Source organism: Strix aluco, chromosome 1 (assembly GCF_031877795.1).
Source record: "Strix aluco isolate bStrAlu1 chromosome 1, bStrAlu1.hap1, whole genome shotgun sequence".
NCBI lineage: Eukaryota > Metazoa > Chordata > Aves > Strigiformes > Strigidae > Strix > Strix aluco.
The window spans coordinates 82,274,081-82,562,438 of NC_133931.1; the positions used below are offsets into that span (position 1 = coordinate 82,274,081).

At 40.5% G+C, this 288,358-nt stretch overlaps 2 protein-coding genes across 4 annotated transcripts; one reads left to right on the plus strand and one right to left on the minus strand.

The window, feature by feature from the left end:
• Positions 1-17,903: 17,903 nt before the first annotated feature.
• Positions 17,904-214,815, plus strand: FBXL7 (F-box and leucine rich repeat protein 7). Of its 3 annotated transcripts, XM_074826297.1 has the most exons (5): positions 17,904-18,116; positions 18,152-18,540; positions 65,228-65,317; positions 206,349-206,960; positions 211,749-214,815. In XM_074826297.1, the coding sequence occupies exons 2-5, from the start codon at positions 18,504-18,506 to the stop codon at positions 212,483-212,485; spliced, it is 1,476 nt and encodes a 491-aa protein (XP_074682398.1). In that variant the 5' UTR covers positions 17,904-18,116; positions 18,152-18,503; the 3' UTR covers positions 212,486-214,815. The 3 variants fall into 3 exon arrangements, with proteins under 3 accessions (XP_074682398.1, XP_074682419.1, XP_074682408.1); XM_074826307.1 differs by lacking the exons at positions 17,904-18,116; positions 18,152-18,540; positions 65,228-65,317 and adding exons at positions 185,842-185,968; positions 186,084-186,157; XM_074826318.1 differs by lacking the exons at positions 17,904-18,116; positions 18,152-18,540; positions 65,228-65,317 and adding an exon at positions 138,668-138,679.
• Positions 214,816-252,182: 37,367 nt separating this feature from the next.
• MARCHF11 (membrane associated ring-CH-type finger 11) lies at positions 252,183-284,310 on the minus strand. Its single transcript, XM_074848075.1, has 4 exons — positions 283,916-284,310; positions 282,586-282,741; positions 259,792-259,984; positions 252,183-252,718 (listed from the first exon to the last, which is right to left on the minus strand). Exons 1-4 carry the CDS (start codon positions 284,222-284,224, stop codon positions 252,396-252,398), a joined length of 981 nt encoding a protein of 326 aa, XP_074704176.1. The 5' UTR covers positions 284,225-284,310; the 3' UTR covers positions 252,183-252,395.
• Between the last annotated feature and the right edge of the window lie 4,048 nt (positions 284,311-288,358).

The window sequence follows — 288,358 nt, forward strand, 5'->3', positions numbered from 1 at the left end:
CTTCCCTTCCCTTCCCTTCCCTTCCCTTCCCTTCCCTTCCCTTCCCTTCCCTTCCCTTCCCTTCCCTTCCCTTCCCTTCCCTTCCCTTCCCTTCCCTTCCCTTCCCTTCCCTTCCCTTCCCTTCCCTTCCCTTCCCTTCCCTTCCCTTCCCTTCCCTTCCCTTCCCTTCCCTTCCCTTCCCTTCCCTTCCCTTCCCTTCCCTCCCCTCCCCTCCCCTCCCCTCCCCTCCCCTCCCCTCCCCTCCCCTCCCCTCCCCTCCCCTCCCCTCCCCTCCCCTCCCCTCCCCTCCCCTCCCCTCCCCTCCTGCTGCATAAAAGGCAAAGCCCACAGTCCGAGGGAGAAATGGAGAGGTGGTTGCATGTGAAGTAGCCCCCAGCACTGTGTGGGACGGTCAGGTTCTGGTAAAGTTTTCACCTGGATATTGTGCCTAGTTCTGGGTGTTGTGTTTAGAGATGCTTACAGTCTAAGGAGAGAAAATTTGAGACCACTCATGAGGATGAACAGGGCTCTTAACAACTTTTCTCTCAAGGAATGGCATAATGAAGTGGGTTTTTTTCATCTCAGAGACAGGAAGACTGAGGGGGAGGTATGATAACTGTGCTCACATATGTGAGCACTTCATATCCACAGTGGGTGGAGCAAAATCTGGTGAGGTGCAGTAAGGAAGATTCAAGTTTGATATTAGGAAAAAGTTTCTCACAGCAAGCATATGGAAGTACTGGAGAAGTTGTCTTCATCACCATAAGTCTTTGCAACGGGATTATATAAGCATGGGCCAGGAACAGTTTACGTAATCCCTGCCTTTCCCAGGTGACCTTCTGAGACTCTTACCAGCCTTGAGATTTCTGTTGGAAGACAACCTAAGTTTCTGCTTTCCTGTACCTGAATAATATAGCATGTTTTTTTCCCAAACCTTGCACTGACATAGCCAAAAAGCAATGGTATCTACTTAAGTGCCCAGTCCTACTGTAATTGTTAACTGTGCCAGGTTGTTCTTTTGTGAGAGCTTCTAAATTTTACAAGAATTTTATAAATGTCTTATCTAAAGATATACAATTACCAAAATTTTAGCAACATCATCAGAAAGGCTTGGAGCAGGGACAGCCATCCTGAATAAGAAGAAATGTGTCTCTAGGTGTCGATGTAGCTTTTCAGGGCATGCCAGTCCTGAGATAGCTTGTGAGGCCAGTCACTTTGCCTCCACCAATGCATGTGAAATAATGAAGAGCTTACAGAGACCTCTTGACTGTTAGGGCTGATTTTTTTTTATATTCTCTTGCACTTTTCTAACTGTTTGAATTCAGACTTCTTTTATTTTTCAAGGCAGAAGAGCACACATACTTCAAATTAATAATGATGCAATAATAAAGCTGAGTTGCACTTTTCCGACAAACATGCGGTGCGAGCGTGAAAGGTTAGGAGTCCTGGGGTATTTGGGGCACTGTTTTACTAAATGGCGGGGGCCTCACTGTAGGCTGATAACTCAGGGTGCCAGGTCAGTGGTGAGATATCTTCTTTAAGTGTTAGCCAGAATTTGTTGGCAGGCAGCAGGGAAGTGGATAGAGGACTCAAAGGTCAGATGTTGTTCCAAGTTTGTCACAAGTATGCATTAGGGAACAGCAATGTGGAGGTGGTCAGGGCTGAGACACTAGATTTAAGCAGGAGACTGGTGCCTGACACCACCATCATCGCAGACAAGAGCATGGATAAAAGAGCACAAAACTACAATGCTGTTTTTCTTCAGACTTCTGAAATAATGAAATAACTGTAGGGCTGCCCATAATATATCAATGTTAACCCAGCTCTATCCAGTACAGAAAACATGATCACATACTTCAATAGTTTTGAGGTGTGTCTGCTGAATGTCATGTAGATTCCTGATGATGCAGTTGCAAGCAGGACAGATTTTAACTGCCTACGAAGAAGGACATAAATTCTCTAAATGCTCTACAAAACCAGACCAGCCATCTCGCCCAGTACACTTTCTCTTCAGCAGAACAGAGAGCTATAGTTGCTATTTAGTGAGACCGTGCAAGCTTAGTCGTTTCCTCTGGTCCAGTCCCATTGCATTGCACCAGATACACCACTGTTGGGTTAGGGATGTTACGGGGTGCGTTCCCTCCTGTGTCCTTTGTTTATGGACCTGCTGTCCATAAATTTTGTGATACTTTCTGAATCCGCTGATGTTGTCTATCTCCATCTCCTGTGGCAGCAAGTTCCACTAAACTGACATGAGGAATGGGGTGATTTTTCATGAGGGGGATTCCTGAGCCTGCCTTTCTGATTTTCTTTCTAGAAAGTTTTTGTTCCTGAACCTTGGTCACTTCAAAATAATTGCTTGGAATTGTGTAGAGCTGGGGGTGGAGTTTTCCTTCTGCCCCTCCATTTGCACATATCTATAGACTTTCTGCTGGCTCCCAGTGGGACTGCATGGAGGTAGAAGCATCCTCATAGCCTTTTATCCATTTTCTTCCATGTGGTGGACCCTTAAGATAATGTCCATATTTCACCATGTAGTAACAAAACTAGTCAAAGTATTAAGTAAAACTGATGCACTCCCATCTTAATCTCTTTAGATGTCTGGGTTTTAGTATTTAAGTAACAAGTGTTACATGTGCCTATAGCTAATTTAGGTCAGGATCACATCCTTCTGCAGGAAGATGGGTGGTGTAGGAGTAGTTAAATAATAGGGAAGAAACTCTGAAGAGTACTGCTCCTGGTATAGCTATACCTTTTTGAAGGGAAAGTGTTTGATCCAGTATTCACAATATGGATTGAGGATTGTCCTCCATATGGGCATACCCTTGGTCTCTCTTCTGTGAGTGAAGTTGGTCTTATGGAGACCCTGCCTCTGCCATTGCCCTGAGTGTCCTCAGTCTGTGGCAGGAGAGGCTGATGGTGGAGCAGTCACCGGAGCTTCCCGTGGCTCTCCCAGATCCTCCTTTCAGAAGGATTTGAGCACACACAGGTTTCTGCTGATAAAAGGCCAGTATAGCTCAAGGTTTCCAGAGTTTTCCAGGTGGCTCTGAAATGTTCACAGGATGACTTTACATGCAAAATGTTAAGTCAGTCTTTCTTTCCCTGTAGTGCCTATTGACACAGAAATGCAGTTTGCAGTCCTTCAGCAATGCTGAATTTTGTGGCATGGGAGTGAATGAAAAGGAAAAAGCCTTTGACCTTGTTAATTGAGCAAATTGAATTTTCTGTGGCTGGCAATATTACGTTATCTTCACGTCATTTTTACAGTACCTTTCTGACTCTAACTATGCTGTATACTATGGCCAGGGGTGGATTTTCAAAGATCAGATCTGGAGCTTCTAAAAAATTGCTTTATTGAATTTGAGAGTGGTGATGGTACTCACTGGGTATTACTACAGCCATAAAAGAGGTTAAATCTAGATGGAAATAGAAAAAACCTCAACATTTGTATATTTTCTGTAATAGCCTCTATTTGACTAATCTGAACAGGTTCGTACCTGGGCTCAGAGAGGCAGGCTATTTTTTTGTTTTCCCCCAATCATTGACAGCTCTTTAGCAGTTTAGTTTTCAAGAAGTAGTTGACAAAAATAAAATAAAAATCAGAATGGTTAGAATGTTAATTTTTTAGAAAAAGTATCACTGATCTTTTGGTATGAATTTATCTTTTTTTCCTATATATCTCAGAAGCCTGGAGGGTAACAAGAGCTGAGATGGAACAACTTAATTTCTTCAGGTGCAGTATCATATATCTGGAGAAAACTTTTTAAAGTGTTTTTTAAAGTTTTGAAAGTTGGAGAGGTGTAAATATTGAGGAACACACATACCTTTAAACAGATACAGAAAAATTCTAAAAGGAGTGGTTTTGTGTTTGTCATATACATACAGATATACTTATGCATATACACAAACCCACATTTCATTTAACCTTTTTGTTAATAATTGCCAAAGGCCAAAAGAGTAAAATCTTGATTTGTTGCACCTCAGAAAGCGACCTCCTCCTTTCAGATGCCTTTGGCAGGAGAGAGCACAGTTAGTGAAACAGAGCACTGCTGGGTTGAAAATGCTGCCAATACAGATGACAGCAGCACTTTGTCTCAGTGGAAATGCTTTGTAGCTTGAGTCATGCCTTGCCCCTTCAGACATGCTCGGTACAGCTCTCCCTGTCCCCCACCTCCTTCTCACAGCCTTCCTAAAATGCCTTTCCCTCAACAGGGAGGGATCTTATGTTGAGGGTAAACATATAGCTCCACCTATTTCCCTTTTGTTTTACTTCATTTCAGGTTTTCGATATTGTTTAAGCATAAGATACAACATATTGCAGAAATGGCAATTCATCCAACACTTCTTTAAAAGTGCAGATATTCAGAAGCAAACTTAATGCTCTCTTTTGCCCATATTCCTACTGCACAAGTCCAGATAGAATGCAGTAGATTATAGTTGTTGGCATATTGAATTATTTTAATAAGATAATTTCAGAGGATTCCTTCTTCCCACTTCTCAAATTCTTCAAACTTATCAGGAGTGTCAGAGAAAAGAAGGAAGTGTGTGATAACAGTTGCACTGCTTATTTATGGGCTCACTGCTTTTTTTAATTTTTATTTTAATTTTTACTTGCTCTCTCTTAGCTTCTTGCTGAAATAGCAGAAACATCTGTCTCTCTTCCTTCATTGAGAAGAATCATTTATGAGTCCCAGATTTACCAACAGTATCAGTTACATCCAGCAAACCTCACTCTCGGTCTTATTAATTACTTTCCATCTGCTTTTCCCTCAGGCATCTTGGTTAGCAGAAAAATGCTGACAATCAACAGTAATGGCTTCTTAAGTTAGTTATTTATTAAGTCAAGCCTTTTGCAGATACAGTTTCAATAAATACATGGGGTGTGTTTTTTTAGAAAGAGTCATCTTTGAACTGGACCTAGTTGAAAAACAAAAATGCAACAATTCCAGAAGCTGGGAACAATATGGGAGGGGGGAGAGGTTTGCTTGCTTTCTTTTATTTTTTATTTTATTTTAAACTGACTGGTGGTCTTTCTTAGCCTCTGCTTTGAACTTTTAAGCTGAAAGAAGCACCATTTGGATTCCGTAGTTGTATGCTCAACTCATGGAAAAAGGAGAGCTCCAGAAGTTACTGTTAAAGCAGTTACTGTGGGCACAAGGAGATGGTCCTGCTAGAGTTTGGGGGTTTTGCTCTTTTCTTTTTTTTCTTTAAGTGAACATTTATATTCCTCTTTTCCCATGAATTTTCCCTCTTTTGGCTAGGTTGCTCCCTCAGTCTCCTACTGGGAAAGCAGCATTGAACTTGCAGTGCTGAAAAGATGATTAATGATGGGCAAAACTGTATACAACATGCAGTTTATTTGTGGGGGGAGGAGCGCACAGTGAAATGCTGCATTGGAGAATTCTAGGCAAATGGTGTGTGAAATTGTTGACAAATTGCCCTCATTAAGCTCACTAAATGAATGCTTTCATGAGAACATTGGCTTGATATCACCATGTATAATGTAACTTCTACTTGAAATTGCATGTGCTGCTATTCTTATCTTTTAAACCCTTGTAACAGCTTTAATATCCTGATAAAGTGAACCATTGTAGCTGTCTTCACTGTTTAGTACATGGCATTTGAAGGAAAATTGCTGAGGGTGACTTCCATGAGTGGTTCTGAATTATTCATTAATTTATTCATTATAATGAACCATTCTGAGCCTGGTCACCAGAGTTCATAAATGCCAAGAAATGGATTTAGAAATGCCTTAAGTTCCTCAGACTCTTTAGCTTGATCCCTGTCAATGAAAGGGGCATTAAAAGGACAACAGTCACAGAAGCCTCTGTTTTAGAAAATGCAACTTCGGATACTGTTTAGCCTTGTTGGTGGTAGAAAACTTTCAGAAAAAAAATGTCTTTAAAGTGATAGTGTTTGATGATCCAGCACATTCACTGTCATTCAAGTAAGGTTGGTGTGCACTACACACTTGCCCTACCAGGTTGAATTCTGGTCATCAGCCTAAATATGTCCTGCTGGGCAAATAAGGAAGTGTGAAGCCATCACAGAGAGAACCTGCACAGACTACTGAAACTTTCAAAGGTGAAGGTCAGGCCATGGCCTGGTGTCCAGGCTTGTACCATACACAGTGTGTGTTCATTACCAGGTTTTACTATAGTAAGACGGGACAGTATCCATGCAAAAAGCTACCAGTGTGAACTGTTTACCATTGATTAAGCTGTTGCTTTAGCTGCTGCAAAGGAGTAGGACATGACAGTCGACATATATGGAAAGATTACTCATACAATGAAAATCTGAAAAATCCCTCTCCTAAACCAAATGTTTAGCATACAGAAAATGACATGAGTATAGATATAAGGCTGTCTTTGTGTTGAAGGCTGCTGGTAATTTTCATCAGGAATCATAGTATAGGAAGAAAAATGTATATATTGTCAACCATTGATCCACTTGGGGTAAAACCAGATGTGGCTGGTCCTTCTTAGAGCTTTTACTGCAAGGAGAGACTGGCTGGAAAAATCTATCACACAAGAAGAAGAGGAAGAGCACACCACGTAAACAAAAGAACGGGAGACTTGTTTTCCGTCATCTTTCTTCTCTATCACACAGTATGACTTCTCAACTCGTACTCTTGCATGGCTCCGGTAACCCCCTTTCCTTTCATTACAGCTAGGTAAGGATGGGTACAGGAACATCTGGGAACTTTGGGAGAGATTTTCAGTATGGGAAAGATTGGAAATGATTAAATTACATGAATCTCCACTGTTGTAAGTGGCACTAGAAAACTGCATAAGCAGCTGCAGACAGGGAAGAGTTTGGGTGGGTGCTCTATAATTGGTCTCAGGCAAAACCTGGGGTGTACCTTAGGGTACCACTGTGGGCTGTTAAGCTCCCCTTGCTGACTTTAAATTAAAGTACCTTGAGAAGTGTACCTATGATCCCTTTCAACAGTAACACTGAGGGTGTGAATAGACCTGTGGTATGTGACTGGCACAAGCACTTGGTAACATAAACATCTGTCTACATTTTAGTCCAGATAAATTAAATAAAGCCATTTTGATCTGTCAAGCTGTTGTAAGGCAGGTTTTTTGGTTTATTTTCTTACTTGGGGATGACTATGAACACATCTTCCCCACAACCACAAACTATGCAGTCCAGTTTCCCACATTTAGGAAAATCTCAGATGAGCTCCATCACCTTGGTAAACTGTTTCCTTGCACATGGTGTCTCCCCTGCTGTAAAAATCTAGATATTCTGTGACTGTGATGTGCTGTGGCTAAAGCTTAGGTGGGAGGTACCTCTGGGGATTGAACCTGACTTCTCCTATTTACTAGGCAAGAACTTGAACCGACTAAGTCATTCTAGCAAACAGCTGTGTAAACTATGTCCTCACTGATCACCCAGCTGTCCAGAATAGTCTGTAGTGACCTCTCTACTGGTCAGTAGTGTTGTTGACTATAGAGTACGTTGGCCCTGAAGTGGGTTTTTGAGTCCTTTAGAGAGGCAACGTATGGATTGTTATCAACTCTGAGGATCCTCGTACCTCTTAAATAGAGTACATATACTATGTATCCCATTTTATGTGGTACAGGATTTAAAGCTGGTCATATAAAGTAATTTTTCTAAGACTGGTAAATCCAAGCTTCCTCATTTTTAGCAATTATGTTAGAAAAAAAAGACTTAAAAGAACTGTTGATAAGTTCTCCATATCAAATCTGCTACTGATTGAAGCCTAGTGCAACATCTGAGAAATTTTAGAATTAGCAGGTTACAAAATCAAGGAGTTACAATAACAACTACACTAACTCACTGTGTTTAATCTGGGAGTTAAGACTTGTTGGGAAGGAGAGCAGGAAGGAAGAAATAGAAATTGTGAAGAACGTGGAGAAATTAATAATATCCTGCTTGGGCAGGGCTAGTGACTCTATTGAACATGCAGGAGAGATACTCCACAATCAATACAAGCAGCCTATCTTCATAAGCAGCCTCTCCTGGGAGGTGTTCCTTGAAAACACCAAGGATTATGATGCCAGCTGTCTGGGTGTTCATGAATATGGCTAGCAATCAGGGTAGTAGGAGTGGTATTTTTGTAGGCACCCCCAAACCTTTGTTGACAGAGACAGTTTGAGACTGGAAGGGATGTGAGGAAAAGCCACAACCTCCACAAGGAGATGCTCCCAAGCCCTGCAACAGACCTTGCAGCAGCTTCTTGCAGCTTCACGGAGCAACAGACTGAGCTGGCATGGCTGTTGGGGTCTGGAAGATCTCTGAGCCTTGACCAACCGATGGCTCAGTCCCAAGTGCTCCCTGTTGGAGCAGACCATATTTAGCTACTAATGCCTTAATGGTCCACTGGTTCTGGTGAGAATAGCTACTTTAAAGGCATCATATGCTTGCATTTTAGGACTTGCTCCTGTGATATATATCTTAAGTATCTTGCAGTATTATGACCTGAAGGAGAAAGCTGAAGTTCACTGTTTCTCCCAGAAACTGCTTTACATTAAGACTCTGGCTCATGCTCCTCCAACAAAGGGCTGTAGGAGTTTAATATCCCACTATCCTTCACCTATTTGTAATGTCCATCCATTGGCTCTGAACCTGGTGTGAAGCAGAAGGAAGTTTTTGCTCAGAAGCCCATCATTCCAGTGTGCTAACACAAACTTGCATTTATTGACGGTCTAAGTGAATACCTGGCACCTTGACCAGAGGTGGCTGAGGAGTAGCACTCAGGTTTTAAGCCATTTTGGCTACAAAGCAGTGACTTCTGACATAGGATGACACACAAATTGGGATGGTAAAATTTGGTACTGACAGAGCAAAATCTACCAGAAAAAATCTGTTAAAAGCTTTTAAACTCTTCATAGCAGTTTCTGTGGTGGTTGGAAGATGCTAGCTTTGAAAGCAGACATTCTTAAGCTATTAATTTTGATATTCCTTTAAGCCATATAATATTAGATTTTGACATATAAAGAGAAGGCAGTGGGGTGGAAAAAAACATCTAAAGAGAAAATATCCAGAGCCTTAGTAATAGATAATATTTCAATACGGGATCTAAAGTTTTATGTCAGCCACTCCTCTACTGATTGCTATCCCCATCTGCTTGATCTATTTGATCTTCTCTCCAAAGGAAAGGAATGAGTTAGGTACCTGATCCCAGCTCCTGTAATCTGCCAGTTGATACGAAGGCCTCCTCTTCATTTCTTTCCATCAGATCCTAAAGAAAGGATCTACCCTTTTCTGTTGCATTCTTTGCACTGTCATCAGGTGTCTCTCTGAGCCAAGTTTTGTGGTAATGAAATGGGCAGATTCCTTCTGGAGCCATCAGTGAGGGCCATGTTGTGTGGTGAAGAGCAGAGTCTCACAAAACAGAAGTATTAATGAAAATCAAATTGAAAAAGTAATGCTTCAGCTGTTGGCTCACTTTGTAATAAGATCCCTATAATATTTCTCTTAACTATGAAGGACATGTGCAAGTGATTTAATATGTATGAGCAAAAATATTTAGAATAAAAGATCTGAATGTTAGAAATGAAGCAGTGACACTATGTTTCCCAGAAGCAATTGACTGATTTAATTAAGCCAGAAATTAGCCTGTTAGATGATGGCTTATAAAATTTCTGCAAATATCAAGTGCATGCTAATTCTGTTTTCTTTACATGTGGACACTGTCCTTATGGCAAATTTCCAAATTAGTCATGGACATATGGGACAAGGCAAGTTGTCTGTGGGGAGATGAAAACTGAAGGAGGCAGGGGGCCTCTTCACTGAACCTGATGCACTGCGTGCTAGAATCACTCCTCTGGAACATTCACCATAGGCAGAGAAAACTTGCTCTGTTATTACATAAAAATCCTCTTAGCAGAGCACACAAACAAGACTGTCCTATTGTGCAAGGGGAAGTATACGTGGTCTTCATGGGCTGATGCTTGAATCGTTCCTTTGCATCGGGACAGCTGACATCAGTGTCCTCTGTGGGTTCATGCCTGGTGTTCACAGCTTTGTTTCAACAGGTAAATGCTGATGTTTACATAAACATGCGCTTTTCCTGCACTGTAGGACACTAGTCCAGTTTACAGTATTGAAAGAGCTTCTTGTGCATGCTTCTTCAAGTACCCATTTTTCTCAGAGTACCACACCGCTCTTTACAAAGCAAGTTCTGGTTCTTGGTTAAGAGTGCAGGACATGGTGATAGAGTGGCATTGGTGTTACTGACAACAGAGGCACCATTTGTTGGCTTTACCTTTGGGAGAAGGCATATAGCTTGCTCTCAGTGGGTGCAAGCTGCCTCAGAGAAAACCTAGTTCAGCTCCATCTGTGAGTCAGGTGACACAGTGACTGGGCAAGATATGATTCTGCCAGGTATGTGAGGAGATCTAGGGGCATCAAAGAGACTTTTTTCTCCCCCAGTGACCCTCGTACAGAGCTGTCTCTGAATTCTTCACTGAAAGCTGAGGGGAGTCAAGCCAGGATCTGAAGGAAGTCCAGGCTGGCTCTTCAGGGAGTGACACCACCAAGGAAAAATGAGGCAGTTTGGCTGCAAGCTGGACAACTCAGGTGGCAACAAAACCTTCTGATAGAAACTTGGTGAAACTGCCCTTCATGTGGCTAAATTGTGCTGTCTCTCCTTATGAAATAAAGAAAGAACTGTGAGAGAGCCTGTCAGGGCTGAACAATTCAAGAGCCACTGCCTGTGAATTTTCTTACAATGTTTTGCATTAACATAAATCCGAGGCAGAAGAATAGAACTGACGGCAGCAGCGACGAGAGACCAGAAGAAAGCAGTTGGTTCAGGGAACACTGATGAAGGCTGGATATAGAGGGAAGTTAGTGGAGATTAGCACTGAGGGGAAAAATTCTGTAGAAATGCAAGAGGTTACTGCTTATCGCTTTGGGAGGGAAGACAGTAGAGGAAGGAAGCAGGAAGAAAAGACCAGAAGTGCGGAAGGGAGCTTTGTTTAATGAGGTATCTGGGATAAATGGGGCCCAAGAAGCTGAGGCTACAGCTAGCCAGATGTGAAGAAAGGATGTGAAATAAGGCTTTGGTGTGTGTGTGGTGTGGCACTGTTTGTATGGGTAGTGGACCAGGGTCAAAGCAGAAGGAACAGTGCTTATAGACATGCAATGGTCAGAAGCTCAGTCTAATGCAGCGTCCTTTGTCCAGCACCCTGTGATCCTGCAGCACCTGCTGCTTCTTGGGAGACGATACACATTGCTGAAAAAACACTTTATCTTTCCCCAGAATTGATTCCCGCAGGCTGTTTCTAGACAGGGGTTTCCACAGTTTGTCCACATTCCTGCTCAGGGAGTGTCCACAGTGTGAGCATCCACTACGCACAACCCAGGCACAAATCTCACCCTGCTCTGTTTTTCACAGAAAGGAAACAGCTGGCCACACCAGCTGCACAGTGTGCTGCAGCCAGGGTACCGAGAAGGACAGCACAGACACAATCACGGTGCTTGGAAAGTCTTCTTTTGCCATCAGTGCTTCTCCTAGTCCAACTAACAGCAGTGTGCTTAGCAGGGCTCAGGCTTCCAAACCTGCAAATGATCGCTGTAGATGTCAGTGAGATGAGGCAATGTATCTTCTTAAGTTCATTCTTTGCTTAGTTCTTGGAGAAAGCACCAGACAACCCTGTGTTCTAAACCAAGCAAAAAACCCCTACATTAAAACTGCAAGGTCAGACATAAGCTATGAAATGCCAGAATTAATTTTGCCTCTACAGTCCTACTATGTCTCCATTGAGCTTATGCATTATAATGCCATAACTTACATAATCGCAAACTGCTTCTGGGAATGAAGTGGTTTTGCAGCGTTGGCTGTAGGCCCCAGCCTTGTCTGTTGTGGAAGGTGTATTGTGGACAAGGCAGGGGAATTCAGGATGGTGGTTTTGGAGTTGCACGCAGTCTTCATTCCTATGTTTTCTAACACTTGAGACTTAGGAGCTTGACTTTGCAAATGCACTGCTCTTTTCAACAGATTTTACATGTAATATAAAACATGTTTCAACACAGTCTGAACTTTATTTATTGCTTTTGTTTTTGGAAGATGGGAGAAATCAAGTCCAAGTGAAGATTTTCTCCTGTGAAACTGAAAAGAAATCAGGAAAAATGTCTTAAAGTCTCAGGTTGGTTAAAAACTTTTTGTTTAAGATTTGATGAGTTGAACATCTGAAAGAAGTTTAGAATAAAACTGGATCTTTATTTGATGGAACTGCCTGTACTTCATCTGTTCTGTGATTCCATCAGCACCTGTCATAAGACAAACTAAAGTCGAAAGTGTCCTAGAATTTGAGCACCACCTTGATTTAACGTATTTTAACCAGACCTATTGAAGTCATTGTGAGACCAGAGCCTTTGCTTGGCTGGAGCAGCCTGACCTCATGCAAGGGGATGCTGTGAGAATTCTCAGTCAGCAGAACAGACTCTAATAAAAGCTACCACTTAAAATACAATCATCTGAGCTGTCTTAGATCCTGCAGCTTTTTAGCCATCATTCATAATTATACTAAGGCTACTGATGATAAAATGGCACACATTCTCAGATCATATGGTGGTGAGGCCATAATTTTTATCTATAATTATGAAGATAATCTAGATTTTTTTTTCCTTTAGGAGGTAGGTAGTATTAATGGATCATTCTGTAGTTAATAAAACAATATGCTTTTGATAATTGCTCTAAGTTGCCAGCAACATATTAGTCAAATTTCTTTTGGATTCTTTTTCACTTTAGAATGCCCAAAAGCAGTCAACACAGATATTATCGTGGAGTGTTCACAAAATATATGCAGCCATATGAACACGGTGATGTAAAAGTAGAATTAATTAGAAAAATATTACTTGGCTTCTGCTGTCTTTAAAAGGATACTAATTTTTTTCATAATTTTGTTTAAATATAAAGTGTGAAAACAAATGCTTAAAATGTCTCAAGTATGAAAAATCAAAGCTTCCTATAGCAGATAGGAAACTAGTCTTAGTTTTGTTGCTGGAATTTGAAAGCCTGGGATACAAATGGCTTTTAAACTGAAGTTCGACATAAAGCTAGTTGGAAGTAGCTGGAAGTTTTCGATTTTTTGTTTATTTTTTTTCAAAGAGGAAAGCTTAGACTAAAACTAAGGAAAAAAACCCACCAAGAACAACTGTGGCAAAAATTCCAGAGCCAAAATATTTAGTCTTGGAATTGCTGTGATGATGCCTTATGGAAATAGTTCAGTTGCTTTCAAATTTATTTATTTATTTTCTTTATCCAGAACCCTTTGTTTGGCTACTTCTTCCAAAATCACTGTGGCTTTGTTCATGGAATAGAAAAAATGGTGCTTCATGAGACTTGTAATGCACCACAGAGGGAGGCCCATAATGGATAGAGATATAATGCAAACACTCCCAGGAACGATTGTAGCAACACATCCAAATAGAAACATTTTGGCCCATAGCTTGTTCTTCCTCAGTCCTAATAATTTCTAAGTTCCTCTCACTGGGACAGGATACAAGTCTAAGAAAAATGCATTGATGTCTCCCCATGAAGGAGGAAAACAGCAATATAGGAAGGCACATCCCCTTTAACAATGAATCTTTCCCAGTCTTGAAAAACCAGTAGGTGATAGTACTCCATCTCCTCCTCTCTTAGGTGGGCTCATACTACTTATATTAAGAGGCAACAAACCCGAAAATGATTCTTGTCCTTAGAGAAAGCACTTAATCTCCTTTGGATCGTTGAAGAGATGGCAGAACTGATGTGTTTTAACACTCTTTGCACCATTTTGAAGGCTAGGGTATCTTAAAGGGTTATTGTAAACACTTTCACTAAGAATTATATGATGTGATTCGGGCAGCTTAGCTCAGTCACAGCCAAGAGACTCCTACCAGTCCTTTGTATTTATATATAAATGTACTATGTTTGTAGTTCAAATTGAATAGTCTCAATGTATAAAGTACTAACCAACTGGAAGACAAGGAAAAAAAAAAAAAAGAAGAAAAAGACCACTACATAACTTTTCCAAGAATGAATGAAACATCTCTGAAACTGTTAAAAGAAAATATCTCCTTAGGTCCCATCCACAGTACATAATGGTACTAAGTCCCAAACCATATGGCTAGGCATAATAGGCCTCCCAGACTCCCACAGTGAATCCCACAATGAACCAAGCATTTGGTAAATACTGAAGGACTATAAGATGACTCAGTCCTAGTTGAAACTTGTAGGTCCTCTTTGAACTACCATTTCCCAACTTCTCTGTTCATGTTGACGCTTTTGGGCTTATGAAGCTCCAAGATTGACTGTCCTAACTGCCTTGCACAAAATGGTTACCCATTGTCAGTAGTTTCATTTGTGATGAATACATTTCTGCTGAGGATTTTATGTCTTTGTACAAAAATGAGTTTGGTACTTTACTGCTTCTCCATGTGCCCTCCATCTCATTCTCCTCTAGAAAGAGTGTAATGGGATGTGTAGCAGAAGTATTCAGTCCTTCATCTGAAAGCTGAATTCAGATCTCCTAAAGCAAGATGTTCTTTTCCCTCTAGGCTTTTTTTCTGTTGTTTTATTTTTTTCTTTTTTGCGTGGTTATTTTCCTTTCCTTTTGGTTCTGGTCACGTTGGAATATTTCTGGCGTTTATGTCATAAACTTGACAGACTGGTAACTTGTTTGTCTAATGTCATTATTCTTTACAGGTCTCCCTCGACAACTGAACTTCAAGGCTCACGAAGCACCAGTCTATGCTATTCTTGATGAGCAAAATTACTCCTTGGCAAAGGGATTCATTTTAGTTGTAGTGCATCAGATTTTGAGTTTGGAGGGAAACTGCTGTACTCCTTCTCATGGAAGCTCTGTTCTTTCCGAATCATGTAAAATTATTTATTTACAGCTATGCAATTGGGTCTCTGTGGGATTATGTTTCCAATCGGTCTAAGGAATTTCTCTCCTATATGCAAGAAAGGCTGCTGCAACAAATGAAGAACCTTCTAGGAGTTAGAAGTGGGATCACTGGCCTTGCTGGCGCTATGACCCACACAGGAAAACTTTCAGGTGGTTGAGCACCACGGGATGCACAGAACACGACGTGACATGAGGAGCTGAGAGGTTGGTAGGCAGTTGTTTGCAGTGGTTACTCCCTTCACTGTATTTCAGGCTAAGATTAAGCACAGCTGGGCTGCACATGCAGCATGGACACGTGTTGGTTTCAGCCTGCGTGCGCTCTCCCACAGCTGGGGACCGTCACTGCCCCACAGTATCTGATGGGGGGAGGATGGTACGGCTGGGTGTAGCAGCCACAGCTGCCCCCCACTGAGTCAGAGGTGAGGGCCTGAATGACAGAGGTAGGCTGCTGTACCCCAGAAAGCCCCAGCTTCTTTTTTTAACATCCTATTCTCCAAGGTGAGTACCTAGCAAGTGTTTGGGCAAGGGTTTTTCAAACCCTACAAGCAGATTTCTTCTCGCCCAACCCCTGAACAGGTAACCCTCAAAAAGAAAATAGAGGATGTTAAAAGCAGACACTTGTGTCAAAGCCTGCCTGCCTTGGTGGAGTACAAAGGTTGTTTAATATCAGTGGTTAGAAATTAACCTTTGATTACAGAAAACTGTATTTTTAGACTAATTCATTTTTTCTTTTGAAAAATCTAAGATGGTCATTTGATGCATCTGACCCCAGAAAAAAGTATTTTCTTAAGAGAATTGAAGGATGTGTGTTGTCATCTTGAACCAGGGCCAAAACGTTTTCACAAGGAGAAGCACTAATGACCAGTATCTGATGGGATTAGAGCCTAACTAATATTGCCTAATTACTTGTCAGTCATCTGTGCTGCTGGTACTCTTTTCAGCTTCAGGTAATTAGTCCACCTCTTAATGAAAATGCACATTTTTTCCTTATAAGTTAACCTTCTGTCCTGAAAATGTCAGGTTTTAGAAACTTCCCTTGTAGTGCTGTCAGTGTTGATGCTTTTGCCTCTGCAGTTTCATATGCTATTTGCATTTGTTGACAAAGATGTAATTTGCTTAGAATTATCTGTAGTTGTGGTGATTGTCTTGCATATGTTGTGATATATTTAGGAAGACAGGCTTTTTCATACATAAGATCATAGTGTGGTGCAGGGAAAACTGCGCAACTCATGGTTTAAATCAAATCAGGATTAAAGTGGTTTTGTCTTTTTAATAAGGACATGTAATGACCTGGCAATCAGTGAGCTGTATGCTGAGGATCAGTACCAGCAATACAACACATAAACCACAATAGTAGATACTTGCAAAATGTTAGTAAACAGCTATAAACTTCTAAAGACCCTTCTATAACTAATCCTAAAGAGTCTGAGGCTCACGCATGCATGCCTGTGGGCACGCCACCCCTGAGGCTGTGTAGGTTGCAAACAAATACCTCTCTTCTGAGAGTGTGGGTCCCCCTATTCTCACACACCTCCTGCAGGTACCTGTGTAACCCACATTTTAGGTGTAGTTACATGTACCTGTGCTGCTCCCTATGCTAATGTATGTGGCACAAATACCCACACACACCTGGGGTGCAGGTCCCTGCTTGTTGCAACCCCGAACTGCCACCAGGCAGAGAGCAAGTGCCTCCAGGCCAAGGCAGAAGTGAGATGTCAGCTGAGCGACTTTTGGCAGTGTCAAACCAGGTTGGACTGGTGTCTATCGCATCCTTCTTTTTTACTTCTTTTCAATCTGACTATTTTCCAAAAATCTCTTGTTAACCCCTGATTACCACTTAATCTGTGTAATAGTTTTCTTGAGCAAACTTCATTGCTGTTGTTATTGTTGTTTTACTGTTAGCCATTTGGGGGCAAGCATCCTCTCAGGACCGGCAGTTTCGGGTATTAACCTGTTCACACACAGCCCTTTACCCTTACATCCATTCGAGAGCATCTCCTGTTATCCAGCCCCTTTTGCCAGGCAGAGGCACTGCAGATGCCCCCACGATAGTGAAAACTGTGATTCCCAATTTTGTTGTTAGGGTGGGCTGCCCTCGGGGAGGGCCCTTACCCCATCAGTGCCGTCTCTTACGCCATTGAGCATACTCGACTGTTTCAGGTATGCAATGTTCTGTTAGATGACATCATTGGTCATGGTAGGTGAGACCCTACCAGAGTTTGTAATAACAGCCCTAAGGTTTGAGCTGAATGGGTACATATTGCTTCTGATTTCCTGCCAACCCCTGTGGTCTTGAGAGTTAAAGAGTCTGTCTTTTGGGGTGAAAGAAGAAGCAGCAGCAGCTGTTTTTTAAGAAAGCTGAATTAGATAGAAACATCTCATCGCAAAGCACCAGCCCTGTAGAATACTTGATGAACTAATTTGGGGATGTTTAAACAGTTGGTCTTTTTCTTCCATGTGGTGACAAAGGCCAGGAGTGATTCACTGAAGTGGAGGGTTTGTGGGAAGACTATTTGCAAAGGAGAAAACAGCTCAAACCCCAAAGAAGGGGGGAACAACCGGCCAACAGACCGCCTGCGTGGCTTCCTTGTACACACGGTGACTTTCTGGCAACTTCTGAAAACTGCGCAGGGTTGGAGGGTGCCACGAAGGTGCCCAACCATGGGAACGACACCCGGGCAAACACCTCCCAGTCCCGCCCTGGATGCTCCTTGAGAGCAGCGAGGACCTTCCCTCCGCAGCGCCCGCTGCCTTCACGGCGGCCTCCGGGGCTCGGCCGGGCAGCCCGGGGAGGGCCCGGCAACGGGGCACGGCCGGGGGCGAGCTGGGGAGGGCGGCGGGGCTGGGGCAGAGGCCGGCCAGGAGGAGGGCGGCCGGGCTGGGCGGCCCCGGGGCGCTGCGCTGGGGCACCGCCGCGGGGGGGGGGGACACCGGGGGAGGCGGGGGGCCATGGGGAGCCGCCGGGGCGTGCGCTGTGTCTTTAAAGGCCGGGGCCGGCTGTCGGATCTCCATCCCTCCCTCCCTCCCTTCATCCCTCCTCCCGGCCCGGCGGTGCTGGGCGCCGGGAGGAGGCGCCTGCCGCTAACAAAAAGTCGGTGGCGGCGGCTCTCCCCTTCCTCCTTCCCCGGGCAACAAGTGGCTGGCGGCGGCTTCCCAGGGGAGGCGGCGGCAGTAGTGGGGCTGCGAGGAGGAGGAGGAAGGCGGAGCAGCGCTGAAGGACCGGAGGAGTCCCTGCGCCGGCCGCGGAGCCTGCGCCCGGGGGCCGTCCCGCCCGTCCTGCTTGTGGATTATAACTGGAGCCGCCTCCCCTGCCCTGACACCCCGGCTGGAAACCGGGGCTGGGAAGGCGTCCCGATACATCCCATCCATTTCTTATTCTTTCCCTCTCTCTATTTTTTTTTTTTTTTTTGGAGGGGAAGGGAGGTTATCGGTCACCCGAGAAGAAGCGGAGGAAGTTGCGAGGCTGCTTTGGACATGTCGCCGTGAAAACTCTTCGGGGAGGGGGGTGTGGAGGGGTGTATCTCCTTCCCACCCCCTCACCGCACCCCAGCTCCTCTCCATCATCATCATCACCCGCGGTCGCTCAGCGCCCCGCGGTAGAGATGCTGCGCGGCGGCGGGGGGAGGCGGCGGCGAGCATGAAGCCGGCAGGATGGGCGCGAACAATGGCAAGCAGTACGGCAGCGAGGGTGAGTCGACGGGGGGAAGAGGGGTGCCGGGGTGACCCCCGCTGGGAACCAGGACACGGCCCTCAGGCTCCTGCTGCGCTGAGACCTTTAAAATACCCTTAATTATGTCGTTGTGGTGTGTTTTTTGTTTTTTCTTTTTTAATAGGTGGGTGGTAACTGCTGTCTCAAGTCATGATGTAGAGGCAGCGGCGTGGCTTCAAACGTTGGGGGCAGCTCAGGGGTTACAGCAGCATAACTTCGCTAAAAACTTTTAGAGCGCTCTTTGTAATCTTTTTCTACTTGTCTTCCTATCCCAAGCTCCTTATATTATGCAGTATGGTATATGACTGCTTCCTGTCTGAACAGAAAAAGAAAAAAAAAAGAAATTAACCCCAGGAAAGGAGGGGAGAGTTAATGTTCTCCAGCTGTTATCCATAGATTGTACTCCTGCAATTTCGCTTGAGTGAAACTTTAGTGGGTTTGGTTTTAGATATACAGGGCCTGATTCATTCTTGTGGAAACCTATTAGTCTCGCTGGAGTTGCATCAGGGATGAATTTCAGCTGCTTTGCTGCTGGTGTGGAGGACTACTGGAACAGTCAGCTGGTGTCAGGCAAACCAATGGCAAGTACAGAAAGTTTGTCTTCCTGCCAGCTAGTTTTAAGCTTTCTTTAACTTTTAGTTGTCTTGTATATGTGTTGCCCTCATAGTCTTTATGCAGCCACATAGGATACGTGCCTTCCCCTCATAGTACTGGGCGACCATATAAGATCACTATATTTCTCCCCCCCCCCCCCCTTTTTTTTTTGTTGTTGTTGAGGGTTTGTGGGTGGAGCAAAGGAGATGGTCCTGTGGGTCTGCTCGATTCTTTGGGAGTTCAGAAGGCAACTGCCAAAGAATACACCTCTCTCACATCCAAAATATGCATGAAGATTGTCAAAAGGAAAGGGGAAAAACACCACTTCTCAAACAGATCCTGCAGTTCCTTTCACTTATTGCCAATTGAGCTCTGCTTTTGGAAGACTTGAAAGTCAGAAGCTTTAAGCTAGAGGTATTCTCGCTGTTGTTGATACTGTCACTAAAATAACTTCGGCATAAATGGGGTGAACCTGGAAGTTGCAATCAAAGCCTCTTTAGTTTTCTCCTGAAAGGGGAAACCCTAGTTTGTCCCCAGAGTTGAAAGTGTCAGTGTTGATAGTTCTGGTCACTTGCAAAAAAGCATGTTGCTGAGGGGTGTTTAGCTCGATGATAAGAAGGCATGGCTGCACCCCTGAGCTTTCCTGTGAGTTCAGAGGAATGCTTTGGGGAAGGAACGTGATGGACACCAAGTCTTCCGCAGTCCTCGGTGGAGATTTACTGTTCCAGCACTACCTGATAGGAACTGTGAGGAAGAGGAGGATTGGTGCAACTAGGATATTCCTAACTAATTCACTTCTTCCTTCCATTCAGAGGGGAGGTTGGATGCTGGGAATGTGGACCATATGTGGTAAATTAATCTTTGCAGTACAGACCATTACCTGGATTGAGAAATAGGTAGAATACTGGTTTAAAAATAAAATAAAACAAAAATAAATTTAAAAAATCTCCAAATGTCATAGCCAAAACTTTGATCTTTCAATTTAGGTAACTCGTCCCACACATCATTAGTATGCTCGTGGATCTGGGTTTCCTGGCAGCTTCTATGCATCATCAATTACTGTGAAACTTAGAGAAGCTCTTGTTTGCTACTTTCTTTCTGGGTGATGCAGAGGAGAACAAATCTAAGTCTGATAAAGGGAGTTGTTTTTTTCATAAGCTACTGGGTCTTTTGGTGCCTTTGACAATTGAACTGCTAATTACCATAAAAAGTTGCTTTTTAATAGGATGTGACTAAGGTCCCGGGTGAAGGGGTAGCACTCAGAGGAAACATTCAATGGCTGTGTGCTTTAAGAGCAACCTGAATATCTGGCTTGAAGTTCATAGAGTGGCATAGGTGGTTAGGTATGTGGTACATAGTTTTTGGCATAGTTGGCTTTGTAGACTGGTGCTGCACTGTGTACAGTATGCCGTTTTAGGGGTGGAGAAAAGTACCTTTGTTTGCTGAACTTCTTGAATGCTGTTTTCTCATTTGCTGCTTGCTAGTATCTTAGGTGAGATTTCAGAAAGACAACACAAATTACTTTTAAAATGGCTGTTGTTTTTCACGCAGTCTTCCCATCTGCTGTGAAGCTGTGGAACCTCAGGAATTTGCCTGAATTGCTTCTCATCTCAAAGCTGAAGAGATACATTAGGGCAAGAATAACTCCTGCTCAAGATACCACTTCTAAAACACTACATAACCTTTATTAATAGGAAATTACATTTTGCATGGATTGTTACATTGTTACACTTAATAGTACTAGATAATTTTTTGACATTCACATATATACTGTGTATGTAATGATCTCAGGCAGGTGTCCTAACCATTTGTGACTAATAGCATAAACTACACTGTACTACCTTTTTTATTCATTTATTGCTTCTCCAAGGCTTTATTGAATAGAATTTTTTTGGAAGGTACAATTGTAATGTCAAGATGGACAGGAGAGCTAGATGTTTGAGGAGTCTAAATTAGTTTGTTTACAGAGCCTGGTGAATAATTCCTGACACCTTTAATGAGTATATCTATTTTCCATAAGTTTAGTTTTCTAAGATAGGCTAAAACTTGTTCAAAATGAAGCTTAAATGTGAATAAAATTGCTTCTCTGAAATATGCCATGAAGATGGGATGTGAACACAACAGTCGTTATAAAAAATAAAATAAAATTATAACATACCAAATTTTGTCTACAAGAATTTACCTCTTCTTAGAAGTAGATTATTGAATACAAGTTTATTTTCCTAGTTTTCATTTGGCCTTTTAAAATGTTTCTATAAGGGAGATGATTTCTGAAAGCTTGTTTACCTAGAAGAATATGGAGCTTGAGATTTCAGGCATATCATAGTGTGCAGTAGATCCTGACTGAAATGTTAAAGCTGAAGTTAATCTTTCTGAATGTGTTCCAGCAGTCATGTTTGAATAGCATGACTGAAGTAATAGATTACTGGGGCAAGAAATCCATTTGATCGTGGAGCCGTTCTTGTAAGGCTGGCACCTATGCAGTGGAAATGTATTGTCAGTTACCTCACCAAGAGTGCTTATTGTCCTTCACTTTCCTGCTTTAGGGATAAATCATTCACCTTTCTGTCATTGATTTCTTTTTTGAATAAGAGGAGTCATAGTCATGCCTACCTCATGTCTGATAGCAGAAGGAGCAGCCTGCTGGAGAAGGTATCAAAACCCTTCATTTTTTTTCTTTTTTGTTTAAGGACCTTTATTAAAAGGTATTGCTGAAGAGAATTGCAGCTGACAGAAGACATGAATCATTGTTACAGATGAGGAGGCTCAGCTGAAGTATATCACCCTTTAAGTATTGCTGAGTTGATTAGACACCTAGGCAGTTGCTGTTCCTACTCTGGACACTGTTTCTATAATAGTTCAGTGCAGAATAACCGTATGTGTGCTGGGCACAAGGCTAGGTGGGCACTGGCTATGGAGCCTGCTGTTGGAGGGGGGAGCAGCTAACATCTCCCTTTTTTCTCTGGGAAAAGGTGACTGAATGCTGTCCCTCTTACCCCCTGAGGCAACATTGCATCCACAAGGGGAGGACTTCAAAATCACAGGCTTCTGTTTTATAAGGAAATTGGTGCTGTGACATGAGCTGGAGGAGCAATCTGTGTTCTTACGTAGAAAAGGAAGCTGTGGCATTGAGGTGGAATGGCTGCTTTGCAAAATAATCATAACTTTTCAACACTTGTGTTCTTCCCAAGTGACTTTATTACATTGCGAGACTCCAGAACCAGTCAAATTTGAGAGCAACTAAATAATGGTACAACATTTTGACAACACCAGTGTTCAGACCTTATTAAGGGATGTCTTTTTAATGAGTCAGCTGTCCAGATGGGCACAGTTGTTGATAAAACTTCCATTGGATATCTCCTTGCACCACCTTCTTCCAGAAGCTGGTCTAGAGAGGGTTGGTGACAGTGTGCAGCAGCTCTGGCTGATCAGCTAAAATATATCATGAAAGACTTGATAGGACACAGGAGCCTGGTGCTGTGGAGAACAGAGGATGGCAAGGGAGAAACAGATGAAATGGCAGCTTAGGTAAGGAAATCAATATCCTTTCCAAATTGTAACCTTGCTGACAAAGTAATTTTTTTTTTTTCTTTCTGAATTTGAATATTTGATTTGGAAGACTTAAATGGAAACTATTTGGGAATAACTTTAACTCATCTCTGGTTTTGAAAAATGTTCCTTCTCCAGATTTTTCTGTGGCATCTTCTGTTCACAAACCACTTGGAGGAAGAATTCCTGTATAGATCCAAGTGTCCTGCTAGTGTCAGTGCCAGTGCAGAAACCTACCTATGACACGGCATACAGTTGCCACAAAGCACAGGCAACATGGTTCACAAAGATGGCTTTAACCATGATGATGGTGTATGGTAGCTGAAGCTTTCTAGGGATTGCCACTATGTAGCACTGTGGTGAAATAGGTCAGTCTGTGTTCATTCTGGAATAGGTTACTCTCTTAAATCCCTTCCTCAGGAGAAATGGTTCAGGCCTGCTTTACAGACCTAAGATTTCATACTTGTGTCCTCTTTCTTGAAGTTGCTGTTGGACACATTAGCTCCTTTTGAATGGCACCTTTGATTTCAAACTAGATCTCTGTTAATCTAGTGATGGCAAATGTTCTGATGCATCAGGCATTGTGTATGGAAATCTTTTGACTCCAAAAGTTCTGTTAGTTCAGGACCTACAGATTTTTGCATCTGTTAGGATTTGTTTCCCTGCAAAGCATTGGTGGATTAACCTCCCAAGCAGTGCTTATGTCAGGTGTGAAAAGCAGTATAATGCGGTGGTCTTGCACTACAGAAAAAGTATTAGAGATGGGTAAGCTATTTAGTTTAAAAAATCAAATCAGAATAGCTTGTCAATTGTTTATACTGGTGGTTAGAATCTGTGGAGCCTCATAGGCTATCTTAATGAGCATAAGGGAATGGGAAAGACAGTAAATTAGCTCTTATTGAATTATGTAATTACAAAATTGTGATACCCCCCCTTCCTTCCTCCAGGGTATCTTCTCTATGCACTACATCTTCAAAAGCCAGGGCAGTCTTTGATTCTGTGGGTTTTTTTTTTTGTTGGTTCCCCCCCCCGCCAAGATTTCCAGAATCAAGTGAAGAGTCTCATCAAGTTAGGGCTAAATGGCTTATAGGCTGTTCAGTTTATTCCCACTTTGTTTTGATGTCTGAGTTGCATTTACACATTACTATCTGACGTGTTAAATGTGAAGTTTAGCATATAGTTTTTACTGCTGTCTGTCTTCCAGTTCTGATCCTTTCCCAGGTGTTCTGTTGAGATAATATGTCTTGCTGTTCTTGGAGAAGTCTGTTTTTTTTTTTTTTTTTTTTTTTTCTTTCCCTACTTTAGCTAGATGTCATTCAGAGGGACCTTGAGAGGTGGGCCTGTGTAAACCTCATGAAGTTCAACAAGGCCAAGTGCAAGGTCCTGCAGTTGGGTCAAGGCAATCCCATGCACAAATACAGGCTGGGCGATGAGTGGATTGAGAGCAGCCCTGAGGAGAAGGACTTGGGGGTACTGGTGGATGGAAAACTGACTATGCGCCAGCAATGTGCACTCACAGCTCAGAAAGCCAACCATATCCTGGGCTGCATCGAGAGAAATGTAGTCACCAAGTTGAGGGAGGTGATTCTCCCCCTCTCCTCTGCTCTCATGAGATCCCACCTGGAGTACTGTGTCCAGCTCTGGGGCCCCCAATATACGGAGGACGTGGACCTGCTCGAGCAAGTCCAGAGGAGGACCACAAAGATGACTGGGGGCTGGAGCACCTTCCTTGTGAGGGCAGGCTGAGAGAGTTGGGGTTGTTCAGCCTGGAGAACGCAAGGCTCCGGGGAGACCTTATAGGGGCCTTCCAGTACTTAAAGCGGGCCTACAGGAAAGATGGGGAGGGACTCTTGATCAGGGAGTGTAAATGATAGGATGAGGGGTGACAGTTTTAAACTGAAAGAGGGTAAATTTAAACTAGATATAGGGAAGAAATTCTCTCCTGTGAGGGTGGTGAGATGCTGGAACAGGTTGCCTAGAGATGTGGCTGCCCCCTTCATGGAAGTGTTCAAGGCCAGGTTGGACGGGGCTTTGAGCAACCTGGTCTAGTGGAAGGTGTCCCTGCCTATGGCAGGGGATTGGAACTAGACGGTCTTTAAGGTCCCTTCCAACCCAAACCATTCTATGATTCTCTTACACACCTCCCCACTGTGTAATTGCTGCAATTGAAACTTAACACCCTCCATAGAACTACTCTAAGTGTTATGGTGCTGCTCAATGGCACTCTTTGTGCTTACTTATACAATCTTTTCTGCTTTGTGGTGCTCAGCCAGGGTTGGTTCTTACATTTTACCTGTAGATGGTTTTTAGTCTGCCGCGTTCAGGGAGTCAAGAGACTTGCCTCTTAACAGCAAGATTTGGACTGGAAAGGAAGCAACATTAAAAATGTCAATCCTTCAAGCAATGTCGATTTTGAAAGTAAATTTGTTCTCTGACAGTAGCCAACTGCTGCTAACCAAAAGTAACCTTCACAAATGCTGCTTATGACTTTTTTTTTTAATCTAAGTTTCAGCTGAGCAATGCAAAAGGGTTGTGTGTATGTTTACTCAGTTTGTCTCCAAAAAGTAAATTTACTCTAAGCTCAGTGCTTATGTTGCTGCTTGTTGTCCAGATCACATGACAGGGACAGGAGGAGGCTTGGATACAGCATTTAACTGTGCTGCTGTGCTGCTTTCAGTTTCATATGGTACAGTATTTTCTTTCTTTAAAAAAAAAAAAATAAATTAACTGCCTGTGTGTACTCAGGCACATATGTTTATATATACACACACACACAAAGTAACATGTTGGGGGGGGATTTAGGCTTCAAAAGTTGTTAATGTTATCTGTAGCTTTCTAGAAAGTAACTTAGTGGCTCACATCAACGTTATTTCATAAATGTTACTCATTTCCTAAAATGCTTCTGGGGGGAGGTAGGGTCTTTTTTATTTTATTATTGCTTTGTTAACAAATATGAGCTAACTAACTGTACTCTGGGGAATTATCTTTGTCTTGGATGGTTGCTTCAGCCCAGTGCAAAAGTAACTAGATGCTCTTTCTTTTGTATATTTTATAAAAAAAAAAAAAATCATTAATTGGATGCCAGTCAGAGGCCTGAATAAACTTTGGTGCTGGTGATACAACATGGAAAGCTTCTAGCTCACCCCTCTCAACTAAGGTAGTAGGAGTTTAGGACTTGCACATCCTAGTCCTTATTTTACTTGCTCCCTGTAGGCAGGGAAGGAAATGAGATTACTTTACTAACTTTCCTAAACTGAAATGGTATTTTTGTTTTCTTGGAAGAAGTACCTTGTACCAAGCTAGATTCATAAAATCCAAGTTGAAGTTGATAGTGTATAGTTACTTGTGGAAAAACATCAACATGTATTCAGGATTGTCTGCCTGTTTTAAGTCTAAATTGCTAGTCCAAAAATCTCCTCAGAGAACTTGGTTTTCTGGCATTTTCAGTCCTTTGGCTAATTCTAGATTCCTCACTTCTGCGAGTAATTTCGAACTAGGTATTGGTTTACTACTTTGTGGGTCTTGTTTGTGTTAGGAAAGTGATTAGCAGAAGACAGTGGATGGCATTTGAAAGCTGAAATGCACAAATGGTTTATTTCTGTTCTTTGTTTTGTAGACAACTAAGTCTGTATCCTTTAACACAGGATGAGTGCTTTGCTAAATTAGGGCAGCTATTTTATTAAGGAGTAAAAACCTTCAAAACTTGAAAAATGCGTTGTGGCCTGTCTGTAGAATCTGTTCCTTGCTCATAAGGAAAAGAAATATGCAGCATTTTCTAAGAATACAGATATGCAACTTGTGATTGGATAAGCATGCTGAGAGACTTTGTTACTCAAGTAGCATTTAGGTTGAGTACTAGTAGTGTTGTTGTAGTTGACCTCGGGGAAAAGCTATTACTTCCATCTGATCGTACCACTCACTTTTGTTTCAAGTCTACCTGTGTGCCTTTTGGCAGAGACATCATGTTAAGGACAGTTTTATGTGAGGGGTCCTTAGAGGAGTTGAAGCATAGAGGAGGTGCTATCATCTTGATGTTATGCTGTAGGTCGTTAAAGAAGTCCCTGTTATCCTAGACTGCACATCTTACATGCTTGCCACTGTGGTGTCTGTATCTGTAGATGTCCCTCCATACAGAAGAAGTCATCAGGGACCATGGCCATTCTTCTCAAGAAAGCAGTAAGGTCTGCACACTGACCAGAGTAAGGGTCTTTAACCCAAGAAGTTCTAAACCAGAAACAAACAGAGCTAAATTGTGCTGATCACAGAAACACTCTCATATATCTTCTATATGGAGGTGTGAAGAAGTGCTGTTGTAATTGTGCTACATAGACTGAACTGTAGGAGAACCTGGAATATGCCAGAGAGGTGATAAGATATCTCAACCCTGGATCTATTCAAGGTCAGGTTGGACAGGGCTCTGAGCAACCTGATCTAGTTGAAGATGTCCCTGCTCATTGCAAGGGAGTTGAACTAGATGACCTTTAACAGTCCCTTTCAACCCAAACTATTCTATGATAATATGCACAAACAGTTTCAAGTACTGCCTTAAAGGAAAGGCTTGAGTTGGCTGTGTTTGAACAGATATTTAAGGAAAAGGCTTCAACTTTGTACCAGTATCTAAGCTCAACAAAAATAATTTCTTGGCAAAGTAGGTCTCTTCACCCTATGCACTTTTGAGATCTCTGCCTTAAACAAGTAAATGGAGAAAAAATTGCTGGGTGCTTTTTTTTTCCCTGTATACATTTCGTCATCCCCACCAAGTTGAAACCCTTGTTGTAAGGCTACTTGTTCAAGCAAATGGATGTTTAACACGCATGCCTGTATCTGAACTGAGTAATTACTGTAGGGATCTGCATGGCATTGGGAATCTTTTTCCTTCCTGTGCTCAACAGCACTGTTTGCTGAAAATGCAACCTCAGGCTTCATTTATGTGCATGGGATTTAAACAGAGGAAGCTATAGTGGCATATCAGTTATTGCTCTAATTTTAATGCACCTTTGCTCAATGGGAAGGGTTTGTTTTCTAACACATCTGTTTTCAGAATTGAGATATGAAAATGCATAACAGATACAGCAACTTCCATTCAGACACAGGTGGGGTAGTGACTCTCTTGAGCTGAGGAGTCATGTAGTTAGACTTATGTTGCCATCATATCCTTGCTTTAGTAGTGTGCATGGTAGTACAGTACTTAACCTGGAGCTCTGTATTCCAGGCAGGCTGTGGTGGTAAACCCTTCCAAAGACCCTTCTTGGAGTAAAGAGAGAAACAGGAAGCTTTCTTTCATGCCCATGTTTTGAATCAGGAAATTCCTGTCTACAACACATAAATTTGTCATGTCAACATCTTAAAATCATGTGATGCTTCTTTCTCAGGGTTTTGTGTACAAATGTCTATAATAGCTGCAGGAATGCTATATTGAAGTCTTCTCAAACAGCATACTAACTTGGAGAAATGTGTTCTAATACTCTTTTCAGTGAATCTATTTTAAAAATTATCATCTTCAATTTCATTATTTGTTCCTGTAAAGACACTAATGAGATTTGCAGATGATATTATAAAAGGAGCAGTTATGAGGTCAGATGTCTTTTGTTGTTGTTTAAGAAAGAAAAGAAAAAGGAGAAGCCAGAAACATTGGCATAATGTCAATGATGGTTAACTAGGAAGAACCCCTTTTGATCAAGAGTCACACAGGCTTGTTTAACAGTGAAAGGAGAATTTGGATCAAGTATAGTTGTCACATTACAAGTGTAATCTTGTCAGTTCATGGGGAGTCCAGACTTTCATTGCTTGTATGACTTCACGCATTATAGAGAAGCAGGCCATCTATTTAAGGCTCTGATACTACTTTGTTGCCAGATTGCACACAGTCCTCTTTCTGTGTGACTGCATGGGATGGAGGAACTTGGAGGTTTTTTTCTTAAATTGTGTAATAATTACTTAAAGAATTAGTATTTCATTTAAATTCTATCCTTGAGGGATAGTAAAGCTATTGTGGGAACTGATGAACAGCAAGCACATGTATTTGAGAGTTTCTTACGTGCTCATGGCTCTTACTGTGAAATATGTTGTTTTGTCACTGACACAACGATGTTAGTACTTGATCTAGCGCACCGCTGGAGTGCAAGAGAAAAAACAACAGCTGGTCACCCACAGAAGTACTGAACAGATCATCTTTTCTGTAGTACCTAGCGAAACGTATTTCTGTTCTCCATATTCCATTTGCCTTTTCTCTGACAGTTTATAAGGAAGTTGCTTGTGGCATCAACATAACTTTTTTAAACTAAGATGATGGAAACAATAAGCTATTGCTGAAATATGTGGTGAAAATTGTTGATATTATACTACTACAACTCATGCTTTTAGAATTTTTGGAACCTTAGGATTTACTAAAAGAGGTATAAATAAAAACCTCAGAGAGAAGGATTTCAGTTCCAGTTAGCCATGCTAGCATTAAGTTGAAACTAACAATATGGTCTTGTATGTCAAGAAGATCTAGTAGCTGACCTTCCTCCTTGAGTTCATGTTTGATTGTATTCTTTCATAGCCAATAAGCTTGAAGGCCTTCATCTGTTTTTAGAAGGGTTTGAGAACATAGGTGCTCTTTCTTGCTGAGGAATTGCTCTCTTGTTCCGCAATACTAGACTGCGAGTGAAGATCAGTACAGGCAGTAAAATTACATTAGGATATTTTCCCATCAACTCCTGGCCATATCTCGATTTCTACTTTAGAGCCTGAAGTATACAGACTCACAGATTGGAAGTGACATCTCTGGAGATGTCTAATCCAACTCACTACTCAGAACAGATCAACTAGAGCAAGTTGCCCAGAGCCACGTACAGTCAGATTTTTGAACACCTCCAACCTTACAACATCTCTGGGCAGCCTCATCCAGTGTTCACTCACCTGTAGATTTAAAGAAAAAAAAAAGGATGCTTTGATGCTTTATTATTTTTGAATGAAAGTGCTTATATTTCAGTTTGTGACCATTCTCTCTTGTCTGTTCACTGGCTGTCACTGAAAAGCATCTGGTTCTGTCTTCTTTTACTCCCTTCTCTCCCTCCTCCAGGTATTTATACACATTGATAAGATTACCCCTTGAGTCCTCTCTTCTCCAGGGTAAACCATCCCAGCTCTCTAAGCCTCTCTTCATGTGTCAGATGCTCCAATCAATTTATCTTTATGGCCTTTTACTGGACTCTCTCCAGTATGTCCATGTCTCTCTTGTACTGAGGAGCCCAGACCTGGACCCAGCACTCCAGATGTAGCCTCACCAGTGCTGAGTAGTGGAGAAGAATCAACTCTCTCAATCTGCTACAGTGCTTTCTGACAGCGATGCAGGCTGGGATATAGTTGGCTGCCTTTGCTGTGAGGGCACATTGCTGGCTCATGTTCAACTTGATGTCCACCAGAACCCTCAGATCCTTTCCTGTCAAGCTGCGTTCCAGCTGGTTATACCTCCCCAGGTGCAGGACTCTACACTTCCTTCTGTTGAACTATCTTCCTGAGGCTCTCGTTGGCCCACTTGTCATCCTGTTGAAGTCCATCTGAATGGCAGCAACCCCTTGGTGCATCAGTCACTACTCACAGCTTTGTATCATCTGTGAACTCGTTGAGGGTGCACTCTGTCCCATCATTCAGGTCACCACTAGTGATGGGGCTCCAGGTGCACTTCATGTTGCTGATCACAACAATTTGTTCCCAGCAGGTTGGTTAGTCTTCACTTTGTCTCACTGTCCATTGATGAAGTGTGTACTTCATCAGTTGTCTATGAAGGTGCTATGGGAAACAGAGTTGGAAAGTCTTACTGAAGTCAGGATACACCACATCCTCTATATCCCCTCATCCACTGAGCCAGTCATTTTATTGTTGATGTCTGTCAGATTCGTCAGGCATGACTTCCATTTATAAATCTACACTAATGACTCCTGATCACCTTCTTGGCTTGGAAATATTTTCCAGGAAGCTCTGTCACTTTTCCTGGCTTGAGGTGAGGCTGCCCAGCCTGTGGGTCTCTAGATTCTCCTCCCTGCCCTGCTTGAAGACTGGAGGAAAGCAAAAATCACCCCTCAAGAACCTCTCCTGATTGCCATGACCTTTCTAAGATAATTGAGAGTGACCTTGCCATGGCATTACCAGATCACTCAGCCCTCAGAAGTGCATTCCATCAGGTCTCATGGAATTATGTCTGTCCAGTTTGTTTAAATGTCTCCCAAACTTGATCGTCCTGTACTTCTACTGGTTACTTGTGTTTACAAAAGGTACTACCAGGCTTTCAGAAGTAATACAGTTCAACTGTAGCAAGTTCTGGCAAGTGTTAAGGCTGTCTTACAGTAGTTGAGTATCTCTAAACAGTGCTCTGTAAACTTGTGTCTACAGCTGGTTTGGAGTTTTTCAGCTATAATTTATTTTTACCTTGTATTATTAAGGTTTAAAAAAAAGTCTTCATTTCCACTGTATAAAGAAACTCACTTTCTCAATGACTGTTCTTTCTTTTGGCAGACAACAGATAAAATAGAAGAACCCTCCTAAGAGTTGTGGTGGTAGAATCAGGCTCTGTTTTTTGTTGCTGTTTCTGGCAGAATAAATGGTCTGTGCTTTTATGAAAAGCTTCTTCAACAGAGTTTTGCTTGTTTCAGAAGGAACAGCTAGCCCAGGATCACATGTTTTTTTTTTCTCTCCTAGAAAATGAAGATTGTTGCTTTAATTAATGAAGAAGTTATATTTGTATTAATCATGGTAAGAAATAATTTCTGCAGTTTTCAAGTTGATGTAGCCATAACTGGTAAAAATGCTTGTCAGTAATCCATATTCTGCTGGTGTAAAGACTTGCTGCTTTCCACATATTCTAAAATTGGATCAAAAAGGATTTAAATCCCTCATTTAAATTATAGTGCAAGGGGTATGTTAATATTCAAGTTTAGAAGAAACAATCATTACCAGACAATATAGTTAATTTAAATGTTCTAAAGTGCTAGTAGATCCTTCTCAGTTTAGAATCTTCTATTTAAAACTAAACCCATGTACAACACGTCTTTTGGGTATTGCTACGCTTTATGCTACTTGGCAATGGAATTTACATTTTGGCTTTAGTACCGAAAAGCTACCTTTAGGTTAATTCACCTGTTAACATTACCTATTCCTTGCACATTTGTTCTGTGTGGGAGAGGGAGTGACTTTCTAGCAAGATGGAAGGTTAAATTCCCTGTGACATAATCAGGTCTATGAAAGATACTGGGATCAGAACTATATCCACAGTGACTTGAATTAAAATGTTCAAACATAAAAGATGTTAGGGGTGACTTTTTTAAAACAGGTTTTCTTTCCATTTGTATGTATAGACTATACAGCATAGTCCGGTATGAAGTTTTCTTTGGCACTCATTAGACGTGAGCAGAATATTTTGCCAATGTCTTCATTTCTCTTGGGAAATTATTGCTCTTTATTCCCCTGTGGGTGTACCTTTTGTTGCACTGTGTGGTTGTCTTTATGGAGAAACTTGAATGCTTGTGGGTATTTTTCTCTTGCCAGGAACTGCTGAAACAAAGGTGAATGTGAGACTTCCTCTCCCTCAAACAATTACTAATTTTTCCCACTTTGACTCTGGTTTCAAGAGGCTGCATACAAGAGAACTTTTCTTGTATCTGAGAAATTATCCAACTGTGAATGGGTTTACAGATTATCAAGAGGTATGGCAGCAATTGGGAGTAAGTGGAATGTTAGTTTCTCTTTGGTTGTCCACAGATTTATTGATTGAAGGATTGTATTTTGTTTTAGGGCTTCGGTGATGATGTCATTTGCTTCTCACTGTGAAAGTACATAGTATGTCAAACTGTATTTCTGACTCTGAGAGCTGAACTGGAATGACTGTCCAGCATCTTAAAAATTGTACATGTTTCTCTAGTTATGGGTCAGGTAACGAGGTGGAATTAAACCACCTTATTGCTTACCTTTTTTGAGCACAGGAAGAAGTCTTGGCAGCAGAAGTTGGACACAAGTGAATGTTGCAGACCTGTTCCTTTCTGGGTTTCCTGCTTTCATTTTGCCAGGCCTCATTTTCTATAGAAAATATATTCATGCCCCCTCTCTGTGTCCTTCACTGAGGTGTAGGGTTTCTTCATTAAGTCCCTACATGAGCGAAAACATTCCTAGAAAGTGAAGTTTGGCTTCCATAGGATTAGAATCCAAACCAGAACAAGTCTAGTCAGACACAGGAGCCTTTCATGCAGCAGATTCGGCTGTTAGTGGCAGTGTGGTTTGTCTGTTTGTGCCTTTTAAGCACCAATTAATCCTACCTGTGTTTTCCACAATGTTATTCCTAGCTGAGTTATCGATACTTGGCTGAAAGGAATGTGGTAGGTAGGACACAGAGCCTGGTCTTTTTGTGAATTAACTCATATTGATAACTGCCTTGTTTCTAATGCTAGCCATCCATGGTTTTGAGGAAATGTAAGACAAATTGTGAAGGATTCTGAAAATTTAGGAGGTATTTTTGAGCCAAGGCCAGGTCTCTAACTATGCACTTGAGAGAAAAAGAATCCTCACACAGTCTTGTTTTAACCCTGTGGATGCTGGCTTATAGCAAGTGGAGTGTGGACAAAATCCCTGCATGATCAGTAGAACTCATTCTTCTAATTTTTTTTTTCTTTGGTAGTTGAACAAATCCTGTATTTACCAAGGCCTGAAAGTGGTGGTACTTGGCTGTTGGGCAGCCAGTGAAGAGAGCCCTCAAGTCTGCTGGCTCATACCCAAAAGCAACCATTTTGCAAAAGATAAGTCCTTTATCTCACATGGTAAATTCTCCCAGTCAGGTAGCATTCTCCAGAAATAACAAAACAAAAACCAGAAAAATACAAAACGCTAGAAAATGAATAGGATAGATTAAGATCACCTATTGGTGTGTAGTCATCTAGCCCTGTAGTCCTAAATGGCTGATGATATGTGTTATGTACCCAGGTAAGGAAGAGTAGGGTGGGGAAGAGGGTGGTGTCTCTGGAGTTCCTCAGTCTTTCACAGAAATCCTTGACCACACTTAAACAACTGTGCTGTGTTTTATTTTCAGTTTTACGTGACAAATCTGCTTTTGATATTTGTATTTTATAACCTGTAGCAGTGTTGGAAGATGAGCAACGTGAAAGCTCAAGGGCAAATGCAAAGAATTCTTAGGGTTTTAATTGATTTCTAATCTGTTTTGATTTAGCGTACTCTCCAGAAACTGGATGATAATGGTGCAACGCTGCTCGGTGATACCTTTGCACTCTTTTTCCAACTGTCCCTTAAGGCCTCTGCAATTCCTTCCCTCTCTTGAGAGTTTTACCTTTCCCCAGGAGGAAAAAGTATACATAGTTTTTTTTTCTTCATAGTTCTTGCAGGTACTATACTGTATCTGGTTGGGATTTGATCTGTTTGAGGTTCTGTAGGGAACAATGAAAAACCTTTTTGTTATGAGCAAGTGCTACTGCTAACCCTTCCTCCTTCCTCATACATTTGCATGTGTGTTGCCAATATGGATTGTTGCTACTTAAATCAAGTTGGGTTGTAGGAGAATTAGGGACTGCTCTTTAGTTGGTAGCAGTGGATGTCAGCATTAAGACTAACAAAAACTGTTCTACCTCTTCTCCCCCACTTTACAGATGGTAGGTGCTCTAAGTTGATTTGACGATGAAGATTACCCTTTCCCAGCATTTATTGCATTGTAACAATATAAGCTATTCCAATGTGAGGATTTTTGTCTAAAAGCTTTTCTTTGCTGTAGACTTGACAATTGGAAGGTTCAGGAAAAAATTCAGTGTAATCTCAACTACAGATTCTAGTCTTTTGAGTCTTAGAGTTGAAAGCACAAATTGGTGGGGTTGTAGTGGAAAGGTATGTGTATGTTGAGGATTAAGAGAAAAAGCTTTCCTGGACTATACAAGATATGTTCAGCAGGTACCCAGCAGAAAATTCTCTTAAATTAATAAAAACATCCTTTGAATGAATGCCTTACAGATAGTAGGTCAGTCTGTTTTAGTGAAGTGAGGTGCTCCTGGTTTTAACTATGTGTGTGTTAGGATGACAGAAAATGGAAGATTACCAAATGTCATGAAGTGTTCTCTGCTATTCTCTTGTACAGCAATACCAAAATTGTGTCTGCTTCAGTTTTGAGAAAGGGACCCTATCTCATGGTATGGCTGAGCCTATTGCATCTGGAACAAGAGCTACTGCTTTTTCAAAAAGGTTTATTTTTTAAAATAATGACTTAATGTGTTTAAAAATCATCTTTCATGATGGAGCCATGAAAAGTAAACCCCCACCACCCCAAAAAAACCAACCCCAAAACCCCAAACAAAACCCAACAACAAAAGAATCCCAAACCTTAATATGCTAATTCTTGTGTTTAGGTTTTGAATTTGCCTGCCAGACAGCTGAAGTCCTGTTAGTGATGACAAGAATACAACATGAATAGTATGTATTGGGCTTCTGCAAAGCTGTATGATGAGAATAGAAATACCTGAACAGCAACATTCTTTAGGAAACTGGCCTTAAAACTTTAAGTTCTGTAAGGTCAATGTATATAATTCAGATGTTATGTATTCACACTGTGCAGTGTTGTTGATATTCTGGCCTTCTAGTTTAACAGTGTAGTGTATTTAAAAGCATTCACAACTTGCTTCAAGCCCCTATTTCTTCTTAGTGTATGTATGTGCTAAGCTAATGGAATTTCTAAAATTTGAAGCTCTGGAATTCCAGTAAGAATCCCCAAAGTAGTTTTCAATCTGGTTCCAGTAAAATGGCTTTGAAGAGTTAAAGCTGAGAATACAATTTTCAGTGTTCTGTGATCAGTATTGACTTTTGTGATCTAAAATGGCTGGCTTAGTTCTGAAATACTTCATTTGAGTAATGGAACTGTATTGTTTTTACTTTTTAAAAATTAAAATGTAATATCCTGATAGGGACAGTCAAATGTACTGAGTTGTGCATTAAGAAAAAATGCAAACAATTCAGCACAAGTGATACAGCAATTGAAATGTGTTAAGGAGACTGGAAGCTGGACTTGCTGTGTTTTCCTTGAAACTGTCTAGCCCACATCAGTTGCACAGGAAAGTCATTAAATCCTGGCTATCTTCTGAAATGCATCAACTGAGTCCTGATAATTCTAGTTTCCAACAGACCAGAAACCAACTAATTGCATTTTTCATAAACAGTTTACCATAATGTTTTCATAGCTTCAGCAGAGAAGGAAAGGAAAAGATATGCCTTCTGACTTTTTTAATGTGAGACTGAGAAAAAAAGAAATTCTGGCAAAATCTGTACTCTTCAACAGATGCATGCATTTTCAACTCTCATGGGTTTTATGTAGGTGTTCTTTTTTTCACCAGTGTTGTCTTTTTTTTTTTTTAAACAAGTTTATATCCACACACATCCTTCCCTGGTATTAAAAGCTTTAGGAGTATCGTCATTAAAAGCAGAATGTGATTTGTATTTGAGTTTATTCACTATATACGAACAGTACTAATGCTTTTTGTTAATATGTATTAATGTAGCGTATTGAATTGACCCAGTGAAACGTCACAGCCCTAATACTTCTTTTCTGTAGGGCTATACCCTTTGGAAGGTTGGGGAATTAAAAATCATTTATTGATGTAATGTGTTCTTAATTTGCTGCTCTTCTGGTGAAGATGACATGAGACATCAGATGCAGTAAACTGGGTATTCCCCTGGGACTCTTTGGTGTTCTGTGATGGGGAAACAGGGATGCTGCATCTGAGCAGTCCGAGTAACTCCAATAAAGTGGAGCTGTGTGATTAAAACTCTTGTGAACTTAAACAAATTTGTTGCTGTCTTCCATTTACTAAAGGACTGACTTATACCTTTCTCTTCCCAATGGGTAAAAAGAACTGGAGTAGCTTTATACTATCTTTCCTGTTTGGTCATAGTCCAAGACACCTCAAGGTTCCAGCTTATCAGGCAGTCAGTCCTTCAGTGCTTTCTAAATAAGTTGGGAACTGTATGATTGGTTTGATTTTTCTTGACCATTGACTCTTTACAGTAGACATAACAAAACTCCTCTGAAGAGATCGCATCAGTTGTGAGTGGTAAATGGAGAACTCTTCCTATATTATGTTTTGTAGTTGCTTTGCTACTTAACTGGATATTTATTCTGAATTGTAATGCCTTTATGATTTGGTAACACTGTGCAGATAAGTAACACCATTTAGGTAAGTGACACAGAGGCTTTCAAAATTATTTTTTTAAAAAGCTTGCCACTTCAATTACTTCCTGTGCCATCTTGCAGTGTGGACTGCTGCAAAGCTCTGCAACAATGTTGGAACAGTTAACATTAGGTAAGAAAGGTGTTGTCATTTTTCCAGGTAGGGCTCTGAATGCTTGAATGAAACTGAAAAGAGAACAGACAAGGAATCCATCCAGAAGCTGCCAAATGAATTTAAGTTTGTAATTTTGGGTCAAATACGGTATTGATCCTTCAAGAGCTGCCTCTCAGATTGTCTCTCTGTATCTGAAAGTAAACCAGTTTAAGATCAGTCTGGATTCACCTTATTGTATTCTGAGAGACAAACATCACTGATTATCTCTGGTTCTTGCATTCACCGTTAATCCAATTCCCTGCTGCTCTCTTGTAAAGTCTGACAACAATTCCTCATAGTCCAATGGCTGTCTTCAAAGTAAATAAAATCTTGGGTATGCTTCCATGTGGAGATGATTGGTTGGCTGCAATTGCTGCTTGACTCTTTGCAGCTCAGGTAGTGTTTTTTTCTGTACTGGTGTACTTCAGACTGTCCAGAAGTGTTTAACATCCTGAAGAATTTTCCCTTACACCTCCTAATCCCTTCTGAGTAAACTGTGAAGTGGCGAAGAAGCTATCCTTCCATTGCTTAATGGCACAATTACTTCCTCAGAGGAGTGTAAGTCTTTCTCTTCTACTGTGTAGTTTGAGGAGAATTGTGGGAGAGTGGGCACTGCAAGTGCTTGTGTTGTTTTGAAAATGCTTCTTGGGATCCAGACAAAAAGTAATGTCTGGAATATTTCTGTTTATTGTCTGAGAGAGGCACAGGAAATAAGAAAGGCCAACCAAATTATAGCAGTCAGCAAACTCCTCTGAAGCAAAGGAAAATTTAGGAGTGGCAGAACTGGGCCTTGCTGCCCACTGGGTCTCTGTTGCACATTTCTCATAAATCTAGTGACAGGACTGGATCAAGGCTCCTTCATTCCAGAAAAGCAGAGGGGGGAAATGTAGCCAGAGGTTCAGAGCCAGATTATCAAGTAGAAAAGGGAGAAATTTCTCCTCCTCTCTCCACAAATCTCCTATCTGTAGGTGAGTTCTCAAGTAGATACTAGAGCTGCAGGCAAGTTTGTAGGCAGGATTTTCTTCCACTTTCACTTAGTAGAATAAATGGTCTTGATTTCCTTTTGCTAGTTAGAGTTGCAGATGGTAGTGGGAGATGCTAAGGACAGATATTCTGTCTAAGGGTGAGGAAACTGATGTAAAATACCATATGATCCTGTATTGCCTCAACTAATTGGGAATCTCTAGGCTTGGCAAAAGTTCGGCTACATTGCTGTAAAGGTAAACGGCCTGCCAGGTTTGCAAGTCCCCTTACCTTAAAGCAAAGTTGTTCGCGTTTTCTGCCTTCTGTTTTCTGAGAAATTCTCCAATATTTAGGTTAAACAGATGCGTGAAAAAAAATATAAAATTTAAATCTGGGCCTTTAGCCATAGCAAACAGACTAGAATTGCTGCTTCTTTGAATGTTTAATGACAATAAAATAAATTGTTGCAAAGTAGTTTATGCCTCATTTGTAGCAAAGTACCACTTCTGTCTTTAAATGTTGTTTGCATATGTGTGATGTAAAATTGCTATTTAGACTTGAATGTCTTTGTTTTAGGTTGATACCAACCCCAAATGCTGATTGATTTCCTGGGATTTGTTAGAATGCTGTCTGCTAACCCAAACGGTGTACTTGACCTGTGGGAGTGTGCTGCTGTGGGACTACTTGCCTTCCTTTATCATGTGGGCATCTGAGTGTTTGTCCTTCAGAGCAGTACTTTTCTGTATGGGCTTCTATCAGGGAGAGACTCTGTGTTGCGCTGTTGTATTTCTGTCATGGGGTTTAATACTAATTCTTTGCTCTTATCCTAAGAAATGTTGTGTATCGACTGTGCAGATGATGCTCATCTCTCAAGGCTGAGAGCTTAGGACTTGCGTAGTGACTATGTCCAATGGCTAATGATATAAATTAAAATCTTAATGGCATTATCAACAGTGCAGAAGTAGGCATTGGAAGAAAAGGGCTGTATGGACAAGATTGCTCTCTCTAAAGGCATTCCTGGAAGTACCTTTGCACAGTGCCTGGAATACATGTACTGGCTGGAACAAGAGATCCTGGTAGCCTGGTGTCCTGTCTTCCACAGTAACCTTAGTGAATCCTGAAGAAATAATAGTTTAATAGAATCACAGGAAGAGTTATTTGACAGAACCTGGAAACTGCAGGCTTTTTTAGGGGTATGACTGGTATTCGAAGCAGGAATAGGAGGTATGCATTAGGTCTTCACTGCTCCTTACTTGAAATACTACAGCTACAGTAGTCAGTGGAAGTCAAAAGCTGCAGTCATATTTTGTGTATAAAAATGAAATCCTGCAAATCGTGATCTTGCATCACCACAGTTATCTGAAAATATTTGTTTCTGACACCTTGTGGTTAAGCCCCTGAACAGCAGCAATATGAGAAATTTCATTAGAGAGGGTGAGTCCTGTTTTTCTCCTTGCTGTATGATGCTGCTTTTCTAGCACTACTCCAAAAGCGCAGCCTTGTTGTGTGACAGTGTATTAACCTAGTTGTGTGAGCTACTCCTCTCAAGATGAGAAGATTAATTGAAGCTCCATGAATTTGCGTTGAACTATGAAGGACCCTTCTAGGGTTCTGGAAATTCAATTTTGTCACATGTACAGTACATCCCTTACTATTGGATTTATGGACCATGAGAAATAAAGCTGCCTTTTTCCAAGCTTTTTATTTTTCCTGTATAAGCATTTTTATTGTTCATCTGTTTTCAATAGCTCTCAACAAGGGATGGGTTTTATAAAACATTTTTACAGTAAAAGCTTTGAAGCGTATCGTTGCTTGAGTTCATCTTACCCTGAAATAGCTTTTTCTCAAATACTTTTCTCGTATCACATGGGACTGCTCTAGCTTCAAGCCCTGACTTGGACTTGATGGGTCCGATGGGGACAACTTTCACTGAGAGTGACTCTGTCTGCAAGTCTATGCCTCTGTTTGCATGCAGAAGGTATGCTTGTTCTTCTGGAAGTGTCTACTTCAGAACAGGTGAGACTACCTTTAAAACTGAGGGTGAACATATAGTGAAAGCTAATCTATGACTAGGTATAGCTGTAAGCCTTCTTAGTTTTAGTTTGACTTATACTGGGAAAAAGGCATTTTCAAATGTAGTCCATGATGATTTCTTCAGATCAGGTAAAGTACCATGGGAGAGTCCACTTATTGCTGGTGTAATTGTATAAACTGAGATCCTTGTCCATGTAGAAGCTTTGCATGGGAAGAAACATTGTTGCTAATGGACATCACTACTTCAGCAACAGTTTCTAAAGTGGATCTGGCCTGTGAATTTCAAGTAACTTGTGCAGAATTCCTTTATGGACTTGAAGCCATTCCAGGGATTTAAGAGGAATACGATTGCGGGGTCTATGTTTCCTCCTTGGTAAGGATAGAAGACAGGCAAATGGACACATTTACTATCTGTGATTATTGGCTGAATCCTGCAAAAAGCAGATTTTGTAGCTTGATAACAGCTCTGACTCAAAGCTGCATAACTTGCATGTCTCTGTTTGTAATTATCTAATCCTGCTTAGGCTTGCTTTTCCTGAATACTGCTTTTTGTATGGTGAGCATTTCCTTCAATACAGACTAATATAGGACTGAGGTTCTTTCCCATCACAAGGTGGGATGCTCGATATCTAAACAAATGTCCAGTGCTAATAGCTTAATTGTTTCTGACTTATTCTGTAGGTCATATTTCACTTTAGATCCTAATAAGGACTCTCTCCTGGACTATGCTCTTAAAAGATGAATGCTAAGTACTATAAATATTTTAGGTACTTTACTAAAAGCTGAATACTGTCAGCATCTGCTGCTCTTCTCCAAAGAGTATTCTTGTTACTTGGCCCCGTTTGTTCATGTTTTGTGTCTACTGGCAGTAACAGCTCCTGGTAGTGGCATGTCAGATAGCCGCAGGCATATCAACATGGCTCTGCTTCCCACATTCGGGAACCCGTGTTAACGCTCTGTATTAAACAGTGCAACCAGGACCTAGAAACACTGACTGTTCTGTATGCCACGGCCCTCTCCATCTTAAATTAGCAAACAGGTGTAAAGGGTGATTCAAACTGGGGGAAACCCACTGCAGGGAGACTTGTTCTGCATAAGTGTAAGCAGAGAGAGAGGAAACAGTCCTGAGGAGTTTCTTGATCTACATGTGCTGAATTTTAGGTATACTGTTGATTATGTAATTCTGGAAATACAGAAGCAATACAACTACTTTTTAGTTGAAGTGTTAGGTCTTTTTTAAAAGCTAAAGTACTTGCATGATTTACCAGTCATTGATTGATTCATACAAAAAGTAAAATAAGTTTTAATAAAACCCACTATGGCAATTGTCAAGATAAGTTCCAAACATGTAATAGTAAGATGTGGTTCTCGCTTCATACACAAATTCAAAATGTTAACGAACATATGGAAAATGACAGCCTAAGTATACATAAGAGTGTGCTTCCAGTGTGGCTAGGTCTTCAGAAATTTTTCCAAGCAGGCGTTCGGACTTCCTGCCATGAGAAAATCAAGGTAAATATTTTGCTTGTTTTGAACAGCAAATCATATAAATTCTTTTGTTTTCTGCTTAGTTATGTCTTCTGTTAGAAGGTCCATGCATTGAGGCTTGCTTTTGTCATGAGTTTTCTGTTTCTGTTCATATTCTTGTGCAAATCTTCTGCAGCAGACACAGGACCCAGAAGCTTAAGCAGTCTGTCTAGGCTCTTTAAGACCTCTACTATTTGAGCTAACAGCAGTCTGTGTTAAGCCCTGCTAATAAATTGTTGTTATTCCCAGGGATTTGCTTATTCAGTTGCATAATTGACCAACACATCAAATATTGTCTAGTAATCATAGTTGCCTCTCTTTTGTTTTTAATATGGTTTTGCCTGAAGATCAGGATGGTGATATGGGCAACTACATGGACCCCAGTATTTACAAATATGACAGAGAGCTCTACCTTATTAGTACATTTTTCTGAAGCAGGTCTGCTAGGCAGTCAGAATAGTTACAGGAAACACTGAGCATTCATTGTAACGTTTTCACTTCTATCCAGGTGTCCTTGGGTAGCTTGTAATGTGAATGGTGTTGCAGAGCTCCTGAAGGATATGTAGACTGTAAATTGTTTGTAATACCAATTGTCACAGTAATTGGCATATAGTAGTGTTGTTATGGTTTAGAAAAGTCTGGTTAAAAGTTGCTAACCTTTAATGAAACTACCGAAACACTTGACATGAAAGAAAAATAAGCATATAGATTCTTCATGTTAAAAATAACACTTGGCAATCACAGAATCATCTAGGTTGGAAAAGACCTTGAAGATCCTCTATTCCAACCATTAACGTAGCACTGCCAGTTCCCAACTACACCACATCCCTCAGCGCTATGTCAACCCGCCTCCTAAACACCTCCAGGCATGGGGACTCCATCACCTCCCTGGGCAGCCCATTCCAATGCCTAACAACCCGTTCTGTAAAGAAATACTTCCTAATATCTAGTCTAAACCTTCCCTGGCGCGACTTGAGGCCATTACCTCTTGTCCTATCGCTTGTTACTTGGTTAAAGAGACTCATCCCCAGCTCTCTGCAACCTCCTTTCAGGTAGTTGTAGAGGGCAATGAGGTCTCCCCTCAGCCTCCTCTTCTCCAGACTAAACAACCCCAGTTCCCTCAGCCGCTCCTCGTACAACATGTGCTCCAGATCCTTCACCAGCTTCGTTGCCCTTCTCTGGACACGCTCGAGTAATTCCATGTCCTTTTTGTAGTGAGGGGCCCAAAACTGAACACAGTAATCGAGGTGCGGCCTCACCAGTGCCGAGTACAGGGGTAAGATCACTTCCCTGTCCCTGCTGGCCACGCTATTTCTGATACAAGCCAGGATGCCATTGGCCTTCTTGGCCACCTGGGCACACTGCTGGCTAATGTTCATCCGGCTGTCAATCAACACCCCCAGGTCCCTCTCTGACTGGCAGCTCTCCAGCCACTCCTCCCCAAGCCTATATGTAGTTACATACTTTTTTGATGAAAGGAGATTGAGAGGAGATTTCTGAGAGGAGATCTGACACCTCTACCTTGCTGGCCTTCAGTGGCATAAGCTTTTGTATAAGCAGATGCATTTCTCTGTTTTAATTCAGCTGTGTTCTTGTCTCACCTGCCTGCCACAGTACTTCTCTCTACTCCAGATGTAGCAAGTTAGTAGTAGCCTTTGGTGGAAACACATTCCAGAAGCCTCATCTAAAATGTGGGTGTAGAGAAATACATGTTTGCTCAAGGTCATCAGGACTCCCCTTGCCTCTTGCTTAGGTAGAATGGAAATTACTGGCCTAGTCATAGCCATGACCCTGGAAGCACAGTTAGTACTGGTTTCAAACAGGTAGAGAAAAATAATTTACTATTATTAATCCTGACAGTAGAAATTGTGTTCACAATGTGTACCAGCTTTCAAGGTGTCTTTAACTGTGTTTTGAAATCACTGCAGTCATGTGAATTTTGACAGCCTTTAGGTAGTTGGATTTTTGTGGGGAATTTTAGCTTCCATTTTTTAAAAATGTCTGTCTTGTCAGAGTTAAAATGATTATGCATACAAAAACTTAAAACCTGGTATGTCATATAGGATTAAATTTGAAATTGAGTATTTGCTACTGTGACCTATAGAAATCCAATTTCAGCATGAGAACAACTTAATACCATGCTGCAGCTGTTGTATACATCAGAGAAACTTTTAAAAGGTTCCCAATTCCCATAAATTTTTGTTTGAACATGCAATGTGCTTGTAAAGACAGTCCAACCTCACATCTTCCCTGAAGTTACTCTGGAAATGGATCAATTTAATGGGTTCTCGTGGCCAAACATACAAAGATTTTCATATGTTTGGAGCACTACAGTGTTTGTATACCAAGATCAGGTATTCTTGAAAACTTGGGTTAGACTTAATCCAAGTAGCTTGACTTTCATAGCACTTCAATTATTTTAGCTGCAGGTATTATTGCTGTTATTTGTTTATTTGTGGGTTTTTCTTGTTTGTTTTTGTGGGTGCTTAGCTTTCAATTTTCACATGTGCAAACATGATTCTTAGTTAACTAACCTAGAAGTTCAAGTTCATTTTTATGGGGTTTGACCATAAATCAGCTCTGTGAGTCTTCACTTGACCTTGTGTTCTTGGTGCAAACTCTTACACTTCTTTTTTTTTTTTTTTTTTTTTTCAATTGGATAGAAATAAGTTTGGTAAAGGGAGAGGAGACCTTTGAATGGATCTGCCACATATTTGGTGTTTTATTCTTCCTCTTCTCTCCAAATGCCATCAGAGAAAGTTTAATGATTGACAATTCACAGATAAGAAGCTGTAACGTTTTTTGTAATGCCTGTGGTAAAGGTTGTCATTGTGTTGAACGTGGTGCTGTGGGGTTATATTTTTAAACTTTTTGTTTTGTCAAGCTGAATTTTAGTGTAAAATTATATCAAAACCAAACCTATATTCGTTTTAGTTCCCTGAAGAAAGGAAGCTCTGCCTTAGGTTGTTTGTTTAATATTTCAGAAAGGGAGTACATCTTCCGAAGGACCCTGTCTTTTCTACTGGCCAGTACCTACAGGGTCACTGCTGCTCTTTGCTGCCTCATCTCCTTTCCCCTTACCACCAGTAGCCCTTGCAAACCTGTCTCCTGGGATGAGGCATTTGCCTCTCAGCATGCAAGTGCTGCTGCCATTGTAGTCCAAATTGTCTCAAGTAGTGAGGCCAGCATGTACAGATCCTGCCTGTCACAGGCCTTTCAAGGGCTTAAGGAAACAAAATTCACACACAGTTTGTCTGTGTAACTCTTCAGCCCTCATTCAGAATCCCCTTCTGGCTTGGGGTGGTAATCTGTTGCAGAGGGCGAAAGATCCCTTTACTGTAGGGTAACAACTGCAAAGAAAACAAAACTGAACAGCAGCAGTTTTCTGGTAGCCTCTCAGGTTGGGGAGCAGATGATGGTGATTTGAGAGAAGGGAGAAATTAAGTACTCAGTGGGAAGTAATTGATTCAGGTACTTGACTTGATTTTCATCTCCTCGAATTCTGTGCATTTTTGAAAGTGAGAGATCAAGCATAAGAACTAAATGTGAACTCAGACAAGAGATGCAATCTTGGCAAAAGTGGGTTGTTTCTAGTTGAATTGTAAGATGATTACGTCTACTGCATTAGCTTTGCCTGTGTAGATTTAATTATATCCTCTGATCAGCTTCCTGTTGGGGAAGAAAATGGGGATTGGAATGAGACTTGTCCTTGCATGAACAAAAGCTTGGCTGTTGTGAAGAGTGTAATAAGTTGTTTTTAAGAGGGAGTTACCACAATGGAGATGTTACTGTGGTGTTCCCTCAGAAGCCTGTCTTGACTAATGTTTCATTTTTGACTTTGAACTAGATGCACTCCAGCAATTTGTGAATAATGATGGGAGACATCCCTACTGCAGAAGGACTATAACATACTACACTGACAGAACAGTGACATGGTAAAAGTAGAAATGGCATACATCAGTGGAGGAAAATGCTGAGTATTGCAGGGAGGAGACCATTACAGTAAATTTTTTAGTAGGCATCTCATTGGTTGAAGGCAGCTGAGGAGAGGGATCAAGAGTATATTGCTGGAGTCTAAACTGACAGTGTATTGAGCATGACATAGCATATAGCTGGAGGCAGGGGAAAGGCTACTGTACATCAGCGAAAATATTTTTGATAAAAGAACAATAGAACCTGTGTAAAAGATCATATTTAGAGGAACAGAATGGCAATACTGATTTAAACCGGAAAATCTGTAGGAAATTGCTATTAGAGTGCTTGGAGAAAGTGGGAACTCTACCGTCCATGTAGACTTCCTTTAAGATTGTTACATTCAGGACTGTGAAACTGGAAACGGGTCCTCTCTCCCAGCAGCAGAACAGATGTTCTGGGCGGATGTGCTTATTCTCTGTGTGCTTCTGGGGAGTCATCCTTGGTTCCTCTACAAATTTTCAAAGAGATATAAATCAGTCATGGGGGAAAAAAGGCTGAAACTAGAAGCTGTAATGTTTGATCGCACGAATGAAGTTTTAAAATTATCTTTCAGACCTGGCAGCAGGGGTAGGGATTCTATGTTAAAGCAAGAGGTCTTTAAACTGTTACAATGGTGCTGACCTTTCTCTGTAACATGGGGGAAAAACCACTTTCTAGGTAAAAGCACATAGAAAATCCTGACCATCATGCTTGCTATTTTATTATCTTCCCGTTGGGCCTCACATTTGTAAGTGTCTATGGAAATGAGGTGGCATGGCTACTCTGTGGACCTTTTCTCCCAGGAGAAGGCAATTTGGAAGGACCCAGACCATCTTTTCCCAATACTGGCTGTACGGCTTTCATTTGCCTGAAGTCAGTCAACTACTGTTTTCATTGTTCTTGGAAAACATAAGTGGTTTTTGTACTCCTAGGTGTAGACTACCCCCTTTAGCCTGATTTTAGGCACCCAGTAATCTGAAATGCTACATTCCTGGTGGAACAGGGCTGCTCGCAAAGTTGGTACTGGGCCATAGGGAAAGAGCTTCTATGAGGCACAGCATCAGGCCTTTGTGTCTCCTGGTCTGCCCTACTGTAGCCTTTGCTTCAAAAAATGGCTGTTTAATTAAATGCCAGGACTCTTGCCAGATTCCAGCATGATGTAATTAAAACATTCTCCACAGGCAAACTCTGACCGAGCAGTCAGTGTTGATCAGAAACCTGATGCACCACGGGGATTGTGCTCTCCGGAGGGCATTCTTCCAGTCTGAACAGAGACCAAAAAGGGTTGAACAGATGGGGAGCAGACAAGCTCATCTGCAGTACTGTAAAGTTTTCGGTGAACTGAATCTCTTCCTCCTGCTTGTGCAGAAGTAGTAAGTAGTCATTTGCAAGCACACAGTTCAGTCATCCGTCAGTTACTGATACTTTTGTGGATTTTGACAATGCTGTCATGAAAGTCAATCTAGTTCAGTGTACTGTATCAGTGCAGACTTGTTAGATGAAGAGTGTGACATGACCACCTACTTTATCCCCAGATTTTTACAACTTTTTTAAAGGAATAAATCATTGTGGAAGATAGTGTGTGTCATGACCCTGCATTCCTTTGCAGGGATCCTGTTATATGTCACTTGGCAGTTTGTTTTACCCACTGTGGTGGGTACTTGATCACTTGCAGAGAAGTTTTTATTCTCTGCTGTTCTTTTCAGTGAAAATTCGAAGATTAACTGCTTGCCCTTGCCAGCAACAGGAGAAAAAGCTTTCCCTGGACTCTTCCAGAATTGAAATGTTGGTTGGGTTGGTTGTTCCTGGTGCTTGACTGCAGCAATAGAATAAAATTTCAGTCCTCCAGAGCTTGTTGTCTTGTGTGTTGAATGAGTCAGATGGATATAGAAAGACAGATTTAAGCAAAGAAATAGTATTTAATACTAGTTAACTAGATAGATAATCACCTACCTACTAGTAGACTGCTTAAGTCATGCAGAACTTCAGCTGAGGGACTCAAAGGGCGAGGTAGCTTTAAAGGGATTTCATGAGCTTGAAGGGCACCTTGGGGGAAAGTGTCTGTGGATATCACTAGGGAATAGATGGAAGTGAAGGCTGTGAAGGAAGAGCTGTTTGGCTGGCTTGTTTTAGTTGACCGACAGGCAGGATAGATACAGTAAATGGTAAATAAGTTTGAATTAACCAGTCATACCTCCCTTGTGTGAGGTAGTGCCTGGAGATAGTTCTTATTGTGTTGATTTTTTTTTTTAAAGTGAACAATGCATGAAAAGAGAATTCTTGCGTAAGATGTTTTTTATAAGTGGTGCCTATTTTGGAACGGGAGATGGCCAAAATGCTTAAGAAAGGTTACTCTACACTGTTGTAAACCAGTGGAGTGGGGTAATGAAAGCTGAGGCTGAGATTTATGCCTCTGAAAATAGGGATTGTTTTACATTGTGAAAGGTCACCCTGGTGACAGATCGAGCTTTATGTAATGGATTCCTCAAAAAAGATTCCTTTTCAAACGGTATTTACCAATGGTTGTTGCATGTTTTTAAGGTAAGAGAAAATGATAAGGGCATGATACTAGTCCCTTCTGAGAGAGGTGTGCTTCTCTTCAGTCAGATATGATAACTGTGCCAAAAAGGCGTCTGCTGTCTGGCATTGTCAGCTAGAGCTCTGAGATGGATCAACCTCTCTGTCTGACCCAGTCCAGTGGATGCATGCTCAGTATCCATCTCTTCCTTTGTTTGCCAAAACCACTTTGGCAAAGGATCTTCAACAGTTATGTATATTTTTAAACGCTTTAGATATTAGAAATAAAATGCATTCAGTCATTTGTGAGTGTACTTATTAAAGATGTTTGTCATTAATACATGCCTCTGTCTACAGCTTCATATTTTATTACTACTGTAGCTCAAATTAGATTGTTTTTCAGTTCAGGAAAAAATGTGCTGTATTGCAAAGGAAAAAGTCAAGGAGCATTACATCTTAAGAACTAACCAGTGAGAAAGCTTGCTGTGAGGTGTTCACTGGCATCTGAAATGCAAATCATGAGTTTCAAACTAGTAATACTGATGCAGTTGTGCATTGTACAACTTCTATTTCTGAAGTGATCTGAAAAATAGAAATACTATTACATTTCTTCTTGATTGTGTGCGTGTGTGTGTGCATTTATATGTAGAAATAAAGTTCCTAGCTGAGTTTTGCAGTCAGCATGGATGTTCAAATAACATTTATTCTTTGGTTTAACTAAAAATTCCTAGTTGTGCCATGCTGATCAGTTGCAGTAGGAATCTTTCTAGAAAATAAGCAGTGGTGTTTTACTGTCTAAAACTCTTAGTTTATTTTCCTACAGCAACTTTTGGTAGATTTTGATTTTTATTTGAGAAGTGTAGTATGATCATTCCATTAATGCAAACATCTGTTCCACACTGTTGGAAGCATAGGAGGCTTTTTAGAAAATACTGTTTATATCACATCCCCCGTTACCCAACATTTTACATATATTCCTACTTGATTTCTGACTTAGGCATAGGATAAGTTTTTCTTGTGTGCTTCACTTCGTCCTTCCTTTCCCGACAGACTGTCACTGCTTATGTTTTGAGCAAGTAACATCCAATAAAGTTTGCTGCTTCTTTTGACAAAGGCTATGACAGTGGAAAAACAGGTATGATGATTTTAAGTATTCTTGCCTTCTCTCATGCCCTCTGGGAGTACGTTTAAGATGAACATGCAATTATTGGTGCAAGTGGAAAAATCAGCCTGTTTGATTTTAAATGCCTCAGGAGCTGGCCTGAGCTAACAGCAGATTTTTGCACTGAGGCATGTACTGTGATACTGTGCAAGAACGTGATCTGCTCCACTTGTGTTGCAAGTATAGCTTACCACCAGCACCAGGTGAGGCAATAGCTGAAGAGGGTAATTGTAACACGGACTGCTGCTGTGCTGGGACCTGGTCTGGCTACTCAGTGTTCTCCCTGGACAAAGTTAGTGTGGGCTTGATTGTTCCAGGCTGCTGTAGGACTGTGACGTTCTTCCTGCTGCTGTAGGGCTTGTACCTATGTTTAGAAAAATGTTAGCCTTAGATTTCCTTTAACAAAGGTAAGGAGTACCCAAGGAAATACTCGGAAAATGTTTAAGGCAGAAGTTGCTGCTTTGTTATTAGTTTCAGTATGTTGTATAGTTTTGGAGAAGTCAGCTTTAGTAAGTGAGTGTTTGTGCTTCAGTACTAATACATATCACATTGGCAATTATTCTCTGATACATGGAATTATTTTTGCATTTCAATTCAATTATATTTTGCACTACATACTAATGAACTGGTAGAAGAGTATCTTGGAAACCTTCTGAGGGCCCTTTCTGTCTTAGAGCAGTGGTTTAGCTCATAGACTTTTCCCCAGACGTAGTACTGAGTAACATAGTGGAGAATGAGATAAATCAGCAAAACTTCTAACTGGGTTGGACAAGCAGTACTGCTCCTTGTTGTCACAGTACAGATGGTTTCTGAAGACTAAGTTTTAAGAGGAGTAAGTCAGGTTCTTGGCATGGCATGCAGTATTTCTCAAACTGTAATTTTATAGTGGCATTTAGTTAAAACATATGTTAGGAAAAAAAAAAATCATATGAGCAGTTAGCAGCTCTCCTAAGTGTAGTTAGCAAAGGATAAGCTGTCCTTTTAAAAGGATATTGTGGAAATGAGCACTGGAGCAAGCTTCCTGCACCTGTGTCTCTTTTACATCAGCTATGTTTTGATCTGATATGCAGCTATGGGCATACTAAGACCAGAGAGATGCAGGTGTTTCCCTCTGGCTCATGTAAACTATATGTTTCCCTGGAAATTAAGCACAGCTTGCTATTGCCTACAACTACAAAAGTAGATGCTTACTAGCTAAGGAAGTGCTTAGGTATGAAAGGTGCCAAATAGCACTAGGTAAGATTTTTTTCAAAAAGGAGAGAGTGGGAGGAAATGCATGACTGTCATCAGTTCCCAGGATGTAACTTCTCTGCTTCATGCTTTACTTTTTACATGCAAAAGTCCAGACTTGCTCTGGTGGCTAGCAAAAATTTACTAACGTGACTGTAAATTTTATTAAACCTAGTTGCTAGAAATCATCAGACAGGTTGGAGCAAATGCAGGAAGATGCAAAATAAATCCCAAATGGCTAAATTGTCAGAGATCTCTACTCCACACTTGGAAGTCACTTTGAGAATGTTTCTTGTCAGACAGATTGTGGTCAAGGAGTTGGAGTAGTTCTCGCAGAAACAACAGTGATGACTGCTTTCAGCAAAATGAAGCTAACCAGAGAGACTGAAAGAACTGGAAAAAGTTGAGTTGTATTTTGTTGAACGACAAAAGTATTCATTTATGTGTGGCTACTCTGGCCTAACAGGTCTGCTGTAAAGGCTGCTGTTCTGAACTCTGCTTGGTTTCATTTGGTTCATCAGGTCCATCTTTCAAAGTCACTAGGAATAAGGTGCTAAATTTTAAGCAGAGACAATTGTTTCATCTCTCTTCTTTGCACTGTGCATAGGTAGTGTAGTAAGTTTCAGGACGATGCAAAAACCATTAAAGTGAATAATTGAGTGGAAGTTTATGCAAGGAGAGAACCAGAAGGAGCTCATAGATAGTGTGCTTGGACCTTAGCCTGTTGACCACAGAGCCTGGTCTGTGTTTTCCATTAGCCTCAGACCAGTTGACAGCTCCATTTGGATTTCTAGTTTCATTCATATGTTACCAACCCGAATCTTGACAGCGTTTTTTTTGAGATAATAAACTGTTTCTTCTGTAATCATTGCTGTTACATTGCCATAGGCAATTGTACCGCTTTATATGCCCTCTATGAACTCGTAATGACTGAGGCACTTAGCATTTTTGTTGGATCATTTTAGAGACCTTTTTTCATTTCTTTGGTGTGGCTTCTGTTAGTTTTTACCAGTACTACTTAATTAAAACATGTATGTTAAAGTGAGATCAAGAAGCAGAGATGATTTACTGAGGTTACGCTGAGTGTTTCAGGGTGCTCACATGACACTGTAGTAGGTATGGTGAAGATCTGGTGTCAAGTGACAGAATATTAATGCAGCATCGTGTCCTCCTCTGTCCCCCCTTCTGTGCAGGTGATGAGTTGGGTCAGAGGAAGAATAATAAAGAATAATAAATGAACATTGCAAGAATCAGTGTGGTGCAGGGCGGGATGGTGGGGAGCTGGAGACCAGCCTCGCTGCAGCATTGCTGAGGCAGGGTGATGGCCCTGGGGGGTTGACATGAGGTCTCGGCTGTGGGCAGGTAGGAGGAGGGGCATGGACAGACAGGGCTAACGGTGTCCTCCAGGCCATAACCATAGTGACTTTCCTCCAGTACGCTTGTTGGTTCCCAGAAACCATTCAGACAAGAACATCCTGAGCAAGAGATTGTTTGGACTGTCATCTGTAATGGTCACCAACATACCACTGTATGTAAATGTGGCTAACCCCTTTTGGCTTCCAGTGTCCTGGGCCAACTCATTCTACACCTTTGCCAAAGGCTCTTGAGATTTTACAGACCTAATCTAGTTCTCATTATCTTTTCTGGTTTTCTCTTAAATGAAAGAAGTCTAGACTGGTTAAAGTAGAACTGTGTGAGTTACTCTGGCTTACCAGAATAAGGTTAAGCAGTTGCTGTCCTTACTCTTCTAGCTGCTTATCTTGTCTCTGGCTATTGGTGGCTGTCCTGTAGTTTCTACTCTCTTTACTTCTGCTGCAGATGTACCCTAGTTTCAGTAATTTTTTTCCTCTAATGAGGTGCTAATACTGAATACTACAAGTATGATTTTACCATACCTAAGAACAGATTTCTGTACTGCAGGAAAGAAAGAGGTCTGAAGCATGTCTTTTCACAAAGATACTGGATAAAACACTTTTGAAAGCAGTGCCGTTCTGAAATTCTTTCAGAATTACTCAGTTCTGTCAGAGCGCCACAGATACACTTCAGAAGGGATTTTTTTTATCCTCAAACTATAACCAATTTTTATGTCAGTGGCACACATACTGCTAAATAGTGAGAGTGAAAAAATGTTCGAAATGAAGGCTAAGTAATCAACAGGGTAGATATGAGAGACCTTCATTTTTGACTTAATGTGCCCTTCTGCCACTGAATACCTATATGGGTTATAAAAAACAGTGCCCTTGTGAAGATTATAGAGCAGACTAAAAAGTGTCCTTTTTGTTGCTAGTCTGTTAGGATACCTTGAAGTATGCTATGCTTAAAATAGATGAGGAAATTCTAATGTTTTCTGGCTGATGCTTTTATATTTAACTCTTCTGAGAGTTTTCATGTTCTCTGAAAGAAAGGTTTATGTGGAAGACAGCTGAAATATAGATAATGCTGCAGAAGAAACAAAAATGCTGAGTTGGCACAGAAAGCCACGTTATTTCTATGGAGAATTACTATCCTGCTCATATTCTGGGGATAGATGAGCCTCTGTATTTTGGATAAGCATCTATTCCTGGTGTTCAGACAATGACTGCAGCAGCAAAATTGCAGTGTGCACAGTCTCTGTATGAAGTTAAGACCACAAGATGATTAAGTTATGCAGTTGAAACTACAGAGAGTTTTCAATAGGAATAATGAAATTATTTCTATTATAACACAATAATCTGTTAAAAATGTGTTTAAGAAAAAATCAGGCAGCTACTGGGTTTGGGGTTTTTATTTTTATTTTTTATTTTGCTTGCTAGCACTGCCAGACATCTGTGGTTAGTGCAGTGTTAGAGCTTCTTTAGATTTCTTCCTCCTCTTTCTCTGAATTCTGTGAGATTCAAAGTTGATTGTCAAATGTACAGTGTGAAACCTTAGTTTGATTCAGTTTTCTTTTGTAAGTGCAGCTTCTTTCATACTCTTAATTGTTTTTAATTCAGTTATGCGTGCTGATGAGTTTGGCTTCTGAACCTGCCAGTACATGGCTTGTAACTTTGTCAAACTTGATGGTCAACAGAAAAAATATAGACATATTTCTCAAGTGTGCAGATTATCTCCTTTTAATTGACTTTAAGATACCACTTTGTATCACTGTATGCCTCTTTCACAACTCTGTTTTATTTAGTTTTCGTAATCCCAGAATTTTTCCAAGTCTCCTTTTACTTGCATCCTTGAGTCAGCCACTTCCTTTCCCCCTCTCCCCCCTCCCTGTATCCATCAGTGAAGAAAAGCTGGAAGTGACTGTGCTTATCTAAAGGAGTAAAGTGATCCTTGTCTGTTTTTCCTTAGCTGTCAGATTCCTTTGTTCTTCTTTACATAAAAACGTCATCTTATGTGACAATACAGATCTGAAAACCTGAAAGAATTTCACATCGCTTTTCATGGTGCACATTGATACCAGAGTACTTTGTATGCTGTCTTGATAAAGGTATTTCTCACCAACTCTTTATTGTTAACTCTGACTTAACCAGCTGTCAATATTCAAACTGAAAATTTGGGGGCTCTTGGGAGGTTGGTTATTGTGGTGTTACTATGTCCTATGCCAGAAGAGCTGTTTCCCCTGTACTGCCACAGCAGCTGCCTCCAGCTGTGGATTCCTTCTGCTTCTGCTGTACCTGATTTAGCAGTCACGTAGTTATAGGAAGAACCTGTTTAGTTTGCTGATAGAGGAAGAATAAATCACCTTTTTTAATCAGTTCTGCAATCTATGCTATACCTTGTTATCCAATTTAGCATCAGACCAGGAAAGTAAAATAACTTTAGTAGAAATTTCTGTGTGAATATTTTCAGCGTGGTATCCAAACTTTGTTAAATTTCAGATAATAGTATCAAAAGTAGACTGTGGGAATACTGATACCATGCGAGAGGTTTTGGAGTTCTGTTAACTGACTTAAGCACATTGCAGAAGCTCCTATTTGGATGGAAAAGCTTCTATAAAAATCTAGACTTCAGTCAAGCTTGACATGTCATACCAATTGCCTTCATGCTCTGTGCTGCTGCTGTGTTTTTGGTAAATTGGAGAATTTGCCATCACTTGTCAACCTTTCCCAAGTGGTGTTCTGCAAACTAGTCATGCTAAGAACCAAGTCTGCAAGGGAGGCTAAGAGCAGGGACCAGTGAAAGCTTAGCCAGCCAGGGAAAGGTCTGGCAAAGTTAATGAAGAGTAGTCTGTAGTACATTTCAGTAGAAGGGATAAAAGTCAGCTCTTGAAAATGGGTTGAGAGCTGGGAAGTGGATTAGGACCAGGACTTGCTTTGGATCCTCCTCACAGATGAGCAAGTGGAGCTGTGCAGCCAGACTGACTGGGTAACTGTTTTTAGACTTCCTTTTAGATGGAGACATGAGGCATGACTGGAGACTAGACACTGTATTCAAGAAGAGGTTCTGCGTGCCCTGTAGTTACATCTCTAAATGCTGATTAAAACTCCATCTGTGAGATTGATGATGTTTTATAAGCTGTAAGCAGGGTAGCTGGGCCTTGATACTGGACATTCACAACTACTTTTGACTGTGACCATAGGGCATCTGTCTGTGCAGCAGTAATAGGCACTTTGTATGTTGGTACATATACTGGATACAGTTTTAATAAATGGATGAAAATTATCATTGAGAATATCATAACTTCTGTGCTATAAGTGAAATGAGCAGTAAAATTGATAGTGCAAGTTTAATATTAAACCTTTTGTGTTCAAATGATGTGTCTAGTTGTTTGTGAAAATCTAAATACAGATTTTAAGTGTTAATACTATTATTTACTATATACAAACGTTTATTTGGGGGTTTTGATTCTGGACTTTGAACAGTATATTACTATCTAATGAAATCAGATTTATACCAAATACCTGATGCGTTCCAGTGCAATGGTAGGTTCTGCAGCTACTTCAGAATCTATACTGGAGTTTATCCTCCCAGGCTACCTCTACCCACTCCCATGTCTCATGTGGTAATGTGCAAATGAAATCTCTACCAATTTATGTTTGGTATTGAACTGAATAGCCATTGCTGTTTCTGAATATAAAGGATTAGAATTGTGTTTAAATTACAGTGGAGTTGGGGAAAAACAAATTTGAAGCAGCCATTAGTGGAGAACTTGGCAATGAAGTGATATTCTCAGCGATAGTATAAAGCCACAAAAAGGGCTTTGTTTTGTTCTGACTCAATTGTGTTTGTTAATTTCTTGTGTTGGTTTAATAATTGTTTTTGGCTGTTTGATTAAAATAGTGGAGTTAAGGTTAGGTAGTGTATATACTAAGGAAGAGTTGTGTCTAACTAAACTTTAGAACAGTGTATCTTGAGTAAATACCCCTTTTAAAACATATTGGTGATTGGAAGACAATTTTTAATGAAAAGCACAATATTGAATGAATGTAACAGTTTCTAAGAAAATCCTATGATTGGTAGAAGCAGCAAAGTTTTATTTCTCAGTTCCTGTGGCAAAGTAGAAGGCTACGGAGTAGGAACTGCTTTTGGAGTACAGGCTAAGCCATGTCAGTGAAAGGTAGTATTTTAAGACTCAGTCATGAGACATGCTAGCCCTGATAAGTAATAAAAAGAGGATGTTACAGATTTCTCATTTTGTTTTCTCACTTTGAGTTCAAGTAAGAACTGTACTTGCTTTCTTTCCTTCTCAGGGAGCATTACTTTAATATTAATCTTCTAGACTAAATTGTTCATGAGCTTTTACCAGTGTTTTGATGTAGAGCTTAACACTAGGAGTGGGTGAAAAGTTTGGCTGCAAATTAACATTGCCTTCTGGCATGCCAGCTACTTAGTAGGCTTCAAAGAGAGGCCTTGTACAGGAGTAGTTTATGACACATTATTGCTGCTTTATAAACTCAGCAGTGGTATGTGCTGTTCATCATTCTGTATTGTGAAATGCTTTTATAAGCAGAGATGTGCTATCTTCAAAAATGATGGTGACTTTAGTAGTCCCACTTAGTTTTTGGTTAACAAGCTTCATCAGTGAGTGCTGAAATTCTCTGGAAAATCATCAGCTCTTACACAGGGGAGGCAAAGGTACAGGAGCGAAACACGTTACTTGAGAAAACTGAAGTATGTGCCCTGCCCCTTTTTAATCATTAGATTAGATAAGTCCACTTGAAGACTTCATTAAATAAGGTCTTTAGCCATTCTGAAATCATAATTATTTGGCACCAAGATGGTTAAGGGTGTCACAACTACAAACCCCAGTAGGCTTCCAGCACAACACAGTGAATAAAGTCTGTGTCTATACAAGCAATCTTACTTAAGCTTTACATTTTTCACAGAATCGTCTAGGTTGGAAAAGACCTTGAAGATCATCCAGTCCAATCCAGTCTTTTTTGAATAGGCTTGCCTTGCTTGCAATAACATCATTGTGCTAAGCAATTCTGAAAATTTCAATCCCACATATGCATTTTCATATATATTTTTCATGCATTTCACAGTATAGTGAATAAACCCTTATGTCTTAGTAGATGTAGAACTCCACAGTTGTATTTACATCAGAATTAAACCAATCCTTATTGCCCTCGGTATTACAGCTTCACCTTGCAAGTGGCTTGTTGAATCTTGTAACACTGATAAGAAAAGGCTTTGCCACTCCAAGGCGCCTGCCTGGGGCTGAGGGGCTCAGCTGTGCCCTGCGCTGAGGCTGTTGGAGCTGCCTGGAACCGGCTGTGTCCAGTGCGGGGCAGCCCCGGCCGCTCCCCACAGGGGCCCACCCGGCAGAGCCCCTTGGCCAACACCTGGGCACCTGCACCCAGTACAAATTCCTAAAAGGTACTAAAAATGAGTAAGGTGACTGACTCCCTACAAGAGATACTTTAGTATACTAGTTATGTTCTGTTAGCACTTGCAGGAGATTTTGTAGCATGCTGTGACTGAAGGACCTGGGACTGTTTAGTTTGAGGAGGAGAAGGCTGAGGAGAGACCTCATCACTCTCTACACCTACGTGAAAGAACATTGTAGAGAGGTTGGTGCTGGTCTCTTTTCACAGGTAATTAGTAATGGAACAAGAGGGAATGGCTTTAAACTGCAACAGGGGAGGTTCAGACTGGACGCTAGGAAAAAATTTTTCACAGAAGGAGTGGTCAGAGAGTGGAATAGGCTGCCCAGGGAGGTGGTGGAGTCACCATCCCTGGATGTGTTTAAGGGTCGTTTAGATGAGATGCTGGGGGATATGGTGTAGGGGAGAACTTTGTAGAGTAGGGCTGATGGTTGGACTCGATGATCCCAAGGGTCTTTTCCAACCTGAATGATTCTGTGATAACTGAAAAGGTGAGGAAGGCAGTGACTGGAAGAACAACAATAAAGGCCAGATTGGCCTATGCGGCCAGAGTTGAAATTTAGCTTAAAACTTATAGAAATGCTGCAGAACTAAGTATACTGTTTCATAGCTAAGTTATGCCAAATTAAGCGATCCTGGAGGCTGGAGTTATGATTTAAAAATAAAAAATAATGTAAAAATGTTTCTATAGATTGTACTCTTGAAAGTTTGAAGAACTAATGTCCCAAAGTGCCAGTGCTACCACATATCTGCAAGCTCTTCAATCTTCAGTATGCTTCCTGTGAAACATTCAGCTTATTTCCTTTCCTCAGGGTTGGAGTTTGTGCAGATTACTGTTTGTTTTAGCATATCCTGGCAAATGTTGGGTGGAATGAAATTTGGAGCCTCTGTGTGTGTTATGTTGGCACACATTTTAATTGGATTTGGGGAAAAAAATAATAACCACTTGAGAGCCCTACTCCTAAGATTTTAGGGCAGAAGGACAACATGGATTTGTAAATTAAAGTATAACCTATCCTGAAAGCAGTTTAATGAGTGACGATGCTTGTAGGTAGGTAACTTCAATGTTAAATCAGTGTTTACTCAGCAGTTAAGAGTTAATAAATGGAAACCAGTCTTATGACATGTAATTTCCATTGATAGAAATGTAAATTCCAAGGAGAACGATTGTCCAAAGTGTGTAGTCCAACTTTGCTTTTACTTTGGATAAATGAATTGATATATTGCATCTTTAAAGGATGCCATATATCCTCAAAGCGTAAGTATCGCACTGGGCTGCTGATTTTCATGGGGATACTTAGAAACATACTAGGAGTCTGCGGTCTCCGGAGGTGCAGATTGTAAAGAGATATGTTTGAGGTTTTGGAGACTTGAACCAGCATAATGTATGTCATGGAAACAGGAGACGGAAAAGACATTTTTCCTTTACTGTGGCATGATCTCTGATGCTTTGAGGTTTGGATTGGTTTTTTTTTTTCTGGATCTCTTCTTGATGTAGTTGGCATACATTTGATTTAAAAATTCTTGTCTGAAGATATAAAAGAGAAAGTAATGATCATCTGGTAGAAAAGCCATATGCATATGCCCTTTCATGCTGAGAAGTTGAATTTGACTAATGGCATTTGTATAAGAATTGATGGCCTAACTAAACAAATTTTTCAGACTTCTTTATATCAAAGTCATTGCAATATAATGCTTTTGAACAATTAAAAAGGTTAATAGCTCTCATTATTCTGGACTTTACTGCTTTTTGCTCTTTTTTTCTGAATTATTATATTTTGTTTTGTTTTGACATTTTCCCTAATGTTTCACTTCAGCATGGTGAACTGTGGATTTGGCCCTACTGTCCATTTAACTCCTAAGGTAACTGTCACTGCCTGCTGAAGGCAGGTGTTGTTGAATTAAAACTTGGTGTCAAGGGTAGTACTGCTGTATTTTCCAGGGTGGCATATAAGAAGTTAGTCTGTTTGTATGAGATCTTAGAAGAGCATGTAAAACACAGCACAGAAACGCCAATACCTCAGAATCCAAGAGTGAATGTGCTGCAAAAAACCCTAGTAAAACTATTTCAAAGCAGAGTGAAAGGGACTCACTGCCAGGACACACCTTCATCTACCACACAGGTCAATGAGCCCTGTGTATCTTATGATTTGCATCACATAATTCAAGCAGCCTCTGTTTATGCTGGCTGGATGTGCAATAATAATGAGGAAAATAACAAAATGCAACAGAAGAGCTGACAGTCATTCAGAAACACTGTAATGGACAGGCTTTGCATATGAGATTCTGAAAATGGTTTTTCAATCTTGGACAGTTAAAGGCTGTACTTCCCTGGGTGAGTTTAAATTGCATTGCTTCTGTCCTGACTGACTTGTAATGCCTTTCACACTTTTCAGCAGCGAGTGTGACTGGCAGAATCCAAAGTTTGCTTTTTACTGGTTCATGCTGTTTCCTTTCCAGTGTTTATCAAATGCTTCCATTTGGCTAAGATGCCTTGTGTATGTTTAGTCTTAATTCTGTCCTGCAAATTTTTGACAGCCTGAAATACATTGATAGAGGTGTTTGGAGCTCTAATGAGTATGCTTTTGAAAAAAAGATTATAACTAACTATACAAGCAACAGTGAAAAGCTATGGCTTTTTTTTCAGCAATATTGAAATATGGAGTTAAGACCACCCAGTTCCATGCTCAGTCTTCTAGTAGTGTTTCATTGGATAGTCTGTAGCATCTCTTTTATTAATATAGGTATTTATTCTGTTCTGATAGCAAAACTGAAGATGAAAACAGTTTTATAAAACAAACCTAATGTTTTAGTCACAGTTTTATCTGTGATAAAAAGAAAATGGAACACAGGAGTTTAATAGCCATAGTCTCAAAAAGAGACCATGGGGACTTAATAGGGCTATAGAGCTATTGAGTACCAAGACATCTATGACTAAAAAATTACTTGGGCTGCAGAGAGCTGGAGGCAGAGACAATATTCATGGGAAGTATCTGTTATATGCTTACCTTATTCTAATTTTCTTTCCAGCAGGATCAAAATAAAATTTGTAGGAAATAGCATACTAGGTTAAATGGCTGGGATCTTGTTCCTATGACTATTGTAAAACTTTGGCACTAGTTGATGGAAAAAAAAAAAAATCCATATTCTTGTAGCTTCAGAAGTAGGTCAGACACGATTTAAATTGCAACTGTGTAGCTGTGTGATTCTTTGCAGGTGTGGTGAAGTTCCTCCTACCTTCACTGCTAATGTGAATTATGTTGTAGGAAAATTGCTTTCTTCTACCATATATAACTACTACCATAGTGCATTTTGCTTTATTTTGGATTGCAACTTTTGGCTTCAAAAATAAAAAACAGTTGATCATATGAAGGAAACTCTAGACAATCGCAAGTCATGCTAGAGAAGTATTTGGCACGTCTTTAATTTGTTTCAGCAGAGGGTCAAATACAGTCTTATGTAGTCTTTGCAATATTGCCCTCTGTTTTGGTCCTTCTAGTGGTCACTGCATTAGAACTCCTGTCAGGTTATATTTACTTGCTATGACTTTCTCAATGAACTTTTTAAACTGAAGAGATGAACTGATCTCTGAAGACCAGTGTTATGCTACACCTTAAGTTTTCCTATGGCATTAGGGAAATCATCAGTCTTTGAATTTACATGTCATATTAGGCATATAGTGCCTTGAGAAAAGCACTGCAGAAGAACCCTGCCTCAGATAAGCTCAGGTGAGTGTGAGGGCTTGGGAATTCATGCTGCTTGCTGTATGTTTGGCAGCACCAGTTGCATATACTAAATCATAATTTGCCTCTTCACTTTGCCTTGTAACACGCTTCCTGAAAGTAGTATGTGGTCATCAAATATGGCATGGCAAAAGGCTTCTCTATTGAGTCAGGTGTTTTCTGACTTGAGGACTAGATGGTGTCTTCTCTAGCACAGAAATTCTGCTTAAAACATTTTTATTGAAAAGTTCCTGCTTGTTACCGACCCTTCTTGATGTGATTTTTCAGAGAATGAACCCTGGATGATAGGCCTACTTTCTTTCATGTTTTAGTTTTGGGTGTATGTTAGGGATCATAGAAGGTGGCTACTACTTTTGCTGTTATTCATTACAAGTGCAGCTGCCTGCAGATCTTTCTTAAGAAGCTTGAGAAAGATAAATTGTCAAAAGAAAAAAAGGCAACATCTCTGGGAACTATTTTTGCACTATTTATATATCTGTTGGATATATAAGTTTTAGGAAGTCGTGCAGTAAGATCTAGTACTTAGCTATTAATTGCTACTATTAAAGGTAAAAAATGAAGGTGTGGTAAAAACTGGTGTAATCAGTTGGAAAGTCATTTGTATAATGAATTTTTCATAGAAATGCTGAAATGGAGGGATGAGTAACACAGCTTACTAGTCCACAAAACACTGTCCTCACAGAGGTACTTGAATTATAAAATTACAGAACTGTTGAAGTGGGGACTTTTGGATCATCTGGTTCAACCTCTGTGCTTAAAGCAGGGTCAACTAAAACGGGTTGCTCAAGGCCATGTCCATTCGGGTTTTGAGTATCTTCAAGCATGGAGATTCCACACCTTATCTGTGCAACCTTTTCCAGTGTTTGACCATCATCACAGTAAAATAAACAAGTAAACAAATCTTAGGTTTAAATGTAATTTCTTATATTTTGATTTGTATCCATTGCCTCTTGTCCTATCACTGATCACCACTGAAAAGAGCCTGGCTCCCTCTTTTTCACACCCTTTTCAGGTATTTGTATACACTGAGATCCCCCCAAGCCTTCTCTCCTCCAGGCTGAACAGTCCCAGCTCTCTCAGCCTTTCCTCTTAGGAGAGTCCCTTCATCTTCATGGCCCTTCTCTGGAATCTCTTCAGTTTGTCCCTACCTATCCTGTAATGGGAGCCCAGCATTCCAGATGTCTTGCCAATGCTGAGCAGAGGTGGGGAAGGATCACCTCCCTGAACCTCCTGGCTGCATTACTCTTAATGCAGCCCATGGTGCTTTTGGCCTGCTTTGCTACAAGGGCCTGTCACTGGCTTATGTACAACTTGGTGTCTACCTGTATTGCCAGGTTTTTCTCTGTCAAGATGCTTTCCAACTGGTCAGTCCTCAGCATGCACTGGTGCATGAGGTTATTCCTCCCCAGATGCAGGACTTAGCATTTTCTTCTGTTGAACTAACTTCCCGAGGTTCTTGTCAGCCTATTTCTCTCAGCCTGATGAGGTCCCTCTGAATGGCAGCAACCTCTTGGTGTATCAGCTGTTCCTCCATATTTTGTATCATCTGGGAACTTGCTGAGGGTGCACTCTCTCCCATTATCAAACCCAAGTTGTTTAGAGAATACTTAGATGTATTTACATGTTAGCTCTTGCATGTGCACATAAGTCTGCAGCAGCCAAATCTAGCCTATTAGAAGTGAATGGCTTTCTTTTGCACTATAAGAATAGATACAGTGTCTGCTTGTCTATTTAAAACACATTGAAAACTTACTAGAAAGTGTCCCCTGCTTTCCTCCCACCTGAATGGAGAGTTTCAGAGTAGACAATGAGGAAGAAGGCTTGTTTTGGAGCTGTATACAGCAAGAGAAGACTCTGGTATAATAAAATATTAAAAATATAATTGCAGGAAGAACAAACAAAGCAGTAACCACTATGGATTCTTTTTTCTTCATTTCTAGTTTTAACTTCTCATAAGGAGTTAAAATGTTTTAAAGATCAAGTAGATTAAATGGTAAATATCTAGACTTAGATCTGCCATGTCACAGTTTCTACAGAAATGTTCAATTGTAAATAATATGCTGCTCTTGGATGTACTGACAATCAGCACCCTACAGTGGGTAAAATATTTCTGTTGTGCTCTTGGAGGCTTGTTTCTGTGGTGTACACAGAAATATTATTGATGTTAGTGGGGAAGGTATGTAGCCGCAGGAAGCATTCACTTTGTGAAAACAACCTATGCCACAGATGACCAGCTAGCTGGTGTTTGGTATCACTGACTTCCTTTTCCCCCAAAAAGAGGTGGGGTTTTTTGTGTTTTTTTTTTTTTTTTTTTTTTGAGGAAATCCTGTTTATTTGCTTTGAGGAAACAATTTTTTTCCAGTTGGTCTTGTTTTGTTTTGGTTGGTTTTTTTTCTCTCTATTAATCTGTTAAGGTGTGATGATACTCTTCGGAAGTTTTTCTGCCTCTGCAGTTGCAGTACTTGGTATGTGAGGAGTACCTGGTAGTGGCAATGCCATCTAAATACCTTTCTTGTCATTAATAATTATCATCTATTGCAAGTGTTTCAAGTTCTCTGGCCTCTTCCTGGGAAAGAGCATTTTACATTTATCCTTCTCTTTTCTCATCTGCTTTTCTCCTACCACAACCCTAGTTGCCTTAGCTGGAGAGCTATGTAGGGGTAGTCATTTCTAGAAAGACCACAGTCCATTACTCCAACTCATGTCACAGCTTGAGAGGAATTGAAGTGATATTCTAGAGGCACTGCTGCTTGGGTTTGCTTAACTTTTTAAAGGAATGTAAAAAGCAGCTAGTGAATCACTGAAAACATATTTTTTTTTTTTCCTCTTCACCCCACCCAACTACTAGCCTTAGCCATATAATTTTTGCTTTCTTCTGGCCTTTTTAATATCCTTTCACTCCACAATCATCTCTCAAATCTGAGCATGTTAACTTAAGCAACTTTATGTGGAGAATGATTCTCTAGGGCTGGCTGACGGATTAAGTGGCAGTACCTTGGTTGTGAAGCAACCTACGTTTGCACATTCTCCAGTCGTTTCCCATTAAAACTTAAATCCTCGTTCTGTTGTGGCACTTTTAAAAAGCAGACCTCCTCCTTACATCTAAATGTTATGAAAACCAGGCATACTGTAACCCAGAACCCCAAGGAATGCTTGATTGAAATAACAGATCAGAAAAGTCTCTTGCTAACATTCCTATGATTATAGGTTTACTCAAGTGACAGAAACATGGTGTCAGCTAGCTTTCTGCATACAGCCTAATTTTGGTCCAAAAACTAACATAGCTCCTAAATGCTTTACTGATGCAGTGTTTGTGGGGATAGATAACTTTTTAAAATGCAACAATATTCATTACCTTTCCTTTCTCTAGAACTTTCTCACGTATTGCTGATTGGGTGGTTGGTCTGGTTCCTGCTGAGGAGTAGAATATATGCCCTGTTAGCAGTTACTGAGATTGAGTCACTTCTGTTTCCCTTCGCTCACTCATTCTTAGATCCCCACAGGTAAACAAAAAGACAAATTTAGTTTAGATACCACAGAAGAGCAGAGGGATTTATCTCTATTATTTTTTTCTTTGTATTTGGATTTCTTCTGTTGGTAACTTGTACATGGTTTGACATCCTGCATATAGGTCTGAAGGCACTGATGTACGAAATGCAGGAAGAAGTTTTAAGGAAGAAAATATTAAGAGAAAAAACATCCATTGGTTCTGATTTACAGTTAAAAAAGAACAGCAACTGTAGAAGTTAGTTTTAATATGGTATGTTACATTAAGCAGTGAGCATGGTGTAGAGGAAACAGCAGATACCTCACTTTCATTTTCATGTGACCAAGTGATTTGAATGCGTGGTGTGAACACATAAAACAGAAATCTAAACTCACTTAACATATTTTGAATTTAACACATCATGCTGATGAGGGTCAGTGTCCATTTGTCCCGATCCATGTTAGAGGTTGTTAATCAAAAGCTTTTTATTTATAATGGAGCTTAGCAAATACATAATGAGAGCCCCTGTGCACAGGAAACCGTTTGCAGCCTTAATACACGTAAAGATGCACATGCTATAAGTTATAATGCAGTTATAATCCTACCCCAGTGTGTACAAAATGAACATCAGTTGCTTTAAACTTAGTTTAAAGCTTCCTGGAATTGTTCCAGGTTCTGATATGGAAGGTCTCTCTATTTTGCTGTTGATACTCATGTTTGTTCTCTCTCCCTCCCGTCCTCTCCACCTCTTTCTCCCTTTGCAGGCAAAGGCAGCTCAAGCATCTCATCCGACGTGAGTTCAAGTACAGATCACACACCCACCAAAGCCCAGAAGAATGCAGCTACCAGTGAAGGTAGGCAGCTGGTACTCATTATCCCGGTCAGGCCCCCCAACATAATCCTAGCAGTTGTCAGAAAAGGAACCCCTCCTCCTCGTTTTCTGTGTATAGTACCATTGGTGTATTAGAAATTAAAAAACAGTTGTTCTTACTGTATATAGTTTCAATTCCTACCTGATGTAGTTTCTGATTTAAGCTTGTGACAAAGGATTTAAGATACTTCTGCAGAACAAAAATGTAGAGGGTTTTGAGTAGTTTTGCATGTTACTTTTTCAGCAAAGGATTTTATACTTAAGATTTGGTGCGATCTGATTTTGAACATATTTTTGAAGAATATACTTAACGGAAGCTTTTTGGCATATGTTCTAGGTTAAATCTCAGCCTCTTATTTTCATACTATGAACAGCACGAAAATGTGAGCTGTTTGTGGCAAGCTTTCAAAAGTGTAGCTATGGACATGAAGAGCTGACAAGGATTTAATTAGATCGACACACCTCACCTACAGTTACTGGAGTATGTGATCATCCGGGACTAGATTTTTAATGTCTAGGGGAAGGAGATGTCTTATGTATCAGTATTAATACACTGTTGTACTAACTGGCCTGTGAACAGAGAAATGGTGATTCTTCCCTGCTGCTTTCTTATATGTGAGTAGGTGTGCTCTGTTAAATGAAAGCATATTGGCCTGAGTTTTTACAGGAGTGTCTTCGAAGGCCGAGAGGAAATTATTAAATCTATATGTAGTTTAATGATGTAAGCTGAAAGGATTTTTTTTTTTTAAATTATAAATTTGTGACTTAACTAGCATTTCTGCTCAACTCTGTCATAATAGGTTGGTTGTACTTGGTAATTATCAAATAATAATCTTGATTTCTTACACTTCTGTCATTACAAATTAAGTTACAAGCTCTGTTTGCTCTCAGTCTGGCTTTATTTCTTGGTTAAAAGAAATCATAGGCTTTGAATAGTTCTAGCTTGGCAAGTCTGACTGTAGAATCTGTACAGTAAAAGTAGTTCATGTAAGTAATAAATGACCATATGAATCACAGGAGTTTATTGTTAGGCATGCATAATCCCATATCAAGAATGAAGATCTGGCACCTGTGTATCATGAAAGATACTGGTTTAGAATCTCTGCTTTTTAGTCCAGATAATAAATTTAACGATAAATGAATAAATGGTTAATAAAGTTAAGTTGAATAGTAGACTTCATGTTTCTCTAACCCTTAGATTCAAAAGTTTTGAGGTACCTGAAGGAGGTGAATTACCAAGACACAAAATAAATTTAGGAAATGTATAAAAGTGTTTTAACTTCTCTTCATGACAGCCAGGAAGAAGAAAAAAAAAAAACCCAAAAAAACAAAAACAAAAAAACCAAACCAAAACAAAAAAAACCCCACAAAGGAATAGTGGAAACTCTGAAGTCAGTACTTAACAATTGCTTTAAATTTCTGCTTTACTTCAGTCAGTAAAGCATGCTTTTTTCCTTATCTTCAAATCAGATAATGCAAAATAATCCTTTACTAATCTCTAAAATTTATGGTCTTAATCTAGCCCATTGTAGAGCTAATGAATACCAATATTGACCCTGAAATCTTCACCACTGTTTTGCAGCTGATTAATTCACCAGTGAGGGAGGCTTAAATGCAGGCCAGCAAATGCTATAGTAAAGGTATGTTTTTATGAGTTCTTGTCCAGATTCAGAAAGAGTTCAGAGCAGTGGAGTTATGTATTCTGTACTTGGAGGCAATTTCAGACGTGAGCCTAGTTTTTCTAATAAGTGTGATTTGACACTTACTTTGACAACAGCAGAAGTATACTTGTCTCTTCAGCCTGTGCTCTTACTACTTTCCTATCAAGTTTTTCTGCCGAGGAGTTACTAATGTGGATCAGTTTAATATTAATTGTCTTAATGTGGATTGCTGTATAATCTGTCAGATATTTTGAGTGTCATAACCAGGGAGCATAAGAGTTCTATGAAGGCAAGTAAGAACAGAGACCTGCAAGTAGTGTTGGGGAAAACCAAGGACTGTTGAAACCAGTGCTGTTTCTGGAAGGCACATTTATCAACTGATGTGCGTCTGGATTTTTTACTGATGCTGCCTCTTTTCCCCATGTACAGTAGACTTATTCTGGAGGAGGATTCAGCTGAACATAAAGATTCATACCTTCTGCAAGATGAGTAGAGTTCTGTGCTTACAAGGCTGAATGCTTTTATACTGTTCAGTTATAGAGTAGTGTCTAGGGACCAGCTAAGAACAGGAACCTGATTGTGTTAGATGCTGTACAAGCAGTGGCAGTTCAATCATAGAATCATAGAACCATTTCAGTTGGAAAAGACCATTAAAACCATGGAGTCCAACTGTAGGCATAACACTCCCAAGACCACCACTAAGCCATGAGCGCCACAACTACATGTCTTTTAAATACCTCCAGGGATGGTGGCTCAACCACTTCTCTGGGCAGCCTGTTCCAACGCTTGACAAACCTTTCAATGAAAAAAATTTTCCTAATATCCAGTGTAAACCTTCCCTGGCAAGGGAATGTCAATGTCCCTGGCAAGGGAATGGCAAGTCACGTCTTTTCATTGGGGTGTTTATATAACTGTTAGTTAAATTTACCTTTATAGCACTCTATGCTCTAGTATTTGCTTGACATGATACAGTAGTACCTACCCACCCCAGAGATTGGTAATTGTATCTTGCTCTTCACCCTGAGACTGGTTTATTGCAGGGACAGAGCGCTCCAATTCTGCCCTTTGCTTTAGCCCTGTATTGTAAATTCACAGCGCTCTGTGCTGTCCTATGAATGAGCCACATGTTGTGTGTGGCGAGACGTATGTGTCCTAGGTATGGACTATGAAACATTGCAGGTGATGTGAAATGATCTTAATTGAACAAGTGGCAGATGGCTTCTTTGCATCCCTTGAATTTCTATTGGCAGCTGAATTCCTGAATGCCCAGCTCTGTGAAGAGTGTAGAATTTGTGTTTGAGGCTGAAGGCCTTTCACGGCTCCTGCTTTCCAGCTTTGCAAAACAGACCTAATTCTTTCCAGTTCTGCACAGCATGTCTTCTCTTCTGTTTCTTTAAGACAGTTGACACAACACTTGTTGAAGTTGAATCAATGAAATGCCTTGAAAAAACTAGGAAGGAAACTGTGGGACTGATTCATACAAGCTCTGTGTTACTCTACAGCAGAGAAGCAGTCATGTAACATACATCTTAAGCAGGTATGAATTCCCAAGGACTGCAAAAAGGTGTCCAGCAGGACTCTTGCTTGAAAGAGCAAATCATCTCAGGAAGTATCTGTCAGCAGGTGTTATTTTGCCATCAGTTTGAATAATCAAATGAACACACTCTTCATCTTGTCTACTGCAACCACATTAGTCAAGTTTCAGTGCTATGATATTTCTCTATAGGATGAGTACAAGAAATGGCTTATGTGATGTTTCAGTCCTAGATATGCTGTTAAGGCAGCATCAGTTAAATCTCTTGATGGGAATGGGAGATGTAGTCAGTTATGGCCAAAATATGGTACCCTCCCTCACCTCGTGGATTATGAGCATCCATAGAGTTGTGGAAGGAGATTGTATGTTTCAAAGAGGCAAAATGGTTGTCATGCTATTAAATGTGCCTGGGTGAACTGCACATCCTCTACCAGTGAAGAACAGACAGTATGTGTTAGTACCCTTAGCCAAACTAGCTTCACTCAGTGATGCCTTGGAGAGGGAACTACTAACCTGTTTCTGCTGTGTAGAGCAATGCAGGCAGCAGCTGGCAGACCATGCCACTTCCTAAATTCAGAAACTGGTGATGCACTTGAGAGGGATGCAAAGGTGAGGCTATACTGGTGCAGAAGCTGAAGTCCAGTTCTCATGGTGGCTTTCACTTTCTGTACTTCAGTGAATGGCATGTGGCAAAAAATAGATGTCTGGTCCTCCCTGTAAATCAGAGTATGCTGTAGGGTCCGTTTGTTTGGCTACAGCTTGACTCAGAAGGAAGTGTGGTAGAGTGTGGATGTGCATGCATGCTGATGCCTCCACACTGTCTCCTCTTCTGAGGATACAATTTATTTTAGTTTTGAATATACATTGCCTTTTAATTCTTTTCCAGTCTCAGACATTGTCTATAATTCTTTACCCCATCAATCAATTACAGTTAGAAACTTGAGAACACATGAGTTTTTGCTACCCCCCATTGCTCTTCTGGCAAATGAAAGACTAAATGGATTTTTGTGGGCCATTTAAATGCAATTTGCTAGACACAGTCTCAACTGGAATATTATTGTCTAAAACTTGATTTAGAAGATTAGACTGAATGTTTTTGTATGGGCTTACCTTGATCAGAGAGCTTTCTTCTAACACTTACCTGCGGAGCGTGGAATGTTATGTCCAGACTGGGTGCTTCATATTAACTTGACTGTTTTTCAAATAAAAAAACCAATACTGTTTGCATTTCGTGTATATGGCTGTTAAGTGGTAATCCAGGGGCAGCTTTAAACTGAGAGCTTGTGTATGAGCTACATGTATGAGTTCTAATTTATTTCTCAGTTTCTATAAAATCAAACTGAAGGATTAAGCCTGAAACAAAACACTGTTTTAGCAGAGGGGCTTAGTGCTGAACTACCTGTGACTATATCCTGTTAAAAGTTTATATTTTGAATTTTGCTGAAATACAGAGAAGTCAGCTGCTGTATTCTGCAGAAGTCAAAATTATATTTGTATTTAGTGATGCTGAGTTTTAGGGACCTTCAAAAAGTAAGTATTTGTTTTTCCTTCTGCAGTACTCTGAGAATTCTAGAGTCTGGCTTACTCAGATGATGTTCCATGTACCTTAAATATACTTTAAAAAGACTGTGTTTGGAAAACGGACGAATTAAGAGAACACAGCTTTTTACCCGTTAGTGCTGTGATGTATGTTTAGTGTGGAGATCAAATGCATTTGTTTTGGCAGTACCAGTTTGTATGCACCTCAACAGAAGAGGTATCCCTTCTGAAGTTTAGAAAAGACTAGAAAAGTACCCCGTTCTCATAGTTGTATCCTCCTTCCTGTTTTATTTGGGCTTTTTAGTGGTTCTGGTGGATTTGGTAGTGTTAGGTTAATGGTTGGAGTTGATGATCTTAAGGGACTTTTCCAACCTAAATGATTCTAATGTTCTGGAAGAAGTAGGCCCTATAGCCTGGCTGGAATAATTACATTCATTAGGAACCATTCCCCCCATTAAATCATGTATGTAAAAATGTAGCACTTTGCAAATATGTAATGCTTTAATTACTCATGTAAGAGTGTTCCTTTTATACCCTGTGCAAGATGATACCTGGCTGAGGTTGATCAGGCTGTGTTGCTGTGGTCCTCAGCATCCTTTTATGATGGGTCCCTGCCACTGAAGCTTCTTGAAGTGGACGGTATATTAGTGAGTGCTGGTCTATGCTATGGAATTTCTGCTGTCCATCATCTTCCCATGGCATGTGATAATTTCCAGAGAAAAGGATGGCTATGAACGAGGAACTAGCCTTCTCTCAGTAGGTTTTCAATCTGCTGAAGTCCTTGAAAAAAACACAAATTGAACAAAAAAACCCCTCCCAAACAACCAAAAAAAATCCCAAGCCACAAAACACCAAAAACAAACCAACAAACAAGGCAAAACCAATCCAAAAGCAAGCAAACAAACCCACCAAAACCCAGACAAAAATGAAGAAACAACACCTTCCCCAACCCCCCACAAAACCCAACACACCCCCAACCCCCTCAAAAAACCCAAACCCAAAAAAACCCCTGGAGCTAAGAGCTACAGCTGGTGGCAAGTTTTATGAATTTAGGAGCTCTCAGTAGGACTTCTACTATTCTGAATATAGAAATACAGGAATTCACTTGAGTTTTATTTAATTATAGAAATACCAGCTACTTAAATAGCTGAAACTGGATTTATATCCAGCTTTACATGAAAAAAGCATAGTTGGATAAGCTTTTCTAAGCGAAGTTAGCCTCAATTCATGTAATAATAGCAAAAGTCCTTCATGCATTTTCTGTACTCCTCTAATAATTTCTTAAGAAAATAACTTTCAAGTGACTTTCAAAACCACTGGAATTTGACTATTACTACTGCATCATTTTATTCTACAAATTGAAGTGAATTAATGTGTAATTAATAACCTGTTGAGGAAAGTAAGAATAGAGAGTGTTCAGCCATACCATTCTTTGACGCTGAAGATATTAAAGTAATTTTAGAACACTACAGTGAAAAATGGAACAAGCAGCTACTTTTGAAACATTTTTATGAACTGTGGAAAGACAGGTTGAGCTTTATCAGTATGTGAAATCTCTCAAAGCAGTCATTTTGCATTCTTTTTTTCTGTGTTTAAGAATGATAGATCCTTTATCCCTGGCTTTCATACTCAGAGGTATAGAAGATTAGTGATATCTTGGCTCTCTATATAGAAAAATCTCCAGAAAAATTTCCAGAAAAACTTGAGCTCTATATCAGAAAGCGTTTATCACTGCTGTACACAGGAAGATATTAAGTGACAGTTCTTGAACACAGAAGGATCTATTTGGGTTGTGTGCCTTTCATTTCACCTTACAAGTGGGGGAACAAAGTAGAGTTTACAGGACTTTTTCAAGGAGGATGTAATTCTGTTAATTTCTCTTGGCTTCATAATCACATTCTTTCAAAAGGCTGGGTTCAATAATTAATTTATTCAACGAATGTTCCTTGAATTTTGCACAATGATGGACACTACGAAAAGTTTGGAAAGATGGAACAAGTCCTTTGCTTTTGGGATTTAAAATGATTCCTGATGGAGAATCAGTTCAGACTGACATTCAGGTGAGTGCAATCCTGACTTTATTTCAGAGGGAGATAAAAATCTCAGAGAACCAGTTTACAAATAGGCAACCTTTCTGTGTATTATGGTTCACATAATAAGGTAGGTAGCTATGTTTAATATACTGGAGTTCCACTGAAACTTTTGAAGGGTTCATGTATCCTCTCAGGACATTGAGCTAATAAAGTGTTGTGGCAAAAGACTGTTGCTGAAGAGCGATGCTGTTTTCCACCCAGTTTTTCTTGACGATCCTTTTGGCAGCAGAGCTCTTGTGATCCCTTCCTACGTCAGATACCTGTTAAGAAATCTTTTCCCACTTCATTTCTTTAATATTTTTCCTTTCATTTTCTCTTTAACACTAGAAGTTTACTAACCCAGTGTCAGAAATAAAAACCTATATATATTCTTTCTGGATGAATGCAAGCACATGCATAATTCCTAATTCTTTTGATGGCAGTTTTCTTCCTCTTTATCTCTGTCCTTGTTTCTTTCCAGCATCTCTTACTGGGAATTTGGGCTCTTGGTTCTACTGTTGAAGTACTGTCTAAGCAGAGTTTCTGTGCACCAAATCATGTCTGAGTTTGATATGAATGGCTGAATTTGCCCCTGCTTACTTGGAACTGGGCTGAGATTCAATTGGCTTTGAGTGAACTGTGGCTGTTTTGAGTTGGTAGTGAAACTGGAGACCAGGTAAGTTTCCTAGGGTTTTGTGTTACTCTTCTAGCGGTGGACTTTTCTAGAAAAGTGAAATGTTGCATTACTGAATGTGCCAAAACAGAATCATTTGAAGCCAAAAAAATTGGGGAATAAGAGGGGTGTAGGAGGCATGACAGTTAATAAATCTAAAGCTATAAACACTTTGGCAGAATAAACAGAGCTCACTATTTAAATTCCTTTAACCAACATTTCTAAATGCATAAGCAAATCACCTCAAGCAGTATGTGGAGGTACAAAATAGTATAGAGGTTGTGCTTAGGCACCATTTTTGTATTTAACCACATCTTGTTATGCGTTTGCTATCTAATAGGCGGTGTTCCTGCAAAGCTGTTCTGCTAATTATAACAATATCATTGCGATCAGCATTTAAATCAGAGTTCAAATACAAGGCAAACATAGTTGGGACACTGGCAAAGTTAAAGCTGCAAATTGAAACCTTACGTTATTCTGGCTAATTTGTACTGAAATGCTATAGCCAAATGTTTAAAACTTGCCCAAACAATACTAGGAACAAATTGGAAAGGTACATAAAACTGCAGTCTTACTTGATCTGCTGCCTGAAATGTGAGACCTACCAGAGCAAATGCACTTACAGTACAGTTAAAGAGAAATGATCCCAATTTGAAAACCCGGCATTAGCTTTTCCAAAATAAGCTCTGATGCTTGGTAGGAGTGATTACAGTTTATTCAATTACCTGTAAATCTGATTTTAAGGAATCAAAGATCCCAAATGTACCAAACTACTTAAATACTGTTATCACAGGGAGGTTCTGACACTAAACTATTCTTTGTCTGTTATTGCCTATGCTAGCTATTTGAAATAGTTCCCTTCTCTCTGAAATGTGAAGAGTCATTTTGAAGTATCTGATGATTGCCCAACATTTGCTAGTCTAAAAAACATCTTTCTTGAATGCTAGACTGTTTCCTAAGACTGCTTGAAGAATATATACAACCTGATAATGCATATTTAAATATGTCGGGCTTATCCGTTTACTACAATTTATGAACTGACACTAGCAAGTTCCTCCAGATTAATTCTAGTACTTGATTGAAATAATGAAATAAAATTGGAATGGTGAGGTTTTGCCTTTAACTTGACGATCCCTGTTAAGATGCTGTAGTTTAAATTTATTGCACAAAATATCTTGCCTTATTTTCCTGTATCTTATCTTTTTATGTCAGTTTGTTAAATTGCTGTATAATTTTTAAGACTGATACTGCCCACAGTGCCAAAACTAGTAGCATGCTTGAGAAATATCAGCTTAAAGTTGCTGACTCATTCTGTTCTTTTCTTCTGGCTGTTGTACCATAGTGCCTGCTACTGTGTTTTTCTCAAGTTACTGAAGTTTGGCATCTCCTTGGTTTTGCCAGCATTCCTCAGATTTCCCTTGAGAAGTGTGTACTGAGATTGGCTGACAAAAATGGCAGTTCAGGAATAGATAATGGTAATTCTTGTGTTCTTGTTATTCTGACTACTGGCTCATCATTGGTTTAGGCAGTTGCAATAGACTAGTCTGGAAGTATAAGGAGAAATTGTGAGCATGAGTGTAATCTGGTGATTAGCTGTCTAAATATTCCTCTAGCCTTAATCAGCCACACTTGAACATATAACTTGTGGTGTGGTGTTGTGCCTGCTGCATGTTCACCAACTGCCAATTGTGATAGTGCCTTTCGTATTTAAAACTAGTTTTCATCTTGGACTGTGATAATGAATCAGAAGTTTGTATCTCTTGAGCATCAAATTATAATTGATGTTTTAATGGTTTAATTAATTATTTTCTTTTCCTGATACAGGAAAACAAGTGCCCATAGCAGCCTGTCAGCTATATGGAGCTAGGGGATTTCTACGCACCTACTCCGGCCTCTTGTGTGTACATACGCATGTTAGAAGGCAGGCAGGATTTCTTTAGAGATACATTGTAATGCTTGTTTGTAAGATTTGATAGTCAATTTAGATCAGCATGTTTGAGTTACCCTCCAACAAAATGAAGTACAGAGACTTTTCAGAGGCATGTAGCCTACCTGTGATATGTCTATGCTGCCTTACAGATGTGAATGCCTGAGTGGGAAGAAGCTTGATGGCTTTACTGAATGACTGTAACCTGTCATGGTTCTTACAATGACTTGGATATATCGTAAATCTCTGTGGTAAATTATTATCAGTCATGATAGTGAAATTTCAGTTTGTACCAGTGTTTAATCTAATCTATAATGCTTTTGTTTTTCCCTAACATTAAGTCCATTTCCATCTTGTATATCCAAGAGAGTGAAATTTTACAGTACTAGCAGGTATTCATTGTTTGTGGGAAGTCTTTTACTTGTTCATTATAGGTAAATAGTGCTAAGTAGGAATCTCTCAAAGATAAACATTAATTTTAAGAGATCTCAAGGATGTGGGTGGTAGGAATAAATTTGTCTTCCCAGCTGTGAAGTTTGTGATTTGCTTATTCTGAAGATATTTATATGTTCATGTAGACATATGTGAATGTAGATTTTTTTTATTTTTTTTTTTTTTTTCTTTAACAACCCCCCTGGCAAGATAAACATTTGTAAGCCTTTCCAGGTAGGTCTTTAGCTCCCATTTGAGCAATAAAATCTTTGTGTGGTACCTGAAACTGCAGAAACTGTGCACTGTGCAGAGCAGTTGTTTACCTTGTACGAGGAAGGACTTTTATAGTAGAACAGAAACAAATGTGGTCTAAATGATGAAATCGTAATTGGACTGTCTTCAGTGGTCTCTAGCTTGGGAGACTATGTCTACTTCGTCCTTCTTTATCCTTGGCTGATGTAAACCATTTGCTTGAACTCTGCTTTCTGAAATCATCATGCTCTTTGACCCTTCTGCTTTTCTTTCACTTTTGAAACAAAATTTTAGTAACTTTTTGTAATCTGAGGCAAAATTACAGTCCAATCTGATTTTAGCTGTGAGTGTATTTTCTCTTTGCTCTTCCAGTAGAGTTAACTTTCTCAAACTTCTTTTAATGCCCTCGTACCTCAGATTCAGTTGTACTACACATTTTCTGTCCAGCTTTGCATTTGTATTTGGAAGCCTTTTGCAATGTTAAGCATGTGAGACTGATCAAGAAGCTGATGTGCCTGGTTTTAATGGGAGATTATTCAGTATCTGGCTAAAACTCACAATATTCTGAATCTGCTTGGCTACTTCCAGTGAAAAGAACAGACATCAGTAGATGTCAATTGGTGCTGTTAATTTGTCAGACTACTTGACAAATGTATTTTGGGGGGAAAAAAATTCTTGAGGAACACTTGTTTTTCTTTCTGCTGATGTGGCATTGGATGAATGATGAATCTACTTGTATCCTTCATTTTTTAGTAAAGATCACTTCTGTCAGTGTCTAAGGAAGACAGACTCCTATAGCATTTAATGAAATCCAAATATTTTGCTGGACTATGCTAAGAATGTCACCCCCAATGAAACTGTATCCAAATCAAAATAACAGCACTACCATTCAGTCACTGGGTTCAGATTTTACCAATCACATTAAATAGCTCTTTGGGATGAAGGAGAATTAGTGTGTTAATGCTTTCATATACTTTTAATTTTGTAAATGACTTTTTTAGAATGTGCATTTGTATATAGCCAAAAAATGAAATTAACCCAAACCACACAGGAAATGCTCACCCCCACCTAATATATTCTGTGTTACTGTGATGGTTCCAGTCTTTTAAAAAATATTGCTTATAAGGAGAAGACTGGGAGGCTTCAAAAGCAAATGTGAGATTCTGTCATGAGAAACTATTTGTCATGATTATCAATAGATGTTCATTTTGAATTAGACAACAGAGAAATGCTGATGTGAACTGAAAAACAAGGCTCAGAACTGATGTCATTTGTCTCATGTCCTGACTTCTGTTACTGGTTATTCTAGTTTTGATTTGGACAGATGCCTAAGGGGAAAGCACAAGGATATCCTCTTGAATCTGGTGATAAATTAATTCCCAAATTATTAGAGTAACTTTATTATCCATCATTCATGCTTTGACTCAGAACTTTAAGTGGTTCTATGCTGCTTAAATATTGCACCTGCTAATTTCATAGAAATTGGAACATACAATGTTAGAGCAACTCCTTATATATCCCTAAGAGAGAAAGATCTTTTCTCATGTATCTTGGAAATAAGATGAGCATAGAAGGACAATATGCCATGAACTTGTTACTATTTAACATTTGTGGGTTCTAAATTAGAGCAACCATGTTTAAATATGTAATATTCTGTGCTATGTAGGAGGGAAGAATAATGAAACGGTAACTGAACAGTAACTGAAATATTGGCCTAAACGGGGGGTAGAAAGAATTGTAGTTGGGAGCTGCAGGCAGTAAAACTAGGTGAAAGAAACTGAAAAACAGATCATATTAGCTGCAAAGTCATAAAAAAATGTGAATGTAGTTAAAAGTATGAGTGACCAAACCTTTGTGTCCTACTGTCTGTTGCTCAATATATTATGCTTATAAATTTAGCAGGCTCAGATACTGCTGGAAGGATAGAGTGTTTTCTTTGGGCCCCTTCATAGAACTTGTGTCTTTTTGTGTGAATGGTTAGCCAATTCAGGCCAGAGAAACAAGCACTTTGTAGTGGATGGTTTAGTTAACAGCAAATGTAATAATCATGGTGAAACTCTGGAATTCGGTGACTGCCGGGAAAACTGATATATTGTGTTACTTTGGTAACTAGATAGGCTTCCTTGATCTGAAAGGTAACTCATAAACTGTATGTGAAACTTACTGATATTTATAGTGGGATTGTGACTGTTCTAAAAAATAGTTCACGTATCAGTCCCAAAATGTTCCTTAGTGTCCCTAATTAAATGATAATTTTACTCTCATCAAAATCCAAAAGTAAGTGTCACTTACTAATTTCAAGTCCTAACAGAGGGCATATTTCTTCAAAGCTTTGAAAGAATTCAGTCAATGTTTGAGGAGGTCATGGAATCTTGCAGATAGATTCCATCAAAATTTCCTTAAAGCTGAAGTATTTGACTACTTAAGCTGTTCTTGAAAGAACTCATTTGCACTGGAATAAGGGTCTTGCAGATTTAAAAATGCACCCATCTTCTTAAGTTGTTACTGGACTGAAATAAGTCATCAAAAATTTATTCCTTTGTTAAAGGGATATAGAAAAATAATATCCCTAGAGCTTGTAATAAACCATTACACAAAGCCTCTACAAAAAGAAAATACAGCTGAAATCTGAGTGAAAATCTGAGGTATGTTTGTCATTTCATTTTAACCTCAAGACCAAAGTCATCTTGGTACAAAATGGACTGTTGTCAGTGATACTGGTCTCCCATTTACGTCCTGATGCATTTCTCTATAGCAAGAAAAATGTGTGTGTATTAGGTGATAAGGTGCTATTTGTGTGTTGGGGTTTTTTTACTTACTTGTGTTTGCATTCACTTGCTTGTGACCAGGAAACTAAATTCAAGATTTGGATGAGCTTCAACAATTCCCATTTGTGCATGTATCGAAATTTTCAAGGAATTTATCATGAGAGGATGCTCAAATGAATACATGTTGCCAGTCCTCAGCTCTTTACAGACTGTGTTGCAGTAGTTTGCAGCTTGTATGTTGACTCATTAGAAAAGCTAGAAAGGTTTTGTTGCCTTGTTTGCTTCTTGAAAATTAAACAACTAACATTAATTCTGTTCTGACTTTGCGTATGTTTTAATACAAATGTGATTCAAATAACAACTGAAAGTATTTGTTTCTTTTTGGACAGTAATCTTCTTTTCAGTTCTGACCTAGTTTTGTGGACACTCTTGTTGCGGTCTGTGAATGATTTGCTCAGCTCAGAATTAGATTTTCTACCAGGCTTGGGAGTTTTTAGACTCCTGTGCTGTTTTATTGACATATGACCTTAAAGTCCTCATTTGTACATCATGTCTGTGTTAATTTGATTCAAATGAAGGACACTTCTGCCCCCAATTTGTTGGGGCATCCTACACAAAATTGTGAAAGTGACATGATGCCTTAGCTCACCAAGTCGGATGCATTTACTATGATTCATCTTAATGTGGATGTACAGATTAGCTGAAGCTTTTGAAGCTTCAGGTATCCTGGTCAGAGCCATTGCCATTTAACATCTGAAAGTAGTAGGAAAAATCAGAATTTTCTCTTTTTCCTTAAGGAAAGAATTGTAGGCTGACAGAACAGGGCCAGGGAAAACCAGGTGTTTGTTAATTGTGTTGCACCATCTTCTAAATGCTGTTGTCTTACACATCCACAATATGATAGTCTTCAGATACAAGTATTCAAATCATGAATCGATCAATGGCAAAGGTTTAAAAGGAAAAAAACAATATAGGTGTTCAAATACATGGTCTTATTCTCAGTGTTTTAACACTGCATGTTGTATCTTGGGCCTGGGTGAAATACTGTATAGGAAACGTAAACACTGAATTGTAAACTGCTCCCTCCTACCCCTTTTTTTTCAAGGGTGAACTTTTAACTGTGGAGTTGAATCTTATAACTCCTGTTCTTTTGTGTCTAATTTTTGAACTTGAATGGAACAATCATACTTAGCTCTTGTACTGAGCTTGTGACTGATGAGTCTGAATAGACTAGGATTTTATTTTTTTGCCATTTCTGCCACAGGTTATTTTGGTTCCGTATCATGGAAGTACCAAACTGAATTTTATTTGGGGAGGGAATGGACAACTCAAACTAAAGGCACTGAATGTAGACTGGAAAAAGGAAGCGTTGATGACAAAAGATAACAAAGGTAGTAAACATTAAGTTGAAAATGAAGCATCTGTGCTGTATAATACTAAAAACGTAGATGTAGTTTCAGGTTTCATATGTAGGGGTAACACACTGCTAAGCAGAGACAACAGACATTAAGGCAAGCAGAGGCCATTGCATTCCAGTGCTTGTGTACCTTTACAGAAAGCTTCTGGTGGAAGCAACAACACAATTTTAATAAACTAATACAGAGGTCTAATAAAAGGAACCTTGCCAATTCTAGGTGGATGGAAATCTGGAAATGCCAGAAGACTAGTGCATGATTGAAACAGTAATAACTTGTGATGTTTGTACTCACTGAAGAATCCTTTTATGCTGGGCGGTCCTCGAAACAAGGCCTGTGTTGGGATAATTAGATTGTTCTGGTCCAGGCAATAATGGTGGCCTTCATGCACTGGTTGGAGCCACTGAACTCAGCTGAGCAATGCATTTCAACTGATGAAAAATGGCATGAATGAGCTAAAAATAAGGTCCTTGTGTTACTTGGAATTCTGTGGAAGCTGCTTTCCATTGTGTATAGAACATTACTGGTTCAGTATTAGAATCATAGAATAGAATATTATATACATAGGATAGCATATTACACATGCTTTTAATGCCTTCATTGTCGTGGTTTCTGCCCAGAAGGCAACTGAGCACCACACAGTCATTCCTTTTCACCTTGCCCCTCAGGAATGGGAAGGAGGAAATAAAAAAAGGCTCAGGGATCGAGACAAGGACAGAGAGGGGTGGCTCGCCCATTATTGTCACGGGCAAAAGACAGATTCCTTAGGGGAAGAAAAAGAGCATCAATTTAATTCAAACGCTAACAACAAAAGCACTTAACAGAATAGGACAGTGAGAAGCATTACTACATCTTAAAAACACTCTCCCCCTGTCCCCCCACTCTGTTCTTCCTGGGCTCAATTTTGCTTCCAATTCCTCTACCTCCTCCCCCTGAGTGGTGCAGGGGGCAGGGAATGGGAGGATGCGGTCAGTCCTACTGCTCCTTCCACCTCAGGGGAAGGACTCCTTGCACTCTTCCCCTGCTGCAGTGTGGGGTCCCCCTCATGGGAGACAGTCCTCCATGAACTTTCTCTGACACGAGTCCTTCCCATGGGCCACAGCTCTTCCTGAACTGCTCTGCCGTGGGTCCCTCCCACATGTTGCAATTCTCCCAGCGACAAACTACAGCAGCAGGGGCTTCCCTCAGAGTCCTGGCCTTCTTCGGGTGCAGCCACCTGCTCTGGCATGGGGTCCTCCATGGGCTGCAGGTGGACATCTGCTCCACCATGGACCTCCATGGGCTGCAGGGGCACAGCCTGACCTCTCACCACGGGCTGCAGGGGGGTCTCTGCTCTCACGCACCTCCCCTTCCTCGTCCTTTCTTCAGCTGACCTCCATGTTCGTAGAGTGTCTCCCTCACAACTGCCACTCCTCTTCCCAGGTTCCCCTTCTTAAATATGTTATTACAGAGGTGTGACCACCATGGCTAATTGACTCGGCCTTGGTGCAGAGGCAAGACTGATTTGGAGCTGGGAAAGCTTTGAGAAGCTTTTCACAGGGGGCCACTGCTGTAGATCCCTCCCAAGCTACCAAAAACCTGCCACACACACAAACCCAGCACATTCATGAAGGACAATTTGATGGAATAAAAGTTGAGATTGAAATTTGTAATGTTTAACTGAAGTTTACATTGGAAATGGTACAGTTCAGAGTTTAATTTCTGCATCTCTCGTTGGAAAATCTTATAGAAAATACTTAATATTTTCTTTAATCTAGTATAATGCTCAAACGTGCAAGTCAGACCAGCAAAATCCTTTTATTTGTCTGCTTTCCTGTGGCGGCAATATTTCTTTGCGTGGCCCTGATTTTACCATTGCTCTGGCAAGCTTTGAAAGATACCAGTAGCCAATATACTTGAAACGTGTTGGATGATGGGTTTAAAGACCTGTGTGCCTACCTTCTCCTTCTGTCATGATCAAAGCTTGTTTTGCTGGGCACTGTATTCCCTTGGTCACATGGATGATATCGGGCTCTATCCCTCCTAAGTTCAGCTCCTGGAAATGTCTTGTCATTCCTTATTCCTACAACAGTCTTCCACTTTCTGAATGTGAGATGAAGCTGTCCTCACTGCCAGCTTGTTGTTTTCATGAATATGCTGGCCAGGCTGAAATGATATACATCATATTACAGGCTGCTTGCTGCCAAATTCTAGTCATATATATATTGCTCAAGCTGCGAACCTCCAAAGCAAACACAGAGAGGAAATCAAAATTAAATTAATCCTCTCCAAGGATGTATAAAGAATGGCTGCACTGAGGTTTACAAGTTGAGGGTGAGAGGGACCATTGCCTGTGTGGGAGTCAGAAGCCACTGGTATGCACAACCCCTTTCTACTGCATTGCTTGTCTGGGCTGGAGATGCTTAGGATGAAGACCTTAAGATTTTTTTAATGATAGCTCGACAAATCACTTTGCAAAACCATGGTAAACTATAGAAACATAGGGCATTCTTGGAAGTTTGCATTCACAAGATTAAAGGCAAATGAGTCACCAGTTTCTGGAGCCCTTAGAGCTGTGCATTTACTTCATGTGGTGGAGTCAAAGCACCTTAGCTGAGACTGAAAAAAGCTCTGGAGTCTTCACTTTTGGATATAGTACGAAGGCTAGATTGGAGACCTACTTTGTTACTCTTGGTTGAGAGGACTGGCTTAGTTCTGTTGTTCTGCTGCTTTCTGGCTTAATGCTGGTTTTGGGCTGGCCAGCAGGAGAAATTGGTGTCTCTTGAAGGCTTTGATGCCAGCTCTCTCAGATGGGGTGAGGGGCAGAGGTGTGAAGTAGTGGCTGATGACTTTCTTGAAACACCTAGTCCATTTTCATGTGGAAAACATGGGTGAAAGGAGTGAGTACTGCCTGCAGGTGATGAAAATTAAATGGAATTGCATGGCAGAACTCTGTGTAATTGCGAAGTAGACTTGAATGCTATTTCATCCAGAAAAATGTTTTTCCTTTTTTTTTTTTCTTTTTCTGGAGTTATAGGCTATGGATTTTGATAATCTCGCCTGAAATGAAATGATATCCCATATTGTATAGTTATTCAGAAAAAAATGCCTTAACAAGCAATGGCAGTCAAAGTAATTAATCTGCTTCCACAAGCAGAAAAATAGGCCTGATTGCTGAAGTGGCAATCAGGACTATTCTTCACTAAATGTTGTGCACAGCAAGAAGGAAGCAAAAACCTTGCCTGTTTTTTCTATAAGCTTAAAATGGCTTCAAGATCGTAAACCTAATACAGAATATCATCAGTGATCACCATGATCTACCTGCTGCTTGTTCTGAGGTTTACTGAATTATTAGGAGCAGTTCAACTGTTGTCTTGTATAATTTAAATGTCTGGTTAAATTATTTTGAGAAGTAAAGCTGTAACTGAGTAGCCTAATCTTGAGTTGTTCTGGGGGAAAACTTTGAAAAAGAACATGCCTGAAGTAGGTATGTTCAGAGGTTCAAAATGTGCCCTGCTTATCCTGCTAGTACAGATGAAGACATCTACTTGCAGTCTTGCAATATTATCTGTTACTGAGACTTTGCTACTCCCTGTTGTTCATGATGAAACTTGCAGAGAATAGTAAAGCTTTTCCAGAAGAGCTCCTGTGGTGGGAAGTTACTGGTGTGTTGTCCCGCTGCAAATTCTGTCCTATCTTGTATAAGCTTAATCTTTGTACAAGTCCTGTATGATTAATTCTACTGATAGGCAAACAATTTTCCATGGCTTCCCTGCTAAATGTGTTGATTTAGGTTACTGGTGAAACTCAGATGTCATAAATCAAGCACATAGTGTAGACCTAGAAGGAAGAGTGTAAGAATTCTTGTCTGTATTTCTTAATGACTGTACAAGAACTGACCGTTTGCCAAAACGGTTAACAGAGTTGAAGTAATGTACTGTGAATGTCAGCTTGTTTATCTGCAGGCCTCAAAATTTTTCCATGGAGTACAGAGTCCAGTCGTGAACTTGAGCTTGCTGACAGTAGGCTTTCTTCTTTTTTTTTATATCATGGATAGTAAAAGTTCTGAACCCCCGGGTAGAAACTTCTGATGTAATGAGATATCTACTGAAAAAGGAGCTGTTCTGGGGAGAATCAAGAAACTTGCAAGTCTTAGAACCCGTCCCTTGAAGCTGTCATTTATAATTTCGGTTTATTTCCTCGCCTACTAATGAAGCAGGGCAGCTATCAGCCATCGAAGGTAAACTTCAGCAAGATATAAAATGGTTGGGGTTTTTTTGTTTGTATAAATGGTGAATGTTAAGTTATAATCTTAATGACTCATTTAACTATACTTTGTTTTGTCTTATATGTAATAAACTTGTTTTTAATTGGATACTTAATACCTGTTTATTCAATCAGTTTGATACTCGATAACTCTGAATCAAGTTAAGGCTCTGACTTAAATTGTATTATGTAGCAAAAGCTTGGAGCATGAGTCTGACAAAGTATGTGCTCTACTTGATAGCTGTGTAGCAAAGCGAAAAATACAGTAGGAAGGGTAGTATGGGTCTTGCAGTAGTACTTAATGCCTAACAGATTTGGCAATGCTGCTTTGGGAATTGCATGATCATAAGAATACAGTTTCTTCCTTAAAGGTCTGTAAACTACACCATTAAAATTATTGCAAGATATCTTCACTAATGAAGAAAATTTTTAAGATGGGAAAGGTTATGTCAGTGGGCAGTGCTTTCTCACTGCTTTTGTATTCTTGCTCCTACCATGTTGTAGATACTACTCTCTGCCAAACTAGACTGGTTTGTAGAAGTCAAACGCAGACCCTAGTTTAAAAGGAATTGTGTAATTTGAGGTAGTTTATTTTTCGTAATCCATTAACATAATTAAAACTGATCACAGCTTAGTTGTGGTTTTGTCAAAGTTAAATTCTAAAATAGAATAGGATTTTGCTTTAATTTTTGAAGTTCAATGAATGACAGTGGTTAGCCAATTTCTTTTTTTCTTTTTTCCTCTAATCTGTTATAAAAGTTCTTCTGTAATTGGAAAGCTGCTCTTTATATAGATACCGAAGTGTGCATATTGGGCAATTGTTTCCTGGTAGTATCTAAAGCAACCATTGGTATTGTAAAAAAGAAGTTTCCTTTGATGGACAGTGTAAAATGAAGTGTTTTTTAATCACTGTAGCCTTTGCTTGAAACACAATTTTATATTCCTATTAGTGGATGTATGCTGGATATAGGGTATGTATTTATTTATAGTGTATATATATTTATAGCCATTTTATTAATATATAAATAAAAATGTACATGACTGGAAGATCTTCAGTCTTACAAGAAATGCTAGCAACTGTTTTAGACAGTGGTAGTAAATCTCTTAAACTATGGAAAATAAGCATATTTCCCTCTTCTATCTTAGCTGAAAATTATTCTGCAATATTATTTTTGTACAGTTTTTTTTCCACAAAAACAGGTTTTCATATTTAGCTAGCATTGTCTTATGTCAAGTAGCATGGCTTGAAAAGTAGTCTTTTGAGTCTTCAGATTTCAAATAAGTTTTTTTCCCCATCTACCTTCCACTTTTGTACTGCATACATAAAACTATAGTGAGAAAATTGTTAACAGTATTGAATTGCATTACTTTTCCCTCTTTTTCTCCCTGCCTTATTTTGGAGGCCAACTTAATGCTCCATCTAGGTAGACTTGATAACTGGAATTGTTCCAAGTCCTGTGTGTGAAAACAAGGCAAGGATAGACTAGAGAGTTGAAAATCTGCCAAAAGAAACTTGAGTGGAATAGCTTAGTTCGTCCGGTGCTGCACTTTCTAACACCATGGGGCTTTTTAAAGGTATTTCCGTTCTCAGATATGTGGTCCATCGGGTGTTGCAAGAGACAAGCACCTCTGTAATGAATGAAGTCCGTGTCCTGCACCACTTAGGTGGGATTTCAGTCATCTTGATAAGAAAGAAGGGACTGAGATAGGGTCAGCCATACTGTTTTGACACCATAGAAGCTTGTGGTATTTAAAGTAAAAACTGCTATTATGTATATAGGTGGCAATAAGTACTATAGAGTCTTCAGAAGGCAAGCTAATGTAAATGAAGTTCTTCCAGAGTTCTCTCATGTTGGCATTTCAAATGCCTTCCTTCAGCTTGCAATGCACTAAATTAGAATATACAATCTTCTCTCTAGATTGAATTTGAAGTACTTTCCATTTTAAGCTGCATGTTTACTTTTAAGATGCATCTTGGTAGTTGATTTGAGGGTTTCTGAGTGTATTTCATTAGAAGTGTAACGATTAGAGTAAGTTCAAGGGAAAACAAGAATGAACAGAAGTCCAGAAAACCTGACCTATAAGGGAGATCACTGAAAAATCTGTATTTCCTTAGTCTAGGATAAGGTTGGGAAGGGAAGAGGAAGTAAGTGTGTATTTGAATACAGAAAAATTTACTGGAAAGGAGAAAGGATTAAGATCTTGTTCACATTTGCTATGGATAAGAGAATTAGATTTTAATATTAGATCAAACTTTCCTATGTGCATTGAACTAGCAAGTTGTAGGTTCTGGTGTCTCTGCTGAGACATGAAGGAAAGAAAGTTTGGCTTAGGTATTTGTAGGACTTAGCTAACAGCTAACACTGCTGTGAAATAGAAGAACTAAAGATGAGAAGGGACTCCTGATGACCTTTTTCAGACTCTACTCCTTATCTGCTGTCACATCAGACTTGTTCACAAATGAACATTTTCCTTATGATAGTGCTAGCATTACCCTGTAAATTGGAAATGGATAGTCATTTATGAATTAAGAGTGTATTCACACTATGGACAGACTCCACCTGCCTATGTGAAAGATAACATCCTTCCAGCTTTACTACAAAATTCTGGATTTTCCCTCTAGAGAATATTAGCCTAAAGAAAACAGGGATTTGAATTGCCTCACAGGCTGGAAAAGCATCACTGGCAATGTAACTCCCAAGGTAGTTTTCTTGGAAATGGCTGAGAGGTTTTGTAAAGGGTCTCCAGGAAGCCTTTAATACTTTTGATCTACCTGTTCTGTTGTTGGATCAACTTTTATAGGCATTAAAACTATAGTAAAATCTTGCATAAGGGCATATGGGGAAAAAAAATTTGGCCTCTGTCTTCACAGAAACACATGAAATAAAACAGAATTTAGATGTTCCTCTGTGCATGTCAAGGAGTGAAGTATAAGAAAACGTGTTTTGGGAGTTCATTGAAAGTATGATGCATGGTAAATGAATAATTTTACTAGAGCAAAGACATGTAAATAAAAGGGATCACTATTTGCTATAGACCCTGTTACAGTCTCCACTTCAGGTAATAAAGTGTACTTAGTTGTTGCATCAAAGCCTGTAGGCTCTGACTAAAACAGAGTATGTCTCAGGACATTAACCTCACTATAAAATTTGATAGAGTTTGAATTTACTTCCAAAGTCTAGATGATGAATGTCATAATTTCTTTCTTTATTACGTTAAAGTCCTTCCTTAAAGCTTAGGATGAGAGGATAATCGATGTAGGAAGGGACAACAGGATGTTGCCTGTGATTTCCTGTACAATTCTGGCTTTTTTTTGGTGAAGATTGCTATCTTGTAGTAGCTTTTTTTCAAAGCACCTCAGTTTTCTTAGTGAACTGATAAAACTGTAGACTTAAGAGTATTTTCTATTTCTTCAGAATATTCTTCAGAAATTTCTTCAGAAATACTTAAGAGTATTTCTTCAGCTCAGACATAACATATATATGTGCCGGTTTACACGGATGCTATGTGCAAGTGACAGTAAGCATGATTACCAGGAAGAGCTGAAAAAAGTTTCTTTCCTGAAAGTGAAATCAGTCAGCACTGCAGAGTATGAATAGTAAATATGGAAGGTCCCTGAAGGTAGACAGAACAAGCTTACTTTGAGGAGAAAAATAGATAATAAAAACCATAGAGATGTCTTTCCATTTTTTTCAGTCTAGAGAAATGTTTAACAATTTTAGTAAGGTTACTGCTTGAAAAAATATAGCTATGTTGTCTAACTGAAACTGCTAGGCCTGCTAGAAACCAAGAAGAGGTTTGATATGAAAAAGTAAAGTAATAGATGAAATTAAACTTTATTTTCTCATGGAAAGCACCAAGTGTTTTTGAAATATTTCAGGTACAACATTATATGGTGCTGTACAAAACCCCCATTTTTAAATATGGGGTGATCTAATAACAAGATATAATTCATTTTAACAAATAATTTTGGACCTTTTAAGAGGAACAGTTAAGTTTCTTACAGTCTGAAGCAGCTCACTTTAATGTGTGTCTTGAAGCTGTTCAACCATTAAAATAACCTGTGCAACACCTATACAAAAGGATGACAGAAGTTATATTACGTCACTTCTTAGTGTGTGTCTGTGGTATGTGCTGTTGATCTTTGTCTGGTTTTAGCCTTTTTCATTGCAGCAGATTAACTATTTCTGTGAATGTTAATTGGGAAAAATATTTTGTAATCATACTATGAAGCTTACTGGAGTTTTATTGTTATTTCTCTAGCTGTGAAATACAGAGTCTGTGGTTTGAATTAGGGTAGTGTTTGTCAGAAGCATGTATCCTTGGGGTGCTTGATCCAAATTATGTTGTGTTACAAACCCTAGAACATTCCATTTGACTGTGTTTAATGAGACTTGTTAGAGTTTAGCCTTTAAAACCTTAGGTGTCGCCATGAACATGACCTAGGATGATTTTCAGAGGTACTAAAGCTGATAAAGAAACTGCTTTCTAGTTGCCCAGTGTCATCCCTCTACTGCTTGCACAGATGCTGGTTTGGACTGAGAAAGCAGAGAAAGAAAATAAGCAAGGGTAAACAACTTGTGAAGAAGAAAAACCAAAACAAAAACCCACTGTTCCCACATTCATACCCCAAATCTCCAAACCCTAGAAATTAGGGGCAGACACTGGATGAGGAAGTGTTTGTGTTTTACAACCATCTGTGAAAAGGAAGCTGATTGGGTATCTGAAGGGGGAAGAAAGATAATTAAATTCTGAATGGTAAGAGCCTTTGCCTGGTCAGGAAGAGTGGGACACGGTAGGAAAGCAATAAAGAAGATGGCTACTTAGTGTCTTCTGTTTTAAATGCTATGAAACCCATTGGTCACTTCTCATTCCAGTCTGCTGCCTTCTGCCCTGGTATGAGACATCTGCTATTTCTTAATTCTCTGTTTGCTTGAATAGCGAAGGTTTGTGTAGTGGATCAGAAGGTGATCAACAGTTGTTAAAACAAACAGGTTTCAATGCAAGTCATAATGTAAAGTTATATTTTAGGTTGGATTTTTTAAAATAAACTTAGAAGTGGTATATGACCTAAGTTCAAACAATAGTTACAGCTTTGAACTCAAGTATAATTAGGAAATTATGTAAAACTTTAACTTACCTTTGTCATGCTTATGAATTATAACAATGTACATTTCGGAGCTTTTCTGCCTTAATTGATATTAAGACAGGAGGGTGCTCATTCAAGGAGCTACTGTTTATATTTTGTGGTCACTCTAACTGTGGTACCAGTATTTCAGGTGTAGTCCTCACAGTGTATTTAACTATCTTTCTGATCTATCAAGAAAGATTTGGGGCGGGTTGCATGTAACCACTCTTCAGTTGCCTAATAGTTCTTGGGGGTGCAGTGATGACCTGTCTAACAACGAAGTCATTTTGACATTGTCAAGTGTCCTGCATTTTAACCTTAAGTTTTTACCTTGCACACAAGAATATGTGAAAACACATTCCATGTGTACAAAATGGTGGCCCACAGCTTTAGGGACTTTGTTAGGGCATATCTAGACTCCTGGTATTGGAATGCTGAGCAAACTCCTGTTGTGGATTTTGCTGTGAACAAACTAGCCCATTAATAATTTTATCACATAGTTCTCTTTGGGAAGTGTGCCTTGTGCGTGTCACGTGGACTTCTCTCTTGAATGAAGAGTGAAAAACTGATATTTTGTCTTGTAAATGACTACTAGTATAGTCCCACCCAGTAGAAAAGAACAAAAACTAATAGGGCTCTGTTTATTTTCCAGCACTGAAGTACTTGACTTTACAACCTTACTAGTATTTTTAAATTCAAAAAAGAAAGTGTATGATTCCAGTATTGCTCAGTCCATTTGCACAAACAAATGAATGGAAGAGCTAAACCCAAACTTCTGCTACCTGGATTCAGCTTCCAGCTTTGTTTCAAACTGATTCACATTGCCCAATTTCTTCAACTCTTCCCAGTTTTCATGTGGCTTAGATTTTTGAACTAACTCTTAATGTACTTTTTTAAAAAAAATATATATATTCTGAGTTTCTCAAACGTCACACTTAAAATTTTTTTGGCTACCTGAACCTCTGTGTCTACCATAAATCACATGAGTTTGCATGATCATCAGGTGCTAGTGTGTGTGAATGCATTCTTACACTGTTGTGAACAAACAGGAAACCTGGGGAACTACAGGCCTGTCAGTCTCACCTCTGTGCCCAGCAAGATCATGAAGTGGATCCTCCAGGAAACTATGCTAGGGGACATGGAAAATAAGGAGGTGATTGGTGACAGCCAACATGGCTTCACTAAGGGCAGATTGTACCTGACGAATTTGGTGATCTTCTACGATAGGGCTTCAGCATTGCTAGATAAGGGAAGAGCCACTGACATCATCTACCTGGACTTGTGCAAAGCCTTTGACACTCTCCTGCATGACATCCTTGTCTCTAAGTTGGAGAGACATGGATTTGACAGATGGACCACTTGGTTGATAAGGAATTGGCTGGATGGTTGCACTCCAAGAGTTGCAGTCAACAGCTTGATGTCCAAGTGGAGAGCAGTGATGAGTGGCGTTTCTCAGGGGTCAGTACTGGGACCAGTGCTGTTTGATATCTCTGTTGGAGACATGGACAGTTGGATTGAGTGCACCCTCAGCAAGTTTGCTGATGACACCAAGCTGTGTGGTGCGGTTGACATGCTGGAGGAAAGGGATGCCATCCAGACAGACCTTGACAGGCTTGAGAGGTGGGCCCATATGAACCTCAGGAAGTTCAACAAGGCCAAGTGCAAGGTCCTGCACATGGGTCAAGGCAATCACAAACACAAATACAGGCTGGGCAATGAGTGGATTGAGAGCAACCCTGCAGAGAAGAACTTTGGGGTACTGGTGGATGGAAAATTGACTGTGAGCCAGCAATGTGTGCTTGCAGCCCAGAAAGCCAACCGTATCTTGGGCTGCATCAAGAGAAGTGTGGCCATCAGGTCGAGGGAGGTGATTCTCCCCCTCTCCTCTGCTCTCATGAGACCCCACCTGGAGTACTGTGTCCAGCTCTGGGCCCCCAATATAAGAAGAACATGGACCTGCTTAAGTGAGTCTAGAGGAGGGCTGTGAAGATGATCAGAAGGCTGGAGCACCTCCCCTGTGAGGACAGGCTGAGGGAGTTTGAGGGGATTCAGCCTGGGGAAGAGAAGGCTCCGGGGAGACTCTATAGTGGCCTTCCAGTAGTTAAAGGGGGCCTACAGGAAAGATGGAGAGGGACTCTTTGTCAGGGAGTGTAGTGATAGGATGAGGGGTGACAGTTTTAAACTGAAAGAGGGTAGATTTAAATTAGATATTAGGAAGAAATTCTTTCCTGAGAGGGTGGTGAGACCCTGGAACAGGTTGCTCAGAGAAGCGGTGGATGCCCCTCCCTGGAAGTGTTCAAGGCCAGGTTGGACGGGGCTTTGAGCAACCTGATCTAGTGGAAGGTGTCCCTGCCCATGGCAGAGGGGTTGGAAGTAGGTGATCTTTAAGGTCCCTTCCAACCCAAACCATTCTATGATTCTGTGAAGCAAAGTGTATTTGTAAGCTTCACAGCCGTCTTCCTTCCAGTTACCTATGTTTTCCATAAACCTAGGCTCCCATTTGATGTGACCTCTCTAGGTAAGAGAAAGGGAATGGGTTTGTAGTTTGCCTTACTACTGAACTCAGGCCAAATAGTGACTAATGAACATAGCAGATGTTTCTACTTTTGAAGGCTTTTTTTGGAAAGAGCTTTATTAACCAATTTATCCTTCCTCCCAGGGGATGGCAGGACAGCAGTGTAGCTGAGATCTGACAATTCATTACATAAGAGAAGAAAATATTAATGTTGACCCTTGCTATGTTGACAGTAGGATTTGAATCTAACCTTCTGCTTTTTTTGCTCAGAAAAACATATCTAAGTAGAGTTTTCTTCAAATCTCTCTGCTACTGTGCTACGTTGTGATGTCAGCCACATTTTGAGTAATTTGGAATATAAAGAGCCAGATTTTGTGTGCAAATCCAGGATAGCTCCATTGGCTTAATAGTGTTACTCCAGATATTTATTCATCTTACCATGAGATCGTAATCTCACCTCTGTTTTTGATGAACAAAGAACCCATGTTTGATTTGGTTAGCTATTGGGATAGGAGGGCTGTGAAGCTGAAAGGTTATAATGAGTTCCTTCTCCTCCTTTTGTTGATGAGCTCTCAGAGGCATTCATCTGTAGTTAATTAAGCATGAGAGAGGATGGCTATGTTGAAGTTTCTTACCAGAAAGTGCAAGGAATTTTTTGCAGGCAACGTCTTTTCTACAGTTCTTTTTGTGCTTCAGTGGATGTTCTCCCTTCTCTTCCTGGCAGGAAGGTAAAGGTAACAGCTGTGATGACCTCTGTGCCAGCCAGTGAACAGGAGATGCGTGGAGCTGCTTTAGTCTTTTTTAGTAGTAGTGCAAGTTATGGAAGAAAATCATGAAAAAGAGAACACAAGCGTGGAGGTATCCTCATAGTCTTTGTCCTCTGCAGCTCTTCCCCAAGGGCTCCCTCTCTGGGTACTTGGTACCTTGTCCTGCTGGGCCTAGGGGAGCGAGTGGCAGCTTCCGCAGACAGAGCAGGGTTTTGCATGGCTCCTCTCTCTCCCTTTCTCTCATTATGTGTAACCATCCCCAGAATGCCCAGCACTCAGCTCTTACTCAAAACACTTCAGTTCCCTCATCATGCACCCAGGAGTTCAGGATGCAAAGATATTTTGAGCACGTCATGCAGGTGGTCTGTGTGTCAAGAACTTATGACCTTGAAAATTGGTTTCCTTTGATCAACCTCTGTTCCATTGTTCAGGAAATATGCTTAACTACAAAGGTTGAAGTCAAGAATGATGTAATCATCATGGAGCCATTAATCAGTATAGTCACTGTACTTTTCCAGGTGGAAAATAGTAACCACAGTTAGTTATACTCACATCTGCATATAATATGTACAATAAATTATGCACAAAATCAAACGTCTTCTAAGTGAGCAACATTATTTAGGGCATGCTTCCAGAAATCAGAAAAAACAAACCCACTTGATAAGCAGGTAGTTGCATCATTTCTGCTGATTGCTTGCAGATTTCTGCTGAGACAGAACAGACTGCAGCAATGTGGGTTCACAGACCAGTTTGTTGTCTTGAGCCACCCAGTTAATATGAGGATAGTCTCCTTGGAAAGCCTTTTTCTGTGCATGTGTACCTCATGAGCTCTCTAGCTTGTTCATTTCACCTATAATATTAAGGAGTTGTTAAGCTTAAAGGTCAGTAACTTTTCAGGTCTGATTTCTCAGTTTCAGTGAATCCCATGCTGAGATGAATGTAGGAATTAAATGTGAGTGAGCTATGCCTAAATTTCTTTTGAACATCAACTTTTATACAATAAACTGACACTTGTAAAGGGCCATTTTAGAACAAAAAGAGGCTGTTCTTGATGTTCAGATAAATCAGATTTAGTCCATACAATCTATCCATATCTCTGTGAAGCGGTGTAGGTTTCAAGTCAGTTGGAAAAAGCACTAGAGCATTTAAACTTCATTTCTAAGCAACAAGCATTGTTTTGTTTTTGTAACTGGATGTGTTTTCCTGTAGTAACATCCCCGTAATGATTTGTGTGTGTGCTGACTGCTCCCATTCACAATGTGGGCTAGAGTCCTTTCTAGATGAAAATTCAGGGGTTTCCAGTGTACATTGTTGTTCTTCCATGCAACGTAGAAGCTTCTTAGAGAGCTGTGTTGGTATGTGCCCTGCACAGGCTTGTGGAAAGGCAGAGACAGTCCTTTTAGTCTTCTGTTTCTGTGGCAGGATGCTCTGGCTCTGAGCTGGAGAGGGGAAGAACAGAAACAGACCTGGCAAAAATGGAATCTGGTGTTTCAGTCTGTGGTCATTGTAAATAGAGACTATTTCAGTTTAATACCCTGTGTGCCAGGAGGGTGCATGCAATTGGACAACGTATCTAAAAGTGGGATTATTTTTCCCCCTCATTTTAAAGCTTGCTTTGTTCCAGAATGTGGTATTTGCTTATAGGTGGTCTAACAGTAATACTTAACTGTGTTGCTTCTTTCTTCTTGCTCATACATTGGACTGAGTGTTTATATCACAGTGTTAAACTGTGATTCCGAGCACCTCCAGTCTGATCTGGGCCTTATTTTATGAGCTTGTATATGTATGGGCCACATAGTGATAACGTAGCGTAAAGAGCTTTTGAGCTGCTGCTGTTCTTGTGTGGCTTTGGTTTGTTTCATGTGATTTAAGGTGGGAAGGAGGCTCTTGACCTAAATACTGTATTAATATTTCACTTGTCGTCTTGTTAGATGTTTTCATGAGGTTGTAAGTGTACTGGAAGACAAGGAGAAGCTTAAAGATGAGTTTTGAAGTTGTTTAGCTGAACTTGGAATATCTTTCTTGGAGCAAGACAGAGAAGGAAAGAATAGTGGAAAAAAGGCAGCAACTTGAAGGGGGGGAAAAGCTGGATGGGTTTTACAACCATAAATGGTAAAAGTAACCTTGCTCTGCTGCCAGCAAGCAGAACGATGGAATAAGGTTTTGATTTACAGGAACAGCTCAGCAAGGGCCTTGTAGAGTGCTTCATGCCTGCTATAAAAATGTGATTAGCTATAAAATGGGAGAGATTTAACAAGAGAATTTAAGCATCGGCAACAGCGCTGTTTCACGCAGAATGTGGATGCCTGCTTTTAGAGTTCTGGGAACACAAGCTAGTTTGGAAAACGTGAAGTTTTCCAAGAGAGAATGTGGATTATTTTGACTTATTACCTGAACATGTTAAATTTTGCTTCTCTGCCCATTCATCCTGAAGTCTCTAAAATTAAGCAACATTTATCCTTGTAATTATTTCTTCAGATAATTTTGTCCCAGGAGCTAGGCTTACAATAAGCTTCCTAAGGACATACAGGTAGGTGTGAGATGCTTTCTCTTAATTCCAGTATTCTGTCTTGTTATATAGACTGTATGGTATCTCCCTATCTGTACATTACAGCTTTATTCAAGAGGTAAATTTGTCAGTTTTAAGCTCATGTGATCTGTTGACCAGTATAACCTTGCAGCTGTGGACAGCAAAAGCCTCTCCCCACTTCATTATTGCCCAGCGTCCAGCCCTGGAGTGATGGAAGCTCAATACTTAAGTTTTCTTAATGGAAGGCTCATGAGCAAATGACTTGCCACCAAGTGTGCCAAGTGATGTTTGGGGAGTGGAGGAGAGGGAACGGTAGTATTTTTGGATGCCCAGTGTCATTCCTTGTGAGGACTCCACTAGAGGGGAGAAAAGAGGAAATGGGAATTTCTTTCTGAAAAGTGAAGCATCAAGATGACTGTGAAGAATTAGCTGTCCGTGTTAAAATCTGAAGCCAAATGTTTCCTTTAAAGGACTTACTCTTAGTCAAAGACAGGAGAAGGGGGACACAGCTGTGTTCCACTGTATGACTTCAGCTGAAACTGAATGCTGAGATTATCTATCACTCTTCAACCAAGTTAAGCCTTCTTAATTTGTTTTAATTGCTTCTCCATAATATTACTGATATTTCAGATAGTTCAGAAACAACTGGTTTAAGAATAAACACATCCCTGAAAGTGTGCAAGGAGCAGGATTAAATTATTAATGCCAATCATTTTCTTTAAATTGGGAAGCAACTCAAAGATTGTGGGACACCAGTGTAATAGAATGTATAGTTGACTATAAACTTTTGGGTATCTTAAGATATTATTTTTGTTTCTTTTTAAACCTAATGGAAGCTTTCTTAACCTCTAATGAAAAACAAAAGAGGTTTTTATCTTGGTTGTTTGTATGGCTTGTCTGAAGACCGTTGATGTGAATATCATATATCTTGATAGGAACTTAAAAGATGATTTAGAGTTTCATTTTTGTGTTTAGAGGTATCAAAATTACACAGCTGAAAATTTGGATTTAATCTGCCATGCATAAATTTAAAACATCAATATCCTTTCTAAGTGTGTATAACTGAAAGCTTAATAAATACGCTAATTTATACTTAAACATACAGTTCGTGCAGCTATTGATATGGTTCTGCCAGTGTATTAGTTCTAAATTCTTCATTTCAAGGTTTTGAAACTGCACAGTGGTAAAACTGTGTTCCAAACTGTCTGGAGGACATTATTCTCAAGAGGTCAGAGATATAAGCCCAGTAACTAGAAGTATTTACTTTTAAAGCTTTGTAGCATGCACAAAAAGCAAATGCAGAGATCCTGAATGTTCTTGTAGAATCATAAAATCATTTAGGTTGGAAAAGACCTAAAAAAAGACCATCAAGCCCAACCGTAAACATAACACTGCCAAGTCTACTGCTAATCCTCGTCCCTAAGTGCCACATCTACATGTCTTAAATACCTCCAGGGATGGCAACTGAACCATTTCCCGGGGCAGCCTGTTCCAGTGTTGGCAACCTTTTTGGTGAAGAAATTTTTCCTAATATCTAGTCTAAACCTCCCCTGGTGCAGCTTTAGGCCGTTTCTCTTGTCCTATCACTTGTTACTTGGGAGAAGAGAGCGACACCCACCTCACTACAACCTCCTTTCAGGTAGTTGTAGAGAGTGGTAAGGTCTCCCCTCAGCCTCCTTTTCTCCAGACTAAAGAACCCCAGTTCCCTCAGCCACTCCACATAAGACTTGTGTTCTAGACCTTTCACCAGCTTTGTTGCCCTTCTTTGGAAGTGCTCCAGCACCTCGATGTCTGTCTTGTAGTGAGAGGCCCAGAAATGAACACAGTATTCGATGTGTGGCCTCACCAGTGCAAAGTACAGGGAGACGATCACTTCCCTAGTCCTGCTGGCCACAGTATTTCTGGTAGCGTGATATTACACCTTCTATTAATTTGACTTGAAGGATATTTGCTTAATAAAATAAAATGGTTTAAAACTTAGTTTTCAATATATCTTCACTATAGGATCAATAAACAGCACTTTTTCAAACTACTAAGTAATAAGTCTCCTTAGCTGAGAAGACTGAAAGGATCCATACAGTAGAAGTATTGATTTTCTGTAGTATTGTACTTAGCGTAGATCACTTTGGGAAAAAGGATTGCTAAAATCTCCCAAAGATAAAAAGATTTCTTTTTTTGTCTCCACTGCAGTGACTGTGTTATTCATTAGTATCATGATATACTAAGAAACTATTGTGCTGTAACAATTTTATGACTCTCTAAGTATGCTTACATCAGGGTCAGGGTTATAATACAGATGCAGAATGCAGAGTTGAATTTGGAATACCTTTTCTCTGGCAAAAATGTAAGTGTAGTTTTCCTCCCTGAGTTATGTACTCTTTAAATATTGAAGGTTTAAAAAGTTAAAATTAAGCCCAAAGATGCAAAACTGGTTGCTGAATAATTATTTCTTTAATATGAAGAAGCTATTTTACATAGATTCTGAATACAATTCTGTTTTTAACTAGGAAAAAAGTTGTGATTGAATACAGTGCATTCACCCTCAAAGTATGAAAATATTTAATCAGTTCAAATTTCAAGGTCAATGATGTTTCTTGATAGTTCAGAAGCAGAAGATGATTAAAAATTTGGATAGTTCTGCTGCCTCTGAAGATTTAACTTATTGATGACTGAGGTAAATGATTGGCTTTTCCAAATGATCAGCTAGTTACCCATTGATGAAAGTAATACTTGAAAGTGGAAAAGAATGCAAAACTACATCAGTACCTCCAAAATTGAAGACACATTCCAAGTAGAGCCAAGATCCCATGGCTGTATATGGTGAGAGATTAATCCTGTCAGCATCCATATATGCACTGTTGCTGTATGTTAAGTGAAATCTCAGTGATGTCCCATACCTTGTATGGGGCCTTCTACTTGCAAATCTTAAACAAGGATGCATCCACTTCAAACAACATGTTGGTTTAGTCACATATCTGGGGAGAGGAATGCACAGCTGTGTCTTTGGTTTTCTTCCCCCACTGATCAGTAAGTTGTGGTGGGAAAATTATACTTTTCATTTTGCCTTTAAAGGGAGAAGTACCCTGAAAAGGATAGTCATACTGTCACTGAGCGTAACAGTAAGTGACTCCTTGCTATTTTATGGGTGTCTTGTATGCAACCATGAGTTTGATCTGTGTTCTTGTTTTGATACCTCACTTCCCTAGCTAGAATGTGAAAACCTCTTCCCCAAGATTAAGAAGCATATCTAGTTACTTCGCAGTGATTTCTTCCTTTCCTCTGTCAAGTTAGAGACCTTAAGTGGCATGAGATCAGACTTCAGGTTAGGGAGGTAGCTGCTAAAAAACCTTGGCCTTATCCAAATTCAGAGGTTTACAGAGGTGCAAAACAGAAAATGCAATTCCTGAACTGTGATAAAATCTCCTTGCCTTGATTATTTTTTATTTTTTTTCCCAAGAAATGAAAAGCTGCTAAGCAATTCAAAGCTTGACACCTGTACTTCAGATTTACTAGTGCTCTGAGGTAGCTTTGTGCACTTTAGTCTCCAGGGCTGGCTGAGAAACATATGGTCATACTATGGTATGTTTTTTCTCTGGTATTCATGGTATAGGGTCTAAAGATGACTTGCCTCTGCAGAGTAAAAAGATTTTGTATCTTCTCAGTTTTATCTGTCTCTGTAAGTAAATGGTTTTCCCCTGATCTCCACTTACGTGAAATGGAAGTGCAGTCATTAATACCAGAGCTGAATCTTGCAGTGTGGACAACTAGTTAAGACTGTAAGCCATGACAGCACTTTCTTAACACTGGTGCAGAGTTTTCCTTCCATAACTGTATGGGTGAATCTCAGTCCTGCTCGATGCTGAATAAATGATTGAGTAATTATTATTGCTGCAACAACTTTAAGATGGATGGGGACTTGCAGAAAAGGAGGTTCTCCTGCATGTTCCAATTAGCTGACTGTTGTCTTATGTCTAAAGTCAATGTTAGCAGTAAGTTGAACTTGTCTTGCTCTTTGCAACTTTGCAGGTGTGTTGTCAAATGTTTTGGGGCTTCTTTTTCAGCTCTAAATTGATGTCTTAAACCTATTGTTGTGACTCATCCTTGTCAACATGTGTATCAGTACACAGGATCACTGCTTCAGAGAGTTCAGAATTATTCTACTGCAGTGAAGTTTTAGGTAATACTGACTTCCCCTTAGACTATTTTCATTACTTATGTAAACAAAAATAATTAGACATTTCTTGCATAGACAAAAATGTCTGTTCAGCATAGCAGTTCTGCTTAGGATTTAATTAATGATTTTGTTTCACTGATACAAGCACTAATACCTATATTTTTATGCTTATATCAAGCAACCTGCCTAATAGTAATGTGAAGTAATGTAAAAGACAAAAGTGATATCTGCAAGCTTTTGTTAGGCAGGCTTAAATGTAACACTTTTTTTCAGACAATGGAAAATGCCATTGCGACACCAAGAAAACACAGCATATATATCCAGTGTTAGGATTTAGCCTTGTGCTTTTTTAAAAATTATTTTCCCTCAATTTATTCATGTATTTAGCACTGTGGGTTGAGGTTTTTGCTCTGAACATAGCATACTGCTTCACAGTGCAACATATTAAAATATTTAAAATGCTTTGTGAGCAATACCACATGCTTGACATTTCATATAAATTAGTAAGCTGCACTAGGGGCATGGGTAGCACTAATTCATCACTTCTCATATTTCTCAGAGGTTAAAAGAGAGCATATCCTCCTGTGTTAAAAAGGGGAGAGAGCTTGATGCTCCCTTTCTTCTTACCTGACAAAGACCACTCCTTGCCAGTGGAACTGTGAATAATTGCAACATGTTATTTGAACGGACAAACCTATTGACTGAAACAGGACTTTTTTTATTCATGAGTGTAGTAAAACCTGACCAGAGATGTTTAGCTGTGTTGCTCCAATTTAATAATTTTTTCCAGTGTTGGCTGTGTACTATCTTCTATCTGAACTTTGGAGTTCCTGTGTATTCATATTTTGATGCCATTAGGATCTGAAGAAACCATCTGAGGATCGCTTTGTGTTTGAGAGAGAGTGGGGGGGATGGGAGTGTATGCACATATACATATGTATAGGGTTTTTTTAAAGAATTGGGCCCTTGCATATTTTCCATCTGAAGGACATCCTGTTGGTAAGTAGTAGTAGGTCAGTGCCTCATTTACAGCTAAAGAACTTGCACTTCTTGAGAACATGTTCTTTACTTTCCTACATGGTTTTAATGAGGAAGTGGAAAAAGCACTGGTACCAACATATTTGCAGGCTCGGGATGCTTGGCTCAGTGTAAAGTATGGAATTTCTGTCATAAGTTTAATCAAACCTGGTCAGTGATATGAGGGTCAACAGCTGTGTAAGGCACATCCTATTTTATGGCTGCATTTCAGGGTAGGGGATAGTCCATCAGCTGTCTTGTCTACTGAAAGGTGTTTCTTTGTGTGTATAAGTGCACCACTATAATTGTGCCACAAAATGTATTGCTAGGTACCCATTGGCAAACTTGTTTTCCTGTTTAGTATGAAGGGAAAGAAAAGGAGTGATGATCATCTTCAGGACCCGGGAATATGAATCTGAAGAGAATGGAGCTGCTTCTGCTGAGCTCCAAAACTCTACAGAGAATTTGTTGCAAGGCAGAGTGGAGGAGACTTGCTCATAATTCTTCCAAAGTCCAGCTTTTATCCTAACCCAGTTAGGATGTGTCCTCTGGCTAGTAACTTGCTTGTAAATGTGTTGGAATTAATTCCACTGGAACCTGCACAGAGTACTTAGGGTGGGGAAGATTGTTACTAACTGTGTAAAAACTACTGAGTGGTTTCACATGTTGAATTTCCTTCCCCTTGTCATTCACATCACCACCAAACATTCTCTCTGGCAAGCACACCCTTGCTTTCAGGTATTTAGGCTTGGCATTGAGAAGTAGAATGTAACATTATTTTCTCTGTCTTCGTGTCCTTGCCTGCATTTTTCCCTCCCTTAAATCTCATATGCTTACTGTACTTAGTTGTGCACTTTTGGATCCTTAAAACTGCAAACTTTATTTACTCGTCTCTGCATTCCATTTTATACCCATAGAAATTAATTTAATTTTCTGTGCATACCTACCTCCCCCTCCTTTTTTTTTCTTCCCCCCAATCTGCAACTTGTGCTGTTTCTCATTATCCTTTGCTGTGAGACATCGAGAAAATTTACAAAGTAAAGAGGACTTAATCCCTATAACTATTCCTCCCCACCACCAACCCCCTCTACCCCCTAAAAACAACCCTTCTTTAACAGACATTTAAACAGGTAACTGTGATCTAACACTCAAGGACAAAGATTGCTTTTTAACTTTTAAAGTCAAAGTTTAGTTACCTCTGGTGCTTGAGCAGAGGGAGTCTTTCCTCTGTGGCGTTCCTGCTCATTGCCTCTCTTTCTTTACCAATTTTTCTTTTTGTGCAGGAATTTGTGAAGCTACATATAGCGAGATTTCCTGGTGAAGTGACAAGCACAGTGTTACCTCTCCACAACAGTTCTACTTGGTTTCTTCTGCAGGTGGCAGTTTGGTGGGATTGTATGGGATATCTGTGGGTAAAACGGTTTTCTCAATAGTTCTGGTTCTGGTTCTACAGTATAACGTGATTTTTGGTTTCTTCTCTTCATTTTCCTGGTAGTTAAGCATCCTCCACATAAACACGTACCACTTTCATGGCCACAATGAAAAACTGAATGTCTGTAGCTGTTTTGCCTCCAGCTGTGACATATCCTTGTGCCAGTTGTGGAGAGAATTCTTATCCAGTGTGAATATGTTCCTTTTTTTTGGGACCACCTGTCACGGGTATGATTTTGAAATGGGTGTACTTCGGAATGGAGGGTTATCAGGCTCTTGTTAGTAGTAGTTAGGAATATTGAAAAGAAGTGGTTGTGGTTAAGTTTTTGAAATACCCTCTTTTGTCTGTAACTGAATCCATGAATCTAGTTAATGGCGTGGAAGTGTGTGTCGGTGTCTTAAGAATCCATTTTGTGAAACTTCTTTCTTGGTAGATTTGTTTTGGGTAAAGGCAAGAAATGAGATTTTCTTGGGAATAGCAACTCTTGAGTTGTTGTCAACTCTGCTTACAGCTGCTTTTCTGGCAGTTTCTTCTGTGAAGACTGTACTTGTAGGAAAGGAATTCTGATCTGATAAAGAGTGTATTATAGTTATTAATCCAGAGACATTACTCTTCCTACTGTTAACTTAAAATAATATATACTCTTGTACAGTAACCATTTTATAGCAATCAGGCGGAAGGGATAAAATCGCTAAAAGACTTTAGCCATGCATGACTTGCTGATGGTAGTGTTACCCATAAAATTGAGCTGACAGGAGAAATAGTCTGCTACATTTTCTGTTACTGCATTTTTCTTAGTCATGGTCAATTCTACTTTTGAGGAGGTTATTACCTCTAGGACTTAGACACAAGGATTTAGTCCACCAGCTTGCCATGATGTCTTCTGATGGAGGAATCGTTTAACTCTTTCCCTCAATTGCCCCTAGAAAGGAAGGGAGGAGTAACAGCCCATCCTGGTTTTCTGTCTGGCTGCACCGGGAAAGTTTTGCCTGGAACATCTTTTTTGAAAAGGGGGTTTTGTTCTTCCCTGACATCTAGTGGAAAACCAACATTTTATGATTATGTAGGCTGTTACCTGAATTCAGTTTGCTATGATTCTGTTCAATTTAGGAAAATGTAAGTTAAGTCCTAGCAGTTGAAAAAGCAGTCATTGCATTGTGGTGAAATGCCAAGCAGAGAAAAGGACTTCTGATTATTTTCTGGAGAGTTTCATGTAGTCTGTTTCTCCCATGATATTAACTGATCTATATTTTTATGACCTTCTGTGCTCAAGAAAACATGTTTCCATCCTTTGAGCCTTTCCCTCTGATACCGGTTGTCCAAGGTATTCAAGCTTTTCAGTATTAGATTAGGGCAGGAATCCTTGCAATTGCTCTGATATTAATGGTGTTTAGAACATTTACATCTGTGTAGACACAAGAATTGTGAACAGAGATTTGGTTTATTCTAGGTAATCTTTGACTGTATCATTACTGCTTGGTGGTTGCTTAAGAATGGCTTTGGGACAAGCGGAGAAGAGGAGCCTATAAAAAAAACAGCGTTACTCTTTTCAGTGAACAGAATTCAGCCTTTAAGAACATTTAGGGGAAAGATTGTTCTTGCAGAAACTAGCTTCTGATTTGTGACTCTAAGAACAGTATGATCGTCACCATTATTCTATAGATAAGATTTCAAAAGATGTTCACTTTCCCAAATGTAAGGAGAAAAGTGCTGTTACTGTTATAGGCCTAGAAGCGCGCGCTTGTGGTGTCAAATGTGAACTGTATTAATGGTGCTTTCTGGACAAACTGTAAATGCTTTGAAAAGCTATTTTTCTGTAAATGTGTGTCCTTATCCACAGTTAAATTTCACCCTCTTTGCAGATGGTTGTTTGGGGAAGAGGGGAGGGGAACAAACTAAAACCAAACAAAATAACTTGAGCATCATGATGATAATCAGAAGCTTCTCATTTGGAAATGTTTTCCCATTTAGAAATTATTGCTTTCAGCTGTGCAGGCTTTTCCTTCAAAGAAGAAGAAGAGGGAGGATGCATTTAAGTGTTTAAATTAAATATCAATTCTGTTCTACAAATATGGAAGAATAATGACTCTTGTGTTAAGATCGCACAGGGATTCCATAAATATTGCTTGCATTTGTGGATGAGTTATTTCATTAGGTCAGGTCAGAGAAGCCCAGATTGAAAAAGGAGCTCTTAATATTAATGCTGAATCTGTGCTGATATCTTTTTTAAGCAGCCTCCTCAAAAAGAAAACACCTTAGGGCTGTATGTAAACAGAAGCCTCAAAAAAGTTCTTTTATTGGTTGCACTGACATAATCTAGCAGCAATAATTATCTCAGGGCTGACTAACTGCAGAGCGCTCTGAGAGCGAGCGAGAAACGCCAGTCTATCAGAAGGTGGGATGTTTCAAAACATTGCCAATCATGTTCATTTTGTATCTCCCACTTTTCCTAAAAAGCAGCCTGACATTTATTAATGGTACCTTCTTTCTGTGACAAGAACTACTGCTGTTCATGCTTTTTTCCAAGTAGAGTCAAATATTTTACAGAAACGTATTGCAACTCAATAAAGTGCAACTTGGTAATCAGAGTGGAAGCCTCCAGTGAGCATGCCATATTGGATAGCTGGACAATAAACCTTGCTGGCATGTTGCTTTCTCTGACTGTTCAAGCAATATTGAAGGAGAAAAATCTTTGTGTAAAGGGGCTACGTGTGCCAGCCAGTGAAATTTTCAGGCCTCTGTTTTTTTTCTTATTTTCTTTAAGAGCAAAGGTCAGAGTACCATTTGTCTGGTTTCTTCAAATTCCCCTACCCCCCACAGAAGTGGTTCCAATTCAGTTGGAGACATCCGCTGAGTGTCCTGCTCCAAGAGCAGTGTTACCTGCTGGTCCCTGCCACTGCAGCATGGAAATCTGCTGTCCCACGTAAGAGGATGAGCTTCCAGTGAGAAGGTCCAGTGTTACATGGGTTTTGTGATTATTTCAGGCAACAAGAATGGAAATGTTCTGATGAAGGGGCTGTTTTGAAACAAAACAGGTAGGTATTATGCCATCTGCCACTTGTTGGGTGGTGTTGGTAGTGGCTTTGCTCTAAAGAAAGACCATACTATGTTTTCCAAAGACAACTTGTCTTATGCCAAAGTATGGCTTAGTGAAAGTATTGTGTGAAAGGTGCTTTAATCAGGCATGTGCTACCAGTTTTTTTAATTACACTAGCAAAGGAAGAATTTTCAGCAGAAGTATATTTAATAGGTAGCCAGTCACTATTGCTTTCAAAGAATTTGCAGAAGTACTACCTGGAGCATAATGTTAGCTTACTTGGCCTTTCCTAAAGGTGATGTACAATAAACAAATGCAGTTTCATGTTCAGACAGGTTTAGCTTGCAGAGTTGACTGTTTGAAAAACTTAAACCTATGTGTGTGATAAGAGAATAGAGAATTACTCAGCAGGGTTTCTCTTTTCAGAAACTTAAATAAAATGTTAAATGAGAATGGTTCTGTAGACAGCAGCACTTCAAAAGAATATTACTGCAAGTAATACCCTCCAAGTCCTGGGAGGAGAAAGAAGTAAGACACATGCACAGTGTGGTCCTGCACATTAAAGCATAAGGAGTACAGTTTTTAATTTTGGGGTTTACATTCCTAATTTAACATGAAATGGTGAAAGCTGCTGCCTTTTGTTTTTTGGGTGGGTTTGTTTGTTTGTTGTTTAGTTTTTTGGTTGGATTTTTTTAGCTCTTTCTTTAAAACATCAGTTTGAACTTACCCTAGACTGCTATTGGCCAAAAATGGTGAGTAGCTGTAATGTGTTCTCCCTGAAGCACTTAGCACAAAAGAATTGTGTTCCCATTTGGCCTGGGTTCAGCCTTGGCGGGCAGTGGTGGTTGGATGAAGTTTCTCTTTCAGAATGGAACTAAAGATGCTGTTCCTGATGTGTTCTGCCGTGGTCAAGATTTGCAGGAGACCATTAATGACTATTAACATACTTAGGTTGCCTACGAATAAACTTTCTATTTACACTATTAGTTTTAAATGGTGAGTAATAGTATCTATGGTTGCTAAAGCTTTCCTAGACCAACATTGCTACAGAGTAAGATGGGAGAAAATAAAGACATGAGCACAAACTACCAAATACTTATCTGAAAGTTTCTTTTAATTTTTGATGAATTCTATGGTACTGGTTGATATTACTAGAAAAATATATTTCAATCATTATGCTATTTGTGTTGTTCCACTGTTTTCCTTGCTCTGGCTCATGAGACACAATCAATTGCCTTCTGTTTTCCTTTGATGTCTTTTGGACTAGTTTGTTTTGGAAGGTGAGCAGGCTGCAATAATTAAGCAATTACATTGTCAGTTTGAGTTGTGCTTCGCATTCAGATTAGATTCAGATCCATGAGTGTAATTTAGGAGGAAACATGCATGCCAGGAAAAGTAAAAATTTTGAGCAGCTCTGACAGGGAACAATAAGCTATTCTGCTCTTGTGTCTTTCCTAGAGAAGACTAAGAGATTTGACAGAACAGTAAGTTCTTGGGAGTCAATTGCTTTGTGGTCTGGAAGCCATCAGTTCTCTCCCAAATCTCTTTCTAGATAATATTCTTAATGAAAATGATGAGGCTCTCTCTTGTGGTGGATTATCAACTAACACCTGCAGTTTGCCTCTGGGTTTTTAGCTCAGTTTAGAGTCTGAAATTTGAGACAATTTTTTTTATGCTTTGAAGAATCTCATCTAATCATTAGTGGGGGCTTCTAATGGACATTGCTCATACAAAGTGGGGATATTTTTTCTGATTGAAGAGTCTTATTTTAAGATATCTTTGAAACACTGGAGTAACTTTGTGTCATTATTGGGTGCAGGTTTGAATGATAATTGTAGTTGACAGTTGTAGTTCTAGAACCACTGGAAACTGGCATGTTTCACTAGAAACTGTGACGAAGTGTAATGGGAATGCTCATGTACATCAGATGGAACACAACTGTCAATGAGTGTAGGGAAAAAAACCAAAGAATTTCAATGATACAAAATTACTTTGCAAAAATGTCTTGCATGACAACTTTTATTCATCAGCACTTGTCTACACTCTAGTTTTCAAAACGGGCCTTGTACGTGAAGACTCCCAACTGAGACTCGGGGCTTCACTATGAGTTTTGAAGTTATGTCTTAGTTGTAAAACTAGAAAATTGTTTTGGTTTAAATGAACAATATTGTTTTAATAGATGAAATACTGTATGTAAAATGTTTGATGGGTGGCTTAGCTTGGAACCTATCTTTATCCTTGATGGTGTGAAGTTACCATTGTGTGTTTTCTAAAAGCACAGCAGCAACTTGTAAGTGTAGAAGAAATGGTGTTTGGATTATTATCACTGATGCATTTCTCCTATGGTGCACAGCATAATGGATATTTTTTCTGAATATGACAGCAGATACCAGTGCAGTATCAGCTTGATAAGAAACGAAATTTGTATGTGTTTTAAGCAGAAGAAATAGTTGAAAATATTGTGTATTAATAAGCTAAACTCTTATTTTGGATAAAGATCAAAACAATTTAAATGCAATATTGTCTTTAAACAAGTTTTCTGCTAAACATGATACACTATAATGTCAAAAATGTTGCTTGGCTGATTTCTAGCTATTGGTGTGACACAAATTTTGTTCTGAGGATGTTCAAAGTATTGGTCCATGGATTAGGGGGAAGGTCTGTCAGTACAATTTGTGCAAAAGGCAGTATCTTAAGTTATCTTTCACTGTAAATGTGAAAGTTTAGAAAAAGGAAACATGAGGAAATGATTGGGATTATTTTGGCAGGATTAGCTTTTGTGGAAACATAAAAGAAAAATTTAGTGACTGTGGCTGTTGTTTTTTTTCTCTGAGATCATCTAGAAGCTGTGAACTCTTTTCTCACCCACTGCTTGCAGGGGATTGTTCAATGTTTTATAGAAATTGCTGTAGAAGATGCTAACCCCACGAATACCTCTCATGTAGGTTTCAATCCTACTTGGAATGAAGTGTGCCTGTAAATTCATTGGTTTCGGTCAGTGCTATTTCTAACAAAAACTTTTTTTGTCCTAACGTGGAGGCCTGTGTTACTAAATGTGCATCAACTGGATAATGCTCTCTGACCATATATAGTCTGCCTGGGAAAATGTACTTTAGTGAAAGTAGTATAGAAGCTATCTAAACATAATCCTCTGGTTTTAAGAGTCTTGGTTCTTCATGTTGAGAGTGCATATCTGCTCAAAAATTGGCAGATAACTTAATTTCTTCCAGTAGCACAGCTGGCAGACTATTGGCTGATCACCAATATGAAATTATTTGGTTCAGTTCTGTTCATATTATCTCAGTTTAACTCTGGTCTTCCAAGGCATTGCTTTGATGTGAGAGCAGAATTTGACCCTTATCCTCAGGGTGATGGCGCTCACTCTGCAAGAATTAAAATATATCTAAACATTGGCTATGAATGTCATAACTGTGTGAGATAAATATTAGATGGGAACCATGAGTGATACAGTAGTGCAGAAGAAAAGTACTGTTAGGCAGAGAGAGTTATTCTTTCTAGTACATGACATTTTTGTTTCTTATGAAGGCAAATTATATGACTCAGTAATGAGCTGTGATTTATTTAACAATGATATATAAGTTATTCTAGTAGGTATTATAGTCAATGAGTGGTCATAAGAGGAGGATTCTGTGTGTGTAACTTTGCTAATCCAGGAATTTCCCAATGACATGTTGGTTTATTGGTCTCTTAAATCCATCTGATATCTAAAAGAATGTACGGTATATTTTGGGTTTGGACACTGGTAAGTGTTAGCCTTTTTAAATGTACTAGATCTAATATTCCAAGTCAAGCACTGCTTTCTGTGTAAAGTGATGTTAGTCTGTGTTGATCAATTTGTTTTGCTGTGTTGTGAAGTGGCTGAGCAGTGCATTGCTAGCATATTTCTGTATATGTAAACTATGTAGTGACTGATGGGTCTGATTTCACTCACATAATATTTCTGGTTGTATTTATTGAGAAATATTACTGAGAGCAGTCTTTCTAGTTTGTGGATACTGCTCTCTCTCAGACTTGGAGAACAATACTTGGGCTTCTTAAGAGCCTTCTGTAAATGCCTTCCCACTGTATTGGGAAGAATGGATGGTTTTTCAGTGTTGACATGGATGCAATCAACATATTCTAATTTAGTTTCTCGCAGATCGAGCATGCATTTTGTTTCCAAGTTCTTCCTGACTCTAAGAGGAGTGAATTTTGCAAGGCTGCCTTAAGGCAGGAGATACCTTGCATAAGTCAGGAGGAAATATGAGGGAGACAAATGTATTACCTGCACTCCTGGTATTGTTCATTTGATGTAGGATTTCAAGGAAACTGGATGCTTGAAGACTGCAGGGCTAAGCATGACTAAAGGTTGGAATCTCCAAACAAGTCTTAAAGTGGCCCCTGGGAGGATACTGTAAAACCAGATGCCCGGTTGGTGACAGTAGGTTGCGTTATACAGGTAATATAGACCTCAGTTTTAGGGTAAAATAGTTACTGCTCAAAACTTGCTTGCCATGTGAAAATGAGCCAGTGATAAGAATGCTGAGTAGACAACATAAAATCACAACATTAATGTAACATCTAGTGGGTGATCTGGAAGTGGTTGAGTTGAAACAGTTTAAGAATTCTAGGAACTGAGCCTTTGAAATAGAAAATAAAACTGTAAATCATCTGAGGAGAAATGAGCATAAGCAAAGTAGATCATAATTCTCAGTGAGTATGTTTGCTGCACACACAGTATTAAAACCCGACAGTGTTGATTTAGACTGGCTTGTTGCAGTATAATCAGATTTTTATGACCTAATAAATATTGTTATGATCAATGGTTTCCTTATGCTGAAATATTTCTCTGCAGTACTGGCTGGTCAGACAGAAGCACAGGTGAATGAAGTCCAAAGTCCAGACCCTTTCTTCTACTCTGGTAAAAGAAGCAGCTAAAAGTAAATGAACTGTTACAGTGCCAGTATATTTCCATTTGAGTACATTTAGATTGGTCAGCTGTTAGCCTTGACATTGAGTTTCAAAGTACTCGGTTCACTGATCTATGCCAAAAGTTAAGTCCTTGACATATGTTTGTAAACTCAAGCATCCAAGCATTGCTTAAATTTTTTTGCCCTTGTTAGTTAAATGTTATAAAAACATCTTTACAAGGATTAAGCTTACAATTAGTCTGCTTAAAGATTTGATGATGACAATAATTCACCTGAGGGCCTGTTTTATTACAGAATTTCACTATTTAATGACTTCAGATTGCTTTGAAAGTTCTATCCTAATTGTGCTGCTCCTGTGTGGAATTAACTTATTTTAAAAAGTACCTACTGTTCTCAAATATGGAAATATGGTTCCTTCCAGCCCCCAGTACACCTGTTTTTATTTATCCTAGAAAAGCTTTTCTCTGAGTTTTAACTCGTCAAAAACTAACCCTATCTGGTACATCTAGACAGAGCATCCTAGAACCATGGAAGGCAAACTGGAAGGAAGGATTCTTCCTCATGTTTTTGACCCTCATGATCTTTAAAGAGTCTGTTTGATTTCTGTGTGAGGTACTCTGGTTCTGTTGCCTGTAATTCTAAATCTAGATCAGGTGAGCTCGATGTACTTCTGCAGCTGGAAAACACTGCTCTTATATGGCACTGTAGTTCTAATGAAATCTTCTCAAGTTCCATATTAATGTTGCCGTACATGATGAAGGATGGAGCTGTGGGGCAGGATGGATGAAATTGAAATAAATTCCATGTGTCTGTCTCACCCAAAGGGTGTGATAGATGAGTTTTGTCCCTGATAGACCTCAGCTTTTTCACTTCCCCTGTGCTTCAGGAGGTTTCAGGAAGGTACTCTCTAAGTATGTTGCTGCTAGTTACAATTCAGTGCTGTGTGCCTTGCTGCAGATCTGTTGAATATAATGAAGGAAAGGGGGAAGAAGAAAGGACTGAATTTGTTTAATTGGCAATGGCTTTTTCTGGCACACTAGCATGCTCTTGATGATGCTATTTATGGATGCCCATGGCCAGAAATAACATTCATGTCAAATTACACTTCACGGTTGACAAAAAATTATCTCTCCAGCATGTTACCATATTTAAGCCATTTGTCGACTCTCCACTATTATTTGTTGTTTTAAACCCCTTTGGTGAATCTTTTCAAACCTTTTTCGTGTTCTGTATTTTCTTTCACTCTTTAGAAAAAAATTGTAGATCTGTAATTCAGTATTGGGAAGTTGGTTCTGGCAAATGTAAAATAAGAAGTCTTACAGTAATTTTGCAGCTGTTTGTTTTCTATATCTAAAATGCTTTCTCTTTGTCAGGTATCAGTAACTCTGTAACTCTCCCACTAGTCAGCTACTGTTCCTTTTGTTATATATGAACAGTTTTTCTGAGTAGTATCGTGCATTTTTCATGGAAAGAAGAGAGTTATTCTTTGTTGTCCAAAACAAATGCAGATTTCAAGTCTTAAAGCACAGATTTTTATCTGAATTCCCAAGTTTCTTTTCTGGTGGCAGTACTCAGCTGGCATCTGTGTCAAGCAGCATTTTCTTCTGTGCTCTTTCAGAGGCCAATATCTGGTCCCAAGATGCTATGAATTACATGTAATTATCCAGTTTTTCATTCAAATCTTTTAGTTGAATTTTGATGGAGACTCCATGTTTTTTTCTTAAAATGAGCATCTGTTACAGATAAGCTGAATCACGATGGAATTTTGTTTTTAAAGGGAATTAAGATCCCTATGTGCCTTTCCAGACGTCTTCCTGGGGATATCTATTGCAAATATGTGAGTTTGTAAGGAAAACTAGTTTTCTAACAGTCAACACTACCAACTGCAAGCAGCTGTCTTGTTTTTTTCCAAGTCTGCGGCTGCCTGTCTTCGGTAACCAGATGATTTTGTATTCTCACCTGTTGTTTGTGCATTTAAAAGTTCTGGCTGTCATGCTAACTCCAGCCTTCTTTTTCCCTCAGGGTTTGGCCATATGTGATCATCAAATCATAGTGGTCAGCTGCTGAGACAGATTAAGTCATTTAGCTGTTCAGGTCTGAAATAAATTAAGCAGCGTGAAGCGAGGCCAATCTCCCCTACACAGTTGTCAGACTTGCATCTCTTTCCAGAAGAAAGACATGTTATTTGCTTACATAGTACATCAAATGGCAAATATGCTTGGGTTTTTGTGCTTGCCTTGGAACGGCTGCAGTCTTGGAAGGGCTGGAAGAACAGTGGGAGCCAAGTGAATTACCCAGAACTCCATGGGACTTGTTTTTGCAATTCATCTAGGAACTGGAAATAAGATCTGCAAGGCAAGAGGAACTTTCATTGCAAGACAAGACTCTTGAGGAACAATGCTATGCCATGGCAATAAAGCTACCTGTAACATTTTTGACTTAAAATATGAATTTGTTTCCTAGGAGTTTATTGGTTTGGTTTTTGTGGTTTGTTGGTTTCTGTGTGTGTGTTTCTTTGTTGGTTGGTTGGTTTTTGGGGTTATTTTAGAGTGATGGGAGACATAATCCTAGTTCATTAGGATATACAGATATAGGTACTCTGTGGCAGATTACCCTTATCTAGCCAAAACCATATTAATAGAAAAGCTTTCATATCCTGAGACAGACTTTTCTTGTTTGCTTGAAACAGAACAGCTGTCTGGAAATGTGCAACTCATTGAAATCTGAAGTGAGGGAAAGATTCTTTTTGTTTCACTGCATGCCAGACCCTTTTATTTATCTCTTTTTCTTTTTTTTTTTTTTGGTAGGTAAAATGGGGAGCTTCTTCTAAACTTTATTCTTTTGTTTATTCAGTGTTTGTGTGGTTTTTTTATGAAGAACAGTTTTGTATCATGTTTTCCAGAAAAGTGCTGTTGTCTATACTGTAGTAGTATCATGTTATCCTTTGCTCCTTTCTATGGGGGAAAAACTAGCATATTATTACATTGAAACACCATCAATAATTCCATTCACTTGATACGTCACTGAACTGAAGGGTGGGTCAAATGGTCATAAGAACATAGAAATATGTGCCAGCAAGATACTTTGTGTGTTGCAGGAAATTTCGTCAAGAATGTACCAAGGTATGCAGGTCTTTCCTATCGTTTTTGTGTTAGGAAAAAACCCGAAGATAAATAATTTAAGTAATCTTAAGTCATTTGTAGGGTAGTTAACACCTCACTAGCATGGGTAATATTTACCCATCACAGTGATGTAACTTGCAGGGATAAAATAATAAAATAGTATGGTTGGAGATATGGTGGAGTTGAAATACATGGTTGTATTTAACTCCCCTTCAACCTTGCTGTTAGTATTTTCTATTGCCCTCTCATTTGTGGCAGCAGTATTTTATGTAAGCAACATGCTGTTACTGATACCCACACCTTCTTGGTGGCTTAAAGATTAGCATCATTTACTATCCAACTTCATTTAACATCCAAGGGGAACAATAGCAGATCCATAAATCTGATGATAAAATATTACAGGAAAACAGACTGGATTGTAAGTGGATAAATGAAGGACCTAAATTTGCTAAACAATTTGCAGATGCTAGAAGCATAGGGGATTAAAATGTGAACAGCAAATTTAAGACTAACAAGTATGCACACTGTGGGCCAAGTTTGCAGAGGCCTCTACTTGGCATCTTACATCCTATTTGGTTACTTCCACCCACAATTGACTTGTTGAAGCAAAATTGGAGCCACAAAAAACAAAATGTGGAGTCGTCCTACCATAATGTGCAGAGGCAAACAGCGCCTGAACCCATAAATCAGGTGTTTAACTATCTGCAGTAACTTGAATCTGCAAATGATTGAAAGCTTCCCCCTCCCTCCCATGTGATAGAAGTAATGTTTTTTGAATGTTTTTATGCATAGAGTAGGCAGCTCTGAAATAAAGGCACCTTGTAACCTTACAGAATAGCTAAATGTTATTTCAGAACTGCAGCTATACAATATTAAGCTCAAATGCAGTCGTGGCAAAAAACCAGTTTTTGCCATTCAGACCTGCACTTAAAGGTGCAATTCAGGTCCTTTTGCAGAATAAAAATCTGGAAACAGGCTTTCAGAACCCTGATTCCAAAAGTACTGTTGGGGTTCTAGGAACCACCAGGGGGGATGTGCTCACTGTAATGCTGAGCAGTGTCAGCTGTTTGAATTTCTACAACTTCATAGTTAGGTATGGCAATGTCATGGTTTAACCCCAGCCGGCAACTAAGCAACACACAGCTGCTCACTCACTCCCTGCTGGTGGGATGGGGGAGAGAATTGGAAGAGTAAAAGTGAGACAACTCGTGGGTTGAGATAAAGACAGTTTAATAGGTAAAGCAAAAGCCGTGTGCACAAGTGAAGCAAAACAAGGAATTCATTCACCACTTCCCATGGATAGGCAGGTGCTCAGCCATCTCCAGGAAAGCAGGGCTCCATCATACCTAACGGTGACTGGGGAAGACAAATGCCATCACTCTGAACATCTCCCCTTTCCTCCTTCTTCCCCCAGCTTTATATGCTGAACGTGATGTCATATGGTCTGGGATATCCCTTTGGTCAGTTGGGGTCAGCTGTCCCAGCTGTGTCCTCTCCCAGCTTCTTGTGCACCCCCAGCCTACTCGCTGGTGGGGTGGGGTGAGAAGCAGAAAAGGCCTTGACTCTGTGTAAGCACTGCTCAGCAGTAACTAAAACATCCCTGAATTATCAACACTGTTTCCAGCATAAATCCAAAACATAACCCCATACTAGCCACTGTGAAGAAAATTAACTCTATCCCAGCCAAAACCAGCACAGGTAAGTAGAAGCCTTCTCAAAAATTAAGATATACTGATTCCTTGAGCCAAGGGACAAAAGTGCATTGATATTAGTAGTATCTTGAGACTTTCAATAAAACTGAGTTACTAGTGTGAGGTTTTCTGGCTGCAGCTATCAGACTCTTGCTAAGTGTTTTCATTTGTTCAGACATCTTTCTGGGAGATCAGTGACAGCTGGAATATTCCACAAGTGAGTCATTTATCTAGATAGCTTCCAAACTCTAGTGGTTGGTCAAAGACTGCAGATGATGGAAGTGGAAAATCTGTAGATTTAGGAATCTTTTGGAAGTCCTTGGTCTAGATCTTCTTTCCTTCCCCCATTTCCAGTAGAAGTAAAACATTGTTCTGTCCTCAGAAGGCAAAACTTTCATTGTGAGAGTAAAATATGGTTTCTATGTTTATTTTCTGTTTTAAGATAGCACAATATATCAACAAATGCTATAGTATGTTGCTAAAAGTTGTAAGAATCAAAGAATCATATAGTAGTACAGTAGGATGATACTTGGAAATAAATGCTACAGCCTGTTTTAGTCTCTTCCAGACTTATTTGGTCAACTTAGGTCTTCCTAGTTAACTTCCAGAATGTAGACTTGTCCTTAGTGACTTCATGCTTAATCATGTGTGCTGTAAGCACCTTTGTGGATGTTGTAACACTTGTAGTATGAACTTTGTTACAGACTATCCTGTGGGACCAAGACCTCAACACTCAATAGCTGGCAGAAAGAAGTACTAAATATAGTCCAGTACTGCATGTGTGAGGTAGTAGTTGCCTGGCCTTGACCTTGTTGTTAATAAAAGCAGAGAGGAAGGAGATATCTTAATGCTTCTGTTGATAGGAAACCTTCGGACAGAGCTGACTAATGCAGCATAAAGGGTAGAATCCAGGGTGTCAGACAGAACAGACCTCATTCCTGGTTTTTGATCTACAGTATGATTGGGACGGTTCATTCTTTTCATATAAAAAAATAACTTTTTATATGGGGCAATAGTATGAATAATTTAATGCCATGAGGCACTCTTGAATTTTAGCTCTAGATCCCTCTGGGAAATTTAGGTGGTGTTTTTTTCATTAGATTGGATATAGGTTGTCCATGCTGGGAAGAGCTGCTTTGGAAAAGTTTGTGTACATACAGCAAATGTAGGTCTGTGCTAGCAATTATGTCATATCTTTGAGTATATCATCCTGTAATGATGTTTTCCTATAAAAATCGAATAGTATTTTCCAAAATTATACAATAATTCAGGTTGGAAGACAACTTCAGTGGACAAGTCCAACTGCTTGCTCAGAGCAGGGTCAGCTATGTCACACCAGGTTCCCTGGTCTTTATGCAATTGGGTTTTCTAACCCTCCAAGGACAGTGGCTGCACAAGCTCTGACCATCCAGTTCCACTGCTTGATTTTCCTCTGGGTAGAAAAGACTTTCCCTTTTACAGCATCTGATCTCCCTTGTTTCAACTTATGCTCATTGCCTCTTGTCCTTGCATTATGCACCACTGAGAAGTGCCTGGCTCTATCTTCTATTCCTACAATAAGGTTATCAAGGAAACTGCTTTTAGCCCTCTCCCCCCACCACTTCTCCCAGCTGTCTCTTCTCCAGGCTGAAGCCCATGTCCTTATCCTCACAGGGTAAGTGCTCCAGTACCCTGACAACCAGGGGTGTGTGTGCGTGTGTGCTTCTGCTGGACTTGCTCTAGTTTTTCAATGTCTCTCTGGTATCGGGGAGTCCAAAACTGGAAATATTGGAGATATGGTCTCATGAATGCTGAGTAGAAGGTTCTTAACTGGGCAGTCTCCAGCCTGTACCATTTTGCGGTGTTAATCCTGCTCAGTGCAGGACTTTGCATTTGTCCTTGATGAATGTCGTGAGGTTCCTATTGGCCCATTCGTCCAATCTGTCTAGGTCCCTAAGGATGTCAACCCTGCCCTCAAGTGTGCTGATCGTTCTCCCCAGTTTGGTGTGATCTGCAAATCTTGTGAGCCTGCACTCTGTCATCTCCTCCAGATCATTGATGAAGATGTTAAACAGGAGAGGTCCCAGGATTGACCCCAGGTGACTAGCCTGTGTAGAGTACAACCAAGTAATTACTACCCTCTGTCACCAATCATTCAACCAGCTTTTTGCCCACCTGGTTGTCCAGCCATCCAGATCTTGATGTACCAGTTTGGTTACAATATTGAAGAAGATAGCATTAAAAGGCTTAAAAAAACCTAAAGGCAGTCAGGTGGGTGAGATGGTTTCCTCTTGGTAAAGCTGTGCTGACTGTTTCCAATCACTTTCTTATGTGTGCCCAGAAATGGGTTCTAAGAGGGGCCCACTTGAACTCTGAAATTTGGGTCACTTCTCAGATGGGAGAGGTAACTTTAATAGGATTTGGATGCTCCCAGTTCAAGAAGTTGTTATTTGCAGGACTATTATTCTGCTGCGATTTCTCATGCCAGGGACTTCACCATGTAGAGATTTTCATATGCATCGACAGAGCTGAAAACTCCGTGAGTTTTCCTGCTTCCTGTAGCTAGTACAGATTAACAGCACAGTAGGATTGAATACTGAGCAGGCAAATTGTTTTGACACAAAGCATCACTCCAATACCAGACCCTAGGCTGACCGAAGTTTAGTGGAATGTCACATTAGAAGATGCTTTGTGCGGTGCAAGAAACTATCTTTTGATGAACTTTCAAAACAACTGTTGAATTTGCTGGTGGTTTCCTAACTGCTAAGTAGGTGTTAAATATCTGGCAGAGCTCTTCTTACTGCCTTTCAAGGGACATGAAGAATTTCCTCAGCAGTCACTCAGTTGCTTATAGTCAGTGCTTGGCTTTGTCAGCTTTGTTCACCCCTTCTGGGTCTAGCCCCACCGCTTGCTTGCGTGGAGGCTGCTTTCCTGCAAAGGCATCCAGCCTCGCTGCAGCTTCTGCCAAGACCTCTCTCAATGCTCCCCTGTGGCTTTGTTCCAGCAGCACTAGAAAGGGGCAGTATTCACCCTCCTCCTCTGTTGGTATCCTTGCGTTTTAAATGCAGCACAAGGTCCTGGAAACAATAGGGGTTTGGCTGCTCAGAATCTCCTTCCTCACAGCCCCTCTCCCCTGTGGCCTGTGCATCAGCTGCATGCCCTCATGGGGGTGTCATCCCCATTCAGCTGTGGCACCTGGCAGCCTTCCAAGCAAGGCTGTCCCACAAAGCCAATGCCCCCAAAGCCTGTACTGGCTTCCCAGCCTCTTCCCCATCTGCTCTGTCAATCGGGTCTCCAAGGCTAATGCCAGTTTTCACCATGGTGCTTGTGTGCCCAAAGTGGGACTTAATATTTCCAGCAGAGATGAGTGATTTACTTAATTTGACTCCTCTACAAGCCCTGTAAAGTCTGTTGTTGTTTTTTTAAAAAAATACAAGCAAGAGAAGACTTAATTTTTTTTTAATGCTTTTGATTGCTGTTGGCTGGGTATATGCAGCTGCCCAGACACCACAGTTTTAACAATTTTTTCTGTGATTTATACAGATTGACGTATCCCGGCAAGGAATGTAAGCCACAGAAAGCTGAAGATGAAACCAAGCAGGGACTATTAAAATGGTAGCAGCTAACAACTTAGTTGCAGTTTAGGATAGTATATAATTTATGGAGGCTTCAGTTACATTGTTCTGTTTTTCGCTTGACACCCAGCAGCTGAAAAGAAGCCCTTTACATACATGCTGCAAATCCCTAGACCAAGCTCTTCCTGCCTCTGAACTTGAATCATAACTACATGTGCCTTGTACCATTTTTTTCTGCAATAGAAATAGTAGTACATTCCTGAAGACTTACTCCATTTCTGCTTTTCTTCTAAATTCTGTATTCAGCTGACTAATTTAAGTCTGTATTTAATTGACTGAGAGAGTCAAGTTTCTTTGCTGTGGGGGGAGAGGTCTTCTCTCTCTTCAATTCGTATTGTCATTATAATACATCTAGTAAACTTTTATAAAAGCAAATGTCTGTCTTAACTTTTTACAAAGTGATAAGGGATAGTACAAGTTTAGAAAAATTGGGAGTTTATACAGTCTGGGTATATAGATAAGAGAGTGAGACAGAGGTCAGAATTTGCTGTAAAGATAGTTTACAGTATAAGACTACTCCAAACAGTAAAAATTTTTCATTTGATTGTCAGGATTTTCAGTTGTTTCTTGCCAGTTTAAACTTTATCTCTATTTTGACTTTTAATACTGTTTTCCTAATACTTGATGCAAGAGAAAACATTAATTTCACAATGAAAAAAGTGACATTTATTTCTGAAAATCTTCAAATATTGTGCTGACTTCTTCCTAAAATTGGGCAAATGATTGGCCATTATACCAGTCCTCTGAAAGAAACTCATTTCAAGAGAGGCAAATCTCAACAAAGTAGTTCCACAGAAGCTTTTCCAGGCATTTTTCTGTAAAACTGAGTTGACATTGACATGTTAACAAACTGTGCCTTAAGCTTGTCTCAGAATTGGAACCAATATCATTAGGGATGGAGGAAATGCTTTTCAGTGTCTCTTCAGTTGTAGAGTAATTTGGGATTTTAGCAGCCTTGATTCAATTCCATATAGATCAATCCATTTTTGGAGATGGATTAACTATATGTGGAGGAGAAAAGGCTATGTAGAACAATGCTTCAAGGCTTTTGTTCTTTAGCAGTAACACTCATTATTTCTTCAGCTGGATTTTGGTTTTGCACATAGTGATGAAATAATATAAGGTTAAAAAAGGTTTACAAACCATTATGGTGTGTGAATGTCATGCTGACAATTGTAATAAAGGTGGGAAAGGATTTTACTGGCTTTTTCTGCAGGAGAACAAAAAATTTGAAAGGATGTTTTAGGACACTAGGACCAACTCATCTGCTGTTGGAGCAACCGCCTCATGCAATTTCTTTCATTAACTTGTTGAGCCCTTCTTGAAAGCACTTTGTCCCCTCCCCTTCATTTCTGTGGGAGATTATTTCAAAGCTTTATGTCTCTGAGGATCCAGAAAACTTCTTTCATTCAAAGCCTAAAATTGTTCAGGGCCAAAATGCCTATTTGTTCTTAAGCAACACCCTTTAGTTAAAACAGCTCTTCTCTTACTGTTGTATTTTAGTTATCAGGCTGCTCCTAAACGATCTTCATCTGCAGTTCTTTTCAGATAGCATCTCCACTACTTACCTTTTGATTTTTTTTTTCCTTTTTTTTTTTAATATGGCTGAAGAACTTACTATAGATGTTTTAATCTTTCAAGATCTAATTAAAATTGATTTTTTTGGAAGTTCCTGCCTTATCCCTGTGCTTCTTGACTGTGACCAGTGCTTCCTTTGGTGTTTTCTTATTCCCTAACAGCACCCTTCTGTATTCCAGGCAGATGCCTAGATGTCATCTTTCAAGGAAATCAGTGGTCCCTTCTTATAGACTTCCTTCCCTCCAGGGCACTCCTCATGTGGGATAACTTCCTGAGTTCAAGCACTTCTGAATTTGAGCCACCCCTCCTCTGCTCTATTAGCTGTCTTTAAGTCATTCTCTTATTGTGTCATTGTTTGTACCTTTTCAAACTGAGCACTCTCCTTCCAGGTCGACTCACGGCATGTCACTTTTTCTTGGGTGGCTGTAGGAGCTTGTTGGCTCTAGTGTAGAGGGAGTATCACTTTCCCAGTGACCTATACCGTCAGAGAGGTTTGGGAACTGGTGCAGATTTGCTGGGATTTTCAGCAGAGTCCTACCACAGACTGGACATAAATTTGAGGACATCAGATGTTTCAAACAACACGCTTAGAGCTCAACAAATGCTCATTTCCAATGATACTGAATTAATCAGAAAAAAAAACCCAAAATCAACTAACTGGTGTTGTGAAGTTCATTCTGGATTTATTGCATTCCCAGCTGCAAGTTTTGAGTCTTCAGCATTGGAGTTCAAGCCTAGTCTTACCCTTTCAGGTGTCTCAAACTTGTGACAGAATGATATGTATCATAAGTATAAAGATGGCAGCTTTTAACTACTTTGGACTCACCCAGGTCTGTTGCTTGTCTTTCAAAGAGCAGTATTTAACTTTGAGTTCATCTCAAAAGGCCTTTCTTTTTCAGTTTTATATTTGCCAAACTAAGAATGCTTTTTCCTGGTAGTTTTTGTGGATATTGTGGTGTCAGGCTTACAATTTTACAACTCTAACTGTTAAGCATTAGGGTACTGCCAAAACCATTAGGTTAATCCTATTAAAGATACCTTTTTGAAAAGCCATGTTTTGAGCTTCAACTGGATGATCTGCAGAGGTTCCTTCCAACCTTAATCATCCGGTGACTCTGTGATCTGAGTCTGAGTAAATAATATCTGTTTTATTTTCTGCCTGTATCTGTTGGTTGTTAGAACAAGTACTCAGATGCATTGCATCTAATTGATAATTCAGATGTCAAAGTGACACCCCTTGCGTTCTTTACAAATTATTTCTATGATCAGATTAGCTATCCTCTTCTAATCTTAAAATGTAATCAATGGTTTTCTGATATACTGTTCGTGGATTTGTACCCTTCCAGTTTTATCCATTCTGTAAAAGGTACTCTAATGTAAAGGTAGTTATCCTAGTGTCCTCTGATATGAAAGCCAAGGACAAGAGACCTGTTTCAGAGAACCAGGTTCTTCAAACTGTGATTGATTGTCTTCAGACAGTGATTGTATGATTGGTGGTTTTCTGGGTTTTTTTGGGGTTTTTTTGGGGGGGTGGGGTGGGGGTGGGGAATATATTTATGTCCTTTTTTTGACAGAAGGCACTATTTTGGCAAAAGTCAAGCAATAACTTAAGTTGCAAGTGATCTGCAGATCATGCAGTCCTCCATCCTGCTCAAAGCAAATTCAACTAGATCAGCTTACTTCAAAGATGAAGATTTCACAGCCAGTCCAGTGTCTGACCACCCTCATGGTGAAAAATACTTTTTTTATGTGAAATTTCATGTTTTGCTACTTGTGCCTATCACATCTCTTCCGATCACTGTGCACCTTTGAAGACAGTCCATTTGCATCTGCCACCCGTGTCAGCCACCTTTTGTAGGTCCTGTGCTCCATCCCCCTGGTCACCTGGGGGTTTCTCTTGGGTTCTCTTTGCAGCTTGGTCATGTCCTTGTTATGGGAAGCCCCTGAGTGGACTCAGCCCTCCCAGCGGGCTCTGACAAGAGCTGGCCAGAGGGGAAAAGTGGTTTTCCCCACTGTGCCAACTCTACAGTGGCTCGTACAGCGTGATTGGTAGGTAACCACCTTCGCTGCAAGGGTGCACCTCTGACTAGTGTTGAACTGGTTGTGCATTGGGCTGCCTAGATCTTCTGCAAAGCTGCTTCTCTGGCCATGTGTGGTATCATCTGTGGGGCAGGACCTGGTGTTTGCACTTGATGGGATTTTCATTGGTCCATTTTTTTCAGTCTGTCAAGATCCTTCTGCATACCATTCCTACCCACAGCACATTGACTACTCGCCCTGAACTGGTACTGTCTAGAGACTTGCTGAAAGTCCCATCATCCAGGTCCTTAGTGAAGATGTTGAACAGTATTAATCTTGGTATTGAGCCTTGAGAGTTTTAATCTTAAATTATTTAGCTGGTTTAAGATGAGGAATCAATATGCTGCATGTAAGTACAGGTGAAGCATAAGATGAATATAAATTGAGTGATTAACCTACGTGATGCCATCAGTCAGAGCTAGCTGGTTGCCAAAATATCATTTTTAGTGACAGTGCAGCAATAAGTGTTTATAAGGAGTGAACAAAAGGTATTTCCTGCCTATGCAAGGCTTAGAGGAATCACTTAAACTGTGGCAGGTGCTGGTTTATATTTGCTGTTCCATCAGATGAACTGTGATGTTTCCTTGTAGCTTACTAGGAAAGTATAAAATTGGATTTGATAGGGCACCATGTGCTTGAGGTTCTTCTTCACTCTTTGCTGTCTTCTGGGGAAATGAAGGAAACTGTTCATCCCCACCCTGCCCAGCCATTTTTCTTTCTCTTGGAAAAAACACAGACCCACACACACATACAGTCCTTTCAAATGTTAGGCAACAACTTGTTGCCTAAGATACCAGGCTGAGTTGTTCAAAGTTGCTTAGAGGGTTGAAATGGCACTGTTCTGCACAAAGGAAAAAAAAAAAATAATTGCAGGCTTTTAAAATGCAATTGTTTTAAGCAAGTAAGCTACTCTTGTTCTCTAAAATTGTCTAATAGAAAATCTCTCCACCCATTTCCATGAATTATTTATGCAAGCTTCAATCTTGACATTTACCTTTGGACAGAAATGAAGCTGTGACTGTTCTCACAACTTTTGCTCTAGAGGTGCTGTTGGTTTCGTCCTCTCCAGGCTCAGACCTCAGTGCTAATTCTGCCTATACGAACAATCCCTCCTGCAAAAACCCTAGTGAAACCTAGGCAATGCTGCTGTGATTTGAGGTAAACTAGATGAGTTCAGTGATTGTTTGTGGCTTATCTAAGGTTATGGTGTGTTGTCTCCAGGTGATTTGCTTTGTTTTCCTTTTTTAAAGCAAATCAGTATTTGTACCGCATGCTGAGTAAACTTTGTAGCATCACCATCACCACTGGTCATGCCTTCAGGAGCCCAAGAGGGAATAATTGGGAATAATCACCCAACCGTTCACCCACACTTGTAGGCAATTTTTGCCCCCAAGGTAAAAGTATTTGAAACTGAGAGTTAATTTTTAAGTGATAAATTTTCCTCAGCCTGCTTATGTACCAGGCTTTTTGTTTTGTTCTGTTTTCCCTGCTGTGGTGAACAAATACTAATTTGTATTTTTACTTTAGTAGAAGATTAGGATAAGTGTATGGGATGCTTAAACTGTCAAAAATGAGTAAAAATGGCAGAAATGCAAGGAAATAATGAAAAGCAAAGAAATTGACAGAGGTCTGCAGATGTAGGTACCTAATAATGGCTTTTTCTCTACCAATATCTTGCATTTTTAACATTCTGCTCTGAGACTATCAAACTGTGAAAGCTAATCTGTATACAGTTATGCAGAGCAAAGGTTTCTTTTACCCAGAGGGAAATACTAAATGCTGAGCAGAACTGCGGGTAGATTTTTCTTGCATGTATTCAAGGTTGTTTAGGTGTGGTTCAAGACAGTAATTTGTGGAGTGTAAAGTGTGTGGCAGGTAGGCAGCCATATCTCAGTGGGGATATGCCTGCACTCATACTGACAGGAATGCTTCTGTTCAAGCTGGTCTCAGTCTGGTTTGATATGTCCACAGTGCTTCCAGACATGATATACCTGCAGGACAATTGCTGTGAGATTTTTTTTCATACCACCTCAGCTACAATTCCATGTGATAAAAAAAGCTTACTTGCAGTTTAGATGGTTGAATAATTACATCAGTTGGTGAAAGAGAAATGCAATGGTAAGTATCTGAAATGAAATTTGAGTTGATAATACATGGTATTCAGTTCTCGTCATATGTATTGCCGAAGCAACAGCTGTGGTTTCTTAGAAAGCCTGAATGGTCCTAATTTTTGTTAGGCTGGATTACGTCACTGCTCTGAATGACAATTGTATAGGGCTTGGAATGCGTGGAGTGTCTCAGTGATGCATTTTAGAAACAAATAAACATAATATGTAGCATTCTTCCAGTAAACTTTTATTCTGTTGTATAAATGTAATACATCTCAATGCACTACAGTTGGAAGCAAATGACTTCTAGCACTTAGAAAGGCATGGGCTGTCAAACTTCATGGCAGTTTAAAAGCAGCCCTCATGATTTGGTAGACCAAATCAATCAGAAACAACCTTCAATAAACTCTAAAGCTTAGTGTTTAAAATCTGCATGTATTGATTTGATTTCCCTATTAACTTGTTTATTAAATATTTGATAAAAACATCTCATTTACCTGATGCAAGATGTTTAAGAATATTAACTGTGTATTAAACAATAGACCAGAATTAATGACTTGTCTGGGAAGATTGTGAAGATGTGCCAAATAGTCTCAAATCCTACTCCAGAACTAGCATCAGCCATACTTGGACAAACTGAACTTGTTCCTCTCTGTTGCCTGCTCCCCATTACTTTTTTTCAAAGGAAGCAGGGAGATGTGCAGAGAAAATGTAAAGTGCACGACTGCAGATCATGCAAGCAGAGAAATAGGATCAGTTGGTATGTGATTACACATCTCTCCTTCAAAATGTTGGAATTGAAAACTGTCCTACTTTGCTCAGTGTTTTGGGCAGGTACAGCAGAAGGTGCACACAGAGGGAATAAGATATTATGTGAGGTAGCGTGTTGCGTTGATGTTGGAAGGAACATGATTCTTCAATTTCCTCTCCTTTTTTCCAGTGAGCTGCTGAGTAATACACAGCATTAATTTTTTAAGTAGGTAATTTCCTTTTCTCTCCTTTTTAAAATAATTGTAGCAGAGCGTGCACCAAAAATATTTCTGTTTTCTGTCTAGGGTCGAGATGGAAAATGGCAATGACATACCACAGCTGTCTAGCACAGTGGCAGCAAGAATTACTTCTGTTGTGTGTAAATGGGACTTGGGTTATATGGGAACTGTTTTCTACATCGGAAATAGCTGGAATTATCTGGAACGTGCACACAAAGATTCATTTTTCTAGACAGTGAACTCAGCTGACTTCATAGTAAATCAGTAGCCTACTCCAGGTTGTATCTAGGTATGGCTTTGGCCCACTGCCTGTGTGAGAGCCCTGGAACGCTTCAGTTTGTGTGTGTGCTGAGCAGTACAAGTTCCTGTTGTTTCCCTCATCTGTGTGAGGCTGCACAGAGCTTCATGAAATCATGTTGCCTTGCTCAGAAGCAAGCTTACAGGCTGCTAAACATAATTTCAAGTAAGAATCAGTCTACATCAGTCTATTCTTCTGCAAGTATCATGCACTTTTCATATCTGTTTAAAGGCAATGGATATTTTTCTTAATTCTATTGAAATTCCGTGTGGTTTTCCTCATGTTAATGAGAGCTAGGAAGCTTGTCCTTCAAAAACATTTCATTGCTACTGATTTGTTTTCCTGAGCACGGAAGGAGAATAGTCTCAGAATTAAAGGAATATTATAATAGGGTTTAAAAATGAATAATTAGATCTCCTATTTGGGGTTTTGTTTTCAGCTTTTTTCTTACAAAATAGCTTGCAGTATGAAGACAAGATGTTAAGAACTTGAGTTCCCAGTACACTGGGGAAATTAGGATGAGTGACCAAGAAACTGATGAAAATAAGGGCTCTTTGTAGCACTGTCATAAAAGATGAACTCTTGTCTGGTCACACATAATGTATTTAGTTGGCAAATAAAAGAAGCCTTTCCTAATTCTGAAAGTCATCTCTATCTTGAAATTTGGTGAATCTTTTTTGTAACATGAGGTGAGCATGCAGACCTCTGTAGAAGTTCATTTAAATTATTCTTGTTCCCCCAAACCACTTTCTGCATTTCTTCATCAAAAGGCCATATGAGTAAGCCTCTCTCAAATCAAGAGTGGCTGAAGGGCTGAGATAGCAGATTACAATGTTCTTATAAATACCTTTGTTTATGCATGGCTTTGTGCTCGTATGTGCTCTAAAGGGTGAATTTTTTAATTTTTTTTTTTTTTTGGTCTTCCCTGTGCTCCCAGGGTGGCAGAAGAACAACAAAAGCTGTGAGTAAAGGATTTGCTACCAAGTTAGTGTAAGCATTTGCAATGTTCCTTTCCATGTGAATTTTCTGCTAGCCAGAAAGAAGTATCTAGAGTATACTGCTTTCTGCTGCCAGGGCAATTGTTACAGTCTTTTGCACCTCTTAGGCAGGCAGGAATAACTGTCACTTCAGCGAGACAAACTGGTGTTCATCTAAGTAGGAGGCTCATAGAAAAACTACCAAATACCTCTGTCACTGTATTTCTGAATGTAGTGGAGAAACTTCATTGGGGTGAGAGGAGGTATCAGTTAATAGTTTAGAGGAAAACGTGTCCCAGAAGCATTGTATTTCTGGGGTGGTTTATCAGCTCTGATCATGTGTCAAATTTCACTGTCCTCTTTAACAGAAGTATTTGGGAAAGGTGGAGTAGGATGAGAGTGAATAATAACCTGATGCCAAGGCAACAGTTGGAAGCTGGCCACTTTATTTAATGTTTTATTTCCTTCATGACCTATTGTTGTCTGCCTTGACCTTGGTTTGAGCTTTTAGGCCCTGGCAACAGTGAGATCAGATTAGTTTAACTACTATATTGTTTAAAAATCACCAGACTAATAAATACAGCAGTCTTCAGTGTAGCTTTCTAACAAGATTTTGAACCAAAACCCAACCTGACAGATGGTCTTGAACAAAAATACTTCATTGTTTCAATCTGCACTGCTACAATAGCATAAAACTTTCAGTGGATTTCAGATTTATAATTCAAGGTTCAAAATACCTGATTTCTCCTAAGCACCGCTTGTTAATGTCAAAGGTTTCATAAATTATGTCTTTATCCCATTGATTGCTGGAAACTAGTATGTTTCCTTTTTAAAAAGGTATGGTGTAGAGATTACTCATTTTACCAAAAATTACTATCTTACATGTAATATAAGTGTAATTCTTCCTCATTAACGCCCCCCAAAATATATTAACAAATTCTGCTTCATTACTCTAGTGCAGTTACTGGGTTCCATTGCCTCGACATAGCTGAGAGCAGGGCTGACACTGCTTAAAGGCAGAAATTCCCTGGATTTCCAGCAGCACTTCTTTTTACAGTACATTTTGGAAAAGTTAGTCAACAATCTGGGGGGAAGAAGTTAGTAAACTTAGTTATAAGAGACAAGTGTGTATTAATGAGAACTGCGTTTTAGAGTTTGGGAGAAATTTTTACCAAGTATTAGTGTCTTCAGTACCACTAAAAGCAGAGAGGAATATTTGAAAACTAGTTTAAAAAACAAACAAAAGTCATTACCAGATTCTGTGACAGGGCTTGAAAATGTTAAAGGCCTGTTGTTAGAGCCCTGATGCTGCTGTTATGACTCCAGTCTTGCAGTAAACTCAGGTTGGCAAAGCTGTTGAGCTCTCCTAGCCTCACCCTAAAAAATTCAGCTAAATAGACATCTTGAGTAATGAAGTATTAAGTCCTCTTCCCTCCCCCCCCCCCCCCCTCTAATTTTTAACTTTGCTTTATGCTTCAGAACTGATTTTTTTTTTTTTTTTTTTTCCATGTCGTCTCTCTTCCTGCTATGGGTTATGTGGTAAGGGAATGTTGTAATTTAATGTAATTAAGTCTTGAATGCACTTTCTTTTCAGCTGAGGCTGCTGTGACAATCCTTCACTACTAGGCAGTGCCTTTTAATTGTTTCACAATAGACTCAGGATCTGAAGCGATGGAAATTCTGTTGCTGATTCCCTCATTCATCATGGGCTAAAGTGGTGGGCTGGGTGCTAAGACCCACAGATCTGTCGTTGTTGGAATGTAGGTTTTTTTCTAATTAATAGATTTAAAGTTTTTTTCAGTGACTGGACATACCTAAACTAAGTCTACCTCTGTCCAGTGATAACTCCTTAACAGATTGGACAAAATAAATGTTTTCCCCTGCAAGACTCCAGGCATTGTGTGAGGCATACATACACTATCTTGTTTTCTCAGTGTTGTGCTGCAGCTTCTTGGTGGCTGTCGCTGGAGCGTAGGCAACCAGCGCTCTGCTGGAGGTTGAATGTAGTAAGCTTTCCTGACAATCTGCAAAACCCACTTAGGTATAGAAAACATATACTGATCAAAGAGCTACTCTCTGCATTTTGTTAAGGAATGGTGTGCAGTCTGGGTGCACTGGCATTCTCTGCTCCTCCACTCTGAATGCTACATCATGCCAGGAGATCTCCCTTCTGAGATGATGGTAAATGCACTGGCTGTCAAAGTAAATGCTTGCAGAGAGAGGAATCGCAAGAGAATCTTACCTTGTATCACAGAGAATATGATCGGACACAGACTATGTAAGGCCACCAGTGCAGGTACTTGGGACCTGCAGAGATTTCATGTGAAAAACACAACAGCACTCACTGTTTCATTCAAAGGCCATCCCTGCAGAGTCACAGTTACGTGGTAACTTGGCAGCATCAGTACAGGCCTGGTTTGCCCTGTGCTGTTAAATTGTTAAAGGCCGTACAGTTTCTCATTGTTAGTAAGAACTTTTCCCATTGTATTATTATTCTTCATCCTTTTTGTTTTCTCATGGTGCACCTCTTGTTTTTATAGTTCTTTAAGGGAGAGGTACTGTGTCTTCTAGTCTGTTTCCATAGAAACACCCAATTAGAAGAGTAATTTGAAGAGATTGAGACACCACTGCCAAAACTCCTAAAGAGAAAGGAGGGGGGTCAGGGAAAAGGGGAGAAGATTTGGGCTGGCAAAATGCAAACAACATTGCCTGTCTTCTGCCAGCTATTTCCTAACACTCATCTGTAAACTCCTATCTGACTGTACATCTTGCACCCATTTAGTTTGAGCTACATCTGTAATGCATTTTAAAAGTATAATTGAGTCTGGTGCTCAGCATATGTGATGTTAATGCTTGGAATGTGAGAATTTTTTGTTGTTGCATTGCTTCTTTCATATGTTTTTTATCAGGCAGTGGCCAAGGCATTGAGATCAAAAGGGGAGGGGAGAAGAATTGAGGCATCTCCCTCTTGCCAATGCCTCACATCATGCATACACATGTTGAAAAAGACATTTTTTCTGTTCTTGCTTTGACAGACAACACGATAACCCAGGTACCTGTGATTCAATGGATCTCAAACCATTTATAAAGGGAAAAAAACCCAAACATGTTCCACTGAGTCACTAGGTGATCTGCCTGTCTTCCTTTGACCAGCTGGAGGCAGTCAGGAATTGAATCTTACTAGAAAAGGAGAATGGAAAAAAAATGAATGAAGTACAAACAGAGTATCAGGTGTATCTTTTCCCATAGGTGCAAAATCTATTGTTTGCATATATAAAAATGTACCCCTGCCCCAAGAATCATGTCTATATTTAAAAGTGCAACTTTGCTACTGCCTTTCACGTAGGAAAGAGAATGAAAATTTAAATCTGTGATGGGATGTTAGACTCTGCTCATACACATAGAAATCTGTACCTTACTGTGATCACAGCTTGCACACACCAGTTTAATTTTTTTCATACAGTGATGGGGCTCCTTCAGTATTTTCTTTATTAAGTATCATCTAGACTGACCAGAAGGCTCCTTGATTTTCTTCCTGACTATAGGTCTGCCTTCCAAGACTCACAACTAAAAAACACAAGCCTACTGAACAAAACTAAAACAAACAAACAAAAAATCCGCCCCCCCCCCCAAAAAAAAAAAAACCAAAACAAACAAAGAACCAAAACAAGTAAAAAGCCACATAAAGTTCACCCCTCAAAACCCCACTTTTATCAGAGATGCTTTGGCACAGGAACATGTTAGAAATCTGGCCCTCTTCAGGGAACGCAATTGCAGAAGTGAGCTAATATTATTCATGGGTGATTCCTACTCAGGTCTTCAGCAAGATAACCAGGGTGGACACTCCAAGCCTTTTGGCTGGCAGACTTCCAGCCTCCTCTGGAATCTTCAGTGGCTTCAGGTATATTCCCATTTGCTCTGCTTCTGCTGCCCTTTGTGCAGCTGAGTGATTAGATCAGTGTTGTCTAGTAGCTTTCCTTCCTCTTCTAGTTGTGTCTAACAAGCTGTGTACAGCTTGATTGTCAAAAGTTTGCACAGTGATTGATATATCACTGCTTCTGAGGAAATGGATTTGGAAGAACCTGACATGGGGATCCCAGCCCAAAGAGCCAGCGTAGATGCCACCAACTGATTCCATAAGTTGCTGGCAACCTTTAACGAAGCATTGTATGGTCACGTTGAAAGGGTCTGGTCTGCATTTCCTCTGTGCTGTCTGGGTACCTGCTCAGTGATAGAGGGCCTGCACTTGAAGCATGCAGGTTGGAGTCAGTTAATCACAGCACCCTTAGATGCATAAGGAGGAGAGCGAGAGCTTCATGACCTGTATGTTGGAATGTCTCAACCAAGCTGAGCACTCTTAGATGCTTCCTTCATCCTACCTCTAAACCTTCATGAAAACAAGGTGATTTGGACACTGTTTTTAAAACCATAAAAACTTTAAAAAGTTGTTTCTGACTGCCTGGGGAATTCCTGAGGCTCATGAGGTAGAAAGGCCTTGGGGAAGAAGAAAGTGTTTTTAAGGCTCTTCTTAACACTGTTGTTGAGTTAGTGCATGTTAAAGATGAATTGTTTGTAATTTGTTTTGTTCAGCTGGTGGGGAATCAGGATGATTCCTGGGTTAAAATAGAGTGTGGAAAAGAATGCAGAAGCCTCAGCAGAAAAGTGACCTTGCCCTGTGCTTGTGTCCTTACAGCAAAATGGGCACTAGGTTGCCTAAGAGCATCACCCTCTCATGGCATCATGAGGTGTACTTAGGACCTCAGGACTTAGCAGAGCAACTGCTGCAGTTGCCTTCTCAGACATGTCATTACTCACTTTGCCACACTGTCAAACTGCCGTGTTTGTGAATATTTTAGATCTGATAGATACCTCATAACTGATAAAGCTGTGGTGTTTTGGGCCTTCAGGAAATGCTTCATGGGTTACTAAAATTTACAGCCACTTTCATTATGGAAAGTAGAGGCAATATAGTTTAACATTTGAAATTCAGTTAATTGAAATGGAAATCTTATAGGAATCCCCTGTGATTACCTTTTGCCAGCTAAGTACACATTACATTGCACCTCAGGGGAAGCAAGGATGCTCTATGAACTTATGCAATGTAGTATTACAAGAAAGCAAATACTTTGTGTTGCTGAATGAAGATTGGATTAGAAAACCATCATTCAGGTTGAGTAACAGGTGGTTTGTGATTAAGGTGTTTCTGCTTTTTTGCTGTAGGAAAGACAGGAGATCAGTCTTTTTCTGTTTACGTTGTCATGCAAATTTTCTACAGAACAGCATTTCTCAATATTATCTGGGTGGAACGAACAGTCTTAAAAAATGAAGCAAATTATTATTCCCTAAGGAACAAACCCAAACCCCCCTAAAACAAAGAAATTATAAAAAACATTCATTCAAAAACATCTGCAAGAAACATGGAATGAACTGACAAACTTAAAATCTTCTCTTAAAGGAGACTGACAGTATCATGTTTAACACCACATGTTTATATAAATATGGATATGTATGCATATAGGCCCTTATTAGCCAGCAGCTCTGATTAATATTGAGCGCTTGAACGAAGTGTTGACTAGTGTGTGTAGTTAATTAGATGTAAGCATCTAATGGACCACTGTCAACAGTTGCTTCCTATTAAATGGTTATCTCTATTACAGAGACATGTTGCTGCAGTTTTCTTTCAGTGCTAGAGTTAGAATATATGCATTAAAACTCTATTCGTTGAGAAAATTTCAGGTGTGCTTTGCTATATGCTACCTGTTTTGAGAGAAGTTGATGGTATAAAGTTTGGTTTAGTTGCTTTTAATAACAGCTATAGCTAATGCCACTTGTGGTTTTGGCAAATGGTCATGATCTTCCTAATTCATCGAAGTCTAGACTGGACATGGAGAGACAAGTTCTACCAGCCTGAGCAAGTAACTTCACCTTTCACAAAGTTTCTTTTTAATATACCTACATTTAGTATGAACAATCGATGTAGCATGGCATTAGAAAAGCTTTTTAAAGGAATTACCTTGTTATACTCACCTTTTTTGTGGTGCTCCTTAAGTACTTGTAAGTTTACAAGAAAAATATAGTTTCCGGTCTTGATACCGCACCTGTAGCGAAGCGGGAACTGTGAAATAGTTTCTTGTAGTTCAACCAGCCAAAATTTGCAAAAACACACGTCTTCCACAGAAACAACCAATTAAATAGTAAAAAGCAAAGTACCTGTTATGACCAGACCTTTCTATAAATGCTACTGTTCTGTTTGTGTTATGTATCTTCTTGATACCAAGTACTCATTTTTCTGCTTGTAGATCTTTTAAGTCTTTGTATACATATGGCTTAAGCCATATCGGACGAGCTGTCTGCTTCCTGGTCCTTCCTTTTATCAGCAAGGGTTCTGCCAGTGCCACTCTTCCAAGTTTGCTTTTTCCCTTCCTGGTATTCTGATTAACTACAGCTCTGCTGGGTTTTTTTCACAGCGTTTATTACTGATGTTTTCATAATAGAAAGTTTATGGTCTAAAATTAATTGTTAGATGATTTTATTTGGTAGCAGTGATTTTTCTGCAAACTTCCCACACAATTTTGGGAGGCCCCCAAAAAACTTTATTGTGCTGTATTCATTAACTCTTTCTCTGCTTGTATGGCTGCAGCATTCTCTTATGTGTTCAGTGTTATGAAATAATAAAGTCTTCTTTGTTATGAAATAGCTTGTTTGGGTGGTTGTTTCTTTTTGTAATAACATGGTATTTAAACAAAAGACTGCTTTATGTAATACACTGTAGCAATGATTTTTTAGTCCTCACTTCTGAGGACAAGTGAGGAAAGCAGCAGGAGCCAGACTGAGTTCTAACTTTGAACTAGTTTTCAGCATCTGGTTTTAGGATTTGATCGCAGTGAAATTTCATGATGCCCTGCTTCCAAGGCGAAATTTCAAGTACACCTTGTGCTGGTTTTCCTCTATTCCCATTGACAAGACAGAATACGCTTAAGCCTTCCCTGAATCCTGAGTGGTATGACAAAATAAATTATGAGCAAGACTTGTAGGACAGGAGTCTTAAGCTTGTTGCAGCCATTTTTACACTGTGTACACATACACTTTATCTCTAGGATGATCTTATCTAGCACGTGCCCGCTGTTTGCTTACTGTGGAAAAACGAAGAAATAGTGAAATGTGTTGTAAGTAATTGGCAGATACAGTCCTACACACTAACAATAAACCAGAATTATAATAGTGAAAAGCTTGAAGTTTAAAACAGCCTAGAATGGCTTTTTGAAGGGAAGTTTGTAGATTGTTAGTTCCTGAAGTCTACTCTTTGTCCTCAAAGCATTTTTTGCAGGTGCTGGAAAAGACATTGAGTTTATCCGATGAGTGACGGTTGTTATTTAAAAAAGTCACGTGTTAGAAAAGCAGGCGCCACTAAACAAGAAGACTTGACAGTTCCATCTGTAATGTTTTTGCTGGCAAAGTAAATCAGATATCGTTCCAAGGTCTGTACAACGCATGCTGCAAACCTCTAACACTGGAAAGAACTTGAGAGTTTAATGTGTTCTGGCTTCACGTTACATAAACAGGGGTCCCCATGGTCCTATATTGATTGGGCTTGTGGTCCACCACTGTTTTTGTGGGTATATGCTAGCCCATAAAATCACATTTTTGTTTTTGTCTGCCAACTCTCTTCTATTGCTTTGTCTATTAGGCTGCAGTGGTAAGTGCTACAGCTGGTGTGCTGAGGGATCCAGTGCAGAACAGTCAGACCACTATATTTCAGGCTGATGAGCCTGGGAGAAACCCTTTGCAATTTGATAGTACAATTAAATGTATGTCATGAATTGTCAGAATTACTTTATGTTATTTTGAGGATCACTGCGTATCCCCTGGTATCAGCACAGGCTAACATCACAAGTGCTACAAATAAGTTGCAGCACATCTCTAGGAGCCACAGCCTAATAAAACAACTACTGTTTGTAACCCAGGGGTAGTCAGATGGGGAGAAGGCCCTGAAGTGAAAGATCAAGTGTTTAGTATACTCCAGTTATTTCATCTGTTGCCTGTCTTAGCCTTCAACTTTTGGGTTTTAGTAAAACTTCTCATCGTCCTTGCCAGGTGAGTATGGAACACGAAGTCTTAGTGAAATTGGGAAGTGTTCTTCACTCTCTTGACTGGTTGACATTTGACTACACAGTAGGATTTAGGAAGTCAGCAAACTTCTAGGAAATTTTTTTTTCTTTAGGAGGCAGCAGTTAAATTCATTTAATCCTTGTACAAAGGAGACTGCAGCTCCTATTGTCAGCTTATATGGTTATGTGGTATGTTTAGACATCATTAAAATACTGACTTAAAATAAGTATGTCTGACATCTGTGTGGTGAAGGACTCCACAAACTGGCATACTTAGACTCAGGATTTGGTTTATATGGCCTCCTGCTGCTTCCTGACATGTACAGACCTACATCTCTCTGATGGGTACAGACTTTTTAGTAGGGCCTGTAGAGATAGGACAAGGGTTAATGTTTTTAAACTAAAAGAGGATAGATTCAGACTAGATATAAGGAAGAAATTTTTTTACAATGAGGCTGATAAAACACTGGAACAGGTTGCCCAGAGAGGTGGTAGATGCTCCAACCCTGGAAACATTCAGGGTCAGATTGGACAGGGCTCTGAGCAACATGATCTAGTTGAAAATGTCCCTGCTCATGGCAGGGGGGTTGTACTAGTTGTCCCTTCCAACCCAAACTATGCTACGATTCTGTGATCTCTAGAAGAGCAGTGTAAAACCTTTGCTTAGTTTTGCAGTGGCTTGCAATGTATCTTTGACACACATACTTAGTTGCATATTCTTCCCCGTTTCACCTTTGAACCTGTAGATCTTCCTGTGGTGTGCTGTGCCTTAGCTGTCTCTGCAGCAGTTTCCACTAGCTTGTGCTCACCTGCATAGTTAGTTTGATGATGAGGATCAGGCTACACTATAGTAGTGTTTAAATTTAGTAGCAAGTGACAGGGTGAAGAAAAAGAGGATCTTTTTATTAAACTTTCTTGACTGTCACCAGTGTCCACGTGAGCAAAGTACTGATAACTCTAGTTTTACTGCCACGGAGTGAATGACAATGAGCTTAATTTTCCTAGGTAATGAAGTCATCCTCTTGCCTTCAACTGTTGTAATATATAGGTTGTTACAGCTAGCATGCTTATTTCTCTGTAGATTTCCCTGTGCCAGTCTCACTAGGACTTTATCCCAAACTAATCCATTCTCTGCCTTCTCTTTGTGACTGGGAAAAATGCACTGGTCTGCAAATATGATTTTTTTTCCTATATGCAGCTTCTGTCCTCATGATCCCTTCCCTTTTGTCTGTTTTCACAGCGCCCGTGTGCTGTGCCATGTGGGGGTAATGATTACTAGACAGAACTGGACAAAATTCAGCATGCTGTTCTGCCACAACTTAAGTGGAAGTTATGAACAGTGCGTCTTAGCACTGTGCAGTGTACCATCCCCTGAGGTCAAATCTTTCTTAAACATCCACTGTCTTTTAAGGAAAGGTGATTTTTTTTTTACTTCACTGTGGAGTTAGTGCAGCCATACTATAGTGAGATGATGCCCATACAAAACTGAACCAAGAAAATGTTATCTGAGTTCAAGAGGCAGCTGCTGAATCTTGGGGCCTATTGGTAAAACAGTTGCTTAGGCAAACTGTAGAAACATAAATATTGGAATAATTTAAAATTAAACTAGAGGGAGTGTTTCCAGCAGATTTGTGCACTCTGGACTTCTAGTAGGATGATCTTGCAATAAAAAGCCTCTCATTCAGTGACTGGCATAAGTTTTATGACAGCAAACAGTTGAGAGGCTGAGAACCAGCATTCATTTGGTCGTAAATCCTTCAAATTTACGATAATGGCTTTTATTTTGCATCAAGCATTCAGGTGTACTTATTTATAACTGAACTTCATAAAATTAAAGTCTGTGTAAATTTCAATTGCAATATTAATTCATTCAGAGTGGGCTGACAGTGGGAGCTATGTAGACATTTCCTAGGTTATCTACCACATCTAGTATTTGTAGAGATGCCATTTGCTCTCTGGTTCCTTTTTGTGCCAAGGATCACATTACAAAAGTCATCACTCTAAGGAAGAAGGTCCTTTACTAGTATTTGAGAATAAAAATGTTTTCCTTATTTGAGAATAAGGATTGCATTAAAAAAGTCATCACTCAAAGGAAAAAGGCACTTTAATAGTGTTTGAAAATAAGGATGTTCCAGTGTTTTGAGTTCATTTTCTGGTGATATAAATAAGATCCCTCTAACAATTTCTCTAGTTAATAACTGATGTCCTGTGTCACTGCAGGGAATACACTGTGTAAGGAACTGTTGCCAGGTTAGCTTTCAGTTCTCTAAGGCAATGCTTTCACTCACTCATTTCTTACTGTGGCACTTACTGTCATAGGGTCAGAAATTGGTAAATGTACTTGGGTCCCTATTGTGGTAAGTGCTATGTAATACAAGTGAGAGTGTTTCCCCAAACAGTTTATAATTCATATGGGAAAGGTAAAGCTGAATCAGGGAAATGAAAATACCCACAGTTAAACTTCCACTGCATATAGTTTTCTTAATGATTAGCACAGCTTCTGTAAAGATCCTGTCATCTGGTTGTCGATTTCCTTGTAACAACTCCTGTTGCTTCCTGCCTTTATTTGCCAGATCTTGGATGGATTTGCATGTGATAGCATGGGGATGCTGAAGCAGAGAGGTTTCCATGTGAAACACGCAGTCTAAAAACCTGTGTTCAGTCCTGGGGGGTTTTTAAGTGTCTTATTTCTACTTTTAGTTTTAACAACGTTTGGGGTTTTTTCTGCTGTTAGTTTTGCCAGGCAGGTTAAGTCTATATTTAATTGAGTAAATGCATAGTAAGGCAACTTCTATCATTTGATCATGCTCTGAAGCAAATTGAGGTGCTCCTCCTGAATATCAACTATTTATTTTTACCTCAGTGCTTAGAGGGAGATTTTTGTCTTAAGAACAGAGGTGTGTTAGGACTGCTTTACATACACTTCTGGTACATGTTTTGTGCGCTAGATCAGTAGCACATTTTATATGAGATATAATTTAATAGCTGAACATCAACAATAGAAGAGGTAAATGTTCCACTAGTGTCTTGCAGAGCAGGAGTACTACAATGGAAAGAAATGAGACATGAAGAAAATATTAGCCTGTTCCTCTTCCTTTTTTTTTTTTTTTTTAAAGGGGAGGGGAGACATACCACCCCACCCTCACCCCCTCCCAAATAAAATGAATACAGTGTGGAGTTCAAAGGACAGTCAGACTGAGGTTGAGTGATATCTATCTTAGAACTGTACTGAATTTAGGATGAATCTTCTCCTCCCCAATATGTGAGTCAGAGACTACTTTGGATCACAAGCACCTGAGCTGTCAAGTTAGAGCAGTGTGAGTTGAAGCAAGCCTTGCTTTTATAGTGTATTGAGGTTTCTTGCTGGCCAGTTAATCTGTATGGTTTTGCTGAATGGAATATACAGTGTTTAGTGTGATTGGTCACTGTATGCAAAACAGATCATGCCTAAAACGATCATCTCTTCATGTAGAAGTGACAGATGTACTTTTCAGCAAAGGCTTATAACTGTGGTGAAGAGTTTCACCACTAAGCTTGGTGTGTAGTTTACTTTTGTAAAGTGAAGGAGTAGGTCTTCTAGTAGCCCTTTGAAGTCCTGCTGCTACATTTGGTCAATTAGTTGCAGCATAGTGGCAGTAGCCAAAAGTTGCCTAAGGTGGGCATCATCTAGTTCTCCCTTTATTTTTTCCAAAGTGGGTCAATTTGCTCTTATGAATGACTGCCACCAAAATTTCCTATTTGCCTGTGGGACTCTGACCCACTGAAAACACAAAACACAAATACAGCATATTGTCATTATATCTGCTAGTGGCTGAGTGAAGCAGCTAACTGAAATCCTTTTATGCTACAGAAAACAGGCACAGCTGTAAACCAGATGAAAAACTGCACAGCGACTACTGCTGCTGCCTACCTAGAAGGCTCTAGTTATATTGTAACCAGCCAAAAACACTTCTAGAAAAGTCTCTCAGTTTCTGGAATCGTACTTCTGCCCTGGTTTGTAGAGTAGTTTCGTTATGTGGGTGTCCTCAACAGGGACTACGTGATCTGGGAGCTTGGCCCTTGTAGGCTGGACCTACCTCAGTGTTGCTGAGCAGGGCATCTGGGTTTTGGAGCTTAGGGAGTAAACTGCTCAGTGTCTCAGCTCCTGCTTCATGTTCAAGGACCTAAAGTTATTATTATTACAAATAAATGTTCCAGCTCTAGGTCAGTGTTCTCATTTCTCCTAAAAATATTTACGGTCAGAATAATTAATCATTTAAGCAGTCAAAACTGACAGCAGCTATTTGATGGAGGAAATCACGCAAGGAAAGAAAAATTGGCAAGAGATTGTGGGAATACTGAAGTGGCCTTCTGTATTGTTGGAAGTGACAATTTTGTCCATTGTTTCCCTTGGACCGTCCTTTATCTTCTCACTAGTCAGCTGGATAGCTTTGTGCCTGCTGTGTTTCGGAAAGGTTGGGACACAGAGCCATGTGATGATCACACAATTGTGCATGGAGCTTCGGCTCCTGTATTCTTGCCATAGAATAAAAAGGCTATTGTTTCCAGCCTAATAATAAAGCAGGAAAAAAATCACAAAGGTCTTTCCTCTAGATAGAAGGCTGGCTTAGCAACAGGCAGGAGAGAGCTAGCAAGGAATTTATTTGCTGGAAATGGCTTTCCAGTTTGCATTTTCATTTCATCTTGTTTTACTGATGGCTGGAGAAGATACTTAACAGAACTGCAAAATCAGGTAGGGTAGATTTCTAAATGTGAGCTGATGATATGAGTAGTCTAGCACTGGAAGCAGAGGGGTTTTCAGGCTGTGTTGCAATTCAGTTTTTAGAATCGTTAAATCCTAGTGGAGGAGCAACCATGCCTTTGTATATGTGCATTCCCCTGTCAAATAAAGGGGCCTTTAGACACTTGTTAGGAGCAGTGTACATCAATAAGAAAATACTTAAGGACTTGCCAAAGTAGAGTAAATAGTATGTATTGGTCCTTTCTGGGAGGCAGGTTCTGCTGAAGTAAATTAGGATATGAAGCCTTTTCTAGGAAAATCCACTCCTGAAAGGTATTGATGGAACAAAATACCTCAAATATCAAATCTAATTTTTATGGGTCAGCACAACTCTGAAAAGCATGGCTGGACTCCATTTTTTTTTTTTTTTTCATTTAATGTCAGACTTAGCATACTCTCTCTCACCCCCATCTCAGTTCAAAGGGGCTATGTGGCAGGCTTGAGTAGTGCCACATGTGGAGAGATGTAATTTGTGGTGTGGTAACTTCTAGGGTCACCTCCAGACAGTGGGACTGAGACTTCACTATTGATCCACATGTTGGAGGAAGCAGATACAGAAACTACGTTGTTACATCTGGCCTCCTGCCATTGCCAGTTTGGACTCTTACTACGTCTTATTCTATTGTCAGTAGCGTTGTCTGGTGTTGATCCAGTGCTTGTAATAGCAAAATGTAAATCTATGTTACTGTTAATATATATATTGATAAACACACACATATATATAAAATATGATACAAAAAATGAATTAATTATTCTATAAATTCTTGTCCAAACACTTGTATGTTTGCTTGTAGACAATTCCTTTTCTAGATGAGGTGACTTGTGGCTTTAATCACCTGCCCAACAGGTAGTATGATCTTCAGAAGTGCCGATATTTAACAGCTGTTAACAGTCTGCCTCCTAGCACAGACTAAATTTTATTGAATGGCTTGCACTAACGTGGTAAGAGGTGACTTTTCCTAGAGATGTACAATACTGAAAGCATAAGAAAATTACTACTTCACGGGGAGTAATAGCAACTTTATGGGGAGTCTGCAGTCACCAATGATTTCTTAGTGAAACTGAACTTCACTACTTCTAGAGTGAGAAAAATTAGGAATTTTTGATTATTAGATAGAAAATATTACTTGGTACGTTTAGAATATAAGGGTGACTTTGTTTTTGTTTTTTTTTTTTTTTTTAAATGCTGTCAACCATACTGAATATTGCAAATGGTCTTGCATTACCAAGTAAGCTAGAAACATGTTAGGTTTTTTCCTTTCTTGACTTCTCCAACAGAAAAATAGAAAATGTTCATTTTGATGCTGGGTAAATGAGTGATATATCCACAAGGCTCAGAAATGCTACTTAAATTGAGTCAATGTTATAATAGCACAATAATGAAGAAATTTGAATTTCTAGAGGAAAGCCTGGAAAATGGATGTGCCCCATTATACATAATGATGGTGGTGATAATACTTCATTAGAAGCACTTCATTAAGACCATCAATACTTAGCCTATTGTACGTAACAAAGTTTTACCAACACACTTTGTTCAAGTATTGCAAACAGTTCCTGACAGTGTGAAGGGAGAATGCCTTTGGCTATTTAAACAGTACCTACAGGCTGCCCTTTGGCAGCACTGTTTTATAGGAGCTGCAGCTGATCAATGTTATGCCTTGAAATAGAGTAATATTATTTGAAATACCCGCTGCACTAAAAATTTGTTACCTTTTTTTAATGTAAAATCTTTCAGAACAATTTTTCCAATGTTCCAATTCCCCCAACTTCCTTTTTCTCTCTTTCCCCCATATCAATTTAGGTAATGAAGGTTCTTCCTAGGTTTTGGAGGAGTGGGTTTGGACTCCCTAATCTCTACATACTGCCTTATCTAAATATTCCTGTCAAATGCAGTAGAGCTGGGGTTTTTTAGATAATTGGTGGCACACTCCAGAAGAAGGAAACAAAGTAGCCAAAACAGGGAGAAAGTTTATGCTGAAATTTATATTCAAACACTGTAAACTTGTAAACAGAAAAGTCGGACCCATTGTAGGAAGTAGCCTGAAAATCATCAGCAAAAGGAATTTAAGGTAGATATTCACAAATCTACCAATGAGATAGTGAAATGAGAAAAGGAAAGGTCTTCTGAAATAGAAAGTATTTCAGGACGAGTAGGGTTTTTCGTCTGGAAGGAACTAAGATGGCTTCTCAGCTTCCTGAGATGTCATTTCCAGCCCAACTGGAGAGCAACAAGCACTCTACAGACAAATGGAGGTTGCTATGGCTGGCTTACTGCAACATGCTGACCGGGCTGCCAGAAAGTCCTAGTCTGTCCCTCTTGAGATGTAATAAGCTGAGTGATGATGGATACCTGTCAGTGCTGTTTTCTGGAAGTAGAAATCATGAGGTATTGATTTAATTCCCTTCATAAGCAGGAGGCCAAGTTGTCTGATACCTTCATATGGCTGCTGTTGCTTCATTGGACTGCTGGAGCAGTTTATGCAGATGAATACTGAGTTCTGGTGTCACTTTCACCCTTACCTGCAGAGTGACTGGTCCATGCCATTGGCCCTTGCTGATGCTTCAGGAGAGGCAGAGCTCATTTATGGATAGAATTTCTGGCAGTTTCCCTATGAACCAAGGGACACAACAGAACAGCCTTCCCTTTCTCCTGCTCTGTTACTGTGGTATGAGACTGGGCAGATTTTCAGCAGTGTTGAATTCCTGTTTGAAACAGAGACAAGTACTGCTGCATATGGACAGCAAAACACTGGAATGTCTGCTTATTCACTTCTTCTCATTGAGAAATTGTATCTTCCTATTTTTCTTGTGTTTTTGACAGCCATTGAATGTATCAGACTGGTAAAGGGACAGCAGCACAAACTGGGCACATGATGAATTGTCCAAAGAATCATAGAATGATTGGGTTGGAAGGGACCTTAAAGATCTAGTTCCAAGCCCCCTGCCATGGAAAGGGACACCTTCCACTAGATCAGGTTGCTCAAAGCCCCGTCCAACCTGGCCTTGAACACTTCCAGGGAGGCAGCAGTGACCACTCCTCTGGGCAACCTGTTCCAGTGTCTCACCACCCTCACAGGAAAGAATTTCTGGCATCTAATCTAAATCTACCCTCTTCTAGTTTAAAACTGTTACCCCTTGTCCTATCACTACATGCCCTTGTAAAAAGTCCCTCTCCAGTTTTCTTGTAGGTCCCCTTTAAGCACTGGAAGGCTACCATAAGGTCTCCCTGGAGCCTTCTCTGTTCCAGGCTGAACAACCCCAACTTTCTCAGCCTGTCCTCATAGGGGAGGTGCTCCAGTTCCCAGTCATCTTTGTGGCCTTCTCTGGACCCGCTCGAGCATGTCCATGTCTTTCTTATGCTGGGGGCCCCAGACCTGAACACAGTATCCCAGGGGGGGCTCATGAGAGTGGAGTAGAGGGGGAGAATCACCCTCCTTGACCTGCTGGCAACACTTCTCTTGATGTAGCCCAGGATACAGTTGGCTTTCATGGCTGCAAGCGCACATTGCTGGCTCATAGTCAGTTTTTCATCCACCAGTACCCCCAAGTCCTTCTCTTCAGGGCTGCTCTCAATCCACTCATCGCCCAGCCTGTATTTGTGCTTGGGATTGCCTTGACCCATGTGCAGGACCTTGTACTTGGCCTTGTTGAACTTCATGAGGTTCATATGGGCTCATCTGTCCAACCCGTCAAGGTCCCTCTGGATGGCATCCCTTCCCTCTAGAGTATCAACCACACCACACAGCTTGGTGTCATCAGCAAACTTGCTGAGTGTGCACTCAGTCCCACCGTCCATGTCCCCAGCAAAGATGTTAAACAGCACTGGTCCCAATACCGACCCCTGAGGAATGCCGCTCGTCACTGGTCTCCACTTGGGCATTGACTGCAACTCTTTGAGTGCAACCATCCAGCCAATTCCTTATCCACCAAGTTGTCCATCCTTCAAATCCATGTGTCTCCATTTCAGAACCAAGGATGTTGTGCAGGACAGTGTCAAATGCTTTCAAAGAAGCAGACATAATATGGGGTGGTGCAGAATGTACCTAACTCAGTGATCCTTGACTGTTAAGAAACACTGTTAAAGGGGACATTTTAAAAAACAGTGGCAATGTAGAGAATTTAAATGGTTCTATATGCATGGAGTTAACCCAGGAGTTCTGAAACTTTGTTCAAAATTAAATGGTGGAAATCAGCAAAACACATAAGAAGCAAGATGCTACTTTTGATGCCTGATGGGTAGAGTTCCACTTCCTTTTGAAAAAACGAAAGGTAAGAACTGAGCTAACTTTCCTTTGTCACAACCAGGTTACTGAGATAAAGTATTTTGATTGAAATGTGGTATATTTCAGTGTAGTTGATTGAATAATCAGGCTGTGACTCTAATGCTGTTGTAGGGGTTTATGCTGGGCTATCTGGAGAAGAAAAGGCCAAAGGAAGCATCAGGTTTAGCAAGCAAAGAGTTTAGATAATGCTAGCAATTTCATGTTGGAATTTAATTAAATGCTAGTAGTATGTTCCAATTATTAATTAAATCACTTGTTTCACTTGTTCCTTTTACTTTGTATTATATAGCTTGACTGGGCAAAGTGGAATAGTTAATACAGCATATTGAAGGATCAGGATGAAATCATCCATATTTTTCTAAATTAAGTTGTCAGGACTTGGTTTAGACTATAGGAGTGTTTCAGGCAGGACTCATGATCTTTCCGTGTTTCTGCAGTTCCTTGCACACTGCTGTCACCATTCAGACATCATGTCAATTTCTGTGATGCACTTTATTTGACATAGCATCCAACTCCCACCGGTATGATGTGTGGAAGTGAGTGTTTTTGACTTGGCATTAGAGTTGTATCATCACAGCAAGTGCTGCATTAACGTTGCCTGTTGGGTTTTGAAAAACAGCTGTGGTGGTTTTGCACAGAAATATTTTTCATGGAGGAAAAAGTAAAGAGGTTTGGGCCTTGTCTCGCTGCTTAAGGAGGTCTTCTGTTTGATTTTTGAGTGTGCTGATTATTAACACTGCTAGGAGAATGAGCTGGTTATTCCAACTTAATGGATCATCATTTTTGTATTTTTTGCGGTAGCCTTTGGAAGTTTTCAAATGTGAATGTTTAATCTGGTCCTCAAACATCTTTAGAGTGGGCTGGACTATGCAGTGGGAACATGAGGCCAGTCATGCAGCATGTTCATGTCCTCCTGATTTGGTTGGTAGGAAAAAGAATGTACATAGCAGCAGGTCCCTCAGCAGCAGTACATAAGTGGCTGCTGTTTTGGTTAAAGAGTGGGAAGTGACTGTGTCAGGCTTGACAGGGCTGTCATAGGCACACGTGAGTACAAATCCAGTGCAGACAAGCATTGTCATTTTAGTGAGATATCTAGATGTCTGGAAGAGATGCACAGAGGGAGAAGAGAATGGCCCACAGGACAGACAGTCAAAAAAACCCAACCTAGTCGGTCTTAGAGCAGTGAAGCAACTGTCAAGTAACAGTCACTTCTTTTCCTGCTTCTTGTTTTCAAGTCCTCAATGTTTTTTTGATCCTTTACTGCTCCAGCCACTGTTAAGTTTCATTTCAAGGACAGCAAAGTTTGGTGTATCAGCAGAGGTTAACTCGCCTACTAAAACACAGATGTGACAGGCAGTTGCATTCTTGTTTGGGGTAAGAAAAACGTTGTTATAATACAAGCAAAGACTTTCTAATAATTCTGAAAGAATATCTCCTACAGCTGAATTTCATGGGAAGGGCTTTGTTATTGGGTTTTTTGGTTTGGTTTGTTTTTTGTGTTTTTTGACAACTGACTAGTCTGAGCAGTGTAGCTGGAAAGAAGACTTGCTTGGATTATTTCATGCTGCTTTACAGCAAAGATTTTACTTCCAACTCTGTTAGAACTGACAAAGACAAGACGCTAATATTTGGTCCTGCCTAGGTCTTGTCAGTTTGGATGTGGACTTTGTCTGCAGTGGTGCTGAACTGGCCTTTAGTTTCCTTTAATAGTGGTTTTCAGGAGACCGCTTAGAGTTTGTGACTGAACAGACTGCACACAGATGCTGATCTTCTGCTTTTCTGCCCCTGAAAGACAGTTTGCCCATATTGTGCTCTTACTCCAGTAGGGTTTTAACAAGGTTTTAACATGGATTAGCTGACTAAAGAAGGCAACTGCCTTTCTGCTTTGTGTGTCTTAATAGAAAACTTCATCTGCTTTCACTTGAACTTTGATATAGTCATGGACAGGTACAGGGTGGTATTTTGTTCTCCTTAAGCTAACAGTAACTCCAGCCATTTTTACCTTTCATTGCCTTTGTCTATTTTTAACCGATCCTGTACAGGTTGACCACACAGAAACAAAAAGACCATACTTAAACCCAGAGTTCATGGCTTGTAAAATGATAATCAAAGCAAGACAGTGAATTCAAAGAGCTGCTAGATTTTAAACTTCCTTTTTAACATGCTTTGAGTATTGCTGTGGAAATCCCTTCTTCAGTTTTGGGTTGGTTAGTATTATGTTGTGAGAAACCATAGCATTTTCTTTCTACTGTTCACACAGTAACTGTTTTGATAAATGATTGTGTGATTAAAGGCCCTGGAGTTGAATACTAATGACTGAAACCTTGTGGTTTTTCAGTATGCATATAACAAACATATTTATGAGTATATAGTTTTCAATAGCTAGGCAGGCAGTTCCACAGTGAGAAAGTGAAGCAAGCAGTTGAACAAAAACCCTTCTGTCATTTGGCAATGCTATCATGAGCAAAACCTGTAGTTATGTTAGAGACCACTAATGTTTGGTATGTTGTTGGCAAACTTCTCATTTTATTTGTGATGGCAGATCCCCAAGTGTCTGTATGCTGAAGCACACAGCAGTAGATGTAGCCAGAATTCACATTTCTGCCTTAAAGCACTTTCTCTCTTTCCATAGAGGGACAGTTTAGGATAGGAGCTCTTTGGTTTATGCTTCTTTTCGTCCTGTCATATTCCCTTCCTAGCTCAGTTTATAATTCCCTGGCCTCTGTGTGCAGATAACAGACACTGAAATCTCTGCTTTGGTTTAGTCTTAATCAAGTACTGTTGTTTTTATTTTGAGGCCAGGTTTGTTATTTTTAAATGTTTTCCCAGCATCTCTGTTTTTTTGGGAGGTTTTAAGAGCCATTAGTGACCTGTGATAGCAGTGGTTCTGTAAAATCCTGACCGCAATTTTATTTTTTTCTTTTTTTTATACCTAAGGTTGTTGGAGTCTTGAAGGTCATGCAACATCACTGAAAGTTTATGAGTGTTAAAACTGAAATCCTATCGTTATCTTTGTCCTTAGATGGTAGAAAATAAAATCTGTTTTTTGTTTTTTGGTGTTTTTTTTTTTTTAAAGAAAACAGGCTTTTTAAATTTGTAGCTTTATTTCGTAAGCTATAAACACCAAAACCCCCAATTCTGCTAAACTTACTTAAATGTAGTAGTTCTTTGTCTCTCCTTGCACTTGAAAGGAACTGCATAGAGGGGAATGAATACAAACATCAGTCTGGTTTCCAATCCTAACCTGAAACTTGGCCTAGGAACAGAAAATCCCCATTTCTCCAAAATGATTTTAAGGGATCTGGGCCTCAGTCAAGCTCTGAGAAGTTAGGTGACTAGTTTGGTTTCCACCTTAACCATACAAGCTTGTGTGTTTTCACATCTTTGTGACCCTTAAGTCAAATAAAACTAGGCATTTCTGGCTGCTTCTTTTGTGTTGTAACACAGGTCAGAAAGCAACAAAATTCTGGGAGTGGCAAGCCTGTGAAGATAAATGCTGCCAAGTTCCTCACAGCCTTGATTTGAGCTGCATATGTACGTTGGTGATCAAGATAAGTACAAGCTGTCCTGGGATGCTCACAGGAGAGGAGGGAGTTGCTGCTTTGGGCATGTAACACTCTGTAGTTGCAAGATTCTTTTTTCATGGCTTTTTGCATTAAAAGTTCAGCTCTAGAACAGAAAGGAAGACAAACATAATCAGAAACCTGTGTTACAGGAAGGGAGCAAACCAACATGATTTTCAGTAACCATATGTTGATGATCATGGAAAGCGATTACATGTAAAAATCTTTCCTTAGGCACTGCTCTGAAGTTATATTTAATCCATTTTCTTGACAGTTCATGGAAACTGAGGATGCAGCTTTGCATGGCACTGATTTAGCTGCATAGCTGTGCTCAAGATAGGATTTTGCCTTTGTTCTGATGCATAAAGTCAAATAATCCTAATCCAGCTATGTTAATTGCCCATTTCTCATCCATGGCATACCCAAACTGTCTATGTTCATCTTTTCAATCTATAGTATCACAGTACGTTGTGTAAAGCAGCATCCTTCAATAATTTCTTTGCCGGTCTTCCCATGTGTTCACCTTACCATTTTATAACCATATAGCTTCATTGTCACATTCCCAGTTATTCCTCATCTCAATTCATTGTGTCTTGGCTAAAATAAGAGGATAAATTTGCTGGGCCAGAGCCTGTGTTTTCTGTGTCTATCTACTGCATTAAGAAGAGGTGCCGTAAAATAACATAAATAACTGAATCAGTAGGGTAGGTATGGATGGATAGCTTACAGGACAAAGCAGATTTTCAGTACAGGAATGTTTTTAATTGCTTGCTTTGTTTTAGTGGCATGAAGGAACTATTCTGAAAAAATGTGTAACCTTAATAAGGTATATCTTGATTTCTCTACTTAGCTAGTCATTTTTTGTTTGAGAGGCTGAAACTGCTGCAGATAATCATTTGTGACTTTAGAAAGAGTTGGTCCTCAAAAGATTTGAACATTGCTTGGCTGAATTTACAGCACATCAAGGACTTCTGCAGGCTCGCTGACACTGGAGAGGGAGACCCTGACACATGAGCAAGCTTCCAACAGCTAACATCTATAGCTTTAACTTGAGTAGCAGAAACTGGTGCTCAAATAGATTAGCAATGCTTTACATAGCCTTATCTTTCATCAGTCTAGGAGAGACTTGTTGCCATATTAACAAATTCTTTTAGGACACTGTTTTGTTATTTAACACAAGCTTGGCAGAGCATCAGACAAAACGGTTCTTCTGTTCTCCCTGAGCTATTGTTCTTTCCCTCTAATCTTCCCCAAAGTCTGTTACAGGATCCTGCTTCCCTTCTGCAACTTCTGTCAATCGTTCCTCAAAAAAACCCCCAACAACCCAAACCAAAGTAATCCCAAAACACCCTGACCCCTAGCCTGCCACATCTCATAATTGTGAGGGTGTGGTGCTCTGTTCCAGTGCTGCATTCCCTGAGATGGAATCACCTCTGGAGACAACACCTTGTCTTCCTTGGCATTCAGTACTGCTGCAGCTACTTATCTCACCGTGTGAATGAATACAAATGGATATGAGATGACCCTCAGAGGCAAGAAAACAGTAATTAACAGCAGAGAGCAGTTTTCAGATGAGGAATAACTTCTCCATGGAAAGAGCATTCCTCACTAACTCTGTTATATATGCAGACTTGTTAAGCTCCTTAGAAGGTTCAAGCCTGTAAAATGCCTGATGCTGTGAATTGCTATGGTCGTCCTGGGGAGTTACAGCAGGTGTTGCTTGCTTGCAGGAGGCATTAAGCATCCTAGTAGATAAGGGAAGGAGAGGCTGGTGTGTTTATTGAGTCAGTTAACAATGTTGATATGATTGTTGCATGTTAAATGCATATTTTAAGCAAAGCAGGAAATGGATTAATCTCTCCTTAATTAGAAATCCAATATGTGAGGGAGGGAGGAAAAGAGTTCTTCTGTTAAGTAGCAGCAAGTTATTCTGTTAGCATAACTTACTATAGAGGCCTGGTAGTTAAATCTCCCAGATCATAAAAGTGACAGCTGAGGCCACAGAAGCAGTTGGGAGACTTATTACAGATCTTGTACTTTCCTGTGAGTGCAGAAATATGGTCATATCTCTTTCTGAGCTGTACAAAGAGCTTGCTAACTTCTGTTAGCTAAGTGTACAGTAAATGAGTTTATCAACTTAGTATATTTTAAGTGGCAGCTGCCATCAGGTAGGATGGAAATAAATGAAGAAATAGAATGTGTTTGTGGTGAAGGATATGAACTTTATGTAGTGTTAGGTGAGTGTGAGAACATTTGCCTTTAAGATAGCCACCAGTGAGAAGAGAAAGTAGGGCTAGATCCAAAACTGATCTCTTCATGTTTAGCTCCTTTCCCAGCATTTTGGGCAGTGCTGGTGAGGTCTGCAGGGACTTCTCAGCCATCTCTCAGGCTTCACAAAATTGTGTAATGCATCTGCTCCTAAGTCTGGGTGTCTCCACTGTGCTTAAAACTTGAGTTCTCTGGGAAGTTCAGGCTGGTGTGTATGCTCAGCCCAGGTCTTCCTACAGCTCTGCAAAGGTGTGGGGCTTTTTTATTTTTAACTTTTATTTTCTTTTTTTCATAAGTTCTGAGTTCTGAGCAAGAAAAGGTCTCTGTCAATCAGTACTTTCATGGAAGTCAGGTGATTGCCACAGATCATATGTTTGTAGTAGGCAGTGAACTAAGCTGCTTGCAAATAGTGTTTCCACTGCCCTCTCCACATCTGCCACAGCACAGACTGACAGAGCTAATGAATTCAAAGTCTTCTGTATAATCCAGTTTCACACTGCTTGAATCCATACCCTTTAAGAACACTGTGTATTTTAATTTCCCCTCTTCCTGGTTTTCCAAAGATTTTTAAACTGTGTGTATACATGCATGTATATTGAAAATAAAAACTACTGCACACTCGTTGTATATGTTTAATTGCTTATGCTATGAAAATTCATACTGACTTTGTCAGTAATATATTGTGGGACTGGAGATGGAAGAGAGCAGATGGTTCACACTGAAATGCCTCTTGCCTTCTGGATGGACTTAACAATACAAGATTTGGATGCAAAGTTATGGTACTTGATCCTAGGGCTTAACTCAAAGGCATGGCTGCAGATAAAGACAAGCATCTCAATTCAAAGAGAGCGTGTCTGTGTGTTGCTGGACCAGGCTCTTGTTTTCCCATTTCCTTTAATCGTTTGAAATTTAGTAGGGAAGATAAAGCACTTAAGTAGCCTAACATTTTCAGAGATGAACGTCAAGGGCACTATTCTGTCTGTTGACACTGAGAATGTTTCTGATAAGAGAATTTTTTTCCTCTGGAAAATGCTGACTTATTGGAATCAAAACTTTTTAATAGGAATGCACGTATCTGGGGAAGCGGAGGTAACATCTGTTTTTAAAATGGCCAGAAGTTCAATTACTAAGGGTATTTGTCTGAGACATGGGAGACATGCACCCAAATCCAATGTCTCCTTGAGTAAAGAAAATCCCATTTTTCAGGAAAACATCTTTGAAGAGACATGTTTTTATCCTAGTGTGAAGTAGAATGATATTCTGTTGAATAAATAGTTTGTTGTGATTACTCAGTATCCAGGGCAGAAAGAGCACCTTGTAGGAAAACAGACACCACTAAATGCCTCAGCAGAGACATCTTTGTGTGTGTTTGACATGTGTTTTCAGCAAGGTTGCAGATGTGTAGCTGCAGTGGAGCTGAGCCACTAATCTCTGTGGTGCCCAGGAGGTACAGCACTGCACAGTAAAGCTTAGCCATGATCTGTTTCGGTGCTGCCACGAGCTGTAGAGATGCCTATACCCATTTCACAGATCAAAAGAGTGGTTGCTGACTGCTCAAAGGTGACAGACTCTCCAGGAAAAGCTGTCTTCCTTGCAGCTTCCTTCTGCTGTTTCATAGCCCACAGAAGCACGAAGACAAACTGACAAACACTTTTCATGTGCTGCTGCTGCTGGAGGCACAGGCCTCTGATGTCTTTCTTTGCAGTTCAAAGCAGTGTTTGCTAATAGCACGGGTTCTCAAACTAATGTTGTTTGTACATGGTAGAAACATCCACTAGAGGTAATAATCAAAGTTAATAGCTTTTCATTCCATCAAGAAGCTCTCAAGGATAAGTATATGAGGGACTGGATTAGAAAATTTAATTAAATGCTGATGTGAAGGCTTTGTCTTCTAACCAGGTAATTCATAAGCTCCCCATACCCCCTGCAGGCATGGTCTGTCAATTTTTGAAGATTAAAAACTTAATCATTATTAAATGAGTTTCTTCTCAGTAAGAACCTCTCATACTTGACATCAAATACAGGTGTCCCAAGCAATATTCAGTGCAGAAGGAACTGAGTGGAAGTGGGGTTGTTTGGAACGGAGAGCTGAAGTTCTGCATGTGCAGCATCCTGCTTGTGGAGAAAAAGCAAGCTTCAGTTAAGGGTCTGGACAGTCAGGATCCCTGTCATACATACGCCACTGCTCTGATTTTGGGGGATGACTGTGAAGCTGTCCATCTTTCTGTGGTAATCTTGACAGACTGTCCTAGAGCTTGCACTTCTGACAAAGCAACTCTAAGCAGCTCTTGGTGTAAATCAGTCCCTGAGCTGTGTCACCAGTGAGAGTATGCGGTGCTTCCTGGTTAACTTACAGCAACACAAAGTCCTGAACTTGTGCCACATGGACTTGTAGGTCAAGAAAACAAGACTCTGTTAGGATAGGCACTGGGAGGTTTTTTCATAAAGAAGGTTTTTAATGAACTCTTTTAAAAATTATTTTTCACACTATAAAATGCATTTCAGCAGTGAGGTTAGTGATTACAATATGAATCAGCAGGTGATCAGCTGCACAAAGTTCAACTAGCAGCCAGTTAACAGTGGTATCCCTTGGGGATTGATACTGGTGCCAGCACTGTTTAATATCCAAGTTAATAACCTAGATGATGGTATAGAGTGTATTCTCAGCAAGTTTGTGGACAATACCAAGCTAAGTGGAGTGATTGATACGCTTGAGGGCAGGGGAAACATCAACCAGTTGGAAAAATGGGCTGAGCAGGACCTCACAACGTTTAGTTGAGCCCTGCACCTGGGAAGGAATAACCCTGTGCAACAATACAGGCTAGAGGTCAACTCACTAAAAAGCAGCTTTGCAGAAAAACGCCAGAGAGGACCTGGTAGACACCAAGTTGAACATGAGGCAGCAACGTGCCCTTGCCCTGAAGAAACCCAACAGCATCTTGGGCTGCATTAGCAGAAGTGTGGCCAACAAACTGAGGGAAGTAGTTCTTTCTTCTACTTTGTGTGTGGTGGGGGGTTTTGGTAGTGGGGGAGGGGGCTACAGCAGTGGCCCCCTGTGAGAAGCTTCTTGAAGCTCCCCCAGCTCCCAGTTAGACCTGCCTCTGCACCAATGCCAAGCCAATTAGCCATGCTGGCCGCATCTCTGCGATAACATAATTAAGAAGGGGTACCTGAAAGGAGGAGTGGGAGTTGTGTGCAAACACCAAGGTCAGTGGAAGAAAGGAGGAGGTGTGCTGGAGCAGAGACCCCCCCTGCAGCCCGTGGTGAGAGGTCAGGCTGTGCCCCTGCAGCCCATGGAGGTTCACAGTGAAGCAGATGCCCACCTGCAGCCCATGGAGGACCCCACACCAGAGCAGGTGGCTGCACCCGAAGAAGGCCGGGACTCTGAGAGAAGCCCCCACTGTTGCAGTTCGACACTGAAGGATTGCAACACACAGGAGAGATCCACACCGTTGCAGCTCGGGAAGAGCTGCAGCCTGTGGGAAGGGCTCATACTGGAGAAAGTTCGTGGAGGGCTGTGTCCCATGAGAGGGACCCCACACTGCAGCAGGGAAAGAGTGCGAGGACTTCCCCTGCCTTGAGGAGGAAGCAGCTGCAGGACTGAGTGCAGCCCCCCATCCCCTGTCCCCCTGAGCCACAGCATTGGAGGAGGTAGAGAAATCGGGAGCAAAACTGAGCCAAGGAAGAAGGGAGGGGTGGGGGGAAGGTGTTTTTAAGATGCGGTAATGCTTCTTACTGTCTTACTCTATTTTGTTAAGTGGTGTTGTTAGTGTTTGAATTAAATTGATGTTCTTTTTCTTCCCCTAAGGAGTCTGTCTTTTGCCCTGACTGTAATGGGTGAGTCATCCCTCACTGTCATTATCTCAATTCCGAGGCTTTTGCTTTATTTTCTCCTTCCCATTCCTGAGGGGGAAGGGGTGAGTGAGCAGCTGCATGGTCCTCAGTTGCCCTCTGGGCTCAAACCATGACAATTTGGCACTTGTGAAGCCACACCTGCTATCCTGTGTTTGGCTTGAGCTCCCCACTCCAGGAAAGACATTGGCCTAATGGAGTCAGTCAAGTGAAGCACCATCAAAGATGGTCAAGGGCTGGAGCACTTAGCTGTAAGCAAAGGCTGGGGGAACAAGGCTTGTTTTGCTTGCAGTGTTTTGATTTAACAGACAGTTTTAGGGAGATCTTATTGTTGCCTACAACTACTTAATGGAAGAGTAAAGACAAGATGGAGCCAGACTCTTCTGGCAATGCTAAGTAAGGTGGGGTAACCTCAATTTGTGTTGTCACACCGGCTGTCAGATGAGAATGCTTGGCTCTGCTGTTGTTTTCTCGGCAGCAGAAGTTAAATCCTATTGTGCCCAACTTCCCATCACTACTTCTAATACTTGTGTAGTATGACTACCCCAGAAGTATTTTGAGCTGTACCAAAAGGTATGTTCAGTGACATAGTCATAAAAATAACAGCTATATAGCACCTTCTGATATTGTCATGCTATTCAAATGGGATTTTGCAGATTCAACTGATGGTCTAGATAGTTCCTAGGAAGCTTTTAACTTTTTGAACTTGAGTTAAAAAAATCTTATTACACTAGTGTATTTGGGGCATGTAAGGATAGCTCTAATGTAAAAACTTGATTGGAAACAGAAGTCCTCTGAAAACACTGAAATAAGTTATAATTGATAGTCCTTATTCAGGTTAGGTTAGATTTAATGGTAGAGGTAAGTAATTAGGCTATTTGCATACAGCTTGCATTCTTGTAGCTAAGCATGCTAAAGCCAGCAGATTTGCTGAGACACGAAATGATACCATTTTGTTAATGAAGGGGGAATAGAAGGCCTTATCCAGCAGTACACTGCATGTACTGAGGAACTATTCAGAAAAAATCTGATATCCTTCATTACTTCTCAGAAAGGATTTGGCACCTCATTGCTTGTGCTGTTCAGTGAGCTCAGTGGCCATGAAATTTGCAGGCTGTGAACCTCTGGTAGCAATAGTATGATATATAAATGTATATCAGGCTCTTCAAAATTAGAAAATATAGAGAGAAAGGTTCTGGTTAAAATTTAATCCAAAAATAGCTCATCTCTGCTGTCATTCAAATCTGTAAATTTCCTTGTGAAATACCTATCATAATTACTGACTTTTTTTTTTTTTTTTTTTTTTTTACTAATTGGGATTCATTCTGGAGTTTTGGCAGAGTTCCTGTCACTGAGAGCTTATGCGCTTTGATTCTGATTCAGTATTCATTCAACTATTCTTGTGGGTTTGGTGGGGGGGTGGTGGTGATGAGGTTTTTGGTTTGTGTGTGTGTGGTTTTGTCTGGTTTGGGTTTTTGGGGGGTCTGGGGTGGGGTTTTTTCTAGGTTTTATTTCAGAACATTCATTCTAGCTCCTGTCCTAGCAATGTGTTACTGTTGTATAGTTATGCAAGGAAAAAAGAGAGTGAAGGACTCTCCTGGGGGAAGAAACAACATCTAAACATAAATATTTGGAGGACCTTCAAGCGAGACAGATTTTACCCAACCGTTGTTAAAACTGCAGAATTGTAGAGAAGAATCAAATGGTAAGGGAGCAGCAGGAGTAGGGCTGGAAACAGTATTAAAAGCAGACTCATCATTCAGTTCCCGAGAAGGAGAATCTTGGTATCTCAGGCTCTTCAAGCAACACACAACTATCAACTTCTTTTTCAGTCACAGTGTTACCACTGAGTGTTATTAAATCTGCCAAATAAATTGATTGCATGTACTCAGTTAAACAGTAATTGCTTTGGGTAGGAACAAAACTCAGCGTAGGAAACTTGGAGTCAGGTCTGGACTTCGTCTTCCAGCTGAGGAAGATGAGTGTGAACAATCATGAGGGTAGGGTCGTTTCTAATGTATTGGAAATGGTTTAATTTTAAACCTGTTTACATTTGACCTATTAGGCTGAAGACATTCTTTCTTCATCAGTCTTGGCTTGAGAAGATAAGATTCTATGTTTAAACATTAAATGAACTGAAACAAATGAGACCAGATTGCTTTTTCCAAATGTTTATAGACTGTAATAGTGCATGCTGTCATCTAGAGAACATCACCTGCACATTTCTGTAGTTGGAGTTTGGTTTCTCCTAAGGGTTTATTAGTATCTTGAAAGTGATGGTTTTGTTCTTGTTTTTAATGTTTTATTTTAAGTGCCAGGGCTATAAGCAATATTTTTCAACAGCATTCTGCTTCCAGTACTCTTGTAAGACCCTTTCTAATTTTAATTTTTTTCCTCTTCATTCTCACAATTTTATTCCCATCTCTGAAAATCCTTGTGAAAGTTCTGGCAATTTTGAATTCCTTTTTGTGATTGATTCTTCTGTCTTAACACTTTGCCCCCTTCATGTCTCTTCTGATATCCATCCACTTTGTAGCATATCTGTTGCTTCACAACTGGAAGGCATCTTTTGTTATTGGTCCTCCCAAACTCTCTGGAGTTCCCACCATATGGGGGGGGGGGGGGGGGGGGGGGGTGGAGGGCAGGGCGGGAAAGGGTAATTTTCTGGTTTAAGTTATACTCTTAAGATTGTTCTTTTAGCTAGGGGAGGGAGGCATCATTTTGAAGCATGTATGTGATGGAAATTTCATGGTCACTTTGCTTGTGGAAGATCCTTCCCAGATTGCTGCTGCTGCTCTTTTTAATCAGTCAGGCAGGAAGCAGGTGCTGTAGGAGTGTCCGTGAAACATGGAGCCTTTTGCCTTTAGGTTAGAGGCTCACATTCACAACTTTTGTTACAACCAGAGGGTGATGACTACTGTCACATGTGTTGCCTACCATATTTGTTGGCTACGCTCTCCGCTGTCTGATTTCTGGTGGAAAGATGGCCAGAGTGTGGAGAAGTTGAAGAATATTTCGCTTGCTTGGCAAATTGGTATGAAAACTATGGGAACAGAGATCTAATATTTGTTGGATGATTCAACAATGATTTTATGGCAGAAATACCACTGAGGAATTTCAAGTTAAACTGTTGTAAACTGTCCTCTGACTCCTTGCTAAGTCAGATTGCCTGAGGTCACGGTTGCTTTACAGAGGCTTCTTGACTGATTTCTTCTTAAAAGTTCTTGAATAATTGTTAATATACACAGTATAGAAAGCTGACTCAGGAAAGCTCTCCTGTATTTTCCACTTCAGTAAGAAATCGTGTCACTCCCTCTGATAGTTGGAAACCTAATTGTCCTTTCATTCACCTTACTCCTTAGCATCTTCCTCTGGATGATATAAGACTGCAATACTCATGCAACTAGAGCAGGTAACAAGTAAAATAGTGTTTGAACATGCATTTTCTGTCATGAATTGTCTGAAGTTTAATGTGCGTTAATTAGTTGCTTCATGTAATGCTAATTCTAAGCTTGCTTATTTGAATTGCTGAACATCACCCATAAATGATTGGACATCTTGAATTCCCACTTTGGGACTAACATTTGCAAAATTAATCCCGCTCCCTGTGTGAATGTTTTCTAGATAACTTCCAAACCTTCACAGATGCCATTATGCAATGCACCAGTCATGTTTTGGCTGGGAGATTTTTTTCATCTGAGATACATGCATTTTGCTGAATTTAATTATCTTCCCTTGCTGATTGTCGTTAAGGTTGTATACATCAGTTGCCTGCAGTGGGCCATAACACAAATTAAGAGGACATGACTCAGCTGACAAACTGCACAAGCAGCATGAAGAAATAGAAAGAGCTTTCAGTTGAGTAACCTCTACAGACTTGAGGAAAACACAGCTTGCACCTGACTGTCTCTTTGGTTTTCAGAGTGTTGCAAAACCCTTGCCAAGGTTGTTTGGCTTGTTCAGTTCCAGACCAACACTGTGTGACTGGCGTGCTCTTGCCACCGTTTTCCAAGTTCAGTTATCGTAGTAGAGGAACATTAGCCATAGAATCGTAAAGCCAGTTGCAAACTCCCTAAAGTTCAGATTTCTTGACTGGGCTTTTGGTTCAGGTCTGCTAATTTGTTAAGGTCTACTTTTGTTTTAGGAAAAAGATTCCCAGAACATATGAAAACACATTACGCTAGATAATAATGGCAGGAATAAGACTTTTCCACTCACAAATGAGCATGTTGGCTACTCTTGTCATACACATGGGTTTAAATACAAAACAGTTTTAAGTTGCACTAATTCTCTATATATGAAGTATAATGAAACTTAAGTGAAAACAAAACCCTGCTGCTGTTTGTTTTGTTTGGATATTGGCAAAGTTTGAAGCATGCTTTTTCTTCCTCCTTTCATAAGTATTTCAATAAAGTGCAGACAAAATTAACCAAGAATTACTCTGTCCCCGTTTGTAAGTGAAAACAGGCATCTCTGAATGCTCTGTCTATTGTTAAGGTATGCACAGTATTAGCATAGTATAGAATATTTTGTTCCTGCTGTGGAACTACTTTTTTCAACCTCATTTTTGGGGTGTTGAACATGGAAGAGTAGTTTTAGGTTTTTCTTTAGGAGAAAGAATTTTGCTTTAGAAAGAAAAATTAAAGTAAGTGCAAAAAGGCTTTGAAGGTAGCATATGCATGGTCAGATGTCTGAAGAACTCCAAAGTAAGAGTGTTCTATCAGCATCATCCACCCTTTTTTTCTTTTTTCCTCCCTCTGCCCTACTGCATCCTTACCTAAAATCACTGTTCTGACCAAGGGGCAAAAATCAATCTACACTACATGCTGACAGAATCTGGGAGCCTATCAAGAAAAGTATGAAAAAACTTCAGGTGTTGAAAATACTTGTTTCATTATTTAGCCTGTGGCATGGTGTCTTCACAGTAGTTTTCATTTGCCTTCATATTCTCAATGACTAGTTTCTCTGAGCCCTCTGAGCCGGGCCCTTTCTGCTTTAACAGCATGTTAAAAGTGCTGCTTTGCATTCCTAGTACCTCAGATAAGTTTCTTTCAGCATCTTCCAGAGCTGTAGATTGGCAATTGAGGTATGTCGCTGCTTAAACTTTTTGAGGATGAAGCTCTCAATTAAATGAGAAGTCATTACCCTGAGCCTTACCTTAATGGGGTATCTTCATATGTGCCTCAAGGTGGTGAGTTATCTCATGAGCTTGAAGATGCTGTCTTTTAAGCTGTAGACTCTTGTTTCACTACTATTGATATCTGTTGAATTTCCAGCATTATTTTTGTCTGACTTTTCTCTGAGCATTTTATTTCTTTACTCATCACCCTTATGTCTGTCACTTTGTACCTTTGATTCTTTTGAAGTTGCAAGCTAATTTTTCTACAAATGTTTTATTTTTATTACAGTAGTGAGTAAGAGGATATAAAAATAAGGTACATTCACTGCAACTGCAGGAGCTTAGTCTTAAACCAGATGCCGTGCTGGAATGGTGCAGTGGAGAATCAGGCCCAAAATAATGATTGATTTTAATTTATTGTAAACATGGGATTTTTTTTCCAAGCAGCAATTTTTTTGGATGAAAAGTACCCAGAATGTCTGAATTGACTCTAACATTACAGCCATCCAAAACATTCATAATAAAATCCAAACCAGCTCAAATGTACTTGGTTTTTAGTGTTTCATTATAAACCCTTAACTCAGCCAAGGTTAGCAACCCTCTGAAAGCCTGGCCAGAACCATGAGGGAATCTAAGAATGAGAGAATCTAGGTCAGTTTATTCTTTGTGGATGGAAACATGTAAAACTTGATGGTTTTACGTGGTTTCAGCTTTTTAGCCAGGCAAAAATTCAAAGTTGGATTAAGCTCCAAATGAGCAGTACAGCTAAAATGAGTGGCCTGCTTCCTACATTGTGCCTACACAGTCTTCCCCCCTTGCCTGAGTTGGTTCAGGTTCCAGTGCCTTGCATTGGGTCTGTGAAAAAGAGGACGATGCTCATCACTAACATTCTATGTAGCACAGAAGACATCTTAATTGTAGTCTTTATTTGGCGTTTTGGGGCATTTTTTCAGTGCACAGGGCAAGCAGGAGAGAGAACTAAGGGCAAATTTTCCAGGAGAGGACAATGGGTTGACCCTCCCACTGGCAGTGCTGTCTGTTGCAGTATGTGTCCTCCAGCATCACAGGCCATGAGAGGGGAACACTTGGAGCCATAATTCTGACTATATAAGCAGAGTGCACTAGCCAGGTACACAAGAAAAAGGATTTTCTGTCTTCAGCACAGAGTGCTCGTTTATCCCCAGCCTTGGCATATTTCTGGTGGGTCTGAGGAGGAGGAGAAAAATGTGCCCAGTATGTACGCTTAGCTGTGATCTGGGGAAAAGGCTGTTCCTAGCTGAGGTAGTGGAACACTTGATGTCATCAAGCGTAAGATTTGGTAGTGTTTCTTGTAGTCTTCATCTTTAAGTGTTAGGAATGCATTAATGGGTAGGTAAATTCATTCCCAGAAGGACTAAACTTCAGTGATATAGGGCCCCTTTAGCGCTGACAGCATATTGCTGGTTCAAAGGCTAATCAAAGCAGAAACAAGCCTAGTGTGGAAAATATATGTGTAAAGGGTCTTGCCTCACACCTGTTCGGTCCTCTTCTGTGTGAACAGGATGTCACAGAATTTCTAAATGCAATGGATGCTCCTATGTGGGTACCCAATGGTTCTCTTCACTGGCCTCCTAGACACGTTGTGGGCTATGTCGTGTGGCCTTCTGTTCATAGAGACAATCTTTTGTGGCAACTTCTTAAAAACAAGTGATAAATATTTACTTTTTAATAGCTTCTGTTGTAGCTGTGCTGTAGCTGGGGGAACTTGGAAAGTTTCACAACAACAAAAGTCATGATTATGAAAGCAGTCTTTCAGTGGGATCTGGACTTAAAACCATCCCATATCATAAATCACCAGGCTAGTAGACAATTCAAAGTACCAATTATGTCCGGAATTATTTTGGGTGCTGTGACATTATTAGTGCTAAAATTGCTCTATTGCCTCAGCCAGTAGAAACTCTCAACAGTTTTTTTGTTTGTTTTGTGTGTGTCAGGGGGTGTTTGGTTTCTTTCTTTGGAGGTTTTTTAGTACATTTGAAGCAAACTCATCTTCAGTACTTGTGTCAGTAGTGGTTGTTTGCAGACTTGTAGGACAAAATGAATATCTGGATAGAAATGTAGAACAAGAAAATGAAGTGTGATTGCAAGACATCCTGAGAAAGTAGTTTATCAGATGAATATAACTATTCTTCATAATGAGAATGGTGGTTTTACCCTTCTCACAAATATAGTGTGGGAGAGAGAGTATTAGAAAAGCAAAGTGAAAGAAATGAAGTCATTGAAACAGAGGATGTATTTCTGATCTGGTTCTCAGTATTTAGGAGCTCCTGTGTAACTGTAGAAATGGACAGAGCAAAAATTTGTTTCTGTAGGCAAATTATGAAGGGAAGAAGATACTATATCTGCTTTGCTTGAGTACTATTTCCAACTTAAAGAAGCTATCCACAGAATTCCTTTCTGCTTAGTGAGGATTAAAATTATTTTAGCAAGGCCTTTTACATCTGATTAGTATTGATATATAAGGCAAAAATACAAGAAAAAGAGGCGGTAAAGAGGCTAAGTAGCCAAGTACTCCTGTCCTGACCTTACCTTCAGAAAAAGGAACAAAGCTGATTTTCATTCAGACCCTTCAATTAATTTTATTTTAATTTCTTCTAAGAGATTGCTGTTTCATAGAGGTGAATGCTAGATCTATAGCTTGTAGTCAGCCCCCAGGTTGCTCAGGTTGTGAAGGTGTGGACAGAGAGTGGACTGTAAAGTGTTCTGAGGTGTTCCAGCCTGCCTCTTACTGAGGTCCCTGGCTCTTTATGCAAGCTAAAAAGCAGAATTTCCTCTTGTGCCAGAGGAGCCTGGTAAGTGTGCCTGCTGATCTCTGAGTGCTTGGGGCCTGCCTGGTCCTGGTCATATCCCATCAAGCACGCATACAGCTTTTACATCACAGGGGACTGAGCAAAAGTGCATTATTTCTGTGCCCAGTACAGTGTTGCACAGGACGGGGGACTGGCTGTTGTGCGCACAGGTCTTGAGTCACTGGAAGAGGCTGTCTTGTGTAATTCAGCTTGAACATCAAACTGGTAGTACCACTGCTGAAGGCTGTGAGTGTGGGACGGTGCCCTGAATTGAATGAAACTTTGCTGCAAGTTCTTCTTGTGCTGTCTGGATCATTATCTTATATAAACATGCTTTTCACCTTCAAATTCACATATGAAGAAGTGAATATGAATTCAAATATTAAGAAACTGAAGCTTTCCGTTTACACTTTAGCTAGTGATCCTAATTTTCCTGAAATGCATATAAAAAAAATCTCACTGGGAGCTTGAGAATGTGTTTTATTTAAGCTGCTGTTTTTCACTCCGTGTCTTGTTTTTGATGGGGGAGGGGGTGGTGTCGGCATTCAAGTACTATTGGCTCCCTCTTGTGGCTAACTTAAAAAAAAAAAAAGTAAATAGAAATATATCAGTTCTAGTATTGGGGTAATTTTACTGTGCAGGTTTTAATGCCTGTTAGAGACAGTGATTTTTCTGTATCTAAAACCTTTCTAAATGCTTCCCCTGGATGTCCTTTAAAAGTTTGACACGGAGAGGGGAGGCAGAACATAATAAAAGGCTTCAGTTAAGTGGTAACAGTTTATTTCAGGTACAGGTGATCATTTGTGTTTAGGCAGGTTTCAGTGCAGGGAACTAGTCTTCTGGGGAATGCTGGCTCTCTGCAAGCAAATAGTCCTTACCCCTGCTCTATCATCTCAATATTTCTGCATTTCAGTGTTTTCACATTTGCCATATATAAACATACATGTGTGTGTACATAGTTGCATGAGGTTGCTGCTTACATTTCTGATCGTGTTTTTAGTACATCACCAAAATTTTCACTTCCACAAATACTCAAGTGATGAAGCTGCAGCAGCAATAGAAAGTATAATTGTGTGGTCAGCAATTAGAAGATTTCCTTCAGATGTTTCTAATGAAATAGCACCTTCACCTATGGTTCAGTCAGTGGCCAATACCTACTTTACTTGTTTTCTTGCTCACTTTGTTTACTATTCAAATATTAGCATTTGAAGTGTTACGTAATGCAGATTTGCAGAATAGAGCCTGTAGATACCACTCTATGAATGAGGCTAGCAGTAACTTTTTTTTTCCTATATCCCTCATTTTCATTCACTTCAGTTAACAGTAAATTAGAGGGAAAGGTCTGTGAGGTTACTGTGCATTTATGATGTCTCTTTGATTATTTTTTCTTTTTTTCTCTTTAGCAACTTACATGAAATATTTTTATTGCTAATGTAGATTCTGTAATTTAGGATATTCTGCCATCTGATATCTGTTGTTAAAGGCTTAATTTTTGCAAGTGCCTCTTAGTGCCTGGCATGGGTTTTATTCCATCACAGCAACATGAGAATCTTTGCTCTTGCTAGCACATGTTCCCCAGGCTGTTCCAAGGCACTTTTTTCACATGTCATTAAACTACATCATCAGATATTTAATGAATAGATTACACTGCCTTTGTTCTTAAAATGAAGGATTAAAACCGCTTTGTTCATCTGGTTTTAGAAACAGTTGTCCCCGTGACTAAAGAACTTGTATGCTTAAAGAAAGTTGTTAGATGAAAAGTTACATTGGTTGTTATAGGGCTTTAAACTTTTTTCTGTATACCAGTTAAGATGTATTTAATGTTAAGTATGAAAAGAACAGGTTTTCTCCTGTTGTCTTTGGGTCTTGTTTAAAATACAGAGAACACAAAATATTTAGTAGAACTCTTAAATGGAGTCACTGCATTTCGCATAGTTTAACTGCAGGCTTGATCATGGAAATATTGAATTGAAAACGTGGAGGTCTTGGTCTTCATTCATCTAAAATGTGGTGATCAACAGAAGTACAGATCTTTCTTAGGGCCATCCATTATTTTAGTTTTAGTCTAGACCCTGCCTGCTGAAGTTCCCTTGTTCCGTTCCATCAGAGTGCCTCTTCTCTTAAGCACTGCGGGCAGGTTGCTACTTACATTTGATCCAGTCGGTGACTGCTAGTAATCTGGCTGGTTCTGAAATCTGAAACACCTGGTGTCCTGAAACATATCCAGAACCGTGTGAGCTACAGAGGAGAGGGAAGCTAGGAGCAGACATTTACTCCTGTCACATACTTAGGTATACCGCTGTTCCGTATCAAATGCACCATACCACTACATGGCTTGGACAGCCCCTGGGACGTGTCTGTAGATACCAACATCAAAAACTTCATGGCATAGGCAGCAGGGCACCCAAATGCAGTAAAAACTTTTAATCAGCTTTTACTTTGATTTTTGCCACAACTCAGTAGTAGCACCAAGGAAAGAACATCACCTCAGTTGCTTCAGTGCTTTGGGTTTTGCCTCCCTGTCAGTTGAGTTAAGAGATCCAGCTGAAAATCTTCCATCTCATTCAAGCTGGCCAGCATCCACCTGGAGCAGAACTGCAGGTCTGTCGATTGACTAATTTCAGAAACTATTGATTCTCCAGGGGCTGTAGGAGACAACCGCTTAATGATTTTAGAGGATTTTGGATGTGCATTTATTTGTGAAGGGCTCAGTTGTTTGACCTCTAAAACCCATAGTCAGACATGTTTCAGCTTCTGATAATGCACAGACACGCGGTGTAAGTGTGATTAGATGCACTGAGATGAGTAGCAGTACTTACTGCTGCTGCTTAATGAGCCGTGAGGTCTCCTTATCCTGGCATGGAGCAAACCCACGTGTTCCTCCAAAGTGCTGCTCCTACTGATAGACCCGTTCTCTGTCAGAGAATGCTGCTCCCTTTGAAATCAAGGTGCAGCACGAGGTACTGATGCTCCCCCACCTCTCACTTTGATTTCGGAAGCAAATTAAAATTAGTTTCTAACCACACTGGAGAATGTACTTTTAATCATATTTGGCACTCACAAAATAGTTTTTGTTTTGAAATATCTTAACGGCTTTTGTTTTTCTATGCTCTAATACATTATCAAAATCAGAATTAAGCCTATAAAAAACCTCTTCAGACACCTTTCTTTACAGAATATTTTTACATTTTATTAAAATACGAAACAAAGCTGAAGTTAAACTCTTAAAATCTTGTCTTTGGTTTACCACATGTTTTTCAGAGACATGGAGTTTCTGTATTTTACAGTATTTTAAAAGTCACTGGGATTAAAAAATTAGCACCATTATATCTTCAAAGTATAGGTGTTTATGCCTGGCTTTTAAGGAAAATCTACATATATACAAAGTCAGTTCTGAGTCATCACCCAGGCTTTTGATAGCCTAATGCTAGACAAGCCATGTAAATGCCAAGCCAAGTTACAAAGTGGGTTTTGTCAGATCTGGGATTAGAATGAATGTTTCTGGCTTTTTGCTGATTATACCATCAAAGTAAATTCTGAAGCCTTTGACCTTGGTTAATAATTTTCTTATGTCAGTAAGTTCTTAATGTAGCAGTCTGTTGGGCAATAACAGGGAAACATCTATTGTGCTTTCCATATTTTTGGCTTTCATGGCACAATGGTTTTTTTCTCACATGGCTCAACAGTATCACATACTGTCTCACACTTTGGCACGTGTAAGTGCTGTGGTAAAGGAACAGTCTAGGTTTTAACAGCATGTATATTTTTATATTATGAGCTGCAATGCATATGTCTTAATTTCACGAATCAGGCTGTGTTGTTTTTTCTTTTTTCTTGCTCCTTTGTAAAACTCTTACATCATTCTGAAAGTGGTCAATTAAAGAACTGCTCTCCCTTTTGCAAACAGGCTTGTGCTGTACAGATTTGTTTGATACAGAACACAGCTTTTAGAGCTATTAGACACATAATCAGCAGGGATATGTTTTCCCCCAGCTCTTTCCTGAGCAGAAAGTTGCCAGATTATTTCATAGACTTTTTTTTTTTGAGTTTGTATTCTTCAAACTGTCCATTGGATTCTGAATAGGTGAAGTAATTTCCACATGCAGATGGTTCATGCCTTCATACATAGGCCTGCTTTTCCCTTCTGGATTCTTACAAGTTAATTAACAAATGAAGCTATAAGCCAGTAACTACCCAGCAGTATGCTCTGGTCTCTTCCAGACTCCTCCTGCTTTGCTCTGCCGGTGGCGTCAGGCTGTGCTCCACGTTGTGCTGCTGGGGAGCTGGCTTCACAGGGCTCCTTCTGGCTTTGCATGATGCTGGTGGAGTCTCCTTTTAGCTTTTATAACAATGCATGTCTTCAAAGACAGCCAGGCCTTGCCAAGTGATGGTATCCTTTCTCATACTTGAGTGAAGAAGCTCCCCAGATTGGAAAGGGTGCCAAGCTAGGTACTTTCCCCACATGTTGGGAAGAATGCAGATAACAGCTATATCTGGGTGGTCTCACTGGTGCGGTTCCTGCCCTGGGTGGACACCGAATCTCGGGGGAAGGTGGCACGAGCCTGCAGCCTGCCTGAGAAGGTGCCTGCGGCAAAGCAGAGCCTTCGTCATCTTCACTTTTCTTCCCTGTACTCCTTTCTGTTATAAATAGGCTTCAAAACCTTCACTGGGTTAGCTTGATGTCTTGGGTACTGTTATTAATAAATTTCTTGGTGTAAAGGAAGTCCACTGATTAGATGCTGTGGAGCTTTGCAGAGCTTGGTCAGGTATAAAGTCCTCCTTTGGCTCTGTGAACACAGACAGCTCTCCAGTGTGTTGGTGACCTCTCTGATTTTTGCCAGTGTATTCTGTTAAGATCTAATGAGAGACTGATGAGGTGTATCGTATGACAACAGCTTCATTTCAGCGGTCGCTAGCCATAGGGGCAGGAGTTTCTGCATTCGCTCTGAGATTTATTTTCCCGCTGAACTTGAAACAAGCTTCAGCTGTTGATAGTGCCTCTGAGCCATCTATTATACCTGTGAGTATAAAGCTCAGCAATTTCCCCTCCAGTGAGGACATATTTGAAGCAGGGAGTGCTTTTGCTGTGCAAAGGGGCTGAGGGAGGCCAGCACCATGGCTGTGGCAGCGGGCTGCCCCTCAGGAGCCGCTGGCTCACAGCTGGCCAGTCCAAAGGCACAACTTTCGCAGCAGTGTGGTTGCCCTCCCCGCCAGTAAGGTGGCTCATGTGCCGCACACATGTCATGGCATCTCAGGCCATGGAGGAGGGAGGCCTGTTGGCAGGCTTCGGTGCAGTTGAAGGAGAAGATCAAACCAGAAGAGCAGACTCCTTTTCTGTGGGTTAGTCACCAGATGGTGATGTTGCATGGCACTGGGTGAGTGCAGGGTACGTGAGCAGCTCTTCAGATACTCCAGAGCAGCAACTCTGCACTCACAGGAGGGGAAGGCAGCACTCTGCAAGAGCAGATGAGAGAATGCACAACGGCTGCGCAGCATCTGTGTTGGGGATGTTTTGGTTCCTGGAACTGAAAGCTCCAGATATTACTGAATTATAATATGAATTAAATGGTACTCATTCCTTTTTTGGAAAAGTTAGCAAATTAAATGATTTAATGATATGGGAGATGCCCTCCTTGTATATTAGCTCTTGCATTAGGCAGTTGAATAATAAGGTAATATATTGCTTTCGTTTTCCTCTCCATCATTCCTCTTTCATTCTTTGTAGTTACTCAGGGATATTGCTTAAGTGCTTGCAAAGATGGTGGCAGAATAATTTTTCTTTAAAAATTGAAACCAAATTCCAGCATAATGGTAATTATTTCCAGACCTAACTGGTGGTGATTCTAAAAGAAGAATAATCTCTTTGAAGATGTTGCAAAATAACTTTGAAGTTTCTATGAATTTAGTAATTTCTCACACCAGAAGGGACTGTCATGAGTGCATTTTACCTCCTGCATAGACAGGAGCCACAGACCTTTCCTTGCTTATATGACAGTATGTCTTTTGTAGAATTCTAAAAATCAGCTGAAAAATGGGTGGAGGGAATCTATCTCATAAGCTGTTCCAGAGCTTCATTGGACTTGATGTTTAAAAAAAAAGAAAAAAAAAATCTTGTTTCCAATAAGTATGTCTATTGCAGTTTCCAAGTGTTATACATAATTATATGTTTTAGATCCAAAGCTGAGTAGTCCTCTATCAAATCTGCCTTTTCCTACTAGCACTTGCAAACAGTTTTCCTGGATCTTCTCTGTAAGATAAATATCTTGAGCTGCTTGAATTTCCTAGTCTGATGAAATATGTTTTAGTCATTCTTGTGGCTCTTATTGATCTCTCTCCTGTTTTTCCGTACTATTTGTGTTGTGGACAGCAGAGCAGTGTGGTATGCTAGCAGAGGTTACATTAGTGCCAACAGAGACAGGGTTCTCTTCCTGCTTGGCATTTCCTTATCCACATACCAAACCACAACTCTGTTGTGGTTACTCATGGAAGATGATAAAATTGGATTATATACTTTTTCCACAGAACAGGGGGATAAAAATCTAGTACCTTTACAATTGCCTTCTGGCTGAACAGCAGATCCCCTGAATTGGAGTCTGTAAAAGACGCTTATCTCTTATGTATCGCATAAGGATATTTGTAGGACTTCTTTACCGGGTTGTGTTCCATGGGCATCCCAAGAAGGTTATTAGGATCTATGAGAGGCAATGTAGCTTGAATCCTTATGAGGACCACTTGCAACAGCTGCTATCTTGTCTGATGACAGAGACTGGGAACTTTCAGAATTAAAATCAGTATTTTTCCTGCACTGAGGAGAGGGACTCTGAGATGAGCTGTGGAGGTTCTCTGTGGAGATGGGGGACAGGGAAATGTAGAGGGTTTTAAAAAACCAAACAAACCCTCCACACTCTCAAAACCCCACAATAACAACAAAGAAAATTGATTGCATCCCGTCTTGCATGTCAGAGGGTATGCTGGTATGTGTGATGCTTCCATTTCCCATCTGAACATCTGAAGGCAACTGCAGGCAGCACTTGATTTCCCTTATGCCTTTTAGAAAAATTGGGTTTGATCAACTGGATCAGATGGTCTTGGTACTCACTTCTACCTGTACTGCAAGGATTCCAGAACAGAGGTAAACTTAACAGCAGAGCAAAGGTGCCTGAGCTGGATCAGTGGCAGCACCTCAGCAATATCTCACTTGGGCCCAGAAGGACCTGCAGCACCAGAGAATGGGTTCTATTAACTTTGCCAGGTGGGAACTGCCTCTCTTGCTGGCACAGTACAATCCACTCTCTCCTGTGGCATGTGGATACTACCTCAGTACATAGGCATCTAAAAATGTAGAAATTCTGAGCTTAATTGTTAGTAAGTGAAATAGACACTTGGAGCACAATCGAACAAGGAAATAAATGAATGAGGGAGAAAGGATTGGCAGAATATGTCAATATTTCTTTCCTTAAACCAGCAAATTGGTTTTTTTAAAAGGTTAAATGAAACTAAGCAACCACATAATAAATTTTTTAAAAATAAATATAAAAAAAAATATTTATTGCATTTTTTGAATAAGCCATGTCTCCCTAAGGGATTTAAAATCTTTCTTACTACAGACTTATTTGACAGTTCAGTCACAGTTTGGCCATGGTTTGATCAGGATGGTTAACCAAGAGCATCACCAGTCTGGAGGACATTGTTGATATTTGATGCCTTAATAAACAGTCTGGGGGCTGTGAAAGGAAATATAAACAATAGAGAAGTTTTTAGTGTAAATACAAGCACAGAAAATAGCCCACATTCCTTAAAGATCTTGTGCAGGATGAATCACTGGCATTGCTTAAGTAAATCACATGGAGTTGAGGAGGGCCTGCCTGGCAGCATTAAGTAGTTAGGGATGGAAAACAACTAGAAATGGCTGTTAGCAGATGAAGTAAGGATGCTGCTGGCTTGGAGGGCAACACTGAGCTGAGTCTTCTTGAGGCAGCTTTGGCAGCACCCTACTTTGCCGTGGGCAGTGTGCTTCAAGTTTCACAGGCGGGATTTCTGGGGAGAGGTAATTTATTTTTTGGACCGAATAACATAATATTAATGAGTGGTGGGAATACAAGGTTTTGGACACACGAGCTGTTCTGTAGGTCCAAAATAGCTGCAGCAATCTTCACAGCTTGTTAACAGTTTAACAACTGTTTGGAGTGTAGATAGACTGTGTTGGTCCAGCCACCTGACAGCAGAAGTGATGGGTGACTATAAAGCAGGAGGAAAGGTGGACAAATGCTTGGCTTTTATGGAAAACAGCATGACCTGAAACTTATACTGCCTGTGGATTGTGGAGAAGCTGTCTGGGAGGAGAGAGAGGAGTTGGAAATACATTAAGCCAGTATTCCTGTTGAGTCTGTAATTTTGTTTATTTTATGTTTTGGTGTCCAGTAGAACCTATGTGAATTTTTGCTTCCACATCCTCTTCCAAAGGGATCTTACACATTTCTTTAAAGGATCCAGACTGAGCAAACACAGGGTTGGTTTTCTGTTTTCCTCTGGTAACTGGATATTTCTGGCCTTTATCAACTATGAGTTCATTCAGGCATCTACTGGCTGCAGTTTCTTACCCACACAGTTTCCCTGAGGGCATTTTGTCCACGAGATGACATGTATTGCTTATTGGGAGGCACAAGCCTCTGCTCCTGTCATGTTGCTGCTTGTGTTGCGAGGGGGATTTACTGCCACGGTTGTGGAAATGTGTTGGAAAAACATGTTAGCCCAATCACGGTTTAGTTTCTTTTGGCCCATATAATGTAAAAGCATTAATACATTTCTGATATTAGCAAATTGAATTCTGAATTTAGCAAATAGAAGGCTTGGTTAAAAGTGTAATTAGAGATGCAGGAAGGTTTCTAGGGAAACCTTTCTTTAAGGCCAGTATGGTTGTGGTTGAAGTTCAACTTAGCTGAAGCAAACTGGCAGTACATCACCACTTTGCCAGTCAGGGGTGAAATGTTCAATCTGCTTCTTCTCGGCTATCACCTCCTTTGAGTTATCCAGCAGACAGTGCAGGGACGGTACCTGCGAACGAAATGTTTAAACTCTATTCTTATTGTCTCATGTTACAGTCATGTGAATATGACCAGAAACTTGTCCCTGTGTTACATTATTTTTTTTAATAAGGTGAGCTCTAACATTTGTCTTATGAACAAAGTTTTACAGTTTTCTTTGTTTGTTAAGTCTTCATTTTCTTAAGACGTAAATGGATGTCTTGTGAACTAACTTGACTGATACAATGATATCATACTATGGAGCTGAAAAACAAAGGCAGCAATCCTACTTCTGTGCTGTAGACAGAATATTATTATATTATAAATTGTATTATTATTATTATATTATTTAGCAAATTATGTTTTCTCCTGTATTCTATTCAGTTCTCTGTAGGCAAGTTGTGGAGGGGCTTCATCTAGCCACTGCCAGCTGAGGAGCTCGCTGCTACGATAGCTTTTACTGATCTAGCAGTTGATTGCCATTTCAGCCAGTGACTACAGAAACATGAATGTAAAATGCACAAGGAGCAGAAGTTAATGGTGTGAGAGTCATGTGGTACCCCTCGGTAATGCTACGCAAATGACTGCACCCTCACAGCCCGTGGGAAAACAGTGGCCATTACTTGAGCGTTTCCTAATGCCACAGAACTACTGTAGAGGTTGCACTTCAGGTATGTCTCTGGCAGAAAGAAATAAATATGCATCAACTTACTAAAAGATTTTTGGTTTTAAGTGTTTGGGAAGGTGATACAAGAAATGAATGTTGCTCAATCAGGTACTTACAGTCATTCTGTGACTAGTACAAGTGTGACTGAGGCACAGACCAGAGCCCCCAAATTAGGCCAAGTAGGCAGTGAAGAAAAGTGCTACATAGTCCCTTTTCTTCCTTCTTCTGGAGAACAGGAAGGTGAATTATCACTATAGGTGGTCCACCCCAAAGCTAGGACCTTTGTTTTATGAAGTACCATTTCAGATATCCCCCAACAGTGATCAAGCATCTGACTTACCTCTTATAGAGTAGGAGCTAAGACAGCCCAGCTGGGTTGTACCTTGCACTGTACTCTAGGCAGAAGAATAATAAGAGCACTTGAATGACAGGGTTGTAGCCCCCAGATTTGCACAGGAGTAGTTCACTTGTTTGATGGAGTTCAGGGTGGCACATCCACTTTTTGCCTCCTTCTTTTTGACGTGATCATGCTGTACATCAAATCAGTTGGTTTTGCGAGGAGAACAGATGCAACAGAGTCTTCTTCACAGCATCAAACAAGAAGGCGTAACTGCTTACAACGGGTGCTGCTTTATTCTACAGCATCTTTAATAAAGGCTGGTGGGATGCTCAGTCAGCCTAAGGATAAAATGTTGCTTGGTGTCTTAAAGCCCACCTCAGAGTTGGAAGAGCTTGTGACAAGATGTAGTTTGGTACATCCTGTGCCTTGGGGGTTGGGAGCCTTCAGGTCTAGTTTCCTGGGGGGACTCCCAACATTTTGCCTCATTTTCTTATTACATTGACCAATGCGCTTGGCAATCCTTGATCTTGGGGTAAGTTTTGTACTGAATATATGCCTGTTTTCAGTTACAGCATCGAGTAAATCTGTTATCTGCTTATGTGTCCAATCCAAAAAGTTCATACAATGGACCCATTTATGGGGCTGTAAAGATTATTTGGAAATAATGTGAAGCTTCATTCTGGAATCTATCCAGCAGTGTAGAACATGTGCTTGCTAAATAAGACTGGATTTAAGCATTTTGTGCTTAGCTTTTTATGCATGTTTGCTCTTTTAAATCTGTTGAAGCAACTGGGATTTTATATACCATGTCTCAGGAAACAGAATTTTAAAATTATGAATATAATTTGAATTCTGTTGTAAACCATGTAATTTTCTTTAAAGTCACATTCAACATGGGAGCATATTTTGTACTAAAATGAGAAGGAGGCACAAGGGGAGAAGACTTTATAAAGATTTAAAAAAACCCGGCAGAAATAGTTGCTTCTAACAGTCATCTAAACTCACTAAACAATTGAATTCATCTGTGAGTATCAAGGATAGTGTTTGGAGTAGTTATATGGCAACAGCATGAGTACTAAGGCATTTCTCCCTGTGGATAGTTTGCAATGGCTCTATACTATTCATTTAAAAGACATTTGCTTGGGAACAAAAGTATATTATTTCATGTATCTTACAAGCCTGCAGAGGCTGAGAGTGGTTCAGAACCTATACCTTCATCTCTTTCCCAATGTCTGGATATTCTGTTTTTGAAAGCAAAGGTTAAGCACTGGAAATCCTTTGCCAGATGTCTATAAGTACCTTCATGTTACAGTTTCATTGTCATGAAGTTAGCTTTCCATAGGTCTCTTCAATTAGTTGATTTGTGGGTCTGGTCTTGTATCCTTTTTCGTTCTTGCTGCATATATTCCAACTGCAACATGCCTCACTAATGATGAAGGCACAGTGGCTGTCATACCTTGCTTGAGCTCATGACAGCAGAGTTACAGATCATGTCTCTGTGCAGCAAACCTTGGGTTTCATTGTGACCCCTGGCAGAAAACTCCCCGGTATGTGAGATGATGCGGAGCATTACATCTATTGACACTTCAAAGGGCTGCTTTTGGCCTCTTAAAACTGGCCTCATTTTGGCTGCAGCACAGCACATCCCACCTGGGGTTCACTGATCCATTTCTTCTGGCATGTGAGAGAAGAGACTGTGGTGCTGCCTTCCCAAAACGTGAGCTAGAGCCAAACTTGTGAGTGGTGGGACTCAGCTGTGCGAGTCATGCAGTGCTGTGACACAATAGGATGCTCTTACAACTACAGCATTTTAGCAATCCCGTGAATGGTGTGGCTCCACGTGGAGTTGCATCAACCCATTTGACAGGGTGGAACCTCCTGAGCCTGGCCTGGCACTGAAGAAAATATATCTTGTAACTGTCCTGTGGTGTGACAGGTTTGCAGTATCCAGAAGAGCAGAAACAAGCTGTTAATCAAGGGCAGCTGCTATTTTGGTCCTTGAACTAAGAAAGTGTTCTGCTAATAGTGAGAAATCCCCTGGAACGTTTCACCTTGTCTCTCCCTTTCAGCTTGCGTTAAATTCTGCAGAGTTGTGTTCTGTAAGAATCATTGCTTTCTGTTCCTTAATGCTTCTGATTTTAGAGACCCTTTCTGTCACCATGTGTGCCAAAGTAATGCTGTTGTAATTCCTTCATCTTGGCATATAGTTTCTCTAGTCTGAGTAATCTTAAGAGAATGCGGAAACCTGTGAGCCTGTTAAATTATTGGAAGCACTGGAAACATACATCCAAGTTGTCCAGAATCTCAGGTAATGGAGTGGGGGAATTTCTGAAGAACTGGTCATGTTTTTCTTTCCAGAGAGCATGAAAGGATTGGTTTGTGCCCATGGATGGTGTAGTATACTTCAGAGATAAGCCCATCAATACGTTACTTTGTGCACAAGTTTTGTCTGCTTTTAAAACTACAGTAGCTTTAGAGAAGGAGGATGCAGTTGGTTTGCATTTTTTCCCTTTAGAGGTACAGTATTCATTATGAATAATTAAAAAATTTTCAATAGCTGCTTTAGCTGGCTGAAATGTACATGAAAGGATAATTTTATGACATTACAAAAATGTACATGTTTTATAGCCACCATACATCTTCGCAAATAAATTAAATTAGAATTTTCATAGGATAGGTACTAAATTTAGGGCAGGCTCTTGGGTGCAGTTACACCAACATCAGTCTGTAGGACTCTTTTTCAACATTATCAGAACTGGTGGCAAGACAAAAGTGCAGAAGATTCAGTAATGACAAAGTAATGATTCCAGGAAGTTTCTTGCCCTTCATTATTTCATGACAATCCATAGGACTGCAAAGATTAATGTTGCATATGACAGCTTTTATTTCCCTTCAAATATTTCTGTATTTTGGCAAAATCCTAACCATGCAGAACCCAAGCATCTCTTTTCTTGTGCTGTATGTGCAGTGCTTATGTTCAACCTCGGCTCTGTAGAGGCAGGAGTGTTCTTTTTGCTTGTACAGCAAAGTTGACTTCAAACTGCACTTGTGGATCACAGATTGCTGTTTTGATTTACACTCTTCAGCCACACAAAGTTGCAGTTGAAAGCCAAGATTATTTTTTTTCATGGGCTGGTGAAAATGTTACAATGGTAGAGCAGATTATGCTTGCATCTTGCATCTTCATTCTCTTTCCTATCCCCCAGTGCAGAAGCTCAAGCAACTGTTATGGCAAGTCTGGGCATAGTCCCTCAAACTGAGCATTCAGATCTGACAGCTCCCAAGAACCTGAGTGCTTGCACTAAGCATGCAAAACTTGGCTCTACACAGAATTTCCGAAAGGGCAAGAGCTCTTCCATGTGTTCTTGGGAAAGAGATGTAAATATCATCCCTGAATAAGTTAATGATGCGCTAACCTAGCATATAAAGTTTGTGGAGTTGCCTTTAAGTATGCTAAAGACATTATGGCTTGAGAAAGAAATTAGTGTCTGGCAAATTATATGTTTGCATGTAAAGAACAATAGTGTCTTAAAGTAGACTTATGGGAAAATCCAGGCTATGCACATTTGTGTGCTGCAAATGCTGTGATGAGGGCAGAGTGAAAATGCCCTAGAGCATATCTGGAAACTTCAAATGGAAAGATTAGCAATAAGTGCAGAGGATGATAGTGCGTAGGAGTACAGTGTAGGGCATTATGGAGACTTAAACTGAACAAACAAATATAGAGACCTATGATCAGCTTGTATCGCAATTATTTTCTTGTTGTCATTAGACAGAATTTGAGCCAAATTATCTGAGAGTAGTGTGACTCTGAAAGTGTTACTAAACCCAAGTTTCAGAATGGCTTTCTGGACAAATTCTAGTCTTTCTCCTCTTATGTTAGCATCTCTACTTCTCAGATACGGAACCTTGAAGTAACCAAAGAGGAATGTTTTTCTTGGTCAGGAAAAATTTTCCTGGAACCAAGGAAAGTGAAGGCATTAGTCCAGTTTCCAGCAGAATCTGACACTTTCATTGGCATTTTTTTATCTTATTTAGGGCATGAAATATTCCAAGAAGCAATTGGACAAACTGATTAAAAATTGAAAATGAAACACCTGATTTTGGTGCTAGGATCTGATTAAAAGTTATTGGTCTTATAATAAAGTTTACTGTTTGAGAGATGCTATTAAAGGTAAAATTGAATTTTCACCGTAAAGTTTATATGATCGTGTTTATTAACGTTGCTTTCCCTAGAGTCACTTACATTTTGTTTAAGTAAAATACATAAAAAGTTAAATACTGGTCTGGCTAGGTTAAGGCAGTTATATGTTAAGGTCCTTTCCTTTCCTCATTACATTTTTATAAAGATCAAAAGTTTCTGTATTGAAGGCCTACATTCAAGAAAACTTTGTAGTCACATCAAATCAGAGTGAAAATGGAATAGTTTGCCGCTCTATAATACAAGCAATGCTTTCAGAACGCTCTGCAGTATAAACGTAAACTTCAGAAATTTGGAAGAAGTTGCAAGTATAAATATTGAGATCCAGATTAAAACATGTTTTACATTGGCATTGAGTGGGTCTTGTGCAAATATATAAAATAAGACCCACTTATTAAATATTTGTAAGTAATTCTAGCCTATCACATAAAGATTGAGTCTGAATTCTTTGAAAATAAATCTCATGAACCAACACAATAATATCTAAATTTTGAGCTATTGATAAGATTGTGAGCTTCTTTTTCTAAATCCCTGATTTTTGTACTTTAAAAAAGGAACAAATTCAGTTTTAAATTCTTTGCTCTCCTCTGCGTCAAACCCTTGATTCTTTTATATTTACAGTTTTTAACATAAGTTGTTAAATAATACATTTTTTTTCTTTTCCTGTAGACATGATCAAATGCATTTTGTTTCACATTGTACTGCACTTTCCCTCCAGCTATACAGAAGAGGCTTGTGTGCAATGAATGCTTAACTTCAGTAGGCAAAGTGAAACTCTTGATGCTAAAACTAAAACTCTAAGCATGTCTCTTCAAAGATGTATTTTAATAAAGAGGGTGCTGACTAAAACTGATGTACAACACCATCTCTTCCTGCTAAGAGGCACACAGGAGAGTCAAACTCCAAGAGCTCGCATGGCGTTGTGTAGAGTGTTTTGGTTAGATACAGCTATTTGACTTTGAATCCAGCACTTTGGACCACACACCTTTTGGCTTTGTTTTCCTTCTCTTTGTTTCTGACAAGGAAAAAGTTTTCCAGGCTGAGGGTGTTTTAGGGGGGCTTTTTTTGCCTTTTTTTTTTTTTTTCTTTTAACACTGGTTCATAATTTGACTCACTCTGTTTCAGGGTTTGTAGAGCTGTTAACAGTGTTTACTGCGTAAGCTGGGACAGTGTTTACTTTTTTCTTTAGTAATTTTGTTTCTCCAATCAGTTCTGTACTGTTTCCTTCCTGAATGTGCAAAGGTGATGGAGGCTATAAAAAGACTATTAGAGTGTAAAGAAGTGGGAATATAAAACAGTGATACAGATCTCCTTTGGAGCGGTTTCTAAGATGGAGAGTAACAAGTTTCCCTTAAGCTGCGCATTGGTTAGTCTCTATGAACTACACCTGGGTTCAGAGAAATATTAAAATTACAAATGTTGAAAAAAGGACGGGATTTTGCATGAGCTAGGAGAAACTACTGAGGGAGCACATGAGAGAAGCTTGATGACCTACCTGCTGCACAAGCAAAACGACAGAGTCCCTGAGTGAGACAGGGCTGCTTTTTCATGCTAGAAGGTCAGCTGGAGTGGAGAGCAACTGCAAAAGGGCTGTGGGCTTTAGGGAACACAGAGAATGAGGTAACACGCATACAGCTTTTTATCCCTTGTTCTGGGTGACTTACGCTATTTGAAGACATGAAGGGGAGCGGGGGGAGGCAGAGTGTGTGAGAAGGTCACTGGCTGTTAACTATACTCCAAGGCCATTTGGGTCTGCAGAGGATCATGGAGGCTGTCCTGCAATGTGTAAACTAAGTCTTGGGCTAGAAAGTCAAATGGTAGGATCCTGTCCCAGGAAAAGGCACATTCCTGATTGAAGAGGTTCACTTGGAAAGAATCAGAGATGTATCAGTGATGAGACTAGTGCAGTAGCAATGGTATTATTTAGTGTCTGTAACTCTATTTAGTGTCTGTAATTTAAGGCATTAGGCAGTGTTGTGGTCCATTCCACGACCCATTCGCAATAGGGAACTAAAGGTATGATAAGCATGTGCATGTACATATTTTGAAGCAGAGGTCTTAGGTGGTGCTATGAAAAATGAGGAATATTGGGAAAAACCCTGCAGAAGATTATGGCAATAGGCAAGAATTTCTTAAGGTGAGATCTTTCAAAATGTATACTGGTCATAGAGAAGAGGGCATGGAAATCAAACGGTGGTTCTGAGAAGAGTTTTATTAGTAAGAATACCAGTAGAGTAGTCGCTTGCATAAACATTTAAGCTAGATGGTCAAGTAGACACTAAACAATATGACAGCAGTCTTTCAGAAAGAAATGCCAGAAGAGGTAGCATGAAACTCAGAAGATGAAGCTAGTCAAATGAAGCAGGCTGAGATAAACACACCAAATAGTAAACTATTTTTAAATAACTGTGCAGAATAAAGATGACCATTGCCTTAAATGGCAGGGGTGAGGCTCAAGGCAAGTGGTGACTCAGAGGTGAGAGGGAACTTATCAGTATTGATTTTTTTTTTTCCTGTAATGGCAGGTAAACTTGTGAAGTTCTTCTCTGAGGTATGCTATGTGCCTTTGTGCTTACACTTTTGGAGCGCTGACAGCGATCTCGGCTATCACATGTGGGACTGCATGGCTTATAGCTACCCTTGTCAAGTGAGCAGGGTTAAGCTCCAGGATGGGACTGGCTAGGTTCTGGCAGTTCTACAAGGCAGCTGAATGCCTTTGGTGACTGGCCACCACAGCTCCTAAAAAGATGGTGGTGAGGCTTTTCTTCTGAAGGTTTGCATGGTAAAAGATGAGGATTCAAGAAATCTACCTTTATTTTTTCTGTAGAAAAGTCAATTAGTAATATTTTGATGCTCAGTATACCTTTCTGGAGAGCAGTATAGGTTTTCTCTCAATTTACAGCTGTTTTTTGTGTGTTGATAACACTGCAGTTGTCAGCCTAACCACAGTGATTTATCTCACTGATAATGTATCATATAAACCATTGAAGGGAGTGGGTTTTTTTCATGTTATGGCAATGTGCCTCCTTACCACAGGTACTGTATTTCTAGTGATGCAGACTGAGCATCCAAATATATTTGTAATTCCTTTTCTGATGCTAAGTTATGAACGTCTTTGTTCCTGCTTAGTTCACTTCCCTTTTTCTTAATGCTCTCACTGTTCCCTACAGGTGTTTAGTATACTTTAAAAGCTGTAATAAAGTTGTCAGATGATACCTGTTCCTTTTCAAATAACCTGAAGGGAACTTAGATCTTAGCTTATTTATTTATTTGTGTGGCTCTTCATTGTTCCTGGAGTACAGCAGACCATTTCAGAAACAGCAATAGTGTTGGAAAAAAAGTATAAAATATATGAAAACTGAACTCCAGTGAACTCTGTGCATGATGTGTTTTGTTTTGCTGCTTTTTCATTAAGTTGCTTTCTTACCTTTTTCCTCTAACCAAACCCTTTAAAAACACCTTGGTGGAGTTTCCTTGTTTTATCAATTACAGACCCACTGTGTTCTCAGCACTACTGTTAAAATAATGTTTTTGATAGAGTTGCTCATTATTACAAAAGTGACCTTTCTGTACTGGTAAAATTAGGGCAGTCTTGAAGGTCAGCATGAACAATTCACTGAAGCAGCTTCACTTCAAGTTGACTTCTCCCTTCCTGGGATTAAACCCCTGGACAGGCATTAGCTCCCCTGGCTCTCGGCTTCTGCTATGCTGTTTTAGCAGCAATCCAGCTCTGCTCCAAAGCAGTACTCACAGCTGTAAGGCAGCAAAAGCTCCTTGATGCTGCACTTGGGCACTGCTTACGGTTGCTTGATGTTGTAACTACATGTGACTAAGAGGACACCCTAACGTAAGTACACTCAAGAAAGATGAATCATGCTTTGGCTGGGCAGTATTTGGTGTATGCAATACAGATAACTGCAAGCCTTGGTACTGCCTGGGAGCCTTTTTATAGAATCCTGGGCCCTGGGGGTGTGTCTCTAATTATTGCAGAAGTTCAGGAGTGTGCTGAGTGGAGAGATGCTGAAGGGGGAAAAATACATTCTGGGAAAATGCCACTGCACAGTTACTCTGTAAACTGTGCAGAAACACCACAACTGTTGTGGCTTAGGCTGCCTGATAACTGTGCAGTCCCAGAGCAGTTGTGGTAACTTTAACTACAGGATCATTCTTCCTTCCCATGCCAGTGACCTTTTCCCTTTCCTCAGGTGACAACAGCATCTTTTGCTTCTTTAGTCACTGGAAATGAATTGATTTTTCCACATCATGCATTCCCGAGGGGGGGGTTTCTAAATGTGAGCTGCTTGTGTGAGCCTGTTCCTCAGCTTCTGTTGCCTCTCATGCCCTGAAGAGGGGAGCTGTTTCTTCGTTATTACATTTTTTTTTCTCTGACAATATCAAGCAATAACTTTTAGATCCTGTTAATATTAAACCTTGTCTTTCCTTGCCATACCTGCTACAGTTCTGTTTACTCATCTTGAGACTTGGATAGCTCAGAAAATATTCTCCTTTCTTCCTTGACTAGATTTTAATAAAAGTAGTGTCAAATACCAACCATTTTCTGAATGTTTTTGTCTTGCAGGACCTTCTGGGGAAATAAAATTTCCCTTGTTTCCACCAGAGTTCTTGTATAACACTGCAGGTGGTCAGACATGGATCACAACTCTGCTGTATGATTTTTACAGATGGTGTCTGGCTGAAATTTTTAAAATCTGACAAGAAAACTCCGTCAACATTGCAGAATTCAAAATTCATTTGGAGTAATGCTAGCTTGAGCCATTGGCCCGAGGAAGGTTGGAAGTACAGGGAAGGCTGTTTCCAAAAATTAGTCTAAGAATTATTCTCCCAGTTTTCTGAACTTCAGGAAGTCCCTAACACAGTTCTGGTACTGGCAAACAAGAGAAGCTCGCTTATGCACTACACACATCAGTCTTCTGAGTTAGATTACTAGTTCTTGTGTGTGTTACCTAGGTCTACCTTACCTTTGTGCTGTTGTCAGAAAATGCACCTCTCCCGCTGTGTTTTTTCTTTCCCTTACCTTCAGACATGTTTATTAGGAAGCCTAATATTTACCCACTTAAGCAATTGACTGCACATTAAATTTTTTAGCCCTAAATGCCAGATTGCCTGTTTACAACTTAACCTTTTCTTGACCCAGTTCACAGCTTACTTTCTTGACTTATGACCCTCACCAGTTTTTCACCACCATTTGGCTCCAGCTGTTCTTATAAAAAGAGACATTTAATTGTACCTTCCAGTCACTCTTAGGGCTTGAGAACACTCATCAGTTTTAATCATGTTTGCAGTACTCTATATAGAAGAGACAGCAGCTCTTAACACTTTGCAGTATAATGTGTTTTCAGCCCTATATTTATTGGAAGTGCTTATATGGCATTCTTACAGGATTTGAAAAACCGTGTGGGAGAGGAAGGAGTCAGATTGAAAACAGTGGTGGAGCTGAACAAAAAGTATAAGCGTTATGAATAGGATAGGAGGAGAGGTGATAAGTCTTGTTCTGCAAATGTTGCCATCCTCCAGCTAGAGATCATTACTATCTCACATCCATTTATTTTGAGCCTGTCAATGGTGTCTCCTCTGTTCTCTAGTGCAAGAAAATAGGTGTGGTATAGCTTTTTAGTGACACTTGGAACTACAGTGTGTAACTGTCTGTTGCAGTCCCAAGATCTTACTCTTCATTAGTAATGATCAGCTCAAACTCCTTCACTTTGTATGGAAAATTGTATATTTATGTGTGTATGCCTGAAAGTTTATCCAAATGAGTTTCATTCATATCTACATTAAATTATTTGACAATGTAATGTCCAATAACAGAGTGTGTTTAGACATTTCTGCAGTTCTTCAGAGTAAGCCCTCATCTTTACCTCCTTGAACAGTTTAATGTAGCAAAAATCATATTCATTGTTTTCCTATTAACCACATTTTCTAGATTACTTATGAGCATATTGAACTGTCCAGATCCTTCCTTTAATGGCAAGAACCAACTGATAACTCCTACTTTGTTTCCTGTTCTCATAAATAAATAAAGACTTCATCTTTGAGATCTTCCCACGTCTCCTTTCGGCTGCCCAGTCTCTCAGGACCTTCCAGGTAGACATTAATTGAGCATCTTCTGGAAACTCAAGTGGACTATATTCACCAGATCCTTCTCTGTCCTTTTAGTACTCTTTTTTGGTTGAGGCTGCTGCACACAGAGGTTTTGTTTGACAGTTTACAAGTAATCCTAAATTTTCCATATTTTAGCTGTCTGTATTCAGAGGTCTCTAAGCGCTCGATGCTGAGCTGTGCGATAGACGTGAAAAGCTTTCTGACAGAAAGGCCAGGTTATACAGCTCAGTAATCAGGCAGTTTCTCTTCTTTGTCCATAGCTGGTGGAACTTGGGTAAATTCCCCTGCTCAGCTGGATTGCTTAAAACCTGCAGAAGGAGATGCTGGTGTCCGCACCCTGCAGTCCAGCAGGATTGTTTAAAGCAGTATCAGTGGGAACAGTTCCAGGTTAGTCTCTGCAGCACAAAAGACCTACTGTGAGCCAGATCTGTGTCCAAGATGTATTCACATTATGCAAGTATTTCCTGTTCAAGATGACTATTAATCAAACCAGACAACTCTTTTACAGCAAAAGCTTTCTATAAAATTCATATTTAGGACATGGCGTAAAGTTACTTCATAAAAAGAATTGTTGATGGTTTAAAAAAAGAATTAAAAATTAAAAAATGAGGATTGGGGAGTAAAAAGACTGCTTCTGGAAAGTAGAATGGCATTAGCTCTTGTATGATCTCATCTTCATGCTTTTCATGATTAATACTTCATATTTCTACCAGAAGATGACTGTATTTATTTAACCTTGAAAGCAGGTTCTACAAGAAGGGGAACTTGTGCTTTTATTTCAGAGGTGCCTTGCTGAGAGTGTAAAGCATCCTGCATCATGAAAGATAAGCTCCTTTATTATAACTTGGTAAGTGTCATGAAGTCCCATTACAAGATCTCTGCTAATCATATTTGGATATGGAAACTGTATTAGGGTGTGTCAGTTGCTTATAAATAGCAAAATGTACTTTCAGCCTGCAAGTGACTGGTGCTTTCCTCTTTCTGCACTGAAACATTGAATTTCAGTGAATAAAAGTTGCCTAGATGATGGGTGACTGCTACATGGAGAGCAAAACAACCACTGAACTTAAAGGCATGAGTTTTCCCTGTCATATAATTAAGATTCCCCCAATTTAGAAAATGCATTGCACTTCTGAAGTATCTTCTCATCAGGCTTTGTTGAACAAAACAACTGCCACTTTTCTGGAAGGCTTTTTCCATGCTGCGTTTCTCTTCTGTGCTCCAGCACTGGTGGTTGTGTAATGACTCAGCCCACCGAGCAGCTTTCCTTGCACCCGCCAGCCCTGTTGCTCCCTTCTGTTGACACGGTTCTGCAGCACTTGTTTTAAAAATCTCTCTTTTTTCTCCAAGATGAAGCTCAGCTACTCTAGATCTGTCCCATCCTCCTCCATCAGAAGGACCTTTATGGAGTTTCATGCTTGAAAGTATGATGGACGTTTTCCCCTACCCAGGGCATCTCATATTAAAGCTTCAATCCTTACTGACAGTGAGGAGGTGTGTGGCTGAAAAAAGGGGGAGCTGCATCACCTTTCTGTTTCCTTTCCCTACTGCTGCTGTGGCTTTCCAGGCAACTTAGCTTTCTTTTTCTTTAAGTAGATGATTTCAAAGGCTCAGTCTGGGTGTTGCCTTGTGTAGCGGAGGGCGCATGATGCAAATTCTGGTGAGGAAGGAAGAACAGCAGTCCTCAGGGTAAATAGCCAGTTGGCTACAGGCCACAGGGCTGTTCAGGTCTTAAAGTTCTGTTGGAGTTACAGGAATGACAGAGCTGATATGTAGGATCATTTTTCTGAAAACGTTAAAGGAAATCCATCTATGCTCGCTACTTGACAACTCGCTGGGAAGCACAGTCAGCCAGCCAAGTGCACTTGCATGCAGACCTCAAACGTATGTTATGTTGGCAGTATTAATTCCGAATAGAGCAGTGTTACAAAGATGTATTTTATTCTTTTGGAAGTTATAGTTTAATCCATTCTTTAGGGATACCATGGTCTTTTTAAACTCCCGGCGGTGAGTTTTTACTTTCCATCTCATCTGAACAGGCTGCAGAAGGACCAGTCAAGTGTCCAAACCTTACCCTGCCCTAATGCACAGTGACAGTGAGGTATTTATTAACTGATGTGTACTATGATTTTTTTTTTTTTTTTTGGAAGCAAAACCAGCCCAACTTTATAATGAATTTTATAGAGGTATAAAATAAAAAAACTTTATCTATTCCTCCAAACAATTGCCTTGCCTAGCTTTCATTTGAACTGGAGCAAGGCTTGATCTCTTCCTCCCACTCCTCCCCCCCATCCAATGGTTATAGCAGAGATTTCCTCTTGTTAAGTGAACTTCAGATGGAGCCCACCCTCAAATAAAAATCCAAACATTTTGCTTTGTTTTGGGCAAAGGAGGCAGCAAGGCATTTAGGAGACAGGAGAAAGACAAATAGCCTTTCTAAACAAACAAAGGATAATTGCTCTCATAAATGTGGGTCCTCATAATTTAAGAGCAATAGTTTATATACTTGGTAAGCCTTATAAACAGAGAGGGGAGACAAGGGCCAGAATTATGTTCAATAAAAGGTCCAACTCAACAAGGCCCTTGATTGTTAAATTGCGTATTTTGTGAGCCTCCGCCAAGTTTACTTGCTAGCAGCGCTGTGCTGTGTGTGCTGATAGTGACACAAAAGAGCAAGCTCTAGGAGTTTCTCTGCAGAGAGTTGTAGGAGTTGGAGGGTTCTGTGGCAGAGAGAAGTTAGAGGCACAAACAAACCATCCTGTGGATAGCAAATTTCTGTTGTGGTGTGCGATGGGATATTTTGGGTTCTGCTGGTGAATGGTTCATATACAAAGCTTAAATCTAGTATGTGTTTATAGTACAGTATATAGAAAACTAAAATGTGTGATGTATTGGCCAGATGGTAGAAATCAGTGGTAAAAGCTTTAACTTCACTCTCACCACAGGCCTCTGATAGTAGGTAACTCCATGTTTTAAGGGAGGCTGGTTAATTTACCTGTTTTGATTTCTCTCTTTTTTTTTTTTAAAGTGACATCAAGTCTTTCTTCATAAGATTTCAAAACAGTTAATGAGTGAATGTTAAAGAGTCTTCCTCTTGAATAGACTTTGTTGTGATTACTGATTTACTAGCAGAATCCTCATAGTATGTCTCAGCTTGGATCTGTTCTGTCATAAAGGATAAACAAAACTTGAATTGAAAACTGAAACTACTTCAATTAATGAACCTTAGGGTTGCCAGGTTTTTCAGAGTTGCTTGCAATATGCTGGTGATTCCAAACTGCACAGTACAGTGGTATGTCTACAGAGTTGTATTTCAAGACTGATAGCATGTCTAACTTAAGGTGTTTGAGAAATTTGTGTTATATTATGCATTGGCTTATTTCCCAAGCACCTGCACTCTGCTTGCTTTTGCTTTGTCTTTTTTTTTTTCCTTTAAACTAGATCAGTTTGTATCTGCATAAAGAGATTTTGTTTGCTGCAACTACTTACTGTTACTGTAAATTTGGTCTCAAAAGAACCCTCTAAGACTTAGTTTGAAGTTTTAGAAGGCAATCATTCTTTATTGCAGCACTGGATGCACGGGGGATCACTCCACCTAACATGCATACGCGAAAACAAAAGTTCATCTTTTATACACCTTGAAGACATGAATATTAATATATTTTCCAAGAAGTCTTCACCTTTCTGCCTATCTACTACATTTACATAATGCAGGCCTTGCAAAACTACAGTATGCATGCGTGGGGGTCTTGGGTGGTTGTTTGGAGGGTTAGCCCCCTACTACTTTTTCCCTTTTATGGTCACGAGTCTTTTGAGGACAATTTCTTCTCTGTGGATGTTTCCCAGCTCTGTTGTCTGACCAGGCTGTTCTTTCTTATCTGTCTTGTTTGAGCATTTCTGCCAGGATGTATCTATTCTCAAGGTTGGGATATCTTCTCTGTGCATTTTAATCACTCAGGCCTTGTTAAATACAAAGTTAAACATTGTTTGGTAAAAGAATTTCTTAATATGCCCCCCCCTTTGAGACTTCCAGGTATACACAACTGGGGACAACATAACCACATAAGGTATAATGGAATGCTTCTCTTACCACTAATTGTTACAGACCTCAACTTACAGGCACCAACCGCTCACAGGCATTAGCTAGCAGGCATCACTACTGCCTGTGATGGTGGACAAGTTACACCTGGCTCTGGGTCCATGATTTTTACTACTTGTGCTGAGAAACAACAGATTGCATTTCAGGAGCCATATCTGAATGCTCATAGTAGTAGATGGACCTCAGGACAGAGAAAGATGCATGGCAGGGTGAGCACAACTATTAGATGTGTTGCTTACTGTGGTTTCCAGTTTGTAATATTCTGCATCATCTTCATGGGGTGTCTAGCACAGTTGGGTTGGTGGCACCATGTGGTCATGCCAACCTATAATATTCCTTTGAGGAAAGAAATCTTTCTGTGGCTCTGTGAACCTTACTTGCCTTTAATGTTCCAGTACCAGAAGGTGCAATTTCAAGGAAACAGACCTCTTCTGTGACCAGACTGAGCTTGCCATCTGAGAGCTGCTTCTCAGGCTGCTAGGTGATTATTGGTGACTAATTAGGTGTGCTAGAAGTAAGCTGCCAATGCTACGGTGGGGAATGCAGGGGGCAGTTAATACTGTAGCATGCTTACAGTTGATTGAAGTCACTTAGGTGCCTGTCAACTGCTTTGAGAGCATGGGTGTCTCAAAGTGCCCTGGGGCTCCTTCGTTCCTTCCCTGTTACCAGGATCACGTAAGTGGCAGCTGCAGAGGTGGCCGCTCAGCTCTGATGAGTGCTGTGCCTGGTTGTGTGCTGAAGCTGGAGAATGCTGATGCGAGTGTACTGATGGGGAGCATGAAGCCAAGCGGCTGAGATGTCCTGTTCAGCTGTCAAAAGAAGACAGGCAACTTACTTTCTACAAGTGGTGAATCTGTCAGATGCAGCAGCATCAGGTCTGTTGCTTAAGCTTCTCAACCACCCTGACTCATAAAACATGCCTAGATGTCAAAGCACATGCTGGGGAAAGTCTTAACAATACATTTGATGCAATGTTTCTTTTGGATACAGCCTTTTGAAAGAAGCAGAATATGAGTTTACATCAAGGTTGCCAAGAAGTCCAACAGCATCTGAATTCCTTGTAGGTTAGTGCAATAGTTACAACTGCTTATTTTAAAATATGCAATTAACTATAAAATGAATTTCCTAATCTAGTTTATATTGGTTAAAACATAAGAATAAACATCTGGCTTCATCCTCTGGCTCCACTTGTCATTATCTGTATGACATTTTTGACATCATATTGTGCAGTGGAACTGTGGGTTTTAACAGAGAGCACACAAAAGGGAAATGAGTGAAATGGCAGCACTTTTACACTGTCATACTGAAGCCAGCTCAGTGCACGTGGTGTCCTCTGAAACCACTGTGCTTACCATAATTTGGGAACGTGTCCCATTTCTGCAGCATGTCTCCCACAGCTACAGATGCCCCTGGCTGCGGGCTGCGCTCCACATTTCCCACGGTTGGGAGATCTGGTCCTGCATTAGTGCGTCCCCTGGCTGCATCATCCCACCGGCTGCACTGGAGCTCACCTGAGGACCAGATAAAACCCCAAATCATTCTTGGGGTTTATTGTGTCTGTGCTTGTGCCGCTCTGCTGAAGGAGGAGACATGTTTAATAAGGGGGAATTCAGTTAAAATATGGGTAGGAGCGTGGAAAAGACTATAGTGTAGTTGTGCCTCTCATAGGTTAGTACAGCTCCAAGTAGTATTACTCCCGGGAAAGTGAGAAGGGCCATTGCCTGGCTGAGTCACACGGATGCACTGGACACACACTGGAAGCTGTTTCCCTTGTGTTGTAAATTTGCAGTTACAATATTTCAGTAGCTTGGAATCTCTTAAAGTGTTACAGCTCATATCTATTTGTTTTCTGAGCAGTGCTATCACAAAGTGTTTCAGTTTTAAATATAGCAGATGGAACCTCTGTAAGCGCCCCTTATTCTAAAGGTATATCAAATGTTTCACAGAAAAATATTCTGTGGCTTAACTAAATTAATTTTTAATTAATTTTAGCATAATAAGCTAAATTTAACTCAGCTTAGAAAATAGTCATTACCAGTGTGCCTGTTCTTTTTTTTTCCATATATATATAATTCTTCAAAGAAATTCATCTATTGTAGTATGCCAATTCCTGATCTTAAATATTTTAAAAGAAAAAATGAAAAAAGAGAGAAAGTTAATAGGGTAAAATCCTTCTGTTTTAACTGAGTGATTGGAGTATCCTCATAAGGAATTTGACATCTTTCCCTAGAAAAATGTTTTAAATAATTTATTTAATTGTCTTTAATTTGATTTCCTGATGATTTTAGTTGTATATTATTAAGTTTTCCCTAGCACAAACTTTTATAAATGAAAGGTAAGCTTTTCATTCAGTCATAGCACTTCTGTGGTTTCCAGTACTTTCCATACTTAATAAGAAAATTCAGAACTACTCTTTCATTTCTGGCCATCTGTAATTATAGTAGTCTGCCTTTACATATAGCCAAATATAGCTATATGTGGAAATAACACACATATATGTATGGAGAGATAATTAGATTATACCAAGGTTGTGATTCCCTGCTGGAGAACCTGAGTCTGAACCAGCTAGACCCCTTGCCAAGGCAGAACATGATCCCTCGGTGCAGGTGTTCAGCATCTCCCTGTTGCTCCACTATGTAGCGCTACCGGTGCTCCACAAACACACAGTCAGACCTAGGTTGCTTTTGGAGTTTGTCCACACCTTTTCTAAGCAATGGCTTGTTGCAGCTGGTTAAACAACACTCTTTAATCCCTAGCTTTACTTTGAAACCCTTGTCGACACCTGCTGTAAATCAGTTTTCTCATCCTTAAGAATATAACAGAAACAAACAGCAGTGAGTGATGAATCACAGCCATGTGCTGCAGTGCAGTACTATTCAGTTCACATAGATTAAACTAAAATTAGGATCAAAGCAGTTTAATAAGGATATGAAATTAATCTGTAGTCAATGAACTAAACATTTGGGATCAGTACCAGTAATGTCACAGATAAATCATAACATAGAACACTGAATAAATGTTAATAAACACCTACAGATAAACAGCTTTAATCCCCAAAAGTTCTAGTCTCTCACAGGTACACACACACACGTTTTACCAGCACGTGTGGGTTACAGTCACCCACTGCCCCATCTGTGACTGCGCCCATGTCCTGCAGGAGATGTGGGTACTCTCACCTCAGGGGCCCTGTGCTGCTTCTTGCAGCTGGGGAGGCAGCACCCAGGAGCTCACATGCACCCCATGAGGTGTGGGTCTCTGCCTGAAGCAACCTGCCTGAAGGTAGGCAGCTCATGGCCTCTGACTGGGAGGCTGCTTTATCTGGCTGATGATTTTCTTCCTCTTTAAGGTGACTGTTTGGAGGGTGACGATTTTCTTCCCATTTAACATGATCAGTTTTGGGAAGCACCCTCTGGTTTTATGCATTTTTCACACATGCACACCACAAATTGTTCGCTCACATTCCTATCTTAAAAGGCGGTGATACCCCTGATCATTTGCCAAGGTTGCCATCATTGTGTGTTCCTAGATCTCATTTTGATATCAGCAGTAATCTCATGCTGCATGTGCAGGGTGTAGAAGCACACCCTCCACCCATACCTTTATGTATGGCAAGACTGCTAAATGCACTTTAAGTGTGATAAGGTTGCTTTTTGTTCTTGACATTTTGGAGTTTTTCTGTAAACAAAAATCTAAATTCCCTTCAAGGATCAAATAGCTGTTCACAGAAAGGCTGCTGAGCTTGCTGCAGTGTACTGCAGGCAGATGAGGCTTTGTTGTGTTACAAGGATGTAAGCAATTTGTCAAAGGAGCAGGCTATGGCAGCTAAAATAGCTTATTCTGCATGAATTGTTCCCCAGATACGGCTACACTTGCATGAAACTCGTTATGCTCAGTAAAGAAGACTCAGTAGCATCACTGGTGAGTGCTGTAGATATAAAAAGTAATGAAGAGATGTGACCGGTTGGCTCGGGTGTGCAGGAACCATGGCTCAGTCCCAAGGCAGGCATCCCACCTTTGTTTCGGAGGAAGGAAAAGCTGATGTCCATGCCTCATGCTCAGCCCTCGTGGGTGGAGGCACTGCATGCCTCTCTGAAACCTTTTCTTATTGTGTGGTTTTCAAATGGCTTCTGGATGTTTTATAACATAGCAGATCACTTGGGAATGTAGGCTTCTTTCCTTCCAGAGTTTATGAAATAGAGATTTCTAAATCAACAGAGGCCATTTGGCATAAATTCCTGTGAGTCAAGTATCACTTCAGCAAGGTATGTGTTTGCTACATCATTTCAGTAACCTTAAAGCCTTATAAGGTGTTTTCCTTAAAAAGGCAGGATGGTCAAGACCAGGTTTTGTTCAATAAGGGGTAACGCTCCACGTGAACTGTGCAGTCTGTGCATCAGCCTTGTGCTCTGCTAATGCGGACCCTGGGTACAGACACCTTTCTGTAAAGTATGAACTACTTTCATACTAGGGTTTTATGCATTTAAATCACAGCCTGATGCTGTAGTGGCAGAATTCAAATACTGCAAAAGCCATGTGTGATGTGGCTCAGGGGAGAGACAGATCATTGATAGCTTGTTTTCCATCTCCAGGTTGATGTACAGGCATCCCATTTCAGCAGGCAGTGAACAAAAGACTCATTTCATGTAGTATGGAGAGAGAATTTAACTCCTAGGGAGAATTTAACTCCTGAGATTCAAATGGAAGGACTTCAGTGCTCTAGGACTAGAGAGACCTCTGTAAGACACAAGCTGCCATGTGCACTCCTGTCATTGAAAATGTCCTGCTTCAGAAGGAGCAATGCATTTGTCACCTCTGTTTGCTTCCCTGTCCCATGTCAAAAGTCAATCCAAACTGAAAAAGAGGGATGCCTTGTGATGCAGACACCTATTCCCACAAACTAAAGGATGATCAGGAATTGGCAACAGTTTTCACTGTCTTACAAACTGTATAAGATATTAAATAGTGAAAGCTTCAACATTTTGTACTAGTTCTTGAATCACCCGCAGGGCTACAAAAGTATTTTCCTGAATTGTGTGTAATACCACTGCCTTGCACGTAGCTCACATGTTCTGTAAATTGAATTAAAATGAAGTAGCAAGTAAATGTCATTATAACTGCATTATAGTAGCTTGGTGGCCCAATGTTTGCAATCTCATCTCACTTCTTAATTCAGCATTTCTCATACTGACACTTTCTCAGTGTCATGTTACTTACTACGCATGGTACATACTATAAATAGTCACAAATTCAGTGGAGCGTAGCTCACTATAATGAAATGAGAGGAATACTTTCCAGGCAATTACTGATGTTAGAAAAGTCTCTTTGCCACAAATAGAACAGAGAGTGAACGAAGCTGGCAGTGTTTCAGATTTAGCGTGGGGTGAGGGGAGTTGTGAACCTGTGAGATGCTGACTGCTCTGAACGTACAGTAGCCACTGCTACTCTGCACATCCCAGGAAGTACTCGGCATCCAGTTACTGCAGCATCAGTCTCTTTGCTTGTAAATCCAGTGAGCTGGAAAATATGAAGTCACTGAGGGTTTCTAAAACATTTCCTAATATAAATTCTTTTTACCTCCTCATTAGAAGTTTTAAGATGTGACTTTGTGATCTCTCTTTATTGCCTGTGCTCCATGTTTCCAAATTATACTGAAAAATGCTAGAAATACATTTTTATAAATTTCTTTTTTGTGTTAGCCTTTTGCTTGAAGTCTTGTGCAATTAAGAAGGAGAAGATGAAGTCATTGCTATAATTTGTCCACCCGAAACTTCAGTACCTAGTGGAACTGTAGCACAATGTTAAATACCTTTTCTAGAACCCAAAGCTCATTACAGGTACCTTAATTTAAATCACACATCGTTTAAACACAACCTTGTCATCACTTTGCAGCTTAAATATAATACTAGTACACCAGTTGGACACTGTTTTGCTCTCTCTGCAGCTTAACAGAGCATAACTTTCACCCCTGGTTTGTGTCATCTAGTCTAACTTCTGAAGCTGGTCGTAGAAGGAAAAGTGTCAGTTGAACTGAAGGTAGTCTGAGTGTAGTCTGAGTGTGAATTCACTAGGACTTTAGTGCCAATTTTGTAGTTCAGGTAGTCCTTGTCCATGGGCTTAACGTAGTGCATCACACTGTAGCCTCTATTCTGCAAAGAAGGAGAACACATGCTACTTTTTCTACAGCGAGAAGAAAGGTTAGCAATGGAGTGTGCTGCTCAGGAGTCCCAGAACTGAGGCCAGCAAATGCTGTCTTTCAAACTCAAGTTGTAAGTTACAAGGATCTTCGGTATATTCATTGTATTATAGGTAAAAAAGAGAGCATCTTGAGGAATTTCCACTGAAGTGCAGCAGTCTTATCAGCCCACATGAGCAGGGTTTAATGTGCTTCTGTGGATCATGTACCTTGCAGTAAACTTCATCCTTTTTTCTCCCAAAATGGAGAATGGTCTGTATATTATGAATCAGGAGTACAAAATCTGTAAACAAGTGCACTGAAACAGCCTTGAAAAAGTTGTAGCAAGGGCACTGCTTCTCAGCACAGTGTATCTCTGCCAACCTGATGGAAAAGAGTGGCACAGCTTCACTGATGAAAATTACTATTGATTATTCACTGTTATGATGTCCTTTCATTTTTCATGCACCCCAACAAATTCTTTCAGTAAGAGTTTTACTTCTCTGTTTTAAAAAAGCAAGGATGGCTGACAAATCAGGGGTGGCTGTTGATAAAGGCTGGGAAAATTCTTGGGTCATTTTGCCTAAACAGCAGCTTAAAGCAGAATTTTCCTCATAGATTAATTCCTCTATTGTTGTGTTTTGTTTTGTTTTGTTTTATCTCACTGCTTCCTAGAAAGCTCTAGATGTCAATCCCAACTCACCCTCTTGGCAGCCTGTGCCTTGACCTAATTGTGTACTGTGTGATAATTTTTAACCCTCAACTACCATGTTTTTTCTTAGTCTCAAACTTTGTAACTGCTCCTTCTTATGTACCTTCTCAAGTACAGTAGCCTTTTCATCACCTCTATCTACATACATTGGAGCTAATGGTACATATTAGCATATCCTTTTCAATCTTCAGCTACACAGGTCAAGATCGCTTAACATCTTCACTCAGAGTTTCTGAATTAACACATTTATTTTGACATTTTCATGAGGGTTTGATTTGCTTTAATTAGGCATAATTTGTTCTTCTATGCAAGGCCTCAAAGAGAAGAGGCCTGGTGGGTTCAGTTGAATTGATAATCACAAAATAGTTGAGTTTAGAAAGGACATCTGTAGACTGTCCACAGAATCACAGAATCATCTAGGTTGGAAAAGACCTTGAAGATCATCTGGTCCAACCGTTAACCTAGCACTGACAGTTCCCAACTACACTGTATCCCTAAGCGCTATGTCAACCCGACTCTTAAACACCTCCAGGGATGGGGACTCCACCACCTCCCTGGGCAGCCCATTCCAATGCCTAACAACCCATTCTGTAAAGAAATACTTCCTAATATCTAGTCTAAACCTTCCCTGGCGCAACCTGAGGCCATTACCTCTTGTCATTACCTACTTGTTACTTGGTTAAAGAGACTCATCCCCAGCTCTCTGCAACCTCCTTTCAGGTAGTTGTAGAGGGCGGTGAGGTCTCCCCTCAGCCTCCTCTTCTCCAGACTAAACAACCCCAGTTCCCTCAGCTGCTCCTCGTACCACATGTGCTCCAGACCCTTCACCAGCTTCATTGCTCTTCTTTGGACACGCTCGAGTAATTCAATGTCCTTTTTGTAGTGAGGGGCCCAAAACTGAACACAGTCATCGAGATGCGGCCTCACCAGTGCCAAGTACAGGGGTAAGATCACTTCCCTGTCCCTGCTGGCCACGCTATTTCTGATACAGGCCAGGATGCCATTGGCCTTCTTGGCCACCTGGACACGCTGCTGGCTCATGTTCAGCCGGCTGTCAATCAACACCCCCCAGGTCCCTCTCTGACTGGCAGCTCTCCAGCCACTCCTCCCCAAGCCTGTAGCACTGCTGGGGGTAACCTCCAGCTCAAAACAGGGCCAAATACATGATGTTGCCCAGGACACTGTCTTCAAGGATGGAGACTCCACACCTCTCTGGGCAACCTGATCCCATGTTTGACCACTCTTACCATGGAAAACTTTGTTTAAATAGAAATTTCCTGTATTTCAATTTGAACCTACCATCTCTTGTCCATTTACTGGATACCACCGAGAAGAACCTGGATCCATCTTCCTTACACCCTCTGTTCAGGTATTTATACACATTGATAAGATCCCCCTGAGTCTTCTCCTCTCCATGGTAAATAATCCCGATTCTCTCAGCCTCTTCTCATATGTCAGATGCTCCAATCCCTTGATCATATCTGTAACATTTCTCTCTAGTATGTCCATGTCTCTCTTATACTGGGGAGCCCAGAATTGGATAGGCACTCCAGGTGTGACCTCACCAGTGCTGAGCAGAGGGGAAGCATCACCTCCTTTGACCTGCTGACAACATTCCTCCTAATGCAGCCTAGGATGCTCTTGGCCTTTGTTACACTGAGGGCACATTGCTGGTTCATGTTCAACTTGGTGTCCATGAGGACCTTTTCTGACAAGCTGTTTCCAGCTCATTGGCCCCCAGGCTGTGCTGGTACATAGGGTTATTCTCTCCAGGTACAGGACTTTTCATTTTGCCTTGTTGAACTTTGTCATGTTCCTGTCAGCCCATTTTTCTCCAGCCTGTCAAGGTCCCTCTGGATGGCAGCATGACCGTCTGGCATATCAGCCACTCCTCTAAGCTCTGTGTCATCTGCAAACTTGCTCAGGGTGCACTCTGTCCCATTATCCAGGCCATTAATGAAGAGGTTACATGGCATTAGCCCCAGCACACTATTGGTGGCTGGCTTTCAGCTGGACTCTGTGTCTTTGATGAGAACCCTTTGAGCCCAGCAGTTCAGTCAGCTTCTGATCCACTTATCTAGTCTGTACTTCACCAGTTTGTTGATAAGGAAATTATGGGAAACAATGCCTGTATAATAGCTTAAGAGGATTTTTTTACGGATAGATCACTAACTTTATGTTCAGGTAAACCTGATACTATCTGTCATATGTGATGAGGGTACTACTGAAGATTTTGAGGTAGACTACTTTTCTAGTGAATTCTAGCCAAAAAGTGCCCATCCTTCCTACAGGTACCAAAAGCCAGTGCTGAGCTTCAGGGAATTCTCTGAACTGGGGGCAAATGCGGCAGAACAAGTATCCCTTAAACTGTTTCTCACTACCAGCTGTGTTATCAGTTGACAATATTTGCCTGCTTGAGCTTTAACATTAAACAATGAGGGTGATCATTTATCATCTCAGTCTTTGAACAGGAGAATCAGGCACCAGTTGAGATGAAGCTTGAGTTAGTGTAATGAAAAAAACAAACCCTGCAAGACGCCCATGATGGGAGATCAGATTTGAAGATGCCTGGAACCATAGTGCAAAGGTTCGTACGGTGCCTGTTTGAAAGTGGGACTTAAACTTCATGTGCTCTTTGCAGGAGGTGTATTAGAGTTATTTCACAGAATCACAGAATGGTTGAGGTTGGAAGGGATCTCTGGAGGTCATCTGGTCCCAACCTCCTGCTCAAGCAGGGCCACCTAGAGCAGGTTGACTGGGACCATGTCCAGACGGCTTTTGAGTATCTCCAAGGTCAGAGACTCCACAGCCTCTCTGCGACACCAGAGCCAGTGCTCGGTCACCCTCACAGTAAGAAGTGTTTTTTGATGATGTTCAGAGGGACCCTCCTGTGTTTCAGTTTGTGCCCACTGCCTCTGGTGCTGTCACTGGGCACCACTGAAAAGAGCATGGCTGCTCCTCCTGTACACCCTCCCATCAGGTATTTATACGTATTGATGAGATTGCCCCGCCAAGTTCACTTTTTTTCTTGGGCTTTGTAAAGAAAAGGGCCTTTCTCTTTTGTCAAGATGCCAAATATTTTGTGATTCCAAATGCTGCTGCTGTCCTGTCTTTAATTCTACTCCCCAAGATATCGCCATAAGCTGGTGTTACTGAGGATAAATGTGAAATTGCATATAGAGCTAGGAATCGGTGATGTTGTTTAATATAATTAGGTTAGGTTAATATGAAAAATAAGAGGCTGAAGGATTTAGATAATGTCAGAGATCTTGCTTTGCGTAATAACTCTTTCAGCGGTTGTGTAGATGTAAGCATCACATTTTCTTTTTCCGCATATGGATTTTGATTTAATGAAATCAAAATGACATTGAAACAATTGGAGAGTAGTTTTGTTTATCTCATTTCAGTAAATTGAAATCACAATGAACTCAGAAGGAATAATTACAGTCAGTTAATATTTTATGCCCAATGAGGCAATTATTTACCATGGCATTCAGTAGACTGGGAAGTTATTGAAGTTGCCATAAATACAGAGTGCTGAATTCTTGATTTACTTGCATGTATGTACATCTGATACTCCTCAAATGTCAGAGTACCATATGCTATTGCGTATAAATAGCAATCTGCAATTTATACATCACAAGTCACAGACACAGCAAGTGGGACCTCAGACGGCAGGGCTGGGTTTCAGAGGATGGCTAATGCACTGCTTTTGCAGTTGTAAGTACCATCTGTTTTGACACAGCCTGGGGCTGCTTCACACTGGTGGTCAGGAATCCACGTAACTGAGTGCACTTGGGCATGAGCCAGTTACATTTCTAGTAGGAGAAAGCTGCCAGTGGCCACGTCTCTTTCCCAGCTTAACTCTCGAATTTCCCCTAAACAAAATTTTAATTCTTGTTGTTCTGAATAAGCACTATGTCCTTGCTCAGTGCATTGTTGTATGAATATTGCGTGTGTTTGTAGCACAAGAGGGGTCTGCTGACTGTCACTCCAGGGCTGTTATAGCAACGAAGTATTCATTAAGAAGACGCCTCAGTTTAGGTATCTTTGTTGGAGAGGTGTTGGATAAGTTAGATTGCGCTAGTGTCCTGGGTTTCTGCTTTGGAGACCTACATTTCTTTTCTTTCATACTCTCCGGAGTGTTCCTCTCACACACGTCCCAAAGGCAATTTGCGGGAGAACTGGCTTTGGCCAGGTTTTTGCTGAATTTATTCCTTTGTCTGTAAGCGTAGTGGTAGCATTGTGAATTTGTAAAACACGTAAAACAGTGGATTAAGTGAAGTTTTCTATCATTCCTTCAAAAAACCCTGGAGACCAGCTTTGCTTTCTCAGTTTGGCCACGTGTCAAAAGAGAGGAGGGGTGCAATCCTAGAAATGCGGTATTTGCCCACAAAATGAGAGAATGCTTGCCAGGATGCTAGCAGGTGCTTTTGAAGGAATCTCATTCCTGGGAAAGAAAATAAACTTTGGAAACTGAAGTGTAAATGGATCTGAGCTGATCGGGAGCAGGTGCTGCAGGTCAGCCTTCAGTTACGCTTTGCACAATTCTGCTGATTTTCTGTAATCTGTGTCCATCCTACAGACCCAGGCAGGGCTCTTGATGGAGTCCCACCTAGGCTGCAAAAGCATTAGTCTGGGAGTAAAGTCCTCTACTGATTTGTAAAGACTCCTCGGTGCAATTCCCCTACAGGACTGAAAAGAGCTCACCGAGCTCGCTATGGAGTGAGCAATGACATGTTAACTAATACAGAGGAGGTTTGTGTTCTCTTTTCTATTGGCAACATTTTTTGTTGTTGTTTTATTATCACTCCCTTACTGATAATTTAGCTGTTCACGGGATACATCATCTGCTTTGATGTACAACTCTTCAGCTGGGACAACGGGTGGGCACTTGGAGGTATCTCACAGGACAATCCAGAAGGAGCTGGACTGACCCAAACTGAGTTGGGACTGGGTTTATCTTCTCATTGGGTTTTGGGTGTGTGTTTTTATTTTTAATCTAGAGGCCTCTTCTTGTGCTAGGTACAACTCTGTCCTGTAATTTGGAGGGTTGTATCTTCCCAGATTATCAGCAAAGCCTTTGTTTACAAAACCTGAATTTATTTTAGGAAGGATATTTGGACTATTCTAAATTACACTGATTTAATGAACCTTTAGCATCTGAACTTAAGTGTTAAGAGAGGAGCACAACTTTGTGACTTTAAATCTCTTGCTACTGTTCCTTCTTCTATTTAGCCATTGCTTACTATTTGTTTCTTCAGTTTTGGAGGTCAAATCCTGGATCTCTTGTTAATTCGAAAGTCAATCATTTCTGAAAGTTGTGCACTTTTAAAATGCCAATATTTGATAATGAAAAACAATGTTATTTTACACAATTCACTTCTGGTGAATATGCTGAAAACAGTCATTCTTGGGGGAATTATTTGCTGTAGAGTTTGCTACCAACTGGATGCAAGTCATCTTGATTACACAACAAAGTGATTATATTGTCAGCTTTCCCCAGAGGCAAGCATTCCTCTGCTTTGTATATTATTTTCTGTTTAGAACAACGCACATCTACCAGAACTACATTTGAGGGTTCTGCAGATTCTCTTGGTTTTGATCCACGTGAATAACTGAGGATTTTGGAAATGTTACCATCCCATAAATTTATGTCTAGCAGCTTATCTTGACGTTCTATAATAATGTAAACTGATACATGTTTTATTTCAAATTCTTCCATGTCTGAGAGGTGAAGTAGTGGAATAGCTACACCTGACTGGAGCAGCTGACGATTTCTGCATTTTGAAGTTGGGGACATTAGGTATTTGTTCCAGAATTCTATATAAATTGCAACGATACATTTGCCTCAACACAAACTTCATGTCAGCATATCATTCAAAGTCAGAGTAGCATATGTTTGCCCCAGCTCAGTGTCGCTCTAAGTGACTGGTTTCTGACCACATATGTATAGCTTGAGACCCAGTATTGAGCAATGTGCACTCTTCTTACCTACACTTATGTGAAGTGGGTTTTAAGTGAAAAATGAAAACCACTGCATAAAGAAGTGGAACACAGAAATGTAGAAGTTGCCTAGTCAGGCAGAAAAGTGTTTTACCTGACAAAATTTTGACCTTGGAGTATGTCAGAGTAACTCAAAGAAAGGGCAGAATTTAGTTGTAAGCCTGTTTCACTGAACCAGGTCATTCTCTGCATGAATTGGGAAGGTTTTTTGTATTCACCAGGATGGAGTTTCTGGGTTAATTAAGACTTTATAACAGCTTGTCAGGTGGGGAGAGAGACACGGTGGCAGGCTTTTTAGTGTGACTTTGAAATTAAACTTGCTATCTTTTTGTTGTCTTATTTATCTTAAACATTTATAGAGACGTATGTAGAAGATGCTTATATAAGCATCTTGTAAATGCTTATTTCCATTTTAACCACATTGGTTTGCACATTTCAAAGCAATGCATTGAACAGCAAAGAACCGGATTACCATAGGTGTGGTAATCCTAAAAATGGCAGATGATGAAATGCAACATGTCCAGCCCATTGATAATCCACTCCTGAGAACCCAGCAGGGCACAGGATGCCTCTCTTCTCGGTGGTGCAGGTTAGGGTTGGGAGGTGGTAACTCAGGATTTGGAGGAGGTGGACAGGGGGTTCTTCACTGACTGATGGGTTCATCTACATTAGCATTTTTGTTCAGGTCCAAAGCTTACTTTTGAAACAACTCTCCCCTTAGTCCCTGCTTGCTGTGTTTTAGTAACCACAACAAAGGGTATGAACCTACTTACTCTCAGGTAAAACTAAAGCAAAAAATATGTTCTGGCAGGACACCTAAAGCACCAAATGCAGCCCCTATGGAGCATTCAGGTTTGGGGATGAAATTAGACATTGTCCAAAAACTAACACCCACTTCCCAGGCCCGTGGATGTTGGGTTTCTCAGCAGTAACAGTTTTGCTCCACAGAGCTCCTCTCTCTGGGCTGCACTCCTTGCTAATGCAGATATAAACTAGTTCAACTGGAGGAGCTCTCTGGCATACCACAGGGAGTTGGGAGAGGATCTGACCTGAAGGGCTTTAAAAAGAGCTTGTACTTAAGAGTGTATGGAATTCATTTTGGGGTAAGATATTTACTGAACGTGGAAAAAATGCACCATCCCATCTATGTCTATGTAATTTCCCAGCAATGATGCACTGACATGCTTTTCTCAGAACTGAGGTGCTAGTATCATCAGTGGTACCAAAGGCAAAATTAAGATGCTTTGACTCCATAAATTAATAGGTGGATTACTTCGTTCCTTTTTTTCCCCCCTCAGTCTTCATATTTTAGCTCTGTTCAAAAATATGGGGGTAAAATTAATTCTTGCCACGTGGCAGGGGAGAAAGTCAGTAGGGGGAAATTAGTTCCAGGTTTTGACAAATACATTGTAAGGAAAAATTATTTGCTTAATAAAACTATAATGATTACTTCACTTGCAGTGCTGTTTGACTTAAGCATCTAGTGTGAATATGCCAGGAATGCAAGATCAGGTCTCCAAATGTACGTGGAGGAGTTTATAGACTAAGGAAAACTGGAGCTCAACATAACAGGGAAGTTACACCAGTATAATCCAAGGTGTAAAATGTCACACAGAAACTACTGTGAAATGGCTTCAAATTTAAGTTAACATATCCCTCTTCCTCATGGTCTTGTAACAATGCCTGTAGTCTTGTACAATAGGTACAGTTTCTTATTACATTCTATGGGAGATTTTTAAAAACTATAAAAGGTTATTTTAAGTTCTGTCGAACCGTTCCTTCCAGGAGCATGTGGATGTGATTACTTCATGAGCTCCAAGACTGCTCATTCTTACACTGAAAAATTGAGCTTTGTCACAGGTCTTTGCTCTCAAAAAGAGAGCTGCATGACCTACAAGATCTCACAGGCTAAGAAATAAGTTTTCATCTTTGCCAAAGGTTTTTTGTTCCTTTGACCTTACTTTTTAATCTAATTTTCTGTGTTGGTAAGAATAAATTGTCTGGTGAGAGGGAAACAGTAGCTGTAACCTATCTCAGGTTTATTTAGACTTTTGCATGTCTGTGTTGGAAACAAGCCAGTGAAATACGGACTAAATGAAATCATCATTAAGTGGCCACTGAAGGGGAATAGTATATTGCATAGTTATCACTGAGTATTTGTCAACTGTGATGATGTTTCAAGAAGAACATCCTTTAGGGATCTGCCCTGCTATACCTTACAGCATTTGTTAATAGGTTGCTAGACTTTCCGTTCCTCTCTAGAAGCTATCTGTTTGAATTGAATTGAGACACAAGACTATCAATATACAGAGGAATGGGTTAAAATTATGACACTGGACCTGCAGTATATTTGGAAAACTGAAAATGAGCACAATTTGAGAAGGTTGCTCAGTATTCGGAATGCTCTTGAAAAAACAAGATCAAGGGGAGAGAAAGCATACTACTTGAAGGGGACAGGTGTGGGGAAGACGAATAGATTATATAAACATGGATGAAGGAAATAAATGGCCAGGCAATGTGGTTTCCATAAAATGTAGGTGGAAAGGACTCTGCTTTAGCTGCTGCTGGTGAGGTGCGGTGGTGTGCGGTGCTCAGTTTGGAGCATTGTGCTTTAAGAGAATCACAGATTGGAGAAAATTTAAAGGAAAAACGAGGAGAAACTGTGACTATTAGTAATGTGACTAGGAAGAAAGGTCTGGAGTTTGAGCAAATGCATGTGAGAAATCTTTACAGGAAGAGTGGAGACCTCTCGTTCTTTGAAATCACTAGGAGAGTGGCAAGAAACAGTTTCTTGTATGAGTTGGGTAAGAGGAAAAACTTAGAAACTTGATATGGTGACAACACTGGAACAGGCACCTCAGTGAGCTGAGTAATAGCTGTCCCTGGAAATTAAGAACAGGGCAGACATGCACATCAGAGATGGTTTAAGTGTACTTGGTGTACTTGGAGAGAAATGAGAGAGCTCATCCAACTCTGTTTCTCATTCTGTACATTCTTGATTGTAAAAGGTTACAAAATCACATAAGTATCTCTGCCAAGCAACCCCTTTCCTCTGGCATACTTGACCACTGCAGCCCCATACAAGTTCACATGGTGAGTTTTGTTCCAACTGCCTCTTCGCTATCACAGGCTCTCCGTTTCCTTCCAGCCTCCTGGAGCTGGGAGGAACTGAGGTCAGTAGGGTAACTTAGCCTGAAACACCTGAGGGTGTTTGCAGTGTGGAAGATGCTCTTTTGTAGGTATCACTTTTTCTAGGACTTGCCCAAGGCCTTAGAAAGCAAATGGCCCTGTTATAGCCTGCTGTCCTAGCTAACTCCTTTTCCTAATCTCCTCTAAGGGCGCACAGCCATATTTGACATCTGTCTGTCAAATTCACAAGTCTCTCCTTGAATCAGCCCTCAGTGTTCCCCTTGTAGAAGCCTGACAGCTGCTTCTGTTCCCCTTTGCACCGTAGACTGTAGCTGCTACAACCATTAAGCTCCCACTTTCCCCTGTCTCTGTTAAAGGACTACTTCCTTGGCATGCATGAAATTGATGGTATCGTCATCACATCGATGATGTGAAGTCTATACCCACATTGCACTTTGTAAAATATGTAATATCTATGCAACACTGTTACTGAAGAGATGCTAAGTGACATTTCCATACTATGTGTAAATGCTTCTTGCACACATGATTTTGCCTATAACATGTTGACAAAAATACCAACTGCTTTTTATTTTTCTCAGCTCTACTGACTTTTCAGAGCCTGAACATAGTTTGGTTTAATTCTTGCCTTAGTTTTGCTAAAAACATCAGTGATGACAGCAGACCAACACAAAGGATCCTTTTTAGTTGCCAGATAAGAATCTGAAGTTTAATTGATATTTACCAAAATTTTCATTTTTATTCTGCTAACTTGACAAGCTCAGTATAGGATTCACTTTAAAAAAGGCATACCTGCAATACCATAGTGGAAGGTGTGGTTGAATGGAGTCATGCTTTAAGCATGCAAAATGGTTCAATCTTAAAAAGTCCATACTGGCATCCAGACATCGTGTCCTGTGTTAGTGTGCATCACTGGACTAACGAAACTACAGCATTGTTTTCTCTCTCTGGTTCTGAAATTGGAGACTGCGTATTGGTGTCAATGCCAGAAAGAACAGAGACTAGATCTTGATTTAAATCATATATATTTAAAGTCTCTTTTTCCCCAGATGTATGTATTAACTGGGAAAAAAACTGGGGGGGAAAAAAAAAAATCCTTTGAAATAAACCAGATTCCTAATGGAATAAGAAAACTCCCTCCAGTGCATTTTCTCCCTCTGTGTCAGCTTTTATAGTTCTGTTTCTGGCACGCATATTTTGAGATTTCTTTAAAGATTGTTAAGAAATTTTCTCTTACATCAACAAACAATTTTCAGAGCCCTAACAAAGCTTTAATAGAAAGCATCTTGCACAGAATCAGGGTAATCAGGGGAGGGAAAGGGGCAAAAGAGGTTGTAAGGTGGGGAGCACAGGGCTGCTTTGTAATTTGTTTTTTACTTTCTAAGATCACCAAAAAGTAAAGCTGCATTTCAGGCTTGTTTTTTTCAGGCAAAGAAATGCTTGTATAGGGCGTGTGTGTGTAAAGATGTCTATTGAGAACCGCAATCAGTAACTTCATTTGCACTTCCAGGGTTGTGTTTATTAATGTCATGCTGTCATTAAGTTGCCCTGTCTCATCCTGACCCAGCCTGTTAGCTGGCACTCAATAAATGGTGAAGAACAAAATCTGAAGGAAACCTTTTGGGGTTCAGATAGTGCTATAGGAAGCCCCTCCCAACAATACTTGAAAAGCCTGGAAAATGTACAGTAGACCGAGTGTTTTGCTGAAGCTTTAAAGGCTAGCAAAAATCTTTCCAAGTTTCTACTGGCAAAAAGCTCCTGGACTCACCTGCTATTTTTTTTCTTTTCCCCTTAGGGTTGTGCAATGAACAGTAAGCGGGAATACCTCTGTACAGAGTTCAGCTGAGCTACCAGCAAAATTCCTGTCTGAGAGCATATTGCATTACAGGCTCAGCAGACCAGTAATGCTCTCTCAACTTGCTTGTTTAAACATAATGACAACACTACAGTCTTTTTCCAAAATACCTTGAGGTGGGCAGACAGGGTATGTGTGTATGTATATGTATGTGTCTGTCTGGAAGTCCATGCCCCGAAGGTGGAGGGAACAAGTTTCGCATGATGCACCTTCAGGATTGAAGCTAAAGGAAATACAGGAGCACATCTGGAACTGCTATACTAATGAGAGGATTAAGAGAGCACGAAGCAAGCACGGAGCATACCCATAAAACAGAAGGTCAAACCTTTTTTAGCTCTGGGTCTAAGTTAAAAACCACATTTTGGTAATTCATTATGCATCCAGAATGTGTAAGGTATAGATTATTCACAGAGTGCCCAGGAGTGATGAAGGAATGCCACTTTTGATCCAAAAGGAGTGGAGATTAGCCATATCAGCTTGGTGCTTTGATCACCGAGGGCAGGGGGTGGGGGGAGAATCATGGAGTATTCAATGCTTTTTTGTACTTAAGTAGGAATGGAGAGTAGGGAAGAATGTAACCCTGCAGAGATTTTTTAGGTGTTTTCAGCAATAACTGACTAAAAGTGTATGTTTTCAAAATATGTCAGGAGACTGTCTTACAGGTGGTAATCATTCCCACAGTACTAAAAATTGTTTATAACAGATGTTAAAAAATGGAACTTTTTGCTTTTGGTTTTAGTTCCATCTATTTTGCAGTGTAGAAACAAGTGTTTGTTCTGTGGGTTTTATTTATATCATTTTGTTTTCCCTTTTTGTACCGGTTTGTGTAAAAAACAAACAAGCAACAACCAAACAAACAAAAAGCCCAAGGCCAATGAAAAAGTAAAAGGAAAGGAGGGGAATTCACAATACCAAATATATGTAGCAGTGGGAGACACATCCAGAACTTGAAAAAATGTGTATTCTTTTGTATTAGAAGCATCCTTGTCTTAAAATCTCAAGAAAAGAGCAAAATGTAACAGCTCCACGTCTGCCCTATCTTCGGCACATGTTTAACTTCAGGCACTGTCATTGGTTTTGGTGGTAATGTGAGGGAGGTCAAACATATGGTAAGTCCTTGCAAAAATTAATCTAGGGGACTGTTGTCTAAGTGGTCTATGGAGTCAGCACTTGTCTGCAAGAGCCTGGCTGCTGCTGGTGTTTTGGGTTCTTTCTCTCCAGCTGTAAATCTCATTTTTAAAATACCGGAGTATACCAGACGCTTTCCAAATAACACTCCTCGATGCAATTATTTGCAATAGCTGCCAGGGGGGTATTAGGAGGTCTCAAAGGGGAGCAGGGCGTCTGCAAAACCTACTCTGCGTTAAGGTATGGTTCTTGCTCAAAAATACACAAACCCCTGGGTTAGGTCCGCGTAGCCATAGCATAGACTCAGAGCCTTGAAGAAAATGTTTTTCTGGTCACTTGCTGAAATACTGAGCTTCTGTTTAACAGTAAAACAAGATACAGAAGGGGAAGAGGGAAGGAGCTGGGTAGTGTAGGTATTTCCTTCACAGTGTGATGTGATGATTTTGATCTCTCTGCAACTGAACTAGATGATCTCAGGCGAGCTGCTGGACTTCGTGTCTTGTGTTCTTCAGCTAAATAGTCTCCTTCGCAGACACGCTGTGAAAATGCAGGCCTGTGGTTGCTGCTGTTGTAGCTAGTGAGATCAGAGGATGCCTGTGCTGGGCTAAGTAAAAAGCTTGATGGGGAAATTTATGTGTAATACACTGATCAAATTCATCTAAAATGTACTTAAAAACTCTGTAAATCCAGATTTGGGCAGGTTTCTTTTTCTAGCTCTACCCTGCTTAGTCCATATCTATGCTGTCACAGTCAGAGCTTTAGAGTCGGTGTTGCTTAAGGAGATGGCTTTGCATGCTTCCCTGAAATGTCTGAACACTGAAGTAATAGCAGAAGATGCGATGTGGAGGAAAGCTTGGTGCTCTAAAATCACTGTTCTTACTCCATTTATGATAGTTGATACTCTGCTGGGTGCTAAATTGTGGTTCCTGTGTTCCATCTCTGGATGGTGCTTTCCTTCATAAAGAATTTCTGTTGAGATCGGTACTGAGAAGTCAGAGATGGCAGGAGTGTGCTCAGCAGCAGCATTCATGTCTCATAAACTGGTTGCATCTTCTGTAGCGTACTGCTGAAATATCTCAGTGTCTCTAAATGTATTGCCCATGGCATTTGCTTGACTATCAAAATTATACCCTAGTTGTCTTCCTGCCTTTTACTTGCTTTGCTTGGAGAACTGGGAGCAGGAGTGGAAATGACTCATAGGTGGCAATGTCAGCACAGAGGGAAAACAGTTTAAATAATCTTACAGCAAAGACAACCTTTCTTAATAGCAGAGAACCTTTCTTTTTGTGCCTGCTTTTTGCCAGTAAAGTGAAATAAAGAAGGTAAAGATGTAGCAAATTGTTTTGCGTGGGGTTTTTTGGGTTGACTGCTTCCAGTGTGACAATTAACTCTAGCAAAAAGAGCATGTAAATGTTGTGCAACAGCTCTGTAACAAATTTCCAGACGTGCTGTTTCTTCGCCACTTAATTTTCTTGGCTTGTTTTTTCAAATCCAAATGAAGTTCGCTTTAGTCCACTGGAAATAAGTGCTTTCTGTGTTCACATGAAGAGGCACAGCCAACCCCCCTTCAAGAACTAGTCACTGGGATCTTGGTTGAACTGTTGAGTACCAGTTTCCATGATTTAAAAATGAACTTCTTTAATGACACAATGAAAATAAGTGTACAGGCTTGTGCTTTTCCCATCTGCCCAGGTCTGGTGAAGGAAGGAGTTTTGTGAACCTGGTGAGCTCTTCTTTGGCCTCCCACTGAGCGGCTGAAGGAGCTGAGAGGCGAAGGACCACAAGTATTTCTCCCCTAACAGTTCACAGCTGCCTAGGTAGTGCCAAGATTACTTGCTGTCCAAAAAGCCTGTGACTCATATGTACTCATTTCTTGCCACGCTTAGTTGAGAGTATAAAGAATTAAAATCTCTGGACTTCCACTGCCATCTCCTCTTCATTACAGGGCTCAGACCTGCAGCCCCTCCTCTGCTAGCATGGCTTTGACAGTGCAGCTAGGGGTGCATCTCTGTCATGTACCCAACACTGAGGTGAACAGTGTTTTCAGAGTATACTCTAAGATATATTTTTAAATATGTGTTTCCTCACTCTCACTCGTAAAAATGACTGCTTAACCCCCAACAAACTCTGAAGCCCATCATGCTCCATTAACAAATGGGCTAGTGGGGTGCTGTGCTGTGCAGAGAGCTCTGCATCCACCCACTGCTTACAGAAATTGTGTGTTTTGTCTTCCAGACTCCGACCTGAGCATGCGGACGCTCAGCACACCCAGTCCAGCGTTAATATTTCCACCAAATTCCCCCGGTTTCCAGAATGGCAGAGGGTCGTCGACGTCTTCATCCTCAGTCACTGGGGAAACTGTTGCCATGGTCCACTCGCCACCGCCAACTCGTCTCACTCATCCTCTCATCCGTCTGGCATCCAAGCACCAGAAGGAACAGGCCAACATCGACCGGCTGCCCGACCACTCCATGATCCAGATATTCTCCTTCCTGCCCACCAACCAGCTGTGCCGCTGTGCCCGTGTGTGCCGCCGCTGGTATAACCTTGCCTGGGACCCCCGACTTTGGAGGACTATTCGCCTGACTGGCGAGACAATCAATGTAGACAGGGCTCTTAAAGTGCTGACCCGGAGGCTTTGTCAGGATACACCCAACGTATGTCTCATGTTGGAGACAGTAATTGTTAGTGGCTGCAGGCGGCTCACAGACAGAGGACTCTACACCATTGCCCAGTGCTGTCCAGAACTGAGGAGGCTGGAGGTGTCTGGCTGTTACAACATCTCCAATGAGGCGGTCTTTGATGTCGTGTCACTGTGCCCAAACCTGGAACACCTGGATGTGTCAGGTAACAGGAAAAACCTCAGTAGGGATGCCTCTGATTCTAAACGCCTCATGCTTGTCAACGCCCTGGCCCCAGAACCACACACTTTCTCTTTCTGTGTTGTCTTTCGAAGTAGGAGTGCCAGTCTCCTGACACAGTACTAGTGAGATAGGCACCGCTAGAATCTCAGTACCCCAAATGCCAGCAGCACCTCTTGGTGGCCAGGCCTCCTCCAATGGAGATGAGCTAGCAGAGATGGCCCATTCAAATAGCATGAGTACTTTTTATAGGTTTTTCCACAAACCACCCTTACAAGGGCCCACGTTGCAGTCAGTGCTACATCATATGGTGAAGGCTAGTTACTAAGGCAAAATTTGTTTTATCTTTTTCATATATATATTTTATATGTAGAATGTATATAATGTATATATCTGTAATCTGGTAAGTGACTTGAGGAGGAGCTCAGAATCACTGCTAGGCTTTTGTCTGGGTATAAATATCAGTTGTCATCCCTAGCTAAACTTCAAGGTCCTCTTGTTTCCATTGCTATTTTAAGATGACTTAGTTACTTGGACTTTTTTTTTTTCAATAGTGTATATATTTGCTTAGTGGCTTTCTGCTTTTCCTCTCACCCAATTACAATATATCACTGCAGCTGTTTAGATCAGCAGAAATGTTTTAGACAATTTTCCTCAGACCTGCTCTGGGGAAACAAGATGTTTTTTCCCAAGGGCAGCCACACTGAATTTCCTCTCTGCAAATAGGTTGGCACTTAATAGAAAGGAGGTAGCCAAGCAGAGCACTGAAGTAAATCTCATGTCCGATACTTACTTTGTGATCTCACTTGTTATTGGTTTCATGTTGTAATCGATCAGTCGGACCTGATTTGCCATTGCAGGGGTACTAATGGCAACAAGCAGGACTAAGTGGGCATAGGAAGCAATGCTATTGAGTCACTAGTACCCAGATAAACTGTTTTTTCCAAGGCTGCCTATCGGGTGTACACTGATTTACTTTCTTTTTTCTGCCTTTTATGGTTTTTTTAACTTTTATTAATCCAACTCTTTCACCTAATATTCCTAGGATGGCAGAATGTCACGGAAAGCATCAAAAGAAATAGCAACAAATCAGAATTATTCATTTTTTGTGATTGCTCTCTGAAACAACTAGGTGATAAGGAGCCTTTGCAGGACTCCAGGGGTGTTCTGTCCCACGGAGGCTATTCACAGTGACCTTGTATATGAATTACTTATTGTCAGTACATACTGACATTAGTTCTGGATTGCTAACCACACATTCAAGTTGAAGCATCTCCAGCACCAGGAGAAAATGTGCCTGTGTGATTTAGACCTAGAGCTACATATCACTTTGAAAACTGTCTCTATCCCTGGCATATTTATGCTTTTCTTACTACATCCTCTAGGGTGGTATGGTGAGTTGAGTGGCTCAAGCATCCTGGGCCTGGAGAGACAGGACAGGTAGAATTTCTGAGCTGAGGGTCAACTGCCTTGTCACACCAGTCTGTTTGGTGACACCCTGAGTGCACCTGGGGGCTTGTAGGTGTCTGAAAATGATTTGGTCCACAGCTCCTACCGATAGATATGCTATAGACCGAAGGTGACTTTTCAAAAGCAGGGAAAATTAAGAGATGATGCCACTTCTTGAAATAGGTTCTTTTGGCGTCTGCCTTCATCTGTGGTACCTTCAGACCTAGAAGATGGTGTCTGTCCCTAAGAGCTCATCAGTTTGGTCCAAAGTGTGTGAAGGATGAGTCCTTCAATTTTGTCTCATCCATGGGACAGGAAAGTAATTTTAGTCCCACACTTTTCTAAGTTGTCCTTTTCTTTTTGGAGCAGGTGAGGTTTGAACATCCTCAGAAGTCAGGGTGTTTGGGTTCAGATGTGGCTTTTGCTGCGTGTGCCTGCCTGTGAATTGAGGATAATTGATCTCTGGGGTCTTGTTTTGAGTAAACTTTTTTCATTCTGATATAGGTAATTTTGGAGGATGTTTTGGAAGCAGGATTCCATTTTCTCCCTCCTTTTCTCTCTAGTTAGGAGGACAAGGCTTGCACCTACACACTTGAGCAATTCTCAGGACTGAAGTGGTTCACTAGTTTGTTTTCATACAGAGCAAGAGAAGTTGGGTACACGTGCTGGGAGATAACACTATATTTGTAGCTAGTTAATTAAAACCCAGTTCACAGTTGTACATCTAGTTGAATCTCTCTCCCCCTTGGATGGTTACTTGGCAGCACTAATGTACCAAAATCTTTAATGTCAAAACCAGATGTTCATATTAACTTTAAGAGTTTTCCGCAGTGTAAGTTCTGTCACTCTCAGCATCCACTTTGTGGGCAGGTCTGAGATATCTCTAGAAGTTGGTTGAGCTTGACTGAAAGTTATTATCTAACATGCTAGCCAACATTTTTTTCAATCTGTTTGGAAGTTTCTCCTCCCTTTTAAAAATCAGCTATACTTGGTTTATGGAAAATTCTGTTACAAGAGCTTTGTTTTTACATTTTTTATTATTTAGGACAGAAAAATTGTTGCAGTCCCAGGAACCTGTCATTTTGCCTAAAAATCAGGCAGTTCTATATTAACATGGACTCTTTTTCTGGTGAAACCATTTTGAATACCCTTCCCATGAAGTATTTCACAGTGTAGCCAAAGTAACTAGACAAGGCGATGCTGAGCTTGTCAAAACAGTGATCACACACTGATCTATGCGGCTCCAACCCTGCTGTGAGACTTCTGACCCATTCACTTTCTAATTGCAGTCATTAAAGCATTCCCCCTTCTTGGATCCTCAGCAGGCAGTTCTCCTCGGCCTCATGGACCCTTCATTCTCTTTTAGCCAGATCTTAAAATTGAATTCTGGTCAGCATGTAAAATATCCAGACTGACTTCTTAATCCAGCAGCCTCCTTGGGCAAACACAATAGCGACAGCTACGTCAAGTCCAGCAGAACTCTGCCTAGGTGCCAACTTCTTCTGTGGAAACTCAGCTCAAGGGTGGGGATTCCTGTGGTGCATTTAGTATCACCTACTCCAAAGAACATATTAGAGGTGAAATTTTTACACCGTTAGTATTGTACTGCTTCCCTTTAGAAAAATCACTGTGTGAGCATGTATGTAGTACTTACTTGACGGCAAACATATTTCCAGAGATTGCACCATAACATAGATTGATCTGCAACCCAGTCTGAGGAGGAAATAGCAGCATTCAGTTTTATGATGTTATTCGTTGAACAAAGTGCTTCGCTTCAAGGTCCCAGAGCTTCTGCATGACCTGTGGACAATTTGCCCATTTCCTTATGTGAAGCCTAAGGTAAAATTTGCATCTGTTCAAATAAATTTAAAGCCTAAATTAAAGATCCAGCTGCAAATTCAAATGATGAATGTAGAAATCTAACTGCAGGTGTCAGAATGTTTCAAGTCCATATCCCATACTGCTTACAGCATTTATGTGAGCCCACTGGATTATCTCAAGGGATTTTTTTTTTCCTTTTTATTTTTAAGAACTGAAGCATATTCATACCTTCCACTAAGCCTCTGAATGAGAACCTGTTGTATCAAGTGGTATGGGTTTGGGTCATTCAAGTTTCTGAGGTGGTCTCCATACACTGTCATGCTCTTTACTTCCAGGCTGCAGGATTTGTGCAGCATTTCCAATACATGGAGCATTAAGGTCATCATCCTAACTTTTCTGGCTTTTCATGGGTCACTTCATAGCAATTGGCCAGTGCTTCAGCAATACAGAAAAGCTCTTTTTACCCCTACCTGAGGGCACCTCTTCAGGCATAAGCTGCAGAATTTGTCTGAGTGGACATTTACGGCTAAAACTGCTGGGCCTTGATCACTGACGGGTAGACCCTTCCTTCTTCCTTTCAGCTGTTTCTAGCTATGCTAAAGCAATGTGCCCAGCTGAAATTGGCACAGATAAGAATTTCCCTTCAGGAGCTCATGATTGCCAGTCTGCAGTGCAGCAGAAACAGCACTTTCCAAAAAAAACTTTCATTCACCACCCTGCACAGAATGGAGGTTAAAAATGGGAGAAGTCTGTGAGCGTGTTTTTCCCTTTAATGTAGCCTTTTATCTTTCCTTGCAAGGTCTGGAGTTTCTCCTCTAGTCTAGTTACCTCCATTCATGTCCAGACTTTCTCACTTGAAACAGTCCTTTCTGCGTCTGTCCATGTCCTCCCATGCCCTTACCAGTCTGTTGGCTCCTGCTGACTCTCCCCATTCTCCTTAGGTTACCCGAATCTCCACCCTTCTGCAAGCACATACTTGCCATGGTTTTGCATCCTTTCTACATTGCAGGCTTGGGGCTGGATTCACATCTGTTCTCCAAATGCTTTTTGGAGGGTGGGTGGGGTTTGTCTTTTTTATAATGGGGTTTGATGGTGAAAGGGCCTCTGATGTTGGTTTACAAACTCAGCCAGTGAGCAATGAGACTGCCTCTGATCAAAAAGCTACGTTGGTTGTCATTAAGTACCATTTTCACAAATTGTCACTGGGTTTATATTGCAGTAGCAGATCATAGACTGTCCCTAGATAAACTTGGGACCATCATGTTGCATGTTGCAGGTGCTCAAAATCCCAAAGCAATCTCACTGAGTCCGGTGGAATTTATTATTTCCTCTGGTGTCGGGGCACATCAGAGCAAATCCAAACTAGTCAGTCAGAATGATTCTGCTCGTGCAACACGAAGATATCTTCATCACATCCAGTATGCGATTTCATGGCCACCTTTCTGGTCTTGCTGTGTGATTTGTTTTCACTGCTTGCTTAAATTCACTGTGTTTTTCCACTTAGGCTGCTCCAAAGTAACATGCATCAGTTTGACTCGCGAAGCCTCCATCAAGCTGTCTCCCTTACATGGGAAGCAAATCTCCATTCGCTACTTGGACATGACAGACTGCTTCGTCCTGGAGGACGAAGGACTGCACACCATTGCCGCTCACTGCACTCAACTGACCCACCTGTACCTGCGCCGCTGTGTCCGCATCACCGACGAGGGTCTCCGCTACCTGATGATTTACTGCACGTCCATTAAGGAACTGAGTGTGAGCGACTGTCGCTTTGTCAGTGACTTTGGCATGCGGGAGATTGCCAAGCTGGAGTCGCGCCTCCGATACCTTAGCATCGCTCACTGCGGCCGGATCACAGATGTGGGCATCCGTTACATAGCCAAATACTGCAGCAAGCTGCGCTACCTCAACGCGCGGGGCTGCGAGGGCATCACGGACCACGGCGTGGAGTACCTCGCCAAAAATTGCACAAAACTCAAATCACTAGATATTGGCAAGTGCCCTCTGGTCTCAGACACCGGCTTGGAATTTCTAGCCCTCAACTGCTTCAACCTGAAGCGCCTGAGCCTGAAGTCATGTGAGAGCATCACTGGGCAGGGCCTGCAGATTGTAGCTGCCAACTGTTTTGACCTGCAGATGTTGAACGTGCAGGACTGCGATGTCTCTGTGGATGCTCTGCGATTTGTTAAACGACATTGCAAGCGCTGTATTATAGAGCACACCAACCCTGCCTTCTTCTGAAAGGACACCCTGAACCTGTCGTTACAATGCAGTATTAAAAACACTGATGTATAAACACACGCTCCCATATTCAGTAATGCTGTCTTTTCTATAGCTCACGGGAGTCAGCTTTTCTTGTATGTTGTGAGTGAGGGGGGTTTCTAGAGGACTATTTTGTTTGCTTTTTATATGATCACTTTTTAAGGTGCGGTGGGTCTCCGTGGAGAGGCTGCCTTAATGCAAAAGCAATGAGTGCTCAGCATCCTCAGTGGGGTGCCGTTTCCATAACAGCCGTGATCTTGTCCCAGGCTACAGTAGCTACCTCCAAAGGAAATAGCACATAATCCCTCCTTTGGAAATGCTACTAAACTGTGTCAAATATATCTGAATTCCAGCTGTGCTCATGAAGCTGACTATGCAATATGTGTCTGTGTTCCCCAAATTCTTCCAATATGGTTGATAAAACATCCCCTTGTCTCCAAGTAGTTTCTCTTTGGTAGTCATCCATTGTGATCCCTCGGGAAATACTAGGTAATGTTCTTAAACATACTTGACTGAGGCAGAATAAGACCTGCTGGCCATTGCCAAGCACTCTGGTGAGTGAGTCTGGAGACTGTGTCCATGCGTGGATTCTCTTGGAAAGCCCACGTCCGGGTCACTTGTGCATCATCACTACTTGCCTTCATTTCTAAATCCGCCCTCTCCTGCATGTATAGTACCATCCTCTGGTCACAGATGGGGACTTCTGGGTCTGATAAGCAGTGACATGTTTGAGTGAAGGAAAACATGAGATATTAGTGGCCCAGCAGAGGGAAAAGCCAGCAAGTTGGCCTGAGAAGCTGCTGTAATTCTGCAACAAGCTGAGAGGTAGCACTGTCGTACACCGGGGACTCTGAGGCGTTGTGGAGCAGCTTACATGGGGCAGTCCCAATTGCTGTGCTGAGCAGCTGTCACCAGGAAGTCTGTCTTTGTTCCTTGTGCTGGGGCACCACTGCAGTTGACAGTCCCTGAGCAAACCAGGCACATGAATCCATTATGTGCCTTAATACACATAGAAACCAGACCCTTTTCTGTGGCCTTCCAGTTCAAAGGATAGGTGGCTGATTTTGAGACTTCAGAGACATTAACCTGATGTTAGATAACACCCCTGGGGACGGAGGGGCTTAGAGTGTTATTCACATTAGATTTAGATTTTGTGAAACCTTGTCTGTGTGTGTTCCCTTAGGCTGGAGAAACAGCTGCCATTCAACAAGGAATTAAAATGCCAGTGTTGCCCTGTGACACTGGGAGCCTCTTGTAGTCTCCTGGTCACTCTTGTTCATGGAAGAGCAAGAGCGGTTTGGAGTTTCCCCCATCTCTTTGTCTTCTTCCCCAGAGCGTGTGGTCGTTTCATGGTTACTTTCTTCACAATTTTCTGGCAGCCGTTTCTGTGCATTTTCATATGTAATGCTCAGATCTGAAAGCCAGACATGTTAGGGGTGATGATATTTTCAGGCAGGCCCCCTGCGCCTGACTGACAGGTGAATTCATACATTCATCTCAAACGCTATAAACGTCTTGGTAGAGAACGTAAGAAGGGAAGCACCGTGTCTGGTTTTCATAAGCAGTAGTTCCATCATCTGCAGACAACACTAATAAAATCATTGATATGAAGTGAAAATCCATATGCTTGAGAAAAATACATAACTGCTAAGGAAATACTTGTAGCAAGGCTCTCTCGAATTACAAAAAAGCAGTGGTTTGGACATGTCCCTGCAGAGGGAATTTGTCCTACTGCTGCAAAAATTCCTGTAACTTATGTATGTTCCTCCAGTTTTGAGTTTCTTAGCATACAGGATGTCATCAGCCCTGAATTATAAATCAAATTGTACTAAAGCAAGGAGGGCCATGGAAAATGAATTTGTCATTGCTACTATTATGAGTCAGTGACTAATAGGGGGTGATACCATCCTTTGGCCAGTTAATATCACTTTGGTTTTCCTTTCTGTGTTTTTAAAATTAGAGATTCTTCTCCAGCAACTAGTCCAGTGTATTTTATCCGAGCCAGCTATACTCTGTGTTTATCCTTTATCTCAAAATGGCCCCAAGGATAGTTAAATGTTAAGCCCATTCCTGAGGATGGTGGGATTTTGAGCCATTTGCACTCATGAAATATAAGGCCTCATTAGTAACATTTAACTGTTTATTAAAAAAAAAAAAAAAAAAAAAAAGCTACTTTTCTGGCTATGCTAAATTGAGTGAGTAGTGCTACATGGTTTTTAAGGTTTCTGATGTTTAAATTGGCCTGTACTGTACAAATCTCACTATAAAGCCTTAATTTGCTACCAAGAAATAAAGCAATATATTGGTAACTGATGAGCATGCATCGTCATTTGCACTAACTGATTAACTTCTGATGAAAAAGACTAAATACTTGTAAAACTTTTCTTCAAAGGTAGGTGGGTGAATGAACACATCAGCACATCAGGTAGGTGGATGACTATATTAAAAAACGGTTAAAAAAAAATTGGTTTAGATTATGACCTTGCCTATCTGTCTCTTTAAAATTTGATTTTCCTCACGCGGTTCTTTTTGACCCTGAAACATAATCAGTAACTGGAAGTGTAAGTAAAAGAAAAAACAGGATATAAAAAGCACATGTATAAAAAATTTCAGGAGGGCCTCTGCATCGGTTTAAAGGCAAGTTAACATATTTGATGTGAAAAGTAGAAGAGAATGACTGAAAGGGTAGAGCACTTACAGGTGCAGTGTGGCCTTTTGAATGCTCTAAAAAACCTACTCTGGGGGGGCACTGGTGGAAAATGAATAAAGGTGATTTTTCTAAGCCAAACATTTTTAAGTATATAGTCTTACATGATCTGAGTTGGCACTCTGAGACTGCTACTTATTTCAAGAAAATTTGAATTTAACTTATTGATACAGCTTACCTGTTTTGACTTTTAACCTTTTTCCTATGTCTACTTACAAAATGTCATGACCAGAAAAGAAACTGAAATAGTGAGTGTGGAGCTGAGTTTGCTGGATGGGTTGCAACATGTGACTGATGTGTCTTCGTTCCAGTCTGGGGTTGGCAAAGACTATAAATTTCCTGAGTGAAAACACTGTTGATTCTTGAACCATAAAATTGGGGCTCAGGCACTGAGGCTTCTTTTGCTCTGTGATAGCATGTGGTGATCTCATCAAAGAAAGCAGTGATGAATCACAGCAGTCAGGCTGGCACGTTGTTTATGTCTTTGGAATAACTTGTGTCCTGCAGAGAGAGGTCTCTTAGAAAAGTCGCATCTAAACTACCATGCACTGTGATTACAGCCAAAGCTCTGTACCTAGGTATTCATCCTTCTTATTCCCTTGGCTTTTGTAAAAAGTGGAACTGTATTTTCCCTGTTAGCAGCATGAGATTGATGTGAAGTGCAACACTCTTGCCTTTTTGAGCTATGCTCATCTGGCTCCCCACAAAATGCAAAAGAGCTTTTGTTGGATGTCTTGGAGTCAGAACCGTGGTCCAGACTGTTACTTTCAGTAGTGGCTTACGTGGTTTCTGAAAACGTCTAGCCTTTGAACTGGAAAATTAAAAAGCTAGTAAAAGACCTAATTTTAGCACTAGGCTTGAAGCAGGTCCAAACTCTCATTAAAAAGAAATGTAGTGACCATTTGGACTGCAGACTGGCTGCCCTGCAGCTGCCAGTGTTAGTTTAAAGGGAGAAAGTTCTCTGACAGAGCTGGTGCACAGCTCCTCTTCCCACAGCATTCCTCAGGAAAGTAACCTGCCCTCAGTTTTTTATAATTTTGTCAATTTAGCTATTCGTGCTGAAACTTCCCATGCTGGGCTTTGAAAATGTTAGTTGAAATGGTTCATCTGGTTCTGTAAATAAAGCTAGAAGGAAATGTCATTTTGCTCATGTTAAACTCCTGGTGACCTTTCCTTTGAAAACGGTTCATTGCTCTTCATCTCCTCTAAGGCCTTCAGCATGAAAGTGTGAGCCTTGCCATGAGGTCAGCTCTGGGACAAGGATGTGTCCCAGTTAAAATTCACCCAGATTTAGCTACATTACATGTCTTCGAACATCTCTAAATCCATGACCAGGGAGAAAAGGGGCATGCTTAAGATATTTTGGAGCTTGTAGTCTGGCAAGGCTTCTGGCTGGCAGTGTGAAGGAGGAAATTACCTGAATTATATGGAAGCTGCCTGGAAAGTCAGGGCAGGAGTGAGAGATGGGACTTTGAGGACTGGGACAAAAAGAAGGATGAAGAAATTTCCTGAGCAAGGGGAACTGGGTCTGAGATGAAAAGAGATTGAATTATTTTCAGTAAAGAAACTGGGGCTGAGATTAAGAAAGGTGGGTTGTATGACTTGTTGAGCAGGGAGAGTTGGGCCAGAGAAAGTGTAAGTACTGAAGACTGAAGTTTGGGGCAGGAGCAGAAACATGGAGAAAATTAACTGAACATCATGTAAATACAGTACACTCCCTTGGTGAAGGCTCTGAGAAAGGTTGACAAACTGTTTGAGTGAGGATGCCTCAAATTTTAAACAGCCTTTCAAAAATGAAATAATAATTTTGCATTTAATGCATCCAATATCTACCCGTTTTCATATTTTGTGAAGCCAGAAAATCTTTACAGGGAGAACTTCTGCCTTTGCCAGCAAATGTATACAGAGACCTGAGACATTGTCAACCTTAGTGTCTTGTTCCTGCCTTAACACCTTTGTGCAAGGTAGTTTACTGAGAAGAACAGGTGAGGCAGGTTTGTAACATCTATTCTTCCCTTGGCATTGTATTTCAGCAACACCAGCTGTTTGGCTTTGCTAAGGTGCAGGCATCAGCATGGAGCCAAATTCGTGCCCTTTTGAAGACTGTTAAAGGGCATAATTATAATAGGTTCAAGTTACTGCCAGGCAGTAGACATCAGAATTCCAACTTAGCTTAACAAAAATACATTTAACTGAACAGCATTACTGCATGCTATTAAACAGATTAAATCAGTTTTCTCCATAAAATAGCAGAGGGATGTTTATTTTCATGCGCCCCTGCTGTACAGCTGTATGCTTCAGAGCAGGTTTTTCCTCTATTTCTGTCTTCTGTGAAAACTGGACAGAAACGTCAGGTCATTTTTCCCTCGTCCTCTGGATGATCATAGAGGCACGTCTGAGATTTAAACTAGTCAATGGAAATCTTTTCCAAGCAGGCTCTGCTAATACAAATTTTAAAAAAATATTATGAGTGCAACAATCCAGTTGGCCATAGATATGTCAAATTAAGCCATTATAAATATAAAAGTTACTAAACAGGCACCAGAGAGAGAACCAGAGGGACCAGAAGGAGGGATCTTTTTAAAAAAATAAAAAACTCGAGCTTTTATAAATGACCCTGTTACTTTTAATGCAAAACAGAAATCTTAACCATTCCTTCTAGCGCTAAAGATACTGTGTTCTTTGGGTTAGAATAGCTTAGTTTTCCTTTGTTTTTTAAAGAAACATTGCATGCTGTAGCCTCAAGCTCACATAAATGGTGGAAATGGAAAAAGGCATCTTAAAAAGATGAGAGAATGCAAAGAGGGATTTGTGCCAAAAGGAATGAATATTTTTAACAGTTTCATGTTGCACTGTCTGTCTTTGATGGCTCCTAAAATATTTTTTTAAAGTCAAGTAAATGGTCATTCTTGAGACGTTTCCGTTACTTCTTGAATATACTTCATTCACACAATTGTCAGATAGACATCAGAGCTTTGGAAAACTGAATTTCTAGCTATAAAAAATGAGTGTAGCTAATTTATTGTTTATAATTTGCCTTATCAAGTGTTTTCACATCTTTATCACTTGTCATGTAAAGGATATATCCTAAGCCTTTATCAGGACAACTGAAAAAATATTTCTATATATTTATTAATAGGAAATTATATTTTTCTGACACCCAGATTTTGCTCTAGTTGTCTGTTCCTGGTCTATGGTATGCTGTGAAAATACTTTGAAGAATGGGGCTTATTTCTGGGCTCGAATTACACTGTATTTGTTTACTCTATGGTCATGTATTTCATGTGGTATTACGGTTGTTGATGCGTCTTTTGTGAGATGACACTGCAAAGTGGCTACCTGCATTTCAGCATGAAAATAGAATTGCCTAACACCTGAGGTATGTGGCACGTAACAGTTGTCAGAGCTCAGATCTCATGTGTGACTGGCTGCTGGGGGTCCATCCACAGTACTTTTGTAGTGATTCATTCCTTAACTGCATGAAGCATCTTCTGTTTTATTTGGCATCAATCACAGGAGCAAACTCTAACTTCAGCATCTGCTTTGGTGGAGGTGATAGAGCTGTGACCTTTTCTCCGTACTGTCCTTTCTGTTTCTTTTCTGCCCTCAGAGAGTTACCCAAGCTCCTGAGAGAGCCTGAGGTATTCTGTCTACGTAGCCATGGTGTTACAGAGGCTCTCAAATAAACAACCAACCACCAAAAATAAAAAAAATAAAAAAAATTATTTTAATAACACAGTTAACTAGCTCTCCATAAATTACAGGTTCGAATGTCTGTGAGAGGAGAACAGAACAACTTTTTAGGGTTTAACGGCAACCCAAAACACTGAACAAAGCCCCACTCCCTAGGGTTTAATGGCAACCCAAAATGCTTTATCACTCACCTGAAAAGTGAGGGCTCTCAACCTCAAGGACCTGCTCAGGGCAGCGTCCTGACCCAGGGCACCTCGAGGAGTTTCCTTGGGCAGCGTCCTGACCCAAGGGGAGAGTCCTCCACCGCAGCGTGCTGCTCCAGGGGACGAGCTCAAAATGGCTCCCCCAGGGGACTCCAGTTATACCCAGGCCGAATCTGACCTGTAGTCAATAGCGGCTCCCATTGGACAAAGGCCCCAACTACCGTGAGGCCCTGAGAACAAAGGCAGCCAGGAGCTGCTGCACTTCGGCAGCCAAGAAGCTCTGCTTTCATTGGGCGGGTGCACCTGCCACACATGGGTAACACAAATGAGAAATAGTTCACTACTAATAGGACGAGTAAGGCCATTCACGTGGGAGGCAGCCGGGTTGAGGGACTGAGGAGACAGACTGCAAGTCAGTGACCACTCAGTGGCCAAATCTTGCTCACGTTTCTCAGTGGAGGTAAGAAGTCCATGCATGAACGTCAATAAATATGTTTTCCGATGCTTGTTCTTATAGTGATATGTAGAACTTACCAGATAAATCAGCTGGGCAGCTGGGAGGTGGCCACATAATCAAATCATTAAAATCCTTTGTTTACAGAATCACAGAATCATCTAGGTTGGAAAAGACCTTGAAGATCATCTGGTCCAACCATTAACCTAACACTGACAGATCCCAACTACCCCATATCCCTCAGCGCTATGTCAACCCGCCTCTTGAACACCTCCAGGGATGGGGACTCCACCACCTCCCTGGGCAGCCCATTCCAATGCCTAACAACCCGTTCTGTAAAGAAATACTTCCTAATATCTAGTCTAAACCTTCCCTGGCGCAACCTGAGGCCATTACCTCTTGTCATTACCTACTTGTTACTTGGTTAAAGAGGCTCATCCCCAGCTCTCTGCAACCTCCTTTCAGGTAGTTGTAGAGGGCGGTGAGGTCTCCCCTCAGCCTCCTCTTCTCCAAACTAAACAACCCCAGTTCCCTCAGCCGCTCCTCGTACGACATGTGCTCCAGACCCTTCACCAGCTTCGTTGCTCTTCTTTGGACACGCTTGAGTAATTCAATGTCCTTTTTGTAGTGAGGGGCCCAAAACTGAACACAGTAATTGAGGTGCGGCCTCACCAGTGCCAAGTACAGGGGTAAGATCACTTCCCTGTCCCTGCTGGCCATGCTGTTGCTGATACAAGCCAGGATGCCATTGGCCTTCTTGGCCACCTGGGCACACTGCTGGCTCATGTTTAGCCAGCTATCAACACCCCCAGGTCCCTCTCTGACTCGCAGGTCTCCAGCCTTTAGTAGCATAGTAGAAAATCAGGTATACACCTACCATGAGCCACAACGGCTTTCACTGATTGCCAGTGTAAGACAGAGCTGCTGGTGAGTTTTCATAACATAGCCGGTCATCACTCAGTGACACTGCTGGGGCAGCACCGGGTTGGGTTTTTTTCCCTGTGTGGTGTATTCCTGTACCTACACAGCAGAGAAATGACCCAAACTTTCTCTCTCTTTATCTGTTCTCCAGGTGACAGGTCAGTTTTGGTGTTTTACTTTTTAATGTCCCATGAACTCACATCCTGGCCCTCTCTCTCACCAGCTGACATGCTGGGGAGCCATCCCAAGTGCCCTTTCTCAACAGGATCTGGCCAGGAAGTATCATCTCCTCTCCTGCCACCTCCCCACTCGGGCTGACATCTTCCCTTGCTGATGAAACTTGAATCCTTGCCGGTGTTCCCTCTGAAATGTGGTTGCCTCTCCCTTTTCCTTTCTTTGAGATACACTGAACACAAAAAGCTCCCTTTTGCACTGGCGGGGGAGCAGTGGTGCCACTGTGGGGGGACCCACTGTGTTTCCCAGAGCCCAGAAGGAAGGGAAAGCTCAAGCAAGTGAGGAAGTGCCTGGCCTATGACAGTAATGGCAGAGCTGTGCAGCGGGGGAAGGGAAGGAGCGGGGAGGCACTTCAGGACAGAGAGGAATGTCCTGGAAATACAGCTGTCTGAAGAGCCTGGGATGCAATGGAAACCTGGGAAGAGTTTAGCAACAGTATGTTCGTGTTGCTGTGGCATCACAGCGTTTGCATGGTTCTGTGTGCAGGGGGACATGAAGCCTCAACGCAAGAAGCTCACTGTCAGCATCTCGTCAGTGACAAGGGAGAAGAAATGCCATCCTTCCCTGTGGAGCCAGGTCTGAGAGGGAGGGAAGCTCTGGGCAGTTGGGAGGGGGCTCTGGGGTGCCCTGAGGCATGCCGGGCCTCATGTCAGATGCTTGGCAGCTTGGGTCAATTTAATGCCGTTTGTTAGATACTGGAGTTGCGAATAAGTGGAAAGTCTGCTTGGTGTGGTGTGGTCTGGTGAGGTGTCCATACTGCAGGGGCTGTCAGAGCGCTGTCATAAGCCAAGGATACAGAAGGGAGAAAAGGGGTCAGGGGCCCCTTCTAGAAATGTGCATTCTGCAGCAGGGGCTCTCCTGGCATCCCAATGGGCCTGATTTTCTCCAAAGAGTTTACACTGTGGAGGGACTGCTCAGAAGCAGCAAAGGGAGCTGTGCCAAGGCAGAGGTGACCATGTCCTGATAAGCTGAGGAGAGGTTGTTGAAGATGCAACACAGGTATGTCTTAAGAGACTCCAGGCTCTCCAGCTTACTTTCCTAAAAAGAGAAGGGGGGCTGGGTTTTTTGTTGATTTGGGGTTTTTTAAGTAATGGTCTTTTAGAGTTGATTGGTATTTACCATCTGTAGGGGAAGCTCATTCAAAAACACTGAGACTGGCTTATCTTCAGATCAGAGGGGTGTCTGGTTTCTGAACATCGGTTTACTTTTTTGTAAGGCAAATTGATGAAGGCACAAGAGGGCCTTGCAGCCTGAACTTTGGAGTTCATAAACCTCTGGCAGGTTAAATTTGAGAGCATGATAAAGCAGCCTTCCCTTCCCCTGCCAAAAAATAAGAAAAAGCAAGGGAAAATTTCAACAAAATGCCCAATAAAGAGAGTAAAGATATTCAGGGCTGAAAGCTGAACTGCAAATAGTAATGCGTAATCTCTTGTTTAAAAGATATTTTCTCCCACAGGAGTCAAGTATGGTCCTGTGAAGCCAGAGGGTAAATTGAAAGCTATCATAAAGATTGCATATAGTGAACACATGGATAAATGTGGCAGGAGGGAAGAATGAACACAGCTTTTCTACAAGAAATACTCCCATGGGGTCAACAAATACCTGTCAGGCCAGAGTGCTGGGGCACCAGAAAAGGTTTGAGATGTCTTCTGTGTCTGGCAATGCAGTGTGGGCTAGGATGCTTCATCTGGAAAAGAGAGAACTAAGGTGGAATATGACAGGTATGGCAAAGGTCACTGAATCATGGACAGTTTAAGGGATGAAGAGACTGAATGTTTACCATGACTACTAGTTAAAAAAGAAAAAAAATATGGGGGCATCAAGTGAAGCCAGCAGGTAATAGATCCATAGCAAATTAAAGTAGTTCTTTGTTCGCCATGTGTGGAAGCCTTGGACTGTTGCCACAGGGTGTTGCATATGCTAAATGTTCACATCATTTAAGAAGAGACTGGACAAGTTTGTGAAGGAGAAGTCTGCGTGCAACTATTAAATACAACAGACAACCTCTGGCTCGGGAAATGCCTGAGGCACAAAGTGTTGGAGGCTGGCAGGCTGCGCTGGGAAAATACGATTGCTCTATTCTTGTGCTTCTCTCTAGGCATCTGGTTTTTAGCTACTGTCAGACAGACTGTTCAGTTACATGGACCTTTTGTCAGCAGCTGTTTTCATATTCTGATATTTGTCTCAGCCGATCCCTGACACAGAGCACACGCTCACTTCTTGCTTGTGATGCTGTTAGTCAGAGTTGCTCTAGGTGCTCCAATTTAAATGGGTTTTGGCACCCTCTTTTCTAAAATCCTTATGCTCCAGCGTGGAAAACCCAATCTTGTCAGGAGCTAACATCCTCATCTATTGACTCTCATGGGAGTAAGCACTTCAAATTTTGCTGGGGGCTTGGTACCCTGCATATTTAGGCCCTATTGCTGCAAGCCTGCAAGAGAAGTGTGTCTGTATGCGAAAGAGAGAGCAGGGGAAGGAGTGCATTTTGTGCTCCCTCAGACTCCTGCAAGTCAGGATGCTGGTCACGGAGACATGCTGCTTTTTCAGGTCTCTCTCATTTCTCTCATCTATAGGGAGAATTTGGGAAATCAGGAAACCTCTTGATTTCTTTAAGACAGCTGTGCTGCATCTTTGTAATCAACACCAGAATTCATCTGTAGTCTCTGCTTTTAAGCCTCTGTTTAAGTATCTCTGCTTCCCTTTATTAATTTTTAAAAGGCCTTTCCAGTTGTGATAATTTCAGGCACAAGAGGCTGTATAAGGGCAGCTGACTGCTCCATCGGGTATTCAGCAGTATTCAAACAACTGGCTCTGATGCTTGACATCAAAACTTAATCTCCTTTAGATGCCTGGAAGCCAGAGAGTTACCACCGGACATAGACTTGGTACAAACCATACTGTCACTAAGTGGCAGTTCATGGGGGGATGTGGTTCCCAGACTCATCTGGAGGGGGCAAGAATGCTGTCCAAATCGGCAACGCAAAGTCCTTTCTCTGCTTCTTCAAACCCTTTGCCTTCTTCTGGCCCTGGGCCCACACAAATACCCAAACACAGTGAGGAATATAAACTCGCAAGGGTCTCAGCTTTCATAATATGACTAAGTTGTTTTGATTTAAGAGTGCTCGTCTTGCCAAGATTGGAAAAAATGAGTCCATTCTCTTCACGGCTGGATGTCAAAGTACACCCAGGTTTTCAGACAAATGCCCCAAATGCGCTCACTTAAATGAACAACCGGACCACAATTTGAGTGTTGGCGAACTTAACTCTTTCTTTAATATTGTTTTTAGGGAAACCTGGAGAAAAATAGGAGAAACAAGGCCGTTATCAACCTAAGTTAAAAGTTGAGCTAAGATGGGGAATCATGTCTTTTTCTTATTCCCTTCTGAAGCCAACAGACATATTTGGCTGCTCGAGGTGCTGTTCTGTAGGGCACAGAGCATCGGCAAGGCCTGGAAGCAAAGGGGGAGGAGAGAACTATGGCACTACAAGAGGTTCAAGTCCTTGCTCTGCACATGTCTGAAGTCACCCATGTGAAATCAAAAAAAGGAAAAAAAAGGTGCATACAGAATTACTGTGCTGAACTTAGAGTACTGAGACACTATTTGAAATGTTTCTGGACTTCACTTAATTTTCTCTACAGAATTTGCCTACAGTGCTTCAATACTTCATGTATTTAAGAGCTTTGCTCAATTTGCCCTGTTAGCGCACAGTGCATGAATAAAAAGTAGGAACAATACTGCTGATATTTAAACATATTCTAGGTCTTCTCTGTGGTAATCAATAACTACTCGTTGCTGCGTAATCTCAGCCTGCCTTTCTTTTTTTAATAAGGTGTTCTTCCTGTAATACCCTTACAGATTAATATAAATGTAGACTCATACTGGGGAAGATCATAGCAGTGCAGAGAAGCAGTTTGTAGGGATACCTGTCGCTGCGAAGGAATCTAAACATTTGTGGATTGCTGGCACATTTCTAGGCCTACATTTATTCCTTATTAGAGCCAGAGTTTAAGGAAAAGTGTTAGACCAAAGGCTCAATTTAGTTGTCAAAACTAATTTTGGATGCCATTAGAGATGTGCAAAGGTATCCAAGACATCCACAGAAGGCTGGCAGGCCCAAGACAGTCCCCAAGGAAGACTTGTGCCCTTTTGCATCAGCAGAGGGAGGCCAGGCAGATGCCATCAGGCATCTCAAATGCTTTTAGTTGTCCTTACTTAGGCAAACATGCTTCTGAAAGTTACAGAGAAGATGTTTGTGGTTAAGGTCAGATGGGCTGCTCAATGGGCCACAAACACACAAAAAATAAACCACAAATGATTGACTATGCAAGCAAGTATAGAAATGACTGTCATGTGAGGGTATGATCATTTTTGTAATGTTGGCTGCTGCAATTTTTGTGCAAATATTTATTCTTGGGGAATGGACAGTTTGGGCTTCCTTTTCAAAACCGAAATGTTTCTGATGTAAAAAAAAGAAATTAAAAAACACAAGACATCTTAGCTCTTACTGCCTGGGCTTTGCTGAAGGTCTCTAGGCCCCTCTCTGGGATTTGAAGGAAGAAGTCATCTCAAACTGCAGCACTGGCTCCATCCCCGGCTGAAGTGGAGGGGATGTTGAGTCACAGTCTAGGAATCGCTGATGACATCCTAACACCTAAAATAGCTGCGAGAATACAGCCCTGCTCTGCTTTCGGTTCTGCCATTTAGCTGCCAAAGAAACAACACCTCACATTGGGCCCTGGGGTCACGGAAAGAAACGTGGAACCAGTTGCACTTTGCAGTTACGTTTGGGCTCCGGTCCAGCCCTACACAGCACAGGGGATGGTGCATAGCTCGGTGTGCCTTGCCAAGGGCGCTGCGAGGGATGGGGTGTTGAGCAAGACCTGTAGGGCTTCTCTGACTTCTGGCCTTGAGCCCCTGAGCCTAGTACGGGAGAGTGCTAACTCATCCCTAACTGGCAGATTCCAGCAGGGCTCAGTGTCCCCCTCTTCCTCCCTTTCCTCCTCCATACATCCCAGGTGTAAGTGGCGAGCAGAGGGAGGGAGGGATGAAGACCTGAAGCCCAGCTGAGTTTCAGAAGCAAGGACTGTTGTGCAGGCTCCAGTGCTGAGGGGCCTTTGCTGCCAGCGGCTGCGTAACATCTGTTTGCAGCATACCCGGATGCTTCAAGGTGTTGCAGCTGTTGCCCTGGGTTTCTTTTCCTGCATCATGTTCTACAAGGTAATGACAATTTGCTCTGCTGCCTGTTTTTCAGCACTAAATAATTTGCTATTAAATAGTCTCTTTGTTCTGTCTGTTTGTTTGTTTCCTAGGTATTTTTGCTTTGTGTTTTTTCCCCCTCATCATCTCTGCTTCTGCAGTGGCTTTCACACCCTACCTGCTTCATTTTGATTTAAAATCAGCATATTTTCTCTCCACCTAGCAGATGCCCTTGAAGGTCTCTCAGAAATCCTTTTTTTTGTTTTTTTTTTACTTTTCCCTCAGAAGGCCAAACTAGGAAGATTTTACATAAAGCATTAACTGCTTATATAAAAGAGGAGCTAGAGCATTGCTTTCCATGATTTCAGACTATTAAATGCTGAAAGCTATCCCCCAAATGTTTTGGTTTTTTTTTTTTTTTCCAGTAGCTACCACAGTTGATAGATCCTTTGCAAATAAAGGCTGGTTTGTGTGGAAAAATCTGGCGGCTGATGACAGCATGAAATTAATTTACTTTTTTTTGTGCAAGTATGTTTTCCTGTAAAACAGCCATCCTGGATCATTACCCAAGGTGAGCAATTCATGTAAAAATGATAAAAGTTTGTGCTGAATTGAGGTGTTTGTGATACTCATTGAAGGCAATATAAGTTCTTGTTGCTAAGCAACAGTGCCTATTTAAATAAAAAGGTAGGGATGCCTTTTTATCCTCATAACATGCAAAAAGACTATCCTGGTTTATATTTTAAGAAGGAGGTGTTAATGGGTTTATTCTGCAGAAAAAATTTCCCATCTCTCCTTCTTCATCCTTTCTAATAATATTAAATTATCTTAATGAACAAGGCAATCAAGTTTTTATTTCACTTAACTAGTAGAAACTACCCTAAATAAAGCCACATATTGTCACAACAGTGTTAGATTGAAAGCTATGGCTCCTATAACAGTCCATTCTCATATTGGAAAGTTTAGATCACTAGGAAAAATCACGTCACCCATGACAAAATACCTTATATTTAAAATACCAAATTATACAAGTGCCAGATAGCAAATATAATAGATATAAGAAGTATTCTTGTTGCACGAGTCTGAAGTGTTCATGTCAATTTTGAAAATTAAATTCTACTGTTTATATTTCTTTCATCATGCAAGGTTGGTCTGAGGCCTTCTGCTGCCTGCATCTTGCTGAGAAAACCAGCACCTCTCAGAGCAAGGGACACTTCTTCCAAAGACCTGCAGTCTTTGAAGACAGTGATCCTTGAGCGGATCCTTGCAGTCTGCACCACCTTTCCTCTGCTGAAGATGTGTTGGCACACAGTGGTTCATCTGACTTCTTTATTTCTTGAAGAAAAGGAGTATGCGGGTTTTGTCAGGTTCACTCAAGACAAGGTTCAGGTGAGAACCTGGGAGGTTCAGTTCCAAATCAATGAAGCATTTGTGGTTCTGTATCATGAATAACTAAATGTTTTTGTAGTATCACACAAAGTTTCACAATTGTGGGGTCTCGGACTCCATTGCTCACCCAGTGTGAAAGCAGGGTATTCAGTGCATACATTTATCTTCATCATATTTTCTGAGTAGTGACATTAGTTAATGTCACAGCTCTTGATTTTCCTGGAATGCTGTTGTGTTTCCTCATAGCCTGACCAGATTCAAAATATAGAGGACTGTCTCATACTGAGACATGTAGTTATTTCTTGGCATACTATTATTGATAACATCTGTCTCGGTATTACAATCTAGTTCTCTGCTGCACTGGCAGCCAAGAAATGTGGTGCTTCGGGATCAAAAATATTGCTGGTTTTGTTCTTGAAAAAAAATTTTTTTTAGATGAAACTATTTAATTCCCTGCGAATTGTGAAATGAGATCAGTTTCACTGACACAGACTCAAAATATTTTCAAAACAATTTAAAAACTTTTTTTAAATGTTGGGCTTTTTGAGTTGGATAAAACCTGTGTTACATTCCTGTCCTTCTGAGCCTGACCTGCTGCCTGACCAACCTGACCAGCCTCCCTCAAAAAATGTCTCTGTTCACTGTTCAAACAAAAACACTTAAAAACAATTCAATGAAATGATAGCAGCTTCCAAATAAAACATTTGGAGTTCATCAACATGTATCATTTTACTGGGGTTAGCATGATTCATTTGGATGTATAGTTCTACTCTGCAAACACTTCTAAAATTGTTTTCTCCTAGTTCAGGATAAAACAAAATTTGAAACCTGTAGTGTTTTAGGGGAAAATGGCATTTGCAGATTTGTGTTGGCTCTTTGCAGGAGACATGGCTTGCTGTGCTGAACCACTCACCACTCCTCTTGCATAGATGGCAAACTGTAACACACACCTCACCTGGGCAAGCACAGAGTGATCCATACATGAGTCCTACAGAAAGGTCAACTGCTAATCACAAGCAACAATAGGAAATGGGATCAAAATGCTGTCAGATTTTACAGGTTCCTGCAGAATGGGATCTTTTTCTGGAAAAAAAAACCCCAACAAAAACAAACAAACAAACAAAAAACCCCAAAAAAACCACCCACCAAACAAAAAAAACCCTAAAACATGGTTAATTGATTACTCTGCTTACATACTTTTAATACCTTTTCAAGTCCTCCTGGGATCCTGACTCCCTGCTAGGCCAGCAGTGAGCTGACAGTACCAGTCTACACTTCCCCACCATCCTGGCTTCTCCTGGAATTTGCTAATAAAACCAGCTCGTTTAATATACATCTGCCGGATTAAAACAAAAACCCCACAATCTGATAAAACCGAGAGAATGAGCAAGCTGAAACCCAACTCTGGAGCAGACTGGCATTCCAGCCAACTCGCAGGGCGGCTGCGCTGCCGCTTGCTTGAGCAAGGGCTCCATCTGCGGGAAAAGGATCAGCATCCCTGCCGAGGGGATGTTACATTCTTGTAAGAAGAAGGGGAAAACCTTCAGGGTTTCTCCTTCTCCAAATGTGTAATTGTGGATGTCTGTTTGGCTAAAATGCATTGCCTGCAAAACCCACACAGAAGAATTAACTCTCTGAATCCATGTTCGAGTAGTGAGCAAAGCAAGCCAGGTGCTGCTGAAGTGGTGATGCTGGTGGGTAAGGATTTGTTTTCTCTGATCTTAAGTTACTACATCTTTAGGGCTTGCCTGAAACCAGTACTGGTACAGGTTATCTGAGCATTTCATGTGTGAGAGCAAATTGGGAATGCTCCTGTAAGTGTTTCTGTGTGTGTATGCGTGCACACTGCTCCCTCTTCAACCACATTCCAACTCTTTTTTTTTAGTTTGCTGTTGCCTACATGCAAAGCATGGGCCTTTGGCATTTTACCTGTCAGAAGGAACATGTCTTCTGTACATGTCCCCTGCCGTGGTTGGGTTTGTCCAACGTCACTCGACGGCAGCAGCAGCTGGCATTCCTAGATAGTTTTACAGTGGGAGAGCAGCTGAATATTGATGCTCCTGGACATGCCTAGCAGGGTGAACACTTTCTCACAGCTCTTGTTCATGACAATCCAGCAAGCCGCTCCCTATTACTTTTTTTATTACCTCATGTAGTTTGTCTGCAAGCTGTCAACTTCTGAGTTTATATCTGGCTAAGTGCAATCCCTCTGCTCAGTGAGGGAGAAACATGGCTCACTTATAGTTGGGGTCTCTTCTGCTGCTATGAAAATGATGGTGTTTTATTTGTGAGGACAGAGATCTCCACTCCATAGCTGTTGTCTGATATTTCTGTCATCAGCTAGTGAAGGGTCCCATGCTTTACCATGCTGGACTGGATGATCTTAATTGGATTTATTTTTTTCCTTTAGGAGTTCCAAGCTCAGTTGCTTGTTAATAAAAGAGAGAGGAGGTTTTGTTCAAGGTCCCCACACAGGTACTTGAATTTTGCAGTCTGGGCTTAGCAGGATACCCACCTGGCTTGTGAAAATTATTCCTTTGGACCTTAGAGGCTATGAATCCATATCAGTGATCTCTTCACGTGGGAATCCTCCTATAGCTTGGCAAACGGCTTAGCATGAGCCCAAGATCCAGTGACTCTGGGTGAAACACGAAACACCACTGTAAATTTTCTGTCTCAGTCTGTGTAATTTTTTTTTCAGAAAAACAACAAACCTATCAAGTCAGTGTCCTTATAGCCACAGACAGCAAAATCCCGAGCTAGCACAAGTGAATGCACACACGATGTTCAGTTTTCAAACCACATCCTCTCCTAGCCAGTGCTTTGCCAGCTGAGTAGAGCCAGCCCAGGAGGGCTCCCTACCTCTGCCCCTTTCCCTTTCCTAGGAGGCTATGCTGCTCCTCTTCCTCATTCAGCTCTTCACTGGCCAGCCAGGTGATGCCACACATGGCCTCCTGCCAGCCACTGGTCAGTCTCAAGGCAGGATCCCACGTGTACACGGAGGGGCCGAGCCTACTTCAGGCCGTGCGTGAAGGGCTGCCGCACGCACGTGTTGTGCTTCCATTCAGATATTTCTCTGAGTGCGTTGGTGACTTATCCAGGAGTTGGATACTGAACCGAGGCTTCCCAGGCCTTTGTTTCAAGAGGATTTTTCTTCCTTTGACAATGTATTTCTACCAAAAATAAAAATAAAAAGCTGGTAAACAGGCATGGTTAAGGCACAAAAGTGGTAGCTTTTTACCTGAAGGATTAGCAGGAAGCTTTTGGGCTTTAAGAGCAATCCTTTTAACTGCGTGGATTATTACAGCTGACCAAAAGGTGTCTCCTAATTATTAACCATATGCAATTCCCTCTGACTTTAATAGGAAAAGGTCTTTCCTTGCTGTAGGTCAGTTTCTAGGTCAGGTTCTGAATTATACTGTGTATTTGCTTCTGGCTTAAGTTTTCTTATGAGACTCATCACGGAAGAGGTAGGAAATACTTCTACTGCTGTCCCTCTGTATAGATAACTGCTTGCTTACCTTGTAAAACATCAAGGCTATAACCATTAGCAGTGTCACTGCACCATTTCCCCCCTAGTGTTACCGAAGTAAACATTTCCATAATAGGTATCCCAAAAGCTCCCTAGGGAAGAAAACTATGTATTGTAATGTGGGAAGGTTTCCTTTGCTTGCTTTCAGCACTGTTAACACCATGTCCTTGCCATGCTCTGATTAATTGCCCTGCTTTTATCGTGATTAGCACATTTACCATTAGGCTGGCCAGCTGTCAAACTAAGTTCAATCACAGCAGACAAGCACTAACTGCCTTTGTGATTTTGCGTTTCTAACTGATCATCCCAAGAAGATATAAGGCCCAAATCTCCCAGCCCTGCTTATTCCGGGCAGAAAAAACTCCTCCCTGTGCAACTAATGGTGCTGACTTAATTAACCTAACTTGACGAGGGCATTGCACAACAGCAGAATTGAATCAATTTTCTTTTTCTTTTTTTTTTTTTTAAGAATAAATTGCACGCAATTTAGAGAGTGGAATTGCTTATGCACCCAATATTCAATTACATCTGGCTCTAGAGGAGAAAACAGTTATCGGACAAATTGGATATCACTTTGCCTACTTCTGAAATCGTGCATCGATATCGATGCGCAACAGGAAGTCAGGCTGCAGAGAAGGGGGAGAGGGCAGCTGGTTTTTTTACAGGTCTTTTCATCTCTACTTATCCCTGCACTCTTACAATGGAGAGAGCAGACACAGCTGTTATCCAGAATCATCATTTGAAAAAAACCAACAAAACTTATCCTCTCCTTTTTTTTTGGTGGTGGGGAATGAATTCTGTGTCTTAACTGAGACAGTCCCGCTGTGATTTGAGAAAGTCTAAATCTACAACATTAGGTTCCAGCCCCTGTATTAGGCAGCAGCTCGGCACACATATGCTTTCTTTTACTTTATGGACACCTCATCTGGTGCTGCTTCACTATGTTGCTCCTATGGTTTTCCTCATTGCTGATAGTGATCTAATTCTTCTTTTCAGGCAAAAGGATTGGGGAATGTGCAGGATATTGTGGTTTATAGAGGTTTAATTTTTTTTTTTTTTTTTCAGATTTCAGGGATAAACAGATGTGTGCATGTATACTGGGAGCCCAGTCCAGATTTCATGAGGAACCCCTTGGTCATTAAGTAACCTGATCTGCTTACAGACTGCAAAGCCTGAACTTTGATTCAAAAATAGTATCAATGAAAGGAGCTCCTTTGTGGAGATTACCCATTCCCCTACCATCTGTAGCAAAACTCATATCTACGCTACCTAGCATTCAGATGTCTGTTTAAAACAGCTGGTTTATGGGTACAGGGGAGGAAGGCACATCTACTCTTAGGACATTGTTGTCTCTTGCTGTCTACTAGTTTGTCTCTTCCTCTGCTAAAATGTGAGCTCTATAGGGACAAATCAGTCTCTGACCACTGTGCATGAAAGAAGAATAGGCTTTCAATGCCAGAACAGCAATTACAGTCTAGGTCTAATAATTTTGACCTCCAGAAAATTAATGTAAGTAGGTTGAAACAGCCTAAAAAGTATAGTATAGTTGATGCAGCACAAGTATTTCACTGTTCCAATGTAGCTGGTATACAGGTGGCTGGATTTTTACAATTGTTGTTTGGTAAAAGTTGTTACGACCTGAGCTCATTGCAACAGGGACCACTGATGCTCTCTCTGACACTTAGAGATGGCTGACATGGTTTTTACCAAGGAAGCCACATGGAAGCATTTTCTGGGTTAGATAAGCCAGAGTTGTGCCCTGTTTGTCACTACTGAAAGTCACTTTTTTCCTTTCTGGTACATACCACCATTATGATCTTCTAGATTCAGGTATTTTAATCCTTTAGCTTCCTTCAAAACCAATAGCCAACCATCACTGGTGGATTTGCAGTGCACTCATAGGGAAACTTGCATGAGATGCTTCTGTTCTTCTTTTCTCATGGTCAGAGTCAGATTCTGACTCTGAGCTCAGGTTCCTACAGATGGATTTCTGTATTACTTGGTCCTCTTTAACATGCATTTAAATATACTGTGATTTAATAAAGGCTCTGAAGAAAAAAATCTAACCTCTCCTCTGTAATATTTCTCTCTTCTGCTCTAATTTGTCCTTTAAACAGCAGTGTGCAATTCACTGGCATTAGTCTGTGGACTTTACACTGCAGAAGAGGACAAATAAGTGACTGCTCATAAATAAGTATAGTTACCCCTTTTCCAGATACCATCAAGGCTAATTTATCTCACTTGCAGATGAGTCCAAGGAAAGGTTAGACTGTAAGTGAGAATGGATTCTCTTTTATACAAGTGGAAAAAAATATTTAATCATAGAACGCTTCTCCTCTGCGGGTTGTAGCATTCTCAGGGCTCTGGGTTAAAATAGCATTATTGCTTGTTTTTGTACAACACCAAGCATCCTCAGCTTTAGTTTTGCAGAGGAAACTTCTACATCACCGTCAATGCTGAGATAGAACGTACAGCATAAGTCTAAGACTAACAGTGCAGAGCAAGCGTGACCGCACAGAAACAACATGCTAAAGTAGAGGAGAAAATGTTGCATAGAGGAGCCAAAGTGCTAATGTTTCTATCATTAATAATCACCTACTGCCTGTTCCACTTTACCAAATGCTACTGAAAATAATGATGTACCTTCAGCATAATGAATTTCCCCCAGCTCATCTGAAAATCTCTTTATCTGGGTATTTTGGCTGTCCTCCACTTTGGCTGAGTAAAACAGTTTCATCATTGTGAAACCACTTGAGAATTTGAGTTGAACAGGACGAAAGGAAAAAACAAAAATCTGAAAGAGCAAATAGCAGCTTAGTTTGAAAGAGACTTCATGTAAGCAGAGAGGCCCAGGCTGACAAAAGCTAAAATGCTACAGGGTCTTAAGTTTCTGTGTAAAATCTGGATGATCATTTTTTCAGAAATAGGCTCTATAAAAATTTGGGGGGTTTTCTCCTGACCACATCTGGCCTCAGATCACTGGCTTTATATTTTCCTTTTAAATTTACCCCTTTATCAAAATGATCATGTTTGAATATGTGCATTAGAACCAGATTTTCAATACACCTGTGTATTTCTGTAAATATTTTTCTGGAAACAGTAAGTCTGTCTTACTGAATCTGCCTATGTTTTCCTACACTGTATCTTTACTCATCAAATTAATCAAATTAATTATATTTGAGCCAGCATCAAATGCTGAATACATATTTAGTACAAGTTTAGTATTATCCTGGAGATTTAGACTGAGGATGCTGTTATATTACGTTACATTACATTACATTTAGGTAGGCTTTAAAAGGCCCTGCTGAAGAGCGGAGGCTCCTTGTGATATGCCACGTATGCACAGCAAGGAAACTGTGTATTAAAATAAAACAATCTAAGAATCTAAACTTTAATCTAACTACATAGACAGTGAGGGGGATCCAGGCACAAAGAAGCAAAGTGAGTGACAAGTCCTCAGCAAAGCCAGAATGAAATCCTAGGCTCCTGTTTGCCAGAGTCCCCTTCCACCAATAACTTTTTTTTTCCTGTGCTACCTTGGCCACTTACCAACTGAACTGAAGAGACTTTGGGATTTATCTGTGATTTTTTTCAACCGGTTGATTCACACTGTCAACATGCTTGAGGGTTTTTGTAAATATGCAATTACCAACCTTACTAGAACGTTAAGGACAGAATGATATTTTTTTTAAAGAAAAGAGTCATCGGATGATGGGCATCAAATGACTTTCAAATAAGAATGAAAGTACATCCTAAACAAATTGTAGCCAAAAAAGGAAACCAGAAAAGGCATTCTTGTATTTTTTCAAGGAAAGATAATTTCCACTCCCCAACCCAAGCAACAATTTCTGCCTTCTTTCAGCTGATTCAGAGTTAAAGTGAGAGAAATTTCTGAGTTCAGGGAGGATAACCAAGAAGCTAGATAAATAACATCATGTGCACTAGGGCCTTAAGAGTATACACAGGCTTTCTTGCATCATATCCAGAAGGTATAAGCTGTATTATGGAACATGGTGAAAACTGTACATGTGGCAAAAAAACCCCATTGTTCATTCTGAAGATATTAGTCATAAATGGATGGAACATTGAAACTGGGATACTGCACAGTTCTTTGTATGTACTGAAGTACTCAAGAAGATGCACTACAGTAGGCTTAAATGTTAATATTTCACTTCTCCATAGAATACATTTTCTAAAACCGGGTGTGCTGATCATCCCAAGTGTCTATTTTAAATTTACTGACAGTGTATTTTTCACTTGGGCTCTACTTTTAGACGTGGTTTCCAGCTCTGTGGTTTAGGCATCTGGGAGTCTTTATAACAATACCTATAAATACATATAATATATATAACATATATAAGGTTCTTATCTAGAAAGATATGTAGGGAGTTGTGGTTTAAGTCCATAGGGCAACTGAGCACCATGAAGCACCACTCCCTCACTCCTTCCCCCTCAGGGATGGGGAGAAAATAAAACAAAAGGCTTGGGAATCGAGACAAGGGCAGGGAGAGATGACCCACCAGTTACAGTAATGGGAAAAAGTCAGACTTGACTGGGGAAGAAAAAGAATATCAATTTAATTTGAACACCACCACCACTTAATTTACCAATCAAACAGAGTAGGACAGTGAGAAGCATTACCACATCTTAAAAGCACCTTCCCCCCACCCCTCCCTTCTTCCCCAGCTCAGTTTTGCTCCTGATTTCTCTACCTCCTCCCCCACTGTGGGTCAGGGAGGATGGGAATGGGGGTTATGATCAGTTCATCACCCATTGTTTCTGCTGCTCCTTCCTCCTCAGGGGGAGGACTCCTCACACTCTTCCCCTGCTCCAGTGAGGGGTCCCTATCATGGGAGACAGTCCTCCACAACCTTCTCCAACATGAGCCCTTCCCATGGGCTGCAGCTCTTCATGAACCACTCCAGTGTGGGTCCCTTCCATGGGCTGCAGTCCTACCAGCAACAGACTGCTCCAGCACAGGCTTCCCTCAGAGTTGCGGCCTTCCTGAGGTGCAACCTGCTTCAGCCTTGAGCTCTCCACGGGCTGCAGGTGGGCATCTGCTCCACCATGGACCTCCATGGGCTGCAGGGGCACAGCCTGACCTCTCACCACGGGCTGCAGGGAAGTCTCTACTCTGACGCACCTCCCCCCATGCTTTCTTCCACTGGCCTCCGTGTTTGCTTAGGTATTTCCCTCACAACTCCTCCTCCTTGCAGGTTCCCCTTCTTAAATACGTTATCACAGAGGTGCAGCCACCATCACTAATTGGCTCGGCCTTGGCTAGAGGTGGGTCCAACTTGGAGCTGGGGGAGCTTCAAAAAGTTCTCACAGGAGCCACCTCTGTATCCCACTCCCCCGCTACCAAAACCCTGCCACACACAAACCCAGCACAGAGTATTACTCACCATACAGTTAGTACACGTTCCTCAGTTGCAAACAAACTGTGGATAAAGAGATCATCAAACAAAAACTATGTTACAACTGGACCTAAAGATCAATCACCCTGCCCTCCAAAGGATTAATTTTAGCATATATGAAGAAGAAACAAAGAAAATGGGGGGGGGGGGGGAAGCAATACAGAATTACAAAATGTAAATATAAAAGATCCAGGGAATCCTACAAATTTGGAAGCTCAAATATTTGGGCTGCCTTATACCCTACTCAGAAAAATCGATGTTCTGTTGATATGAAGAGCTCTGTGTTTTTCAGGTAGCTCTGTATTTTAATACATACTACAGATTGGAGAGCTAGTGCCACACAATAAATCAGATTTTAGCCTGGTATTCCTCAGAAAACCTCACTTCAAAATCAATTTTCCTCTGTGTAAAGGGTTCTGATTTGGTAGCTTGGATGTGTTTCCCATGGAAAAATCTTTTTATAATGGAATGCCTAATAAAGCTTCGTTTCCCTGCTGAGAACATACTCAAAACGAGACAAGCAAGTGTTTTATACAATGTTAAGGTAGCAATTGGAGAATCCATAGAAAACAATTCCTTAAGTAACTGAACTGGCTCTGTGATAAATAGCTCTTCAAAAGATTTGTGATGACCTTGGGGTTTTTTGTGAATACTTGGGTGGCTGCTCTAGTTGCACACACCCTTTTCATGGTCTTGCCACCTCCAGGACAGAAAGGGAAAGCTTTGCAGCATGTTCAGGACTTCTCAGCAAAAGAAGGAATTAAATCCCAGCCTCCTAAGGCATGGAGGAGTCAACTAATGACAGAACTGCTGAGTGTCCTTCCATCGTGCTCAATCTGGCAGAGAGACTTTGAGAGTATTTACTTCATTCAGCCCTACATGTGAGAGAGAGAGAGGAATAGCAGCCTGCGGTTTGTGGTGGGAATTATGGATAAGCTTTGTTGTGTTGCTGTTGGTAAGTGATGTGATTTGGGCAGTTCTTGGTGTAAAGGGACCTTCTTTGCAGTGACCAAGGTAGCTCACAACCCTTATATGACAGCTGAACCAAAACATTTCAGACTTGCATTAAAACAAGACAGACTCAGCTACCCACTGTGGCAGTATTTAGGCACCTGAGATAATTAGACTCTCTCAAAGCTCATTATGAGCAAATCAGGTTACCTTCACCATGGATGAGGCTCAAGATTTAGTACTAGGACCAGGGGCTCTCCTACAAACCTGAACACCACAACAGGCAGACTCGCTGTGGGGGTGCACTGTCCCCTGAGTCAGGCAGCCAGTCTGGGTTGAATTTGAAAAACTGAAAGGTTCTCGTAAGTGGAGGAAAGGGGAAAGCAGGCTTGTGCTAGCTGTTAGAAAGTGGCTTGTGAGCAATAGTGGAGAAGTTAGAAGAGGAGATATGTAAGAACAAAATGCTAGAAAGATAAAAAGGAACAGTTACAATAAATAACATGATGCATAAAACACAATGTATGCAGCTAGAAAATCAAAAGAGGTTCTCTGAATCAGAACTGCAGCTTCAGATCACAGCCAATTCTCACATGCATAGGGAACATTTACTATGGTCCCTATTTCCTACTATATTTACTACTATTTCCCTTGAACTTGAGAATGGAAATGGTCAGTGAATGGCAAAATAGACCCTGTTAAAGTGATGGCTGCTATGTATACTAAGGACAATTAATAGTCAGGAATTGTCTGCTTGAACCTCATTCTCCTAGTCCTCCTCATGATGATGATTCAGATGATCCAGGACATCAGGAGACTACTGTGATGGCCACATGCATGGACCACCCCACAGACTCGACTGTGTCGCTTCTGCTCTCGTGCTTGGCATAAAGCCAATTGCTACCTTTAGGGTCAGGAAGGAAATTTCCTCAGGCCACAGTGGCTAGGACAAGGCAGGTTTTCCACCATCCTTTGTGTCATGGAGAGTGGGAGATATGGGCAGTGCAGACTATCAGTGTGATTAAGCAATGCCAATTTTATTGTGGTGAAGCAGCCTTTTATAATGCAGGTGACAATCACATGATATAATCACATGGTATAATTCTTTCTGATTGGACAGTTAGCTTTGTACATGCTCCTTAAGCTCCTTCTTCTGATTGGATGAAAACTGCTGCATTGACATTGTACAAACTTCCTTCTCCGCCCAAACCCACACCCTGAAGTTGTTTAACTTCCTGTGTTCTTCTTCATTCTGTCCGGGTTATTTCCTTGCCGAAGCTGAGTCTTTACCAGTCTTGCTCATATGCAGGATTGCTCACACGTCCATTTTCTCGCAGGGACTCCTTCCGAATCCCCACAATGGAGCACCAGCTGCCTGACACCACCACTTGGGTCCACCTTCTTCAAGTTACCTCTCATCTAGGTACGGTCCTCATGCTCTCCACATTCTCACCTCTCCACACCTCTTACATCTGCCCGGGAAGAGATTTTTCTCTTTTTTATATTGTATTTTTATCTCAATCAAAATCACTTTAAATTTGACCTGTATCAGTTAAGAGTTTTTCATTCTAAGAGCTTTGCGTAGTCAATCTAAAACATTGTCTGAGCTTAGACATAAGAATCTAGCTGGTAGTGCCAAAATGTTGTATGTCCTTGCAAGCATTACCACCAGGGGTGGGGGAAGTTGCTGAAGCTTTCCCTCAGTTAAGGGATGAGCTGCCATGAATGTCAGGAGAATTACTTTCTTGCACTTTAATGCCAGAGGAGCAGGATGGGAGCACGATAAACCCATGTGCCATAAAAGCACCAGCATGGAGCTCCTCAGGAGAGCCTCTCCGCTCTCACTGTGGTTAGGGAGGGAGCTGAGTCCAAGGTTAGGAGGTTGGGTGTCAAGCAGGGCTGTCTGCTAGGTTCATCAGGGTCCACCTCATTTAGCTCCTTTCCTGGTAATCAAGAGACCTCAAACAATGGGAGAATTTGTGTCCTCCCATGAGTCACTGGCAGAGGCTTGTTCCTGCCCTCTTACACGTTTTCCTTTCAATAAAGGAGTGAAAGATAAAACCAGGTTTCCATTTTGGACAGCTGGAGGATGTCTTTTAAAGGAAGAAATTCTGTATTCAAGAACAACACCCTGCACGCAGCAATGCCTTTTGCTCTTGCCAGGATTATCTCCAAAGGACAAAATTTCCCTTGAACTTGAGGATGGAAATGATCAGTGAATGGCAAAAGATCCCAGTGGTATGGCTATGCTAAATACCCAGAGACATCTCAATCTGGTGACTGTCAGCTCCACACATTTCAGCATTTTTAAGCCTTCAAAGCTTGTGTGCCAATGAGGCATTGGGAGAGAAAAAGAAAATGTAACAGGGGTTAGCAGGGCAGTGTTGGGCACAGACTAAGCTATAGCGTAGACATGACACCAGGCCTATATTCCCACATTATACTGAACATATGCTACGTCCTAGCATGAATGCTGGCTGTTGCCTTCCTCACCCAGACATGAAGGAAAGGGCAGGCAGCATTGGAGACCCACAAATGCCAACACCTGGGAGACAGTTGTGACTCTTTGCAAACAGATTCAAGGAGAATAGCTGATCAATGCCATTTTGCTTCCTGTTTCCACTTGGGACTAATCCCAATCTACTGCAGCCTTGTCTGAAGTAGCTTCTGCTAGGATTACTTCGTGTCCTTCCTGCTGTCCCCCTACCTCTGCCTGCCCACACATGGCCTCTCCTTCTCTGCATGTAGACTTGTTTCCAGACAGGAGTTTGGTAAGTGCCACCTGTGTTTTCTGGAAAGCTGCAATAGAATAAGAGGTGAAGCTCTTTCTCTTCCCGTTGGAGACAGTCAGCTGAAGAGGCAGGCTCTGCTGGTGGCCATGCCCCAGAGGAAGGCAACGAGGTATGAGGTAGGTCCCGGGCACAGGGGGGAAGGCCAGCAGCAGAAGACCTGGCCTGTGTGTGGAGGGAGTGAGGAAATATTTGGGCATCCTTAGGCTTGGAGTCTCTAATGAAGTAAAAAAGCAGTCTGTCCACTGCCGGGGAGCTCAGATTGTCCTTCCTGGCAGAGCATGCCTGTCTGTGGCTGGTGGTGGTGGTACAATCAGATTCAGCAGTGTCCTGAGGACTGGGCTTTACTTGCAGTCCCTCTCCTGAGGAGCATCATCCTCACAGGCTGGTGTTGGGTTCACAGAGTGCAGCAGTAAAAGGGCGCAGCACTGCAGCCATCACAGCTCCTTCTTGCCACTGCTGAAGGGCACTACATAATGAAGGGCCTGTGCAGGGGAGGCAACAATTTCTATCTCCAAGAAATCTGGTTAAAAGTAATTTTCCGTTTTTCCTTCTGGTGGGGCTGCTGCTTTTTTCCACCCCTGGGACAAGATGACCAAGGGGTATGGATGAGAAAGGAAAGGCAAAATGGGGAGACGTAGCAAAAGAATGAAGGCCTGTTCAGCCGAATTGTGGCAATGGGCGGTCGTGTTTGCTGTGCACATAACGGGACAGCTGCTGGCCTCTGATGTCTTTTGCAGGGCACAATGTGTCTCAGCTCTTGAGGTTGCTGCGGCACAAGCAGAGTCCATGTCAGCTGGGAAAACAGGGGCAAATGCTGACATGCAGCTCCTTAGCTACAGCATTTAGTCCATCTGGATGAGGCTTGGGAAGAGGCTGTGTGGCCCCTAGCCCTTCCACCACAGGGTGAAGGTGTAATAGTGGAGTGCTAGTTTGACCTAAATGGTGGATCTAAAGCTGTCCTAGCATGCAAAGCACACACCTTTCAGTGTGTGAGGCATGGTATGTCTGGGGCTTTTCTTGAGTAATGGGTTAGAAACTGTCACAAAACCCATGAGAATTTGGGAAGAGGACAGAAAAACTAATTTATCCTTACGAATGACTGGAAATGGTGGATTGGTCATTAGGCGTTGTTGTTACCATGAGGTTGTGTTTGCATTTTTTTAAAAGTTTTTTAATTGATAAAGAACATGAAGCACACTTTTCCCCACTGGAGTAAATGAGTGTTTTATGGAATGTATAACACCAAATTAATGTCCTACAAAGGTGATAAACACTTGATGTGAGGATAAATGTTGAACTGGTCTGTTAGAAACTCTTGTTTCATGGACAAATGCCAAATTGTCATTAGCAGCAAACTGGGATGTGGATAAATTACCTTAACGTCTGGGAGTGAGCGATAGCCCAGATGTGTTTAGTGGGAATCAATGCCCCACCCTGGTGTGTGCTGAGTGTAGTTTGAAGTGTATTGCTAATATCTGTGCATGTACAGAAGAGTTTCCATTTAAAACTGTAAAAGCTTGTACAGATTCTTTTCTAAAGTTCATTAATACAAGCTGAACCTTCTTGGGACAAGAAACAATGAAGTCTAACAAGAAATGCTACTCAGATGGAGTCAGTCTGTGCTTGGATGATAGATTTCCTTGTCTTGTCAGATGAGTAGATCAGGGACCTACTGCATGGTTTGGGAAGCTATCTTTGAGGGCACAAAACATGTTATATTAAAATTATTTACACCTTTCCTGGATTTATTTCCTTTCTTTATAAGAGAGATGAAAGAGTCTTACTCAGGGATGCTCCCAGATAGGAGAAATGCAGCTGGTACTGAATTTCTGTCCCTACACTGCACTCTAGCTACTAGTCATTTTGACTGGTGGCATTAGAAGAAAACAAAGCCAAGTATGTCTGTGCATCTACGCAGGAGGAGATCGTGTGTTTGTGACCAATGGTAAAACTGTTTTGCTTATTCAGGTTACTGTGCGGTGCACAGGTTGTGGTGGGCAGGAGGGAGGACATCTGGCTGTTTGTCAAGCCCTGACCACAGCTCTCTGGCTGAGCTGCACTTGGCGGGAGGAAGGGAAACCTTCCTCCGGGGCAGCTCTGCTGGCAGAGATGTCTGAAGTGGAGCAGAAAGGCAAAGAGGGGCTGAGACCCGCTGCAGGCAGGCAGGCAGGCAGGAGAGGACTTGCCAGAGGCTCCTGCCTGCAGCAGAGAGCAGAGCCAAAGCCAGCCCCTGTCGTGACAGAGCTGAGGCTTCCATGGACCCAGCTGGTTTGCAGGCAGCTGGTAGGCAGTGCTGTACAGGGTGAAGCCTTGCCACAGGGACATGGCACAGGGGGAACATCTCTCTCATTCAGCTTGTCTCCTACAGCAGAATTCATTTTTCCCCTCTTTAAAGGCTTAGCATCACCAGTTCAACATTTTGATTACTAGCAAAATTTGGATGAGGAGCATGTGGTAACTTTGATAAGCTCCCTTAGAAAAAACAAGTTCCTTGGTTTTGGCTGCATTTTTCTTCCCCCTTTTTCAAAACTGGCAGGGCAAAAGTTGAAAATAAGGGAGGGTGGAAGAGGCGGTCAGGCCTAGAAAAATGGGACCTGTGGATGAATTATTCAACATAAGTTTTACTTTCAGAACTTTGACTGTTTGTCTTCCATCTTCATTTGTAGGACAAAGGTTTTGGGGCAGGAAGTAGTTGTAGAAGCTGGAGGAATCTCTCCAGGTCACCAAGCCACCGCTGCCCAAGCCCCTTTCATTCACCTCAACTCTTGCTCTTGCAGTGACCTCAGCACCATTTCTGCTCTCTGCCCATCTCTGATCCTGAATTCTGGCACTTTGACAGACTTGCCAGCATGGACCTGATTCAACACAGTTTTCTTGGACTGGTGTTAAAATAAGTTCTGTAGTTGGCTGCAGACAGTTGATTCATGCTGAAAATGTCATTTTATGGGGCTTTTACAAATTTTCAGCCAGTTGATATATCTTTTATCCTTCAGAGAACAACTCCTCAAGCTCACTGCTAAGATCTTCTGAACTAAGGGAGCAAATGGTGATGAGTCAAGGTCAAATTCAGCTAGAGTCTGTACATGTGGAGACTCCAGGGGAAAGGATACTTTCAGTCTGTCAGGTATGAACTCGTTAAGCAGAAGGATGATCCTCAGTTTCTACATGCCTGCAGGATAGCTGACTGGATGCAGTGGGAGAAAAATATGACACAGATTGCTATTTTTCTATTATCTGCGGGTGATCTTTGAATGGTTTTATGCTTCTCAGGCTCCCATCTCCTAGTGTTTCTTTTTTATTTTTTGCCATGTGACTGGTTTTAATGTATGCACCACCTTTAATTCAGACTGTGGTTGCACTCTGCAGCGCATTATAAATATATCTTCTCAAATCCAGGAGAAATATCAGTATCCACCTGACAAATTTCTGAATGTGGAGATCCAAAACCTCATTTCTGATTTTAATAAAATTAAATACAAGCATTATCAGTTTTTAAAGATATTTCTGAGGTAGTAAACTCAGCCCTGAACACTGCTTTATCTCCTCTTACGCAACAGCTAACTGGTAATTCCAGGAACTGGGAACTCACTAAGGTTTTTTGAAATTGTTATGAGGTTTATGAAAATGAATTCTTTTATGTTAGGCAAACAAGAAAGATGAAATGTTTTAAAGATCATCTTAATTTCTCTTCAGAAAACCTGCTAGCAGTCCCTGTTTTTCAATCATTAGAAAATGTTCATGTTTCTTAGTACATAATTAATGGAGTCACTGGTCTGACAGATAATAACAAACTATTTTCAAATTTAGTGTACTAGAAATCTTCAGTTCTCTTTAAAACACCTGTTAAGGTTCCAGAGGGAGAAGGATGTTTCTCAGTATAGTAACACCTCTTTTATTGTCTTGTGCTGCTGAACATAGATTTGAGGTAGATTTCAATATTGGTAATCATTCCATGGATACGTTGTTTACAGAATAGAGATACAGTAAGCTAAGATATTCTGTACTTAAAAAAACCCAAGACATTATCAAGCAACTAGTATGAAATGTCACCAACCAAATCACATATATCCTTTCCTCAAAGTTTCTGTTGCAGTGGAGTCCAAGTTGCAAAGCAATTCCTGAGTAGCTAACAGCTGTTCGCTTTGCAGTCATGACAGGTTTGATGGAAACTTATGAATGGAGTAAAAACATTCCTGTCCAAATGCTATGGCTTGGTCTGGAGTGTAATCAGACTGGCAGAGCTCAGTAAGCATGCTGTCTGTTTCATCACAGTGCTGTTTGTATTGCTAAATTTGATTTACACACCAGAGCAGGTTGATACTGATGGTACGCAGTTTCAAGAGGACAATATGTGAAAAGGTTTGCTTTAAAAATTACATGACTTGTTTTAACAATAAGTTGAATTTTAAATATAATGCTGAAGGAAAGAAATGAGAATCCAGGGATTTATTCTGTAGAGTTCCCATCAGATTAGCCCTCTGTCATCAAGAAATTCTTTATGAAGCAGCTTAATTTTGTTTCTATTGGTTTTCTTATTGATATTCAAAAGGTTTCTTGAGTGTGTCCAGTCCAGGGACCGCTGCTGAGTTTTCCTCCTCAAACTATATGCCTCTAATAGTAATCTAATTGCTATAAAACTGTTTGGTTTTTTTTTTTAACTTTAAACATTTTAAAACCTTGTATATACAGTAGTGACTGGAAATGGTTTTGTCCTTGAGAGCCTTGGAGGACTGTGTTTCACCACTTACAGTCTTGGGATAGTTATCTTCAGTTTAAGCAGTCAACACTGCTATCCTTGAATAAGCAGAATTTGATTCCTCCTTGCTTTCAAGGTGATATGGATGCACGGGCCGTTCCACACACACTTCTTGCTGTTTCTGCTGTGTCCCAACAGGGAAACTCAAAAGTTGTCCTTTTGCTGCCTGTAGTCCATCGTTTTACTGCCAGTGAGAACTAATGCAAGGAAAATGGCAAAAATCTGACTTTCCAGAGGTGGTGGTGCAAAACCTTCAGTTTGTACTGCTACACCTGGATTCTCTCCCATTTGCAGTTTTAATAATCAAATAGGATGGTGACTGAAATACAGGTTTTACATAAGGTCCAATTTCCAGTTGTGCTGCAGGGTTTTGGCAGTAGAGGAGGGGCCTGCACTGGTGGTACCCTGTGAGAAGCTTCTCGAAGCTCCCTCAGCTCCAAGTCGGACCTGCCTTTGCACCAAGGCTGGGCCAATTAGCTGCACCCTGTGATAACATATTTAAGAAGGGGAATCTGGCAGGGGGAGTGGGAATTGTGAGGAGGAGTTGCGAGGAGGACACCTATGCGAACACCGAGGTCAGTGGAATAAAGGAGGAGGAAGGGGAGTAGGTGCACTGGAGCAGAGACCCCTGCCCTGGATCCGGTGGTGAGATAGCAGGCTGTCCCCCTGCCACCATGGGTAGCCGACCTGCAGCCCGTGGAGGACCCCACCAGAGCAGGTGCTCTGGACCCCACCAGAGCAGGTGACTGTGTCTGAAGAAGGCCAGGACTCTGTGGGAGGAAGTCCCCGCTGTTGTAATTCAGCACTGGGAGGACTGAGGACTGCAACATGTGAGAGGGATCCATGCCGGAACAGCTTGGGAAGAGCTGCAGCTTGTGGGAAGGACTCAGATTGGAGAAAGTTCATGGAGGACTGTGTCCTATGAGAGGGACCCCACACTGGAGCAGGGGAAGAATGTGCGGAGTCCTCCCCCTGAGGAGGAAGGAGTGGTGGGACTGACCGTAACCCCCATTCCCTGCCTCCTGGGCCACTGGTGGGGAGGAGGTAGAGAAACTGGGAGCTAAACTGAGCCAGGGAAGAAGGGAGGTGTGGGGGAAAGGTGGTTTTAAGATGTTGTATATTTCTCACTGTCCTACTCTGTCTGTTAAGTGTTATTAGTGTTTGAATTAAATTATGTTCTTTTTCTTCCCCTAACGTGTCTGTCTTTTGCCCGTGACTGTAATGAGTGAGTCATCCCTCACTTGTCCTTATCTTGATTCCCAAGCCTTTTTGATTTATTTTCTCCTTCCCATCCCTGAGGGGGAAGGGGTGAGTGAGTGGCTGCATGATGAGCTCAAACCACAACACCAGTGTTGTTCCTCTGTCTGAAACTTCAGGCAAGACCTCACCTCACATCGTAATCTGTTTCTGTGATTGGGTCAACAGTGAATTTTTGGTGTCCATTAAGTACATGCTTCTCACATAACTTGATTAATTCCAAAAAAGTTTAGCTGTTTGGAGGGGACATGAAATTCTTGAGAAGACGACATGTATGCATTTTGTGTCCATAGAAATGATCACAGAGATGGAAGAGTATTAATCCCAGTCTTCTGCCACCACTAGTAATAACATCTCAATTGCTTCCATAAAGTCATCAAACTCCCTCTGAAATAGGTTGGATGTTTTATTGTCACTGTTTTTATTGGGAGGCTCTTTCAGTAATTCACTGTGGCACTCTCAGGAAAGACAAGCAGGAAAGCCAGGCAGGGAAGAAGAGGAGGGGGATGCCCAAGGCTTAAGGGAGCAGCTATGATGTATGGAGCTCTCCTGTGGGACAGTCTGGTGAGAGCTTGTGGATCAGAACTGCAGGAGACCATGGTGGGCAGCAGTGTGGGGGGAGTGCATTACTGACCATGGGGTCAAGCTGGGGGAGGGGACAAAGCCTTCCTTAAACCCCTCAAGGAGGTCTGGGGAGGGCAGAGCCTGCTGCTGCTGGGGGCCATCAACCTCCTTGTCACCTGCTTGAAGGGCAGTGCGGCAGGACATGCACAGTCCCAGAGATTTCTGGAGGGTGTCAGGGACAATTTCTTGATACAGGAACTGATTGATCCAGTCCAGGGGGTCACATTGATGGACCTGCTGTCCCTGCCAAGGAGGCACCGGCAGAGGGGGTGGTGACTCACGGCAGCCTCAGCTGTACTGATCGTGCAAGAGTGGAGATGAAGATCCCAAGGGGAGGGAGGGAGGAGCGTTGCAGAGCCCAGACATGGGGTACCAGGCGAGCAGCCTGCAGCTCTTCCAGGGAGTAAGCAGCTGGGATCACATGGGAGCAGCTCTGAAGGGTGAAGGAGATAAGAGGAACTACCAGGACTATGTGGACCACATACTCCAGATGTGAGAATGGTCCATCCTGATACCTGGAAAACAAGCAGACATATCAGGAGCCTAGCTTGACTAAGACAAGAACTCATGGCACAGCTCCACTGAAATAAGGCCTCGTACAGGAGGCAGAAACAGAGCCAGGCTACAAAGGAGGGCTTTAGAAATATTGCCCAGGCATGCAAGGTGGGATTAGGAAAGCCAAAACTCAGCTTGAACTGGCAGAGACATCAAAGGCAAGATGAACTTTGGTCTTTACATGGTCAGTAAAAGGCCAAACAAGAAATGCGTGCACACTGCTTAGTGGAGTGAGTGATTTTGTGGCAGTGGGCATAGAGAAGGGCAATGTCCCTAATGTCTTCTTTGTCTCTGTCTTCACCACCAAGTTCTCACAGCCTTCAGTGCTTAGTGAAAGGGCTCAAGGAGGATAAGAATGGCAAGCAGTGGGTAAAGACTGACTCAGGGATTATGTGCAAGAACTCCTAGAGATCAGGTAGGTCCCTGGTGACTGCAGAGAGCAAATGTCCCACCTTCAAGAAAAGCCCAAAGGACAACACAGGGACCTACAGGCTTGTTCATTTCACTTTGGTCTCTGAGGAATTTATGGAGCAAGTCCTCTGGAGCCCATTTCCAGAAGAGGAAGGTTTGCTGGGAACAGGGAGCCTGGCTTTACTGAGGGTAAATCATACCTAGCCCACCTGATTGCCTTCTCTGTTCGAAGGACTGCATTTGTGGTTGAGGGGAGAGAAGTGGATGTCATTTACCTCAGTCCTAGTAAGGCTTTTCACACTATCTGCCACAATAGTCTTCCCTCAAAGTCAGGACACTGAGGTCTGAATAGTTGGACAATTTGATTGCAAAAAAGCTGGTTGGATGGTTGGGTCCAGAAGGTGGTGGTTAATGGGACCTACACTGCCTATAGGCCACTAATAAGTGGAGTAATGCAGGGGTCTGTGCTGGGCCCTGTCCCATTTGACATCTTTATCAGTGACCTGGGGGCGATGACAGACAGTTCTGGTCTCAAGTTTGCAGATGATTCCAGATTGCAGGGACAGAGTCAGGTCAGGGCTGCAATCCATAGGGGCCTAGACAGGTTCAAGGAATGGGACAGCAGAAATCAGTTGAAATTCATCGAGGACAGATACCAAGTGCTGCCTCTGGGCAGGAAGCTCTGGTAGAAGGAGACAGGCGGGTCCCTGCCTGGCTGGGGGCAGGTTCATGGGAAGGGACTTTGTCAGGCACAAGCTGGGCACAAGCCAGCAGTGCCCTGGCTGCAAGGATGGCCAACAGTGCCCTGGGCAACCCAGGACAGGAAAGACACGGAGTAGCTGCAGCAAGTTCATTAGAAGGCCCCCAAGGTGGCTGAGAACCCGAGCACTTGCCCTGTGAGGGGAGGCTGAGGGATCAAGTCTTGTTCAGCCTGGAGAAGAGATGGTTTCAGGGAAGGTCTAACAGCAGCCTGGCAGGACCTGTGAGGGGGTTATCAAGAAGATAGAGCCATCCACTACACAGTGGGGCGTTATGGGAGAATGAGGGACAATGGGCATAAGTTGGAACAAGATAAGAGGTAGGATAGAAGGAAATACTTTTTAACTCTGGGGACAGTCAAGAACTGGAGCTGGCTTCTCAGAGAGGTTGTGCCATTTTCATCCCTGGAGAATTTTAAGACCTGACTACTTAAAGTCATGAGCAACTTGTCTGACTTCAGAGCTGACCCTGGAGCTTGGACTAGATGTCCTCCCACAGGTCCTTCCAACTGGAATTGTTGTCTGTGATTCATTCTATGAATATTTTAAAACTATATTGAACTTCCAGCTAAATTTATTTGTGATCTATTTATGTCCTTGAGTTCTCGTGCTTCTTAGGCTTGTTCTTTGCCTAAAATAAGTTTTATTCTGCAATGTATTAACTGAGAACACTCAGTGTCAACTTTTGTTAAGCAGAACAAGCCATGCTCTTCTAATTTCCTCATGTGAAATAGAGTCCCAACTCCTTTTTCATCCTAATATTCCCTCTCTGCATCTGCTTTGATTTGAATTCATCTATCTTGCACGTAGGTGATCACAGCACTGCAGTACTGCACAAATCCAAATACAAGGTCAACAAAGAAATATTCATATCCTGCACTAGGCACTCTTGTTACTGAAAACATTCCACAGGACAACACAGCCATAGATGTAACTATTTTTTTACAACTGCACCCTGCCCATACTAATGCTGTCACTGTTCATCATTTCCTGATCTTGCTTTCTGCATATAGAAATACATAAATCCAGACATATGCAAAATTATTGTGCCATAGAAGTCATTAATGATGACTAATGCTACTATTAAAAAGGCTTTTCTGATATTTGCCCTAAACATTTCTCACTACTAGTTTTCATTACTCTTAATTGGAGATTTTTTTTTTCCTCAGAAGCTGTTAAGTGTTCTAGACCCAGGTGTCTTTCAAATATTTGTACACAGAAATCTTGCCCTCTCTTGAATTATCTTTATTGAACTTTTCTGGTGAGTCATTTTTTTCCAGCACCCTAATTATTTGGATGTGAATGAAAAAGATACCTTTACAACAAAATGTTTTCATATAGTTCTCAATTTTGTTTTTAGGATCCTGTAAAAAGACCACTGAAATATTCTTTAAATCCCACAGATTGCAAGTACTGAAAAGGTGTGAGACATAACCTTTTAAGTATATTGATCACACAATGTCTTATTCTGCTTGTATTACAAGTGCTTTTTGAGATGCCAACTCTGATCTCAATTTGGTCACGTGGAATTGTGGTCCTTCTGGGAAATCAGGCTTCATTTCAGTGGTAATTAAGAACAAGTAATTCCCAGTGATACAGCAGGTTTCCCCAGTCATAGTTTCTCTCATCTTCTGTTTCTCCACAAATTCCTCCTTTGGGAAATTGTTTAAGGATAATCTAGAAGTGAATTCTCATAGTTTCTCAATGAGATTGCCTGTCGTATGTTGGTAATTTGCCATGCAGGAGATAAATTGGCTTTTTCTGAGATAGCATTTTGTTGTTCATGGCTTATGTACTGCTTTTCCCATTAATTGTTTAAAGAGCAGTAAGTCATCTGTAGATTTAGTAAGTTTGAGCTTGTGAGACTGTAACGCAGAATGCTGGGCCCTGTGTAGAGTTCATTGGCTAAATGTTTATGAATATATAAGGAGCTCTTAGCTTGAATGCTTAAATTATTTCTATCTCCGTTCCAAGTGTAGTTACAGAAGCCTCCTGTGTCTGATCTTGGCATGCGAGCTTCTTATAAAGGGAAGGCACGCACTGATTCCAGCACTGTTCTGTTGATCCCTGAGAGGGAATTTTCCAGTCACAGCACTTCAGCTACTGCACAAAATAAACTTTTTCGGCCATTGGTTACAACTTATTTTGAAACAGAAAAATGTTTAACTGTGTACTGGGTGCAGGTGCCCAGGTGGGGGAGGTGGGGGCGGGAGCTGCAGGGGCAGCCTCTGTGAGAAGAGGCTGGGACTGGCCTGTGCCAGACAGCCAGTCCTGAGCAGAGATTCCCCTGTGACCCTGGAGAGATCCTGGTGGAGCAGGTATTTCCCTGTAGCCCGTGGAGAGACCACAGTGGAGCAGGTATCTCCTGCAGCTCATGGAGAGGTCCATGCTGAGCAGATCTCCACACTGCAGCCCTTGGAGGACCCCACACCACAGCAGGTGGACATGCTCTGAAGGAACTGTGGCCTGTGGCCACACTGGAGCAGGTTTATCCTGAAGGACCACAGCCTGTGGTAAGGCCCCAGGCTGGAGCAGGGGAAAGTGTGAGGAGGAAGGCGTGGCAGAGAGGAGCTGTTAGGGACTGGCTGCAGCCCCCCATTCCCCATCCCCCTGCACTACTTGGCAGGGGCGGGGTGGGGGGGGGTAAAGGAGTTGGGAGTGAAAGGGTGAAGATAAGCCTGGGAAGAAGTAGGGGTGGGTGGAAGGAAGGTGTTTTAAGTGTTGTCTTTGTCACCATCCAACTCTATTTTAATTGGCAATAAATTAAATTAATTTTCCCCACGTTGTCTCTTTTTTTGCTAGTGATGGTAATTGGTAAGTGATACCCTTGTCTTTGACTTGACCCACAAGCTTTTTCATCTTATTTTCTCTCCCTGTCCTGTTGAGCAGGAGGAGAGAGCAGCTGGGTGGGGATCTGACAGCCAGCCAAGGTCAATCCACCACAAACTTTTAAGTAAGCTAGGACTCTCAGCGGGATTTCAGCCCTACTTTTTCATCTTGATGTTCAACAGACTTAATTATTAACTTCTAAATTATTTCCATTGCCATTTGATTAAATGACATTAGAATTTTTGCCGTGAGACAGAAAGAGAGAAGCAAACTTCACAGCATTGATTAGCTATCATGATAAAGATGAATATTGGCTCATTTTTAATATGATGATTCATTACCTGGCAAAATTAAGGCTCTTCATTATTTCTACTTCAGTTTCCATTAGGATTTATTATTATTCCAGAAGTTGTAATGTATATTTCTTCTTTTTTAAAAAATTATGGGATGTCAATGTCCTATAGTTAGAATGGTACTAGAAATTCACAGGCTGCTAAATTCAGCACCACTGCTCAAAAGGTAATGTCATTTCTGTGCAGATTTTAGAGACTCAAAAGGAAGTGCAAGACTCTTCCCCTTTCTCTGTCATACTTGTGTCTGACATCTTGCACATCCATGTGGGAGAGCTAAAAGAAAAGGAGAGTTCACAAGAGTTCGTGTTTGTAGAACACCCACTGAACTTCCTGCTTAAAGGCAAGGGACAATATATCCCTTACTTACTTTCATACTCCTGAACTGAGCTACAAACAACAACAAAATAAAGACAGAAAAGGAAGAATACTTGACTTGTGTCAACATTCTTTTTCTTTTTGGAAGAAGGTTGTTCAGTTTAAGCCTCATGAAAGTGGGAAAAATAACAGTAGTGGATTAAAGCCAGAGTTTAAGAAAATACATTTAAATATTTTTTTACTTAAAAATGAGTTTCCTCATAATTCAAAGACCTAAGAGTTAAACTATATTGTATACACCTCAGGTACAAATTGATAAAAGCGCTAATAAACCAGACTATATAAAAAGCAAGAGACTTTTTTTTCCCCAGAAAAATGTATTTGTGTTTTAGCTGATCATATAAAAAGCATTAAATTTTAAAAAAATGTGTATATATATTTTTTCAAGTGTTAATGGTTTCACCATTCATCGTAACTACATTCCAAAGTCCTGTAACATCAGGGCACATTATCCTTATCTGTGTAGCACAGTGAGCATAACCTTTACACTGAGGTCACTCTCATCACTACTTCCCCAGAGCTGTTATCCTCTGATGAATCTTCCTGAGGTCTCATGCGGTTGAACAGATGTAACAATACATAGCCACACTGAAATCTTGGTGAGGTTAACTGTGTTGGATGAACTAAACTTCTGTTTCTAAATGCAGTCAGTGGTAACCACAATGTCCTTCCTGCTGAGGATTCTCCTCGAGTGCTTTCTTCTATGTCTGTGGCTTTATCATAATTTAACACATCCCAGTGTAGATTCACAGCCCTCCAGCGCTTAAACACTCGATAAACAGATGCACCTTCATGTACTATCAGTCCTGAAATGAAGGAAAAAAAAAAAAAAAAAAGAGTTTGCACAAAATGTCAGTGGATACCATTTTGAGATCAAACAGAGATGTAACACATTGTAATGAATCTGGTAAATGCCAGACCTCATTCAATTATTTGTAACTCTGCTAATTCAAATGATAATTCAAATCAATTGTACATATTCAATATAACTGGTTATTCATGTGTTTAAGATCGGGAGACGGGAACGTGCGGAGGAAATAAAATTGTTCTGAATGAAAGCTCAACATAACCAAGACTGGAATAATGTGAGTATGCCTAACTAAATAAAGTATTTAGATTTAAGTAAACCAATATAAAAGAACCTTACTGGCAGATTTCTAAATTTACTGTTTACGCTAGTGTTATCCTTGTTCATGGTAAGCCCTATTTATTTACTGAGATTTGTGCTGGTTTAAGTAAATCTTTAAGTAGGTTAGACTTTCTGTAATGAACAGGATGGTCTTAAATTTGTTTAAGAGTATTTTGTAGAATTCAGTACAGATACAAATTTAACTGTTTTCACATTCTTAGTTTAACTTGGGAGCACAGAAGATTTATGAAAACTTGAAACAGCTGTAAGTATAATGGCTTTCCTGTCTTGCTTCAGTAGAGCAAGAAGAAATTAAATGTCATTATTAACTATGATAAGCATGGCAAAGATGATGGGCTTTCTTTTTTCTCTTCAAAATTCAGTAGACAGAAGTTGAGAAACATATTTTTTATTGAGACCCAGGAAATATTTTAAAAGGTCCTTCAAGGAAAATACAGTCTGGAGTCCTCAACAGAACAATATGTTTATGAACTTCCATGTAGCTAACATTTATGCTTATTGTATGCATTCAAGCAATTTATTTACTTAAATGAAACTCTTCATTGTTTGTATGTATGTATATATGTATTTCTACACACACTCTTTATGTGCAAGTATTTCAAATATGGATTTACTGTGGAGACGCATGGGGCTTCAGCCTTCTTATTAGGTTTTTCCTCAACCAGCCTGGTAACTTACATGGTTCTGAGCAACGTCACATGTTTTCTCTGGCTCTCTGCTTTTGCCTAGCCAAAAACATTTATAAATTTTTTGTCCAGTGTGTTTCTTGTCTAAAATTTTCCTGTACATGGCCTATATGATATGTGGTGTCACAAGCTATGGTCCTTTATCCCAAGAGATTGTATATCACCTGTTTCTACACAATGAAATTGTGGTTTAAAAGTGTCTGAGGTCTCCTAGCATGGGTAACTGATACCAGGAAGGAGACTTTAATGAAAGATGACACAAGCAGAAAGGATGATAAAAACATTTATATGAACAGCAAACCTCAGATTCAAGTGCAGTGATTTGCAGATAGCAATGCCTACTCTAACACATTTTAAAAGATCATTACACTGAAAGATGGAGAAACACAAAGACTGCATTCAGAAGGACATGATAGCAAATGTAGCATCTCCATAAGACTTACAAGTTGCCTGGAATTTATTGAAGCATCCAATACAGCAAAACTAACACTTAATTAACACTATAAACTTAATTAAGTGTTAAATATGCTAAATGTATTTTGTATCAGCATAGCATTTTAGTGGAAAATTTTCTTGATTGCAAGATTTTAATCTTTTCTTATATATATAAAGCAACAGGGTCTAAAAATCTAGCAGCCATGTTAATACATAAATGCACCTTTAAGAGTGGCTATATTGTCTTAAAAAGGATAAATGTGTTTGATCATGTACAGAATCCACAAACCAAATAAGCCATGGTTTTACTACTGTGACAGAGATGCCCCCTTTTTTCTGTTGGGTTTCCTATAGAATGATAAGGGAGATGAGCATAATTTTCCCTCAACCTGTCACTGGATCATAGTATTCTTTGGCTCAATTTCCCTCAAGACTGTGATGAAGCAAAATTGAGAAAACCTATTTTCCCCAATGTAAAGATTTTTGATACCTGCCTGCACTCCACTGAAACCTGAACAACATATTTCAGCATAGAGAAGGAAGTAGTTGAGAAAGGATCACTGAGGTACATGAAGTACATTTAAACAGTCAAAAGTATCCTCCCAAGATTATGACACAAAAAGTCATAGGACGACTTCTTTTAGGGAGCTCTTTTTTACTAGTTTTGAGCTCTCAGGATTTAGTGAAATTATGTTTTCAAGGTTTTTTCAAGAATGGCAAGGAAGAGAAGTTTTCTTTAAAGTGGAAACTGTTAGTTACATATGCTCTAAAAGAGCTATCGAACAAAGGATCAAATACTGTAAGGCTTGAAATAAAGTTGTCAGATTTGGCAATACTGAAGGAGCAAAGGAGTACTTTCATAATTCCACCCATAAAAATCTTTATTTCCCATCTGATAAAACTGCAGATTGAAAAAGACCTATGTAGAAGAGGCAAAATAATTCCAATAGATGATCTTCTGCCTCTTTGAAAGATATTTTCCAGGGGGACAGGGAAAGAAAGCTCTCAGCACCCACAGTTCCAAGATCAAAACAAGAGGAAATCTGGGTAAGGTTTAAATGCTGGACATTTGCCTGGTCCAGAGAAGTTCTGATGCTCAAAATATAAGTAGCTAGTCACTAAAGTAAAGCTGTAAGAAAATGGCAAGGAATTTGCTTTTTCTTAAGAGTTCCCCAGCAATGAATGAGGATATTAGAGAGAAAACAAGAATAAATCCATGAATAATACTGACTTGTTCCAAATACCATGATTTCAACAGCACAGAGGACATAGTTGCACAGTCCTAGGGAAAAGAAAAATTTTTTGACCCAGATGACCCCAAGAGGACGTGTTAGAATTCACTACGATTAGCTGTTCTGTCCAATTAGTATCTACGAGGAACAGAGTTTTGGGACAATGAACCTGGCAAAATGTCCTAAGGCTCTAAGAAGACTTTACCTTCAGGATTTATTTCTAAGATGTAGGGATTGTAGTGGGATCCAGACAATAGGATTATGGAGACATCATAATTTTCTTTTCTTTTATTGCCAAGTACTATGGAGTCTTTCACTCTATCCAAAGGATTTCTTGCCCTAAGTCACAAGACCACTTGAAATTTTCCTACAGAATGTCTTTACAAGCAGGCAACTCGTCTTAGTTCGTTCAGATTTGGCGGTATTAGGTTCCAATGTTGTCTTATTTATCACACTAATCTTACTTATAATCATTCAGGAATGGTCCTCCCAGAAACATCACAAACTTTTACTGGAGAATAAAAGGACCCTTTTCAGAACCAGACTTTACTACTGGACAAAATACCATGTCTTAATACTATTCTAGGGCTCACAGATATAAAAAAAAAAAAAAAAAAACAACAAATTTCTCAAAACATTAAAGTGAAACATGTCCACTTTAAAAACAGCAATATAACTCTCTCTAAACTGTTTAGAATTAGATCTAATGTTAGAAAAAAAATACTTTCTGAGTAGAGCAATATTAAGCACAGCTACATGTGTTCATTATAAGTAACTTCAGCCTGTACATTTTTACAACTAAGGAGTTACATAAATGTTGCCAAGCATCAAGTTCCTTGGTGGGGAAGAAAGAGGCTTTCAGAAGGATATTCACACCTCACATTGGCTCCCATGGCTTACGCCCTTGCCATAGCACTACTGGCACCACTCATGTTTCTAGTGCAATGTTACAACAGCTTTCCATGTTCTAAAGGAGCTGCACTGTTGTTCTGGGATTGCAAGTGAGCCGTTATTATTTGTGAGAGATTTTGTTCATGTTACAACCATTTATGACTAGTAGTTATGATTATATTCCAGTGAAAATATATAAAATTATATGACTTCACTGTTAGGAGAAACAATTGCTGTGTCTACAAAGTAGAATGGCAAAGGCTTGGTGTATTGTCCTTCAGTGGCTAAATAAGAGTTTTATATTATTCATTCCTTTCACATTAACTTATGAACTCACTCCCTTTGATATCCCTACATGGATGGTCTGATCCGAGCACTACCACTGCAATAGCTCTGGGTTCACAGGCAGTAGTTCTACTTGATTAAAACGGTCAAGGTTTGCCTTAGAAAAAGTTCTACCATCAGCAAGTTTCAAAGAGAACAGCTTTATGCCCATCTTAGATGCAGAAAAGTACAAACTAGTGACTTGTAGCGTTGAAACTAAGTTGGTAAGTAAAAACAATCCTGTTATGAAGAATTCTGGAAAAATTTAGAGTAGAACAAGGAGAACAATGGATACCAATAAAACATGTACATTGGAAAGAATAGAACACATTATATTGGTGATCTGTAATCTTTGGGATATTTCTCTTGGTGAAAAGTAAAACACGACCAAGAATTAAAATACAAGTTACATGTAATTTACTTGATAAGAAAGTGGGTGGTATGCTATGTATGGTATATACATTGGGAAAACAAATTAATATGTGCAAGTTTTCAAAGATGTCATGTAAATATGTCAGTACCTTTAGGCAAACTGCTTTTAAAAATAATGACAACAGAACATTTCAGAAAGTACAGATATTTACACTTCACAAATGACCAAAAATATCTGTATTGTTTATGCAAACCTATACAGAGGCGTAACCGAAGGCAGCTGGAATAAGTCCTGGTCATACCACCAGTAACTCAAGCACTTGTGTTGAAATATGTGCTGCCATATGTCTGCATAGATATTTTATTGAAATAAAAGAGATTCCAGTGGGAGTATAGGTATTCACTCACTATAAATCCTGCTGAAAACTAAGAGAATGCCATGGATGACTAAACACAAATAAGAGGAGAGGAGATACTAAGTGAGAACTGTGGCTGGCTGTAAGCATTAGAAGCTTTATGATATAAGACATTATATATAATATGCAATGGTAAATTCATATGTTAATGTCTTTGGGAAGTCATCAGCATAATGGACAATGGGTTTTTTTAAAAGTATTTCATGAGTAATAATTACATCCATCTATTAATTTGAATTAAAACTATCAATTAAAATCCATCACTTTACGATTAAAGATAAAAATTGAATGAAGTTGAATATATTAATAAATATTTTCAAGAGTTACAAGAACTCCTGGTCTTAAAAGCTTACAGAATGCAGATTACTTGAAATTATATGCAGGATAAGGGGACTGAATGAATGTGAATTGTCAGAATTCTACAGTTACCAAACTTCCTTTATACAGCTTCCTGAATTTCCAGATACAGTTTAGTAATGTTAAGTCATATCTGCACTGAATTTCATAATTACAAAACAGTGTCCAAATATGTTTCATTATAGTAATTTTCACATAAAAATTTCCATGTATTATTTATGATAGGACTATAAAATATGCATTTATGTAATTACAGGTAAGTCAGTTTATCTGGTGGGTGAAGACATCTGTACGCCTTTGCTCCCCCATGGTGCCGGTTAGGCTAGAAGATCCATAGCCATGTGAGGTACACATAGGTTCAGTAGCTTCCAGTCCAGAGGTGGCTTGAGCCTGGCTGCCTTGAAAGGCAGCTACATAACTGCATGTACCAATCTACTGAAGGCTCTCCTTCCAATAGTTGACTTCTATAGATAAATACACTAATACTTCTGATCACCCACAGTCATTCTTGATTTACTTTGAGATTAATTTGTTTTAGGTGTTTTAGCAGTCAAAAAAATGGAAAGAAATGGAAATAGTTTGAAATAACTGGTTATTCCAACTAATTGAGGCATACCAAAGGAAATTTTTTACAATTGTAATCTTTGTGAAAAAAACAGAATTCCACATAAATGAAATGTTTAGGATGCCTGAGCACATTTTGTCTTCACTTAGTGTCTTTTTAAACAAGAGCAAAAAGCTCAATATTGAGTGTTAAACCAGAAAAAGTGGTATTCAGGAATCAGCATGTAAGAGGACATACAGCTGAGTCCTTTTTTTCATTTAAAAGCTGAGCACTTGTCCAGAGTATTAGAGACCTAGATTCTGTTCATTTTTCTGTCTGAGAGGATTTGGGTTCACAGAAGAAAGGTTGTATTCTAAAATATTCCAAAGTGGGCTTCTTTTAGAAAAATTACAAAATAAACAGAACTGCTGATCCAGCTGAAATATAAATAGTTTTACAGTAATGGCATGGTTTCAATAAAAGATGAAATGCCTTTATGGTTGGAACAAAAGCCTTGATATTAGGAATCACTCTGTTTCTTTGCACCTTATTGAGCAGAATTCAGCACTGTCCTTTTGAATTGAGATTGGGATAACATCAACATTTATCACTCAGAAATCTCAAAGCAAATTGATATCAGATAGCATTTGACTTCTGGATTTTCTTGGAATTGCAATTCTAGGAATGTGGTTTAATTTTTACTGCAATTAAATTTTCTCTGCAAATAATCATAACTATTCTAACAATCAATTTAAGGTTGTTTTAACAAATACTAAAGGGATTTCTATTTAATATTTCTGGGTCCAATATATTTTCAGAAATTTCAGAACTGGTCAAAATAGCTCAGTAAATTGCGTTTTATTTTATAAGATTTCAGCTAGAGTTAAATGACTTGAGGCTTTTTAATAGTAAAATTACTACAGCTAGCACTGTTAGAGTGTTTCATAACTGTTTCTGATGTACAAAGAACTCATGCCTGTCTTCTCTGTTCTTCTCTATTACTAGCACAGTGACCTATATAAGTCTGTGCAACTTAATTTTGGATACGTGGTTTGACAACACCTCCAGGGCTTCTTCTGCACTTCATGGTGGTACAATCTAATGCAAAGTGGCATCAGTAAGAGACTTGACAGCATGTAATTTTACTAAATATTTTAATAATGTCTCTGTCATTTTCATCTATATAACTTCCTGAACTTTGCTAGCTGTCTATTTTTTCAAGAAACTGAAACTGATCCTGTTCTCACCACTAAGATCTTGGGGAAACACTGATGAATCAGAGAGTAAAGCTTCTTTGGTTCTTTTCTCTTTGCAGGGTTTGTAACACTGTAAAAAGCAGTATTTGCCAAAGGTATCAGCTGAGAATAAATCTGCAAAGAACTGGAGTGATCAATTATCGTGACCAATTAGAAAAATAGATATAGTCACAGTCTTAAACAACAGTCTGTGCTGTTTAAAAATTTTGAGCTTACCTATGCATACTAGATCCATAAAACCATACATTCCATAGCAGATTTGAAAAAGGATGTCCTTTCTTTGCCATACTGCATAAGGGCTGAAGGCTGACCATAGAAGCCAAGTCACACTTGCTACTAAGAACAGAGATCCTAGGATTACAGCAACCATCTGCACTTTCTCAACCAGTGTTATAGTAATGCTTTGCCACTAAAAGAGAAACAAAGTTGTATGAGATAAAAATGTTAATTTCTGTGATTGTACATTCAACTTCACTTTTTTCCTGAAATTAGAAATTATTTTAGTATTTATACATCTCTTTATAGATCTTTACTAATATCCTTGATACTGACATTTTATAGTTTTTTCCTATTTCACTTTTAGTTAAAGTGAAACTAAGAGTTGCTTTCCCATCCCCTCCAGCATCACTATCACCATCTAGCTGTGAACTTCAGAAGAGTTAATAGTTTTATTGCTGTTCTGAATACATAGACAGAAAATTATTTAGTCTTAGGAATGGAACCCAGCTTTTCATATTTGTTGTCTAATGAACAGAATGTTGGGAAAATAATTTTAAGTATGTTTTATGTTAGTGTGACAAGTCAAAAATGACAACTTTCCTTTCCATCCCACCTCCCTAAAGTCTGAAGCCTTTTTCCACTTTCTTGCTCCTCACCAAAGTAGTTCTAGACATACCAAGGGAGTTGGACTTTTCTGTATAAACCAGTGTTAACAGTACAAAGAGACACCTGCAGCCTAGTGTGGAAGCAACCTGAAGACTCAGGAGGAGCCCTGAATATAGGTAGCACAAACATTTCTTTCCAGTGCACCCCAATTATGTCTGCCTTTCCAGGGAAGGCTGTATCCTCCATATGTGAGGTGACTCAGATTTATGGTGTGACAGGATTTAAATATAAAAGAGTATGCTTACTGAATTCTGTCAAGATAAGAATAGAAATAAAATTCTGTTAAAACAATGAGTCTCAAAAGCAAAACACGGCATAAGATTACCCTTAACATATATGGTCTTTGTTGGCCATAATTGTCTATATTAGCTTGGCAGACTCCCCACTCTAGTCCCATCACCTGTTCCAGAGCTAGTATGCAGACTTTGTAGAATGCCATCTTTGCTGTTCCTAATTTTGAACATATCTGCCCTCTTTTACAGTTGCAAAAGGAAATAGGCGGAGTAGGCTACTGCAGTAAGGGCTTTTTCCCATCTGGCAGTAATTTTTCCTTTTTCCTGCTCTTTATGAAAGCTTACTCTTTTTACCAGCATTTGGGTACCCAGTACTGTATGATCACAAGATGATAGAATAATTCAGGTTGCAAGGGACTGTGGGAGGTCTCTAGTTCAACTTCCTGCTCAAAACAGGGTCAGTGATGAGATCAGACCAGGTTACTCAGGGGTTTATTCAGTAACACCTTGAAACCCTCCAAGCATGGAGACTGTTCAGCCCTTTGGGCAACCTGTTCGGCTTCTTGACTGTCCTCAGGTTGAAAAATGTTTTTCTTAAAATATCCAGTCTGATCCTCTTTTGTCCAACTTATGCTCCCTTCCTCCCATCAAGCACCACTGTGAAGAGCCTGAGTGAGCAATGAGGTCCTCTGCCCCATTCTTCTCTTTCAGCTTTTTCCATTAACTTTTCTACCATTTCCTAATTTGCACATCTGGTGCAGCATGCCTCCTCTTGTTGCAGCCTTCTGAATATAATAGTACAAAAGCATAGCTGTACAACAATTTGTAAATTGTCTATCTTGAAATACTATCCTTTTATAATGAACTTATTAAACTCATACTAGCTACTTCTTTGAACTTCAGGGTTTGGAATGGGGCTATTCATATTAAATACCTTTTTTAAGGTAAAGCAACTATGGATACTTATTTTCTTTGTTAGATTTTTTTTTATAAGGTCAAAGAAGGTCATTAACGAGTGACACATGACAGAATGGTGTGAGCTTCTCATGGCTCAGGTATTGCTTGTATACAGGATTTAAATGTCAGGACTGAAGTTCATAAAATTCTCTTTAGACTCTATAGGGTTATGTTCAACACAATTATTTTTCATTTCTCAGCTGAAGCCACATAGTGTGACTTGGCAGAAAACTGTAAAAAATGCTATTGGTTATGTATCTCTTTCTATCTTCTTTCATTATCAGTGTGAGACAGACCTGTAATAAATTTGTTTGGAATGCTTGAAATCAAAGGACATTTACATGAAGTAAAGCTTTAACTGTCACAAAATATTAAACTGTCAAATTCATGGAAGAAGTGGCAATAAATTGAAAAGACTGTTATAACACTGAAATAAACAGCAGATCTTTCCCAGTGCGATTTCAGCAATGCAGACGTTCCTAAACTCACTTCAGCTTTTGATTTTCTTTGTTGTTTTTGGGGTTTTTTTAACTTAGAATGCTCATAATTATTCTGCAAAGATAGCACTGAACAGAAGGAAGAGTAGTCCAAATATTTGGAATAAGTAAGTAATGTAGCATGCAGTCTAGATAAAAAGCCCATCCCTTATTCTGGTGTTGTCTGACAATTAATTTCTATTCCTATCTCCCACTCCCAAACAGAATCAACCCCTTCTAGCATCTTCTTCCATCTCATGAGGGCTTTTGTTGGCTTTCCCCAAACTTCTTCTTTCTAGAAAAGCTTGACCTTTAAAAGTCTTAAGAAACATATATTTGATCCTCACCTCTTCCTAGCATCTTCTCAAGAATTATTCTAGTTATTTTGCTATCCTCCTGATCAGATGAATTGTCTGTCAAGAATGCAAGCAATTGAATCTCTCAACCTCAATAAATTCATTAATTCCAAAGAGTCAACATATTAGCATGTTACCAACCAGGAAGTGGAGCCACACCCATTACTGAGAAAATGCACAAGCATTCCACGGATTGTAGTTCCTAACTCCTTTGCCTTTAAAAATCAAGGAACAGTTAAAACAAACACAACAAAATAAAACAACCAAGAACCCCAAAAGGGGGTTGCATGTTTTCTTCTATTACTCATCTACTTTGGCCTTTGGGGTATTCACAGACATTCTTCTACAAAAGAAACTGTAGTCCTCCACCTTCCTCATTATGAAGGTCAGCAATAACCAAGCAAGTTAAACATTTCAGGAAAGTTTCCTCCCTGTTAGTGTAATCTGTAAATTGAACTAATTGATGAAATCCCACAGTAGATAGAGGAGGAAGGACTGTGCATAAGATGGAAGGCATTCAAGAGGCCCAGAAAGTTTTATGCGAAACTGCTAACTTGCCTCCTAGTGCTAGGCAGTCTGCCATAAGAATCCCCCACCCTAAGAGTGATAGGGTGGGATGGATTTATATTAAGCTCTAAAACGTGATCAGTTTTGGGACCTTGGTTTCTGTGTATGATGTCCCTCCTTAGTGCCAAAGGCAAGAAGACTGTGGATGTTCCTGATGGCTAACTTACCTCAGCAGAAATTTCCTCCTCCTCGCCCTCCTCCAATCAGTTTTGATTCAGAACAGTCTGAGATTGCCTCTTGGGAAATGAATGTCTTGATTTTTTTCCCATAAGTTTTATTGAGTTTGGGTATAAATTATAAAAAGCAAACAGGTCTTACTGAGATAGGCATATTTTTCACATAACGAAGAAGGTATTCTGTAGTTATTATGTTATTCACATGCAAATAAGTTTGGAAGGTTCAGTCCTTTACTTAGCCACGGACAGTATTAGCCATTAGGCAACAAGAGGAACTACATAGGACTGTATTGTCTGGTGGCATTGCATTTCATAACAGGGCTTATGAAGAAGAACTGAAGTTGTGGTCACACTGTTTTCTTCTAGTTTTACTCACAGCATAGCTAATATGTGTAGGTATACACTCTGACAGACACCCAGGAACAGAAGACTCTTTTTCTAAGAGCAAGATTCTTATTATAGTATCAAAAGCCACTTAAGCTTTATTTGATTTCTCACAATCATTTAGCTTATTGTATGCCCTGTTACATGTTGTTATAATCACTTCACCTTTTAATGTCAAATTAACGGCTTACAATAAGCAAGTCACAAAAATGATGTAGTGAAAATAATTCAGTGATAGTTAATGTTGAGAAATTGCATTTAGACTTTAACAGACTGAATTATTTAACATTCCAAATTGAATGATCTCATTATTAGCATGTCACAATTTAAATCCATTATTTCCATAAAAGCATTTCTCATTTTCTTCATATAACTTGTCTCATAACTCTTAATTGTTCATTATTATAAATTATATTATGACTTCCTAATTTGTTTTTGTCATTTGCTGACTATACATTCCATAATCAGTAACAGTTCTTTTAGCTAAGTATCCCTTTGCCATGTTAGAAAAGATCTCTACAGCCTTTTAGTGTCAGCTTCTGTAAAGTACATGACCCTAAAAAATAAGTATTATGAGAAAGATTACAATTTTTGCTTAAAAACTAGAAAGGTTAAATATTTTGTATCTAGATAACTGTAATACTGTAATTTTTCAGATTCATAAAAAATTCTCATTTAAATTTCTATGAAATAGGATTCCATTTCATATTTCTTCCTATCGTATCTGTAGTGTTATGATATACCATGTCCTCTCTGTTGTCCATGAAAAAAATGCACTTTAATATACAATGATGATGAAATCTTCCTTTGAAAATTGTGCCTTCATAAACAAAATATAATTCATGCTTCTGATTTTAATGTAATACTGTCTGTTCCTTGAAACTTCCTACACTTTTACTTCTAGTGACACTTCATTATGTTTGGCTCTTTTAATCTTTTATTTACTGCTGGTCTTCCTTTCATGAATCATTCGGGAGTCTAGTATGTTAATGGTACACTACAGTTCTAATGCTGACCCCAGAAACATTGCTTCCTCTTTTCATCTAAGGGCTCTGTCAAGCAGAAATACTGCATAATTTCTTATTTTTTGAGGTTGAGACTTCCAGAATTTGAAAGAAACATATTGCTTTGATGGACTAATTGTTAAAGAATAAAGTTAATATTGTTATATGAATGTCCTTACTAACATAAAGATGGATATAATATTCAAAGATCTCTCATCTTTGAGATAAATTGATATTAACCTGGCTTTTTTTAATAGCGCCTTGTAAAAGCTCATTGACTATTATAAAATACATGGCAGAAAATTGATCTAAAAAGTACAGACTGAGACTGTGCTTGTACTTAGAATACATTACATGAAAAATGTCTGCAATGAAACTACACGTTTTCCTACATCCTTAATAAAGAACATATGAAATTTCCTTATGGCTCCCCAAACGTGTACCAGCTTCAACCATCCAAGTTTGAAATCCACCAAAATTCCTTAAACCAAAGAGCTGTTGGCGGTTACTCCACTCTGTTGTCTCAGAAACACATCTTATTATGGACACTGTTGACTGAAGCCTCCCATTCCCTCTAGTCAGTCTGGAACCCATATTTTATATAAAAATAACTAAAAATAGCTGGCAGTGACCTATTATAACATGATTAACCTGAAGACATATCAATTATATGACTTCTAAAAAGTTTTTGTTAGATTGCTCTAATTGCTCTGATTGGTAGAATCAGACAGCTCTGACAAGAAGTTCTTTCCTACTGTCATTCATTATGCATAAGAGGGTTTTGCAATCTGTGTGTGTATGAATACAACTCTTACAGAAGCAAAAGAACACAATGATTTAAGTCCAACAATCTATTTTTGAAATGTCTGTTCCTTACTTTATCTTGTTAGTAGCCTAGATGATTAAGTAATTAAGTTTTCTAACATGTTTTGCAGTAAGCACCTCATGATTTAACATGCAGTGATATTGTTAACTTATTGACCAGGATGGATAGAAAATGTATAGTTTTGAGTACACACACATACACACACACACAAACATTTGAAATCCCATTTTTGGCTACAGGCTTCTATTTTTATGTCTTTTTAAAAAAAAAAAAAAAGAATCAATGCCACAAAAATTGCAGCTCACCATTAATGCTTACCTATTTTGATAAATTATTAAGACATAAAGTGCCTGTAGTCATAATGCCCATTATCTTTTCATGTATCAGAGAGCTCATGAATACAGATAGTTTGGCTTGTATGTAATTTCTCAGTCTGCTTGGAAGGCTGACAAATATTTTACTTGGGACATTCTAAAAGCATAACATTTACTGTGGAGGTACTGTCCATTCGTGCTTCACACAAGCAATTTAGTTGATAGTTCCTGGAAGTGTTGGCTTACTGCATGTACACGACTGAGCAGAACATCTACACCTACAGTAGATGCATCTCGGATTTCTGAGTGCCCAGAAGTCTGGACCTCCCGAGCAATGTACAAAATCTTCACATTTTATTACATTCACCTTTCAAAATCTTACTATTTATTAAGCAGAATAGTTTAACATTTTATCTTATAATTTTTTAATTATGATAGAATCAAGATCTGAGACCACAACCAAAGCTGTGGTGAAAACTGTATTAGTCTTACATTACTTTTGCTCTGAGAAATTATTGGTAGTTATCTTCTGCTGCTGGCCAAATAATAAAAGGAACGAGGCAAAACTGCAGGACTGTGTGACCATTTTCACTCTCTTACGAGACAGAAAGGGGGTATTTAGTTTTAATGGTACACGGAGGTGAACTCCCTCTCCACTTTGAGGCATTCAGAGTTTCTGAAAACATCAACTCCTGTTGATTAAAACAAGGATATTAATCCTGTGTGTTAATCTTCCTGTCTATTAAAATAAGGGTTGTAATTTTACCCAGTCTCAAAAGAAAGGCTGGCCCTTTACTAATGATCATATTTGAATCAGGAATCATTTCACAGTATCTAATATAGTATTCTCAACACCTAAAAGCATATGAAACAAAAATATGAAACCTGCTAAATGTCCTATTTGTACCAAGAAGTATTTTTTCTAATTCCTGATTTTCATTACGAATTGCCTGTCAATCCACTAGGATCAAATTCTCACCAAAATATGTACCACAGGGTACTTAAAAATCATGGTGTGTTGTAGAGATGTATCTGTGAGAAATATGTAAGGTTAAAGTGAATTATTCTCTACAAGTCAGCTTGTAACTCATATGAGACTCTAACCAATTAAGTTTAGCTTAGTGGCTTAGTTCATCAGTAGTTTGAACATTCCATGGACACATGTATATTTGGTGAAAGCCAGTGAATGAAAATTAACACTCTGTGTTAATAAATACTATTCCTACTGTAAAGTAGAACAGTTCAATTTCTGCTGCAGCTTTATGGGAAATACTGAGTTTCACTGCAATCTAGATGTACTCTTGATAGCATTATCTGAGAATTAAATATGAATGAATGGAGGAAATTAAAGCCTCCCATGGTTGTTGCATCCTTTGCAACTTAAAGATGATCTGCAAAATTAAACTGAAAACTTAGCTCAAGCATTGACTGTCATGTTATGGATAGGTCCACATTCCTGGAAGAACACTGAGAAAAAAAAAAATACATTGTTCTAATTACTCAGAGGAAGTAAGTCTCAGCAAGATTATAAACTAGTTGTGTGAAGGAGGTATTAACAATTTTCATTCTGTCTAGTCACTTAGGAGGTTTAACCATGCTTTGCTTATACGGTTCTGTACTTCTCTTTGGACCCAAACAGACAGTATCAAAAAGGGTTCTGGAGTTGCTTCTTCCTTCTCTCCTGGGAAAGGAACTGTTTGTAAATTCTAGCTAAAACTGTTGAATATTTTTAACTGATAAAAATGCTGAGCATGAGGCTAAGAATGTGCAGCTCATTATGAGATTAATGCACTCATCAAAGATGTGTAAAAAATTGCTCAGCATGGAGGGACAGAACAAGTCTCTTCCACAAAAATAAATGCCCTGGCCACCTGCCAGTATACAGAGGGATCATCTATTCTTGATCGTTTCTGTTGATGTCTTCTTGTCTCCCTTATTGAAAGTATTCAAGTATTAATTCAATTTCATTTACTGAAACTCACATTTCATCTGCTAGCTGGACTATCTGAAAGTGCTGGCTACTCTTTCTCTTGTCTTTTTGACTCTATGAATAATTAAGTAATTTTTACAACCCATACAAAGAAACACAGAAGGTTTATCTGAGAACTTTCTACACCCTAATGGTTGGTGCACTCCTTTGTGAGGGACCTTGACTCAAACCTCTTGTTCATCCGAGTTAAAGTGAGGTTTTAAACTTCCACCTCTAAAGATATTATTTTAATAACTGAGATTTACATGGTATTCAGGATATTCAATAGTAGAACTCCTTCCAAGTAATTTACTGGCACACTTCCAGTTCCCACACAATACAGAGATGTTCACTGAACCAAACAGAAAGCAAATGAAATTGATTCTTCTCTTCACATCACCTCCATAGGAATGAGTAGGGAGATGATTTCAGTATGGTACAAAGCATCAGGAACCATTTCTGACACTGGCCTATTTCAGTGTGTTCTGGATGCTGAAAAAGAGGCCATGGAAAGGCCTTTCCAGGAAAAGAACCATACAAATGATGTGAAGGTGGAAGAAATGCCATACAATTGGAATTTTAGACTTCAAAGTTTCCAGTTTACTGAACAACTGAAAGAGGACTCTTCTGAAGTATTTAAGTACTGTAAAAGGGGTAGAAAATGCTAAGTGTTACCGTGTTTTTCCAATCCAGGCACAACACAAAATGTTGGTTAGATGATGGAGCCAAAGGATGTAGATTTACAAAAAAAAAATCAATTGGATAAGCACAATTAAGAAGTTGTAAAGCATCGATTACCAACATTTTGTTTAAAGTACACAGCATCTACTGCTTTCCACTACCTGCTTCTAGGCAGTCTATGAATCTAAAGACATGAAATCAAGTAGTGCATCACCATCTATTGTCACTGTATTCCCCTTCATCCTGCAGCAACATTATTCACATCTGATATTTGGGGACTTCACAATAGTTCTGGCACAGAACAACTCTATACCCTTGGTTAGGATCTGAAGAAGTACCTTCACTGCCCAGTCTTCTCCCTGTTGCTATATGGCAATGATGTGTTTCAGCAGTGAAGGGTATGACCTCACCAGAAAACAACTGAGTACAAATATTGGCCTCTGGCTTTTTTGGCCCTGAACAAAAACTGATTCACAGAATGGGATCAGACTTTTCATGTGAAAATCTGGAAGATGCACAACACAAGGGAAGAGACAATCCTGATTTCATGTTCTTCTTTGTAACATGTAAAACAAAGGAAACTTCAGATTTTGAGGGCAACAAGAAGACTAAAGAAACGTATCCTGAGTTCAGAGGTAAGGTTGTTGCCTTGTCTAATCCCCAAGCAACGTTATGTGTATCTTGGGTGAAGGTTAAATGATGATAAGAATACCAAGGTATTATCTACTAGCATGTAGCCATGAAGAAGACAATCCTGGGCTCTGGTTTGTACAAAATCTGGCAGAGCTTGCTCTAAAAGTCAATTAGAATGTAATTTATTAGATTAGCAAATCAATTAGATTGATTCTGTAATCAATTAAGTTAGCAATAAATCTTCACTTGAAGACAATTTAGTCATAATTATAAAATTTTAGACTGTGAAAATGAATACGGTAAATAACATACTGCTTGAAAATTTGGCCTAATGGAAGAATTTGCTTATTTCATTGTTTCCTATATTACATATTATGTATAAAAATTAAAACTTGATATAAACATATGCACAATACATTTATAATTATAAGAATATAATGTATGCTTACAATTATTAATAAACATATTTTCATTATTAAGTTGTTAATTAAAAAATCTAATAAACAAAAATTTTAAAAGTCAGTTGCCTTAGTTTTTTCAGGTACTGCTACATGATCACAGCTACAAGCTAGTAGGTACTGTTGTTTGAATCAGTAATCAAATTTCTTCTGTTTGGGGTAGCCATGGTTTTGACCACCAGTTACTTATAAGACTCCATTTTTAAGACATGAAAATGTATAAGACGTAGTGCTTAATTACAGAAAGTGGCAATTGAGATACTAAGTATCGTCAAATATGATAGCTCTATCTGTAAAAAAACAAAAATAGTTGCCTTTAGAGTGTACCCTATACCAGAAATTCTGTATTTCTCTCTAACCATATCATGAATAAGTCTGAAATCCCTTGGAGTAATTACATTGAATTGCACAATGTAACTGATTCTTTTGAACGCTGAAAATACCCAGCTTTCTGACTTGTTATATTGTGTATCAGCATTCATAGTACTGCAAGAAGCAATGGTTATAATATCAAAAATTGTAATATCCATTCACATCATTGTGTTTTGAAAATCCCTAAACTATAAATTGTTCTTGGCTTAATGGTGCTTTTATGCCTTACACATAACCCATGTACCCTCTCTTGCTGTACAAATACAGACATAAAAATTAAAATACCCTCTTTCTCTCAAATGTAAGAAGCACCTAAGAGAATGAAAGGTAAGTACATGCTGTCTATACGGAAAACACGTTTATGGAAGAACCACTTACTCTTCTGCAAACTGTCGCTTTTCAAGTTTATGTCTATAAACACAGTCACATTTTGTTGTCCCTAGACAAGAGTCCCCTCTTTACATCCACTTAATTATGTATGATGGAGGTATTGGTCTTCTTTTCAGAACAGCAGCTCTCAGATTGCTCTGTCCTGCAGTCAGCACTGTTTCTGGATTCCTTAGTAATATTAACAATAACACTTGAGCTCTGATGAAACTAGTTTAGGGCACTCTTTAGGTATCATCCTATAGGATATACGTACTGAAACAACTTGTTACCACTTGGAAAATGTTTTGCACATAGACTGCTGCTCTTTTTGACCTCTCTAGAATGGATAGAAACAGGCAAGTAGATATTCAAATGACCCTGATTCTGCCATTGTAGTAAGACAAAAAATTCTTGATATCCAAAGTTTGTGAGCAACTCATCCTTACAAAGACGATGCCTAATGAAAAAAGCAGGGAAGGTTTGTCCATCTCAGATGGAATGCTCACTCACTCACTGGACTCTGAGAAACATCAAAGACTGCAAGCTGAGAAAACATAGAGCATCTAAGACCGGTGACTGCAGACAGAGCTAATGGAACGTGTCTCAGCACTGTGAAATAGCTAGTATAAGATCTCATGGCTCAAAGCACACAAAGAGATAACTGGCTCAGACATCTGGTAAGGGGAGGACCTAATACTCTTCAGGTAGGTTTGCCAAGTCAGACCCGGCTGATGTTAGTAACTTATCCAGCATCCAACTCTGAAGTAGAAACTATGGCTCAATACCCTAAAAAACTATGAAAAAAAAAAAAAAATCAGCAAAATGGCCAGTATTCTGACACTGACACCACACAGCTTTTGCTATGCTGTAGTGAAGAGAAACATTTCTGGTCTATCGGCCTTAACTTATAGAGGATTCTAAGGGAGAAGAGAGATCAAAGAAAGGAATGCATCATTTCTCCAGTCAGGGGACTGGGAACGAGTGGGCAGCCTCAGTGCTAAAGGAGAAATTTCTGTGGTTTTTTGTGACTATGAAAACAAGATTCAGCAATTTTCCAACAGAACAGCTTTTAGAATGTCACTCTTGAATGCCTGCTCATGGTCTACCAAAGTAAAGCAGCTCAGGCTCTCAGTCAACACGTTAACTGAGTCCAGTGGTGGAATTCTCCAGCAGACAGGTAAGCAGCTGCTACTTTGGACCCACAACACCCTGCAGAGATGCTGAGTGCCACAGACAGACTGAGCAGTAGGATCGCAGCCTTCCAGCACATACAGAAATTTTTCAGAAAGTGCTTTGCTTTATTAATGAAAATAAACACAAGAGATGTAAATTAATCATCCCTTTAGAGCAATGCAAATTCCCACATGAATTTCAGTTTGTAAATAAAATTATTTAACTTTTTAAAGTAATTTTCTTTTTCATATCATAAAACGTATTCTAAAAAACCCTGTTCCCCCTTAAGGGGGCCTGCAGGAAACACGGGGAGGGACTCTTTATCAGGGAGTGTAGTGATAGGACGAGAGGTAACAGTTTTAAACTGAAAGAGGGTCGATTTAGATTAGATATAAGGAAGAAATTCTTTCCTGTGAGGGTGGTGAGACCTTGGTTGCCCAGGGAGGTTGTGGATGCCCCCTCCTTGGAAGTGTTCAAGGCCAGGTTGGATGAGGCTTTGAGCAACCTGATCCAGTGGAAGGTGTCCCTGCCCATGGCAAGGGGGTTGGAACTAGATAATCTTTAAGATCCCTTCCAACACAAACCATTTTATGATTCTGTGATTCTATGATTCCCCTAAAGTGACTGGAATTAGGCCTTGATTACCAGAAGAAAAAAAAATACAGTGTAAGTCCTGCTGAAGCAGGTCTTTATCCCAAGAATCTTCCTGGTTTCTGTCACAATACAGGGAAAGGAGTAGTCAGTATAGTTACTGAGGGGAGTAGAAAAAGTAGTCACAGATTCAATGTCATAACCAAAGGTCACATCCTTAGGAATTCATATGTCAGAGGAAACAATGGTTCGATACTCAGATAACCTGGCTAATTTATCAGCAAAGTTAGAGAAAGATGAAAAAGATGGAGAAAGTGATACTGGGACAAAGACACAGCTTTTTAGTCACACTTCAGATATGCTAATTCAGGGTCAGAACACTGTGGAAATGCTAGGTGATTTTTAAGTAAACAGACTTAAAGTCTGTACCTCTCAACACAAACAAGGAAGAAAGGAACCTTTAGGAGGTTATCATGAGGGCCTGATGCATGAGAGTTGTACAGTGAAGACAAAGATTCACTTGTGTCACATGATAAACACCATGACATTTGAGAGTAACTTTAAACTACTGAAACTACTCTCTCTTCTAAAACAGTCTAGACTAGAAGACTGAAGTCCTTAGATCTCATAGGTCCTAATTGCTGTGGCTAGGTTCACAGCAATTATATCAGTAAGATCTACAAAAGCATGAGGGAAAGAACCAGAGGAAAGATAAGTTCCTAAAATCCCCACAGCCATAAACTCTTCCCAGTGAGTGCACAGCAGATTTTCCATATTCAAGTATGTGGTAACCATATCAACTCTCAGCAGAGAAACTCTGAAGTAGACACATTTCCCTAGAATAACCAACAGTTTCACATGTTTTCTAGGTCTTTTTCCCAAGGCTATAGGAAGGAGAAGAAAGGATGAAGCAGAGGATTTTGAAATCCCCAAGATTCATTTGGTGGTCCCTCTCCTTATACTGAGTAGTAGATGATATGAAGATCTTTCCCTTAAGTTTGACAGATATCAGAAGGCATCAGTAATTAATCAAATTTCTATTTGGTGCAAGCATGCAGAAAGGAATGAGATGATATGTAATACTCTCTAAATGCTTGAGGAGAAAGTGACCCTCTTTATTAAGTCTCAGGAGGATTTTAAGTCATCACTGTACATTTAAATACAGGCAAAGTGTCCTTTTTGGAAGGTGACATTGAATGGAGATTCCGATGATTCTTGTGGTCACTAAAGAAGGAGGTTATGTGGAGGACAGTGTTGCAAGTGCAGGAAAAGGCTGCAAGTGTGAGACTCCTGTATTCTATCTGTGTTATTCTGTTGTGAACCAGTGAGCTCACATCAGCTGTTACGCCGATTCCTTCAAGTAAAATATGTCATATTGCCTTCCTCCTGTGAAATAGCAGTCCTGAAATTGAGATACAGAATTTAGTCATCCAAGGAGGAACACAATGTGCTGTCAGTAACCACAAGTTATAGTAGATTGTAAATTGCAGATTGCTCAGATAATAGCATGACAGATGCATAAAGCATTCCATTAAGAAGTAGACTCTGTCTGTCTGTTCTTGCCCGGTAAGCAGAGGGAGCTTCCCCAGCGAGAAGAGAAAGCATATGGATGTCTACTCTTATTTTCTCCAGATACAGTTTTCTGGATGCAAATTTTGTGGAATTTGCCTTTTTCAAGATCCTTGTAGTGCTTGGAATAATCTTGTCCCAGTGTTAGCAGAGTAGCTAAATACACATGATGCTAGCAAGTATTTCATCTCGATGGTAAGGTCCATGACTTTCTGAAACTACTAAGGAATTATTTTTGATTGTATCTGTTCTTTGGGCATAAAAGACAAGAAAAATGAGCCTTAGCTCAGTAAATAGCCTCTGTCCAATAATATGGTTTGTTTGGGCATCAGTATGGTATATTCCTGTACTGGGAATATGCTTGTCACAGAAATGGCGAAGTTTCATACTGCCCTGGAGGGAAGACACTGCCAGAAAAATATGCAGAAATATGGGAGAGGGGGGGAATAATAAGGGGAAAGGAAACAGCATGTAGCTAAAACTATTCATTCTCCATCAGCTTCACTGAAATGAAAATAAAAGTAGCAGGAAAAAGAAATATAGAAATAAAGAAAATAAAAAGGAAAGACAAAATAAATTGAAACAAAAAGCAAAGAACCCTATGGGAAAAGAGTCATGCAGGCAAAACTCACAATGAGGGTGCTCTGACTAAGACAAGTACTTCAAAAGAACTGAGGTCAAATTGTTCTTTCATTGTTGCACTGCTAGCATGAAAGGAGGCACGGGCTGTCCTCTGCACACTGCTGAAGCAGTATGAAAGTGTCTTCATTCTGAATACCAAACATCCAATTTGAATCTACGCATGGGACAAAAATTTTAAAAAATCTAAGTACAATAGGTGCAAAAGCTGCCTCCCTGGTTGAAAAATTTAATAAAGAAGTAAGTTAGCATGACTGCCAGTCATTTGGATGAAGCACTGAGGACTTCAGTGCAAACTGACCAACATTCAAAACCAAGAAGCATTAAAAGGAAGTTTCAAAATTAATTTAATAAAACTTTCTTTGACAAATTTCAGTTGTGGAAAAAAACTACAGTTGCATTTCACAGTTGACATAGCATGACTGGTAGAAAAGTCAGGAAGTTATGGTGCTCAGGGCAGGCTATTCACATTGCCAAATAAGCATGAGCTAAGGAATAGAAAAGAGGTATAAGAGCAGTACATTATCATTTATAAACAAGTTTTCATATTAAGAAATAGAAGAAGCATGCTGAAACAACCAGTCTTGATTACAATATTTTTCACTAATGTCTGTTGATAGGAATTAAAGACCTGAATAATCAGGATTTTGGACATAAAAGGACAAAAATTTGTTTCATCATTAAATAAATTTCATTAATATTAGGCTACAAGATCAAGCTATTAGGCAAATATCCAATCAAACAGACAAAAAACTTACAAAAACCAGTAACTCAAAGGTTCCTGAATGCAGGTCCCACACCACATCTTAAGCCTTTCTTTGTCACTGAGATATCCTAAGCATTTAAAATGGCAGTATATGTAGCAATCCTGATTCCCATTCACACTACCCTTTACTTCTGGATGTATTTTTCTAATGGAATCTGTTGTAAATATGTATTTTATGCTTATAATTCCAGTAATAACTGTTATTCAAGGTATTTCCTCTGAAAAACAACCCAGCACCATGTCTTATGATAGTCATTTTACCCCATGAAAATCTTAGGCTCAGCAGAATCCACCTTTTTGCCTTGAAGTAGTTAACCCACTATTTAATACACCAAGATAATGACACTCTTTAAATATATATCTATGTATCTTACCACTAGATCAGGATGTCACTTGGAATTAAAACTTTATTTCTAAGTACAGTTCACAGTCTACATTGCACTGTTGTTTCACACCATTCAAGCTGTCAGAATGCCTTGAGCACAGTTTACGGATTTCACAAAATAATACAAGAAAACAATTGCTTTTTTAATAAGCTACAGGGAAAAAAAAAAAAAGTGACATATGAGGGGCACACACCCACGTACCATTAATGCTATTCTTTTTTTAAAACATGCCCTCTATTTTGTGTAGGTTCTTGATTACCTTAGTATACACTTCAGAAGTCCAACGGAACTGCCTAAGTAAACACAACTAGTTTAAAATCACTCTCCATGTTAGTACAAAATTGTTCTCTATGCTATAATTACCATTTCTTTGCCTAATCTATTTTTTACTGATAATCCTCTGTCTTAAATAGACAGATGTGAGCACCAGAGTGGCTTGTCTATCTCCCTGCTTGCTGTAGCTGATGCTCTGACAAGAATAACAGATTTTCTGAGTTCTATCAGTTGAGATGCCAATTTTGACCAAATGTTCCATCTAGCAAAGCATTAACACACAGAGGATCAGGAAAGCAGATCTCAGGTGTTTGCTGGTGCCACTCCAACAACTATTGTAGCAAGATCCCAAATATTAACTATACCTTCTAAATCACTACTTCAATCTTGTTCCATTCCAACCAGCCAGAAAGCATAATTTTTGCCATACAATGTTAAAATCCCAACTAGACTAGGAATATCCAAGTTTCTAAACTGAATCACAGGTTTCAAATGGTTGGTTTCCAAGTTTTGGCCATTCTGACCTAAATCTTCATCCCCACTTCCTGACTCTCAGTTCTTTCATAGGACTCTCTAAAACAAAATCAATCTCCTTCCCCTCTTTCAAGCTTCTATTTTCTGTGCACTTAACCCCGTTCTACTTCATCCTTTCAATTCTTGACTCTCTTTATAATGTCCCATGTTCCTTCCTGATAACTTCAGCTCCCATGTTGATGACTGCCCTGACCTCATCTCTCCTCATTGGACTTACAAATATGTTCCAGTGGTCATAGTCAACAGCCATTCATTGCTTTGATTAGCTCTTCATCTAGGTCTGCATCTCATCTTTAGTTACTAGTTCTTTATCCCTACCCAACTATCACTGTGATATCACTGTGATAGAATCAGTTCATTTGTTCACATATTATTCTTCATTATTTCATGACTTTCAGATCATTGGTACTGATGATTCTTCCATCCCTTGTTCCCTCTTACTTGTCGTTAGTTACCAATTCTCTCCATCCTTCTAAAGCTTCTACAGTTCTGTTCCTCCTTCCCACTGTAATGTCCATCTTTCACTCCTTCAGCTCTGTATGCCAACAGACACAATACTTTGCTTGTAGGATGACAGCAGTGCACCAGTGGCCTGCTCACTTGCTCCATGACAAATTTGTTCTCTCATGTGAATGGCTAACCAAATGTATTTCTCAAGCTTAACTGAGTTTTGTCTCCACACCTTTTTGCTGCCCTTCTTTTCCAACTCTACTCCTTCTAACTCTGAGTCTCTCTGTGCATTGATTACAAGAAAACAAAAACATAATACAACATGAAATTCATTATCCCTTTAGCAATTTCCCTGTGACACCTTCTGTTTTTGCATTTCTGTCCTTTCCATCAGGGCAAAATTTTTACTGTCCTCTCTTCTTCTATAATCTCTCTACTTTGCCCCAGTGACATATTTTTGTCTTTCCTGATCCACTCATTTACCCCAACTCTCTTTTTCAGTCTCTCATTTACCTTCAGATATTTCCCACAGAAAGTACACAGGAAATATATTTTGCCTTTCCCACCACAAAAAAAATTCCACAACTTTGACACCACTGACCTCTCCGACGGCCCTGCTACCCTTTTGTTTCTAAACTCAGTAAGCATGGTACTTAGACCTGATTGTAACCACCAGCATCTACCCAGGACATGTCACTGAAATGACTCAGAGTGTATCAAATCAAAAGGTCTATCCAGTCTAGTAACTTCTTCCTAGAAGTATCCAAAAGTAGATGCTTAGGAAAAGAGTGTGAGAAGTATAATTAATATATCTATGGTGATGACTGGTAGATCTACTTTTCTGTTTCAAACTTCTCTTGCCTGTGAAAACTAAAATAATTGTCTGTTTCTAACACCTTTTGTACAGATCTTACCATACATTTAAGTTCATAAAAATCTCTAGGATTTTCATGTCCCAGCCTTCCTCAAACAGTATGGATTTCTCCTCCAATCCATGATTCTGTTCTGTAACCCAGGAATTATCTTAAATTTAAATATCTATTTGGATCTTCCTGTTCATAATATTTCTAAAACTTACAGGGGCTTTCTATGTAGCATGCCTAAGACTATTCATATATAAAAAATTAATTTCTCATCATCACTTTCATCTTATGTCTCAATTACTGTAACACGGCTTTTAAGCTCATGACAAATGTAATTTTCTCAGCAACCACAAGACTGCTTCAAATAGGGTTTTTAGTGCACTACTTTGACCATGCCCTTCTTTCTCCACTATGATGATTCCTCTCTTCCCCATCACATCAAATAAAAAAGACTTGACTTGATTTTTTAAGTCCTTCGAGGCTTTTACTGACATATTAATTACCTTCTAATGACTACTCTCACATCAAATCTCATTTCCTGTTCACAATACCTATCTCAGCCAAGTATTTTATTTTCTAACAGGCCTTCTGTACTGCTTTCACATTCAAAGGGTGCCTGCAAAGCTTCATTATTTTCTTTTCAAGAGGCATCCTAAAACTCATCACATTTCTGCTGCCAAAACCTCAATGATAGTTAAAAATGTTTAGTGTACAGAGATTACTGGTTTTATATATCCCCATAAACTAGTCCCTTAGCTCTTGTTCAAACTTCTTTGTAAATTGTCCAAGACTGGGACAATCTTTTTTGTTCTTTGTGTGCACTGGCATACTGAATAGCACAGTGTATCTTCCTGGATCTTCATTACAGACAACATAACAGCAGCAACATTAGTAGATTGTTGTTAGTACATAGTGTAGTTTAAGAAACACAACTGGAGATTTGAGTCTTCTCCCTTTCCCCTTCTTAGTTATGCCTACAAAAAGTAAATGCTTTCATCCAGCTGTGCATAGTCATTAGGAATAACTTTTACTAAACATTTACTACACATTTTTTCTGGACACTGGCCTCCATATTGAATTATCTGAAGAACTTGACTTTTGCACCTGATATAACATGCATATATGTACATGCAGGCTGCTATGGAGTCTTGCTCATGCTTATCTAACTGATGCCAGTGAGATTACTCAAATGAGTGAGAACTACTCACATTAACAAGACTTGAAAAATTGAACCTGTAATTCACAAAAACTATTGAACATAGTAATTTTTATGCTGAATTTCTCAAATGCTAATAATCACAATTTGGGCCACTGAAAACCACTGAACTCATGAGCCACATTCCACCTCCAGTAACTACATACTTGCTGGTTTTTTTTAATAACTGTTTTGTGATTTTCCTGATGTCAGAAAAGGTGTTGAATTACCATGCAACTAACTTCTAAATTAGCACACCGATCTACTGCATCACTTTTGGAATAGGTCCAGTTCACCTGGGGTAACAGAATATAATGTTTTAATGAACAGAAGCACAAGATACATCAAACATCTAATGTAATGCTATTTTATGACAGACTACAGTAACAGTCTAGAAAAGGCTATTCTCTAAATATCTTTACTGCTCACTTTTATAGAAATGATGGGGTTTAGCACCAAAGTATATTTTTTCAACCTTTGCATGACTACATTTCACTTTTAAACATTATTTCTGAATCTTACAAGAGAACTGACATACTTTAATATACATTCATGCTTAACTGCATGTCTAGTGAACTAATTTGCTAACAGCTTAATAATTAAATAGCACCAATAAAAAACAAAGCAATCTGTTTATGTTTCCTTTAGAAAGGAAATATGTAAAAATTATAAAGCTTAGCAAACCAATATAAAAAATATTTCTGTTTGTCTTTTCTTTCTCTTTGTTAATCTAAAATGTAATTCTAGGTGGGTGTAATTTCCAAGTCAGACATTTCAAGTTTCTCTCTCCTTTTTAAGTTGTTTCAAAAACCTTCCAAAACTCCCTGCCCAAAGCAATATTTGCTCCATCTCCCCTCATTATAGTTTGAGGGTTTTCTTGTTATTAACATAATCTTGCCTATTATTGGATCAAATTCCACCCCACTGTAAGGAGCAAGTCCAGGAACGTGAACATGTGCTTTTATTAATGGACTAGTGTAAGTTTAAATATGTCTTTCTGATATGATCTGGAGAAGGATGCTGAAAAAAATCCAAATTTGCATTTCTCTGTGAAACGCCATACCAAACGTCATCAATTTGTGCACTCGTCTTCCACTATTAGTCCACAGGTTAATTTGTTACTTTTTATGTTTTAAGATCTATTCCTATATTAAGTCTATGTGTTTCCAGGATTGGGTTCTTAAAAGTAAATTAAGAAGTAGTTGCTGAAATATACAAAGTGACACTGGAAAAATTTCTATTGGAATAGTCACTTACCATAGTAAATTTTGTTCCTTGAATGTACTGCCTCCAAAGAGGCCCCCCTTTGGGATTACTTTCCCTGCCATGAAGCAACAGAAACCATAGAAAATGTTAGATATTAAATGGAATATTCACATCTATTCCAATGTTCTGGAAGAAAACAGAAAGATCTCCTACTTCTTAACTCCCTACACACTGTCACATACCATAAATACACGAGGTAAAAGTAAACCTGAGGAGCTGGTGCAAATCTGCATAGACAGTTCACTTCAGAAAAAGTCATTTTGGTAAATAGCATCCTTTTTCTCTCTTATGACACTGCCTACAGAGATCTAGTAAGTAAAAGACTAGTAGAGACAACTCTGAGAACATGGACTGAGGCAGACTACTAGTTGTAGAGAGAGCGAACTACTCCTGTCCAGATATTGTATCTAATGTAGTGCAAGAAGTCTTGCTTTCTTGGGAACTTTTAAGTACATTAGCTACCTCAGTGAAGATGTTGTAAACTACTTTTATATTGAAACAGTTTAGCCCTCAGCTTTTTACCCAACCTGACCAAAAAGTTACCTTAAAAAAGGCTTTTGTGTAGTCAAGCAAATGATTCAGAACCTGTCCAAAAGCTTAAACCAAGACTGCTGTTAAAAATGGCCAATACTATTAGACTCAAGAATATGGGAGAGGAGTGAGGGCATTTTAAGACTGATTGCCCTTATAAAAATACACAGATGACTGCAGTTTTAGGACTTCCTTTTAGATTCTGTAACTACAGAGGAGTATTCATTGTAGAAAAATGAGAAGGTACTACTGCGTCCCTTCAAAGAGATGCGTGATCTTTTGGGGGTCAGGAGTTTGACCCTAGCAATGTATGCTTAACTTGCTATTTGAGTGTGCAACTCCATGAAATCTTTTTGTATGCTATTTTGTTGAGAATAAAAAAGGATAGACTTAAATAATTTACATTAAAAATGAAAGATTTGGTTAAGAATAAATCAAGTATTTTTTAAGCTCCCAGGAGAAACGTGAATCTAGTTGTGTCCTCCCCCCAAAAAAGTACCGTAACTCATGAAGAGAATGGCATTTAACTTTTGGCTCTTCAGTTTCTTTCTACTTCACTTGTAGTTTGGCCAAACATTGTTCTCTGCTGTGTCACCTACTGACACGTACTTTCATCTTTGCTTCTGTTTTCCACATACTGACCAGATAGGTGTCTGACAACATTTCAGGTGTCCTTTATATCCTACTTGGCCTCCAGCTGCAGTTCCAGAGTCTCTCATAAGTTGTGACGTATCTGCTATCCTATGTAGATATTTTAGCTACCTTGGGACATCTCAACTATTACTAGATTTCTCTTTGCAGGCAACTGTGTCATGTCCTTGCTGTCAAACAACTATTTTCAGAGACTATCACTGCAAACTGTTGATAATATAACCTTTGCTAGGAAAAGGATGAGATTGCTGTGGATATATGGGAAATAAAGATTTTTGAAAGGTTAAAAAAAGCCAAAAGAATCAAACAGAATGCCATGACAAATCACCAGAGAAAGTCTATGTAGAAACAGAATCAACCACCTTCATTTTCTGGAGCGTTTTCCAAATCCATTACTTTTTTACATCATAAAGGTTCTATCCAGGAAAACTCACCAAAGTTTCCTTTATGGATTCAGAAAGAAAAAACTTGAAGTCATAACTGGCTCTGAAAGTACTTACACTTAATCTGAACAACTGTAAGCAAATACTCCAGATATCCTACATCCAAGGAATGCTTATCACGCTCACACAACTGCCATTACCATCCAAGCATGTCTTTTCTATAAAACTCCAATCAAGCTCAAGTGCAGAAAAATGACCCGAGTGCTCTGGCCTTCAAGAGCTCCATCATCTCTGAGCTCATAGGATCAAGACTAAAAAAAGATACAATTATCTTACTAAATGCGTTCCTCAGATGTTATGAAATACAATTTCCAGGATGGTATTTTAAGCCTCTAAAGAATTCTGATATGCAAAGTGGTATTAAGGCTTCCCTAACAGATCTGCTGAAGCTTTGAGTTTCCCCTCCCCTCTCCCTGAACATGCTACCACTACAATATTCCAGCTGCATATTGTGATGCTGTTAAAGGGAGCTGTGAAAAATGTTACTGCACCTTTCAGCTTCTGAAACAACTATTGGTGGACAAAACTCAAAGAGTGTTCTGCTACTCCGGATTGTGCCAAGACTGAAAAGTCACCTCCTTTTACTTTTTTACAGTCAACAGTAGTTTTCTTTGCCACTCTCTTTCGGACCCAAAGCTTGAAGAATGAATGAAAACAACCTTTGACTGAGTCTTTAACAAACTATAAAGACAGGTTTAACGTTTAGAAAGTGAATCAGGGAGATCCAACTTGTTCTGTCATGTCTCAGTATGATTTATCTAATTACAGAATTTAACAACCTCTGAAGACCGTTTCTATGGCAAGCCAAAAGCTAGAAGAACATAACAGAATCAAATGACTGCACATTTTAATATGTAACTGGTCTTAAAAACTTAACTTCAAGTGGGTGCAATTGCTAACTGGTGAAGCACACAGGCTCTTCAGCTGTATTTTCCAAAAACCTTGAAATAAACATAAGAATCATTTTGTTTTTAAAAATGACTGGAAAGACATATTTCTAAAAACAAACAAACAAATTACCTGGCAAGGCCTTTTCATTTTAATTGCTATAACATGGTATCTGTAACAGCAGAGTTCACAGGTCCATGACCCTCTTTCACTTATCCACTTTAAGAGGCAAAGCTGATGTGTGTACCGTACAGACCCATCGCAGCGGCAAGGATTTAACAATTCACCCTGAAAAGGCAACACAGAAACATTAATTTTAAAGGAATATCTATGTGCACGGATACTTAATAACAAAATATTTACAGGTCTGTAACAATGAACTGGTCTCAATTTCAATATGTGAAAAAGCATGTATTTTTGGATATAAAAATACCCCAAAATTAAACTGTCTTAAAGACATCTAGGTGCTTCTAATGAGACAAAGCCAGACAACTGTCTACACATGTACACATACATCTGTGAAACAAGTGAAAGATTACCATGCATCTAACAGTAGCATTAGCCCTTTCAAACACCTCAAATGGTACCAAAAGTGGCTAGATGCATTTCTCCTACAGTTTTTTGCAGTCATCACTAGGAAAAGAAACAGGTGATGTCACAGAGAACCGTGCTCTTAGAGCACAGCTAACCAGCTGTCAGGCAGGACCTCAAATAATGTAACCAAACACTTTCCCCAGTAGTTGGCATATTTCTATATTCTATATTATATAAATCAGCTATTCTCTTCTTTCCTTGAGATGATTTTTTTCTAGCCAAGCTATAAACAAGCCAAGCTACAGAATGCTAGTTATGGATCCACTGCTGATACCGTGTCCAGCAATGTAACGACAGAGAAGATACTCGGAGGTCTTCTCAACATGACCTGTAAGCCAACGCTCTCATTTTAAAGTCTAATAGAAACCTGAGAAATTCCTATCGTTTAAAGTCCCTGAGGGGAGAGCCGGCGAGCGTGACGGCAAGAAGATGCACAGCGTGCACGCCAGCCATAGCCAACCTCTGAATTCTCCGAGTGCTCCGCGCCGGCTCGGAACTGCCCCGACCGTTTGTCACCGCCGCCTCGCCGAGCAGCCGCGGCTCGCTCTTCCCACTGAGCCGCCGACACCGCAGAGGGCGATGCCGGCCGGGGCGCCGGCCGCCGCTCACAGCGGGCAGGGCTGCGGGGGGCGCCGGGCCTCCCCCGGCAGCGGCCACCGGCGCTCCTCGGCCGCTTTCCCGCGCCGCGGCCGGGCAGCCGGGGCCGGGCGGGCGGCGCCGAGCCCTGTCCCTGGTGCTGATCGGCCCGCCCGGCACCGCCGCCCCGGGAGCGGGGCGGGAGGGGCGCAGGGAGGGACGGAGGGAGAGGGGTCGGTCCGTCCGCGCCGAGCGCGGGGCAGCCGCCCGCCCGCCGCCCCGCTCTCCTCACCTGCTCGGGGCCCTGGAAGCAGATCTTGCAGATGGGGCCGGCCCCGCCGGGGTGGCTGCCGCTGCCGCTCTCGCTGCTGCACACCGAGCGGGTCTCGGGCTTGTCGCCGGCGGCGGCCCCCGCCTCGGCGCCGCCGCTCTCCGAGCCGCCGCTCCGGCCCGAGCCGGCGCTGGGGCCGCCGCTCTCGCCCTCCTCTGGGGGGTCCCCGCTCGCCTCCCGCCCCGCTCCGGCCGGCAGCTCCAGCGGGGCGGCGGGGTCTGGCGGCGGGTTCCCGGCAGGGAGGACGACGCTCCCCCCGGCGCAGCTCATGCCCGCGCCGGCCCGGGGGCACCCGCTCGCCCGGGGCGGGGACGGCCCGTAGGGACGGACGGACGGACGGACGGGCAGGCGGTGGAGGGCGGGGAGCGGCGAGAGCGCCCTTCTGGCTGCCGGCGGCCGGGAAGGTGACCCGGTGCGGCCGCCTCCCTCCGCCGCGCTCCGCCAGCCGGGTCCGCAGCCGCGCCGGCGGCGTGTGCGTGTGAGGGAGCGGGAGTGCGGGCGGGCGAGCGCGTGTGCGTGTGCGCGGGGGCGGGGGCGCGGGGGGGGTGGGGGCAGGCCCGGCACGCGCCGGGTCGAGGCCAGCCGCCCACGCCCCGGGAGAGCGCGAGCGAGGGACCGTTACTCGGCGCGATCCGCGGTGCGGGGAGGGGAGGGGAGCGGAGGGGGGGGCGGGGCGGGTGCCGCGAACGAGTCAGTCACCGTAACCGCCGCCGGCCCGCGGCCGCCGAGGCGCCTTCCCCGCCTTCCTCCCCCACCGGCGCGGGCAGCCCCGCTCCGGGCCGGCGGGGAAACCGCCACCCTCGCCGGCACCCCGGCGCCTGCCCGGCCGGGCGAAAGCCCCTTCCCCCTCCGCCGGACGCCAGAGCCGCGCCTGCCCTCCCGCCAGCCCCCTGCGTCCCTCCCCTCAGCGCCGGCCTCTCCCCCGACCCCGACCGCGGCCTCCCCGGGCCCCGCCGCCGCGGCACCCCTCGCCCTCACGGGGACGGCTTCGCCTTGCGCCCTGCCCTGCCCTTCGTGGCCACCCCTCTGGCCCCGGGTCAGGCCCCGACCATGAGCAGTGGCGGGTTGTTTTCCTCTCCCCGGCCCCTGCACAAACCCAGATCCCACTGCCGGTCGCGGCACCCCAGCCCTCACAGGGCTCCTCAACCCTGGCACCCCAGTGGAGGACCCAACCCTTTAAGGGACACTTGCAGATCTTCTTACTTTATTGGGTTTTTCATTGCAGGAGATTGCACTTGTAAAAGCTCAACAGAACGAATATTCAACAGTTGTTCTTTGGGTGCAAAACAGCAGTCCTCCTAGACTTCTGTGGCTGGCTTTTTTTTTTTCCCCAAATCCATTACATCACCTCATTTTCAAAATTAAATCTGCTAAGAGCATCATGATCAAATATCTTCTAAAAAAAAAAACCCACAGTGGTTAGAAATTCTTTAAAGTTTGGCTGGGGCTGCTAAAGGAAAGTATGTGTGAATTTCAGCATCGAGTATAACACCAGTGCACATTTCATCTCGTGAAAACGACAGCAACTGTCTGCACAGGGAAAGAGAAAGAAAAAAAAACTCAAAAAACAATTGTGAGGCCATATGCTCTTCCATAGCCACATTTAAATTCAAAGTGTGATGAAATCACCCGTCGTCTTCATTGGCTGCCTCATATGTAGTCAGTCTCAAGATGAGGGTGTACCTGGATGAGCTCAGCCACTGCCTTCACCGGCCGTGTTTTGATAGTAGTGGCTTTCCTGGTGGGGACATTTTATTAGAAGGCCGAAGAAGCACACAGAACCAAACCAGGACTCCTCGGCCCCTGGTCAGGCGGCTGTCAAGCTGTCTGGAGAGGCTCGCTGAGTATACACCAAACACCTGGTCCAACCTTTCGGCCTGGCTGGAGACCAGCTCAGGCAATCTGCTCTCTGCAAAAAAGCAGCAGCCCCAGACTGCAGGTGAGCGACATTCGAGCTAACTAGGGCAGGTGCAGTTAAAGCTCTTTTGGTCCTCCTACAGTCTGCATCCATTACAGAGGCCATGTGGTAGATACATTCAGGACAAAGAACACTACTGCTGTTTACAGCATTGCTCTAAACAAGTGCATATTTGGAGGTTGTCTTCCTATAGTGGACTAAGAGCTATCATTATGCCTTTTCTCTTCATCCACTAGTGCCCATTCTCATAAAAATCTTTGTTCTGCATTAGCTAAGCCAGTGCTGGTCATTTAGCTTGGCTTTAGGACAAGAGGCTCCAACCCTAAAATTACTTTTGTTCGCAAGGTGGTTGTTAAGTAGGTAAGTAGCGTGGGTTTATCCAGATCTGGTAATGTGAAACAAAAAATGTCACATTGAAAGTGACGTTTTGATGAACTACAGATGCTGTGGAATTAAGAAATTCTGCATATATTTTTTTCATAGCAAAGTAATACCTGAAGGGGTTGCCAGGGAGGCTAAACAGAATTTGAGACAGAATTAATCAGATAGATTAATTCTAAGGAAAGAAGGGACAACCACAAAAAATGAAAAAACAAGAAATGTCAGAACAAACAGATGAATCCAATATACTGGGTAGAAGGGAACTAAAGCAGAACCAGAAGGAAAAGGCAGTGGAACTAATCTAGTGAAGTGAAAAATGAATGCTAAAAAGTTACTCATCTGCATCAGAGGAATACGGCATGCCCTTGCCATTTGCTATATGTGGGGGTTTATGCCATTTTTCTTTCTCATCCTTTTGTTTGTCAGCAGAAATTCAATAAATAACACTGCTTTTGGTAAGGACATAAAGAGGAGATAAAAATGTCAACACAGAAATGGAATGACTTCTTAATGACAGGAAAAGAAAGAAAGATGTGACTATAGGGAATAATAGAGTGTGTTAAGAAGGTCAATCTTTTCTACTTAATCTTGATCAAAATAAATGTATAACATGACTCTTAAAAGGGAACACATCTAATATGAATTAGAAGAATGTTTCTTTCACATATATGTAATGAATTTGGAGAGCTGATTGCGAGCGGGTATTCCACAGATGTGAGTTTGTTAATACATCACCTGTTTGCACATCTACCAACAGCTACTGGCACACTAGCTAAAATAAAATCGCAGAGGCTCTCGATCCCGGCGTTTCAGAGTCCATGAGAGTTGTTCGGCGTGCTGGGGGCGGGAGGAGGTGCCGACAAAAGAGCAGAAGGGGTGGAGAGCATTATGTAACACAGCCTCCAACCCAAGTAGCGTTCAGCCTTCTGCTGAGCGAGAGAGGGGGACGGGAGCCAAAAACAAAGATCGAAACAGAAAGAAGAAAAATTTAAAGCAGGAAAGGATATTCTGCTTCGTAACAGCAGTAGTGTAGGTGGTTGGGAGAAAGGAAAAAAAGAGAAGCTGAAAACATGAAGAATTAATTTGTGATTAAGACAGTGAACTGGAGCTCAAGGAATTTGTGTTCAAGCACAGCTTTGCTATGCGCTTCTTGAACAACCTTGAGCAAGTGACCTCAGGTGGGTTGAACATAGGCATCGGTCACCTAAACACAGGCAGCTGGCTAGTGGTACTCCCAGCCGGCTGTCCAGCGGCCTCCGGAGGACTGTGGCTGTCACATCTGCCATCTCTTTTGGGAACAGTGGGGCGTTAGAGCTGGCACGAGACTCCCAGATGCAGGCACATCTCCCTTAGTCTCTCTCTGTCTTCTTCTCTACAAAAAACTGAAACAATAATGTTTGCTTTCTCTGTTCCTTATTCCTGCCTCTTCCACTAGCATTTGCAGTATTTTACTGGCAGATTCAGGCCATATTTGTAGAGTCTTGATCTTGGCTGAGGTATCTAGGCATTATAACAAGACAAATAATACGGAACAGTGATACAGATAAAAATAACACCGAGGTAATAAGACTGTGGGACAGTGAAATGAATTGCATTCAGCAGGCGATGGGAAAGGCAGGAGAAGTACAACCCCTGAGGGAATGGAAATTGTCTTTTCTCTATTTTCCTTCAGTTCTGCTCCAGGTACATTCTTTTTCCCACTGTGCCAGCTCAGCACTGTGCAATTTTTTCCTCCAAATAAACTAATGGAAACTCAAACCCCGTTTTCTACCTGAGGACGATCAGCTGTAGGTAGAACATCCAGGAATTAAAAACAGAGAAAAACATTTGAACGGAGGGGAAATGTTCACGGAATGGACAGAACAGCGTTTTTTAAAAATTAATATCCATGAAGATAAACACTGTAAGTTTTATGTACGGAAGAGATTCCGCAGGAATAATGTATGCAGGTAACAACCTATTGGGGGATACTATACAAATGGAAGCACTGTGTTACCGAACATTTAAAAAGCAACCGCTGCTCTTCTTTTTGCGCAAAAAGTTTCCATAATGCATTAGCATGTACCATAAATACAGTAATAGAACAGCCCAGGGATGGGTTTGTT

Coding starts and splice junctions, on each gene's coding strand:
- FBXL7 (XM_074826297.1), top strand. CDS start 18,504: ATGGGCGCGAACAATGGCAAGCAGTACGGCAGCGAGG. Junction 65,318..206,348: donor GAATGCAGCTACCAGTGAAG/GTAGGCAGCTGG, acceptor TTTGTCTTCCAG/ACTCCGACCTGAGCATGCGG. Junction 206,961..211,748: donor GGAACACCTGGATGTGTCAG/GTAACAGGAAAA, acceptor TTTTCCACTTAG/GCTGCTCCAAAGTAACATGC.
- MARCHF11 (XM_074848075.1), bottom strand. CDS start 284,224: ATGAGCTGCGCCGGGGGGAGCGTCGTCCTCCCTGCCGGGAACCCGCCG. Junction 282,742..283,915: donor GCTTCCAGGGCCCCGAGCAG/GTGAGGAGAGCG, acceptor TTGCCTTTTCAG/GGTGAATTGTTAAATCCTTG. Junction 259,985..282,585: donor AAATGAAAAGGCCTTGCCAG/GTAATTTGTTTG, acceptor TTTCTCTTTTAG/TGGCAAAGCATTACTATAAC.